The sequence below is a fragment of the Tenrec ecaudatus genome, chromosome 5 (assembly GCF_050624435.1).
Source record: "Tenrec ecaudatus isolate mTenEca1 chromosome 5, mTenEca1.hap1, whole genome shotgun sequence".
Taxonomy (NCBI): Eukaryota; Metazoa; Chordata; class Mammalia; order Afrosoricida; family Tenrecidae; genus Tenrec; species Tenrec ecaudatus.
Genome location: NC_134534.1, coordinates 27,312,608 through 27,600,965, shown reverse-complemented (window position 1 = coordinate 27,600,965; position 288,358 = coordinate 27,312,608). Strand labels below are relative to the sequence as shown.

The 288,358-nt window shown below is 36.9% G+C and overlaps 1 pseudogene; it reads left to right on the top strand.

Annotated features, from left to right (window-relative positions):
- The first annotated feature begins 157,447 nt into the window (after positions 1-157,447).
- LOC142448669 (copper homeostasis protein cutC homolog pseudogene) lies at positions 157,448-158,631 on the top strand (annotated as a pseudogene).
- The last annotated feature ends 129,727 nt before the right edge of the window (positions 158,632-288,358 follow it).

Here is a 288,358-nt window from a genome sequence, read left to right as displayed (position 1 = left end):
GTTTTCAAGTTGCCCAGAAATTTTCTGTTCAGCTGTATTACTTTATTTCTTGCACTTGCTTTAGCAACTCTATGTTCAGTTCACTAACGTGTCCCAGCATCTCTTCTGACAGCCACTTTAATCATATGTCTTTCCTTATGTACCCTGTTTTAAATATCCTGATAAGTCTATCTTTAAGGCATTTTGATTTTTTATCTGTATCATATTGAAGCCATCTCACAGCTTCTCAGGTTTTCTGTCATTAGTGTTCAATGTGTCAAATCTTAAGAAGTTCCCTAAATTCAGGTGGACTAGACTCCAGTGTGTAGTTCTGGACTTACTCTCATTTTACTTAGCTTCAATCTGAACATGTATATGAGCAAGTTGGCCACTGACCTTATTTTGACTGATGATATTGAACTTCTCAACTGTCTCTTCATGTAGATGTAGGCAATTCAACTCCTATGTATTCTGTTTGGTGAGGTCCATGTGTACAGTCCCCATGTATGTTGTTGACGAATATTTTCCATGAAGATGTTGTTTGTCTTGGAATATTTTATCATGCCATCTCCAGATTTGAGTCTATAAGGAAGGTTATGTTTTCCATACTGATTCTTCCTCTTGTTTACAACTTTCATATCAAATCATCAATTGTTATCAATGCTTCTCGATTGCATATTTGATTCATTTCAGGTTGAAGAAGGTGGTGAAACTCTTCATTTACTTCATTAGTAGCTTTAGTGGTTGGCAAGTTAATTTAAATAATTATATTTCTGGAATTATTTGTAGATATGCAAACATTACCTTATCAAAGATAGCATTGTGCTTCAGCATAGGTCTTTAAATATTCTTTTTGATGGTGAAGGGGATGACATTCTTCTTTAATTTTTCATTTCTGGCATAATAGGCCATATGGTTTTCTCACTGAAAATCACCAGTTGCAGTCTATTTCAGCTCACTATCGTCTAGCTCACTAAAGACCTTTTGCATTCCATTTCATATTTATGATTTCCCATTTTCCTACTTTCATAAATTTTACTTTTCCACATTTCATTTATTTATGTGTTTGTTTGTTTATTCTCATTTGGAGTCATGCCCCCTCAGCTAGTGCAGATGCTGACAGCTTTACTCCATCCGTATTATGTAGGCTAGCTCTACTTGGAGGAGACAAGCAGCTCTTCCCCACTCTTATTTTGCATGTCTTCCATCATGAGGAGTCGTAGTCCAGTACTATAAATGACAAATTGCTTTTGCAATTTATAAGTTTTTTAATGTCAGAAGTGGACTGCCAATTCCTTCTTCAAAGTCTGTCCTTAGTCTGGATGTTCATTCAGCTATATTCATCATAAGTGACCCAACTGGTATGTAACAGCATACAGTATCATAACAGCATGCAAACTACCTCAGCAAGACACACTGACAGATAAGTGACTTGTGATATTTTTGGGTCACTGACAGGGTTGTATTCCAGGATACACATTGAAACGTTCTTTGTAAGATAGAAGCTATGTCATTCATCTTAAAATTTTCATTTATTTCAGAGTATGCCATGTGATTGACAAGTAAAAATGTCTAGTATTAGACCATTTTGGGTTAATTATACTGAGGGTATCAATCTGTATGCTTTCTTCCCCCCTTTGCTCATTTCTAATTTTTCTAGGTTTAATTGCAAAAGCACAATCTTGTGGAAGATATTTTTCCCTATTCACACTCTAATTTATGATAGCTTTATATTACACTGTCTAATGAAATTTTATTGCAATGACAAGAAATATTCATTTATTAAATAGTGTTCAAAATTGTATGTCTTCTCCCTTCCAAATTAGAGTATATGTTTGACTATTTCTTGGAACACACAAAATAAATATGATGAGAATAATAACCAAAATGGATTTTGAAATATCAATCAAGAATAACATACAAAGAATAATATGCTATTTATTAAAAGGAGTTTTCTTATTAATACTATTTAAAAATCTAAACAAACTGAACAAAACATCCTCAATCTAAGTATATGTAGAAAAAGCACAATGCTGTAATTTAGTTTAACTGACTGACAATACAAATGTAAAATGCGAACCTGTCATTTTTCTTGGAAAAATAAAACTAAGCGAATTGTATGTATAAATATGTTATGGATTATTTTACATTTTTATATTGAGTCTTTAAAACATTTTGATTATGCTATGTAAGTAACGGTATAATATCTTTTCATCTCTGAACTGAATAACATATTTTTTGCAAGTGTGATAATGGATTATAACAAAAGTAAGCATAATTTAGAAGTCATAGAAAATAAGAAAATGAAAACTTAAGCTGTAGCTCAAGGTCTTATTATTAAGGGTTTGTACATCTATCTTTGCAAGTGAAACATTTTAAGTCAATCAAGTTTCAGATAAAACATTTACTTTCTTTTTTTATATATATAGACATACAGGAAAATACTGAAGGAAAATGTATAAGGAGAGTTAGTAGCATGTGATTGTGAGAAGACATGGCTCATTAGTCAGCCAAGATCACAGATGAGAGGCAGGTTATCTGAGAGGCAGGTTATTTATCAGTGGACACTACCTGGGAATGCTGCTGCAGTTTGCATTGTCCACTCATTAGGTGCCCATTGTCTCATTCCTGCGTTCCTCACTGAGGCCTATTCTCTGAACCATGAGTTGTTAGTATTGGTGGTAAATGTAAAACAAATAGAGGCACTACATGACATTACAGAGGCAAGAAGAGATGGCGGTGGCATAGGCCGACGGCACCGGCAGCGAGGGGAGATCAGTATGCATGAGTTCTCCTGAACGTTTCAAGGTGGAGATTGCTTTTAAATTGGGCTTTGAATGAGATTTGAAGTTCATACTTTTAGTCAAGATTGATGACAGTGAAGAAAACATTAGGAAAGTAAGAAAAGCCAAATATTATCTTGGATGGTTTTTGTCTTAGAGTAATAGTTTATATCTTTTTAAGGCATTATACAATGTTATTGTGAGACTGAGTTTTCTGGAAGAATAAACACACAATAACTTTATATCCAGAAAGAAATGTATGTCAAGGAAGCAGGTGGGACAGTACAACTTTAGTCTATGGGTCAGATGCTAGCAAGGATTCCCTTCAGACTCAGGGAGCTGCCAGCCTGTGAAGCAGGAGGATCGATTGGGCAGCAGAAAGCTGGGAGATCCCAGGCCGACAGGTCCAGGGTCATGTGGATCCAAATTTGGCATAAACCTGTCAGGATGCCAGTAGCTACCAGGGTTGGCAAGCAATACGGATCATTCCCCAGAGCCAGATGCAGAATCAAAGCAAATAGAAAGGTGTACAGGAAAAGAGAGAAAGGCTTGTTCACCTCAGTGCCTCTCTTATTGAAAGGCCTCACCCTCAAGGATTAGTTATCAGACTGTAAATTCATAGATTCAACTCTTCCCCTCTGTTTCATGTAAATGCAATCAGTTGACATAAAAATCTAAGCTTCACAGTTATAGGGGCATTTTAGGTCATTATGTATTTTTTCTCCTAAAAACAGTGACTTCTCTCTTAATGTGGCAATTGAATATTTATCTTCAATGTGATAAGTCAATCTTTAGATTTATTAATTTCCTAATACTTGTAGAATAAATTACAATATTACTAAACTTAATGACTTAAGATAACACACTTTTATTATCTTATAGTGAGACTTGTCACAATACTGAAATGAATCTCACTGGACAAAATTTAGGATGTCAGCACATTAAACTCTTTCTGAAAGTTTAGAGTGAGAACCTTTCTCCTTGATTTGATTAGTTTCTAGAGCCACACATGCCACCTGGGCCTCCTCATCAATCTTCTAAAGCAGTAATTTATAGGGACCCTATAGGGCAGGATAAAGTTCCCCCGTGGGTTTCTGGACACTGTAAGTGTTTACTGGAGTAGACAGGATTGTGTTTTTCCTGCAGGCCACCTGGTGGTTTCAAACTGCAGACCTTGTGTATCACAGCCCAACGCATAACCACTCTGCCACCAGGGTCTCTATGAGTCTGTGCTGACCCAGTGGCAATGCATTGGGTTTGGAAGGCAAAACATCAGGGCACATTCTCCCCATGCTGCCATCTCTTCAGTTATTTCTTATTTGATTCACTCTTTTATTTGTAGGAAGACTCGTGCTTATATTGGACTCAGAAAAAGCTCCCTATATCAGATTCATTTATTGGCAACCTTCATTTGATTGGCGTCATTCTCATTTGAAATCTTACGAGACCTTCACAAGTTTGTGGATTCAATGGTGGTCATCTCTGGGGGTACAGAGAGAGTTTCACTCTGTCTTTCACCTGGCCACATAAAAGCCCCAAGAAGATTGTAACATTCCCAAATATGTATTGACTTATTACCAGTAAATATGTATTATCTGTGGGTTTTAATTATTTATCTCATTTTATTAATTACTTTTATACCTCAAAATTGTTAGTTAGGTTCTTTATTTGGTAGAAAATCATCTATACCAGTGATCTAAAGCTATACAATTTAAAAGGCCACTTGAATTGGAGGCTATATTTTTTCTGTATCTCAGTCCAGTATTTTATCAGATCTGATATTACTGACGTCAGCTTTGTAATCCATGGATATTGTGTATTTAGGAAATACCAAAGTGTGGTGTGCTGTGAATTGCTTAGCATGGGTAGCTTAATGCCTTCATTAAGCTCTTGTCTCCACTAGATGTCTGCATTGTTCCCTGTCACGGGTCAGTGCTGACTCACAGTGACCGCCTTTGGATTTCCGAGACTGGAGCTGTTTACTGGAGTAGAAAATCTGATCTTTCTCCTGAGAAACTGCTGGTGGCTTTGAACAGACCACCGTGTGGTGGCAGTCCAGTGTAGCCACTAGACCGCCTAGGTTCTTATGCAAATATTAGATGCTGGTAACACACCAAGGGGGCTGGGCAACTTGCTAATACTTTACATAAGATGTATGTCACTCTTATAGGATTAGGATCATCAAAAAAAGTGCCTGGATTACAAGAGGATTGGTCAGTTTGCCATCCTTCTAGATTTCAATTAGGCCACCTCAAAGATGGGAGGCGGTTCTGACTACTATCAAGAAAGAAAAGCCAGGAGTGGAACATGTCGTTGGAACTCAAGATCACTCACAGGATCGCTTCAATGCAGGACACAGATTTCAAGAAAATGAGAACGGACGTGGCCAGAAATGGCAAGAAGCATTGGAAGAAGAACAGGGGCAACAAAGAAAGCAAAAGCGGAAACCAGCAGGATGTAATGTGGTGGGATGCTGGTCCCATGAATGAGGGAATCACATTCCTTCAGACAGGAGGCTTGCTAAAGGGAGATGCCTGCAGGCCCTGGGTGGTGCGCAGTCCTTCTGCCCACAGAGCTAAGCTGAGAGCCATGGACTGAAGATTCCAGAGAGTAGGATGTCTTGGAAGAGCGCTAATCAGCAGAGCCCAGTGAAAGCATTGTACCACTTGCCCAAGCATGGCACTGGCCAAGCACAAGAGAGAGATTCAGGCCCAGAAACAGCCCTTGGGCAAAACGGAGGCGGGGCCGTCATAAACAAAGAAGGGTGAAGGCATGTCTAAGCTAAACCTCATAGGAATCAAACTTCAATGACTGATGTTAATGATTTTGTAATGAGAACATATCAGATGACAAGGCATTACTAAATTAAGGACCATGAGGATTTTCTTCATTTTCAAAATTTAAAATAAACTTAATCACAAAATTTAAATAAATAGATTCTGAATATTTAGTAAAAGGAGGGTTGCGAATACTTAACCAATTTAGAGTAAGTATATGTACATTTAATGTAGAAATGGATTCACTTTTAGTTTATAAACAGTATTCACAGCCTTCTATCAAAGTACTGTGATATATAAAAACTATCCCTCAAATTAAGAGAAGAATATAAGATGGCCAAACAACTGTTTGTGACATTCTAAATGTTACTCATCATTCTATGTCTTAAGTGTTGCCATTTGTAATATAAATTTTATAGGACATGACATAAGAATTGATTGGAGAGCTCCTGAATGCAAGCAATGACATTAATGAAAGTATAGAGAAAGTGTATTCATAGAGTTCACGATAACATGGAGAAAAGTAAACAATAATTGTATTTCGTATCATAGCACCAAAAAAGAAGCATGCTCAATGTTTGTAGTTAGTTCAGAAGGTCAATAGATCGATTCTACCTTGGCTAAAGGGGAAAAATAAAAGGTACAGGTCATGTTAAACTTTCAAAGAGCAGATATAATTTTTAGAGGTGAATATTGATCCCTTTCTGTTTATAAAAGTTTGTTCTGTGACTAAATCAAGACTCTAAAGGAAGACTTACCTAGATAGAGTGATTTTTTAAAAATTTCTTGAGAATCTAACATACATACTTGGTATCAAAATTGGAATTATCCAGTAATATTTAACCTTTTAACTACTTTTTTAAGGGCATGTAGAAAGAAGGTATTTAAAGTAGACTGATCTCTAACAGAAGTCAGTATTAAAATGTGTATGATCAAGAAAAAATTTAAATAATTGAAATATAAACTATAACAATGCTCATGCATAAACATGTTACTAGTTAAATACAGTGATCTGATTTCTAATTATAATACCATATATTTTATTCTCTCATTATTAATTTCACTCATTATTTTGTCTAATCCCCACATCTGCAACTTTGTCATACTATGGTTGCTTGTGTGTTCTTACAGTACTGGAAGATATTGCACCTTTCTTTAAAAGACCGGCCTGCTAAGCATGACCCAGTTTCAGAGGAGTTTCCAGACTAAGAGCTGACAAGAAATAGTAACTCAATTTGTCACTAAAAACTATCTGAACATCAGCAGAAGATGAGACCCTCGGGTGGTGGAAGATTATAGCCTTAGGTGAAAAGTCACCCAAATATAAAACTGGGGAAGAGTGACCTTCTACCTTAGAATGCAGCTTAACGACATGGATGGGGGAATGAAAACAAAATGTTCAGAATCTTCATTTGTTGATGGGGGTTTTCACTGTCCTTCTACTTCACCTAGCATGATGTCATTTTTGAAGGACTGGTCTCTGCTGCTAACATGTTCAACATACATATAGACAGACTCCCCATCCTTTGCTACTACGCAGTATTATGACTCTTCTTCTTTCAAGATGATTCTCTTGGAAGTTCGTGGTACTTTCAATCTTCCTTGAGAACATCATAATCCAAATGCATCAATTCTTCTTAGGTCTTCCTTAGCCAATGGCCAATTTTCCCATGGATTTGAGGTAATTAAAAGTCCCGTAGCTTAGGTGAGGTGCAGAAAGTAACATCCTTGCATATCAACAATTTAAAGAAATGTTTTGCAACAGTTTTACCCCATGCAGTGTTTATTTTGATCTTATCTGCTGCTTCATTGCGCATCCATTGTGGATGCAAGCAGACAAAATTCTTGATAATTTTCATATTTTCTAGGTTTATTATGATATCCTTTAGTAGTTCAGTTGTGAGGATTTTAGGTTTTTTGTTCTTTTACATTTAATTGCAGTGAAGGCTGCAAACCTTGATCTTCACCAGCAATTGCTTCAAGTTGTCCTCACTTCCAGCAAGCAAATCAAGGGTTGTTAATAAGCCATCCTCCAATCCTGTTGCCAAGTTCTCCATTTAACCCGAGCCTCTGGTAATTGGTTTAGTATCAATACGGAATACATGAGTATGGTGAGGACATACGGTCCTGATGCGCACCTTTTCTGATTTTAAATCATGTAATATGTTCTTGTTCTCTTTGTGTAACTGTTTCTATGTCCTTGCGCATATTCCTCAGTACAAGTAAGTGTTCAGGAATTCTTATTTTTCTCAAGGTCATCCATAGTTTGTTAGGATACATGCAGTCAAATACCTGTGCATAGTGAATGAAACACAAGTAAACATCTTTCTGCTAGAATCTACTTTCAGTCAAGATCCATCTGACATCAGCAATGATATCCCTTATTCCACGTCCCCTTCTGAATCTGACTTGAAATTCTGCTCCCTATAAACAATATAATGCTGCAATGCTTGTTTGATGACATTCAACAAAATTTTACTTGGATGTGATCTTAATGAAATTATTCATGTGAATCAACGAAAGTGTTTTCTCTGATTTGGGCATCCTGTGTGTCACTATTATTTGAATGGGTACAGATACGGATCACTTCCGTTAATTTGCCTGCTTAGCTTCATTCAAATTTCTTGGCACAGTGAGTGCTCCCAGTGCTTTCATCAGCTTGTTGAAACATTTCAATTGGCATTTCATCAGTTTCCAGGATCCTTGTTTTTCACTAATTCCCTCAGTACATCTTGGACTTCTTTCTTCAATAACACTGGTTCTTATTAATATGCTAGCTCTTGAAATGGTTGAAAGTCCACGAGTTCCTTTTGTATAGTGACTCTGTGTATACATTCTATTTCCTGTTGATGCTCCCTGGATGGTTCAATATTTTGCCCATAGAATCTTTGACTACAGCAACTCAAGGATTAAAGTTTTTCTTTAGAACTTTTCTTAGTTTAAGATCTGTTGAATGCATTTTTCTTGTCATCTTTACTTTTCAAACAGTTTTATTGGCCTTCCTCCACATATCATATAATTCAATAGTTTGATCATGTCAAGAAAAGTTGTACAAGCATTACCACCATCAATTTTAGAACATTATTTTCTTCCTTATACTCACTGTTATTCATATAATTATTTTTAAATTGTGATGAAAATACATAACAAAACATTCTCCACATAAAAACTTCTACATATGTAATTCAATGCCATTGATTATACTCTTCGTGCTGTACAATAGTTATTGATATGCTTTTCCAAAATATTCCATCACCATTAACATAAATCCAATGTCCCCTAAGCAAACCCTCTTCTTTTTTCACCGATGGTAACCAGAGGTTAAGTTTGAATCGGGTTCTTTATTTTTAATAGTTTTTCATATAATATTCACATATGAAACACATCCATACTTAAATTGGTAGTAAAAACAATCACAATTACATCATTATAATCCGTTCTAACCCTTCTTCCTCCATCCAAAGTTCATTGTTTGCTCTGCAAGTCCCCTCATCCCCCCATCCCACCCCATCCCTTATAAACCATCCCATTAGTTATTGTATCTATGCATCCACTCATTCTGTTTTTATAAACTGGGGAAATCAAAAAGAAAAGAAATAAGAAAATAATCATATAAAGATAAACATAAAGAGTAAGAGAAAAAAGACCACCAGCAATGTTTAAAACGCCAGAGAATAAAGTTCTGTAGTGGAACAAGTGGGAAATATTTAGGCCTAGAAAAAAATTCAGGTTGTGTCAAGTGGGAGATCACCTGATCAAATATCATATTATACTGTGGTCCAATTTCCCATCATCAAGTTTACAATAACCTCCTCCCTGTCTGTTAGTAAAGTAGTTCTATAAAGGGGATCTCCCCAGAGGCTTAATCAGACTATAGACTCTGCAGATGGATTTTGGTCTCTCACTGCCTTTGACCAATTGAGTGTTCACAACTGAAGCTCTGATCTCCCCCCTTTAATATTTGGATATTGTTATTGTCATCTTTGGATCACATAAGCTGATATAATTCTTCGGTGTGGACTGGGATGACGCCTGGCATAAATGGTTGCTTCTTTGAGCATAAGCATGTAAGATCCCAGACGCCATTCCAATGGATAGCTAGGCACCATCTACTTTCTTCACCATACTTTGCTGTAGCAACTTTATCTTCAGTGATTATTTCATGAAGGTGAGTATTGAGCAGGCCCATATTATAGTACTAAATGTTCTTAGATTGGGGCTGGAATTACATGGGAGTGGGCGCAGACTCCATCCACCATCGCAGGCACTGCTGACAATGTATGTGTAGCACTTCAGGGAGCAGGCCTCTGCTTTTCAAATATCATCTCTTTTTAAATCCATGATTTCTGCTCACGGCCTTCTCAACTCAGCAAGTCCAACTTTCTCCTTGACTTGATACGGCTTCTGGAGAGTGTAAATGTGCCCCTTTCATTTTACGCAAATATCACCGTCCGGCTTTCTCATTTTGTGTAATTCCCAACACGCTATCCTTATATGTAATGTTGTGTTAGAGATTAGTGAAAGCCAAGCCACTCTACGAACTAGATCTGTGGATACTTTCAGTATTTTTGCAGTCATAAATGTGGTTACGGCACTTGTGATCTGACATGATTACGTGTTTTTCAAAAGGAGTGTATTTCCAATTTGCATTCACTCACAAGATGCCTATTCCAATCCATGGTATCTCTACAAGGCATACTGGTGATGTATGGCTGTGCTTTGGCCTGCAATCCACAAAACCAATGTTAAAATCCACCAGCCATGCCGTGGGAGATGGACATGACCTTCTAATATAAAGAGTTCCGGTCTCGGAAACGCAGAGGGGCCATTCTGTCCTGTCATGTGGAGTCTCTTAGAGAAGGCAGCGACTCTATGGCAGTGAGTTTGGTTTCTGGTCCTTTCTTTTGCTTTTTGTGGTTACTCTCCAGGACAGAGTAGATTGCCCTGTGGCTTTATGCGGACTGTACAGGATTTGAAAGCTTCAACTTGTTCCTGTGGAGTGGCTGGTAGTTTTGAACTAGTGATCTCGCAGTTAGCAGCCTAGTGTGTAACCCACAACACCAGGGTATGAATATATTATGATACTATCATTCTTATTTATTTTAAATGGCGTACTTTGGGGGTTCTTCATTTTATAATTTTAACTCGATATATTTTGGGTGTATTTGAAAATCTCTTGTGTCTTCTTTTTGGTTAAGCTTAGGATTTATTAAACTTTGTATGCATTTTTGACTCTATTTTCCTCTATGCCCTAAGGATTTCATAGATGGATGTCTCAAATAGTTAGAAATCATTATTATTTCTGACATTATAAGATTAAAAATTCACCACTCTCTTAAACTGTCTTCCACGTCTATTCAAGAAAGTTTATATACTGAGCATTTTATATCTATGATGTGAATTTATTGGGGGCAGGTGTTTCACATAATTGAAAAAGAAGCGCAGAGAATCTTGAGTTTTCTTTGATCTTACCTTACGAAAGTCCCTCCCCAAAGGAATCACGAGGAAATAACTTTATTTTAGATTAAAGACTAAGATAGGTGCTATATATGAAGGCATTTCAGGAGGCTATTTAAATTGGAGCGTGTTTTGAAATAGATGAAGTCATCTATGTAATGAGCCAGATTGCTGCAGGGCAGAAAGCACACTGTCAATTTTCAGTTTTCTTCAGTTTCTTGGGATTTTGAGCTATGGACTTGAAATGTACATGTCTTGCCAGTATTCCTAAACTCATAGAAAAGAAGAAAGAAAGTGGAGGGAAAACCCAGACATTTGATGGATGTTTCTCAGCTCTTTTCATTTGAAGGGCAAGTAATTATATGAAATTGTGGCCATCACCGTGGTGTTCCAGGGATGAACTGTCGAAGCACAGCTGTAACCGTTAGAGAAACACGAGCATTCTCCCTCAGGGTCTGACACTGCTTTCAGGTGAATAGCCTTCTCATGAAAGTATCACTACGGGGACGCCAGACCAAGAAGGGCTCGGTGTAACACAGTGCACATCTACTTGATTTGCGGTGCTTGTGTCTCACCGACACAAAGAAACATACAAATTAAGGCGCTGGTCTCTGAGTCCCATTTGCCTTGACGTGTCTCCTTTCTCTGTCACTTCTACTAGTGAGATCAGAGAATCTTCTGCAACTAAGTCTTCTCATCTAGGAAATATTTATAGTGCCTTCCTCAAAGGGATGATGCAAAATTAAGTGAATTAAGTTTTAAAATGGGCATATAAAACTTTTCCTCAGAAAAAAGCAGTACAATGAACTAGTATTAATGTTTCTACTTATTATTAATTATTAGTAATATTTTCCTTTTACCTTTCATTGTGAGAGAAATGCATCTATGTATTCAGAACATAGAAATGTCAAGATGTATTAAGCTCCTCTTCCTAAATAGTTGATCACCCACAGAAACTGTGGGCACCAACACATTTGGTAAGATATTAACCTAATTATCTGTTTTATTACATAAGAACTTGAGCATAGAATTTTTTACTGCTACATTTCATATTTTAAATGAAACTAACATGAATCATCACTTACATTAATATTTTAATTTATGAAATATAATCTATTAAATCCACATATAAACACCTTTATATTACTAAATATTAATTCATCCAATGGTGTAAATAGTTCTCCAAACATTGACCAGGACTTGTCATGCTTTAGCTAATTGAAAGCATCATTCAAATGAATATCTTTATTCTTTACATGCCTTTGCAGGAGGCCAGCCTAAAAGTGAAAGATCATTGTCATTTACATAATAGTTAAGCGTAACCCACAGCAAGATGCAATACTGTCCAATTTAGTGCAAAATGAAATATTTAATTCATATTTACCATCTATCACCTAATGTAAATAATCCAGATAATCACTTTTCTCCACTTTTTCTTATTGGTTTTAAATATTGGTTTTAAATATAATATGTAATAGTTATACAATATATTTATTATTTATATCACATGTACATATATATATTTATATTCATTTATGTTATAAATATATAATTTCATAGATTATAAATGACTGTTAATATATATTTTATGGTATATATTTTAATTATATAAAAATATATAATATCCAAACTTGCTGAAATCGAGTCAATGCTGACTCATAATGACCCCCTGTGGATTTCTGAGAATGTAACTCTTTTAAGGAGTAGAAAGCCCAGTGTTTCTCATGGAGTTACTGGTGTTTTATAACTGCAGACCATGAGCATTTCAGGCCAATGATACCAAACACATTCCCAGGGCTCCTAAAATTGTATAATATATGCATATATATTTTATATAACAAATTATATATACATCTACTTTATTTATATGTGTGTACATATATGTATGGATATGTGTCGATGTGTGTATGTGTATGTATATGCGGGGGCTACCAAAAAGCATAGAAGAGTTGCACTGGGTAGAGCTTGTCTAGCACGCATTTTTCTTGCTAGGTGAGCATCAGTTACTTGCTCTGCGTTAGAGCACCCAGTGGCATCAACTGAGAAAGTTCTCCTTGATCACAGTGAATTTTTGTAAAAGCAGTTTTGCTAGAACTTTGTAATTTGTGATAGCTGATTTAAGAGTAAACTGTGTGACTGTGAAATTTTTTTCCTGGTCAAGAAAAATGCGACAGAAGCTGTTGTGATGTTGGACACAGCTGACAAGGACAGCAATATGGGAAAAATTCAAGCGTACCAGTGGTTTTCTCATTTCAAAAAGGTGAAATGTCAATGATGACCAACCTTGTTCTGAACATCCATCAACTTCCAAATTGAATGAAAATGGACATTCAAAGTGCATTTGGAATTCATTCCACCAGGTCAGACTCTAAATCAAGCTTCCTATTGAGAGGATCTGAAAAGATTGTGTAACAGTGTGCAACACAAAAGGCCTGATTACTGGCAGACGGGGACTGGATTTGCCACCACGACAATGCACCTGCTTACGCACCCATCTCAGTGCACCAGTTTTTGTATAAAACAGCATGCCTATCTTGCCCCACACACCTTACTCAGCTCATCTCACACTGTGAGACTTCTTTTTTTCCACTAATGCAGAGGGATGTGAAAAGACAGACGTGAAGATAAAAGGAGGGAGGTGCTGTCAGCCATCCAAACAAATGAATTTGAAAAATGTTTAAAGAATGGAATCACAGATTTGACAAATGTATCAAGTGTAATAGAGAGTATTAGAAGGTGATAAGATATATGTGTAAACAAAATTAAATATATAGCTATGAAAATAACCTGGTGCAGTGTATATGTGTGCTTTTTCATAAAATATTAACTATATATGTGAGGATATATATATATATATATATATTATGATCTCATAAACTTCTGAACACCCAGGTAGACTGAGGTTTTTAGGTGTGGACTGTAGCTAACCATACTAATAGAAATTCTGATATATGTAATGAAACAAAGTAGACAAGATATTATAAAGTTGTAAGTAAGTACAAAATATCCTTTTGGATTTTTCCATGGCAATTTACCGACAATTGACCACTAAAGTAGAACTGAACACAATATAGTCTGTAGTTTACAAAAAATGTGGAAGTAAGATGTGTGGTAATAATAACAACCCAAAGTAGAAATGAGTAAATTGAGCATTTACAATTTTAAGGAATTTTTAATTCATAAGAAGCGATTCAATATTTTGAAGAAGACAGACCATTATTTAGTTAAATTGTGTGTGTTTATATGTTTATGGGCAGGATGTTTTGAGAAAGGTGAGCCAAGAATTGTGGACCTGAAATGCCTATTGTGTTAATAATCAGCAAGTTACAGAAACTAAAGTCAATTTACAAGATAAAACATTACTATCAAGTTCATGTTTCCAAAACAGTAAAAGAATATTCAGGTAGAAGAGATACTTTAACAAGTGAGCGCCACGCTATGATAGTAAGGAAGAATGTTTTTCATTGAAAATTGCCAATGATTTCCATTTTGTCAATAAAATCTTAACTTGATACAAACTAGAAAAGCTTTCAAGTTGCAAATTATCCTTCTGAATTTGAAAGTCTCTTTTTGAAATTAATGAACTATGTTTTATGTTTGGAAGCATGCTGTGTCTTGATAAATGGTTAAGGATCAAATATATCTGTATTATCTTAGCTTCGCTTTTATAATGGTGCTTGTGGAGCTATAGATCAGGGCACTTGTGTGACTGTCTTTACTACCGATAAATGTCTCCTGTCCTGAGAGGCGTTTGTTTTCTGCAGACAGTATGCATTCTGACTAAGGAGAGGTCCTTAGTATTAGACCAGTCCTCAGAAGGACAGCGAATAAGGTTCTGGGTTTGGTTACACTTGGGGGGAAAAATCATATCTTGTAGATACTGCCACAAATTCACAGATTGTCCTAGCTAATAAAATCATTTAGAAAATCAAGCAGTGTGAACTATTTGGCCAATATGATTAACAGCAGCACCTGGTTTTTTTTTCAGAAGTGGATATAATTCTTTGCATACATTTTGGGGGCCATTTAGATAAATGTATTTCTATTTGTGGTTACTCCCTGGGCTCTAGTTACAAGGTCAGCAGATGGAAACCACCAGCTGCTTCCTTGGGTGAAAGATGAGTCTTGTGTCTTCTGTACAGAATAGAGTCTCACAAACCCACAGGGTAAGTTCTACCCTGACCTGTAGGGGCACTATGAGTCAGAATTGACTCAATGTAATGAGGTTATCTAAAAGGAAAACAAAACATTCAATTTTGCGCATATGCAATGTAATTATCTTTAGAGACTGATTCTGCCATTATCTTTGGAGATAAATTCATTTTCATAACTCCAGTGGGCACAAATAAGAGTTTATTAAAAAGACCACATAACATCTAAGAACTAATAATTCTAATTAAAGTACAAAACACGTTTGGATAATCACTATGTGCTGAGTGCATGGATTTGAACATTATAAATATGGTATCACTAAAGTTTCATTTAAAAATAGGTAGGCTGTGATTAAGAGGGTTTCTTTTCAATCACACAGATAGAAAAACTGAAGATAAGAGGACACTTATTGAAACTGATGTCTATTTTATTTCAAAGCTCTTGTTTTCATTACTGCCCAGGAAGTAAAAAATGATTGCTACTAGGCTGCATCATAAATCTATAAATCTAAATCTTTATTCCAGATGTAATGTGTTTAAACATACATCACTGAGTGGCTACGGAAAAGTTCTCCTCTGAATACACTTGACAGTCTTCTAAGCATACCTTAAAAAAAAAAGGCCAATTGGATCTCCACTGAAGCACATACTCAATGCAAGAACACATTGTTCTATTAAATTGGCATTCCAGGACACACAACTTCCTGACACAATTGCTGAAGAAAAATGTGTACATAAGCAAATGTGGTGAAGAAAGTTAATGGTGCCCAGCTATCAACAGATATAGCGTCTGGGGTCTTAAAGGCTTGAAGATAAACAAACAGCCTTCTAGCTGAGAATAAAAGCCCACATGGAAGAAGCACAGCAGCCTGTCTGACCACGAGGTGTAGAAGGGACCAGTTATCAGACATCAACAAACTAAAAATCATATCAGTGGGTGCGCACCTTCCTGATATGATCAAAGAAGACAAACGTGTGCATAAGCAAATGTGGTGAAGAAAGCTGATGGTTCCTGGCTATCAAAAGATATAGCATTTGGTGTCTTGGAGGCTCGGAGATAAACAAGTGGTCATCTAGTTCAGAAGCAACAAAGCCCACATGGAAGAAACACACCAGCCTGTGTGACCGCGAGCTGTCAAAGGGACCAGGCATCAAGCATCAAGTAACAAAAAATCATATCATTGTAAAGGTGTGAGTGCAGAGTGGAGACTCAAAGCCCATCAGCAGCCAACCGGACCCCCTTTACTGAGGGTTCTGGGAGGAGATGAACCATTCAGGGTATAGGGTAGCAATGAAGAAATATATAACTTTCCTCTAGTTCTTAAATACTTTCACCACCACCCCCCCCACTTACTATCATGATGTCAATTATACCTTACAAATTTCCTAGACCAGATGATGTACATTGGTACAGATAGCAACTGGAAACAGGGAATCTAGGACAGATGACTCCTCCAGGACCAGTGATGAGAGTGGTGATGCCTGTAGGGTGGAGGGAACGTGGGATAGAAAAGGGGAACTTATTACAAGAATCTTCATATAGCCTCCTTCCTGGGGGATGGACAGCAGAGAAGAGGGCAGGGGGAGACGTCGGACAGTGTAACATATGAAAAAATAATAATTTATGAACCGTGAAGAGTTCATGAGATAGGGAGGAGTGGGGAGGGGAGGGGGAAAACTAGCAGCTGATATTAAGGGCTCAAGTGGAAGGCAAATGTTTTGAGAATGATGATGACAACAAATGTACATATGCACCTGATACAATGGATATATGTATGAATAGTGATAAGAATTGCATGAGCCTCCAATAAAATGATTTTTTAAAGTCCATTAAAAACAGTGGTTTTCTAGGCTGTGTGCTTGACCTGTTCAATTTAAGGCAGAGAGATATCACCCCAGAGGGCTATGGTGATTGTTTGGGGGAACCCAAAGTTATAAGCTTGATAGTTTTTTCAGAACAGGACAATCACAGGAGTTTAGGGGGGCGTACCCAAACAAAACAGTATTTTTTTTCCAAGTATGTATTTTAAAAATCTTAAATCATTTTATTGGGGGCTCGTACAACAGTTATCACAATCCTGTATTTAAAGTTCTTTGTAAAAAAAACCTCATTACCCTCAAAGTACTCTCTATTACGCTTTATAGTTGTCAAATATACAATTTCATTCGTGGAAACATTTTTCAGACTCCTCTGTTTGAATGGCTGACAGCACCCCCTCTATTTTTGCTTCACCTATCTACATTATAAAATTGCTGCCTTTTTATGTCCCTTTGCTTTCATGGAAACAAAGAAGTTGCAGGAAGTTAGGCCAGGAGCGTCAGGTGTGTGGGGGGCTAGAGGCTTGCTATTTTTTTGCCAAAAACTGGCACACTGAGATGGCTGTGTGAGCAGGTGCATTGTTGTGATGGCAAAACCAGTCTCCCGTGTGCTACAAATCAGGCCATTTTTGTTGCACACTGTTACACAATCTTTCCAGAACTTCTAAATAGAAAGCTTGATGAACAGTCTGACCTGGTGGAATGCACTGTGAGTTGACATTGCCACCCGTTCAGGAAGTTGACACACATGGAGAACAAGGTTTGTCTTACATAGGTATTTCACATTAGCCATTAGTACACTTGGATTTTTCTCCTCATGCTGCACTTGGAAGCTGGGTTCAGCATCACAACAGTTTCTGTGGCCTTTTTCCTGAGCGGTTCTCTTAAATCAGCCATCACAAAAAATGAGGTACAAGCAAAACTGCTTTTACGAAAAAATTCACTATAACCAGAGAGAAGCTTCCCAGGTGTCACCGATACACAAACTCAGAGCAAGTTGCTTGATGTTTTTCTAATTGGAAATATGGGTACCATGAAAAGTCTGCCCAGTGAAGCTTTTTGCCAATTTGGGTAATAAAGGTGTACCTCCTTATATTCAGGACAAGTTTTCAGAAAAACTGCACTAGTGAGACAAAGTCCAGGAAAATTGTGCCCGCCCCTCTTTTTTTTCCATCATGAGAATGTACCTGCTCATTTTTAAAAAAGATTACAAGAACTTCCCTAGGTGAATCCCTTTGGAAAAGCTCACCCCAATCACCCTAAAGTCCTGATCCTACCTCTTAAGAATGACATTTTTTTTGAAACACAAAGAACATTGAAATGATTTGAGTCTCCCATGGATGCCCAACTACCATTTTGAATATTGTGCACATACAAGATCACATAAAGGCTAGAGAGGTGGGGTAAATAGTTCTCAAAGTATATAGACCTAGATTGACAATATTCCATGACAAAATAAAGGTGTCAAGGATTTTGTAGTTACATTCTTTTTTACTTCAAGTCAAATTCACGGGAGCATACAATATACAAGTACTATACATGCACAATTATGTTCAGTATGCAACAAATTTTCTCTCTACTAATATTTATTATTTTTTCGGATATGGTTTGTGCTGTGCAAGGTGATATATTCTTACTATAGATAATAGAGGTACCGGGGAAAATGAGTTATATAAACTTGCTTTAACAAACTTTGTCTATTCCATAAAACTACGTGTAAGAACTTCAACTTGCTACAATACCAAGGGTGCATAGGAATCCGAGATCTTCACCTTCTCCCTCTCCTCATGCATAGATCTTGGGCGTTTTAAATATCTTGCAGCTGCAAGACATAAAGAAGCAATATTGTGAATATAGGTGATATGAATTGTTCTCAACAAGGCTTTGAGACATACAGGGTTTCTTGTACTCGATGACTGATTGGCTTATAAACAGGTAACTACTGTCCTAAAGTTCATGCCCAACCCTCTGAAGACAATGTTTGTAATATATCTGAATAGACACACGTTTTTGTCAGATTTCTAACAAAGTACTGAACATAAAGTGGTCTGCATTCTTTTAATTTCTTCATAAAAACCTTTTCATCTTTCTCCATTTGACTTTACTGTTTCTGAGTAGCTAGGCTAGATATAATTTTTAAGGAAGGTGGTAAATCGTAAATCACTAAGATCGATTCATGATAAAATAGACAGTTTTGACTCCAGTAATCAGATCTTCAGGTGATTATGTATGAAGGATCTTCAAAAAGTTAATGCAAAATTAAGTAGAAACAGTGGAATTTTTCCACAAACCTTTTCAAGTCCCCAGGCATCTGGTTAGAATTATGTATGCAAATTAAGATCTCTCCAGCCAATGGTTTTTGCCTAAGATTGGCTTCCATAATTATTTCTGTCACCTATTTTGCAGATATACCTAAAATTCTAAAAGCGAGGTACATGTTGACAGCATCTGATGCTTTACAGTAAGGAAAGAGTGTGGAAAATGAACACATTTTGAAATGAACAGAGGCACGATTAACTGGAAGAGTATTTTACAATGAGAAGATGTGTAAACTCGTAGTGAGGATTCAGGTCAACTCATTGGACAGCTTAGAACCGCTTTATAAGGCTTCTGGGAAAATCAATCTTCCTGGGAACCGGCAGCACCAGCTTTCTTGCCAAGAGTGACCTTCTGGTTAGTGGCACAACGCTTACCACCATGTAGTCAGAGTCCCTAGAAAATGCTATCTTGGAGGACTTAGTAAGCTAAGTAAAGAAATGGGGAGATTTGGACAATGAGGAATAATGTCGAATACAAGATCACTTTAATTTTTATGTTATTTTGTTTTGATCACATTTGTTTTAATCACATTTGAATTAAATTGTGTGAAGCCAGCTTTACATTCTAGGAAACCTCAAATAGGGCCAATTTGTGTTAGAATCCACACGGGACTGTTGGGTGTCATCTTGGGTTTTTTTTCCCCTAGGATATGCATTCTTTTCCTATTGACCACTCTGGTTGGAATTCAGTGGGTTTCCTTGGAAAGAAATCCTCACACAGAGAAATATGTGAATGTACTGGCAGCGGGAGTACAGGATTATGAAGGACTATGGCTATGGGGAGGTGCTGATGGTTTGGTGGGTGAAACAATGGCCTGCTCACATTTGAGGTCAGCAGTTCCACCCCATCAGCAGTTCCCATGGAAAAAGAATGGGGCTGTTTGCTCTTGTATAGAGCTATCAATTGGAAACACCAAAGCAACTGCTCTAATTTGCTTGATATGGTCATAGTGAGTTGGAAGCCTATAGGGAGCCCTGATGACATAGTGGGTTTCACATTTTGCTGCTAACTTTAAGGTCATGTGTTCAAAACTATCCTCAATTCTACAAAAGAAAGAGGAGGTTTTATACTATGTAAAACTTTTCCATTGCTGACGCCCACAGGTGCAGTTCTACTTTGTCCTGCAGGGTCACCATGAATAGCAATTAACTTGACGGCACAGTGGTAAATGTTCAACTGCTAACCAAAACGTTATTGACCCAGCCCACCCACTATCCAATTGGAGTTAGATGGGACAGCCTGCTGCAGTAAAGCTCTCAACTCGGCATCCCTATAGGGTACTTCTATCTTGTCCTAAGAGTGCATGCTATCAGACACCATTGACTGAATGACAATAGGTTAATGGCTGTGAGAGATTTTCTTGGACAAACAGTACTCTACTACTCAATGAAAATTTGGCTGTTTGAATTTCCCCAAAGACACCATTGAATGCAGTCCTGCAGTTCTGCTTCCCAAAGATCACTGCCTTGAACCCTACAGGGCAGTTCCTCTCTACACGCACGCACGGGGTACCATGCAATCAAAACCAATGAGACACAACGGATAACAGGGACCAAGGCCATGAATGGGCAACATTACCCCCAAGTAAACCATAAATTCAGCTATAGAACTGAGTTTCATAAACTCAAAGCTAATGTACATAATTCTACTTCTAAAGCAGTGGTTCTCAACCTTGCTAATTCCACAACCCTTTAATACAGTTGCTCAGGTTGTGGTGACCCCCAACCATAAAATTATTTTCGTTGCTACTTCATCACTGTAATTTTGCCACTGTTATGAATTGGGCGACCCAGTAAAAGGGTCACTTGACCCCCCAAAGGGGTTGCAACCCAGAGGTTGAGAACCACTGTTCTAAAGGAAATGCCACAATCTTTAACCATAATTTTCTTCTTTGAAAATTTTGGGTTTATCAATATGTTGTACAGATAAAAGGAGAGTTGTCATCTTTAAATTGCCTCCTTCAGCAGAGTGTTTGAGCTGGAGGTATCACAGAATAAAAGGACTAGTTAATCATATATAAAATGAGAAATAGTTTGCCATTCATTTATTTTTATTTATAGTGGAACCTGTGCAACTAATTAAATACCTCACTTTGCTACGTTTTGTCTAAGGTGATTTACCTGATGTCATGACTCAGATGACAAAAGTGGAAGAGACAAGAATCCGAATGCTGTTACCATTTATAGTAATAAACACATTTTCTTTGGCCAAATGACTCTAATGGTTCTTCTTTCATCAAATTTTAAATTGAATAAACTTTGACATGAAAATATACGTTGTGCCACTTGGATCACACAAAAAAAGAAAGTATACATTGTAAAGGCTAACATTGGCAAAACAAATTCACACAAACACAGACACAGTCAGCAACAATATCCCACAGTGTAAAGGAATCGAGTGACTCGATGTAGATGTGAAAAGATGCAGAGAATTGTAGTCTTAGTTATCAGTTGCTTGCCGGGGAAAGGTTGCACTGCTGCTTGGGAACTGCTGTTGGTCATTCCAGTGGGTGGCTGATGATCCTGATGCGTGTGATCCTGTCTATTTAACAAAGCCCAAAGCTTTCGGGCTGCTATCCAACAGTGATGTTCTGATATGCTTATTATGACTATAAGGTTTTATATTAATCATGACATCTTGAATTCTGACAGCTCTCTTGTCTTAGGGAAGAATATGACGACCACAGGGTCCACTGAGAATCCCAATGCGTAAAGTGATAACTATTACTGACTTAGGAAATGGGACTCTTCCATTGACTAAAGATGTCTTGGAACCACAGGCACCGATTTTACAAAATGAGATAAGTTAAGTCGCTACAGTCCATGGAAAATAAGAGAAGCAGACGATGTTTTATGTAAATCTTAATCTCCCTCCACACTGCCTTCAATTGCATTTGGAAACCTGGTGGCCCATCAGACGGGGCAGACTGTTCCTGTAGGTCTCAGGGACTGTAGCTCTTTAAGGGAGTGGTAACCTCTTCTTTCGCCCAAACATTTGTCTGCTGTTCAAATGTTCAAGAAAGACAGGCAGCCAGATGAGCTCATTAATGAATTAACTAAAGGTCCCAAATGACGTGCAAACATTGTGTATATTAAAGGGTTGTATCAGCAAAGGAAGAAAAAGGCAGGAGGAGCATCAAGACCGTGACTACTTAGATGCATGATATCCAGAAACATAAAGAAACACTTCCAGTATAGAAGTGATATGGAAATTATTTCAGACTCACAGTATCTTTAAGGAAATAATTTATAAAGTTGTACTCTTAAAATACATTTTCTTCTACTTTATTAAGCCAACATAGTATACAGAAGCATTACTTATAATAATACTAACAAAGTGCTGTTTGTATAGATTTTTGTTAACAGTAAACCATTGATTTAATAATTTTTGTGAACTTTAACAAGAATTTTAACCTTTTAGAGATATGCATTTTGCCTTATTTTTCTTCAGAATTTAATGATTTTAATATGTTTCCATATTTAATTGATTACCTAGTATAGTGCATTAAATGTTGTTTTTCTTTCCTATTATATGATTTTCCTGAAATGCATTACGTTTTTCCAGTTTTTACCCACTATCTCCATAATTACTGCTCTAATTAAAATGTTTGCTCTTTAGTATATCTATCTTCTCATTCATTTTTCTTCTCTTCTCTCTCTCCTCTCCTTCTCTCTTTCTCTCTCTGTCTGTCTTTATCCCTGGCATTTGATTATGAAAATTTCTGAATGAACATTTTGCATATGAATACTTTATTTTAAATGACATTTCTCACTTTTAAGAGTTGTATTTGGATGTTTATATTTATTTTCCTTATTTAATTATTTCTCTTCATATAGGTTTAGGTAATTTCCGCTTTTCTTCAGGGATATGAACCCCTAGACTGTGGTGCGAGGGGAGGGGCCGTGCAGTTGAGGACTGAATTGCTGTTGTCATTAGTTACCCTCAAGTGTGTTGATGCATATCGCTCCACTGTCACAGAGCAGATTTGCCCCGGAAAGTTTCTGTTGTAGACTGGGCTGGCTAGAGCAACAAGTCTAGAGATAGTCATATATGTGTAAGAGAGATCTTTATATGAAGAAGTAGTTATGTATATCAAGAAAACATCCCACCAGATCCAACCTATAAATCTGACACTCATCCATAAATCACTCTTCTGACTCACACAGCTACATACGATGATGCCGAGTGCAGGAATCTCACTGGCCAGTGGGTGCAAAGTCCTGTGGATCCAACGGCGGTGGACGTGTCTCCAGGACTTCTGTGAGGCTCCTCACCTGGAAAGTGAAGACAGAGAGGGCAGAAGGTCCCTGCCTAGGTGAAAGCCCCACCCGCAAGAAGACATCATCAGGTTAGACTCCACCCCTACACTCTGTGTATCAACTTGACACGGGTTCCTAGACTAATCTCTCCTGAGGCCGCCTGTCAAGTCTTTTCTCAAAAGGGGCCTCTGGGTGGTTCCACCAGCTTTCGTTCTTCTCAGCCAACATAACTGATTGCACCTCCATGGTGGCCCTGGGAAATCTGATGCAGGAGTGAAAACATAGCTCGTTGCAGAAAAGTGCTTCAAGATAAAGACAGCGTCTCGTAATCTTCAGCAATACTTAATACCTAGAATCTCGCTTGTGGAAGGGCATACAGGATGGTTCATAAATTCTGCTAAATATACAAGTATCATAACATATCGCCCAAACAAATACAGATTCATGAAAAAGTCATCATATTTCTGTCTTTCTTAGCTACTCGTGTATTCCAACAACAATATCAGTCTGACATTTCTTAGTGGAAACACTATTTTTCCTAGATGTCTATAATTAGGAGATCTGATTGAATGTTAACTAAATATGCTCTGAGCATATATATTCTTCAAGAGAATCCACGTTGTTTGTAACATCATTTACAGATACTCAGAGCATGTTAGGATCAAGATTCTCTAAAGTTACATTTGATTATTATTGTTTCCCTTTTAGAAGAATATTATAGTGCCCAAATTGGATAGAATCAGGTAGCATCCTGAATGGATCTGAAAGGCATTTAGGGAAATTGTTTTCTTTCATGAAGAAAGTAATCAGAAGGAAGATTATCCTCATTCCTTCTGTAAAATATGGAGCAGAAATTATGCCAGAGTAGTACCAAAGACCCATGTGTACAAATACATAAAAGAGTGAAAAAAATAACTTCATAATAAATATTATATTTAAGGATGCACAAAATGACAGAATTCTGGAAGACTTGTACTCAGATTTACATAATGAATTTATCTTAACATAATAAGAGATAATTGCTGTACATTGTCATTTCCTTCTGTGTGCCTCATGAAAAAAAAAACACAAGCTAGGTATTTCACGTAAGAGTGTCATGCGATATCTGCCCTTTTGGTAAGGGACTCGCTTCATTGCGCGTAATTCCAGGGTTCATGCTCTGCTCATTGTAATGAGTGTCAGAATTTCTTTTTATCTTTTTGGATGAGTATCATTCCACTAGCTGGATATGACATGTTTCCCTCATCTATCTCTCTCTTGATAGAAATTTAGGCCATTCTCATGATGAATATTGGTATAATATTCATTTGGGCTACTGCAATAAGCTTGGTTGCATCAATACTTGTTTCTTTACTGGTTTTCAGTTTGTGTCTGCTTATTTTGGTTAAGGCACAGGGTTGAATGATTGGGCTTTTAATTCATAAACAATGCCAGCTCACTGCACCACCCAGGCTCCTAATGTGATCAACCCCCAAAGCCAAACCCATAAAACAAGTACACTGTCATGGACCAACATCTGACTCATAGTGACCCAGGTTGTTTTACAAGAGCACAGAGACTGGAGTAGTGGGTGGCTTTCAACGGTCACTCTGTGGTTAGAAGGCCATCACATAACCTACCAAACAAGTATGACTCTCACACGAGGTTTAGGCGTGAGGTTAGAAAGCTAAAAGAGAGGAATGTCCTGTGCGTTTCTCAAGGTGCAGAAAAGCCCAGCCTCATTTTGCAATGCTGAAGTATTCTACAGGCAAAATAGTTCAAGGTTCTGGAACTTTCAAAGTAACAAGGTAAGAATGCAGAGTCACTGAGTAAAAAGAATTGTTCAGCATTGCTTGGTGAAGGCAAAGAGGGCATGAAGCACTTAATCTGATGGAGATCAAAGACCACAGACCTTAGTATGGATTACACCACAACATAAAAATAAAGAAATAACACAACTGGAGCAACCAGCAACATCTTGATAAATGGAAAAAAGATTGAAGTTGCCAGACATTTCATTCTACTTGTTTAGCTAATCAACACACATTGACAGAGCAGTCAAATAAACACATGATGAATTACATCAGGCAAAAAAGCTGACAAGGAAAACTTGATCATGTTGAAAAGCAGAATTGTCCCTTTGAGGTGTAAGGTGGTCTTGACTCAAGCCCAGGGCATTTTAATTGCTTCAGATGCTTCTGAAACCTGGGCAATGAAAAGCATTCATACTGGTTTCAGGCAGGGAGGGATCAGTGGGACTCTAGTACAAAGGGGGAACTTCACAAGTGCTCCTCACTCATAAAGCCTCTGATACTTCCCACAAGTGTCAATAGAGGTTGAAAGAGAACTGGATATGGATACAACTTAGTAATAAAAAATTTGCAACCTCTGCCCATTCTTCTGATTTAATAGTGCCAAAGAAAGCCAATGGAAGCATAGGGTAAACATATGATTAGGTGTCTCATAAAATTAAACACAAATAAATAAATACAGTTTAATGATCTTTCTGTCTATAGATTTGAAAAATTTAGTGTACAATAGAATTAAGAGATAATAAAATTTTCACATACTTTTCAGCATACATGCAGAGAAAACTTGAAAAAACTCAAAGAAAATATGTGCATTTTATGATAAAGTAATGCATATATATATATAAAGTTTTTACAAAGTTGTTATGAGCCAAAATACAACCTAAAGCATATTGCACCTGAGTTTTGAGAACATTTGATGACTAGATTTGACTCAGTGAACCCTAATGAAAGTTGAGCTGTGAGGGGACATCAGAAACATCACGCCCGAAGAAAGCAACAGGAAAACCGACCAATCTAGAGCCCAGGTGATATCAATACTTTCTGAAGTAGCGCAAGGCATGTTGCTTGGTGGCATTCTGGAGGCCCACACGCTGGTGACATCTGCTTCAGAGGGGTGACGGTGCCTGAGAAAGATATCCACAGCCTTCTCAGGAAGATCCTCAGTTTTGCTTCACGAGAACCCTGTACCACAACCGTGCTCCCTCTCATTGCTTATGGCAAACAGGGATCATCAGGCAATGTGTTGAATGTGAAATCTTTAAGAATCCATTTTAGGGTTACTTTGTATTATTTTCATTCCTTAATCTTAAAAGAAATGGTTAAAAGCACTGCTTTTTCTTTAGTTAATAATGTATAAAACACTGAATGAAGAGGATTTAATTCTGCAGAGATGAACTAAATGGCTGGTATCATCAATTATACATGTATTTATATTTTAAAGATGCTAATATTGATAAATATTGTTTATATTCTCTTTTATAAAATTCAATTTGTTCATGAATTTTTTTGAAGTCCATTCATGCATGTTTATGTATATATAAATCTCACCATCCCAAGAAGCAGCAAAATCTGAAATCGAACAATTAATAGATCTAACCTTAGTTAAAAGGGATGTTCTAATTATATAAATATTTTAAAGCAACCATTAAGAATTATTGATAGTAATAAAACCTGAAGAACATTCCATTTCTACTATAAAGGCTCGGCTTATAATGTTGACACAACAGCTAGGACATGCAATACCATGAGCTCACTAGCGTGTGACGTTGATGTTTATTCTTCGGCATTGTCCTCATGGGAACGTTATCTCTCTCAGTAACTGGCGGGTCAAAGTTACTTAACACTTAACGTTGTGGCTCAGAGCCCAGCCCAGGATGACACTAAGGCTCTCATTAATGAACATGGAAATTATTCAATGAAGCAAACAGAAAACACTTGACAATACCACAGACCAAAAGATTGTATATGATTATATCTACCCTAGTTATTATCAGTAACTACAGGCATGTGTGCTATTGTCATAGATAAATACAAGTCCCTGATGAAAGTGAAAATTACAGCCCATCCTGGTGACATTGAATAAAGAAGTGCTCTCCTCAGATTGACTTTATTTGCAATTCCTATTCAATGTATTAATTCACATGATGGAACGTAATTTTATTCATTAATTTAGAAAATACTTACACCTATACATGTATACGCACTCAGATAGATGTAAAAATTCTAAAATAGTCACTAATTGCATTATTCAATATTTTAAAAACTTCTCTTACTGAAATTGTGACCTAAAATAGAAATAACATGACTTTTAAACCAACTCCTCGCCATATGCCCATCAATATTCATTGCATGAGTCATTTTCACCTGAAAATTGTCAAGTACACTGAAGTACAGAGAGGAATGGAATAGGATCATCAAAGAGTGTAAGCAGAGAGGTGTGTTTAGTAAGATTGAAGGGAGTGTTTATTGCCAGAGAAGGAACAAAGAGACATGGCTATTGTCTTCTGTAAGCAAAGAGTATAACGTCCTTGACTAGTTAAAGTCATTTGAGCAATAGATAACAAAATCAATCAGTTGTTATTTTTCCAGGTGGGTCACTCTATGTGAAGGTTTAAGTAAGATGTTTTCCATCGAAAACATAGTGTCTTGGGCTTCAGATACTCCTGGCGATTTAGGACTGGTGTCAGTTACATTTAGCTAAGGTCCAGCTCAACTGGCGATTTTAAAGTTCATCATGTTTTTCTGCTTGGACTTTAACCATGCACCATTCTATGCATGCTTTTCCTCCATCCCGGGTGTTCCTTATAGCCTTTATGTGACATAACTACGTTTCCTACGATGACCACTGTGATTAATGACGATCGACAGGGTTCTCTGTTTGAAAAAGTATCCTCTTTAGCATGAACTCGCACTCCAAGCCCTGTCTTATCCGCAGGGAGAAATTGCTTTAAACATGTAGAGCATTTGAACAGAAACCCCCCGATTGCCGAAGGAACGGTTTGAGAAACACAACTGAAGACTCACGTTGTGCTTTCCTCAAGGGCCTCCCTCGGCTTCCCTAGTCACTTTCAGCGTCTCTCCGCCATGGCTTCGAGATAATGATGTGGTTCCTTTCATTTCTGGTTTAAAATTAGATACACTTTCACTATGATGGATAGAGGTCTATTTTTATCTCGAGAAGCTTTATCTTCACCATAATAAAAAAAATTCCTAATAGAAATTTCCCAATGATACACACATGAACAAAATCCAGACTGCACTAAATGCACACTCTAATCGTTCAGACGGATTAATAATAATAAATACTACATAAATCAATAAAAAGCTAATACAGAAAAATAAAACATAAAATGGGATCGGAGTTGTGTTGTGGAGGATGTCTGGTAAAGAAGGGTATTTTTGACAAAAAGCATATTGAAGAGAGGAAAACCAGCTATATTTGGGAAATAGCAAGGAAAGCAAGCGAGCACAAAGACTAACGCAAGGTGAGTTAACAGCAGAAATAAGAAAGCAGGAAAGGTAGAATCCCGGAAGAACTTGAGATTATTTTGTGGTTGTTTGTTTTTCTCTTTGGTCACATAAAAACACAATGCAAGTTTATGAACAGAAATATCAAGATCAGTTGTGATGTGTGAGCCTGCTGTGCAGTCCTTGTGCCAGTTCATCCTGTCGCTTGACCAGTAGGATATCCTTTTCCAGGGACTTCTCTGGAGTGCAGGTCCAAAATGTATGGACAAAAAGGCTCCATCCTCAATTTCAAGTGTATTCTGGCTATATCTTTTCTAAAACAAATGAATATAATTATCTAAAGGTTTTCTGGATAACTGAATAGTTATTGTGTCAGTACCATAATAATATGTATAAGTAAAACTTTGATAATATAATATGCACATGTAGAAGCTATAGGAAACATAACCATGCATGTCCTGTTTGTGGTGACATTAAAATCTACAAAATAGCTAAGGTGGGTAAATATAACTTTATTTGCAATTTAGAACTGGCCTGAGGAGTCTCTGGAGTCCCCATTAGCAATCATGTTGTAAAAGACTTTTATCATTTTTCATAATAAGTGTACCAACATCTATTCCCAGGTGAGTTAGAAACTGGTGCTCTTTCTGAGAACAACAGAAGAATTAATGTTCTTGAATTCAACAGATAGCTGCCAATGCATTCGAATTTCAAGTATGTAATCCAGACAGAGAAGAAGTTGAGTGAAGTATTCGCAGACACTTTTCCCCCGGGGCATTGCTTGCTCTTGGAGTTAACCAGGAGCCTGAGAAAGTTTCACAAATTTCTTCCCTCTGAAAGGCTGCTTCAAGGAAAAAAAGAGACATGCTGACAAAACTTAAAGGTTCTCAAGAACACAGGTCATTTTGCCTCAGGTCATTTTCTGAATTCAGGCTCTGCAAGGTGTAAAAGTCGTGTTGACAAGGGAGTGACTTGCACCATACTATGTCTTCCACAAAGGAAGCTACCATAAAATCTGGAAAATGCGTAAACCAACCTTTTGAAGTGAGGAGAGGAAGTCGAATGGGTGCAATTTGATCCCTGAGCTCTGTGTTCATATCAGGTATTTCTCTGATGTTCCGTATTTACGATCAAGGATGAACTCTATTCTGTATGGTCTTGAATCTTGATAAAGGAAAATACTGTCATTTTTGCTTGTAGATTCAAAGGAATTGAAGGGAAAATATATTTTAAAATGAGAGATTAAAAAAGTAAATGAGCTCCTAAATATATGCAACTTCCTCAAGGTGTTCAGCCAATTCCTACATATACACATACCGAGAAAGACCCCACACAAAATAGAAATATGCAGTGAGATGTTACTGAATTTGGAAGAGACTGTAAGAGGTTTTTCAGCTTTCAGAGATTAGATTTCAATTTTCAGTAAGTGGGAGGCGCTCCTGTAAACACTCCAAGCTTTCAATTAAGTTATAACAAAGACCTTGAAATAGGCTAATGGTAAATAATGTAGGAGAAAAAAGGATCTAAAATGGAATATTTCCTAATGTATCCTATGTGACTCCAGGAAAACAATAAAATTATATATATATATAGCAAGAAAGTAATATATACAAACCTTTAATAATATAATATTGAACATCCTGAAATCAATCAAAACAAAATAATGTCATGAGGTAAAGGCGTGAGACACCATTGGAAATTAGGGAAAAATGAACAGTAGAATCAGATCCTCTGATTATCTGTAAATGCTATAAAGGGACAATTTAAGGTCTAGAGAAGAACAATATTAGAGAATATCGGTAATGTCTAAACTGTAAAATTTAGATTTGAACTCAAATAGGTTGCCAACAACACTAAGTGCCCATTCACTAAATACATTATTAAAAGTCACAGTTTAAGATTATATGTGCCAACACTAGAGTTGGTCAAAAGTCTTGTTGAAAAATCACAAAAACTGAATGAAATAAAAATTTTGAAATGTAAAACTACTACAGACATAACTCTGATCTGGTTTTATATACTTCTGCAGGCAGATTTACAATCTCTCTGCCCTTCTTTGACTGCCATCTGTCTGTCCATTTGTCTTACTATAATGGCATGCATGGTTTCTATGACACAGGAAACTGCACCACTTGCATTTCAAATGCCAGTAGGGTTAGCCTTGGGGAACAAGTTTAAGCAGAACTACCAGACTAAGCCAAGGTAGGTAGAAGAAATGGATGGTTGCCTTCTAAGAACAGCCACTGGAAACCTTCTGATCAGAGCAGAACCTTGCTGGCTGAATGCCTCAGTTTGAAAGAACCCCCAAATAAGAGATACTATCTCACAATAAAGTTGACTTTAATGGCATAGAAGAATTTTTTGTAACTTCATTTACTGAACATGAGAATAAACAGTTGCAAATATACATCAGTTTGATATCTTGAGCTTTATTAAACTGAAAATAACTACATTGTTCACTATGAATAGAAAAATATATACAATTTACTATGCCAATTTGAAGGCAAGAAACAATGGTAACAACGGAACAGATCTTCCCAAGAGCATTGTGCATTATAAACTCAAACCACATCTTAGGCCAATCTTGACATCCTCAAGTTATTCACATCACATACCTTCAAAGTTTTATTTTTAAGGAACAGAAAGAACCTGAATTGCCAAGATAAGGGATTAAGATGAATGGGATAAAATTACTTAAAGGAATTCTTAAGAGACAAATCTTGCTACTTTTAAAGAAAGAACAGATGTACTGTGAGGAAGGGGGTGAAAATCCTTGGAATAACTTTCCTGATATTTTTCTTACAAATTCATATTTTAAAATGTTATTGAAAGTTGTTCATAATAAGCCTCATCTATTGTCCTCTGCCATTTTAGGGGAAAAAATCCATCGACCCTATGTTTTTTAATTCCAGAAAACAGTCAACATAATCTTCTGAACAACTCTTAGAAATGTTTGAATCATCAGCCTTTAGTGTAGCAGCCCTGTGCTTAGCCTTTGCCCTATCAGACCCCGAAAGTAGGCTTTAGAAAACCCAGCCCCCAACCAAGCCTGTCTCCTCTACTCTGCCTGACATATAGACTTTTACAGCCATGGATTCAATTCTGACTCATCAGGACCCTGTAGTATAGGGCCAGCCCACCCCCACATGTTGTCCAGAGTTTAGATCTTTATGGGAATAGAAAGCCTCCTCTTTCTCCTCAGGATGGGTAACTAGTTTCCAACTGCTGATCTTATAATTAGCAGGACAACATGTGAACTTCTACGCCAACACGGCTCCTTCTCTATATGTGAATTCCAGAGCACAGACACAGAAAATGCATCTGTCATTTTCATTAGAAGTGGTAAAACATTTGATAAAACTTAGCATCCTTTCATGCTATAAACTTAAGTAATATGCTTAAGTAAACTAGAATTATGAGACATACCTCCTTCTATTAAAATTATCTAACCCTTAACATATAGAAATCATCATACACTGGTGAAATTCAACCCACAAACTGTCAAAAGATAATTTTACATATTTTTGTATAATGGGATTCCCTATATTTATTTTTAAATTTCATTTAGTATGAAAAATCAGATAACCAAGTGATGAAATATTTTATCAGACATTTCATAAACCAGTCTAATGAAATTGCCAATATGTATAAAAATGACCTCAATTTTATTACAATTATCAAGAAAATGCAAATCAAACGTACAGTGAAACACCCACTAGACTCCCACCAGAATGGCTAGAATTATAAGAACTAAATAAAACAATGTCTAGCAAATGCAAGTGAGTTATAGAGCAACTGAATCACTCATACATCAGTAATGAAACTGTGAATTATATCAAACTCTTAAGAACATTGTTTCACAATCTGCTAAAGTTAGAAAGTGTACATGTCCTGGAATGTAGCAATTTTACTTCTATGAGTAAAAAAAATCTTATGACTATCAAAATTAAGATGAAAAAATATTCATAGCAACTGTATGTAGGCCAAACCTGCCTTGAACACACTACTAACAGCATGATGTGTAATTTAAGAAATTCTGTTTTATCCATTTGTTTTGAATTGAATGGTTTCCTTGAAATGGATGTGTTGTAAATCCTAAACCTGGCACAGGAGCAATATCTGAAGTTATAATACCACTGGGGGATGGATGACTTTGGTTAGTTTAATTAGGTACTTTTAGTATAGGACAGCTCTGCAGTCATTGCACAGGGAGAATACCAGGAGCCAAAGATCTGAATTCAGACTGTTATTGTTTTGAACTGTGAAGAAGTGAACGTTTGTCAAAGCCATTACTGGTGTTTTCTGTTACAGCTGTTCTAGAAGTCCAAGTTGCATGGTGGTCAATGCTAGGCTGCTGATCTGCACGGGCCGATCTACAGGAGAAAGATGAGGCTTTCTGTTCTCATAAAGACTTCTAGTCTCTGAAATGAGCCGAGGCAATTCTACCTTGTCCTACACGGTTCAGAATTGACTCGACAGCAGTGAGGTTTTGAGAGAGAACAAAGACCCATTCAATGAAATACTATAAGCAATGAACATGTATGAATCCAATTTAACAAAAGAGATCCTAGAAAACAATAAATCCAATAAAACAAAAGTATCATTAGGCATGATATTAAAAAATTAAAAAACAGGCCAACACATTATAATAAGTGGTCTATTATTCCACTTATAGAACAAGAAATATTATTATTCTCATCCAAATCAGGAAAACATATTCTATGATAATGACTCAGACCAAGTCTACCAATTCATATCGACCCTACTCTCTAGGACCATGTAGAGCTGCCCCTGTGGGTTTCTGAGGTTGTAACTCTATGGAAGTTAAGAGCCTTGTATTTTTCCCAGGGAGTGTTTATAAGCTGCTGACCTTACCGTTAGCAGCCCAAATCAGAGCCACTGTGCTACCAGAGTCCCTGTGATAATAGACGTTAGACACATCTCTACATTATGGAATTACTGATAAGAAGTGATACCTGAGAAGTGCTGATAATTGTCTATGTCTTCATCTGGGTAGAGGTTTCGTTAGTATGCCCATTGTTAAATATTCAACAAGATGCATAATTTATTGTAGGTACTATGCATGTAAACACTACCGTTTGTGGAATAATAACAATGTTACACATTTAAAAATACTCCCCAGACTTTTTATTGGTCAGCGTTCAAATACTGTAATGCAGGTGTGCCGAACAGAAAACAGACTTCCAAATGAATAACACAGAGTCAGTGAATTTCTATGATATAGTTGAGATATAGCAAGCCTATTACTGTACACTAACAATAGCCTTCTTTATTTATTGCTCATTGTCTATCATTGCATCTGTTTTAAAATAAAGGTAAATCATAAATTATCCATAGTGGCATGCATATGTGCTGTCTAGGGTTTAACACAGACAGGAGAAAATGCAAAACATTGAGGATAATAGCAGGTGTTAGAGCTCAGTGGAGAAGAAATGAATGAGAATAAACTGGAAGATTATTCATTTTGGACATCATTTAGTTTGCTTCATGACAAGTAAGTCCCATCTGGACCTTAAATCTAGGAACTTCAAGTCCAAAAAAATGCAATAACGTTTTATCATGAGTGAAAGGATAATAGCATTTACCTTAAATTGCAGTAGAATTTTAGACAGTGTTTTTGCCAAGAATAATAAATGTCACCATTCGATATTCTCAAACTAAGAAAAAGTCTCACACAAATACATAAAAATTTATTTTATTAGTAGGTAAGAAAATGCTCATTCAATTTACTACTTTGATACAGCCTTGGCATTTCTTTTATGTCTTTATACTTTCCCAAGCTCTATGTCCTCTTGTAGTTCTTCCTACCCAGACCTCAGTTTACTGTCAACTTTTTACATTACACCAAGATATTTGCTCATTCACTTCACGCTCTCTTTCAATCAATGAGCAGTATTGTTATACAGGAAGACATCTTTTACAGTGTGCTCATGCCTACTCACAATTTTAATTTGTGGACATGTGATAGATATAATAAAAGATAACCTCATAATATAACCTTGAACTATACTGTTCTGAGTTATGAAAAAAGTGTGTGTTACAATTTTAATTGAAACTTTTTATCAATGTTGTTAGCCTTTTTCTTCAGTATCCATTTTAGTACTAGAAGTTGGCATTTTTTTATTGCCGTTAAATAACCTTATGGGAATTTATGGGTTGATAATATTGGAAAGATACACTTGATTAGGATTTTATTTTATCATGGAGAATTATCTATAAAAATCACAAGCGTAACTATGAACATCACCCTTAAAAAGGAAACAAACACGTGTTTTCAAAGAAGTGCAGAATAAAATATTAATCTTGAAATATTTATATTAAAATGGAATCCCCTTAAATAATTTCTTTGGAAAACAACAGCAAACAAAATCAACAACAAAAAACTGTTGTTAAAGTAATTCATTCAGTTTAATTTCTTTTTTTTTTAATCTTTTTATTGGGGCTGATAAGGCTCTTATCACAGTCTGTACATACATCAATTGAGCAAAGCACCCTTATACATTCGTTGCACTCGTCATTCTCATAATTCACCTTCCACTTGGGTTCCTGGAATCAGCTCGGTTTCCCATTTTCCCCCCTCCCCCTTCCTCCCCGATCCCACCCCTGGTCCCTTGATAGTTTATAAATAATTATTATATCTTATCTTACACTCTCTGGCGTCTCCCCTCACCCGCCTCCCCATTGCCCATCTCCCAGAGAGGAGGTTACACATAGATCCCTGAGATCGGTTCTCCCTTTCTACACCCCCTTCCCTGCTGGTGTCACTCCCACCGCTGGTCTTGAGGGGTTCGTCTGTCTTAAATTCCCTGTGCCTCCAGATCCCCACTGCACCACTGTACATCCTCTGGTATAACCAGGTCCGCAAAGCAAGGTAGAATTGGGGTCATGATGATTGGGAGAGGAGGAAGCGTTTAGGAACTAGAGGAAGGTTTTTAGTTTCATTGTTGCTACACTGAACCCTGAGTGGCCCATCTCCTCCACACTACCCCTCTGGAAGGGGTGTCCAGCTGTCTACAGATGGGCATTGGGTCCCCATCACGCACTCCCCCTCTTTCATGGTGATGTGATTCTCACCACCACCCCACCTTTGTGGTTGGAGACCTGGTCTCCTCTGCCCTTCACGATCACCTATGTTGGTGTGCTGCTTCCGTGTGGGCTTGGTTGCTTCTGGGCTAGATGGCCGCCTGTTTGCTTTCAAGCCTTTAAGTCCCCAGACACTATATCTCTCAGTAGCCGGGCACCATCAGCCTTCTTCACCACACTTGCGTCTGGGGTCTTAAAGGCTTGAAGGCAAATAAGCGGCCATCTAGCTCAAAAGCAACGGAGCCCACAGAGAAGAAGCACATGGCCTAAGCGAATACAAGGTGTTGAATGGACCATGTAGCAGACACCAAGGAACAAAAACAATCATTGTGTGATCACTTTCCTCACTTAATCGCTGAAGACGAAAGTGTGCATAAGCAAGTGTGGTGAAGAAGGCAGTTTAATTTCTTATGCATTAGAATCACTTCACAATTTGCACCATAAGCAATATAATAGCATACCAGTTGTGTTTCCTTGGTTGAGAACAGAAACCTCTTCAAGCTGTGTAAATTGAAGAAAAATATTAAGTTCGTATTTTTAGATCAATTTAAAAATTGATCTATTGGATCAGCATCCCAGCGCTGTTATCACTCCACTCTCATATTAATTGTTTGCATCCTTTGATCCCTGGATTTGTCTCTAAGCAGCTGATTCCCAAGCCCTAAAATGTGCAACTATTTGTTTGCCTGAAAATTCATGTGATAATTTAAAGTAGACTTCTATAAAGACACATCAATAAAACAACGGTCATTATCAGATACCTAAATATTCTCTGAAAACAAATGATTCATTTGATTAACCATTCTTTGAAATATTTTCATATAAACTTTAAATAAAAAAATCCCACTGACTTGGTTTCTAGACTCTCTCAAATATAAAGTAAGCAAAGCAAATGCCTGACCTACTCTTCTTAAAAACATAGAATAATTTACTCTTTCAATCTTCTTCATCTTAGTAAACATGAGAACTATCTCTCCAGATGCCCAACTGAAATACTTTCGAGCCATCTACGAGGCCTCTTATCTTTTAATAAGTTCTGTGCCCAATCCCTTCCAAGCCTAGCTATCCCTCAGCCTCCTATGGTATGACTCGTGTCACAGAAGCAAGCATCTCTCATAATTGTTTCTCATAGAAGTTTCCTCTGTGTTCTATTCTTCTCACGCTTTGTAGGATTTTAAAATTTAAGTTTCATTATTTCAACCTTTTACCCATACCCTTCAATAGCTTTCATTTCATTCCTTAAAATGACATTAAAAGATTCTAAGTTACATGACTCTCTTCTACTTCTCTGGACTAACCTTCATCTGTGTGTGTGTGTGTGTGCATGCTCATCCATGTACACATCTACATAATTATGGAAATCTTTATTAAACCAAAATAACGAATTGTGAACTAATGTGTCTTGATGAGTCACCAAGGAACAATGATGTATGTGGCTCTTCTAGTCAACATCTCTTAACCTCACCTGTGACCTTACCCTGCATGTGGTAAGAAGGTGGGGAGATCCTTATAGGATTCACCTGTGAGTAATGATGAACGGGGTCCCCTGGAGGGGCATCCTCTTGTAAAACGAGCCTTCTGAGCAGCAGAAAGAGGGATCTCATTTCCAGCCAGAACCAGCAGTGGCGTGCATCCTCTTAGACGAGCGAGCCTCATGCCGGGGACCTCTGGCACCCAGAAGACCGCCACATCAGAGGAGCAGCAGAAGAACCAGGAGCCAGAGCATGGAACAGAGTGATGGCCATTTGTTAATAGATCTGCCACTTTATAACATGCCCTTGGACTCAACTGCCCTGAGCATTTCTCACTGGCATTACAAGTGTTAACTTCCTTAAGAAAGCTTTTATTATTCATTTTTGTCTATGAGGTTCTGTGTAGCCATTGCAATGGGTATTAGAAACACAAGCAATAAAACGGAACATTAAGTAAGACTGTACTATACCCTTCTGAAGGTGATCATCTCAAACCCTTCACTAGTGTCACTCATGTCTTTATTGTACGGTGGGGGCTCCCAGGTGGCTGTGACACTGAATGCTCTGCGTAGCTATTTCAAATCCCAGCAGGGTTACCCAAGGTGAATGGCTTTCAGCAGAGCTTCCAGACTAAGAACAGACCACAAAGATGGATTAGGCTACATTTTTTGAGATACTAGTGAGTGTAAAACATAAGAAAAGTAGCAACATCTTGTCATAGGTAGTGTCTAAAGATGAGTCCTTCATGTTGGGTCTGTCATCATCACAGATGGGGAAGTGCCACCTTCTCAAAGCAGAATCGACCTTAATGAACTGGATGGAGGCAGGCTTCCTTAACCTTCATTTCCTGATGGGCCCAACCACAGAATGAGAAGCAATAGCTGGAAATATCCATTAATAACCAGAACATAGAATGTATGAAATATTAGCCTGGAATATTACAAATCATGAATATATATAAAATGCATAACTATAGATAGTCTAAACTATAATAGACTGATTTTGGCCATTTGGAGCTAGATCTTATAGCCTAGAACATTTCAAGATCTATCTTGAATTATAATATTTCCTTGATAGGATAATATACATAGGCCTAAAAAATCAAATTAATATTTCATTTATAAATAAAGCACGTAAGGTAGTGATGAAGTAACTGAAGCTTTCTACCAATTTCTTCAGTCTGAAATCGATTAAGCATACAATGAAGATGCCTACCTAATTAATGATCATTGGAATGCCAACAGTAGAAACAGAGAGGAAAGAAGAGCGGTTGGAAAATGGTGTTGGTGATAGAAACGTGAGGTTTCTGCAGTGGTATACCTTGGTTCTTGCTTTGCAACGCTGAAAGAATTCATGTAGCTAAAGGACCTTTGTAATCCCAGTGACTTTTACCAGGGAAGTTTCAGGAATTACAATGTCAAAAGTACACGCTATTTCTAGAAAGACTGCGTGAGGACCACGTAGGAGTTCACGACTGAATGTGAAAAACCATGTAGAAAGAATACCTGAGCAGGAGCAAGAAACCATGCAAGTGGAACTGAGATCAGGAACATCCCTAAAGGCCAAGAGAGGCAGCAGGCTGCACCCATTGCCTTTATCCCGCTTGGAATTACTGGAGGGGGTGTGGTTGGAGTACTGGCCGACTTTATTGGCTGAGGTCAGGTGCACCTGCATGTCACATCACCAGTGCCTAGGTGTTTTCCAGGAGATGATGAATGTCTGATTTCCCTGAAGCCCCTTTATTGTGGCCCTAGGTAGATATTTGGGGAGACAACCCCCAATCCTTTATCCCTATTCTGGTTACTTGTCTGTAACAAAACTGGAGATTGCCTGAGAGAATTTTGCAACACTTCTATTTTAGACTTCTACATTAGACTTCTATGTTACAAGGACCTTTTTCTAATAACATACCTTGTGACTCTTCATGTCTACTTCATGAGGCAGAATACACAGTAATCTAATGGACTCTACCTGTGGAAAGAGAAAACACAAAAGCTTATATCACAAGCCAACTCAAGTTAGTGAACATCTGCGGAATGGGCCATCAACTGCTCTTGAGTAAGTTCAGGTTGAAGCAGAAGAAAAATACCAAGAGAGCCAAAATTGACTCTGTAGCCAAGCCAATCTTGACTTTACCACCCCTGAAGTTAGAGAGTATCTCAAGAATAGGTTTGACATATTAAACACTGTTGACAAGACTTGAGGTGTTGTGAGATGAAATCATGAACATAATACATTTACACAGCAAATGGTCATTCCATATATAGGAAAGGGAAAAAAGGATCAAAATAGATCTCAGAAGAGAACATTGAATGTCATCTTGAGGGTACAGTAGCTAAAGCAAGTATAAGATATGATGAATAAAAGAGCTGAACACAAAATTTCAAAGGCCATCTTAAGAAGATAAAGTGTCAAGCACATTTGTACATTTGTTGCCATCACCATTCTCAGAACTTTTTCTTCTTACTTGAGTCCTTGATATCAGCTCCTTATTTTTCCCCTCCCTTCCCCTTCTGCCCTCCCTCATGAACCCTTGATAATTTATAAATTATTATTTTGTCATATATTGCTCTGTCTGACGTCTCCCTCTTCACCCACTTTTTTGTTGTCCATCCTCCAGGGAGGAGATTATATGTATGCATTGTGATAAGAATTGTACAAGGCCCCAATAAAATGATTAAGGAAAAAAAGAAAGCACCTTTTCTGTTGCCCATCACACATACTCATAGATGAAAGGGCATTTACTCACAGATTATGTACTCAGAAGAGAAAATATGTGAGCTGAAATATACTATCAAAGGTGAATAACTCTCCATTTAAAAAAGACACTTGAGAGCATAAACTCATTTAAAAAAAGAAGAGAAAGTAAAGTATTATAATGAAATGTGCAAAAGCATGGAGTGAAGTATGGTGAAAAAGACAAAGACTCTGAATGAACTAGATGGATTCAGTGGCTACAACTGTGGAATCAAACATAACCATTCTGAGGACGCCTCAGAACTGAATATTGTCTTTGTTTTTATTATGAGAATCAGATTGCTAGGAGTCAGAATTGACTCATTGTCATTTAACAATAACAACAAACCTACCACTAAATTGTGTGCTTTTCAATTAACACTGTGTTGAGATATAAGTTTGGACATCCTTGATGGATTCAAATTGTGCTTATTCTTGATATTCTTCGAGGTGAGGGGGAAAATAAATCTCAATGGACAATGTAACAGTGAACTACAGGGTGACTGCTGTGAGGTTTCTCAAAAAATCATTATAGAAACCCCCTTGTTACATTCAGTGAAGTAAAAGTACTTGGCATAACTGTTTCACCCCTGGTTTTTGAAACTCACCAACTGAACTGTGGTTCATCCAAAATGGTGGGTATAAAAGTGAGTCATTTAGGAATCAAATACAGAGGAATTCCAGGACCATCGATACAGAAGAGCCACCAATGTAGTTTTGTGAACCCTTTCCTGAAAGTGTGGAGGCATCAGTTGACAGCTCTGAAATCATAAAACAGGACTGTGCTGAAACCAGGTGGCAAAGCAGAAGAACAGCACTGAGACCAGGAAGCCCAACAGACTGAGTGGCTGTGGGCAGGAGGGTGGCTTGCCAACTAGACTGCCCTCTGCATACTTAACAGCCCTAAAGTAGCTTCCTAAAATTTTCTCGTTTGTGGCAAAGGTCATGAAAGTGATTTCAGCATAATAATTAAAGTGATATAAAAACTATACTGAGATAAAAAGGACAAATATATGGAAAGGCATTCTCTCACAGGAAACTTCAATAGGAATGTTTGCCTCTACAAACAGGTTTAAAATTAATATATTTGTCCTAATATAATTAACCAGCATACTTTATGGTGGGTTAGCTGTTCATAACTTTCATCTGGATAAATATGGAACATACAAGATATCTGTATAGAATATTCTGAGAAATAAGTGTAACATAAGAAATTCTTGCTATAACAGATTGTGAAATGTGTTATAACATACTTATCTATATTAAAATGTAATTAATATGCTACATAGAAATTAGTCTAATTATATTAATTTCAACTGGCACACCATCTGGTAAAAATACTGTCTTTATGTAATATTTCACAAAAATTTGTGTCATGTTCCAATTATATATGTCTTTAAGTTTGTATCTATAATCTATTATTTGTCTTATTCATATATTTAATGGGCTTTTATTAATAAAGGGTCCTGATGGCATATGGGTTATGCATTACACTGCTAACTGGAAGGTCAGCTGAATGACAGCTGCTCCACAGGAGAATATGTAATATGTAAAGGTTCACAGTCTCAGAAATCCACAGAGGCAATTCTCCTATATCCTACAGGACAACTGAGAGTCAGAAGAAACTCCATGGCAGTGAGATGTTGAGATTTTTTGTGAATAACCCAGTATGTTGAAGGCAATCAATTATTATGTGTTTCATTTATATTCTTTTGTATAAAACAGATCGCCTTTATGAGAAATGAATAGCAGACTATTCCAATTTGTTATCCTAAAAAGAGGCCAGAAATAAGAATTAATGTAGAGTAAATAAGGGACCCTGAAGGTGCAGTGGGTTATGTTTTTAACTGAAAACCAAAAGTTCAGCTATTCTAAGGCCACGGACCACTTTGTAAGAGAAAGATGAAACTTTCTGTTCCCATAAAGATTTACAGCTTCAGAAACCCACAGAAGTTCCACCCTGCTCTCCTCAGTCACTATGGATGTTAATCAATTGATTGGTAGTGATTTTAGTAAAATCAATAGGGATTAAAATATTGTGAGATCCCACATGGGTCTAAAAGTTCAAACTCCTTCATTCTGTGAATAAACTTTAACTCCACCAGAACTTAACTACTAATGCCTACTGTTGGTAGAAGTCTTGCCCATCATAGACAAAGTTGATTAACACACGTTATGTAAGTTTTTTTTTATCATTCTGCACCAATAGAGGAGCTGCATTTCAAATAAGATAACAGAGCATTTTGCAAAAGATTCAAGGGTACCACACCACTTAGTGTAACTTCAATGATGCCCTTGAGTATTTCTTTTTCCTCTTTACAATGGCCCATATGCTGCTTTCATTTATCTTGAAATGGCATGTGACCCCAACTTATGGTATATATCAGGCCATTTAACTTTTTCTTGTAATGCCATGCCTTTTTTCTGCTTCTTGGGAGCACTTTCAGCAACAAATTTTATGAGTCCTGTAGTGTTATTCAAGACTACAGCATTGCACTAAACACACTAACAAATACACAAGAGCCATGAAAGATCACTTAACTGTGAGACACAATTTACTGAAGTGATCAACTGCTCACACGGAGACCATTAACTGAACGAGTCATTTTAGGACAATGCTTGCATCAATGGAGGTCGACACAATATCAACAAGAGGTGGTTACAAAGTACTGAAACAGTGAAGTATATACGATAGTTAATTTTATGCCACTAGGAATGGGTTCTTCATGGGGCCCTAGTGGTGCAGTAGTTACACACAGGGCATGGTCAGCAGTTCAAAACAAGCAGCAGATCTGTTGGAGAAAGACTGGGTGTTCTACTCCCATAAAAAGAGGAGAAAAAAATGATTAGGGCAGGGACTGTACAGATGTGCTTTATACAATTGATGTATGTATATGTATGAACTGTGATAAGAATTGTATGAGCCCCTAATAAATTGTTAAATTTAAAAAAAAAAGAGTTGTATGAGCCCCTAATAAAACGATTTAAAAAAGAAAGTAAAAAAAAAAAAGTTACTGTCTTGGAAAGCCACAAGGGTCACTATAAGTCAGCATTGAGCTATGATGGAGTACTATAGCTTTCATTTCTCTTAAAGGTGAATTGCACCATGTATGGCTTCTAACATTTGTAAGTATAGGTTTTGATCAATTTGACCATTTTATAACTGTGTTTATTGTGGTATTGACTGATAATATACACTATTGTAGATATATTGTATGTGTTTATGACACGTCTAACTTTTTCTTACACTTTCTGTATACTTCTAGGCTATGTGGCTCATCTATTATTTGGGGGTGTGGGGCTGAGAATGCGAGTATATGAAGTATTTTAAAAACCTCCTCTTTAAATATGCTTTTTTCTTCTTTGTAACTCATAAACAAGTAGGATGCCTCAAATTGATCCTTATATCAGATCTGAAAAGTTAGTGTTTCATGGGAATCCTTGTAAAGATCTTTAATCATGTTTGGGAGTCCAGAGGGGCATGATGCCATAGTTCCAGACAGGTTAAATGTACTAATTAAGTACCTCAGACAAGAATTTCTTCCATTGGTGTAAATGTGTGAAAATTAACAGTGGTGTTCTGTCTCTGAAATATCATAATAAATGGTTTGATAAAAATATGTCTGGAGGTTACAATGAAAAAAATAAAATGATATATTTTATATCTTCCAAATTATTTTATCTTTAAATTTTAATTTTCCCCATCTGTCTTAATTATTTGGAACAAGTCTGACTTCCTATGATAACTTTTTATTTGTTTGTTTTTAACATACTTCGTTGTTGAATGCTGTCAGCATGAGCAAAACACAGCCAGCTTTGTGCCATGGTCGCAACACTTGCTATATTTGAGTCCATTGTTGAAATCAGTGTGTCAGTAATCTCCTAAGGACCTACCTTTGTTCATTCTTTTTCTCTGTTGCCGCTCAACTTTACTAAGCATTATAGTCTTCTCCAGGATTGGCCATATGTGAAACTATGTCCAACGTACATGAGACTAAGTCTCACCTTGTACTTGTATACTTGGGTTCTCAACCTCCCTAATGTCGCAACCCTTTCATACAGTTCCTCATGTGGAGGTGACCCCCCCAACCATAAAATTACTTTTGTTTCTATTCAGAACTGTGATCTTGCTATTGTTATGAATCAGGCCACCCCTGTGGAAGGGTTGTTCGACCCCCAAAAGTGTCACGACCCACAGGTTGAAAACCCCTGCTACAGCTTCACATTTAATGAATATTCTGCTGGTATTAGTTTCAAAAACATTTAAACAATCTTATACTCTCTGACTCCAGCTGAACTCAATGTAATTATATAAATCGTCAAAGCCAGACTATTTTATGGCAGTAAAATGGAAACCAAATCTTTCGTGGTGACTCCACAAAGGAATGTAACCACTTCAGCCCATTGATTTTTAATTTAGGGGGAACCATGTTGGCTTTCTGACCATGAACCCCACTATCAGTATGTGTTCCTTTAAGTTTGTGGTAATAAAAATACAGAATATCGTATGTTTGATCTGGAACATCACACTGAACTTCCAAATGTGTGGTTGTGTAGGTGCCATACAGACTGTTCAGACTCAGCCTACGTGCAACACAATGAAACACTGCCCTGGGCTGTGCCCTCCTCATGAATGTTCTTAGGTTTGTGCCTGAGGTAGTTAATTGTGCCAACCTGGCAGATAAATGCATGTGGGGTTAATTGAAGGACAGAGGGATAAATGGCTCTGTGAACCTCGCCTTTTGAGTTCTTGGGTCTCTTGCTTTCTGATGTTCGGACCAGGGTGCAGCTACCTTAGCCAGTTCCCTGCTTCAGCTGGCAAGGCTCACTTCCTGCAAGACATCCCTAAGTAGAAGCCACATGGACTTACCCCAAATGCAGCCCTTAGTGCTGGAGCACCCATGTGGAGACCCCTGCCAGTGCTGAGATGGTACATGTTCACTAATTTGGCTTTCTTCCTTAAGTTGGTGTCAAAGTGTGTGTTTTGTGAGATGGAGGAGGACTTTGTGGATCGGTGTTGGACAAATGGGCTAATGTTGGACTTGTGGGCTTGGGCAGCACTGGGTTGGGATGTTTTCTTGATGTGCACTTAACCTTTATATAAAACTCTCTCTTACACATATGGGTTTCAGTGGATTTGTTTCTCTGAAGTACCCAGGCTAACACAATGTCCATTGTTGTAGCCCCTGACTCAATCCATCTTGGGGAGAACCTACCTTTTTATCACTGCCCCTCAATTTAACAAGCATGCTGTCCTTGTCCTTCTACAAAGACTGGTCTCTCCAAGCAACATGTCCAAAATACATGCGACAAGACTGTCATGCTTACCTTTAAGGGCCTTTCTGGTTGTACTTCTTCCAACAGAGATTTGCTTGTTCTTTTGACAGTCTGTGACACTCAATATTCTCCACCAGTACCATAATTCAATTATATTTTTTCTTCTTCAATCTTCCTTAAATATGTTGAATAATATTGTGGTCATATAGTTACTAAGTTTATTAAATGGGTACCTGCACTTAGCACATGATACACTATTAACACTTAACACATGTTGCATTATTAATAAGTTGTTGCTATTAAATAATTAATTAATTAGCATATCATCATCATTAATTAAGGAAAATCCAGTTTGATATTAACGGGCTAAGATTCACAATGAGTTTTCTGTGGCAGTCTCTTTTTGGTGCCAAAATAAAAGCTTCTAAATTTAGTTCTGCTGAACACATAAACCACTTAAAGAAAGTCAGATGGACTGATTTGAAATTTATGGTACTGAAGGATGTCTCTTATCATAGTGATATTTTTAAGTGGGAAATAATACTGAACTGATAATTGTTAAACACCAGATTTGTGGATATTATAATGAAGTCGATGAATAACTAATTGAACATAAAATAGAATCCAAAGTAGAAAAAATGAGTGTGTTTCCAGCATATTTACCACTAAGTCCTGGCTGTTGAATTTACTGCACCTGCAATGTCCATACAGGACAGAGTAGAATCACTCTGTATTTTACTCCAAGGCCGGGACTCTCTGTGGCAGCTGATTGCCGTATATATTTCCCTGCAGTGTATCCAGTGATTTGTTCTACGTCATGATTGTTTGCTTAGCAGTCTAGCACTATGACACCAGTTAAAATAAATTTTACTTCATTATTCAACCCAAGAAAGTTAAATTGCCTTTATATTGCCTGTTTTAGATGTATTTCTTCTATGTTACTAACTCAACATTATGCCAGTTGCTCTAAAAGGCATTTTCTGTTATTAATATCCCTATATTATATTCACTTCCCTTTTGTTCTTATAATATTTCAATACTATTATTCTGATTTATTTTATATTCTTATGTGAAAGTTTATCATTTAAATGAGTATTTAACCAATGCAAAAGATATTTTCTAATTGATAAATAGTTACATATTAATATAATGTATATTGAATTATCCAGAATCATGAATGAATACAAAGTTTTTATCTTCAGAGAAGAAAAATATAAATACTGAGTATGCTTAATTGATTGAAAATTTAATGAATGCTTCAGACTTGAACAAAATTTCAATATATGAAAATTATACATGTTTTTTGTATAAATTGTACTACCTACATTTTAATTATTTTCAAAGCTGTAATTATATTTTACTTCTCTCCCCATGTATTGTTCACTGATGGGAATTATTTCCACAAAAATCCTCTGAGAGATTCATTCACATATACTTCACAGTTGGAAGTATTCAAATGAGTATTTACATTTTGAATACAGAGCTTAATTTGATGTTTATTTCAGTTAATAGTTTTAAAGATATATTGTTTATGTTTGTTAATGTTAAGCATAAGATGTGTTGATAATTTCCTTTTATACGGTCTTTAAAAGTCAGTGTACTGAAAACAATGGACATTTATTGAAACTATATAAATAAAAAAATAACAGCTTTGGAAAATCTCAAGATTATTACATAAGATTAAAATATTTTATATGTCATAAAACAACCCACATATGTATTTAATTATATTGTAAAGGGTTCATGCATGCATTTATATCCTATATAAAACTTATGTGTAATTTTTATTAATGTTTTTCTCATTGGGATATAGAGAAGAAGTGGAAAAGTGGGGAAGTTAGGAAGGAAATAGTAGTTAAGAGGTGGTACTAGGAAATCAACCAAAGTTACTTTGTAAATTTGCACTGTTTAATAAGGGACTATTCACATACTAATACCCTGAGCAACTTTTAGAGAATTAAGTATTGTGTCTATACATAAAGGGGCTTCAAACTTTCATGAAATTATAATATATTCAAATTTCTTCACAAATTTTCTGAACATAAATCATAAATATTTTGTAATATAAAGAGGTATGAGTCTTAAGACATTATCATGTAGGAACTTAACAGTATATAAGTTCTAATGATACAATTAAATATCATTTTAAAAATATGTTTGAGTTCATATCATAGATATAATATAACATTTCTTACTATCTCTCTTGTATATTTAAGATTATTTCTTGGTTTCCTTCAATTAAAATTAAAGTTGTACACAGGAAAAAAATAAAATAAAAAGTAAGAAAAAAGTAGCTGAGAACATCATTAAAACACCACCTATAAATTACAAAATGATCAAAGAAATCTAAAATTTCATTAACTATTTTTAAAATATTGAATTCACAAATAATTGTCTAATCAAGAAAAATAAGTATATATATTCCCTGTCAATTATTTTTAGAAAATTTTAAAAAATTCAAAAGGATTTTTAAATATATAAAACATGTTTACATCAGTATTAAATTAAGGGCAGTGTACTCTTTCAAATTAGTACCATTTAGAATATAAAAACATAAATTATCAAAAACAATTTAAATAGAAGAAAAGTTAAGTTGAAAAACAATTTAAATTGAAAAAAGGATGAGGCATAATGTGTTTACATTCAATTTTCTCTAAAAGTTAAGAAAATATTGAAAATACCTACATTTACATTCTAATACAAGTATGTTCTAGGAAAAAGTCCATTAATAAAGCTACTTATAAATTGTGTAACTATGATTGGTCCCTTCCATACCATTCTCTCAACAGTTCATAAACTGGACAGAAAATCAACGAGGAGGATTTTTATGAACTCCACCAACCAACGGGCTTACACCAGTGTTTCGAGAGCATTGTACCCCAGCAGGATAGTCACTATTCTCAAAGGCTCAGCTACATGTACACAATTGGTGTATAAACATCAAAGATAAAGAGATTAAAGATTATTAGCAACTCTGCAGCTTTAAATTGATTAATGATATGATGATGTTACTTTGATAATTACTGGTGATTGCAATGTGAAAGTTGTGGGTTAGGCATAGCATGATAGAATTTTGCATGAATAACTTGCTAATTTCAAATACCATTTTTCAACAACATAAACAGCAACTACATGAGCACCTCTCTGGATGATATGCACAAGAATAAAACCTTCTAGGTCTGTGGAAAGAAGCAATGTAGATGTTCATTATCCTCAGTGTGACCAAGGCCAGGGCCAATGTGGAGCAGTCCACAAATGCTTATACAAAAGTTGAAGTTGTGGAACTTGGGGGATGGGGTGGGGGAGGGAAAGTGTGGGGGTGGTGTTGGGGTTTGTGAAGTCGAAGCTAAGGAAAATTAAAACAAATCTATTTGTGCCATCGGATGTTCTTAAGTATATCACGTCTGAATCAAGAAACTATTTCAAGAATAGTTCTGACTCATTAAAAACTGAGTGAAGACCAGATAAGTTGTGAGATGATATCTATAATATAATAGACAAAGAAAACAAATGGTCCTTAAGGAGACAGAAAAGTGAGGCCAAAGTGGATGTCAGAGGAGTCTCAAACTTGCCTTTGAATAGAGAATAGCTAAAATAAAATAAAAGAAGTTATGAAATAAAATAATTTGAATTATTCAGAAAGTGGTGGCTCTGGCCCTATTCAATATCTACCTTCATGAAGAGATCACTAAAGATATGGGTGTGATAGCCCAGTGTGCTGAAGAAAGCAGACGGTACCTGGCTCCCAGAAAGAAAAGTATCTAGGGTTTTAAAGGCTTGTCTTCAAACAGCAGTCACCTAAGTAAAGTGACAGCTGAATTCATGCAGAAGCAAACCATCCTGTGGGGTACACAGATTGTAAATAGTGAAATCCAAGACTGGAGGAGGGAATGGTTCCAGTAGTATGCAACGAAACTTGCAGAAATTCAATCTGGATTGAGAAGGTATAAGTGGCGAATGAGGGTGAACACTAGTGATATCTGATAGAACATTGTTGAAATTAAAGAACAAAAAATAGATATTTAGTTGTGATTTATTGAGTTGGCAAATATCCAATTGTGTGGAACATTTAAAAAGAGAAAAAAAAGATACATGATAACCTTGAAAAATGGGGATTCCATACCATTTGGGCTCATGCAGAAACTGTACATGGACTAAGAGGTAGTCGTTTGAATGAAATAGTGAAATTAGCTAAAATGTAAATTGAGGAGAGATGTGTGCAACAGGTATATTCCTTGCAGCATTTATTCAGTTAACATTCTGAGAAAATAATCAGGGAAGCGGAAACAAATAAAGAAGAAGTAGCACCAAGATCAAGGAATACCCACTAACTCCCTGAAATATGGATGTGATATACTTACAGTGGCTAAAATGAGTAGGACTCAAAGCACTTACTGATAAATATCAGTGACCACATCCTTGTAGTAATAGTTTCTTTTAGAAGAATTAATAACACACTAGTCCCAAGGAGTTAGGGTTTACAGATATACCAAATATTCAATTTTTCCAATATGTGATTCTGTTCCATTTTTCTAACCTTTGAATATATTTCCCCATGACCTTGGATTCTGCAAAGTCCCACATGAACTTACAAAACTTTTAGGAAATGTCTCATGTGCTTGTGGGTGCTATTAAATTTTCAATCTGAAGGTTAGATATGGAAGCCAAATGCAAGGTTCAGAGCCAGAAACCAGAAAAGTCCAAAAATCAAAGCAAGTCTTCTTGCTTCTAAAAAAGTTCAGCCGGCAAACAGAGAGATGGCTTTGATGGAGGGATGGTTGCTGTCGTTTACAAGACATAGCCTAAAGAAAACGAAGGGTGACATCTTATATTCAGTAAAATAGAGTCTAAAGATGGTCCCGATAAAATAACGTGCCTTTGTTCTTGTCCTCTACTAAAACCGGGTCTTAATATCCCCTTCACCCTGTCCATCAGAATAAAAGAGAAAGCCCTCCCAAATGACATGGGAGCCATGGCAGAGAGGTGAAATCACCATATGCCTCACATAAGGAACTACCCAACCCTGATCTTCAGTGTGCATTACATCCCCACAGTAAGACAATGCAGATCCCTAACACTTGATGCATAAGCAACTACATGACAACGGAAAACATTTAAGTTGTGAAAGAATTAATTTTATAATAAATGCCTATGGGATCAGCAGGCAAGAATGAAACTACATATTGCCTGTGGTACATCTTTTGCAAATGGCCTCTTTATTTTTTTTATAAATCATTTTATTGGGGCTCATACAACTCTTATCACAATCCATACATACATCAATTGAATAAAGCACCCTTATATATTCATTGCCCTCATCATTCTCAAACCTCGCCTTCCACTTTGGTTCCTGGAATCAGCTCATTTTCCTTTTTTCCCTCTCCCTCCCTCCCTGCTCCCAAGAACCCCTAATAATAAATTATTGTTTATCCTATCTTACACTGCCCAGCATCTCCCTTCACCTACCTTCCTGTTGCCCATCCCCAAGAAAGGAGGTCATATGTAGATCCCCAAGATTGGTTCCCTCTCTCTACCCCCCTTCCCTCCAGGTATCACCATTCTCACCATTGGTCCCGAGGGGTTCATCTAGCCCATATTCCATGTATTTCCAGATCCCAACTGTACCGCTGTCCATCCTCTGGTCTAACCAGGTTTGTAAGGTAGAATTGGGACCATGATAGTTGGGGGGAGGAAGCATTTAAGAACTAGAGGAAGGCTGTGAGTTTCATTATTGCTACACTGAACCCTGAGTGACTCATCTCCTCCCCACTACCCGTGTGCAAGGAATGTCCAGTTGTCTGCAGATGGGCATTGGGTCTCCATCATGCACCACCCCTTCATTCACAATGATATGATTTTTCCCCGCCTTTGTTGCTTGAAACCTGGTCCCCTCAGCCCTTCATGATCACACATGTTGGTGTGCTCCTTCCATGTGGGCTTTGTTGCTTCTGGGCTAGATGGCCGCTTGTTTACCTTCAAGCCTTTAAGTCCCAAGATGCTGTATCTCTCAATAGCCGGGCACCATAAAGTGTTAAAAAACCAAAGATGTTACGCTGAAGTGAAAGCGCACTTAAAGCAATCACCCTATATGTGGTATTTTCAGTCAGCTTATATGAATGCTATAGTTGGACAATGAATAAGGAAGATTGAAAGACAATGGAAGTGTTTGAACTAAGGTGTTGTTGAAAATTAGTAGAGACCACGGACTGCCAGAAGAGTGATAAAAATCTGTCTTGGAAGAATTACAGGCCGAATGTGTCTCAGTAAAGAGGGCCGAGAGCTTCCCCTCATTTGCTATGGGAATATTATCAGGAGACAGTAGTTCCTAGAAAAGATGCCACGTTTGGTAAAATAGAGGCAATGGACAAAGGAAGGCCCTTGGAATGGAGTGACACAGTGACGTCACCATTTGACTCACATAGAAATGACTGTGAGGTTGGTGCAGCGGCAGCCGCTATTGCCTCTTGCTGTTCGCCCAAATCACTGTAGAACACCTACAAATAAGAACACTGGTGACAAAGAATTCTTTGTTGTTTGTTTTGTTATGATTTTAATGGTTTTTACAAATAATCCCTCTCTCTGATGCCCGCAATAGATTTGGTTGAATATTTTTGTTGACTGAAATGTAGAAGCCAGACTAGTGAAATTTTTAAAAAGTGGAAATGGGAACAGAAGATTCAATTATCTAAGATAGTATTTTAGATCTTACATTCGTGTTTCCTTATTCAGCCTCCTATGCTTGTCCTTTATATCTTCATTTTTTTATTAAGAGTGTTCTTCTAAGATTTGACTAAGAATTTCGGAGCAATAATTGGTTAACTGGTATTTGGATTTAGAGTAGACATGTGTCGGCTTTCAGCTGCGACTGCTTCGCTAGCAAATGCTCAAAAATAAATTCAACTTTGATGTATGGTGTAGGCCCATATATTTAACATTTCATAATTATAATACTTGGAAGTACGATTGCTTCAGCTATCTATTTCTTCCCAATTGGAATGACAAAGCAGTCTCTCAAGACTCTTTTGTTATATACTATGCACAATACATAATTCACTTTACTTACTGGTGACATAAAGTGTTCCCTTGTGTACTTGTTCTTCAGAAAAATAGTTCAGCATCCACTATGATATTACAAAAATATTAACTTATTAAAATATATAGAGAAAGACAGAATTTCTATTTAAATGTGTAGCGCAAAGCAATTTCTATCCTACAAGCTGGCAATGCAATCCGAGTTTAATTTATCAAAGCAGTGTTCAGCCTCTTCACAGTCAACAGCAGGGGCTTTCTACTCCTGTAAATGAAGTGTTGGAATATCACAGGGGCAGGTCTACCCTGTCCTATCGGTTCACTATGATTCTGCATCGACTCGACAATGAAGAGGATCCATAAAAGATTCTCTCCCTTCTTTTATTATTATTTTGTCTGTTGAATCCATTTAAAGCCAAATGCATTACGTATGTGACAACTTATGGCATATAATGACATGCTATGCTACTACCTGAATGTTTGGCAGTTCAAACCACCAGCGAGAAAGTATATGGCGGTCTTCTTTACAAGGCTGGAAATTCTATGGTTTCCAAAATCCCACTTTGTCCTAGAGAGTTGCTATGAGCCATTCTTGACTCAAAAGCAACAGGTGTTGAAAGTGCTATGGAAAATACTTCCCATTCACTCTTCAATTCTTTCACAAGAGCTACATGAAGCAACTACTGGGTCCCCATATTAAAAAGCATAGAATAGCTTGTATAATTTATTTCACTCAGATCCTGTAGAGGGCATTTTTCTTTTAGGGGAATATGTATTATTCATTCACTGACTCTCAAAGGTAAGCTGAGATTCAGAATGTGGGAGAGTAGACATAGAAAACCTTTGCTTTGGATATCCTGCCTTTCTATATTGCAACCTAGGTTGTAAGTATGGTAAATTGGGAATTTTTTGTTTTTCCTGGAAGACTTACTTTTTTTTTCCATTTTCCGAGAATTCAACAAGGTACTGTGCTAAGTGCTGCTGAGATGGTCTACTTGAACAGCATATATCATGAGTATACTATTACAGATTTAATTATGCATCCTGAAAGTTTGAATGTCAGCTCTGACTCTTTACCTATGGATGTAATCCTGTGTGGGAATAGAGCTTTCTTCATTATGTTAATACAGACAAATCAGGATTGTGTAAACCTAAATTAATTATCTGAATGGTATAAAGAGGAGCACAGACTCAGAGAGAACCATGTAGGTAAAGGAGAAAATATAATATCAGATTATACTGCCATCGAGTTCATGCAGAATCATAGTGAACCTATAGAACCGGTAGGGTGCCTCTGGGAGTTTATGAGACTATAACTCTTTACTGAGTAAACCCCATCTTTCCCCTCGTAGCAGCTGGTGGTTTTGAACTGTTGAACTTACAGTTAACAGCTCAGCCCATAACGATTACACCACCAGCATCTGATGAAAGAAGAGAAAGCTACAACCCTGCAAATTCTAATGATGTCCAGCTTCTATAAACTGGACAGAACAAAGGGAATTGTTTTAAATCAGGACTGGTGACCATTAGGGTGTATGTGCTTTCATCAGACGTATTCAATCTGTATACTGAACAAACAATCTGGGCGGCTGAACAAGATGAAGAATCAAACATCAGGAATGGAGAAGAACATATAAACAAACGACAATTGCCAGATGACACCATCTTACTCACTGAAAGTAAAGAGGATGAGAGGCTCTTACTGATAAAGCTAAAAATTCCAGCCTGTCTTATGGATTGCATCTATACACAAATGAAGTAGAAATCCATACAACATGCCCAAGATGTAACATCACAACATATGGAAGATGAGTTAAAGTTCTTAATGATTTTATTTTACTTAAATATACAATGAATTCACATGGAAGTATCTGCTGAGAACTCAAATGTCATATTGCTATTGGCAAATGTGCTGCCAAATACCCCTTTAAAGTGTGAAAAATAAAATATAGCCCTTTTAATATGAAGATGAGCCCGATCCAAGCCATGGTATCTTCAACCATCTCCTAGGCACAAGAAAGTTTAAGGATGAATAAGAAAGTCTAAAAAGAATTGATACATGTGGCTTAAGGAGTTGGTGGAAAATGCTGACTATACCCAAGACTTCCAGAAGAACTTGCAGCTGTGTCTTGAAGAAGTACTTTGATAATCCTTCTTAGCAGCAAGGAAGATGGGGTCGTGTCTCTTGTACCTTGGAGATATTACCAGGAGGGACCAATCTCTAGAGAAAGACATCAGGCCTGGTTAAAATAGAGTTTCACAGAAAAGTAAAAGATCCTCAATGAGATGGATTGACATAGTGGCGCCCATATTGGCTCAAGTAGAACAATGACTTTGAGAGTGGCTGAAAACCTGGCAGTGTTTCATTCTATTTAGCCTATGTTTACTAGATTGGAACTGACTTATGGACAGTTCGTAGCAACAAGAACTGAACTATGCACAGAAGGACTGTCTTCTACAGGCTCTCAATTTGGACTTCTAAACTCCTACAATAAGAAAAAATCAATTTCTATTTTTAAAAATAACCAACTTTTGCTATTTCTTTTAAATAAATGCCAGCTAACTAAAGCATATGTCATACCATCATTTCCCCTATTGTAAGTAGTGTGTTTTTAAAAAATATATATTCACAACTTTATAGAGCTATCACAGTAATCTACTTTCAAAATATTTTCTCCATTCAGAAAGACACCATCTACTTAATAAAAATCACTCCCTAGCCCACTTTCTCTATTCTCTAGTAACCACTCACTGCTCTTTGGTCGGTAGGAACTTGTTGATTCTGGATAGCTCATGTGAATGAAACCGTTCAGATTTTGGCTTCGTGTCTGGCTTCTTTCCCTTACCATAACTTTTTTTTTAGGTTGTAGCCTACACTGTGCTTTTTTATGGATGGTGGATTGGACACCTGCACTGAGATCCTCTGGTTCCACTATTTCTTGATCAATGTACAGGTTCAAAAGAAGAGGGTTTTATATATATATTAGATACAACGTTCTTATTAGATGTATGTTTTGTGGTTTTATAATTATTCTCTCTCAAATTTAGTCTCATTTATATATTAGCATAACAGTTTCCATCTCAGAGCAGATTTCTGTATCTTAATGATGTCATATATATATATATATATATATATATATATATATATATATATATATACATTGCTAAATCCAAGATAAACAATAATTTTTCCTATGTTGCCTTCCAAGTGTGCCGTTTACTTTCAGCTTGGTGTTCAGTTCAATCATTTGGGTTTTTGTTTTTTTAACCATAAACACATTAAATATACTGTTCCCATGTATCTGCATTCCATTTTATCTTATAACTTTCCCTTTTAAGGCACCATGTTTTTCTATTGCTATTATCCAGATTTCTATGTTTTTTAAATCAAATTCCACAATTTACTCTGATATATCTATGTATATATATATATATGCATGTACTAGTAGTTATCTTATTTGAGGTATATTTAGTTATCAAATGTTCATATTAATTCTTTTTTAAATGATGCAATGTCTTTAATGTTGTTATTCTTAGGTGAGTCTAATTGGGTCTCACTCCCAGGAGCCTCTACACAATGAAATGAAGCAAGCCCTGTCCTGTGCCATTCACATCATTGTGCTCATACAGGAGCCCATGTCTAGTTTCAATTGTCTTGGCACTTCCCCTTGTCTTCTGGTCCTCTTATTTAACAAGTATGATGTCCTGGTCTCTTCTGATACATGTCCAAAATATGTGAACTACTGCCTCCTAATCCTTGCCTTTGAGGAGCCTTCCAGCTATATTTCTTTCAAGCAGATTTGTTCATTCTTTTGATCATCATGGTACTTCTAGTAGTCTTGGAAGCACCATAATGCAAATATACTGATTCATCTTTGACCTTCCTTATTCAAGTCCAATTTCACATGCATATTAGATCATTGTAAAGAGCATGGCTTCGGTTGGGCACACCTTAGTTCTCAAACACACTTGCTCAGCATATAAAATAATAAGTATGGTGAGAAGAGAAACCCCTGAAGCACACCTCTCCTTATTTGAAACTAGGCGGTATGCCACTGTTCTATTCCGTAACTTTCTCTTGATCCATCACGACGGTCCACCTGAGTACATCGAGGTGTTCTGAAATTCTGGTTCTTCTCAAGACTATCCGTAATTCGTTATGATCCACAAGGTTGAATGACTTTGCACAGAATAAAACACAAATAAACATATTTTGTATAGTCTCTGCTTTCAGCCAAAATCCAGCTATCAGCTATGATATCCCTTGTTCTATGTTCTCTTCTGACTCCCCCATGAATGCCTGGCAGCTCCCTCTCAAAGTACTGCTAACATCATTGTTGGGTGATCTTCAGCAAAATTTTACTTGTATGTGATACGTTATTATTCAGTAATTTGAGTAATCCATTGGGTTGTTTTTATTTGGAAATGGATCTTTTCTAGTCAGTTGGACATGAACCTGGCTTCCAAATTTTCTGGCATAGACAAGTGCTTCGTCAACTATTGAAACATTTCAATTGGGATTTCATCAATGACACAAAAAGTAACTACACATGCTGACTTATCCAGATGGAATACACATAAAACAAATTGACTACATCTTTGGAAGAGAAGATGGAGAATCTTAGTATCAACAAATAAAACAAGGACAGGGTTGACTGTAGGAAAAGCCATCAATTGTTCATATAATTAATTCAGGTGGAAACTGAAGAAAATTTGAATAAGTCCACTAGGGTCAATATATTACCTTGAGCCCATGCCACTTGAATTTTAAGACCATCTCAAGAACAAATTGGATGCATCCCATGCTAATGACAGAGGCCTGAAGAATTCTGAGCGGACTTCACGGACATCATACATGGGGAAAGCAAAAGATCATTCGAAAGAGGAAGAAACAAAAGATACAAGTGGGTGCGAGAAGACACCCCCACAGTTGATTCCCTCTCTATTGCATGCTGGATCTGATCTGGTTTTCAACACTTTCTGTATTTTTTGTTTTGTTTGTTCAAATTAGGGTTTATCTCAGTGGTATTATATTTTGGGGGGTCACTCTCTGGAAGTTGTGTTATATGCTTTTCAGTATATGATGCCCAGGATTGATGAATCTACAGAGACAACAAGTAGAATAAGGGTTTCTGGGTTAGGGTCCAGTGGTGCTGGAAGCGGAGGGGAGGATAAGGGAGACAATGTCAAGGAGTCCAGGAAGAAAGAGAGGGTTTGGAAACTGATTATTGTAGCAATTGTATACTATTGCTTGAAGTGATTGAACTGTGGAATTAAATGATATATGTATTAACTCCCAATTAATAATAAATTTAATAAATAAGAGACTGAAACTTGCTCTTAGTCTTAGAGCAGGTAAGGTACATGGAAGAAATGATGAAGTCAAGGAACTGCACAGAAAATGTTAAAGGGAAGCTTGATAAGACAAAGTAAAATATTATAAATGAATGTGCAAAGACCTAGAGTGAGAAACCCCAAAGAACAGCATGCTCTGCATATCTTAAATAAATAACTCAAGAAAAACTTTAAACATCCAAGTGCAATATTGTTAGATTTTATGGGCAAAATTTTTCATGATGCGAGAAGTAACAAAAGAAGATGGTAAGAATACACACACCGCTGTGGCAAAAATAACTAGTTGGCATTCTTCCCTTTCAACAAGTGTCATATGAGCAAGAACCCAGGGTACTAAATGAGGAAGTTCAAACTGCTCTGGAGGCTTTGGTCAAGGACAGGGCTCCAGGAACTGATGGAAACCAATAGCAGTGTCTCGATAAGACGACGAAGCATGGAAAGCACTCACTCATTTATGCCAGGAAATTTGGAACACAGTTACTCAGCCAGTGGACTGAAAAATACTTGGTTATTTATCCTTCTGTAATTATAATGAGACAATGTTATACCATATCATATTCCCATATTGGATTTTGATATTCAATTTGTTTTTCTTAATATTTAAATGTTGTCCTTCAGAATATCTCATGTCTATTCTTTGTTTTTAGCCACTGAGTTATTATTTTGTTTATTCAAAATTCTGTTTAGACTGTATGACATTTTATATGTTGTATTCATAAATTTCCAATTAGAAATACTACATTTCCAGAGTTTCTATTTCTCTGCAAAAATTATCTTCATGGTATCTTTTCTTCAAATCTTTGAGCACATGATATTTTAATTATTTATAGCAATTGCCTTGAAATCCTACCTGCTAAATCTATCATGTGGTCTGACCTATTGCAAATTCATCTTTTTCCTGATGGTTGGTTATTCACATGTTCTCCTTTTACATATGCAGTGTGCTTGGATGAAGTCGACCCAATGTCGTTATGCCCTAGAGACCCCGGATTCTCTTAAGTTCTTCTGAGGATCACGATGAATTTGAATAACAGAGAATTAAATTGTCTAGATTTAAACTACAGTGTTAAACTGCTTATAAACTCTGATTGTCTAATTCTTCCATTTTTTTCTGGTTCCCCCCTACCCCGCGTTTCGTCTCTCCCCGAGAAATGTAATAGTCAGCATTTCAGTCGAAATGGAGTTCCCTTGGTGGAATCTTCTCTCTTAGGATTCCCAAATCGCTAGTTGTTCTGCAGGCTTTGGACTATTACAATGATACTTGCAGTCTGTTACCACTAAAATATTTACATTTTTGAAATATGCATATATAACAAAACAGTAAAACTATATATCTAGCTCCTTGTTGCCCTATCTTTCGAAAGTAGACTTCTCTCTGACCTTTTTTGACCATCATGCCTCACTTCTGTATTTCTGTGCATGTGCAGCATTGAAATCCCAGTCAGAGATGTTTCAGAGTTTATTCTTGGAACGATTTCTTTTCAACACATTTTAAATGTGGGTTCCACTCATCCTGTTTCCTTTCACTACCACCATCCCCACAGGAATTTCAGACTCTTTCCTGAACTCTTATGCACGTTTGGTCGTCACCACTTCATTGCTAATACTCATCTTTGTGTAACCTCTGCTAAGACATGTCAGCAGCTTCTTCTAGTCACAAATTCATACATTTTCTGTTCCTATCTGTTCAAGTTACAGCTTTGAGGATTAATTTTTCTCTGCCTGGTTTCTAGCAACATTTGGATATGGTCCAAGTGTCTTTAAATACAATTATTTTCAATGTTCTCAAGACTTTAGAAAAGTAATATTCAGAGGGGCTATAAGAAATGACTGATGGATATGTTTATCATGTAGTAGATAATCTTCAGATAACTTGTCTTCCATGTTCCTGTCAGATATCTTTAATAATCTGCATACTTAAAAGCACCTTAAATTAGTTTAATCTTTTATAAGAACCATTTGATAAATTTGTCTAGTGGTCTTGGTCACAGTCAGCAGTTACAATTTGGTTCTTAAGGTAAAAGACTAGTTCAGCACATGGGGCAAGGCAAAGCATGCACATGTCAGCCAGACGACAAAGAATAAAATTCATTTTAATTCTGGACCTCATGAGATCAGAATATCTGGCAGAACATTCAATTTAAAAAGGTAATAGACAACATTTTTCTGACAAAAACAGACTATGTACCTTGATGTGGGAAAAATACATGATCATACCCATCAGAGGCACACACATATCTTAAATTAACCCACACTTTGTGCTCGCAATTCTGTCACCATCGCTCTAACTTACCATTTTCATAAAACAACACTGGTATTTGATCAATTTTGAAATTACATCTCCAGCAATAGTTATGTATATATACTCTTAAAGAATTCAATGACTCAGTGAAGAGCCATCTTATTACTGGTATGAAATCTCTGCATAAACCTATTGATTTTGTGTAGGATTAGGTCCCTGGATGGCTTCTACTCTAAAACATGCAGGGTTACCATGTGTCAGAATTGACCTGAAGGCAAACATTTTATTTTAATTTTGTTATTCTTTTTTAGATCAAATAGCAATCTCAGTAACAATTCTGGTCCACAGATAAATTCTCCTTTAAAATCCCATATATTTTCTCATTTAATGTGTTTATTTGATAGATTTATTATATAATCTCATACTGCCAACAATATTTTAAATGCAGTGATTTTATTAAACTTTTATGCTTAAAATAGATTATAATATCTTTACATTAAGAGATTATCTCTTATATATCTTTGAGATTTGTTGCTTAATTATGTAGCAAATTGTCCTAAACAGAGTAGACACTCAATTATCATTTTACATGCTATCTGAAGAACGGAAAACACAGATTTATTATTTTCAGCCCCACTCATGCACCCATTAAGATATTGCTAAAAAGACCACTTAATTGAGCCTAAATTGTGGCAATCATTTCTTTGCAATCATTATCAACTTTGAGTTACTGTATATACTTTAGTATAAGCTGAGGCGCCTAATTTACCACGAAAAACTGGGAGGTTTTTAAGCATAAAAAATGTGCTGAAAAAACTTCACTTATACTCGAGTATATATGATATATTAACTCTCCTGCTTCTTGACATAACAGATATTATCAAAGATAACATTGATTTTATTCATGTTACAAAAACTTAATACTACTCCACTATATTTATAACACTTAATTAGACTTAGTAAGGACAAAACAATGACCAATGTTCTGAATGTCCTAGCAGGAGACATGCATGTCAGGTGGTAGAGGATTAACTACACGAAGATTCAGAAGCTAGCCACTCTAGTGACATTTGGAGAAATGCCATTGTCTAGGGCAGGTGGATTGGAATGCAGAATCAAGTTAACTCAGAAACCCAGGTTCAGGAAGCCCTGCCCTTCAGAGCATATCACTCCAGATCTTGCCCTGACAGTGGCAATCATGTGGTGAGGATGCTGCAGGGGTTTCTTGAAGCCCCAGAACCACTTTAAGTCAAATCATATTTCAGACTCTTGCCTGAGAACTATTGTCATTTGAAAATTGACTCATGATGCACCATTGACTTTTAGTAGAAACTGAGAAATTGAACAGGAAAAATAAGATCAGAAGACTTTATAAAAACCAAACAACACACACACACACACACACACACACACACAACATTGCTATCAAGTCAATTCCAGTGCACAGCGGCAGGTGAGACAGAGTAGGAGAGCCCCATGGTTGACTGGACTCTAACTCTTCAAGGAAGCACGCTGCGACATCCCTGCCCCATGGACCATCTGATGGGTTAGAACTGCCAGCCGCTCAATTAGCACTGCGCTGCCAGCAAGGCTGTGATGTGACACCACGGTGTGATGCCGAGCTCTAACGTCCCATGGCTGCACAAGGGAAAAGGGAATCCAACTCTACAGAGATCAAGGCCACTTGCCAGGACTCAGAGGTCACACGCGCTTCCACCCCGTGTCCTCCTTTTACCTTAATCTGACACTAACCCCTCCTCCCATGACACTTCACTTCTCTGTTGGGTTCGATAATCCATTGTCGTGGCCGCACAGAACTCACAGATAAAGCTCACACTATAGGGTGGATGGGGGAAGTTAGGAGGCGCCCTCAAATGAGGCTCACTGGCAGTCCTCTGATGGTCACTGGTCAGAGCAGGGCCTCTCTTCAGCTAGCTCTGCTGTCTTTTTCTCCATTCTTCAGCCTCTCATCCACATGGTCCCTTGATCTCTGGCTGGCCTCTGTGGATCAATAAGCCAAAGTACTGCTGTCCTTTGCTGTCGCATCCTGCGGGCACTGCTCTTTGGTTCTCTCTCCTAGTCTCCTTAACTGGGTCTCCAATCTCAGCGCTGCGTGGCCTCTATTGCTTCTGCCACTTCAAATAAGGACAGGAATTTGAATGTCCTTTTGCAAGAGGCTCATCTTCCATGATCGTCCTGGGAATTCCCTCTGTGTTTTTGCTTCTGAGATAATTCTCCTATATAAGCTCAACTCACTGCCCTAGAGCGGGTATCTACCCATAGCAACCCTACAGGACAGGATAGCACTTCCCTGTGAATTTCTGAGGCTGTAACTCTTTATGGGAGTGCAAAACCTCATCTTTCCTTCTACAGAGCGGCTGGTGGTTTCAAACTGCGCACCATGCAGTCAGGAGCCCCTCACGTAGCGCCGCCAGGACTCAGGCTCTTTTAAATGGGGTGTGTGTTTCTCTTTCAGCTGACCATGTTGTTAAATACACACCCCACATGAAAGAGCATGAATTCTTTGAAATACTCAAAATAGCCCCTTAGGGAATCTTATCCTAGTCACACCTTCTGCAATCTCTCCTTCTGTTCCAATTGACTGATAATTTCCTCTGGACTATCGTTCAAATTGTCCTATTTTTTTAAACATTGAATATTTTTCAGACACTGTGATTGTTTCATTGTAAAAATTTAGATTTTATTTGATAGTTTTTAAATAACTGCTTGGTGCACGCACAGCGAACCATGCATCCTCGATGAGCTTGTACGTTGTATACTGTATTAGAGAGGGATTTACAGGAGGAAGCCAGAAAATTGGTGTGCCATTCCACATTCCTTCACAATGCCTTGATTCAAAGACATCATTTCTTTGTTGTTTTTTCAATGCCCACCTTGCATATGACATCCTTGATTTTTGCTCCTTTTTTAACACTTCAAAGAGTTTTTTTCACCTTCTCAAAGAGTTGTTTTTGATTTTTTTAACAGATTTCCCTTATGTGATATGTCATTTGATCTCTCCATTGCCGATTCGGTGGGTGTTGATTGTGGGTCCAAATAAAATTAAATCCATGAAAATCTTGGTCTTTTCTTCATTTGTCATGACGCTTCTTATCGGTCCACTTGTAAAAATATGTTTTCTTCATGTCAAGATATAATTAAACCTTCATCTGAAAGTGCCTCAAGACACACAGCGTACTGATTATGCATTACACAGCATCATCTTCTTTGTGAATGACTGCTGCTTGGTAGTCCACCTAAAGGGTCCACATCAGCATATATAAGTGTTCTGGAATTATCATGCTAAATTATCCACAGTTTTCTTCCCATAAAATCAAATTGATTATATATACTAAGTAAACATATGTAAATTATATATCCATTGCTGTATAATATTGATTTTTTCCTTGAATATGTTCCTTGCATAACGTATTTATATTTGATACCAATTTTATTTTATTTAGTACAGAAAGAAGAATTGTTGGTTCTCTATAAGGGTATCAGTCAGCCACCAAACCTTGAATTCAATAAAATAAAAAATGTTTTTAACAAATAGTTATTTTCATTCAAATATTTGATGGAACTTCTCCACAATATTTGCTCTTATCGATGCATACATCTAAAGTTTCAGAACAAATGTCTACCAAATTCACTGCAGTGCTGCAATTAGTCATCTTGGCACCATGCAGTCCTTAGTTTTTCCTCTAAAATTATACATGATGGCTTTTATTGCTTTTTATTTCTCAGTCTAATTTTTTAAAGTTTTACTATTTAGAAAGGTTCAATCGCATAGAGCAGTTACTAACAGCTTTTAACTAATCATTTTTTATGCTTCTGAGAAGATACTTTTGATTGAATCTCAGCAAGAAGAGCAACATTGAAGGAAAATGCGAAGTGAACATTTTCTCTGAGTTTTGTATGTTTTATATCTCCTTGTTCTGTGGTAATATTTATGAGACAAGCTGTCTATTCTTTGCATTTTTTAAGTAAGCACCAGTAAAAATGTCCTGATTAATTTGTGTGCTCATTTTGGAATCTTATTTATATCTCATCAGGTTCGCAGGTATTTGGAAGAGGCAATAGCTGATTCCTATGAAAATTAGCTTAATATAATTCCCACTGACTTATCTAAGAAAGAACATTTTTGGTCATTTTTCTGCTGCCTGCAAAGTCCTCAATAAAACAGAGGACATGCTCTACTGAAATACGTGATAGATCCCTTTTGTTTTAGAGATCTCCAAAATTATAAGATTTACACTCTGAAAAGAATGAATTTTATTTTATTAAACCACAAATTATATAATATCTAATGATTTATTTAAATTGAATAAACGTCTGCTTTATTTGATCATGTTGAACAACAAATGGTGAAATGAAGTTTTTATAGAAAATACAGTTATACTAGTTCTAATAAAGACAAAAAGCACTCTCTCTCTTTTGACGTTCCATGGGAATTACTCGGAGTTCCCGGATGGTGCAGATAGCAAGTCCTGACTACATTCCCTTGGTCAAAATATTGGAGGATCAAATCCTACAAGAGGCTCTTTGAAAGAAAGGCTAAGTGACAGGAAGAGACCCCCCTGATATACATTCCAAAGAAATGTGGCCCATCGTGATGAGGAAGTGACTGAACAATGTCACTGACATCACCTTCAAGTACATTTTTGCTGACGATCATTGACAAACACTTGCAGCAGTACATCAGGATGGATCTTGCAGAAATTCAAGCTAGATTCAAAGGAGGACATGGCGTGAGCGATGGCATGACTGGCAGTATCAACCAATGCTCAGGGAAGTAGCAGTCAAGAACTCAAATGACATATCGCGTTGGAAAGATCTGATACCGAGGCTCTTTTGAAGTATTGAAGAGAAATGATATCATTTTGAGAAATATTCCAATATCCACAAACACACGTGGAAATTAGACAGTGAATAAGGAAGATATAGAAGCATAGGAACCCCCACCCCAATGATATGACCTAACTTCGCTCCATGTGCCATCTTCTGTGAGCAGCCAATCAGAGGTAGAGTATGAGTGGGTTGGAAAGAGGGAACCGATTACAAGGATCTACATGTGACCTCCTCGTGGGGGATGGACAACAGAAAAGGGGGTGAAGGGAGACACCGGACAGGGCAAGATATGACAAAATAATAGTTTATAAATTATCAAGGGCTCATGAGGGAGGGGGAACAGGGAGGGAAGGGAAAAAGAGGACTTGATGCAAAGGGCTTAGGTGGAGAGCAAATGCATTGAAAATGATTAGGGCAAAGAATGTACAGATGTGCTTTATACAATTGATGTATGTAGAATGCAGCCACTTAACTCAGTCTTAGCCCTGATGATGACTCCTCTAGAGCGGGACCTATTAACATCATAAATGAGCACTGGGGGAAAGATTGCTTTATTTTGCATCTGACACACTGGTTTTTTTAATTTGAGCCAACATTTAGTCACATTGTCTCCTGACCCTGGGAGCTGTCAGTGGCCTGCCATCTGACCTGCTGACCTGGGATTCATTCACCTCTCCAGTCACGGGCCTAACCTGCTGACTGTGGCTTCATACTCTGCATCCTCTAGCCTGTGGTCTTTCTGTCAATCCTGCATTCATAAACCCCATTCATAAAACCCAGAAAATCAGGTGAACTCTCTAGTTTAAGAACTGGCCTCTAGATTATATGATGATGTATATATGATTATAGAATTACATATATATGTGTGTGTATACATAAAGTGTCACAGACGTTTGCGTCTCTAGAGAACCAACTCAAAACACCATTGATTGCTAATTTTCTTATTTCTTCATTAGTCAAAAATGTATTTTAATTTTTAAAGAAAGTTCCATAATGCTAAGGTCAATAGAAGTTTTTCTTCTCTTTTTCTTCCCACTGTAGAAAACTGAGCCTTTAAATTGCCTTAGGTCATAAATGACACCTACACACTAAAACGTACTGGTGGCCCATGCCTTAGGGACAAAAATGATAGGTCTATTTCGGAAATTGTGCAATTTTATGGATATCAATGTCATAAAAATTGGCCAAACAATTGTAAAGACTATGTTTTATTATAAAATGAAACGGGATTTGAAAATTTAAAATACCACACTCTTACGGTACTAAGTGCATGTAAAACTGCATCCCGGTCTCCTAAAAGGGAAACATACTACAAAAGAGTCTCTATTCTCTTCTGTTATTTGTACTACAAGTGATTTTTGCATTAATAAATAAAATGTTGCCAGATTCTCTTGATTTGGGGGTTAAAAAATGCATTATCTGTTTTGTTCCAGACTTTTAATATTTTAAAATAATTAAACCCCCATACTGTATATTTTGCATCCACACATTTGAATTTTTTATATTCATAATTGAATTTCACATAGCTAAGTTTCACATTATTGACAGATAAGCTTTAAACAGGTTTAATTGAGAATATAGTAATGTAATATCTCTCAACATTTACCTTTTATTTCCTGGTATTTAATACCATACATTTTTCAATGTAACATAGATTTATGTCTCTAAAATCTGTATCATGGTGTTACATAAATATAAGTATCCTACTACTATGTTTAAATGTGGCTTCTACGTTACAAAATGAAAACAGAGTGTGTTTTAGTTTGATAAAGAATAGTTTTCCTAGAATAAAGTTAGGTATACTTATAAGGAAATGCATAAAGTAAAAGTTCTGTAGTATTCTGTATAAGATGGAATCACCCAGAGAATGTGAGATTTAAAATACAAAAAAATATATAAATTTGATTCATTTAGGATTGCAAACTTTTATTCTGTAAATTATCTTATTGATAAAAATGAAATGGCAAGGCTCAGGTATTTGATAGATTTATTCAATAAGTTATCTGTAAATAGTATATAAAATATTTGTTTCTAATTAGACAATTTCATCATAAAATTGAACAAAATATCTCAAATACAATTCAAGAAATAAGATATTCAAATAAAGATATTCAAATGACAATTCTCATCCTTATTTGAAATCCTGGTTTAAGCTGGAAAGCTATATCAATATATTTGGTTGTTGTTGTTATTGTTATTGTTATTGTTAGGTTCATTGAGTTGCAGCCGTATCCACAACAGAAGGAAACACTGCTTGGTCCTGCACCCTACTCGGCATTGTTACGATGACTGAAATCATTATCCAGCCATGGTCTCAATTCGGCTCCTCGAGAGCCTTCCTCCTTTTCAGCGCTTCTCCACTGTGTGGGGCGCTGTGTCCTCCTCCAGGGACTGAACTCTCCTGGCAACATGCCCAACGTCTGCAAGCTGAAGTCTTGCTCGCCTTGCTTCTGAGGAGCGCAGTTTTAAAACATTGTCAATATCAATACATACCTCATAGGAAATCAAATTTTATGCTGTCTCTTATTTTCAAGATTTATAGGGTGAAGCAACTAGAATTCATACATATAGTTAGTGGAAATAAAAATGACAAAAATTTAAGATACTAATATAACAATAATTCTTCAAAAAATGAAACAATTCTGCTCTGAGACATTTTCACTAGTGTCTGTTGGAAAAGCGTTAGACTGCTAACCACAAGATTGGCAGTTTAAAGGCACAAGTTGCTCCTTGGAAGAAAGATTGGGTTTTCTGCTTGCAAACAGGTTTACAGCCTTGGAAACCATATTAGCACCACACTGCACAGTGGTGAAGGTGGATAAGTAAAATTATCATCAATCCTAATAGCTACCATTTTAAATCAAAAGCACTTCATTTGCCATCTGAGTACAGAGTTATGACTGTTTCTTTAATCAAGATAATTTGCATACTCAAGTGATTGGTTTGATATATAAGAAAATTAAGTTAACAGAACTTAGCAAAACAATCAACATTGACACAAAATTTATTTTAATGTAGCTCAAAAAATATGTTCTAGATTGCTTTTATACTATTTCAACATGAAAACCATGATTCATTTTGTTTAGGGAACTGTGAAAATTCCAGTAATATATATTCCTTAAAATAAAACATAACACTGAGTGGTGATAGAGTGGACCAGAATAATTTATCTAAATTAGATTATGTACACAGTAAATTCCATTTTATTCTTGCAGGCATGGTTTTAGTCAGTTAAATGACTTTGGTGTTGAGTGTGGAGGACAAGAACACTTGTCTGATGGCATTTTACAGTGACAAAGACAGCCTGGATTTCTCCTCGGAGCAAAAAAACTTGATCCTCCACCCCAGATGGCTAAAACATAGACTTTAAGTGATCCATTCCAAATCTCTCATCTAAAAATATGATAAAGATTTTATCTATGTTAAGAACATCCAATTCCAACATAATCTGATGCATCCAGATAATATCAGTACCTTTGAAAATGTCTTTTAAAAATTATTCTTTAAGAAAACTTATGTCTGATGAGTTCCTGAACATATTCTTTCTTTGCATTAGAAAGTTATACAGAGTAATTTAAGTATAAAGTGACATACTCCTTTCAAATAATAAATATATGCCATCAAAATAAAGTTATAACTGAATTCATTTATTTTTAAGAAAATAATGTGTATCCATTCTTTGCCAACCATGCAGCCATTTTCTGGAAATGTATTGAGAAACAAAATAGACACCAGCATATTAAATATTTCTCTAAAAGGACATATAGTAAAAATTTAAACATATCATCTAATGTGTTAAATTTTCAAAATAATGTAGTTTTCTTGTTTTAAAAATTAATTTTTGGAAAAGTTGTCTAATTCCCAATAAAACTAGTTGTACTTCTGCAGCATGAGCTAGTGCTTTACATCATTAGAAATTATCATTTTATTATGTTTCTAAATCAAAATTTTGGCTTAAATGCTATTTCCCACGTATGCTATAATAATTTAATAACCTAAATATATTTACAGAAATAAGTGGATTATTCTCCAACAATGTTGATAATTAAGTTCTTGATAATTGAAAGCTATAACTTTTTACCAAATTCTTTATAAATTTCCACTAAATATATAAATAACTCTTATAGCTTCATACTCTCCTTGAACATTCACATTTGTTGCCGTTACAAGACAAACATTTACCTAAGAAAAGCAGATTTTTACATAATGGAAACAACAGTAAAATTGAACCAAAAGCAAAATCAGGAAACAACGAAAACTTTCACTAGCACACCATTGGCTCGAGAAGATAGAGTATTAAAATAGGTGCAGAAAGGAAATCAGAAAACCCAGCAGAAAGAACATGCTTAGTACATCCCAAACTGAGAGAACTGATTGAAAAGCATTAATATGTGTACCCAGTCCAAAGACAGGTAACCAAACCACATGAAGCCATTAATGAACAATATAATGAATATCACAAGCAAGCAAAATTTTGCTGAAGATTGCTCAGAAACCTGGTTTTGACAGTGCATTGGTAGGGAGGGAGGCCCAGAGTTTCAAGTCAGGTTTAGAAGAAATCTTGGCAAGAGTAGGTATCATTGCTGACACTAGAGGGACCTGGACTGAAAGCAGAGAATATCGGAAAGATGTTTACGTGTGCTTTATTGACAATGCAAAGGCATTCTGCTGTGTGGATCATAACAAAATACGGATGGCATCGAGAAGAAGGGGAATTCTGCACCACCTCCTGTGCTCATACAGAAACTGTATGTGGACAAGATGCAGTTTTTCAAACAGAGTAGGGTGATACTGCATCATTTAAAATAAGGAAAAGTGAGTGACAGGATTGTATCCTTTCCCCATACTTATAATTCTCTAGCTTGCCTTGTCCCCTCACCCCCTGATTTCTCTTCTTCTGGTGGAATCCTATCTTCCCCTTCACCCAAATTAACAAATATCTGCCCGCTACCAAATTAGCACCTTTCCACCCACCACATGTTCATCAGTGTGTCATCCTGTGGTAGGTTGTGTGTTGCTGAGATGCTAGAATAATGCCACTGCTATTTCAAAGGCCAGCAGGATCACTCACAGTAGAAAGGTTTCATCAGAGTTTCCAGACTAAAAACTGACTACAAAAAATATATAGGTTGTCCAGTTTCACTGAATTAACCATGAAAAAATGTATGGACATAACTGAAAATTGTCAAATGTAGAAAACTTCATTAAAAGTAACAGAACACTGTAGAAATAGGGACAGAAGATAACATCCCCCACTTCGCCAAGGTCAGATGGCACTCAGAATAAGACTGGAACAATTACTTCTCAAAGTAGTCAACCATCTTGAAATAGAAGGCTGGCTGTGATAGAATTGTATCTCTCTCCATTACAATAAATCCAATAACTCTTACTCACAGGCATTCACCAAACACCCAAATTAGTGGTAAATACATTGAAGAATTCTACCAAATACTTCCATCTGAAATTGACCAAACATACAAGCAAGATGCACTGCTGATTATTGGTCATGGAGATGTTGGAAACAAAGAAGGAAGAGTAGCCAGAAAATATGACCTTGGTAATAATAGAAATGAAGCCTTAAAGACTTTTTCAAGACCAGTGAATGATTTCTTCATTGTAGGTGCCTTTTTTTTTCAACAACACAAAAGTTCACTGTACAAGAGAACTTCTCCAGACGGAAAGCACAGAAATAAAATTTACTACATCTCTAAAAAGAGACAATGGATAAACTCAATATTAGCAGCTAAATCCGGACCATGAGCTGACTGTGAGATACCATCAACTGCGCCTATGTAAGGTAATATAGAAGCTGAAAAATTAAAGCAAGAACATAAAAGTTAAAATACCACCAGTGTCTGTTTTACCTGACTTTCCATGTTCTACCTATTTTGAGGACATCTCAAGAACAGATTTGAAGAGCTGAAGACTAATGACAGAAAATCTGATGAGCTGTGACATGACATTGGCACCAGGATACACCAAGGAAGCACAAGTTCATAAAAAAGACAGAAAAGAAAGAAAAGATCAAAGTGAATGTCTGAAGAGACTCTGAAACTTGCTCTTAACCATAGGGTAGCTAAGGCAGATAAAAGAAATGCTGAATAAAAGAACTTAAACAAAAATTTGAAAGGGCAGCATGAGAATAAAGGTAAAATATTATAAGAAAACCAAATAGGAAGAAAACACTCAGTATATCTTAAACTAAAAGAACTCAAGAAAAATTCAAGTATAGAGTTGTAATATTTAAAGATTCTATAGACAAAATAATAAACAATACAGAAAGCATCAAGAGGAGATGGAATTAATACTCAAAGAATATTGTTTTTCTTATATTTGTTGACATTGCCTGGGTAATAATATACAAAGTTCTTTAAAAACAATACAATGTGAGTCCACTGAGGTAAACTCAAAAAGTACAATGGCATAGAGGTACAATGGGCTACTTAATGCATAAATCCTGGGTTGAAGTCCAAGGACTTTGGCAGGGGCCTCTGACCCAACCAAGGGATGCATATGGCAGCCAACTAAAACTAAAGGAGAAAAGAGAGGGAAAAATAATGAAGGTGATATTTATAACTCTGGGACTTCCATTTAGGTCTTTAATACATTTTGAATGTGCTTTTGTTTATGATATGAGGGTCGTGTGTGTTTGTGTGTCTGCACACATGCGTCTGTGTGTGTAGGGGTGATTTTACAAGTCTTGTTTCTCTGGTTCGCTTTATCCCTAAGTATTTAATCTTTTGGGTGATTTTTGTTATCAAGAATTTCATTTTGCTTATATCCACAATCACTGCCATGGAAGCAGCAATCAGGAACTCATGTGACCTTTAGTCACAGGTACATAAGATACCCAAGACCTCTTTAAAATGTTGCAGAACAAAGAGGTTGTGAAGTTCAGTTTGGGGACTGAGCCACAGTTTTATTAAAGCACAGAGTCACCTCAAGCTGGTCTTCTCAAAAGGTGATGGGGGACAATTTCAGAACAGAAGAGAGAAACCTTGCTCTGGGAGGCAAGCAGAGTTGCCATTCTGCAGATGGTCAAGCGACTGTAATTGGTTACGCAGCCCATCCTTGTTTCACGTGTCATTTTTACAGTTTTATTCTGGCTGTTGCTCTGGGTCAGCCATCTCAGAATGTTCATGTATTTCTCCTGCATTAGGATTTCTCCGGGGCATGGCTTCACGTTTAAGATGTTTGCCAATCCCGTGCTCACTTACATGGTACTTGTTCATGGGGTTTTTTGTTCATCCCCTTAGTGGGCAGGGTAGAAGTCCTTGTTCTGTCCTGGTCAGATGTCACTTTGAAGAGCAAGGGGCTCCTGACCCAAGCCACTTACAAGCACTGTGTATGTCTGTGAAAGCTGATCATTGACGTAGGAAGACCACAGACATAATCAATGGATTATGATGGTAGTGAAGCATCTTGAAGTGCCATGTTATGCCCCCCAAATAAAAAAAAAAACAATGCTGCCTCTGGAGCCAGACTTCTCCTATGAAGTGAAGATGGAAAGAATTCATCTTGTGCATGTTGGGTGTGTTAACAGAAGAGAATGGTTCCGGGAAAAGAACATCATGGTTTATGAATTAGAATCAGTGCAGATGGAAAGCTTAGGAAACTCCAAAGCACAGTTCTACTCTGTTCTGTAGGGTGGCTATGAGTCTGCACTGTCTCCATTGCAGTGATTTTTGTGTGTGTGTTCCCTTTAATCAAGCACGATGTCCTTTTCCAAAAATCACGTTATAGATTAAAATAAAAGAGCTTTATAAATATTAAATAATAAAGAACATTAAATACATCATGCGTGACAGTGATAGCATACAACTTATTTAAACCATCAAATAATATTGTGAAGTGAATATTGTTATCCTCCATACATTTATGTAATCTATGCATTGTATATAGTCTTGGAAGATGAATAAAAATTTATAGTAATTCCCATAAAATTGTAGATAAGTTTGCTTTTTATAACAAATTATTGAGTTAAATATTTTAATAATCTCATTTCTAATTATATATACTAAATTTCCAATTCATATATTAAATTGCATAATCTTTAGATATAGTTTCCCATTTTTAAATTCAAGGAATGAATGTCAAAACTTTTCATACATTGCTATATTTTTCTCATTATGCTATATGAACTATTTATTATTTGACCTAAATATACTTTCCTTTTTTTCTTTTCCTTAGTGGGAAGTTCAGATACATGTTCATCTTGAGTGAATCTCTGACTTGAGGCATGTGTACTTGCATATATGTTTGGTATTAAAATAAACCTAAGGCTTTAAGTACTGGTGCATAAAACAATACTATGAATATTTTTCTAAATGATTTCTTGACCAGAAACCATCTAGTATAAAACCACAACACATGATATTATATAAAAATAATTATTCTTTGAAGCTTTATTAATTGTACGTTAAGTGTTAAGGGATCTGTGAAAAAATACTCATTGCAGTGGTGATACTGGGAAGGTGGAGGAAAGGTGGGGTAGGAAGCAGGGACTGATTACAAGGATCTACACATACCCCCCTCCCCGGCAGATGGACCCCAGAAAAGTGGGTGAAGGGAGACATCAGAGAGTGGAAAACATGAAAAAATAATAATAATTTATAAATTATCAAGAGTTCATGAGGGAGGGGGTGGGGAAGAGAAAAATGAGGATAGGATACCAAGGGCTCAAGTCGAAATCAAATGTTTTGAGAATGATAGGGCAACAAATGTAAAAATGTGCTTGACAAATTGGATGTGTGCATGGATTCGATAAGAGTTGTACAAGCTGCCAATAAAATGATTTTTAAAAAACTCATTGCAGTTCCTTCTTATTTTATTTTGATCAGTTTCAAAATGTATAAACAATTATATTTTCATGGGATGGATTTTAACTAATATTCTCTTCATCTTAGGAAAAGATGAGTTCTCTATACTTTAAATATATTAATAAAATATATAAAATATAAAAATATAAAGAGAATCAGGACATCTATAAGAATGTTTTATACAGGCACATATACTTAAATTTGTATTCTATTTTTTAAAAAACATGAGAGAATAAAATTATATCAAGTTAAAATTTCTCCTTCTGCTAAAATTAAATATCTTACAATTTAAAGCCATGTAGAATAAAATGATATACTGATCATTTTAATAATCATGATTAGGAAGTATTTATTAAGAATATGATATTAATAAAATATTTTTTATTTTAAATTACCTTTTTTAAAAATAAAGAAAAAGTGCACCTCATTTGGTGTTGATTGCTAATATAATATAGTGAATTGTTCTTATAAAACACGAATTTTAATTGGATATAAAAGGATATTTACTCAGATAGATTCACTATATCTAGAGGTTTTCTGTTCCTTAATAAATGTTGTGGGAAAATAATTGAATGCATTCATTTCTTAAAACAAAGTCATTAGTATCTTTACTGTGCATCACTCAGGAGTCACTTAATTTGATAAATTTATTCATAAGAAGAATGCATATGTGGTGTGTTTAAAGATTATTGTATGTAAGAAAGGAAAGAACCAAATTCATTGCTGTTGAGTTGATTCCAAATTATAGTGGCCTTGTAAGACAGGGTGAACCACTCCTGTGAGCTTCTGTGATGGAATGCTTATATCAGTAGAAAGCCTTGTCTCTCTCTCTTGAACTAGCCTGTGGTTTCAAATAACTGACCTTGTGCTTAGGACCCGATGCACACTCACCCTAATCCTCTAAAAGCAATAGGCTTCTAAAATATTAACAGTTCCTTCATTCAATTATTGGAGTCTCAATAATCAGATTACTATGTTTTGCAGTAAAGAGTAGTATTTTCCTTGATTAGTACTTTTGACCATTCAAAATATTTATGTAAGTCTTTAAAATACTTAATTTTATTTCTAAATTGTCTTTGCACTTTAATTATACATTGCAGCTTAAAAATAGGGCAAATATAATTTTACTTAAAAGGTGATGTTTTATTGCCATGCATTAGCGTAAGATGAATTTTCATTGAATAGGTAGACTAATATATGTGATAATTTCATGTATAAACTATGGCTTAATGAGTGGCCATAGCAATTCTATTGTGAGAAAAGAAATCCAAGAGTCTAGGAATGGGGGAGATGTTGTGGTGGGGGAGAAAAATGATGATCACCACATTCAATAACTTCCTGTCAAAAACACTCCATGATAACTTAAAAGAGCTCTCATGGCATAATGATCATGTGTTCGGCCACAATGACCATGTCAGCAGTTCAAGCCCACCGGTGGCTCCTCTGGAGAAAGTTGAGGCTTTCTGTTCCTGAAAAGATTTACAGCCTAAAAAAAAAAAAAAATCCAAAGCAAACAAACAAAACACCAAAACGGGATAGTTCTACTCTGCTGTGAGTTGGGATTGATTTGAAGGCAGTGAGAAACAGAAATAAATTATCATTTACCATTATTGCACTGAGTGCCTTCTTTGTAATTAATGGTATAAAATACTGTTGCCCAATACACTTTGTATAAAAATAGAAACTAGCTCTATGTGCACTCGCCTAACACATCAACACTCTTCCTCTACTGCTAGTGAGAGCTCAACAACAAGGCTGGGGTGGCAAACTGAATATAGGAACATAACCAGAGCCCCTTGGGTCAAGTGCCTGCAGCTTCTAAGGGCACTGTAGGAAGAGTCTGGAGTGGGGTCTGAGGCTGTACATTTTATGGACATAGATCCTTACACTCTCTCCCATGCAGAGGCTGGTAGGTGGGAACCAACACATTTTTGGTAGCCACTGAGTACCACCATGAATCCTATAAGTAACAGAATTTCATCAATGATTAAATATTTGCTTGTCAACAGTTTGGTGTTTTAAAAAGTTGTATTTCTCTTAGTGGAATGTTGGTTAGGTAAAGCATGCCCGGGCAAGAGCGTGCTTGTGTGGGCTGAAACGTTTCTGTATTGAAGCCTGTCTGTCGGTCTCCACGAAACCCGAGGCCAGTTCTTGAGTGACTCGGAACCACCATGTGAGTGCGTACATCGAGTCTAGACAGTCAAAACTACAACAGAGACAGAGGGAATAGTAAATAAGTCATCAAATATTAAAGAGTCTATCATTGTGCTTAACTTGTTATTACTGACAGAAGCTGCTCTGGCAAGAAATTTTTCTAAAACCAAAAGTTAAGTTGGGAAGTGTTCCTTCTCGGCCATAAACAATGTTGAATGGGGTCTGCAGGCCTGAGTAAGCAAGGTCTTTGCTTCTGTCGGACTGACAGAGTGGAGCCCAAGTGAAATAGCCTTTCCTTAGGACAGGCTCATTACCAAGTCAATGAAGAAAACAAAGGTGACGACTGACGCCCAGTGTTACCCAATCATATGACATTAAAAATCCGCGAAGGCACTTGCCTATAGGTAGAGATAAGTCAGAGGCAGAATTATATTGATTTATATAACTGAATTATATTATACTTTTACAACTGAAAAAACCTTAAATGAGGAATTAATATTTCTTTTCTGAAATCCTTTCATTAAATATATGTATACAAAAAATAAATAACTGTGTACCCTTTTATTTACTCTTTTACAGCATCTCTATTTTCTAGTAAAACGCTAATGGTTCCATGTATGAAATACCTGTGGATCTGCTTACATGGGATCTCTTAGTTGGAATAGACTCAAAAATACCTAACAGCAATAGCTGCAGCAACTATTTGGCATTTATTATGATGTTAACTGAAAACCCCAAATCACTAGTACACTTTTCGTGTATTCATTGCTTTTTCTAGCGCCTTGCAAATTTATCACAAACTTAGTTGATTAATGTAACAAATATTGATCAGTTACAAATTCTGTAGGTTAAATGTATGGCTCAGCATATGTTGATTTTCTGTTTAGAGGACGAGAGAGACAAAATCAATGTGTTGGCCAGCATGAGTCCTCTTCTTGACACTAATGGAAGGTTTCTACTGTCAAGCTCATTCTCGTTATTGGCAGTCTAGTTTCTTGCCATTGTAGAACTGAGGTGCTCAATGACTCGCTGGCTGTTGGACAGAGATTGTGCTTGGGCTTCTGAAAGACCTCACAAGAAGTGAGTGCTCCTGTGAGCTCCACCGGGAGTTCCTGAAATATGTTTGCTTTCTGTACGATGAACTAGAAGGCAAATGCTTTTCTGGGACCAATGGAAAATCCTCTACTAGTGAAGTACTCACAGCTAAGGAGAGTCCAACCCAGATAATTGTGTGTAATGCCACTGTCCATAAGAGACATATCCTAATTATTGGAGTAAATATTATTTTATTATAATGCAGCAGATTGTACAAAGCACTTACATCAACGGATGTGGACTCTTGGAGCTGTCATCATTTTGCCTGTCACGGTTTATATTGTGCACTCTAAAATCTGGTGTCTAGTATAATTTTTATTTATATTTTATATACCATCAGATTATTTTATTCATCTTTGTTTAGGGATAAATGGCTTGGTGAGCCTCGCCTTTCTAGTTCTCGGGTCTCTTGCTCTCTGATGATTCTATCAGTGTGTGGCTGCCTTAGCTGGTTCTCTCCCTCAACTTGAGAGCTACACTATCTGTGGGACACCCAACCTATGGACCATGATGCTATAGTTTAGGGTTCTTTCAAGACCTGCTTCACCACACTGCTGGTGTGTACATCACATGAGCTGGGGACTGTTGGACCCTGGCATCTGGCTGACTGTTGGTGACCTGCCATGCTGTTTGTTGCCTGTGGCTGGATTGCCTATATTGCTTGAAGTATTAGTTTAGTGTGCCAACCTGGCCGATAAACACATGTGGGGTTAATTGAAGGGTGGAGTGATATATGGCTCGGTGAGCCTCGCCTTCCTAGTTCTCGGGTCTCTTGCTTTGTGATGGTCAGACCAGGTGTAGCTGCTTTAGCCAGTTCCCTACTTCAGCTGGAAAGACTCACTTCCTGAAAGACAACCCCCGAAGAGAAGCTGCATGGACCCACACCAATGCCGCCCTGGGTGCTGAAGCAGCCGTGTGGAGACCCCTGCCAGTGTTGAGATGCTTACACCTTCACTGATTCAGCTTTTCCCCTACAGTCGGCATCATTGGATGGGTTTTGTGTAGAGACCCCTGCCAGTACTGAGATGCTTACATGTTCACTGATTCAGCTTTCCTCCTGCCTTCAGCATCATTGCATGTGTTTTGGGAGATGGAAGAGGCCTTTGTGGATTGGTGTCAGACATATGGGTTAACGTTGGACTTGTGGGCTTGGACACCTGGTTGGGATATTTTCTTGACGCTCATTTAACCTTTATATAAAACTCTCTCTTATACATGAGTTTCTGTGGATTTGTTTCTCTAAAGTACCCAGACTAACACATTATGGTACCGAGAGTAGGATTATTTGAATGGAAGAGAGATAAATGTCTTTGTCTTTGTAAACAGAGATGAATTTTAATAGTATTTATGTAGTTTTTAATATTTAAGAAAGGGTATAAATATATTTAAGATTCATCAAAATAATGTAAGATTGAGTCATAAGAGAATTATTAAATGCGATATTATTATCAAAATCACTCTGATAGACACAAAAATGAAATTAGAATGTGGAATAATTATCTTGTTTGCAAAAGATATTACTTTCAAATTGTAGAACATAAAATAGCCATGGATTGTAGCTAATTCTGAAACAATTCTCAACATACATAGTGGTATGTATATGTTTATGAGGAGCCAAGAAGCAGAGTGGTTACACGTTGGGCTGTTAACCACAAGGTCAGCAGTTCAAAACCACCAGTCAGCTCAGAGTGAGAAGTATGGGGCTATCTACTCCCTTAAAGAATTACAGTCTCAGAAAACCACAGGGAGGTTCTTCCATATCATAAACTATGCATTAGAATTGACTTGACAGCAGTCAATTAAAGTGATATATGTGTATCTCTTTACTATGAATTTTCAGAATTGGAATATCAATAATAAGACATAAATTGGACTATTTATTGGACATATATTGGTGGAGCTCTTGATTTAAAACGTACTAAGATGAAAAGACATTTTATTAAAAATTTATTTAGTGACACTAATTTATTTATTATCAGTACTTTTATATGTACTTAAGTACCTTTATATGTACTTAATGAGAGAAAAATCAAAAGATAGTGTCAGAATATTCTTAATATAATTGATATTTCTATGCTGAAATATGTTAATTAAATATGTATATCAAAAGAAAAATTATATGCTATTTTCTTTAATGTCTTAATAATGTTAATTTTTTGTTATATTGGTTTTGATGTGTTATATTAGGACCTATTAAAATAGCAATTTACAAAAATACCTTTTTACAAATTTACAAAATTGACAAGAAATTATGATTAAACAGCTTTTGCCTATAGGTTAGTAATTAAATGAACATGTTACTCTGAAACTTTCTAATATTCATCTAGGCATGTTAGTTTAGTTTTATTCAAAAATTAAATGCTAACTAAGGAATTAAACTATCTACAGCAATGGTGAAAAAGTGAAACAAAAGTAGTGGACTTTTTAACTTAATTTTAAAATAGATATGGTATCTAAATCTTAGCATAAGCAGGAAGGCATGGCTTTGGCATAAATTCAAACACATGCCAATAAACTTTCAATATAAATCCAACTCATTAAAACACTCAGCAAGATCCATCCATAGAAGACTGAGTTTTAAAAACTTGTGGAAAAATGGAATTAATGGATAATAGGATATTTCCACAAACCTTTTAAGTTCCTCTCATATTAACTTTGTTTTTCATAAACTGCAAAATTAATTCAATTCAAAAATTGTTCCACTGGAGCTAGTATCCATGTTGTAAAGAGAAACCTGACCCGTACTTGGCACCATAAATTAAATTAGGCTAAAATTTATTCAAGTTTTATCTTTGTTGTAATCATAAGGTGAAAATGTGAAGGAAAATGTGTGACTTGTAGATAAGCAGCAATTCTAGGAAACAACAACACACACAAAAAGTAGACTTAATCTCCTCATCAAAAGCCATTAATAAAATGATCACAAAGAACACAGACTGGAAGACATGTTTAAAGAACATTTATCTCATAGTAAATATAAAATAACTTGTACAACTGAGTAATAGAAGATTGAACAATCCTGTTTTAAAAACTCCAGACAAATAACATAAATGAGCATTCAAAATAGAGGATACCGAAGTACCGTCACCATCTATGAAATAGTTTAACACCAAGATAATTTAGGAAATGCAAATTAAGGAAATAATTACCAAGCAATGTATACATAGATCAGAGGTTAAAATTATTTTTAATCATATCGAGAATGTAGTACAATCAGAATTATCATATATATTATGGATGGAAGTACAAAATGGGAAAGCTCTGGTAGGTTTTTAGGGTTTTTTTTGTAAGTGTATTTGTTTGTGTTTTCAAATGAAATTCAACATATACTTATGCAATAGCCCCCAAACTCTAGAATCAATATATGCAATAGTTACAAGAGTATCCACACAAACACAGAAAAATGCTTGATAAGACTGTTTATAACAGTAAACCTACCAGAAAACAACCTTGAAATTAGTCCCAACATGATGATCTCCTAGCTGCTCGTGGTTGCTGGCTACCTGAACAAACCCTTTGCTCTTACAATGTAGCTTCCCATGAGTTCTCCAGAGCATGGCTTCTTCCTTCCGCTTTTACAAGACGCCACTTTGGGAAAAAGCAGAACTAGAACCCATCCTACTGTCGTGCGATTCTGTTTAACTTCACAGATAGCAAAAGAAACACTTTGCGTCCAGGCAAGTTCGCATCCGCTGGTATAAGAGTAAGAACATCAATGTATCCTTTTGGGAAACGTAACTCATGTGTGTTCAAATATTGTTTAAAGTGCAGTGGAATCCGTAATGATTTTTTTCATTAAAATACTACTATTCTACATCATCAAGCAATATTTAAGGAGTAACAGTGTCTTACTGAAGTATTTTTTTAGCAAAATGACTCGTTTAAATTATGTCATTAAAAATAGGTCATAAAAATGGGGAAGGTGAAGGAGGTCAGAAAATACAGAGAACCCCAGTACTTGACAGCATCACTCCTCGACATGATTGGTTTTCGACGCGAAATGTCGAGAAAATGTGCGTCTTAATGCCAGCAAACACCAAAATGCGACCAGACCCACGTGATGTTTGTAAACAATCACTCATGTTAGTTGGCGTTGCTAGTACACGTTGTTTTTAAGTCTTTTGCGGCTGTGTTCCAAGTGTTTTGCTATCATTTTCTTAGTTTTTGTGGCTTTTTGTACTGTTTTTAGTAAAAAACATGGGTCCTAAGATTCTTTTTTGAAAAGAATCACCCGGATAAGGAACTGGTTAACCGTGTTATTGAAATTGTTGATAATTTAGTAAACCCTTTTAGAAAACAGTTAAGAAATGCCAACAGAAGACCACATTAGAAAGATTTTATTTATTTATTTATTTTACTTTAGAGAAACCCAGCCAGTCCCTGGTGAAAAAAGGCAAAGAAGGGGGAAAACTCCTGAAAAACAGCTCCCAGTTGATTTGAGGGAAGGGGATTCCCCTTCCAAACAATGACTCTCTCTCCATCCCTCCTCTCCACCTCCGTGTCCGCAGATCCAGATCCTTGTACATCTCAAGGTATGGGCCATGTCGTAGTTGTTAAAAACTATTCTAATGTTGTGTTTCTTATTTATAGTATTTAACTCTGAACTTATTTACTTTGGAATTTCTGTGGTATGTTTTGTATTAAAAGGCAAGTTTAGGGTACAAGCTTGGTGGTCGAGAATAGATTAATCGATTTCCAGTTATTTCTTATGGGAAAAATTGATTCAGAACTCGACTGGATTGCATCTGGATGCTCCTCGAACAGAGTAGCGCCGAGGTCTTGGCTTCTACTGTATGTAGCATAAGTTTTACAAAATACTAATCATTGTAGAAGATGAATAATAAGTGTATAAGTAGCTTCTATACTATTATTTTTCAATTTTGAGTATTTTTAGAAGGATTTTTATTAAAGAGTAAAAATTGCTTTAAGGCACAAGCATTGAGAACTCAACTAAATAATTAAATAATTTTAATTGAAGTCAAAGCTTAATAGATTTTTTTAATCCTGTACAAGAAATTGGGAGAAAATTGGGCTATCTAATCTGGTGCAGAGTTAGAATCTTGGAGAATCACAGTGGGAACCCTACCAAGTTCTCACCAGTTGCCATGAGAAGCATCAAGCCCATGACAGTGAGTTTGGTTTTTTATAAAACTAACACTTATTGTCCTTTCCAATGCCGGTCAGTAGGTGTCCAATGATGAAACACCCTTTAGCAATTAAAGAAATAAAGTGAGATTGAATTTAAATTTTCTATGAAAAAGAGATGGAGATCTGTCTGAAACAATTAATGAAAATCTTTCTCTGGCTGAGTAGTTGATGAAGTATGATGCATAGGCTGTTTAGATTATAAACATAACTTTAAATATCTGTTTCCAATTAGTGAGTAGCTTAGTAAATACATTTAAATTGAATTTGTTAAATTAACTCATGATGCTGTGCTGTAAGTGTTATTATCTGAGGGCCAGAATTTTTTTTCTATTTTATTTAAAGGATAAAAACCAAAAGATATAGATTCAGTTGGTTTAAAGACATTAAACACCTGGCATATTGAGTTTGAGATTTTATTTCCCTGGGTAGGAAAATAAGTCCATGCTGAAGAGAGCAGATGTAAAATCATAGCACAGAAATATGTAGGATATAGACAATGGTTAAAAAAAGTTCTCTACTTTTGCATTAAAACATCCAGCAGACTTTAAATAAACATCATCAAATAGAAAGTTTCATAACTTTGAGAATTCTTTATTGCAGTCAAAACAGCAGGGGATACCTAAATATAAACCTTCACATAGAGAAATCTTGAAGAGTACATCCAAGTGGATAACTATATTAAAATTTCCATATAAATATTGCAGGTCTCAATATTTTATACAATTTTAATACAAAATTGAGTTTGCTGACAGGATTAGTTTTTTTAATAAAACTCTTGTATATGATTGGTAGATAAAGTTATATTTTGAAAGCTTAAGGACATATCTATTATTTAATTCATAGCAATATGCAGGCACAATCATTGTATTGGTTTGGTTTTAGGTTACTTTTGTTCTTATCTATTAATAGATTGAGTGCTAATGAGATCTTAATTTTGTCCCAAAAAAGGAAAACAGGTACCAAGAAGTTTGTTTAACTTTATTCAGGTGGTTAAACTTATTGAAATATCACGATTCCACACAAAGTGGGGTCCTCCCGTTAATACCATGGGAACTGGGTAGACATTATCTTCCACTTTTGTTATTGGAAAATTCTGTTCACAAAGTCAATGAGTCTATGATTTTCTGAGACAGTTGACTGAGTAGCAAGCCCAGTCTTTTCTGTGGAGCTACTGGTGATTTCAAACTTTTGACAATGCAGATCACAACCCAGCACCTCATTCCTACACCACCTGTGACTCTAACTAGGAGCTTATGAAATTTATTTAACTTTTCAAAACACAGTTTGACTTTCACTGATACTTTTATTGCCTTTTTTATCTCCTTGGCTTCTGCTATTTTCATTAATATTATTATTCCCACTTACTTTATGACTAAGTTTGTCCATCTAGCTTCTGAAAATAAAAACTTAAATTGCAGTTCAAAGTTTAAAAAATATATATCTAATGTAAAATGCACATTTCTTTGTTACTATGGTCCTGAGAACAGTCAACAATTTTTATTGTTTTCCAGCCTTCTTTCAACAATTTTCTAATTTTCTTTGAATTTTTCTGTGAAACTTGAATTATTTAGAATTGCTATTTGTTTTTTAAATGTTTGGGGATTTTCAGATATCATTTGATTTGTCATTTCTTATGTAATTCCATTGTGTTAGATTATATACTCTGGGTATTTCCAATTATTTTCCATTAGTGAGACTCTTTTACTGGTCAACTACACAATCTATATTGTCCAAAGGTCAGAGAACACTGACAGAGAAGATGCATGCTGAGAGAGTTGAGTGTACTGCTCGTAGGGGCACTGTCTCATGGAGGGTCCGTGTATACAAAGCAGAATTGTTGGTCAGGGTTATAATGACGGTGAGAGATCATTAACATAGACTCAGAAATGGTTTTAGATGCAGCTCAATTATTCACTCTTTTCCATTAAATCCTTAAATATATCTCTAGTGTTGTTTTCATTATTTGCCATAAAGTTGGCTCATTTTCATAGTGACTGGGTGTACAAGAGAACAAAGGACTGACCTTGCCTGCACTGCATTCTCCAGGGGAATGTCTGAGTCCCTCACTGTGGGCACTGTGTCCGCACGTCATACTCGTGGTCTTCCTTCTTGTTGCTGCCTCTCTACTTTGCCAAGCATGATGTTATTTTCCAGCACTGTAGCTCTCCTCCTAAATTATCCACATTAATTGAGATAGAATTTCATCATCCTAGAGTCTCAGGAGCATTCTGGTTGCATTTTTTCCCAGGATATTGTTGGTTCTTCTTTAGTGCACAGACGTTGCAATATTCTATCATAACACTATGATTCCAATGCACGATTCTTCTATGGTCTTCCTCATTGATTTTCTCGTTTTCACACGCCTATGATATGCTGAAAAACACCATGGCTAGAGTCAGGGCCACCTTGATCCTCAAAGTGGCATGTTGCTTCTCAAACTGATGCCTTGCTCACGCACACTTTTAAGAGGTCTTGCACAGCATATTTGCCCAATTCAATTTCTAACAACTGTTGTAAAACCTTAGTCTGCTAACATCAGTATCTTAGCTCTTTTTCATCTGTCACCTGGTGTTATTTTTATATGCAGTCTCTAGTTACTTGAATTGTATCTTAAATATTAAGAATGCTATATTTTCAAGATTCGGCATTGTGTGGTCTTGTTTAAACAATCTTGAATTATAACCTGGCAAGTAGCGATGTTACCTTTGAATCCTCCTGATTACTTGGATTTACTAAAACAAACAAACAAGAAAGTCATTAGGACTTTGCCTCCCCTGAGATGTGTGTTGATGCTTAATTTTATCTGAAGATGAAATTTAATTTTATCCAATCAGGCTTCTAACATCTCTGCTATGTGAACTCTGGATTGTCTGCACACATTCTAGTTCCAAAATTCTGTATTCTGCCAGTAGCACTGGAGAATCTTTCACTGAGCACATGAAATTGAAGTTTGGGGTGGGGATTTATGCAGATTTTATGGCTCCCTCTACACATCCCTCTTTGAGGGGATAAGGTTATCCTGCTTTGCTAATCCAGTCAATTCAGTGGACCTGAATCCCCATCTTTGCCCTCTAGTTGGTCAGCACTTATTTTCAGCGTTCTAAAGGGTCTTAAGGTAAACAGTTGGGATGATCATTCAATTTTAATTACATATTTCTCATTCATCAGGGTTCTGAGCTAATGTGGTTTGTCTTAGAATAGCTGGAAAGTTATTATTTTCTTTGATGTGTCCATTTTTTGTAATTGTTTATGATGATAAGGTGATTTCAGTATTAGCTACTATGTCATAATTTTAGAGCATTTAAAAACAAAAAAATAATATTATTTAACAATATTATTACTTTACTTAAATAGAATTTAGATAGCAATTTTATTGCCTACAATGTTGCTCAAAACATTTTAATGTAAGCATCCTTATGTGAGAAGGAGAAAGAAATGTATGCTGACTCCCAGCCTAAAAGAGAAGTTCCGTGCTGGCCTGCTAACCATAAGAACAGTTTGAAACCGCCAGCTACTGCTCAGGAGAAGGACAGGGCTTTCCAGTCCAGTAAAGGTAGAGTATCAGAATCTCACAGTGCCAGTTCTCCCTTGTCCTATACGGTCTCCATAACTCAGCAGAGCCTAAGAGTGGTTCTGTGATTTTAATTTCTACAGCAATGAGTAAATAGTTCTTACTAACTAACCTATTTTCCACAATAAATAATTATTGAAACCACTTCACCAAATACAAGAAATAATGTAAATAAGATTTAATGGGTAGCCTGAATAGTGTTAGCCTGCATAAAGTTTATGATTTATGGTTAATTATAAATATTGCAACTTCCATGTAAAAATGATAATCTTGTGTTCATAACTCCATTTTGGTCTACAATTTCTACTCTAAAGAACTCACTTTCATCTCATCTGCTATAATGCTTCCTGATCTAGAATTCAGTAGGGTGCTATATATTTCTGAAAGAAATCTTTTAAGCATATTCTTTTCAGATTATCCAAAAGACCTTAAAGTGGAAAATAGAGTGGAAAATTCACAATTATTCAAGGACGGCTTTTCTGATAATGCTAGGATTACCTGACTAGATGCTACTTGAGACTAGCTTTCATGTTCACTTATCATTTGAACTCAAAGAGGAAAAGCTTTATAGCTTCAGGTTACATTGAATGTGTTAGTTTTTAATAAAGGAATCTGATAATTGTGAACTAGCATCTTTCTTTGATGGTATTATCAAGGAGTGCTTTAATAGAAAGATAAATTTTCACCATTAAATCCTATTTAGATTAAATAAACCATCACCCAAAATATTGCCATCAAATAGATTCTGATCCACAGTGGTCCTGTGGAATAAATAGAACCACCCCATTGGTTCTCCATGTTTGCACATCTGTAGGGAAGCCAGCAGCCACATCTTGCTCTTACAGAACAAATGGTAGTCAAACCACTAACAACTCACAATAAGCCGAGTGGTTTCCAACATAAAATAGTGTTTACTATACAAAAGCAGCTTCAAGACAAGAGCTTATCTTTTCCCTGCCTCCTTCTATACAGATTTCTCACCCAATAAAACATATATGAGAGTGACAGAATAATATATGCAGTTTCTCTTGCAGTAAAATATAAGCTTGTAGTCCATTCACTATGTAACACACCATATTTCTCAAAAGCAAATTCCAGAAATACACTAATTCAATTATGGAATGTGCTAATTCATTTAAGAATATATGTCAATATAGATATGATATGTATCATCACACATGATCAGGCAAAATCATCATCTTTCAATAAATTTTCTTGAGTGTCTGATATGATTATTATATCACATGCATTGGACTCTGATCATCATGGTGAGTAGTTCAAAACCAGCAGCAACTCTGCAGGAGAAAGTCTGGGCTTTCTACTCCTGTAAACAGTTTCAGTCTCAGAAACACACAGGAGGTCGCTAGGAGTCAGCATTACATGGCCTTGAGTTTGATTTGGGTTTGTAACGTCTTCCCAGAAGCAGGATAATGGTTTTTTAGTCTTCATTTTTCTCTGTGTTCACTGAGACATTTCCTAATAATCTCTCCATGGTGATAAGGTGCTCACAAAGGGAATTGTGTCCTTGCGTGAAGTTTATCTCTAAATTCCATCATTTGTTTCTTGCAGTAAAAGTTTGACATCACTGTGATTGGGTCTTTGGCCAAACAAATGAAAATAGGCTGGTGAAAGTGCAAGTATAACAGCGACCTTCACAAACGTCACATGTGGGATCAGTAGAGATTCTCTCTTCCAATAAGCATCATGTGTACAGAGATGATACAAAAGTAAAAAACAAAAACAAAAAATCCACACTGGCGGTGTATGTTTTTCTAGGAGGCATGCATCCATTTTCTATGGCTTTAGGCAACTGCAAAATATGTACCTGCAAGGCTTAGTTTTAAAATATGATTCTTAAAAATTTTTTGGAATAGTTCTCCAGAGACAGTTCAATTCCCTAAATGGGTAATTGAGGCACACATGAAATCTCTGAAGTGATCTTCACTTTCTAGACTAGATATATAGTGTTAGTGTTACCTTAACATGTCCGGGAAATCACATAATACAATACATCTTTTACCCTTAGATGATAATGTTTAAGACAGAAATTAGTTTACCGGGACAGTTCATCTATTGCTTTTTGTTAAATGTACTTAAATGATATAGTTTTGAGATATTCAACAGTTTAAGCTTATGAATTTTTAAACAGTACCTCAATAGAGAAATTATATTTCAACACAGCTTCGAAAGGAGAAAGATGAGGCTTTCTACCCATGAAGATTTATATTCTCAGAAACCCATGAGACCAGTTCGGTCCTGTTCTATGGGTTATTCTGAGTCAGCCTAGAACCAATGGCAGGGAATGTGGTTTATTTGTTTTATTTGGGGGGGAAACATTGAAATCAGGAGTAAGATTTTGGAGAAAATATTAGCTAAAATCTTTATTTTAAAAACATACACAAACTTTTTCATTTTTTCTGTGATTATGTGGGCACCTTTCTTATAATTTTATTTTATTTTTTTCCAAAACAATTTTATTGTGAGTTAATACAGATAGCATATCTTTGCATAGTTCAATCACATTAAGCAGCACTGTAAAAATTGTATCACAATCAGTTTCAAAACACTCTCTTCTTTCTTGAACTCACTGATATCAGTTTCCCTGTGCCACTGTCCCCCACTCTCCCCCACTGTCCCCCACAGGGACTCTTATTCTACTTGCTGTCTCTATAGGTTCATCAATCCTGGGTTTCATACATTGAGCACACACAAAAAGTATAACACTAACTCAAGCGGGATTCTACAAATGACAAAATGCACCTCAAATAAACCCAATATGAATAAATTACAGACAACAACCAAAAAAATGTTATAAAACAGATCAAGTTCAACAGGCATCAGAAAAGGAATGAACACTGAAGACTTTAGCCATTCAGGTCAGGCTTATCATTGTGACCTTCAACGGCCATCTCTCAACCCAACTCTGCTTGGTAACCAGCTCCTTCCCATCGTTCTGTTAGGCTCATTCATTCTTAATTCCTTCTTTGGAAATTTTAAATACATCAGAAGTTTTTACAAATGTATTATATTATTTAACAATTAGTGGAAATATCATTGTGACACATAACATTACTTATAGAGAAAGTTTCATGAGTTAAGGAGAATCTCATTATCATGGAATTTTGAATGTAAATTAAAATTGGCTTCTTTCAATTTAATGAAATTAATTTTAAAAATCTGCATATATCTTCAGAGCCATTCAAGGATAGTCTGAAAAAATTTTTTAAAGAAATTTTGAATAAAAATTTCAGGAAGTCCTAGTGAATAGTTAAATAATAGTTGATATAATCCCTTGCCATACCTTCTCTGCTACAAAGACATGAAACTAATCAAGAGCAGTAATGGAAAGACAAAAACAGAGTTAGGTAAGACAACCTAAAGATGAGAAGAATTAAGTAAGGAGTAGGGTGGGTTCAGGAGGTGAATGGAACCAAAAGTTTCTCTTAAATGAAGATAAGAAATGAATAATAAATGCATTTTAGCATTAAGAAAAAGGAGAACATAATAAGTTGTTCCAAGAAACTAGAGATAATTTCACCCTAACTCAGAATGAAGAGACTGAAATATTGTCTGCCCTCGAGGGAAGAATGTGTTTACAAGCATTTCACAATTCTCTGTATTAGATGCTGACCATGAAGCATGAATATTGCAAATAAGAAAGCATCTTAGGAATTATCTCGTTTAAATAGAAACCGATGTACAATTTACAATAAAAATAGGGATTTTATGCATGGTTTAGAATATATCTACAACGTATGTTTTGTAAATGTTTTCAGTCATTGGTGTATAAGAGTGGATAAGAAGTTAGAGTCAATGAACGGCTTATAGAACCTGCCAAGTCTTTTCCATACACATGGGCAGTGGACTGGCGCGCACTGTGCTCAGTCACAGTAGAAATCCGTCATAAATAATTGGGTAAAACATTTTTAAAACTCACTCAAGAAACAGTTTTGCTCCCTATTTGAAATGTTTACTGTAATATATTTTCCTCTATTTAATATATGAAGAAAATAGATTACCTCTGAGTTTAAATGATAAGCAAATATAATTGCTAATTTTGACTGTTTACTAATGTGACATGCAGTTGTGTGTGATTATACAAAGATGAAATCATTGAAAAATTCACATGGTCAGAAATTAAATCACAAAGGGATAATAACTAGAATAAAAATACCTTTGAATAATGTGGCTTAAGAGATGCTCTCACACTTACCATTATTAGCACTTGCCCCAACTCAATACACGTGAAAAAGACACAAGTGTCTGGCATTCACCTATAAAAATGAAAAATTTCTTTGAGGTTAGTAGATGCAAAATTAGAAAGCTCATTTCTATTTAACAAATCAGTGACAATGGGCTCAAAGATAGGTACCACTGTGAGGGTGGCACAGGACAGATTTCCCGCTGTTACACACAGGGCTGCTATGAGGTGGAATCAACTTGTGGGCCTCTAACAGCAACAACGTGTGTGTGTGTGTGTGTGTGTGTGTGTCTATCTCATAGACAGGCAGAGATGCTATGAATAAGAAAAGTGAGATAGGACTGGGACTTAAAAGAAACACATAACAGAACATACTTCCAATTGAGGGAAATAGAGAATAATTTTAGATTATTTAATTTTTAAATGAGTATTAAGATTTTGTAAACTGATCGATAAGTAAAATTTTGCGGTTTACATTTAGAGAGGACATTATTGTTTAAATTAGATTACCGTATATACTCAAATATAAGCCGACCCGAGTATAAGCTGAGGTACCTAATTAATACCTGGAAAATCAGAAAAACTTATTGACTCGAGTATAAGCCTAGGGTGGAAAATGCAGAAGCTATTGGTGAGTTTCAATAAGCAAAACAAATGAAAATAAAATACTAAAAATTAAGATGTCAGTGGGGTAATGTATTTAAAAATGTATTTTAAATAAAAACATAAATAAAAGGACAAGTCATTTAGCATTAGTAAACCAGCACAGTAAGTGGAAAATAGGATCAACAAAAACAATAAGGTTTCAACAATGATACCTTAAGAGTACTATTCCCTGAGCTCAATCAGTACCCAAGCTAAAATGTAAAGAGTTAACATCCTTCAAAACTGGATTCCTCATCATCATCTGTATCCCAATGCAGAGATTCAGCTGGTTTGAGGTCATCATAGATGCTGTCCTCACTGAGATCGCAGTCATCACCATCACTGCTGTCATTTTCATACAAAGCACAGTCTTCACTGCCATCCATAGCATTACTAATACTACATTTCTGGAGGGCATGTTGCACCATGTCTTCTGGAATGTCTTCTCATGCATCTTGAACCCACTTTGCTATTAACTCTATGTCAGGCTTCATGAGAGTTCCTCCTTTTGTTAGTCGGGCTTGACCAGATGACATCCATTCATGCCACTGACCCATGTATAAGCCGAACCCCTTTTTTTCAGCACATTTAGCTCGGCGTATACCCGAGTATAGATGGTAGGTGTGAGAAATCAGGTTTTTAAAAAATATCACTGTAAAAAGTAGTTTGAAAAAAGTTTAAGAGACTATTGCATACCTGGGAAGGGTAAAGGAAAACTATAGTCTAGTAGCAATAGGAAATATTTATTGAAATTGAAGGGGTATGACAGGGAAGCTGCTATTAGAAGCGTCAAGAATTATTCCTGTATAAAATGACCCCTGAGTGGTAGCTGCAAATTTAGATAATAAAAGAAGATGGAATTTCATGGGGTGAGAGCATAAAAAATAATTCAACTCTTCTGACTTAATTGTAACTATTAATTACCTCTATTTTAATTATTTTAATATTTATCTGGAGATAAAATGAAGTCAAAAACACAAATTCAATGCATGGTATCAACATTTTCACCCCCTTTCTCAAATTCATATGAATTAAAAAGGTAAGAAAGAGGATAATATAAGGAACCGGGTGACTTAGAAAACCAGAAGAAAACTTTAATATGACAAGTAGAAAATAGATTTCAGTATCAGCACAACATAAATTAAAATATAATTTAAAACTGTACAACAAAGTATTTGTACAAGTGTAGTGTCTCAAAAGATCACAGTCCCAATAATATTACTCAATTGATTTATTTCAAAGATGCTCCTACTGTGTCCTATAAAAATAGTGAATTGAAGCAATAGTAGGACTTTTTAAAATTAATAATAGTGCTTCCATTAAAAATTAAAAATTATCTAAAATATCAATAAGCCATGATCCTTGACTAACATAGTATTCAAAAAATGTTCCACACAGTTCATAGAAATATATTTAAAATGTAAGTGATTTAAGTCACTAGCCAGAAGAAAAGGTAGGAATAAATTTATAAACTTTTATCTATATCTCTGTGAAATGGAAAACATAAAGGTATATATTCTATTTATATAAAATGAAATAGAATGCATCAAGATTGATATCCTAGTGATTATTGAGTTGAAATAGACTCTTATTTTCTATTTTATGTTGACTGTCTGTGGCAGGAGTGAAAAATTGATGAGAAATATTATCACATTAATCATCAAAAAGAACATTTCGAGACCAATCCTGTCACTGTTGGGATAATGTCCATAGGTCTACAGGGAAGTCAAGTTAATGTGACTGTGGTTTAAAGGTAAATACCAACCAATAAGGCAAAACACAGAGAAGCTGAAGGTTTTTAGTAAAATCTGCAGCGTGAATTTGATCAAACTTTTAATCAGGCTTCATTGATAATTAGTAGTGACTGAACTGTAAAGTTTGGAATAAAGGGAAGATTAGTTGCTGGATAAAATTGCTTTGGTGCTAGAAATTATACCTGTAATCACATGCCAGATTTTTATAGTATACAAAGATATTTTTGTCCATCAACATCAATACACATGGACCTGCTGACTACACAGGAATCTAACCAATTAAATCTGCAATGGAATGATGACAAAGCTCTAGAAAAGTGGTTCTTGACCTGTGGTCACAACCCCTTTGGGGGTCGAGCAACCCTTTCACAGAGGTTGCCCGCTTTATAAACAGTAGCAAAATTACAGTTATGAAGTAGCAATGAAAATAATTTTATGGTTGGGGGTCACCACTACGTGAAGAATTGTACTAAAGGGTCATGGCATTAGGAGTGTTGAGAACCACCTGCTCTAGATAGTCAGAAAAAGGTGTGGAGGCAACTTTGACACCAATAGTCTGCTTCAAGTTGAAGCAAAAGAAACTTACAACAGGTCCACGGAGTCAGTATACGGAGTTGAGTGTATGAGAATTAGGAGACCGGCTCAAGGACAGATAATTGATGGGTTTTAGTGGAGTCGGGAGCATACGTCATTAAGAAAGAAAAGGTTATTTAAAAGGCAGAATAATACTCTGGAACTTGGATGTGGGGTAGCTAAAGTAAATGAAAGAAATTATAAAAACCAAACGAGCTAAATAGATTTCAAACGGAAACTTGTGAAGAAAAAGTAAAGTGCTACAATGACATACAAGGACGATATCAATGCAAATATGGACAACCCAAAAGGAAATGCACACATGTCATTTCTCAGGCTGCAAAACCTGAGGGGAAATTAAAGCCTTGGGTTAAAATATTAAATGATTCTAAAATATTAAAGGATAGATAAGCACAGGAAACATTAAAATACGGTGGAAGGAATATACAATGCCCTAGAGCAAAAAGACTTAACATCCAGCCATCTCAAGAGGTAACATGACCCAGAACGAATAATATTGAAGAAAGACTGGCAGGCTGCACTCAGGCATTGGACCAGAGCAAGACTCCAGGAACCACAGGATTACCATTGGAAATAGTTTAACAAACCTATGCAGCGTTGGAGGTACTCATCTATGCCGAGAAGTTAAGAAGAAAGGTATTTGACTAATCTACAGGAAGATACGGGTGTTTGTGCCCCTCTGAAAAACTGATCAAACAAAACGTGGGAAGTATTGAAGCAAGTAAAATTGTGCTGAAGTTGATGAAAACGATGCTGTTGTAGTATAGCAATTGGTGACTGACAGAAATTCAAGTCAGATTCAGAAGACAACATGGGGGAAAGGATGGATCTAGCAGAAAACAGAGATAACAGAAAGATGTTTATCTGTGCTTTAGGGACAATCAAAAGGCACACAACTGTGTAGATCATAACAAATTAAAGATAGCATTTCGATGAATAGGAACACCAGAACAAGGCATTGTACCCATGCAGGACTTGTGTGCAGAAAAAAAATGCAATCTTCTGAATCGAGCACAAGGGTTCTGAGTCGTTTTAAATCAGGAAAAGGTGTGCATTGTGGCTTCATCCTTTCCCTGCATAGTCAAACTTTGCTCTGAGCAAATAATCTTTGCAGCTGGACTATGTAATGAAAAAAGTCAGTAACAAGGTTAGAGTAAACCATATTCACAAACTTCTAAATGCAGATGAAATTTTTAAAAAATACAAAACCCCTACTTGCTGAAAACGAAGAGGATTTGAAACACTTGTTAAGAGAGATCAAGGACTCCAAAGGGATTACAACTCAATTTAAAAAAAAACAAAAAGCCTCACAACTGAACCAGTTCATATCGTCATGCAAAATGGAGCCAAGAATGAAGTTATGAGTCACCTCATTTTGCTTCAACCTTCAATTAACACTCATGGAAAACGCGATTAAGAAACCAAACTATGCATGACACTGGGAAATCTTTGCTACAGAGACCCCTTTAAAGTGTAAAAAGACAATGTGTCCCTTTGAAAACTAAGGTGCTCCTGACTAAGCCATGCTACTTTCAATTGATTCATATGCATGTAAAAGTGAGACAATTATCAAGGAAGAGCAAAGAATAACTGAAGACTTTGAATTATGGTAAAAGCACAGTACATTGAGTAGATCATCAACTGCAAAAGAAGTATCAAATTCGTCTTGTAAGAAACACAGTGGACTGCTTCTTAGAAGGGAGGGTGCTTAGATTTCCTATCACATACTATGAGCAATTTGCCAGCAGGGCCTAATCCCTGACAAAGGACGCCAATGGGTGGTAAAATAGGACGTCAGTGAAATAGAGATAAAACCTCAAAAATATTTACTGATTCCGTGACTGAAATGATGGCTCTGTTGTGAGGATGTTGCAGGAGTATGATCATGAGGTAAGTAAATAATCATTAAACAGAAAACAAAACAGAGGTAGTCATAAATAAAAGATTTGGTCAAATGAACTTCGCTAGAACGAACTATCATTATCCAATGAAGTTATCAAATGAACAATTTAAACTACATTGTGTGGAAATTTTATGAAAAAACTCATATGGATGATTTATTTCACAAGTTAGAAGAAAAATAAAAACAACTTTAAAAACTGAGAAAACAATACCTCGCTCAGCATAGGCCAAGGAGTAGTCAGGAGGAGTGAATTATGAAATATGACTCTTCAATCGCAGTCTCCCTATTCTCACCAAGTGACCTTTTACTGATGGGTTTATTTGTGAGCAGGTGGGGGAGATCCTAATGAGACTCTATTACGTGTGCTTGATAACAGGATTTCCTGCTGGAGACAAAGGGAGCCCACTCAGAAGCTTCTGTGCTTACTGCCAACAGGCCTGAGGGATGGCTTCTTTCTGATGGGTCACCTTTTTGATCCAAAAAGGCAGCTTTATCACCAGAAGAGTGACAGAGAAATAGCAGCAGCCGATTCAGGAACTGAACATCCGAGAGAGCGGTGCATTTCCCAAGAACTGAAACAAGTCAAGATGGGTGCTTTTGGAACAGCAGGTTTGCTGTGAGGCACAGTGCCTCCAGGCACTTAATTTGGAAAGTCGTGTTTACTGAGCCAAGAAGCTGCAGCTTAGTGTCAGGGTGGGTTGAGGCTTACCATGGACTGGCACACCCTCCTGGCATGATTAGCAGCCTGGAAAGCACCAACTTTGTAGCATCCTGACTGAACAAATGAAAACCTGAGAAATTGTCATCTGCGTTCTATAATTTGGTAACCCCCATCATAAACTCCATAATCACGGGCATTATCTGTGAGTTCAGTGTGGCTTTTGCAATGAATTATGGAACCAAGCAGAACAATTAGAGTATGGTGTGTGACAAGGCCATAAACTAGACAATATCTATGAGGCAGAGCAGCATACATTCCATGAAATATATATACCACACTAGTCCCTTCATTAGAGAAATGCAAATCAAAACCACACTATTTTAAAGCCAAGCTTTGTGAAGCACCAATAATTGACATAATTTTAAGTTAATAAGTTTGTTGATACCCACTATATCAATATATCTCAATATGCATATGTATATGTAAATACTAATATTATTACATACTCTTGTATAGAATTCTTTTTTAAAAATAATTTTGAGGGCTCATACAGCTCCTATCACATTACGTACATACATATATTGTGTCAAGCACATTTGTACATTTATTGCCATCATCATTTTCAAAATATTTTCTTTCTACTTGAGCCCTTGATATCAGCTCCTCATTTCCCCCTCCCTTTCCCAATCACCCTCATGAACCCTTTAAAATTTATAAATTATTATTTTATACAATTATTTATATGTGGATATTTTTAAAATATATAACTACATTGTTAAAAGTTCAACTAATATTTATCTTTGATGGGATCAATGAGAAGGAACACAAATGAGAATCAGGATTTATATAGCATTTTTATATTTTGATATGAAGATTGACTCAATGATGAAGGTGTTCACTTTCTAAGAAGTTATTTAAAATGTATTAAAGATGTATTTTAATGAGAATGTGCCTACAATACTCATTATTAAAAATAAAGTTATTGAATCAGTTTTTGAAAACAGTTTTGGAATTAAGATTTAGGATGTTTTTTTCAGTATATTTAATCTGATTTTGAAGCACTAGGTATTTATAAATTTTCATTCAACATATTTATTCTAGAAAATACTGTGGCCATACAAATAAACCAGTATTTGGTAAATGGTATTGATTTTGTTAAATTTTTTCATTAATAACATGTGTTTTTTACAACTTATGTTTATAAAAGCAGCAAATTATTTCTTCACTATTTTAACAAAATTAAATCAAGCAGTATCTCTAAAATTACATATAAATGTTATTTGTATTGCAATTTGCTGATTGCTTTAGTATAACATTATCAAATATTCACTATTATCGCTATTGGCAGTTACAAAACCAAATAATAAGCCAAAATTAACTGTATGAATCCCATCTCCGTTTGTCTACAAAAATGTCAAAACAACAATTATCTTTATATTTTGAAAAACATGAAAGAAAAATTTTATGACCAAGCCTCCTATTAAAGTCTGATGTCAGTATTTTAAAAATATACGTCTACATTAAGAGTAGCACTTAATTTTAATTGCATTATTTTAATTGAATTATTTGAGAACTTAAAAAAATGAAAGAATTTTGAAAGTCATACATGAAATGTAAAATATGCTAATTAAAATCTGAAATACAAGTTGCCTCCAAGTTACTTTAAATTGTAGAAATTTAAATTCTCCAAAACAATTTGTAGACCCATTACAAATAAGATTTATGTCTATAAAGTTTCATCATCATTTTCTTCAAACATTTTTTCTTACTCTGCCCCTCAAATTTAAGTCCCAATTTACCTCCAATACTACACATTTCCTGGTGATTTTTAGTGGTTCTGCAGCAATTTACTACAAACGTGCCCACTCAAAACATCCCACATTGCTACTTGTTTCTCCTGAAGGTCAGGTGTAACACCTGTTCCACTAGGCAAAAATCAAGGCATTGGCAGAGCTGCTTCCCTCTGTACACTTGAAAGAACGTGTCCATTATATAGTCTTTTCTAGTTTCTAGATGTCTCCTGCACTCCATGACACAAGACCGTTTCCCCATCTTCAGAGCCTGATCCACTGGTAGAGCCATTTTCACACTCAATCCTGCTGACTTTCCACGTCAAATTCCCTCAGCCGCCCATTTCGGATTACATCAGAGCAGTTTATGCAAACCAGGATCATTTCCCATCTCAGCATATACGGATCTCATGTCTATTCCTGGCTGTTCTTTCTTGTGGTGAGATCTTCCAACCCTGCTTCTGAATTGTCCCATTGTAAACGAGCATGATGTTGAAATTAATGAATCCCTGTGTTCAGTTTCAATACACCTTTATTTGCCTGAACCGATGCAATTATTTGATGGACATTACAGTGACTACGGCTAGAATAATCAAAACTCTCACGACTGGGCCAATAAGTAATAAAATAAATGGAGAGAATGTTGATGTTGTCAAGAATTTCATCTTACTTGGATCCATAATCAATGTTCATGGAATTGATCACTGATAAATAAAACAGTACCTTGCCTTGGATAAATCTGATGCACAAGATCTCTTCAAAGTACTGAAGAATGAGTAAGAAATTGAGAGCAGTAAGATGTGCCAGGTATGAGCCATAGCATTTACCATGACCTCAGGGACATCGATGCATTTGAATCATGTTGCTGGTGACAAATACTGAAAGTACCAAGCACTTAAAAAGGGAACACGCAAATATGTCTTTGAAGAATCACAGCCAGAATGTACCTGAGAAATGAGGATGGCTGGACTTCATGTCATGTGCTGTGACATGTTATCAGCAGATCCCAGCCCCTGGTAACGGACTCACGGGTAGTGAGTAAGAGGATAGCTATGAAGTGGAATCCTCGATGATTCAGAGGGACATCACGTTGCAGCAAGAAGCTCCAACAGCAATCTTGAGGTTAGTGCGGAACGGGGTTGTGTTTCTGTAGTACATAGATTAATTTGATTAAGAACAAATTCCACCTTATCTAATAAAAACAGAATGTTCCTATTAAGTAAATCACTGCACCACAGTAAATAATTCGTGATAACAGTGATTCGGACATGAATATTTGGGGGGACCATTATTCAATCATCACATTTATCCTTCCTTTTACTTAGCTAAATTCAATTCAGAGAGTTACAATTAAGTAAAATGTTAGGCAGGATATATGATGTTTTGTTAGGTTCCGTGAAGTTAGCTTCAACAGAACAAAACACTGCATGGTCCTGCGCCATCCTCACAAATCTTTCTCTACCTGAGCCCATTGTTGCAGCCACTGGGTCCATCCCTCTCATTGAGGGCCTTCCCTGTCCTTCCTCTTTACCAAGCATGATGTCCTTCTCCAGGGACTAGTCTTTACTGACAATATGGCCAAAGTATGTAAGACCAAGTCTTGCCATCCTTACCTTCAAGGAGCGCTCTGGCTGTACTTCTTCCAAGATCGATCAGCTTGTTCATTTAGCAGTCCATGGTACATTCAGTGTGCTTCTACATCACCACACATCAAATGTATCTATTCTTCTTTAGTCTTCTTTATTTAATATCCAAATTTTACATTCATATGAGGCAATGAAAAATACAATGGATTGGGTTAGGCAAGCTTTGGTCCTCAAAATTATATCCTTGTTCTTCAATGCTCTAAAGAGGTCTTGTGCAGCAGATTTACCTAATGCATTTTTAAAACTTTTTTTCTCTTAACACTTGCTATCCATGACTGTGGATACAAGTCAGACAAAATCCTTGAAAACTTCAACTTTTTTTTCCATTTATCATGATGTAACCTATTGGTCCACTTGTGAGGAATTTGTCTTCTTTACATTGAGTCTTAATCCACACTGAAGCCTACAATCATTGACCTTCTGCAACAAGTGCTTCAAGCCCTCCTTACTTTCAGCAAGCAAAGTTGTATCATCTGCCTATCACAATCTGTTAATAAGACTTTCTCCAATTCTAATGTAACATTCTTCTTGATATGAACCAGCAATTCTGATTATTTTCTCAACATACAAACAACAAATATCGTGAGGGGATACAACTCTGATGCACACCTTTTCTCACTTTAAACCATGTAGTACGTGCTTGGGTGTTTGCACAACTGCCTCTTAATCCATGTGCAAATTCCAAAGAAGCACAAGGAACTACTCTATAATTTCCATTATTTGAAGGTTATTATGGGATTCATTTAAGAACTTGTCCATAGTTTATTATTGTCCACACAGGTGAATGATAAATGAGAAGTCTGGAATATGTACACAAAATGTAAATATAAAAACTATCTATAGTTCCTACTATCTTTAAAGGCAATAAAATAGAAAAATATAAGGACTATAGTTACTTTTAACAGAGTATATTAAGTTTTACTTTACCTGTGTCTAAATACAGAATATAATTTTTATTGGTATGAAGTCAGGGCTTAAAGAAAACACTGATTAGTAGCCGGTGAGGTCATACAGGTGCACAGACTCAATACTTACAGCAACTGCAGCATTTTGTGGCAGAATTAACGTCTTTAGCGGGCTTCATATTTACGAAGATAAAAGCGGTGATTATATATATATATACATACATACATATATACATACATACACACATACACACATATATACACATATACATACATACATACAGAGATGATATGTCAAACTGGAATTAATTCCACTTTGATGTCCCCTCTAACATTAATATCACACATAAGCCAAACTGTGCAGAAGCCAATTCAAAAGTTTTTGCAGAAAACATTGACAGAGAACTGCCAGAAATATAAAAAGTATTCAGAAGAGAACTTAAATTAAGAACAGCATTTGTGGTGGCAGATCTTGCCTACAGAGTATACCAGAAATATGTTTTCCCGTGGTTTCTTTACTCCATAAAAGAATTTGAAAGTGTTGACCCTAAATTTGAGATATCATTGCAAATAATGTAAATTCTAGAAAACACAAGTGTACTCAATACAGAAACTGAAAAAAAGGGCAGTAATTCAAAGAGCACAGGGAATATTGCATGGTTTCAAATTAAGCAATGTGTGAGTTAGTACTATAGTTTGAGGCCATACTTATTCCATTTACATGGTGAGCAAATATTGCAATAAACTGGACTATATGAAGAATAATACAGATTCAAGTTTGGAGGAAGACTCAATAACAGCCTGTGATACGCAAATAAGATAACTTTGGTAGGTGAAATGAAGAAGACAAAAATTACTCAGTGGTGAATACCAAAGACTATGACCTTCAGTCTGGATTACAGTTAAATACAAAGAAAGAAAAAATTCTATCAACTGGACCAAAAAAAAATGGCATCATAATAAACGGAGAGAAGAATGATCTTGTCAAGGATTTAAGTTTACTCAGAACCGCAATCAATTTGCATACAAGTGAAATCAAGAAACCAAAGAATATTGACATTGGGAAACTATGCTGCAAAAGACAACTTTAACATGTTCAAATGTAAAGATGTCCTTGTAAAGACTAAGGTGCCCCTGACCCAAGTCAAGGTGTTTCCAATTGCCGCACACATGTGTTAAAGGTGGCCCATGAAGAGTGAGCTACGGAAGAATGAATGCGTTAGAGTGCCAGTGTTTGGGAAGAATATCACATTTTCCATGAACTGCAGAATCAGAGGAAAAGCTGCTTTGAAAGTTGTACACTTGGTTGGTTGCTTGCAAGGAAAGATCACAAGGCTTTGTTTCATGAATTTTGACTTAAGGATGGTGGAGTGGCGGATAATAAATATTTTCAATGAGCTTGATGACGCTGTAGCTACAACAATGGGATCAAACATAACAACTCTGAGGATAGCATGGAACCCGCAGTGTCCTCTAATGCTGAACATAGGGTGGCCATGATTTGAACTAATCTGATGACACCTAACAATACTTTAAAACAGCAATTAAACTAATGCTTTATGTCAAACAGTAGAGCACCATAGCCTGGCCAGTTTGACTCCAAATTAACCGTCACACCATCTCAAAATCAGCCAGTCACTTTGAAATTTGATTCTCACAAATACACATCTACACAGACTTTGTGTATAAGGACATGAACATGCTATGGGAGGGGGGGCAGTATTCTCCTTATATATCAGCAAAATTGATGGGCAGAATTCAGTAATCGGAACCAGTCTCTGACTACTTATAGGTGTAGACACCGTAGATAAAGGCCATAATATATCTTAAAAACTAATTTTATTTCTTTTTTATGCTACCTCAAACAAGGTTAGTCACTTGATAGTATTTATTTTGGTGACTATAGCTAGATATAGCATTGAATAAAAGACCAAAGAATAAAAAGTGCACTTGAACTATGGTGTTGGCAAAGAATGCCGAAGGTACCACAGACAGTCAAAAGAATAAAGACATCTCTCCTAGAAGAAGTTCCAAGAATGCTCTTTAGTGGCAAGGAGGCAAGGTGTCACATTACTTACTTCGCGCACAACATCAGGAGAGACCCGTCCCTGCAGGAAGTCTTCATGCTCAGTAAAGTAAAAGAGCCAAGAAGGAGAGAAGGCTTTCAGCAAGATGCATTGACACAGTGGCTGCATCGATGGGCTCAAACATAAGAACAATTGTGAAGGTGACACGGGATCCAGGCAGTTGGACTATGCACCGGGTCGGTACCAGTGGGAACCAACTCTATGTCCCCTAAGGACTGAACCCAGCAAGATATGTTCGATAACCCTTGGACTTGCTTTCTTCCATTGGCTTTAATAAATATAAAGCATCACTAGTTTTCTTTCTTTTCCAGTCATAATGAAAACAAAACTTTGAATGGGGTGGCAGCGAGGATAGAAAACCCCTTCCTAGAGTTAGTTTTTCTCCCAAGAGCTTTTAACATGGGATCTAAAAGCAATGTTGAGAAACAAGCACTGAGTGTGATTAAGACACATGAAAAGGCCAGTGCTAGACTGCTTCCTAAAAACGATACTGTGAGCCCTAGTGGAAAATACACCTTAGGTCAAATTGCTGAATATCCAAGCTATCCTGAGTGCACAGGATTGTAGATAAAACAAAATAATCTCCAACTGGTGCCAACCATGCTTAATATGAACAATTTCTTTTCTCAAACGAGGTGACTTGTTGCACAAAAAACATAATATCTCCTTTATCTTAAACATGTCCTCAGTGTACAAAAATGGAAAAATAGTGTTAAAAATAGATTTTTCTAACTATTTAGGTTAATCTTATTCTCATTCAGTATTTTGAATCATCCAATAAAAATTTTAATCTCAGATTGAGACTCTGTTAAGTTTTTCTTTTAAATCTTAAAAATGCTACAGAAAAACATTACTTTTAGATAATATTGTCATATTTAAAATGATAAAACAGCAAATATGTGTGGAAAAATGGAATTAAAAGAAAATGTAATTTTCTAAACATTGTTTGAACCTCTCCTGTACTTAGCCTAATTGTAAAAGTAGATGTCTAGAATAATCTTATTGATTTAATTTTCTTATACACTAAAATAATAAGTGTAATAAAAATTAATGCAATTTTATCTTAGACCGTTTTTGGCCAATTATGTGAGTTTAATTCTACATTTACTCAGGTGACATTTATGGAGCATAACCTAATTGTCATATGTTGTTTACATGTGGATATTGTTTACAGGAAACAAAATGGAAAGTTTGCTCTTAAAGTTATATTTCAGTGTTTATGAGCTATAATATCAGGTACCTTGAAAATTAAGATGGCCAACATTTTTCAGATAAAAAGTGTTATTTTAAAAAAACACTTTTATTGGGGACTCTTACGTCACTTATCACTATCCATACATTCATCCAGTGTGTCAAGCACATTTGCACATATGCCGCCATCATCCTTTTCAAAGCTTTCTCTTCCCACTTGAGACCCTGATATCAGCTCCCCATTTCTTCCCCCTCCCTCCCACACCTACCCTCTCTCACTAACCCTTGTTAGATTATTATTTCCATATCTTACATCGTCCTCCGTAGTCCTTCTCTCACTTTTCCATTATTTGTCCCTCTGGGAGGGGTTCTAAATTGATCCTTGTGATTGGTTCCCCCTTTATCCCCCCACCCTCCCCTAATCCTACTGGTATTTCTACTTTCCTTGTTGGCCCTGAAAGGTTTATCTATCCTGGATTCCCTGTGTTGTGGGCTCTTATCTTAGCAGCGTGTATGCTCTGGTCTAATCCAATTTGTAAGGTAGAATTGAGGTCATGCTAGTGGGGGGAAGGAAACACCAAAGAGCTAGAGGAAAGTTGTGCGTTTCATCAGTGCTATACTCTACCCTTACTGGCTCATCTCTTTCCTGTGACCCCCTCTTTGAGGGGATGTCCAACTGTCTACAGATGCCAATTGGGTCTCTAATCCATGCCCCCCCCTACTCCCATTCACATTGGGTATAGTTTTATTCTCAATCTTATATGCCTGATCCCATTGACACCTCATTATCACACAGGCTGGTGTGCTTCTTCCATGTGGGCTTTGTTGTTTCTGAGCTAAATGGCAGCTTGTTTATTTTCAAGCCTTGAAGACCCCAGGTACTATATCTTTTAATACACAGGCACCATCAGCTCTCTTCACATTTGCCTATATACCCATTTTGTATTCAGCGATCATGTCAGGAAATCGAGCATCACAGAATGCCAGATTGTTAGAACAAAGCATTCTTGTCTTAAGGGAATACTTGAGTCAAGGCCCAATGTCCAGCTGCAACCTTAATTCTTGACATATGGATATGAGTACATAGTTCTATTCCCCTCTAGTTATATATGTATTTACATATGTATATGCCTGTATTTAGGCCTCTGTAAATGTCCTTTGCCCCTGTTTCCTTCCTCTATTTCCTTTTACTTTCCTCTTGTCCCGCTATCATTTTCAGCCTTCATTGGGTTTACTAATATCTCATTGCTACATTGCCCATGATTAAGGCCCACTAGGCCGCCTCTGGCTGTCCTTCCATTGACTATAGTTCACTTGTTGTTCCCTTGTCCCTCGGTTAGTTACCACCACCTTCCTTTCTCCCACTGCCCCTTCCCCTGTTTCCCCCCAGAACCATCGGTCCCATTCTTTTCATCTCTGAATTATTTATCCCGCCTATCTTATCTAGATAGACATACAGATATATTAATAAGTGCCAAAACCTGGCAAAGCCAAATAAAGCAAGAAAGGAAGTCAAAACCTACAAATCAACAACCCAAAACAAAAACAAAATAACAATAACAAAAATGGAAAAGCCTATCAATAGTTCAGGTCTGTTTGTTGGCCTTTATGAGTATTTTCCCATTGAGTCTGATGGTGTGCCACGCTCTGTCTCCAAAGTCTATTTTTGGTATTCCCTGGGGCGTTCATTACTCTATTCCCCCTGCTGCTCTGCTGCATGCCCCCAGTGCCTTGCCCCAGCATGATGGAGCCAGACAGTGCACTATTCCTGTACTGTGTCTCCAATGCTGTGCCCCAGAGTGCCATGGTTCAGTGAGGGATGCTGTGTCACGTGGTGAGGCTGGCCATACAGTCCTCCCTGTGAGTTGTCTGCTCCAAGCAGGAATATTGACCTTGGGATAGGTGGACCAGGATATTCTCTCCTCCCTCTCTATCCCTCTTCGTTTCTCCCATAAGCTGTAATCCTATACACCCCTCACCCCAAGCTATAGTCCCTGTGCTATCCTCTTAACTGCATTCTTCTGAGGGGGAGGAGTGTCCACATAGCTGGCATTAGGGCCTGCCCCACAGACCTCTCTATTGGTTCCCTGGTACATACCAGTATGTTGTATTCACATTTTGATGCACCAGTTTGAATCCTGGTCTCTCTCTCCCTCTCCTGTGTAGATATAAATAATACTGTCCTCTTGGGTAGATTAGTGCCCTGGTCCCCCCCTACTCATGTTTTCCCCCTCCCCCCACCTCTTTCATTTACCCTCTTATTTAGCTGGCTGCCATGTGTATCCCTGAATTGGGTTTGGCCCCTGCCATAGTTGCTGGAGTTCACCTCAAGGATGTATGTATATAGTAGCTTTTCCCCTATGCCCCGTTTTTTTTTTAAACTTACCTCAGTGGACTCACGTTGTACCTGTCCTTTTGTGCTTGACTTACTTTACTTAGCATGATTTCCTCCTGTTCCGCCCATGATGCAATGTGCTTCATTCATCATGGCTGCTTTGTAGGGACATGTAGTCCTCCATGTTATGCACAAAGGTTTGGAACTATCAATGTGGAATGAAGGGTATCATCAAATAGGAAAAGTTGCAAATGTTCAAAAAATAAATGTGAAGAGGTATTTGTTTTAAATCTGTATTTGAAGCTATTGTTTTAAGGCAAGACTTTTGGCTAGTAGATGTTTTTCAGTTCTGGGATTACTTAGAAGACAGGTAGTGGGTTTTCAGCTCTTCCTATTAGTATCATGCATAGGTTACATAGAGTGGCTACCAGAGAGCCCAGTCCCTAGAGGAAGCCATCATGCTTGGTAAATTAAAGGGGCAGGAAAAAAGAGGATGAGCCTGAACAAGATGGATTGACACAGACAATGGCAGCAGCAATGGGCTCAAAGTACGAACACTTGTGAGGATGATGCAGAATGGGCAGTGTTCCTTCCATTGTGTAGTTACAATGAGTCAGAATCAGTTCAAAGCCACTGAACCATCACAACAAGCACATTTTCAGTTATGGTCCTGGAAGACAGTGAACACTCAAAGATATCTATGGGAAAGATTGTTTTAAAATAACTGAACAACAATGCCTTCCTATGAATGACTAAAAGTGATATTATTCAAAGTGTCTTCGTGTGTTATATATTATATATGCAGAACTTAGTTTCATGTAGTACATGCCATTGTTATAAAAATGTCCAATTTATTGAAAACTAGGAAAATGTTTGTCACTAAATTTATAAATGTAAACAAATGAAGAACTTGGTTGCACTGAATCAGGGAACTATATTTAAGTGGAGATAAGGAATAGATATTTTGAGAAGATAGAGATTTAATTCAACATAAATTAATACTGTTTGTAGTCTAACATATGAAAGTAATTTTATTGGTGTCCTTAATAAAAATGTGCAATAAATTCCTTATAGCTATTTACCTCCCACCTAGGTAAATTCTTCAAAATCATTCTGTCTCATAATATAATGATAATAACAATTAACATTATAATCCTCAAACCATATAATTAACTGTATTTATCCTCAATTACAGTGAATAATTGACACAAAGACTCTAGTTTACCTTGTAGAGGAAACAAATTTTATAAGAGGAATCTTGATGGAGTGATTTAACCTAATGAAATCCTAGGTTCCTAACGTGGTCGATCATTGTAAACACCTGGGGTCTGGTGAAGTTACAGACCCCTGGGTTCCTCTCCCAGAGAGATTCTGATTAATTACAAGCACAGCTCATGGCGCTACAGTTTGGCATCTTAGGGGTTGGATCAATTTAGCTTTTCATGTATGTCGACTAATTGACATTTTTAAAAAATCTTAAAAAAATAAAAAACCCAAAGCAGAGAATTGAGCAGATAAAATTATCTTCTGAAGTTTTTATTCATTCGTTTTAAAATTTAGTAGTGAACACTACTAATATTTTTAACTTGATTATGTGCTTTAATTCATTCTCTTGCCCATTGCAGGTAACAATAGCTCCAAACTAGTTTCCTCTATTTATGTTTCAGTTTATCTCTTATAATCAGTGACAGTTATAGATTATAGGAATATCAACAGTGCTTTAAAGGAATTTCTAAAATGACAAAAATAAAAATCAATCAATTTCTTGGAACTCTAAAGATTCAAACAAAAATTAATTGAGCTTAAAATTTAGCAAGTAAACAGGTATATGGGATATTATTTTCTTTGGCTTTTAAGTTCATTGTTTAGCATTTGGGATTTTGAAATTGCATGCACAGAAGAACCACTGGGTTTGATACTTAAAGTTAAGATACTTGAATTCTGCTTTAAGCATGTGATTCCAGAGACCCATGGCCTATGGTGCACAATGCTGCCTTCAAAAACAAGGGATATATTGATGTACGTACGAAGACTTTGTTGCCCTGAGGAAACTTAAAAGATATGAACAGACAAAATTGATCTGACTTGTACTGGCTGTGGGGTTGTATTTTTCCTTGGCAGCCCAAATATCACATCAGGGGAAGGCAAGATCACTTCTTTAAAAACAAATCCATTGCTGTGCAGTAAAGTCAATTCTGATTCTGGCAACCACATATGCAACTGAGAAAAATACATGTACTGGGTTCTTAAACTGTAATCTTTATGGAAGTGATTTCCAGGACGTTCTTTCCTGGTGAGATAGGTGGGTTAGAACTGGCAACTCATAGTAGTGTAATGGCTAAGCTCCTAGCTGTTAACTAACAGGTCTAGGGTTTGCACCCACGAGAGACTACATGTGAGATAAAGCCCCGGAGATTTGCACCTAGCCCAGGGAAACTCTTTGGGGCAGGACCAATCTGTCCTATCAGATTGTAATAAGTCATAGTCTTTTAAGACAATCTAAAGTATGAATATTTTGAATCAAAACTTTTATGAATTCTTGTTTTTAAATGATTTTATTAGGGGCTCATACCACTCTTACCAAAATCCATACAAACATTAATTGTGTAAAGCACATTTGTATATTCATTGACCTCATCATTCTCAAAACATTTGCTCTCCACCTAAGCCCGTCTACAGCTCCTCAGTGTTTCCCCTCCCTCTCTGCTCCTCCTCCCTTATGAACCCTTGATAATTAATAAATTATTATTTTGTCATATCTTTCCCTGCTCGATGTCTCCCTTAACCCACTTTTATGTTTTCCATCCCACAGGAAGGAGGTCACATGTAGATACTTGAAATCAGTTCCCCCTCTCCAACTCACCCCCCCTAAACCCTCCTAGTATCAACACTCACACCACTGGTCCTGAAGGGATCATCCTCCAAAAATTCCCTGTGTTTCCAGTTCTTATCTGTACCAGTGTACATCTTCTGGGCTAGCCATACTAGTAAGGTAGAATTGGGATCATGGTAGTGGGGTAGGAAGAAGCATTTAGGAACTAGAGGAAAGTTGTATATTTCATTTTTGCTATATCACATACTGACTGGCTCGTCCCCTCTCCAAGACCCTTCTGTAAGGGGATGTCCAGTGGCCTACAAATGGGCTTTGGGTCTCTACTCAGCACTCGCCCACTCATTCACTAGGATATGATTTTTTGTTCTGATGATTCCTGATACCTGATCCCTTCTACACCTTATGATCACGCAGGCTGGTATGTTTCTCCCATGTGGGCTTTGTTGCTTCTGAGCTAGATGGCCACTTATTTACCTTCAAGTCTTTAAGACCCCAGATGCTATACCTTTTAAAAGCCAGGCACCATCAGTTTTCTTCGCCACATTTGATTATGCATCCATTAGTCTTCAGCAATTGTATCAGGGAGGTGAGCACATTTTTTATTTCTTTGATGGCTGCTAAGTGATCCCTTCGGTACCTCGTGATCACACAAGCTGGTGTGCTTCTTCTATTTGGGCTTTGTTGCTTCTCAACTAGATGGCCGCTTGTTTATCTTCAAGCCTTTCAGACCCCAGATGCTGTATCTTTTGATAGGCAGGCACCATCAACTTTTCTCCACCACATTTGCTTATGCACCCGCTTTGTCTTCAGCAGCTGTATTGGGAAGGTGAGCATCACAGAATGCCAATTTAATAGAAGAAAGTATTCTTGCATTGAGGGGTACTTGAGTGGAGGCCCAATGTCCTTCTGCTACCTTAATACTAAACCTTTAATTATATGCACATAGATCTATTTCCCCATCATCATATATAAATATATTTGCATATGTACATGGCTTTATTTAGACCTCTATAAATGTCCATTACCTCCTAGCTCTTTCCTCTAGTTCCTTTGACTTTCCTCTTGTCCCATTATCATTCTCAGTCTTCATTTGGATTTCAGTAATTCCTCTTAGGTAAGTACATTACCCTTGATCATGCCATACCAGGCCTCCTACACTCTCTTTACCAACGATTTGTATCACTTGTTCCCTTGTCCCTGGGTTTGTCAACATCACTACCTTTTCCCCCACCTCCCATGTCCCCAGGGAACTGTTGGTCCCATTGCTTTTTCCTCCAGATTGGTCATCCAGCCTATCTTATTTATACAGACCTGTGGAGATAATGACATGCACAAATCAAGACAGAGCAAAACCAAGCCACAATATACAACAAAACAGCAACAACAACAAATCAATGCCCCCCCAAAAAAAGACAAAACACGAGAAAGAAAGGCTTATAGTTAGTTCAAGAACTGTTTGTTGGCCTTTAGTATTTTCCAGTCCATTCTGCTGGGGCACAATGCTCCGGCCCCAAAGTCCACCTTCAGCATTCCATAGGGACCTTGCTGTTCCATTCCCTTGCTGTTCTATTGCACCTCCTTAGTGTTTTGCCTTGGTGTGGCTGGATCAGATTGGGTGCAATTCCCACACTGTGTCTCCAGTGTTGTCCCTTATAGGGCTATGGGTCAGTGAGGGACGTCAGGTCTATAGTGGAGCTGGCCATATGGTCCTTTCTGTGGACTGGCTGCTCTAATTGGGAACATTGTCCTTAAGGTCTAGTGGGCCAGGATGAGCTCCATACTCTCCTCCTCCCCCTTCATCTGCTCCCATGTGCTCCGGTCAGATATGTCCCCATCCTGGAGCTGCAGATTCAATGCCAATCTTTGAAATAAGTTCTTCTTGGGGGAGAAGCTGGTGTCCATTTAGTAGTTGGATTTGGGACTGGCACATCAGACCTCTCTACTTGTTCCCTACTCCACGCCGGCATGTTGCATTCACATATTGGAGCACTGGGTTGTAGTCTGGTCCCTCTTTCCCAGTGGAGATACAAACAATATCCTACCCTTGGGTGGGTTACTGCCCTGTGTCGCCTCAACCAATTTTTCACTTTTATTTATTTTTTTCCTTTCCCCACCTCCTTTTTATTTGGCTACCATATGTATCCCTGTATTTGGTCTGGTCCCTGCCATACTAGCTGGTCCTCACCGCAGGAATGTTTGTATACAGTAGCTTTTTCCCTATGCCCCTTTTGAATTTTTTTTGGTGAAAGCTTACCTCAACGGACTCATGTTGCACTTGTTCTTTTGTGCTTGGCTTAGTTCACTTACCATGATTTCCTTCCATTCTTCCATGCAGTGATGTGCTTCATACTGTCATCACTGCTTTTTAGTGATGTGTAGTACCCCATTGTATGTATGTATCATAGATTTTTAATCCACTCATGAGTTGATGGAAATTTGGGTTGTTTCCAACTCCTTGCAATTGTGAACTGTGCAGCAATGAACATTGGAGCACAGATATCTGACCTTTGTTTCTTGCCTCTGCTGGGTAGGGGGATTGCTAGGTCGTATGATAACTCAATTTCCATTTGTTTTAGTTATCGCCAGATCTATTTCCAAAGTAGCTGTACATACTTACAGGTCCATGAGCAGTGGATGAGAGTTCCTGTCTCCCTACAGCCCCTCGAACACTCGTTGCTTTCTGATTTTTTTAATTGGGCTGTCTTTGAGGATGTTAGGTGGTACCTCATGGTTGCTTTAACTTGTATTTCTCTAATGACTAAAGATCGGGAACATTTTCTCATATGTTTGTTGGCCATTCGAATTTCTGTCCCTGTGAAATTTCTGTACAGGTCCTTTGCCCACTTCCTCCGTGGGCAATTACTTTTTTTTCTTTTTGGAAACTAACAGAGTATCGTAGATTTTAATAAGGCCTTTGCTTGATGTGTCATTGCTAAAGATGTTGTTCCTGTTCATGGCCTCTCTTGTTGTTCCTATTCATGGACTCTCTTATTAATCTCTTGGTGAATTCTTTTGATGTACACAGGTGTTTTGTCTTTAGTATATCCTGTTTGTCAATTTGTACCTCCTCTGTGTATGTGCCCTGCTCTATTTCTGATTGTCTATGTATTTCCTGTGCCAAAGTTCTGAAGTTGGTCCCAATTCCCTCATTGATGGCCCTAATAGTTTGGGGTTTAACTTCAAGGTCTGTGATCCATCTTGAGTTTATTCTCATGCACGGAGTGAGATAAAGGTCTTGCTTCATTTTTCTGCAGGTAAATATCCATCTTTTTCTAGCACCACTTGTTAAAGAGGGCATCTGCTTCCCATTGATTTTTTGGGCTCTTATCAAAGATCCATTGTCTGCATGCTGATGATTTTATTTCTGGGTTTTCAGTTCTTTTCCATTGGTCTGAATATCTGTCATTGTACCAATATCATGTGGTTTTGACAACTGTGGCTGTATAGTATGTGCTAAAATCAAGTAAAGCAAGCCCTCTCACTGTGTCCTTCTTGAGGAGTTCTTGGCTAATTCTGGGCTTCTTCACTTTCCATATGAAGTTGGTAATCAGTTTTTCCATTTCTTTTAAGAAAGATGAGGATTATTGTATCAGGATTGCATTAAACATATATAGTGCCTTAGGCAGAACTGACATCTTGACTATATTGAGTCTGCCAATTCAGGAGAATGGGATATTCTTCCATTTGTTGAGGTCACTCTTGGTTTCTTATAATAGTGTTCTATAGTTTTCCCCATATAGATCTTTTGTTCTTTTAATCAAGTATACCCTTAGATGTTTCAATTTGTGTTTGGCTATTGTGAAGGGTACCACTTTCTTAATCTCCTCTTCTGTGTTCTTATCTGATGTATATACTAGACTTCTGTTTGTTGATCTTTTATCTTGTCACTCTGCCAAACTCTTCTATTGTTTCCAGTATACCCTTGTGGAGCTTTAGGGATTTTCCATATGTAAAATCATATCATCTATGAATAACGATAGCTTCACCTCTTCCTTCCCTAGAAGAATACCTTTGATGTCTTTTCTTTGCCTTATGCTGTTAACTAAAGCCTCCAGCATAATATTAAAGAAGAGTAGGACAACGGGAATCCTTATCTGGTCCCTTTTTTCAGTGGGATTGTGTTAGTCTTTTCTCCATTTGCTACCACGTTGAATGTTGGTTTTTCATATATAGCGTGTATTGTCTTGAGGAATTTTCCTTCCATTCCTATCTTCTCAAGTGTATTAAACAGGAATTGGTGTTGGATGTTGTCAAATGCTTTTTCTGCATCTATTAATATTATCATGTGGATCTTATAGTTTTTCCTTGTTAATTTAGCAAATGATATTAATGGTGTTTCATATGTTGAACCATCCCTGCATCTCTGGTATGAATTGCATATGATCATGGTGAATTATTTGTGTTATATAATTTTGTATTCTATTGGACAATATTTTGTTAGGGATTTTGGCATCAATGTTCATTTGGAATATTGGTTTGTAGTTCTCGATTCTTGTGGGATCCTTGCCTGGTTTTGGTTCACAGTTATTCTAGTTTCATAGAAGGAGTTTGAGTGTTTGCCATCTTTTTCTCTGTTCTGGAAGAGTTTGTGTAGGATTGGTGTTAATTCTTTTCTAAATGCTTGGTAAAATTCTCCAGTGACTCCATCTGGTCCAGGAGATTTCTTTGTTGGTAATCCCTTGATAACCTTGTCTATTTCTTCTATTGCTATGGGTCTGATGAGATTCTTGATGTCCAGTGAGGATAGTCTAGGGAGGGATTATTTTTCCAAGAATTTGTCCATGTCTTCCAAGCTGTCAAATTCATTGGAGTACAATTCTTTTTGGTACTGTGTATTTATCTTTTGATTTCATTAGGATCTGTTGTAGGGTGCCCTCTTTCCTTCCTTATTCTTGCTATTGATATTTGTTCCCTCCTTTCTTTGGTTAGGTTTGCCAGCAGTCTCTCTATTCTGTTTATTCTTTTAAAGAACCAAATTTAGCAGTATTAATTTTTCCCATAGTTTTCTTATTTTCTTTCTCCTGAATCTGAATCCTGATTTTTATTCTTTCTTTCTTTTTTCTTTTTTGCTATTTGTAGGGTTGCCCTGCTTACTCTACTTTAGTTGTTGTAAATTTCATGCCAGCATATCAATCATGAGTCTCTCTTCCCTTCTCAGGTGTGCATGTATTGCTATGAAACTTCCTCTGATAACTGCCTTTGCTGTGTCCCATAAGTTTTGGTACTTCGTGTGCTTATTCTCATTGGTTTCTAGAAATTTCTTAATTCCATCTCTGATCTATCTCAGTATGCACGCCTATGCAAAAGAGAGTTATTTATCTTCCAATTGATTGCTCTTATTTTCTTTGTCTTCCTTTTGTTGATTTCCAGCCTTAATGGCACATTGGTCAGAGAGAGAGGTCTGAATTATATCAGTGTGCTTAAATTTATGTAGATTCGCCTCATGCCCCAACATGTACTCTATCTTTGAATATGTGCCATGTGGACTTGAAAAGTATGTGAATTTATTTTGTATTTGGATGAAAAGCTCTGTAAATATCTATCAGGTCAAACTGTTAAATTGTAGTTTTTAGATCTCTAGCCTCCTTGTTGAGTTTCTTCCCCTGCTATCTAACTATCTCAGAGAGAGGTGTATTGAAATTACCCACTAGTATTATTGAGGCTCTAAATTCTTTTTTCATCTTTTGGAGTGTTGCTTGACATATTCAGCGGGTATCTAATTGGGGGAATATATGTTTACAATACTTAGTGGTTCTTTGTCTACCATTCCCTTGAGCATTATATAGTGTCCCTCCTTATCTCTTTTAATGGTTTGCACTTTGAGGTCAATTATATCTGAGATTAGGATTGCAAAACCTGCTTTTTTGAATTGATGTTTGCTTGGTATGCCTTTCTCTAGCCTTTGATTCTCAGCCTATTTTTGTCTGTAGCCTTGCTATGTATATCCTGTAGGTAGCAAATTGATGGGTTGCGTTTTCTAAGCCAGTCAGCTAGTCTCAGTCTTTTAGTGCCTGAATTCAGGCCATAGACATTCAGGGTTATTATCTCCATCTGATGATTCTGTGCTGTCATCTTATACCTTTTGTGTTGGGTGTTTTCCTACCTTCCTTTCTTATTTGTATGTTGCGCATGTGTGTGTGTATCATTCTTGACCTCTTTCTATCCTTAAGCCAATGCTATCTTCGGTTCTGTTTTCTCCTTGTTGCTCTCTGGGTGAGGTTGTTCTATGTAGTTGTCTCTTATTTATGCTTGATGAGTATTGTTCTTCTGCCCATACTGGGTCAGCAAGGATCTTTTGTAGGACTGGGTTTCTTCTAACGTATTCTTTGAGTTTTTCCTTGTCTGGGGAGACTCTTAATTCTCCATTTATCTTGACTTATAATTTGGCTTAGTAGAGTATTGTTGGGTTTGTGTTGTTTTCCTTCAATTTTTGGAATATGTTTCTCCACTCTCTCCTCTTCATAGTTTCTGCTTATAGGTCTGAGCATATTCTTATTTGGGAACCTTTATATGTGATTGCTTGTTTTTCCCTAGCTGCTCTCATGACTTTCTCCTTTTCCTCAAAGTTGGATAGTTTAACCATTATGTGTCTTGGTGACTTCTTCTTGGGATTAAGTTTAGCTGGTGTTCTATCAGCCTACTGAATGGTTGCCTGGTTTTCATTCATTAAGCTGGGGAAGTTTTCCTCCAAGAATTTTCTTACTACTGTTGCAGATGAATTCTTTGTTGTGTCTTCCTCCGGTAATACAATAATTCGAATACTGTCCATTACTCACAGCATCAGACATAGCTTTTAGGTTTTCTTCCACTTCTCTGATGATCTCATTAGATTTTTGTTTGTGTGTGTTGAAGTCTGTCTGGCTGTCCTCCAAGTCACTGATGCGGTTCTTTGTTTCCTCCAGTTGATTCTCAAGGTCTTTGTATCTGCTATTGGTTTTTGTTATCTCCTCCCTAGCTCTTGTGTTTCCCTTTGATATATAGACGATCTCCTCTATCATTTTATCCTTTTTATATATTGCTTCCTTCATATCCTGTATGACTCTAAGCAGGATTCTGAAAATTTCTTTCTGTGGCAGCTCAATGTCTGCTTCTTCTATGCATGTTGTTGTGTTCAGGACATATTCTGCCATTGCCTTTTGTTTCTCTTATATTTTCATTAAGGTCATTGGGTCTGATGGTCATTTGTGTTTTGTTGTTTTAGAGGAGCCAAGTGCCATTTTCCAGGGAGATGCAGAGCACTGGCTTTATCTGAGAGACTTGTAGGAGTGCTTCTTCGAACTGCCTACAGCTAATTTCACTAGGGAAATAACCTACCACTATATCCTCCTGTGGCTTCCCTCTCAAGTGAGTGCCCCAGAAGACTGGTGGGTTGCCTGCTTTGGTGTTGCAGAGGTTGGGCAGAGGTTCCTGTGGCAGCTTGGAATGTTGAAGAGTGTTGGCTGAGCTGCCTTAGGCCCCTAGGCATACAGGCAGGAATTCCCCAATAAGAAGTTGGGCAGAGTATCCCCTGATGGCGTTGGGCAGGGCTTTCTCAAGCCCCAGGCTAGCTGCACAGGGTGGAGCTCAGCTAGCTTGGTGTGGCACAAGCATAAATGCTCTAGGCTACGGGAAGTGGTCTGGAGGTCAGCAGTGGAGTGTGAGCAAGGTGACCAGATGTCCCACTTTGGGCGGGACAGTTCTGATTTTGAACAATCTTTCCCACATCACGCAGCGTTACAAAAAAAGTCCTGATTTTTGGAAAGAATTCACAACAAGCTAGTGTATACAGTTTTCGGCTGCCATGTGGCTATTTCACCAGGATATGAGTTTTATCAATGGTGTCCTGCTTTACCAATGTTAAAATCTGGCCACCTTAAAAGAACAGGAAAGAAACAGAGGAGAAAGAAAATAAAAGTAAGCCGGTTGAGACTGCAGGGATATAGAGAAGAGAGGGAAACAAAGGTAACAATATAGCTGAGTCCTGAACACTGCCTGTGGAACTACAAGGGTTTAATCCCTGCCCCAAGGCAGGTGGTGGCAAACTGTGGCTGTGTTAAGATTAAGCCCCTGCACGGCCTCCAAATGGTACCAGCTCTGGCAGAGACAGTGGTGGGGCTAAGGTAAAGCCCTAACAGGCCTACATTGTGGTAAGCCAAAAGCCCCAGCCCCTCAAAACCTCGTGGGTCTGTGCCTACTTATGTCGATGCTGCTCCTCCTGAGATCCAGCAGTGTTGAATTTCCCTCTAAGCAATTCTCCTGGGCTAAATTCTGCGGAGTCCCTGAGATATGTGTTACTCCATTGCCATCTTCCTGGAAGTCTCCCTGAATTCTTAAGATATTTCAGTGTATTGTTTTAAAATTGTCTCCCTAGTTCAGGTCTTTTATCAGCAATTTAACTATCAATATAAAATGAATAGTTTTGGGCAATTCATTTTCAGAGATAAGAAAATCTTGACCTTTAATTAAAAAAATTCAGCACTGTCTTCTAAGGAGCATTTAGTTGACCCAAGCTGATATATATAAAAGTAGCTGTTTATTAGGCAACTTGAACTTGGACCCTGCCTCAGATCACATGCTCAACTATATACTAATGTTATGTACAGATTAACAGGAAAACATACATATTAAATAAAAGAACTTAAAAGTAATCCCAGAGTAAAGAAATGCTTAGATCAAGAAATATCTCTGCAGAGATTAATTTTTAAATTTCATGAAAAATTCCATTATCATTTGATTCCATTTTCCACAAACATTTTATTAAGCCTTGTATATACGCCTAAAATAAGAATAAGAACCAAAATTGAATACCATTAAGCTGTCTGTGTTGAGTAAATCATGACTCTTAGCTACCCTACACAGTTTCTGAGACTTTTAAGTTTTCAAGGATGAAACAAGCCTCCTAAGGAGCTGACTTTTCAGTTAACAACCTAATGCATAAGTGCTGTGTCACCAGTTCTTCTTATTACAATTAAAAGTCCTCCAGATATGTACACTCATGACAACTCATATTGCATTATCAATTCTATGGGAATTTGGTATATCTTCTTTCTTTCTGTATGAATTCAAAACTCCCAACCACTTATGTATATTTTAATCTGTTTGTGAATACATCTATTGCATATATAATACTCTATAAAAAGTTTCTCAATATTGAATAATAAATTAATAGTTTAAATAGACTAACAACGTTTTATACAAATGATTAAAATATAATATTGTTATAAGATGTATTTGTAAGTAAAAACACTGTAGGGTTACTCTTTGTTACTCATGAATATTTGGTCCTGGTCCTGGAGCAATTGAGTATGATCAATAATCAACTGGAACAAGGAAAGAAAAATAGCCAAGATTTTATTAGATGACTGTGCACCTGAGTATATGTCCATCAAACTCAACTGTTTGGTGGGGGCACCAATTGTCCCAATCTCCTGCAGAATTATTTATGCTAATTTTCTCTAACAATGCTAATTACACATTACATGCAGGTGGGCTATAATTAGATTTACTCTAAACTTGACTAATCCCTATTAATCTTAAATAAGGACCACTGAGAAAGCTAGCAAGGTCAAGTTCAAATAGCTATTAACATTCCAAACACTTGTTATGCGTTTGAACAAGGTCAAAGCATGTGATAACAAATAAGCAAGGGAACTGATGACTCAAATCAAAGTGGCTCTGGTCTTGTTCACAACTCACAGTTTCCTTTGGTTAAGTTACAGATGGCCTAATAAAACCAACTTAAGAAAATTCAAGTATTTATTGATTTATAAAAATGGAAATAATGTAGAACAGCACAGTAGATCCAACCACAGTTGCGTTGAGTGCTGAAAAAAGAGATTCTATTTATTAGTTGATTACGATCCTGTCATCTCACGATTTTATTTTCAGGGGTAAATAGAGATTTGAAATCTGTATATTCTCTGTAGTCATCTAGGGTCAAATATGGCATGAATTATTGCAAATGGCTGTTCTAGTGTTATGTACGGGATCAGAAATGTCTAGACTATCAATGTGAATCCCTTGCTGTGAGTCGGTGACTTTCATTAGTGGGAAGGAAAATAATACATTCCAACATATAACAATTCAGAAATTTCAGGAATCAACACTAATTTTTTTTTAAGTTTAATTCAATATATGATGTCTTTTTTAAAAGTGTCTGACTCATAGGGACAGAGATGAACTTCCTCTGTGGGTATCCAAGACTTTAAATTCTTATTGAAATAGAGGGCCTTGTCTTTTTCCAGTGGAGTAGCAATGGAGTTTGAACTGCTGACCCTACAAGAGCTCGGTGTGCAGCTCCTCGTGCTACCAGTCAGAAGCAACTTGATGGCATGGCGTTTTTGTTTGTTAGTTATATAGTGAACATGGAATGCAAAATAGTTTAGATTCCATTTCAGAAGAGAGATCTAACAACATGCTTCTGAATGTTGATGGCCTGGGAAACCCTATGAAGCAGGGGTACACTGCAGAATCAATTCAGTAACAACCAATACAACTATCAACCATTATAACATTATTAGAGAAGTGATTCTCAACCTGTGAGTTGCTACCCCTTTGGGGTTAAACCACCCTTTTGAAAGGGTCACCTAAGACCATCTGAAAACACATATTTCTGATGGTCTTAGGAACCGAGACACCGCTCCTCTGTCTCCAAGTGGGTCTGCCCACATGCAGATATGCCCACATATGAGTATCCAGGTGTAAATACCCAGGCTAAACCATGCTTCAAGACAAAATTTGATTTATTTGTAATTAGAATAAATATTTCACTATATATAATTACAAAGTGATTTGGGATTAACCCCTATACTTTAATTATGTTCAATTTGAACAATGAAAATATATCCTGCCTATTAGATATTTACATTATGATTCATAACAGTAGCAAAATTATAGTTATAATGTAGCAATGAAAATAATTTTATGGTTGGGGTCACCACAACATGAGGCACTTATGAAAGGGTTTCAGTATTAGGAAGGTTGAGAACCACTATATTAGACTATTCTGACTGAAGATTTTTTTAGAGGATCTAGTTAATATACTGAGTAAAATTTCAACTATATGGACCTGGACTGCTGAAGAAATATAATAAGCTACAAACATAAATTTACAAAATTGTGTCTAGGTCACCTCCCCAGTCCAACAGACACTCCTGCTATAGTAATACGGACATGTTACTGGAAATTCACTTCACGATGAGGGAGGGATGTAGGTGTATGGCTCCCAGAAGAATATCACCTTTCTGTTGGGAGGAAATGGAGAAGAGCAACCTCCCATGGGGGTCAAAACACTTAAAACTACTTACGTGGAACCTAAGGGGGGAATATGCCTGGTACTATTTTCCTAACGGGACACTTTGGACCTGGTTTCTATGTCACTAGTGGTCCCCAATCCATGTGCTGTAGACTGCTGTGACTACAAATGCTGTTCTTTCCAGGCACACAACATCCTTCATAGTGCACACCAGAAGGAAACCCCACTAAGTGAACTAGGCTTTACCTCAACATTACTCATAGTCATTAGACTTTTAAACTCCTGCATGTGAGAAGAAGCAGGTGACCCAAGAACATAGAAGTGGCCGGCCCTGGACTTTGGCTGGATCTCTTGCCTTGAGGATGTCCAATGCATGATGACCTGGAACTGCCATATGCTTACCAGTTTGGTGTCTTTCTTTCTTCCTTATGACATGTATTCATCTGGTATATGTGGCTTTGTGGCTCTGCTATTGGGAATGAATATTATTGGAAGATTTGCCTAACACCCATTGTTTGTGCTAATAGTGTCCCGTCACTAAAGAGTTTAATCTGTACCAGTCAACAGGTAATGTATTTTGGTTCATTGCTGGCCTATGTGCATATAATTTCCTTTACTCAACAGTGTTTTAAATTCTATACCATTGGCTAAAATAATGACACTATCATTGCTTAGTCGCTAGTAACATTGGGCTACTAACCTCAAGGTCTGCAGTTCCGAACTACCAGCCAGTCCTGCTGGGAAAGGATGAGGCTTCCTATCCCTGTGAAAATGTTCAGCCTGGGCCACTCATGAAGGCAGTTCTTCCCTGCCCTGTAGGGTCTCTATGAGTCTGCATTGACTAGACACCAGCAGAAGTGATACCCCAAGCAGGTGATTGACACTGTTCTCTAACATAAAATGACAACCGTGTCTCTCAGATAAACCAGACATAAATAAACCATAGCTATATGAGCAGACTTGGGACTTGTACTTAAATCTATTCCCAACCTAAGAACAATCAGTTATTATGATGTGGTCCTGTTTGATGCTTGCTAATGTGAATACGTGGCAGAAGAAATGGATGCCATAGCAGAGTGTGGAGAAGAAACTACATGTTATCAAGGTGAATGAGGGAGAGGGCAGAGTGGAGACCCAAAGCCCATCTGTAGACAATAGGACATCCCCTCCCAGATGGGTTAAAAGGAAGAGACGAGCCAGTCAGGTTACAGTAAAGCACTAATGAAACAGGCAACTTTCCTCTAGTTCTTCAATGCTTCCTTCTTCCGCGTCCCACAATATCATGACCCCAATTCTACTTCACAAACCCGGCTAGACCAGAGCATGTGCACAGATAGGAACTTGAAACACGGGGAATCTAGGACAGATGAGAGTACCCGTACCAGAAGGGTAAGGGTAAGGTGTGGGGAGAAAGGGGAACCAATCACAATGATCCACATATAACCCTCTCCCAGAGGGACGGACAACAGAAAAGTAAGTGAAGGGAGATAGCGGTCAATGTAAGACATGAAAAAAAAAAAAAGAGTAAGTTATCAAGGGTTCGGGAGGGAGGTGGAAAATCACCTGATACCAAGGGCTCAAGTAGAAAGAAAATGCTTTGAAAATGATGATAGCAACTTATGTACAAATGTGCTTGACAAAATGGTTGTATATATGGATTGTGATAAGAGCTGTAAGATTCCCCAGTAAATTGATTTAAAAAGAAAAATAAGGAGAGAAAAGGAAGCTAGATGCTGCCCAGTTATCAAGAAGAATGGTATTTGCGGTCTTAAAGACTTGTAATCCAAAGATTGTAATAATAAAATATCAATCTGAAGAAAGTAATGAGATCAGAGCTTAAATTGTGAGCGCCTGGTTTTCAGAAGGCTCTGGATGACAGTGGAAGCCAATGATGAATCTGCAGGGCGCACACATGGATTACGCCTCCGGTGAATACTCTGATCATACGTGAGGGGAGTGAGTAAAGTCAATGATGGTAGGCATAGTTAAAATGTCATATCTCATCATCTTACCTCCCTTTGAAACATTTAAAACGATTTCTGTTTGTTTTGTTTCTAAAAAAGGAAGGAGAAATACATGTGAATTAAACTCCTGGTAAATCCCCTCTGACCTGGGACCAGAGCTATGAATGGTCTTACTGTCATGCAGAATGCATTGGAAAGTAGATTGTTGCATTAAGTTAAAATGCAGCACACTCATAAAGGAGAAACTCCAACAAAAGATGAGATATGAGGTGTGTGTGGGGGGTGGTGGTGGTGGCTATAATTTCAGGAGTGTTACTGTCCAGCTGTTTTTCCTTCCCCATCTGGGCAATGATAGAAAGCTGCATCCTCGAACCTGCTGTTGAGAGAGCTGTGGTGATTGGTTCTGTCAGCCCAGTCTTGTGACCGTTTCTGGAATGTAACATAAAAGTAGTACATGAGGCCCTTGGACGTTCTCTCTCTTTCCTCTGCACGCCGAAAGATGGCACATGCAAGATGGTAGCTGCTCTAACTGATGGGGCCCGGGAAGAACTAATGGGAACAGAATCTTGCTAACCCGCGATATATATATAACTTAGACAGATAAAATATGTGCCGATATTTTTAACAGCATACCCCTGCGTATTCTAGCTGAATCACACTGTGGCTCAGATAAAAATAGAAATATATATTGAGAGATGAAGCACATGGTCAATAGTCTGTGAAGACAAATTGGAAATCTAAACGCACACCTTCAGTTATTTAACAATTCCTTAATTTGTGTTCATAATATGCTGCGATTGAATTAAATTATAAAAGATTTAATTATGGTATATGGTTTTTGTTTGCTTAAATAGTCTCAGCGAATATTCAGAGGGGTTTTAGAGGGGAAATATAATATAAATATAGTGTAATCTGTAACCTTGTGATTGGGACATATTGTGATCAGTATGGAAATTGCCTCTCACACAGAGAAGGTCAATTGCAGCATTCATAGCAAACCTCTGGCCAACACTTTGCTTTTGGATAGTTGGAAGAAGGAAACACAAAATCCGTCTGCAATTAGGTGAAGTGGCCACTGGATGTCAGTATTATGTAATGCCTGGTGATTATTTGCTTACTTTGAATCGGACATTTCCTGGTGGTAGTTCACAATTAAGAAATGATCTTTCAGGAGGGGAAAAGAAACGGGGGCGGGGGGAGACACGAGTAGCAGGGGAACAGGGCATTAACCCAGGCAAGAGGAGGGGGTTGTTTTATTTCCACAGGAGAGGGAGGGAGAGTCTAGATTGCAACCAAGTCCACCAAGACATGAATGAAGCATGCCAGCATGAAGCATGGAGCCAATAGAGAGGTCTGCGGGGGCCAATAACAACTACTTACACACACACACACACACACACACACACACACACCCCTCCTCTCCCAGGAGAATGCACTATAGAGGACAGCGCTGAAGCCACAGCTCAGGGAGAGGGGTCCTTCTCATCAGAGCACACAGGAGCAAACAAAGGGGGAAGAGAAGGTGGAACACATCCTGGCCCACCAAGCCCCTAGGATGATATTCCTGCTCAGATGTTCAGAGCAGCCAATGCACAGAGATGACCATAGGGCCGGCCCCACCATGAGACAAGACATCCCCCACTGACCCATAGCACTATGGGGGACAACATTGGAGGCAAAGTGTGGGAATTGTGCCCAATCTGATCCCAACACACCAAGGTGAATCACTAAGGGCGTGCAACAGAGCAGCAAGGGGAACAAAGCAAGTCCCTGGGGAATACCAAAACTAGACTTTGGGGCCAGAATGTGGTACCCCATCAGACTCAACTGGAAAACACTCCTAAAAGTCAACAAACAGACCTGGAACTATTTACGGGCCTGTCTCTCTTTTTTCTTCATTTTTTTGTTGTTTGGTTTTACTTTGTTGTTTTGTTCTGCCTTGTTTTTGTGCTTATTAATGTTTCTACATGACTATCTAGATAAGATAGCGGGGATAAACAACCCAGAGGAGAAAACAATGGACTGATGATTGGGGGGACATGGAAGAGGTGAGGCGAGAAATGAAGTGGGTGTTAACAAACCCAGGGACGAGGGAACAACAAGTGATCTAAAATTGATGGTGAGAAGGTGATAGGATGCCTGGTAGGGTTTGATCAAAGGCAATGTATCTGAGAGGAATTACTGAAACCCAAATGAAGGCTGAACATGATAGTGGGACTCGAGGAAAGTAAAGAGGAAATACCCAGGAGTCAAAGTACATTTATAGAGATCTAAATACAGGCACATACATATGTAAATATATTTATATATGATGATAGAAAAATAGACCTATGCACATATATTTATATGTTAAGCATCAAGGTAACAGACAGACATTAGGCCTTTATGCAAGTATTCCCTCAATGCAAGAACACTTTGTTCTAATAACCTGGCATTCCATGATGCTTACCTTCCCGACACATCACTGAAGGCAAAATAGGTGCATAGCAAATGTGGTGGAGAAAGCTGATGGTGCCCAGCTATCAAAAGATATAGCATATGGGGTCTTAAAGGCTTAAAGATAAACAAGCAGTCATCTAGCTGAAAAGCAACAAAGTCCTCATGGAAGAAGCACAACAATCTGTGTGATCATGAGGTATTGGTGGGATCAGGTATCAGGCATCAAAGCTCAGAACAAAAACTCATATCAATGTGAATGAGGGGGAGTGCAGAGTGGAGACCCAAAGCTATTGGGTGTGGCCCTTACAGAAGGGCCACAAGGAGGATATGAGCCAGTCAGGGTGCAGTACAGTATAAATGAAACATAGAACTTTCCTCTAGTTCTTTACTGCTTCCTCCCCCTACTATCATGATCCCTATTCTACCTTATAAATTCTACCTTACCCAATTCTACCCACTAGACCAGAGCATGTAAGTGGGTACAGATGAGTGGAACACAGGAAATCCAGGACAGATAAACCCCACAAGACCAATAATGAGAGTAGTGATACCAGGAAGGTAAGTGGAAGGTGGGAGAAGAGAGGGGGAACTAATCACAATGATCTATATATAACTCCCTCCCTGGGAGGCACACAACAGAAAAGTGAATGAAGGGAGACATCATTCAGTATAAGACATGAAATAATAATGATTTATAAATTACCAAGGGTTCATGAGGAAGGAAAGGTGAGAAAGGGAGGGGGGAAATGAGGAGCTGATACCAAGGGCTCAAGTAGAAAGCAAATGTTTTGAGAATGATGATGGCAACAAATGCACAAATGTGCTTGACACAATGGAGGGATGGATGGATTGTGATAAAAGCTGTAGGAGCCCCCAATGAATGATTTAAAAAAAAGAGAGAGATGATCTTTCTAAGGGAATAATTTCAAACAAAATAAAAGCTATCATATTTATTCATTTTAAAACGATTTATTTTTGGAAATTCTGCTTTTAAGGATCACTTATAGTCTACTAAGATGTCTTTTAAATAGCATATGTACTCATGTATAACCAAGTTTTTAAGCACATTTTAAATGCAGTTTTTGTGGTAAAATTAGGTGCTTCACCTGATATTCAAGTCAGCTTATACTTGCGTATATACAATAGCTCTTGCAGATAAGAAATGGAAAGACTTAAATGAAAAGCACATGTTCACACATATGTACACATATGTCAGTTATTTGATGTTTACTTTAATATACCTGATTCAACTTATTTTCTCCAAATATTTTCTTTTCATATGAATGTTTTCAAAATGAAGGCTATCTTCTTGTTTCTTATTGTTCTTTATTCATCACAAACACCAAATTAATATTCTCCTAAAACAAGTGAACAATTTATCAAGCTTAACTTGACACTTCAGAACTACAGAAAAAATATTTTTTCTTAAATGATTTCTTAATTTTCATAATGAAGTTATTTTAGATATATATTAATATAGCAATGCATGATTTTAATTATAACAGATAAAGGCAAGTGGAATTTAATCCTTAAATGAAAATGATACCGTGAGAATAATTAAATTAACCAATAGACTAACAACATTGAGTTAATAAATTCATCTGGAATGTTTGGTTATAGAATATAACTATTTGTATTATAGCATGCCATTCAATAAAATTTACAGTAAAATTTCAGGTTAATCATTTTATCTAAAGCGTTCTCTGTGCAATGACTGGATAGGATTACCATATGATGATGACATAGGTATGATCTAAACTCTTAGTATTACCACCATTGATAACTAGAATTGAATGTGACTGTTTCCCATTAAAATAATTCTCAATACTTATGACACCCCAGTTACAAATTATTTTAGTCACATATCTCTAATTAATTTACTGATCCTGAATATTTTATTGAATTATAATGAAGTGAGGACATATACACATTATAATAACCCTATTTGCTGTTACCCCATTCTGCTGCCAGTTTGTTGTATTCTGATGGCTGGCATGTTGCTGTCACGCTAGAAGCTGTGCCAGCAGTATTGAATAAAATACCAGCAAGATCACTTGTGGTGAAGAGTTTCAAGGTAGCTTCCAGACTAAGAGGAAGCAAGGAAGAAGAAAGAAACAGTCACTTCTGAAGACATTGTCTGATAACTGGCTGTCTCTTTAAAGTAGACTCAGTAAAGTGTAAGGAACAAAACTTTCAATTGATAAACTGTCGTAACTATCCATTAAAAATAATCACATGGTATGTATGAAATTCAAATCTAGGAAAATAGGAAGATGTCAATAATGAAATGTATCGATATGAATGTATCATTTTATCCTCAAAATTAACATTTTGAGGTCTACTTTGAAGTGCAATGCTGGGTGTGAAAGATATTAACTTGTAGGGAAGGCCAGTTAAAACAACCATTATTCAGTTTACCAACAACCGCTAAAGCCAGTGATGAAAAAATTGAAGAATTCTACCAACTTTTTCCATCTGAAATCCATCAAATATGGAATCAACATGCATTGATAAGAACAGGCAATTGGAATGCAAACTTTGGAAACAATTGAATTGTTCTGTAATTTGAATTCTTCTAAATGGTATCCATTGCTTAAACTGATCCACACTGTCAAATACATTTGCACAGTTCAATGAAATACAACTAAACATTTCTCTGCTATTCTCTGATTTCAGCCAAGATCCCTCTGATCGCAGCTGATAGCCCCCCTTGCCAAGTCCGCCTCTGACTCTGGCTCGATTTTCTCACAGCTCCCTTTGGATTCAGCCATTATTGAATGATCATCAAAACGTTACTTGCGTGAAATAATAGTAATAATGTTCGATAATTTCTGCATTCGTTTGGTCACCTTTCTTTGGAAAGGGAACATATATGGATATCTTCCAGTCCTTTGGCCAAATAGCTGTTTGCTACATTTCTGGGCATGAAGCGAGTGTTTCCAGTGGTTCATTAACTTTTGAAATGCTGCGGTTGGGATTATTTCCATCCCTGGAGCCTGTGTTGTGGTAATGCTTTCAGTGACGCTTGCACTCCCTCTTTAATGCCATCGAGATCGATTGTGTGCTAGCTCAGAAACATTGCACATCGACCAGTTCTCTGGGGCACTGTGCCTTTGTGTCGTCTTTCCTCCTGCTTTTGATGCTTCCTGCATTATTCAGTATTTTGCCCCTTGAATCCTTCAACATTGGAACTTGAGGCTTGACTTTGGATTTCATTCCTTCAAATTGAGAAACACTGAGCCTGTTCTTTCATTTGGCTTTCTTGCTCCAGGCCTCTGCACATTTCATTACCACACTTTGTCTTCTCCATCTGCTATTTGAAATGTTCTGTTCAGTAATTTTACTTCATCAAGTCTTCCACTTGCTTTGTCTACTCTCAGTTCAAAATTAAGTTTCAGATTCTCCCTTGACAATCACTTTGATCTTTTATTTCTATATTCCCCTTTTACTTTCTCCAAGTAAGATATTTTTTATATAATTCCACAGCTTTTCAAGTCTATCAATAGTGTTCAGTGGATCAACTGTGTTCTTGAAGGGTACTCTGTATTCAGATAGCATAAACTCAAGTTTGTATTTTGGCTCTTATGGGTGCATTTTAATCTTATTAAGCTTTGACTTGAACTTGCATATGAGCAATAGATGTTCTATTCCACAACCAGACCCTGGCCTTGATTTGGGTGATGATATTGAGCTTCTTTCCTTCCAACAGATGCAGTCAATTTGATTGCTGTGGATTCCATCTTCTTAAATCCACACGCATGGTGCCAGATTATGTTATTGAAAAGGGCATAATTTTAATGAAAAAATCATTGTTTTTAAAATGAAATCATGTGATGCCCAGCTTCATTCCTATCACTAAGGCCATATTTTCCAACTACTTTTCTTCCTTGTTGTTTCCAACTTTCCCTTTCTAATGGTCAATAATTTTCAGTGGATCTTGATTGCATGTTCAACCAATATCAGACTGAAGAAGTTGATGGAATTCTTTGATTTCTTCATAGCTAGCATTAGTGGTTGGATGTAACATTGGATAATATTTCTATTAACTGGACTTCCTTGTTATTTCATAGGTATTATGCTATCACAGACAACATTGTACTTCAAAATAGACCTTGGCAATTTTTTATAATGATTTCTATGTTTTTCCTCATAAATTTTTCATATCCAGGTTAGCAAACCATATCTTTGACCCCAAATGGCCAATACCAGTCCATTTTAGTCCCTAGATACCTAGGATCCCAATCTTTATGCATTCTATTTAATTATTATTAGTTTCCTAGATTTATAATTCATAAACCACCCAATTATTGGTAGCTACTTTATATTGGTTATCTTCCTAGATTTACACTTCATAAACTTTCCAATTATTAATTAATTAGTGTTTGCAACAGTTTCTTCTAATTTTACTGGTGCTGCATTCCCAACTGAAAAGAAGGGTTGAAGCATTCAATCCATGATGTTGACAAGGAATATTAACGATATAGGCTACAAGGAGAATCAACAAAGCTGGACAACCAAATGCTTCCTAGAAGAGCGGAGAGCAAGGTTTTTCCCTTATGCTGGATATCCCTTATCAGCAAGCTCCACTAACACCTGGTAGCGTGTCAGGGGAAGGAGAGGAAAACCCTCACTGTCAGAGACTGACACAGAGTTTATGACCATGGGCTCAAACACAGCACCAATACGGAGGCTGACACAGGACTGAGTTATACATTAGATGGCTGAGTCAGAGTAGACATCATGGTATGAATCTCCAGCAATAGCAGATGGAAGGAATATACCGTCCCTGCACTAAGGAAAACTACTCAGTGATGTGGATTCCTTTCACGATTTAAGAGGCAACATATGGTCAAAACCAATGGTGCTGAAGGAAGATGTTCAAGCTGCAATGAAGGAATTAAGCAAAAACAAAGCTCCTGGAATTTGGCAGAATGCCAAATAAGTGTTTCAATAAACTAATGAAAGATTGGAAACACTCACTTTTCTATACCAAGAAATCTGCAAAATGTTCTGCCTTATCAACTCAGTAGAAAGATCCGCACCTGTAGCCAATCTAACAAAAACTAACCCAACAGAATACAGAAATTCTCAAGCAACTATTGAGTGGACTTAAATCAGTGAAGGTGAGACTAAAGGTTGTATCATTTTACAGTACTTATCAAATCTGCATGTTGAGAATAAAATACAAGAAACTGAATGATATATAAAAGATGTGGCATCAGAATTGGAAGAAATCTTATTAATAACATGAGGTGTGCAGATTGCACAGCTTTGCTCCTGGAAGCAAGGAGGTCTTGAAGTACTTGCTGATGAAGATAGAAGCTGCAGCTTCAATATGGGTGGAAACAAAATATAAAGAAAACAAAAATCCTCACCACTGGACCAATAGGTAATATCATGATAAATGGAGAGATGATTAATGATGTCTCAAGAATGTTTAATTTTTCTTAGATACACAATCAATGCTCATGGATGCAGACAAGAAATCAAAGAACATATTACATGGGGCAAATCTGATACACAGGACCTGCTGACAGTCTGGAAGAGCAAGCATGTGACTTTGGGGATGATACTCATCCTAAGGCAAGCACCGACATGCATGTGAAACTTGAACAGTAACTAAGCAGTTCTAAGACTTGATGCATTTGAATGATGGTGCTGGTGAAGAATACTGAAAATACCAAGGGACAAGTAAATGTTCCTTGGAAAAAATATAGCCAGAGTTCTCACTGGAAGCATTACCACCTCCTGTATATTATCTGGAGAGACAAGCCCCTGGAAAGGAACATCATTCTTGGTCAAGCAGGACAATGAGAAAGACGAAGACCCTTGAAGTGGGTTGACATGGTGGCTGCAACATGTGCTCAAGCAAACTCTTGGCGAGGATGGTGCAAAAGAGTGTTCACGTTGTATCAAGGATTGCTAAGAATTGGAACTGACTGCACAGCACTGATGTGCAATACAGGTATTAGAAACATGCTACATTCATTGCCTAGTTGTGTCCAATTATTATGTGTTACTTCTGATTTTTCGATAAAATACTGGATTGTGGACACTAAATAAATGGTTTAAATGTGTCATTTAATTCTTCAGATAAGATATTGCAAGAGGAGGAGTATATTATTGGCTACAGTCAGTACTATGTACATCATTATACAAGAATATCAAAAGGATATCCTTGAATATATTTCCATTTTCTCTTAGCAAATATTTCCTCGACTTTTATATATCCTCTGATTATTATTATTTTCTGTATTTTATAGTTAGTCAAGCTCTCTGGTGTCATGGTGTTGAATTAGCAAAGTAAGTCAAAACTTACTGATAAAATTCATTGTTTTGGGATAATTTATGCTAAGCAGATAATTCCTTCTCTTCTCCAATTATAGATACATTGTGATGTTAATTTTTTAAAGAACAACTTAAAATTCTTGGATGATTTTGAGTAAGCAAAATCTAAATATAAGTACTATTTCCAAACTTAAATTGATTCAACAATACATAGCCAAGAAACTTTTATATATTTGTTGGTATATTTCTCTTTTATTTTTTTTGTCAGTACAAAATGGGAATATTATAATTTATAACAAATCCATTCTATGAGATTATGTGACCAAAGTCTGAAAGAGAAGATGTATTATATTTATCTCTAAAAGAGTAATTGATTGAATTGTAACAAGCTGCTAAAGAATGAAGTAAATACCCATTATGATCTCAATAAGCAAAATTCGGACCGAAACAGAAAGTAAACACTAAATATCTTAAACAAATTATTTATTGTGATTAAAATTATAAGTAACAAGATTAAGCAGCAAGATTTGCTGCATAATGCATAAATATAAAGATATAAAATCTATTGCATAATTGGGAAATAGGGTATAAATATCATTAAATGCATATAACTCTTTCTTATGGATTTTGACCACTCATAAGAAATAGTTATCGCTTGGAGAGGTCTGAGGGGTCGGCCCCAATCCCAAGTACTACAGGGACACCTGGTCCTCCCCCAGAAGAGTTTATTTTAACCGGTTGCACTGAATCTTTAACTCTGGGAGAGGGACATATCTGATCAGATCACACGAGAGCAGATGAAGGGGGATGAGGAGAGAGTGGAGCACTACCTGGCCCATCAGACCTTGAAGAACATGTTCCCAATTAGAGCAGCCAGTCCACAGAGAGTTCAACATGGTGGCCCCATTATGAGACATGATGTCCCTCACTGACCCATAACCCTACAGGGGACAACACCAGAGGCACAGTGTGGAAATTGTGCCTGATCTGATCCCACAACACCAAGGCAAAACACTAAAGGGGTGCAACAGAACTGCAAGGGAATGGAGCAGCAAGGTCCCCAGGGAATGCTGAAGGTGGACTTTGGGGCTAGGGCATGGTGCCTCAACAGACTGGACTGGAAACAGGACCAAAAGTTACAGAGGGGCATGGGAGAGGGGGAGGAGGAGGGAAAAGTAGTGGTGTTAACAAACTCAGGGACAAGAGAACGAGTGATCCAAATTGGTGGTGAGGAGGGTGTAGGAGGCTTGGTAGGGCTTGATCAAGAGCAATGCAACCAAGAGGAATTACTGAAACCCAAATGAAGACTGAGCATGATAGTTGGACAAGAGGAAAGTGAAAGGAAATAGAGGAAAGAGCTAGGAGGCAAAGTGCATTTATAGAGATCTAAATAAAGGTAGGTACACAAGCAAATATATTTCTATACAAGGATGGGGAAATAGATCTATGTGCATATATTTATAGATTTAGTATTAAGGACATTGGGCCTCCACTCACGTACTCCCTCAATGCAAGAATACTTTTTTCTATTAAATTGCCATTCTATGATGCTCAGCTTCCTGACACAACCTCTGAAGACAAAGCAGGTGAATAAGCAAATGTGGTGAAGAAAGCTGATGGTGCCCAGCTATCAAAAGATACAGCATCTGGGGTGTTAAAGGCTTGAAGGTAAACAAGCGGCCATCTAGCTGAGAAGCAACAAAGCCCACATGGAAGAAGCACATCAGCCTGTGTGATCACGAGGTGCTGAAGCGATCAGTTATCAGGCATCAAACAACAAAAAAATCATATCACTGTGCTTACCTTCATGATATGATCACTGAAGAAAAATGGGTGCATAGCAAATGTAGCAATGAAAGCTGATGGTCCCCAGTATCAAAAGATATAGTGCCTGGGGTCTTAAAAGCTTGAAGGTAAACAAGCTGCCACCTAGCTCAGAAGCAACAAAGCCCACATGGAAGAAGCACACCAACCTGTGTGATCACGAGGTGTCAAAGGGATCAGGTATCAGGCATCATCAGTACAAAAACTCTTATCTTAGTGAATGAGGCAGGGAGTGGAGAGTGGAGACTCAAAGCCCATTTGTAGGCCACTGGACATCCCCTTACAGAAGGGTCTCAGGGAGGTGACAAGCCAGTCAGGGTGAGATGTAGCAACCATGAAACATACAACTTTCCTCTAGTTCCTAAATGCTTCATCCTCCCCCACTATCATAATCCCAGTACTACTTTGCAAATCTGGCTATACCAGAGGATGTACACTGGTACAGATAGGAACTGGAAACACAGGGAATTCTGGGCAGATGATCCCTTCAGGACCAGTGGTGTGAGTGGCAATACTGGGAGGGTAGAAGGAGGGTCGGTTGGAAAGGGGAACTGATTACAAGGATCTACATGTGACCTCCTCCCTGGGAGATAGAAAAGTGGGTGAACAGAGACATTGCACAGGGCAAGATATGACAAAATAATAATTTATAAGTTACCAAGGTTCATGAGGGAGTGGGGAGTGGGAAGGGAGGGGGAAAATGAGGACCTGATGCCAGGGGCTTAGGTAGAGAACAAATGTTTTGAGAATGATGAGGGCAATGCATGTACAAATGGGCTTTACACAATTGATGCATGTATGGATTGTGGTAAGAGTTGTATGAGCCCCTAATAAAACAATTTTAAAAAAAGAAATAGTTATCACTCATAAGAAAGTCGTTATGTGGTCTTTTTATTTAATTATTTCAGTCTTAGGTATATGAGCAGTTGCAATAATTTATAAACATTTAAGCATTAAATACATGAAAAGATCAACCATGAGATAGTACATTAATATTTTGTCATTGTCAAACTTAACATTGAAATTCTAAGGTCTGCAATAACATGAAGATCTGGCCACTATTTGCTTAACTTTGTATTTCATGCCATCTGTATTATATACCACTATTAGAACTGGTTTCTAGTTTACTTACGTATTTATAGAATGTAAAAAAGGAAATACATAATAAGAATCAGCATGCTTATATAAAATTCTTATATATTTATCTTCTTTCAGAAATTATTTCTCTTAGTTATCAGTTTATTTGGTTATTTCATTTTCAAAATTATAAAATCCTTAAAGGCAGAGATTTTGTCTTCCATCACAATGCCTGACCCATAGAGTGCTGCATGAAATCATTTGCTATAAGGTATACTATGCATGCATAATGTATGTTATATTTATTAGTACAATGGGGCATCCTAAACTTCAAAGACAGAGTTAGGTTTTCTCTAAAAACACAAAAGCAAAAGGATATTTTGGAAAGAAGAGACAATGTCAAAGGATCATTCATATTGACCTTGAACTTAGCTTAAGGGAAACAAAAACAGCCTGTGTCATGGATTTAATTGTGTTCTGAAATATTTGTATCATCTCAGAGGGTTATGATTCTCAGTGGTTTAGCAGTTACATAATGATGTGGTATGACATTACTCAATGATGTAATTATTCTCCATAATGTAAACATTTGATATAATATGTCTTCTGCTATAGACTCATATAACAACCCTTCATTGTGCTATTTTATAAAGCCTGACCTCATGAGGCAGGATTAGGTAGCTCTAAAGAAAATTAATTTTTGTGTGTTAGATTAATGAACAAAGATATAATGGAACATAACACATTTAGTAAAGTCACAGACCTAATCTTACGAAAGGGTCATTTCCATGAGGTGTGACCTGCATAACTTTTTATCTAACAAAATACAAGCAAGAAGAGACTGAAAAGACGGAGGCCAAGGAAGAAGTGCCAGGAGTGACGGGCAGCCCTAGAAGGAGGGCACCTTGCATGGAGAACCTCCTAGAGCTAAGGGAAAATTGATGCTAACACACAAAGATGTTTCTAATGAATTCCAGGCCCTTAGAACTTCAAAGGAGAAGAGGACCTTCCAGCTAAACTCTGAGACATTAAGAGGTAAAAACAAAACAAAACTGCCTCTTGAACATGCACGTTGCATTTAGACTTCTAAGCTCTAAACTATGAGATCATGAATGTCTATCTGTTAAGTCCATCCTCATATGGTACTCCTATTAGAATGGCAATCATCAAGATGTACCTTGGGAGTGTGGGGGCTGCTCTACAATATATGAGCTACAAACTGGACTGCTAGCTGAAAGGTCAGCAGTTCAAACCCACAGGAAATAGATGAGACTTTCAACTCCTGTAAAGATATTTGGTCTCAGAAACTCACAGGGGAAGTTCCACTCTATAGGATATGGTTGCTATGAGTCAGAATTGACTTAAAAGTGCCGAGTGTGGTTTTGTAATAGCAAAAGCCTAGACTGCTTTGAAGAGAGTAGTACCAAGTGGAATAACAGACATCAAGGGCAAGTCTGGTGACCGCTGCAGGATATGGAGAGTCTTGTGACACTTCAGACGGCACAGGGGTGAAACGAAGTTGCAGAGAGACAGTGATGGAAGCACCAGGAGATTGATGGGAGATTGTGCAGGAGCCAATTTCATTTCATTCTTTAGGGTAAGTGATGTAATTTTTTTTAGAGAGGAGATTTTCAGACACCTCCAGGCTCTTGTCAGTGCGACCATGCTTCCTGATTCCTGGAGTGAGAGAAGGGAGTACCACTGGGCCAAGATTGCCTAGCAGAGTGGACTCTTCCAGGTAGTTAGAGAACTAGAGACCTTTTTAGCATGTGCTTAAGCGGGGAAGGGACATGGCCAGCACAAGAGACCAAGAGGCAGAGTGGCCAAGAGGAAGCCAAAATATGGTACTCCTGTTAGAATAGCAAGGGACAAGGAGCTCTGTGAAGAAAAGGCTAAGATGATAAAAGGAGACACAGCGGAAGACAAAGGGAGCCTCTTTGGGATCAGAGTTGCTGCGTTGAGAATTTTCTAGCCTAAGGTGCAATTGAAACTAAGAAACATGATTGCCTTCAAGGCACACCGGGCCCACAGATAGTGAAAGGCAGTGAGAACCTTCCTACCAAACTGAGTGACCAACAGCATGGAATCTGCCCCAAAGAGTTGGTGCCAAGAATTTGGACGTGTAAAATCTTAAACTGCAGAGAACACGTCTCTGTTGGAGAAAGCCATTCAACTGTGGTGTTTCTATGACAGCAGGACTCGATAATTTAGGCAGGAGGCATCTAGCACAACTATGATCAGTAGCAGAGGTGCTTGAGAAAGAAATATGTTTAAAATTGCATAGGCAGTCTATAGAGCATCAGTAATCATGCTTCATTGTATATGCTCATTTATAACCACAACTGCCAGTACATTGTATATGCTTGTGTTTATAACAACTGGCTGCAAGACTAAATTAGAGAAGCCAAATGGATCCCGAGATGAGCTAGCAGGTCAATTACCAAAGAGAAAATAAACATAAAAACCAAAAAAGCAGTGGAATATCGAAAGCAATAAGATAGTTAGGTCTTATTCACAGCGGGGATTTTATTTTCCCTTCTTTGAGATGAAGAAATGGATGTTGATGGTGAAATAGTCCACCTTACATCTGAATCGCGCCGACCCCATGCAGAGTGTGTGTGGAAAGCTGTTCTTATCAACACATAACCATGGTTCCAATCTCTTCTCTGATCTTGTCAGTCTGAATTTTCCAGCTAATGCTGCAATATTGTTTCCCTATTGAGCTGGTCATTTAGAAAAATTAATATTATTACATCACACAGGTTAATAAGTTCTTCAGACCCTAAAATTGTAATTTAAAATAAATTCTAGATAGAAGAAAAATAATGTGTTAAATTTGAAGAAACAACCTGCAATGTTTTAAATGTCCTCATGAAAGTTTTGTCTGGAAAATATATTTTTGCCAAATAAAGACATCTTTATAAGAATTCTGTATATGAAAGTTAATATTTAACTTTTCATTACTTTGGGGCTATTTTGTGATATAGCTTTATTTAAATTGGAAGATTTTCAGTCTACACAAACATTTATAATTTATTTCAATTAAAATGAAGGTAGGAAGATAGATTCATACATTTCTAAAATCTGGGTGGTACAGGAATCCAAGATAAAGTAATAGATATGGAGAATAGGCATTTGCAATAAAATGATCTTATCTTTTGGTTATATACATTTGACCTATTTAAATCTCAATTGAGCAATAAAATGCTTCTCATATAAGATTGTTTTAAAACAAAAATTTAAAGTTGTTAATTAAATGAATGAAGTGGCTCATGTAGATACACTGGAATACAGAAGAAAAATGATTATTATATGTAATCATGGGAACCTAAAAGGAGATTTTTTTTTTTATGAAGCTAGGAATAAACATCCTCTGTGCAATCTAAAAGGCAACAAGATAATACAAGCAGAGGGAGAGTGGGTGTCCAGGGCACAGAATTTCATTTAGATAACAAAGAAGGTTTTATAAAATTAAATTCCCTGGGAAATACACAAGGCCTTCAGATAAAATAATATTATGCTGACTATAAAGAGATTTGAGTTCTAAAACTCTTGCACAATTACTAAATTATTTATGAAGCCTAAGTATCTAAGGGGAATTATCTCCTTTATATTTTTACTAGGCTGACTTTAGATTTTCTTATATTAGAACACGAAATGTAGCATAGATACATTCCTTCAACTGATACAAAGGGATATTGCATACAGCCTAGAATAGAAAGTTCACCATCATAATTACAATCTTGGGTGGACCAAGTCATTTTTGATTGTGTGCTAACCTAAAGTTTGGTAGTCCAAACACACGCTGTGGCACCCTGAAAAAAAAAAACCCTGGGAAATTAATCCCATAGAGATTATGGCCAAGAAAGTATATATTGCAGTCCTACTTTAAAACATATGCAGTTATGATGAGAGTAATTCTCCTCGGCAACAGTTAACAAAATCAATTTGGCAAAGCCTCATCTTAAAAATTTAAATATCAGCATGACTTAACCTTGTCATGAGGACCTGATGGGTTGCTGGATCTGAGTTCTCTTTTTGTAATGTGTGTGTGTGTGTGTGTGTGTGTGTGTGTGGTAGGGAAGCTACCTTTTTTAATGTCCCGTTTTCTTCTCTACAGAAATAAAATTCTTGTCTTATTGCACTGGAATAATCCAGTCTAAGATATTCTATGTTGGAAGGAAGGGATAATCTTGTGGAAACAGAAGCATCCATCTGAGAGGTAGTCCATTTCTGGCCACAAAGATATTCTGAGAGTAGAATATTAATTCATCTTTCTTGTAGAGCGGGTGTTTAGAAAGAAAACTAATGATAATGTTCAGCATGTAATAAAAATGAAACCACTAGATAACTTTCAGAAACAAAAAGGAAGGAACAATAGTTGGAAAATATGGTTTTAGAGTTCAAGTTGAAGATAGCACGATAGAGTTTTGTAAGACCAGTGACTTGATCATGGTGAATAGATGTTTTCAACAACACAAAAAGGCTACTGTATACATGGATTTCTCCAGATGGATTACACCGAAATCAAATTGACTACTTCTCTGGGAAGACATGATAAAGAGACACAATATCAGCACTAAAACTATGCTAGAGGCAAACTATAGAAAAGACCATCAATCGTGCATATGTAAGTTCAGGATAAAGCTGAAGAAATTTTTTAAAATTCCACAAGTACAAAACAGAATCTAAAGTCTATCACAACTCAATTTTCAGAATATTTCAAGAACAGATTTGACACATTGCATATTAATGGCGAATGAACTAATGAGCTGTGGGGAGAAGACATCCAGAACATCCTTCATTACTGAAGGGTTGCAGGAGGAGATGAGCCAGTCAGGGTGCAGGGTAGCAATGATGAAACATATAACTTTCCTCTAGTTCCTAAATGCTTCCTCCCCACACCCCCTGATTATCATGATCCCAATTCTACCTTAAAAATCCAGCTAGACCAGAGGATGTACATTGGCACAGACAGGAACTGCAAGCACAGGGAATCCAGGACAGATGACCCCTTCGGGACCAGTGGTGAGAGTGGTGATTCCTGGAGGGTGCAGGGAAGGTGGGGGAGAAAAGGGGAGCTGATTACAAGGATCTTCCTATAACCCCCTCCCTGGGGGATGGACAACAGAAAAGTGGGTGAAGGGAGAAGTTTGATATTGTAAGATATGACAAAGTAATGATAATTTATAAATTATCAAGGGTTCATGAGGAATAGGGGAGCAGGGAGGGAGGGGGAAAAATGAAGAGCTGATATTAAGCGCGCAATTAGAAAGGAAATGTTTTGAGAATTATGATGGCAACAAATATACAAACGTGCTTGCCCCAATGGATGGACGTATGGATTATGATAAGAATTGTATGAGCCTCCAATAAAATTATTTTAAAAAAAGAAAAAGGTCATTCAAATATACGAAAGAAAGAAAAGATCAAAATGGATGTCATAGAGACTCTGAATCTTAAGCTTACTAGCTGAATATATGGAAGAAAGGATGAAATCAAAGGACCTCGAGAAGATAAGGTCAAAGACCGGAATGAACTGAGCAAAGATCTTGCGTTAGGAAACCAAAAAGAACACACTCAGTGTATCTAAAACTGAAATAACTTGAGCAAACAGTCAAGCATCGAGGGGTCATCTTCAAAATTCTATGTGCAAAATATTGAAGGATGCAGGAAGGCTCAAGAGACGATGTAAAGAATAGACAGATTCACTGTACCAAAATGAGTAGTTGATATTTCACTATTTCAGGTGGTAGCATCTGAGCACGAACCAGTGCTGCTATAAGAAGACATGCAAGCTACACCTAAAGTCTTGCCAAATCCAGGTCTCCACAAATTGATGAAATATAAATGGAAATGTTTCAACAAGCTGAGGAAGTACTGCAAAAACTTAATCCTCCATACCAGGACTTTGTAAGACAGCTCGTTTACCAACTGCCAGGAAGAGATCCATATTTGTACCCTTTTTAAAGAAAGGTGAACCAACAGAATTCTCAAATTATCGAACAATATCATTATATCACATGCAGGAAATTGTTTTCTGAAGATCATCCACCCACAGTTGCAGCAGTACATTGACAGGGAGCCACCGGAGGTTTAGACCAGATTCCGAAGAAGATGTGGAGCCAGGAACATCACCAATGATGTCAGAGGACCTTGAGCAGAGAATCAGAAAGCAGGGAATCCAAAAAATATTTACTTGTGTGTCATTGACTATGAAAAGGCACGTGACTTTGTGGCCCATGACAAGCTCTTTATAGCCTTGAGTAGACTGGAAATTCCAGAACACTTCATTGTGCTCATTTGGAATATGTACTTGAATCACGAGTCAGTGGTATGAATAGAAAAGACAAAGAAAGAAAGAAAGAAAGAAAGAAAGAAAGAAAGAAAGAAAGAAAGAAAGAAAGAAAGAAAGAAAGGAAGGAAGGAAGGAAGGAAGGAAGGAAGGAAGGAAGGAAGGAAGGAAAGAAGAAAAAGGACTATTGTGTGACTTATAATCAGGAAAGTTGTTTGTCAAGGTTGTATCTTCTCACCAAAATTATTCAGTCTCTTTGCTGAGCAAATCATCAGAGAAACTGGATTATGAAGAAGAGTGTGATATCAGACTTGGAAGAAGGTGTATTAACAACCTGAGCTACACCGATGACACAACATTGCTTGCTAACAGTGAGGGAAACTTGAAGCACTGCTGGCAAAGGATTGCATCCTTCATGACGGCTTACAACTCAATGTACATAAGACCAACATCCTCAAAGCTGAATCAATAGATAACATCATGGTATATGAAGAAATCCTTGAAATTCTCAAGGATTTTTGACGTTTGCATCCATAATCAGTGTGCATGGAAGCAGGGGTCAAGAAGTCAGGAGATATGTCGCATTAAGTAAATCTGCTACATAAGAACTCTAAAGAGTTTTGAAAGGCAAGGATGTTAACTTGAGAACTACCTTGCACTTGACTCAAGCCATGGTATTTTCTATGCCCTCGTGTGTATGTGAAAGGTGGACATTGACTAGGGAAGACAAAAGAATTGATTCCTGTGCGTGGAGGGGCTGAAGAATATTGAAACTACCACGGACTGCTAAAATGACAAACTGATCTTTAGTGGAAGAAGTTTGGCCAGAGTGCTCCTTACAGGCAAGGATGCCTGGTGTACATAGTTTGGCCATGTTGTCAGGAGAAACTGGTCCCTGAAGAAGGACATCCTGTTTGGTAAAGGAGAGGCACAGTGGAAAGGGGGGAGGCCTTCGAGGGTGTGGAGGGACACAGTGGCCGCCACAATGGGCTCAAATGTGGGAATAAGTGTGAGGAGGGTGCAAGTGGGGACAGTGCTTCATTCTGTTGTATTCAGGGTTCCTAAGGTTCGGAACTCTCTGGGTGGCAGCTGGCAATGACAGACAATCTCATTGGAAAAGGTAAGATAACCTAAGACAGAGGAACTAGAGAGAACAAAGGGGTTGAAGCAGGCAAGCAGGCAGGCAGTATATGCAAACAAGAAAATAAAATGTTGAGAAATACATTAAAATCAATGTTCAAACATACTGTAGGAAGTAGGTATGCTGTAATACTGATACTATCTAAAAAGGACTAAAGTTCAGGTTGTGACAAATTGTATAGCATGAGTCATAATGGAACATCATATTCTATATATCATTCACTGTGAGGTAGAACTCAAGGTAATCAGAATTTATGTTCTACCCCAAAACAAAATGGTCAGTAGGAACAGTATTTTATTTTCATATTAACCAATATTAGGTATTGCTCTCTTATATAGTCATAACAGAGATAAAATGTGACATTATTATACATTTTTAACATTTTCTAATTTTTTATGCCTTGCTAGAGTTTGTATGATTTTGATCGACATTAATGATGATTAGTTTAAAAGTTTCACCCTTGTCTATCTGTCATACTGTGGTGACATGTGTGTTGCTGTGATGTTGGAAGTTATGTCACTGGTATTTCAAATGCTGGAAGAGTCCCCAAAAGTGAACGGGTTTCAGGGGAGCTTCCAGACTAAAACAGACAAGCAAGAAGGACTTGGCTCCCCGCTAGGAGGAAGAAGCCACTGAAAAGCTCATCCGGAGCTCTGAAGCATTTTCACTAGTGAACACCTAAACAAAGTAAGCAGAGCACTCTCAGAGGCACTGCCAGCAGCTGGGCCCCTCCGGTCCTAGAGCACTCGAAGCCGACTGCAGAGGAGCTGGTTCTTGGAGGGGAGTTGACATGAATTGGGTGAAGCCTGTAGGATTTGAGTCTTTGGGATCTTGATTATCTGATAAGTTACTACTCAAGAAAAAGAGAAACAGCTGTGTAAAAATCTCATAATGATCAGAATTTGGAATGTGCTGAGTATGAATTTATGGAAATTATAGGTGGTCAAATAATTAAATAGATCACATGAAGGTTGATATCTAGGCATTAATGAGCTGAAATGGACCAGGATTGATTATTTTGGCGTAGGAAATCGTATGACTTACTATGCCAGAAATAACACACTCAAGAGGAATAGTGTGGCATTCATTGTCAGAAAGGATCTTGCTAGATTCTTCATGAAGTACACTGCCCTCTGTGAAAGGAGTCAGCATATGAAGAAAAACCAATGAAGCTGAAGGAAGAAGTTCAAACTGCATTGAATGCATTAGCCACAAACAAGGCCCCAGGGATTTATGGAATATCAATTGGAATGTTTCAAGAATCTGAAGAAGCACTAGAAGCACTCACTCGTCAATGCCAGGGAATTTGGAAGATAGCTCCTTGGCCAACCAACTAGAAGATATCCATATGTGAGTCCATTCCTTAAAAAGATGACCTAACAGAATGCTCAAATCATAGAACAGAATTATTTTTAAACCATTTTATTGGGGACTCGTACAATTCTTATCATAAGCCATACATACATTGGGTCAAGCACATTTGTGCATTTGTTGCCATCATCATTCTCAAACCATTTGTTTTCTACTTGGGCCCTTAATATCAGCTCCTCATTCCCCCCCCCCTCCCTCCCTGACTCCCCTCCCTCATGAACCCTTGATAATTTATAAATTATTATTTTTTCATGTCTTACACTGTGCAACATCTCCCTTCACCCATTTTTTCTGGTGTCTGTCCTCCATGGAGGAGTTTATATGTAGATGCTTGTGATCGATTCCATCTTTCTATTCCATATTCCCTTCACCCTCCAGGTATCGCCACTCTCACCACTGGTCCTGTCAGATCAGCATTATTGATACCACACCCAAGTAAAATTTGGGCTAAGTTCATTAGGGACTTGCCAGAAGTTCAGACCAGATTCAGAAGAGGACATAGAACAAGGGATTGTTCTATGCTGATGCCAATAGATCTTGGCTCAAAGCAGAGAATTGCATGGAGATGTTCCATTGACTATGCTAATGTTCCATTGACTATGCTAATGTTCCATTGACTATGCTAAGGTATGCATGGACCATAATACACCGTGAATAACCTTGAGAAGAATGGGCAGTCTTGAACACTTAACTGTGCTCATTTGGAACTTGTACCTGCATCAAGAGGCAGTTGTGCGACCAGAACAAGGGAATACTGCTTGGTCTAAAATCAGGAAAGGTGTGCATCAGTGTTGTATCCTCTCACCATATTTGTTCATTCTATATGCTAAGAAAATCATCAGAGAAGCAAGATATACAAAGAAGAATGTAGCATCAGGATTGGAGGAATGCTTATTAACAATCTGAGATATGCAGATAACACCATTTTACCTGCTGGAAGTAGGAGGAATTGAAGAACTTACTGATGATGATCAATGATTATAGCCTTCAGTGTGAGTTATAACTCCATGTTAGGAAAAGCAAAATCATCACAACTGAGCCAATACATAACATCATGATAAATGGAGAAAAGATTGAAGTTGTCAAGGGTTTTGTCCTTCTTGGATCCACAATCACTGCTCAGGGAAGCAGCAGTGTACAGATCAAAAGGTCCATTGCATTAGGTAAATCTTCTGCACAAGACGTTGTTAGGGTTTTGATGGGTCAGGAGGTTACTTTGAGGATTAAGGTGCACTAGCCCTGAGCCATGGTATTCTGCATTGAATTGTATGCATGTGACATGTAGACATTGACTAAGGAAGACTGAGGAAGAACTGATGCATGGGAATTGTGGTACGGGAGAAGAATATTGAGAGCGGCATGGACTGCTGAAAGGACAACCCCGTTGGTATTGCAGATGTAAATTCAGAGAGCTCCTTAGAGGCAAGAATGACACAATTTCTTCTTACATACTTTGGATTGTTGTCAGGAGAGATCAGTTTATGGAGGAGGACACCATGTTTGGTAAAGCAGGGGAGCAGCACAAAAACGAATTACCTTTAGAGACAGAGTAACACCCTGGCTGTGTCATTGGGCTCAGGCTAGGAACCAACCGTAGTGAGGATGGCACCATACCTGCAGTGTTCTGTCCTGTTGTGCATAAGGTCACTATGGGCCAGAGCAGACTGGAGAGCACCTAACAACAACGAATCTTAAAATTTATTATAAGAGAAGACAGTAGAGAGCTGTAAGGAAAATTGATTTTGTTTAAATTTTACTTTGCCATTTAGTAACTATATGTGTTAAAATTAGTTATGAATACCCCAGTTCCTCCATTTATAAATTTTAATAGATAAGAAGATAATATTAAAAGTTAATTAAATGATCACCCCTCCCCTAAAGCCCACAATCTTTGTCAATTCTGACTCACTGAGACCTTACAGGTGAAAGCAGACTGCTCCCTAGGATGTAACTATTTATGGAAAAAGATTCTTTCCTCTTTCTCCTGAGGCATTGCTCTCAGTTTCCATGCTAACCTTCAGGTTATGGACTCAATGCTTAACACAGTGTGCTTCCAGGGATCTTTAATACAACATATTCTATAGGTTCATTGTAAGCATTCAAGTATTAAAAGACCTTTAAGATAATATCTGGATTACTCATATAAGAAATACTAATTAATTATTAATTATAATACTACAAAGCCACTTTTCCAAAATAGCTAAACATATTTCTGAATATCTTAATTTATGTTCAGATATATCTTTTTAAAAAACACAGGAATTGTCTGCATGGCTTTCTGTATTCAGGTTTGTCTTGTTGTATGATGAAATATTTTTCCAGACAAATGTAGCAGGCACTCCCTAAAGTAAACATCCACAAAACTGACAACCTATGTACAGTATAGAAAGGATCTCCAACTGGATAAAAAAAAATAGAATACGGCAAAGGCAACAGATCATCTCAGTGATTTGCTTAGGTGAGACGGTAAAGGTGAAGGGATATGACCACCTTTATTAAGTTTTATTATTTATGAAACTAATTACATCCATAGCTATATGTATTTTATTGCTATCTCTCTATATATGCATCTGTTTATATTTTTCCATAAAATTGGTGTATGGATATGTTTATGTGGCATGTGAATGTTTGGAGATGAGTGTGTTTAGTGTCAATTATTACATAATAATAAGAGAACATCTTAAAACAACTTAAAATATGTGTAACTACTGCTCTATCATGAAAACAGGTCTACGGAATCTAATTAGGTCATGGCTTTTACTATGAATGTTAGTTCATACTGAGACTCTGTGAAGGTTCACACTGGCTTAATTTTTACAGGTATTTCTCATGTTCCTAAAAATCTTTGTTAACTGTCCTTCATATGTGCACTCCTGAATTTCTTGAGAATAAAACTTAGAAAATAAAAGACTCCATAATTTGATGAATATAGTCCATTTTAGAAATGTGTTGATAGTTCAATATATATTTTCCAATAAAGATAATCACCTAGAGGTGATTCAATGAAAAACAAAGATAACTCTGCATATGGTTAGAAAATATATTCATTGCATCACTACTCTGCCATCTCAGTGCGCCAGTTTTTGGGCAAAAAAGAAACCCTATATCTTTTGCCCCATGTACCTTACTCACCTGACCTCACTCCATGCAACTTCTTTTTGTTTCTGCAAATGAGGAGGAACATGAAAGGAGAGTAATTTGACCACTTAGAAGAGATGAAGGAAAAAACTAAAGAAGTGCTGTCAGCCATCCAAACAGATGAGTTTGAAAAATGTTTCCAAGAATGTAATTGCAGACTTGACAAATGTATTAAGTGGAATGGAGAGTACTTTGAAGGTTGTAAAGTTTTTCTGTAAAACATTTTGAATACATGGCTTTGATAAAAATCTATATATATACAATCTGTTGTACAATACCCAGGATTTTGTTTTTGAGCCCTTGAATAACTAAAGGATGAAACAATTCCGTTGGGAGGCTTGTTTCCATGACGACTCCTTTATTGACATATGCTGAGTGAAAATAGGTTTGGGTCGCTGGGATTGTAATGACGAGAGTCTATATTTCTCCTTTCCTCTTGATTTGGGATTCTCGACACAGAGGCCACATTGTGTCTTCAGACCTAGAGTTCCAAGGACACTAGAAGGAAGCTGCATTGTTTTATTGAGTAAACTGCTGAATCATACAGTGTCACTTTTGTCATTTTCCATTGATTGCATGTAACCCTAAAGTCAGGCTGGATTTAGCAAGAATGCATATTTCTATGAGAGGAGCAAGGAGCAGTTGAGAGATGCTGCTTGAGTCAGTGATGGGAAATGCAATCTGCTACTTTGATATGATAAATCCTTGAAAGATAGTCAGATCATTTGACTTTTATTTCAATATTGCCTTTCCCACAAACACCGAAGAGCCATTAGTTACTCCAGAGATTAGTTGGCTCATGTGTGCTCTAAAAGATTTGAATTATAAAATTATGTAGTTCTTCTATTCAAACTTTATATGAGTCATATAATCTAGATATATTCTCTAGATATAATCTCTTCTTTTGTAGTCCCGTTACATACTGCAAGGACTGCTGGGATACAGACTAAACCAGTGGATAGACGATGGTTTAATTTGATCACCACTGGAACAGTAACGCTCGACAAGAAGTACTTAGTAGAGATTAGCATGGATACTAATACAATTGTATATCGTGTAGCTAAAACATCAGCTTGGAGTCTAATATACATAGAGAAAGAAATTCCCCTTCCTTTTATTCAATCAATATTTTCTGGTTAAGTTTTCTTGTTTTAATGTACTAGCCTATGCTAAAATATTAATAGAGTTTTATTCCAAGACCGTAAATTTCTTAATTTGCAATTTACTACTTCAATAAGACATCATAGTATAGAGATTTAATTTTTATTGACTTGTTATATAACTTTATAGCTGGAAAATAAAGTGAATCTGAAGTAATTTGAAAGTTTTAATGAGACTCATATAATGTCATACATAAATATGTCTTTATATTTTAATCATCTGAATAATAAGAATTCAGTGAAAAATACAGATTGAGTGGATTCCTTAAGATTATTCAGGTTCACTACATCTAGCAGCAGCCAAATACATCATTAAAAATAAAAAAATTAACATAAGCATAAGCAAGATGTCAGAAAATGTAAATATCCTTATCATAATTGATAACTGTAAAGATTTTGCCAAATTATATGAATTTCAGTTACTTCCTTTGTGAACTGAATAAAATTGTATTTGTGCATTTATTTTAAGTCTCTAAATCTCAAAATGAAATAATAAAAATGAATTATTATAATTCAATCAACATAATTATAAAACTTACTTGTTTCTTTTACATATACTGAACACCTTTAGAATTGTACTACCCCAGTTGCACATTTCAATCTATCTATATATCTATATTTAAAAATTTTATTTAATTGAATATAAAAATTTTCAGACCTTTATAATCCATAAAATAAATAACATATTATCACTAGGAAAAATAGCATGTTTTATTAGTTAAATTTAACTTAAGAATTTGAAGTAATATATACATATATAATATATACAATATGTGCATAATTTCACTAAGTTTGAAATTAGTTTTAGTGAGATAAAAGTATTACATTTTTTACCATTTTGTTCTTCAAACTTTATTGGCAAGGTGTCTCTCTAAATTGATTTCTTATTGTCATTGCTTTTCTGGAAACTCATTTGTAGTTTGCTAAAATTAGATAAATTGGGAGATAGGACTGATATGAAACAAATTCATATTTCACATAGAGATATATTTATGTAAATTCTGTTAAGAATTTCAGATCATTTAATCTAAGAGTTTAAATTAAAGTCTTATTTTTACAGCATAACTTATTCAGGGAAAGTTATCCACAAGATTAGAATTAGCAAAAGTTATTAAAGTTAGAAAAACAATCCGTATAATTTAGCTGATGAAGTATTACAGCAAGAAGCCAATTGTAGAGACAAAACTCCAAACATCCAAACTCGCCGACACGGAGTCAATTCTGATTCAGACTGACACTGTGGGACAGCGTAGAACTGCCCAAACCACTTCACATTCAAGGATATTCATTATCTGGCTGCACAATAGTTCACTGATATAAAGGAATCCATTTTTACATCTTATGTACTAACCACAATATCCCATGGCCCAGCATGTCTGAGTTTTGTTCTGATTTTACATCATTTTACTTCATCCCAGAAATATCCACCCAGCAAGCCTCCCTAGGAGTTTGTAATGCAGATTCTTTGTTGGGACACTGGCACACAGAATATTTGCTATGTTTTTATATTATTCATCTCAAAATTAAGTAATTTTGAAATGTCAAAAATAGAGGCAGCATATAATATTTAATATAATACAATATCTTTATAATCATGCTAATGTTGTTTATTTTCTCATTCATGAATTGTTCTTGTTGTAGACAGGAGCCATCCCGGTGGTTCAAACTCAGTGGTTTATTTTCTTTTGATGCCTGATACCTGCTCCCTTCGACACCTCATGATCACACAGGCTTATATGCTTCTTCCATGTGGGCTTTGTTGCTTCTGAGCTAGATTTTAAACCACTCAATATCTTCTTGTTCTGTTCAAATGATTCTCTCTTGGCCTATGTACTGGTTCCTTATGATTGCAATTAAGTGTTCTAGAATTCTCATTCTTTGCAATGTTAGTTAGTCTGAAGGCCACGTAATTATGTTCCAAATTTCTTCTGCAAAACTAGCAATAATAACATCCATTTGTTCAAACCTTTCAGTAGGAAGTTTATCAATTCCTGTAGGTTTGATTTTTTTATTGGTTTTGTTGTCAATGTTTTCAATTCTTGAACTTTTTTCCTTCATACTATTAGTTCTTGCTTATATGCTACCTGCTGCAATGGTTGAGTGTCAACCAAGTATAGGTAACTTTTCATCTTCTTTAAATGCTACCTGCATCATTCAATATTTTACCAGTAGAATCATTCAACATTTCAATTAAAGGCTTGATTTTTTTCCCAGTCCTTTAAGATTTAGAGATGATAAGCATGATTATAAAACATTTGTTTGTCGTTTCTTCTGAAATCCACTCACTCCGGTCTTTTCTCCCATGCTTCAAATGTCCTTTTAGTCTGTCACATACAATGCTCTTGACGTCATCTCACAGCTCAATCATCTGCCCACTAGTGTTCAATGCATTAGACCTGGTTTTGAGAATATTTCTAAATTCAGGTGACCTTTATTTTACTCAAGGGTTATTTTGGTTATCATGGACTTGCTTTCATTCTGCAGTTTCAACCTGAATTTGCATTCGAGCGATTGATGATTTTTTTCTACACTTGGCTGATATTGAACTTGTCCATTGTATCCTTCCAAAGAATATGTAAATTTGATTGTGTATTCTACTTGGTGTGTTCCTCATTCATGGTGCCTTTCACATGGTTGCAAAAGGTATTTTCCACGGGTACTTCATTTGTCTTACAAACTTCTAGTTTTCTATTACCAAAGCCCTATTTTCGCAACTACTGACTCTTGTTGTTGGACTCTAAGTTTTACATTCCAATCACCATCAGCAATTAACGCATCTTGTTTGCAAGTTTGATCGATTTCAGGTTACATAAATTATGAGGTTCTCTTTTCATTTCTTCATCATTCACTTTGTGACTAGAGCATAAATTTCAATCACAGTTGTACTGCCTGTCCATAGTTTGTTCAAGATTCTTTGACAGCACGATAATTAAAATGTATCAATTTCCCCCTGGTTTTCTTTATCCCTTGTCTACCTCTCACATGTATTTGAGCTGACTGGAAATAATGGTTTGGGTCAAGCACACCTCAATTCTAATAATAACATCATCAACACTATAGCAAGGTCCTGTGGATGATTTTCCTTGTAGGCCTATGGATTTTATCTTTTCACAGAAAGCATTCTACTTCAAAAGCGATCTTGAAACTTCATTTTGATGATGAATGTTACATGATTCTACTCCAATTTTTCAATCCACTTTAGTAAATCATGTTATTTTATTGTCTGACTCAAAATTGCCATAATGGCCCATTTCAACTCACTGATGCGTAGGATATCAATCTCTATGCATTGTAATATGACACCCAATTTTGTTAGATTCATACTTTGTACATTCCAAAGTGTGGTTACTAATGGATATTTGCAATTGTTTCTTCTTATATCATCAAATATATTACCCAAAGCCTTGCTCCATTCATATAATTAAATTAGCTGTACTTTGAGGAGGCAATTGTTCCCAGTCATGGTTTAAGTTACTTCTAACCTGAGAGCCTTATCTTCAGATACTTTATCCAACAATATTTGGCTGCTATTCATAATGTTTCCACTGACTAATCCCACTGAAGTAGAATTAGACCACAGGTTAATTCTTCCTAATCTAGATTAGTCTATAAGCTCCACTAAAACCTGTCTGCCCTGGGTGACTGATCTGCTGTTTGCAATATGGGTGGCATAGCTCCCAGTACCATAGCAACCCTCGAGCCATCATGGTATGACAAATTAACAAAGGAGAAATAAAATCCATGTGATAATGTGTACTTTAAATTAACCTTGAATTTAATTATGGTGGTTCTTCTAAGTAGCAGGGTTTAAAATTTTGCATTGTTAAAATATTCAAAATGTATCTAAGTAAATATTGATTATGACTGCTTACTATTTCATTGCTTTTATCAATATGTGCTATCTGCTTGATAAAGCAATATATACATTCATTAAAAATTGGCATATTACTTTAATTAAGTATATATAAATATGTAACAGTTTAAATATATGATGCGTCCAGTGGGAGCATAATGATAGCAATAAAATATCAACGTTAGGCTTTGCATTGTAGTGTTGTTGAAGGGTGTCATGGACAGCTTCAACGCATATCAACCCCAGGTCCATCAGAGAGAAACCCTGTGCCCTCTCGCATTAGCTGTTGTGTTTGAGCTCAGGGTTACAGTCACTTTGTCAATCCATCTCAGTGATGATCTTGCTCTATTTTTTTTTTGACATGCTATTTTGCCAAGTCTGATGTTCTTTTATAGAGATTGGTCTTTCCTATTAACAAACTTTAACAAGTGAGATGCAGTCTAATCACTCCCACTTCCCAGGAAAATCCTGGCTGTGTGTTTCTGTTGAGACACATTTTCTGTCACTCGATGATACTTTTAATATTTTTGTCAGTATAAAATTAAAATTCATCAGTGCTTCTCTGATTTGCCTCAATCATTGCCCAACTCTCACATGTATATGAGGCAACTGAAAATATCACGATTTGGATCAGGCACTCCTCCGTCCTCGATGTCCTAGCCTTGTTCTACTTTGAAGATTATGGGAAGATTTTCATTCTAATTGTAATAAATGTTTTAAACATCAAATCAAGAAGTGTTAAGAAACAGTAAAGTCTTCTCAGGCAGTGGCCTTCTTGAACATACTGGCATTTAGCTCTGCATTGAAAACTGATTAGGGAGAGCCAGGTAAAAAGAGAGAAATATTTAAGGAAGAAACAATGGCATATAAACATGGTAAAGTTTAATAAAGTATATGAAATGATGTGCAATTATTTACTATTCGTCTTACTTAAAATACCTTTTCCTTATATACTCAAAACATACAAAATCAAAGTGAATGAAGTGCACATAATTTACAAAGCAAGAAAGCTTTCAACATTTGAAAATATATTTGATTAAATAGTATAAGTATGCTTATAAATTAATTTTCAGCTACTATAAAATGAGATAGGAATGGGCGTCCTTTGGATGACTAAAACATGTTTTAAAATAATTATACTAATATTATGAGGATGTATATTATGTTCCTTGTTTTATATGTTTATAAACAGACCACTGTTATTTGTCGGTCAATTTATTGTACTGTGACAGCTTATGCATATGAAAGTTGGGCAATGAATAATGGAGACCAAAGAAAAATTTATGATTTTGAATGATGGTATTGGCCAAGAATATTGACAGACCAGGGACTGGCTGAAGAACAAACAGCTCTGTCTTGGAAGAAATACAGCAGAATGCTCTTTTGAAGTGAGGATAAGGAGACTTAGTCTCAGACACTTTGGACATGTCATCAAGAAAAGCTTTCCCCTGGAAAAGGACATCAGGTTTGCTAAAGTAGGTGGCCAATGAAAATAGGAAAACCATCAACAGAGAGAATGGCATGGTGCTGCAACACTGGGCTCAAGGATGGCAATACCTGTGACAATGGGGTGGGCGTGGGAAGTGGCTCATTGTGTTGAAATGGGATCAGTGTGAGTTGCAGCACATTCAATGGCACCTTACAGCAGCAACAGCATGTAACGAACCTTTATGGAAAATGTTTATGAAAAAAACCCAGTTTTTAAATTCCATTAGTTCGTGAAGCTTTTCTCTTGAATATATTGTGGATATGTACATCCATGGATATGTACCAACAAGAGATATTTTTACATGAAAATAAATGTACAAGCTTATATATGCACAGAAAAATTTCTTCAATGAGAAAGAAATGAGCATTAATTTGTCCTCTACCTTAGGATTTATATGAAAAATATAACCTAAAATGACATTTTAGACAGGTAATTTGTACATTCACAGATATTTAATATTTATTTAATTTTTGTATCTAATTAAGACATTAGTAAATTGCCACTATATTTCCCCAGAAACAAATGGAATTGTAAAAGATGCCGAATCATTTATATATTTGAAAACATCAACGTTAAATAAATGACTGCAAGTATAAAATTGTAAGCAATGAAGCAAGTTCACATTGCTTAAACTACTTTACTACTGAGACACCTTATAGAAAAATATATCTTCCATGAAGGCCATGCTAGGCCACTTTCTACAACTACCAGAATGATTGACTGCATATTACCCTTTCTACCATAAGATTTGATTTTGTTTCATAAAATTCCTTGCATAAAACACTGTATTTTAATTCTACGGAGGCTGGGTGGTACTGTCGGGGAAGCCTGGAATTGCTAACTGAAAGATCAGCCAATTCTTGGGAGAACAGCTAGGCTGCCGGCTCCTGTAGACTGATGGATTATAAAGGATTGTTATACGTTGGTGTGAACCTGATGGAAATGTGTTTGGTTTGGATTTGGTCCCATTTCATCCTGTCAATAATTAATTTTATCTCATTATCACTACTAGTTAGAAAGCATTCAGTTAATTTATTTTCCACAGAGAGTGTTTTAACATCATGGACATAAAGATACTATATGATAATTTTAGAGCATATCTAGATATTCTGAAAGTTTACGTTCAGATAATTTAAAAACACAGCCGTCATACAAACTAGAGAAAAGTACTTTAAAATGTAAACAGTATTTCAAAATGTACACAATTATTACATTTACTGTGTCATTTTATATAATATAGAATTTCAACTACCACAAAGATGAAAATATTTACTTATGGAATGCATGGAATAAATGGGATTCTGAAAATTACTTTTAACAGGTTTTTTAATGTAAAAAGTAAACTCAACCATGTAAGTACTACAAAATAATAAAAATTTATTTTATGTATCTTTAGTGTAACAGTTTTGAGTTTCATAATAACCTCAATTTGTTTGGCTTTATTATAAATTTCAGAATTCGTAAATCTACACAATGCGTTTTCGCCCCCAATCCTTCTAACAAATATCAATCAACATCTTGAATGACAAATAATTTATTTATATATCTCACATAAATATCTCCAGGAGAAGCATAGCGGACGCATTGTCATCTTCGTGACACTACCAAATAGCAATCCTGAGGGTCAGAGTCTAATTGCCTAATTGGCTTTCAAAACTAAATATTTTTGCAAGCCAACAGATAGTTAAGGTTTATTGTGCCAGCCTGGCCAATAAACACATGTGAGGTCAATTGAAGGGCAGAGAGATAAATGGCTCGGTGAACCTCGCCTTTCTAGTTCTTGGGTCTCTTGCTTTCTGATGGTTGGATCCGGATGCAGCAGCCTCAGCCAGTTCCCTGCTTCAGCTGGTAAGGCTCATTTCCTGCAAGACATCCCTGAGGAGAAGCCACATGGACCTACCCTGATGCAGCCCTGGGTGCTGAAGCACCCGTGTGGAGAACCCTGATAGCGCTGAGATGCTTGCACGGTCACTGACTCAGCTTTCCTCCTGCAGTCAGTGTGATAGGGTGTGTTGTGTGAGATGGATGAGGACTTTGTGGCTTGGTGTCGCACATATGGGATAATGTTTGACTTGTGAGCTTGGGACGTGCTGAGTTGGGATGTTTTCTTGATGTGTACTCAGTCTTTATATAAAACTCTCTCTTATACATAGGAATTTCTGCGGATTTGTTTCTCTAAAGTACCCAGACTAACACGCAAACTGACTTATCTTTCTTTTTCAGACTGCTTGATAAGTCTTTTCAGTTAGAAACCCGAAGCTTAAGCCTCAGTACCACAGAGTCCTTACTAAAAATAAAGTGGTACATATAAAATTATTCAATTAATATTTGTTATATACCTATAGAGAATATTTTTATAAGTAAACTAAACCCGCTGCCACCTAGTCAATTCTGACTCTGAGTGAATATATACTCGTACAGTGTTTCTGAGGCTATACAAATCTTTTGTTGCATGAATAATAAGCAAAATGCTGTGGGATTTTTGTCAAATGGTTTAAATTCTCATTCTGAATAAAAGTAGCATCCATAAATAAATTCACTTGGTTGTTATTTTAGATTTAAACAGAATAGAACATCCACATTTGCAAGCAGCATAAGTTATGAGATTTTTCAAATTCCCATGTTTTCCAATGACAGAATAGTAATGAGTTTTCTCCTGGGTCTCAGTTTCTTTTTGAAAATAATCATGTGGTGCTCTCCAATATATGCAGTTTAACACATGCCTTTTCAGGTTCACTTCCTTGCTGCATGACTCTTGCATATGCATCAAACGTTCAGTTAAAATAAATTACAATTAGTGGGTTCAGAGCTCGCACTAAATCCTAGCTCCAACTTAAGAGCAATCAGTTCTTCCATCATGGCCCTTCTCGGTCTCACCGTCATGAAATCATCAATGAAGATAAAGGTGCTACAGCAAAGTGTAATGAAGAAAGCAGATGGTGCCTGGCTATCAATTGGAATAATGTCTTAAAGTCTTGTATTCAAACAAGCAGCCATCTAAGCGATGAGTCAACTAAATCCATATGAAAGGAAGGAGCATGCCAGTTTATGTGATCCACGGAAGGATCACCCCAGTATATGCGACAATTACAAAACCCGAATACGGTGAAGAGCAAAGCATCAGAGCTAAAGTTTTGAACGCCCCATTTATGGAGGGCCAGGGGGGTGGTGGGAGCTCAAGCCCATCTGCAGAGTGTCTGGTCAGACTGACCACTGGCAGATCTGCTGTAGCCACAGACAACAGTAGCAAACAACCTTAGTATTAGACAGAGACCATAGTAAGCTTGATTATGCTGTATAAATCCAATACTTGGCCAGTTGACCTCCCTATAGACACCACCTGAATTTGTTCTGGGTACAAGTGTCTCCTACTTGTTCCATGACAAAAATGTCTAGCCTTGTTTTTTGAATGTTGATGGGAGTCTTTTCCTACTTATGTATTAGTTTTACTTTTGATTTTATACTATTATGATTGGATCCTTACCACCTTAGTGCAGATTTTTAAAATTGTTTTCTGTTGGGTTTCCCAGATGTGAAACACAGGAAGAGTGGATGAATAATGATAATAATGGATACAAGGAGATATAGAGAATGCAAGGGTGGAGGGCGTGGGGTGAGGAAGGAAAGGGTATTTCAGGAGTAAATAATGAAGGCAGAGGGGTGAGCACTAGAATGGATGGCAATTTTTTAAAATAGATAACTCATTTTAAAGGTGATTTAACCATTTTTAACCATGGGGGTGGAGGTTGGAATGCTCTAAAATTGATGTCGTAATGATTTGTACATTTCTCCTTGATATGATTGAATGAATGAACTGTTCAATTATATGATATGGTATATAAAGTGTGTGTCAATAAAACTGTTGGAAAAAAAATTCCATTTAGAGTCATTTGCTTTTATTAACCATCTGTTTTCCCGAGTCACATTTTTTTGCAAAGGCAAGTATTCATATGTAAATTTCTATGTCCATAAATATCTATTAAGCATATATTATTATATAATGAGGTTTAGCTTTGAGTTATGAAAAACAAAAGATTTTGTTAAAGAGCAAGAAATAAGACCTGTTAAGTTGCAATCTTGTCAAAGTTAGAAACAGTCAAAGTAAGATAGAAATACTTTATATTTTCCTTGGTAATTTTCATGGTATTTTCATATATGTTAGCCCAACAAATGATGTGTGCTAGATGACAAAGAGTTGGTTGGTGGAAGCAGAGGATATGGTTTGTGTTGGATAAAAAATGAGGCTGACATATCTTAGGCTTTACAAATACAATAGTCTATGTTTGTATTGTGTACACATACCCACACATGCACATTTTTATTGTTTTCAGATCCATATGATTTCAAATTCACAGATGAAAAACTCTGCTGAATCATGATTAAACTAGTAAAACTAACAACAAAAAGACCTTAAAACAAGATCTCTACTCTACAACTGTGATTTTCTCCATTTCATCATGCTACCCTTCTGAAAAGTCATTTATATGAAAAATCATTTGTCTGATAATATACCAGTATACAAGATTTAAATATTAACTTATCTGGTACATACATTAAGTCTTATAGGTAGGAGATTCTATTTTACTTATTGTGAGGAAGTATTGAGATCCATTATAATTGCAATATAATACAACAAACCAATGAGTCAAGCCCAAAGTACCATCGATTAAGATGTCAACATTAGATCCAGGCTCAGCCAAAATGAAGTTAGCTTCTCCACAGCATGTCTACATTGGCAGGAGGCCTCACTCTGGAAATCCCATGCTGTGGAATTACCTGTTAAAACCCTTGAGAATCAAGACCCACCAATTGGGGCAAACACTGTAATAGTACCCTTAAAGATGTTCATAAGGTCTGTTTAAAAGTAAAATTAAAAGACCATGTAGTTATTATCTCTATACTTAGAAATGTAAAATGTCAGAATTTCACAATTCAAGTTTGAAGTATTGATTCCTTCAAGCCATAGATAAAAGACAGTGAAGACAAGTGAGAGGTCATAGAAGGTCAGCAGAGTGTGTTTCTTGTCTTGTTTCTCTTTCCGTTGGTGTGAAGAATCTGGGGTGGTTGAGGGTAAAGGAGAATACAATATAAAAAGAGAAAGCACTTAGAAGTATTTTCAAACTGAAGGAAAACAAAACAAAATGTCATCTAAGAAATTAGTCTGAATATTATCCTGGAATTCATAACTCACTGTATTCAGTTCAGTCACAAAAAGTAGAATAATCCTTAGCAATATTAGGACTAGGAGTTACTTTACCAAATGCAGCTCTAGAAGCTATAATTCTGTTTTTTTCAGATGACCATGGTGGTCCTGCAGGCTAAAAATGGGTGGGCCTTTGCAACATCCAATGAAGAGAAAGACGAAATGAAACTGCTTACTTAGCTATTAATTGAAATGAGCATTTTAGCAGAGAAAGCCAGGGAAAAATTATATGCTCCAGTACAAAGATAGAAGAACCTTAATAAGTCTCATCTTAGTGTGACCACACAAGCCCTGTTAGGGCCTGACATTTAGGAAGCCATTAGCCTGTGCATGCTTTAAAGTGAGGCACTGTTAGCTGTTTAATTTTAATATTACTGTGTCTACCGCATGATATATATAGCTCACAGTATCACAGGGTAGACACACAGTAAGAATTTACAAATATAATCAAATTCAGGAAACAATAGTGGTGATAGAGCCTTTACTTGTCATTTATATTTCTCAACTGCAAATCTGTTTATCAACAGTAAATTCTCACTTTATTTAATATACTTAGTTCCTATAGTAATAATCCACATTTTGGAAAATATCTCCAATGATTCTTCTAAAACATGTTCTAGAGATCAGATAGAAAATCCTAATAAAATGCTAATGAGTGGTGAAAGCTTCTTTTGAAACTTTTAATTCCTACAAAAATCTCTTCTATATGGATACTTACAAAAGTTGTTATGTAGTCGGGGCGCGCGCGGCCATTAAGGACGCCCTTGTCGGGGCGCGCGCTCCTACGCTGGGACGGCGTGGAAACCAGCTAGAACGACAGACAAGCATGAAGAGGCAGAGGGGCTCCTCGGAGCGGAAACGAGCGCGGATCCCGCTGGGGACAGCCGGAGTGGAGAGTGGATTTCTCATGGAAGTGTGTGTTGATTCAGTGGAGTCAGCTGTGAATGCAGAAAGAGGAGGTGCCGGTCGGATTGAATTATGCTCTGGGTTACTGGAGGGAGGAACCACGCCCAGCATGGGCGTCCTTCAAGTCGTGAAGCAATGTGTCCAGATCCCAGTGTTTGTGATGATTCGGCCACGAGGAGGGGATTTTTTATATTCAGACCGTGAGATTGAGGTGATGAAGACTGACATCCGTCTCTCCAAGCTGTACGGTGCCGATGGTGTGGTATTTGGGGCACTGACTGAAGATGGACACATTGATAAAGAACTCTGTGTGTCCCTTATGGCCATTTGCCGTCCTCTTCCAGTCACTTTCCACCGAGCCTTTGACATGGTTCGTGATCCAGTGGCAGCTCTAGAGACCCTCTTAAGCTTGGGATTTGAATGGGTGTTGACCAGTGGGTCTGACAGTTCCGCTCTAGAAGGGCTACCCATGATAAAGCGACTCATGGACCAGGCAAAAGGCAGGATTGTGATAATGCCAGGGGGTGGCATAATGGACAGAAACCTGCAAAGGATCCTTGAAGGCTCCGGTGCTACAGAGTTCCACTGTTCTGCTCGGTCTGCAAGAGACTCTGGAATGAAGTTTCGAAATGCCTGTGTTTCCATGGGAGCCTCAATTTCAAACTCAGAGTATTCTCTAAAGGTAGCAGATGTGACCAAGTCAGGACTCTGAATGCTATTGCAAGGAATAGCCTGGTGTAGCCAGGCCTCTCTGAGCAGCATGGATATTACAGGGTGAAGGTAGAAGTATTGTCTAGAGTTGACCATGACATAACTTTTGTGGCCAGGACAGTCATAGTCTTTGTTCTAAGTCTCACATGCCGCGGAGAATGCTTCAAAAGAAGAAAAATACCCTGAAACAGCTGTAGTCAGTCCCTTTGCCAGCCACCGTCTCCATGGTTCAATTCCCAGATAGGCGCCTCGTCTGCTGATGGTGACAGTTACTTGGGGAACTGGAAAAAGTTAAGAGCAACCTATGAATTCAGAGTGTAGCTTCAAGGTCAATTCAACAGTAGTATCTTGCTTTTTCATTTGTAAAATAAAACTTTCCATTCTCAAAAAAAAAACAAAAAAAAAGTTGTTATGTAGGAGAGCAATGTTTTAATTAAGATTTCACACCCAGCCTCAGTGAGTTTTGCCTCCTGAAACTCTATTGTTAATATCAGCTTAATCTGTTTACGGAGGTGCTTCTCAGCATTGACCGCACTTAGGAAATACCTGGGAGGTTGAAAATTACTGATATTTGGAATGAACAACTAGAAAAACATATAGGCATCAGGAATTTGTAAGCATTTCCACAATAATGTATGAATCTGTCTAGGTTTAAGTACCATGTCTGTAAAAGCTGACTTTTAGCCTATCACTTGTCAAAGGTTAGCCCAGTAATGCAGCATTAAAATCTGCTTTTGGAAGAGTACCATTAATTATTATCTGATTTAAAGAAGGTTAATGCTTGACACTTTGTTTAGTGTGTATTAGCCATTATATGAATCCCTGGCAGTACAATGAGAAATTCTCAACTATGTATTGAAAGTTGGCAATTGAAACTCACCAGCAACGCAAGAGAATAGGATGTGAAGTAGAGAAGCGGAACAGATGATTTCAAAGGACTTTTTTGGCATGTGTTTTTCAAGTTCTCTGTTAACTGTCTTTGTGTCATGGGTCTCTATGGTTTGTTACATAATCAATAGAAACTAGTACATATAATGGGGATGCAGGTCAGAGAACTTCGCCTTTATTTTTATTTCCTTTGTTACAGTGGTCTCATATACTTTTGTCCATTGGTGATTCACTTATTTTACTCAGCACAATGACCTCTTATCCCATGCATCGTGGGAGTCATTTCACCAATTCCCCATTATTCTCGAACACTGTGTAGTATTTAATTATGTGCTGTTTGTACCCTGCTTATTTATCCATTGTTGCCATCTTCTTGATATTATGATAGTGTTGTGATGGACATGGGTATGTGTGTGTGTGTGTGTGTGTGTGTGTGTGTGTGTATATATATATATATATATATATATATATATATATATATATATATATATGGATTTCCAAGTCTTTTCTCTTGTAGAGATTCTGATGGGTTCTAACCAAGGATCTTTTGTTTAGGAGTCAAATACTTAACCATTGTGCCTCCTATATAAAGCTCGAGTAAATCAATTCAAAACCTATAAAATAAAAGAGTAATTATTATTGACTTTCCAGTTCCCAACTAATCTACTATATTTTTTCATATTAAGAATTATTTTATTTATTTGGGGCTAACCAGTTTGTGATTACTTAGGCTTTGCGCTAATTCCTAGATTTTTTTCTTGTGTGCATTACAGTATTGGTACCCAGAGGCAAGGCAAACAGCTGCTGTTGGGTGTGCTTTTAGGAGAAATGGTTGTAATCACTGGACCAGATGGATATGAATAAAAAAACAATCTAGATAATCTTGGAGGTATAGAATCCTAAAACACTGATGATTCCCATTAGGTTCTCAAATCCCAAGCGACACAAAGTTTAAATCTAAAAGAAAATATATAATGAAGACAAATGTTTGGATTGCTCGGGAAGAGGCTAAAAGATGAAATTAATAAAATGTTATCTCATTATAGCTACTTTAAAATGCATACATTTATAAATTAAATAATCTTATTATTGAAATAGTTAACTCACACCTAGTCAGAAAATATAGTTACAAAATTGTAGAATACCTTATTATACAAAATCACTAATATGTGAAACCATTACTTCTTGATTTATTCTCCATTCAGGTCTATATACTTTAGAGAGCAGCATTTCCCATCTCTTTACAATTTCCACCCAAAATGCTGCGCTCTTTGATTAATGCTCTTTTAAAATCGTAATTTTACCATCTTGAGGGACTCAACTACAATTCTTTTTCAAATGTCCTTTGAGTATGGGGGACACAAAGAATTGTGAGAGGACAGGATCATGGAGGGCATATGAAGGAGTTTCCCGGTGAGATTCTCCTAGGAAGCCTTGGCTATCCTCAAAGAAGAAGCAAGTGCATCATGTCCTAGAAGAAAACATAATACCTAGATGTAAGCTTCCTGAGCTTTTTCTCACAGATATCATTCTTAAATGTTTTACTACTACATAATAAGCTTCTTTCATTGTCTTGTGTCCTTCGAGAAAAGCTGTGAAGATTTCCCCTGTGGATAGCTAAAAATTGTTGTCTTGTTTTTCTGAGCTGCTCTCTCTGCCTTATATTGAGCCAGCCTAGCCGATCTCCTAGGAAACCATTGTTGGAATCGGTCTCTTTTCTGAAGCAACATAACAGGACTGAGACATGTGTATTACTGAGTGAGGTTGTTGCAGCCACTCACTCATGTCAGATACATGTAGAAGCGTGGTTTCTTTGGAATAAGCCTGGGTCTGTATGAATTGGATTATCAGTAGCAACATTTTAAAAAAGGTACCTTCCTTTTGAAAACATCCATGTGTTTTTGAAACCTACAAAGGGGCTTCCAAAGGTCCATTTGAATCTTCCATTCTCTCTCTTTGGGTATTTTGTCCATTATATGAAAACCAGGATAGGTAAATCTATAAAGACAATGATTGGATTAATGGCATGTTGTGGCTATGGGAGGGGAGAATAGATGAGAATTGGGGAGCAAATAACAATGAGTACAAGAAAGAAGGAAATGTTCTAAAGTTCCTATGATCTCTTAATTCAATTTTCCATAAGCTTTTTGATAGTCCTTTACATATATGTGTAATCCTCTGTGTGTGTACCACGGGGTGTACACAACTCTTCATTTGTGCCCTACTTTGCTTTAGTTTTCTGGGGAAAGTAAATACCAATTACAGCAAAAGACAGCTGAAAGTCACAACTAAAATTTGTGGATGTATTGATTTCTAATAGAGAAACTGGATTTAAAACAGTCTCAACTTTAGAGTTCCAAGAAGTTAATATATGTATCTGTGACCATAAAAATGTACATGTAGATGTAGATATTGTAATTAAGTTACAGAATATGAAAGCTAATCCATATTATCTGTATGAAAGAAATATAATTGCTTTCATCTTTTTGTACTTTATAGTAGTATTTAAAAATTCTGCATTTTATTTTAGATTAAATCTGGAATAAAATATGTACAAAACTGTATTGAAAAACAGGTATTCAAATGCTTATAAAATGGAAAACTAAGTAGTCAAAAACTGAATGGAAATGAATCATTAGATGTAACTATAAAACCTAAAGCAATAACATTTCTAAAAGAGAGATAACACTTGGGAGTTTGGTTTGGCCAAAATTTTTTAGACATGACACCAAAATCTGATCCATAGAGGAAAATTAACTAATTAAAATTTTAAAGTTATGTTTTTGAAAGGCCATGCTTAAGCAAATAAATCTTACAAATAGACTGAGAGAAAATATTTGCAAATTATATATCAAGTTAAAGGACTGTATCAGGAATAAATAGACAACTCTCAAAATTCCATTATTTTCTAAAAATCAAAAATAGGTAAATTGTTTAAATCAACATACCCCCAAAGAAGAAATCCATTTAGAAAATAAACACATGAAAAGCGGATTCACATCATTAATCATTCATTATATCCTAATTGGATCATAATCTTCCACACCTTCTATAACAGTAAAATTAAGAACTGACTAGTCCAAGTTTTGACAAGGCAGAGATGTAGCTTAAACTCTCTAGTACTATTGATCGAAAAGCAATCATTTTGTAAAAATAGTGTGACAAATCTTTCAAATTTAAAGACAAATTAATATATGATTTAACCTTAAACACAAATTAATATATGATTCAACCATCTACCAACCTAGGCAGAATCAAGAAAATTGAAAGTACCATACATGTTCATACATTTATTAACATGGTGAGATTATAGTGAGATGCTTATGTGAAAAGATGAGGTCTTTTATGTAAAAGTGAATGATGACCATCTCCTAACATAATTATGCAACAACTGAAATTCATGACTCACTCAATTGTACACATATTTTTAACTGTCACCCACCAACATCACTCTTACTTCACAGTTTGGCACTAATTACCCTAACCATAGCAATTTTAATAGTCCCAAACTGAATAAAACAAATGTCCATGAAGTGACCAATGTATTAGCGATGTGTGATGTAGTCATACAATGAAATATGACTCAACATAAAAAGAAAGATTGATAGGGACCGCATCATGAATGTGTCTCAAACTTATAAAGCTGAATGATAGAAGTCAGACCAAAAGTGTTTATTCTGTATGTCACTATTTACAGTAAATTATAGAACATTAAAATGAATATATTTTGATAAACAAAACTCAATAATTTCGAGTGTTTACAGGAGCATGAATGAAGAGGTTGATATGGGAAGTTATAAGTGATTTCAAGGGGGCATGAGGACAAATTGATAGTGAATGTCTTCATCATTTTGATGATAGTGATGACTTCACAAACATAGAAGAGCAAGAGGTCCCCAAGAAATTCATGGGAAATTGAATTAAAATATAAAAGTAAAAACCTAAACTTGTTTTTCTCAACAAGAGCTCCAGCAACGTCAACTCTATTATAAGTAACGATACCAGCCATTTATTTCATACCCAAGGCACTTAGAGTCATGTCAATACAGTTTGCTTTTACGTCACTAAATGAAGGAACATGAGTGCTGTTTCCACAGTCTTTTTTTAATATCAGGAGACAAGAGGAAGTCAGAAGAAGTCAAATTAGAGTTTTAAGGTGGATCCCAAGTGAGTTCCCATCAGAAATTCCTGCAACATTTCCCTTGGTTGATGAGAGGAATTGTGGTATTCTCTTGGAGGAAAAGGGCTTCGATGAAGCTCTCCTGAAGCTTGTTCTCCTAGAACTGTGACTCACTTTTTTTTAAAAAGCACTCTCCTACTAGACAGATGTTACCATTGGTTGGCCTTCAGAACATCCACAGGCAACGACCTTGAGCCTACCATAGAATTGCTGCCATGTCTTTGGCTCGTCATGTGTCCACTTTGCTTTGACTGGGCCATGTCCTTCTCTTGGTGTCCATTGCCTTCATTGAGCTGTGAGCTCAGGATCACATTGGTGAGGCCATGTTTTATTTCCTGTTAGGATTCTCTGAAAAATGACTAGGCCATTCTCACTCTTCAATTGTCCTCTCCTTTGGGATCTGATGGAGTCACATGCCCTTCTGTGATGTGTTATAGATACTGATTTCTATATGTTAGTGAGCAGGATGAGTGTGGGCTGTGACTTGAACCACAACCTTACAGAAGTAGTCAAGTCACCTACTGCTTGAGTCTCATCCTTCATGTTACCGAACATATAGGAGAAAGAAGTGTCTCACTGCTAACAAAAAAGATCTCAGCTTTTGCATCTGGAATCAGTGCACTGAGAAACCACTAGACCAATTGAATGATTGTTGCCAAGACACATAAGGATCTCCCCCAAATCAGAAAGCACGTTCTGAATAAACAAAGAACTTCATCTAGAATTGACAGAAGGGGAAAAGGTATTATCTTAAAGCTATTATTGTTTTCAGGGATCAGGCCTCTTACATTATAAGAAAACTTTCTGTAGATTGAAATTCTTCTTCCAATGTATATCTGGGTTGCATTAGACAGAGGTGTCTGTTGGCAGAGATCATTTGAGTCACAACCAGATAAAGATTTTGCCAGTTATATCATAAAAAGTGGGGAGATTTAATGCCAATGCTATGCTCCATTTGTTGTTTAAATGGACATTCTACATAGATTGGGTTTTAACATCTTAACGGCCAAAGTATCAGTCCTACAACACATAAGCCCATCATCACACAAGTGTTTGACCATTTATTTGATTTTAAGGAAATCCAGCTATTCTTTATTTAACCACCACCCACGCCCATACACTTTAGCTCGGGGCTATGGACTATGGGCTATGAGGAGGGGGCTCTAGGGGATGAAGCAGAAGGCAGGGCTCTAGTTAGTGTCCCCTGGATGGATTGTGCTGGTATTCGAGGCGGTGGCAAGAGCAGAGGGAGGTGAACTTTGAGCACTCCGCCTCTTCCTTGCTCTGTTCCCACCATCACGGCTGCCACCCACCCTCTAGCCCCGACCAGCAGCCGTGGCAATGGACTGAACAAAGACAAAGGCAACCAGAAGACGGCTCTCATGAGTTATCAACATTGCGTCTCTCTGTGCAATATCCAAGTCACATCCAAGCCACAGAAGATATCATGCGTGTTAAGTGATAATATTTGTATTCATATTGTATTATACTTTGTGCTTGAAATTTCACATCGTTTTTCATTTGATCTTGTTGCATTAAGCATTTATTCTTTAATGTTTTAAATTTTGGACTATCCATTTTCCATTAATTTTTAATTAGCTTATAATTCAACAAGTATATAAATCTTTAGAATATTCTTTCATACTTATTTTTCCTCTACACTTAAATATGTTGATTTCCATTTAGTGTCTATCTTCGGATGTGATTCACATGGTTGGCAGTTCAAACCCACCAGAAACTGCATGGGAGATATACTGGGTTTTTACTCCTACAGCAGTTACAGCTTAGGAAACCCACAGTGAGTTGCTATGAGTCAGAATTGACACTAGGGCATTGAGAGAGAGGAAATACTGAAACCCTAATGAAAGCTGAGCATGATAGTGGGATAAGAGTAAAATAAAAGGAAAGAGAGGAAAGGACTAGGAGGCAAAGGGTAGTTGTGGAGGTCTAGATACAGGTATGTATATATATAATTATACTTAGTTATGATGATGAGGAAATAGATCTATATGCATATATTTATAGGTATAGTATTAAGGTAGAAGGAGGACATTGGGCCTCTACTCAAGTACTCCCTCAATGCAAGAACACTTTGTTCTATTAAGCTGGCATTCCATGATGCTCACCTTCCCAACAGTATTGCTGAAGACAAAGGGGTACATAAGCAAATGTGGTGAAGAAAGCTGATGGTGCCTGGCCATCAAAGTATATTGTTTCTGGGGTCTTAAAGGCTTGAAGGTAAACAAGAAGCCATCTATCTCAGAAGCAACAAAGCCCACATGGAGGAAGCACACCAGCCTGTGTGATCATGAGGTGTCAAAGGGATCAGGTATCAGATATCAAGGAACAAAAAAATCATATCATTGTGAATGAGGGGAAGTGCAGATTCGGGACCCAAAGCCTTTCTGTTAGCAACTGGACATCCCCTTACAGAAGGGCCATGGGGAGGAGATGAGTCAGTCAGGGTGCAATGTAGCAATGATGAAACAAACAACTTTCGTCTAGTTCCTAAATGCTTCCTCCCCTCCATTGTAATGATCCCAATTCTACCTTAAAAATCTGGCTAGGCCAGAGGATGTACACTGGTGCAGATAGGAACTGAAAGCACAGAGAATCCAGGACAGATGAAGCCCTCAGGACCAGTGATGAGAGTGGCAATACCGGGAGGGTGGAGGGAAGGAGGGGTAGAAAGGGGGAATTGAGTATAAGGATCTACATATAACCTCCTCCCTGGGGGACAGACAACAGAAAAGCGGGTGAAGGTAGATGTTGGAGAATGTAAGATATGCAAAATAATAATAATTTATTAATTATCAAGGATTCATGAAGGAAGGGGAGTTGGAGGGTGGGAGGAAAATGAGGAGCTGAAACCAAGGGCTCAAGTAAAAAGCAAATGTTTTGAGAATGATGATGTCAACAAATGTACAAATGTGTTTGACACAATGGATGTATGTATGGATTGTGAAAGCGTACAAACCCTCAATAAAATATTTTTTAATTATTGAATAAACAAGCAGATTAATGTTCAAAATATTTTTCTAGGACTAATAATAAATGCTACATGATGCAGGAGCCTGGTGCTGTAATTAGCAAAATAAAAGTGATGCTCAACGCAACCCATCATATGTTGTTTAAAATAATTATACTGGAAAAAGATGACTATGCTACTGAATTTTTCTAAAATGAAATGTGTGCAAATAACTAACATATTGTACTTCTTTAATGCATCCAATGATAGCCTTGAGAAGAATGTAATTCCAGAAAAATTTATTGTGCTCATTCAGAATCTGTATTTAGATCATAAGTGATTATGCAAAAAATAAAAACAAGGGAACACTTCATGGTTTAAAATAGGGAAATGTGTGCCTCAGATTTGTATCTTTTCACCATACTTGTTCAATCTGTAAGCTGAGTAAATAATCAGAAAAACTGTATTATATGAATAAGAGTGCAGCCTCAGGATTGAAGGAAGGCTTATTAATAATCTGAGGTATGTGATAACACCACATTACTTGCTAAATTGAGGACTTGAAGCACTTGCTGAGGAAGATCAAAGACTATAGACTGCAGTATGGATTTGACTCAATGCAAGGAAGACCAAAGTCCTTACCACTGGAGCAGTAGGTAACATCATGATAAATGGAGAAATGGTTGAAGGTGTCATGGATGTTTTTACTTGGATCCACAATCAATGCTCATGGAAGCAGCAGTCAAGAAATCAAAAGATGTGTTGTGTTGGCTAAATCTGCTGCATGAGATTTCTGTAGAGTATTGAAGAGCAAGAATGTTACTTTGAGGACTCAGGTGTGCCTGATCAAAGCCATGGCATTCTTCTTCATTGCATCATATGCAAGTGGAAGTTGGACATGACGAGGAAGACCATAGAATAGAGGCCTTCCCGTTGTGGTGCTGGAGAGGAATATGGAAAGTACCATGGGCTGCTGAAAGGATTAACCAATCTGTCTTGGTAGAAGTGTGCCAGAGTGCTCCTTAGAGGCTAGGAAAGCAAGACTTTGTCTCACATACTTTAGACATCATGTCAGGAGACTTAAAGCCATGGAGAAGGACACCATGTTTGGTAAAGTCGAGGGCAATAAATAAAATGATTGCCACAGCAACTGCATCAATGGGCACAGGCATAGCAACAAGTGTGAAGATGGCACCGGAGTGTGCATTTTTTTTTTTTACATTCAGAGATGCATAGGGTCACTATCCGTCAAAGCTGTCTAGATGACACCTAAGCACATTATCAACAATGTATGCTACAATGATATGGGAAATACTGTGATAGTTCCAACTCCATGGACTGCCCTGTTTTACCACGTCTCACCAATGTCCCATCTTTGTCAACATGCCTCCTTATTATTCTTTTAGTGCTTGTTGTAATGGGAAATATTTGAGTTTTCCTTTGATGACAGGTTTCTACCTTACATAGGTTTTGATTTTTGCAAGTTTTGCACATACATATACCACATGTTAATGCATATTATATTTTTCATAGTCTGTAACTAAAGTATAAAACTATTCATAAAAACTAACATTCAATTATTGTCAAATAACAAGTTTTCACATATCAAAAATTTGACTTAACTTAAAATAAGCTTCCCCATATCTACTGCATATTTAACAACAACTATAATTTTTATATCATAATATCTTTGATAAAAGTAAAAATCTTAGATTTAGGCATACTTTGCAAAATCAAGGTTTCAATCCACCCACTTTACAAGGTATCACATGTTAAATAAATGTAATCACTTGAACAGTTCTACATAACACCATAATATTACTTTGTACTGAATCCAAATATCAATTGAAATCCATTTCATATAAAGTATTCTTAGGACAACTTTTTCCTAAGCTGGATTTAACAAAGTTATTAGTGTGTGAATAACACAGAAATGTCAAAAATATTAAAAATCATTTTCCAGTTTCCAATACTGGCAAAATATGCATTTTGTAAAGGTTGGAAAGTTCTTGTATAATACACAATAAAGTTCAACTTTGAACAAATCAAATACTGGGTTAGTCTGAAATTTTAACCTATACTAATTATTATCAACTTTTGCCAAGGAAAATTAGTGGTTCATTACAGGCCATCAGCCATTAGTTTCAAGTTCAGAGTTTTCTGTAATTTTTGCATAACTTCCTTTTGCTAAATATATTGAAAGCTCTTAAAGCCTACGATGTGCCACATATGACCATAAAAGAAATGAAAATGCAAGAACCTCTAATGATCAAAAAGCTCATTATGTCTCTAATTTTACAGCCTCACATTACCTTTTAATTCCATTTAACATTTTCTTCTATTTCTTTGGTTTTCAAGTATGTGGTTTTATTCTTTATTCATTCTAATGTCATTTCTTTCTTTTGTTTAGTTTCTTCTCTTTTGACCCACTGTGTTAAACAATTCTTTCAGAAGATAATTTGTCATCACAGCCATAATGAATTCAATTTTCCGGAACCCAGGCCCCGCCATGGTTTAGGATATTGCAAAAGAAACCACCTGAAAGGCTAATAAGGGGCACAATATGAGAAATGTGACTGGATTATTATAGCTTTAATTAGATCAGTCAAAATCCTTGGTGAATACTCTTCGGCAAACTATTCTTTAGTACAAGAAATTGTACCCATAAAAAATGTAATGGCCTGCGTCCAAGAATATAATCCTATTACTGCTAAACATAAAAGCACAGCATTTCAAAGTGTGCAACAAAATGAATTACATTTTTCTAAAATACTTTATAATATAGCTAATGCTACACGTGCTGTTAGTCTCTGCAGTTATCTGTCCCAATATATTATTACATCTATAGAATCACTTTTTATGAATTCAGAATATTCATATCTGTACAACCAAGAAAGATAAAATATATTGGCTGTCTACAGTATTAAAATTACTTAATAATTATGATATTTAGCTTAATATATTAAACCATTTCCTATTAGTTCTGAAAACTTCTAAATTCAGAGTGATTTAAACATTAATATTTTTTACTTCTTTCCAAGAGTAAAAAAAGAATATAAATCTATTGGAAATAAACCGAATCAAAGACTCAGTGATTAAGGGAAAATGTAATTAAAATAGTTACTTCAAGTTCATTTGAAATAAGGTAGAAGCACTTGGATTTATCTCATATACTTATGTCCCAGCCCTCCAAATCTTACATTAGTAACTATTCCCATACTCATTTTTTATTTCAATAAGTGAATAATATCATTTTGTAAGACAAAATAAGGCTACCATTAATCCCCCTACATAATTTTCTCCTTTTAGTGTTTTGTGGATTTTTGTTAATATTCAACCTGCAGAATCATTTCTTCTTTAGTAAACTTGTAAAATGATATATTATTTAATTATTATACAAGAGTAAGTCAAGAGTAAAAAACTGTAGACATCTTTATTAAACAACAATACCAAATTGTGAATCTATTGTTCCTCAACATATCTTGCATCTAGATCTTTCTCTCTGAAGGAAGTACGTGCATCTATTTAATCCTTCCCTCCAAGATGAATTTCTCTTTTTAATTTACATGGTGTTATGAGAGTAGTTTTGACATCCTTGACGGACCCAGATTTTGTTCTTTTTAAATGTTCTCTGAGTGGGTGCAAAGGGAAATCTAAAAGGGCTAGGGGAGGCCGGAGAGTTCAATGCAATAAGGTTTCAGAGTGCAAGTCCCCTCTACGAATGAGCGGACACATCGTCATGATCTGAAATATTCCTCCATCCAGCTTTTCTGGGCTTTTCCCTGCCAATTCAGTTACTGATTTTCTTCAAACTTTCCCATAAGAATTCCCAAGGTTAGCAGGTGCCTTTGAGAAAATGCATCAAGACCTTCGGAATCTCAAAAGCAGTCACCACAACCTGCCCTGATCTCTCGGTCTTGAGTGGAACTGGCCCCATAGAACACCTAGGAAGGTACTGCTCTGCTTGGACTTATTGGGGGGATGCACCCTAAACAAAGAAAAGTCTGTTATTGGGAGAACTGGTTGGTAGCCCTTTACTAACTGCAGAGACATGATTAATGAAGCTTTGTTTGGAATACATTGTGGCATGTCTGAACTGGAATTGTATTATCAATATTTTATGATTTATGCTCAGAAATATAATTTTGTTTAATTATCAGCTAAATCAGGTCACGACTATTAATTTTTGTAAGTAACAGTTCAGTTATTATATTTTTTCTTCTCTACTGCTTCTATAATTTGAAGTTCGAGAAGATACAGAAGATAATAAAAAGATATAAGCAGAGCTTCAGGGTTGAGTAATAGATGTAGTGGCAACTCAGAGTAAATTGAGTCCCAGAAGGCAAAGAGAGGCAGATGAGACATGAATATACTTAAATAGTGACCTCAAGTTTTCCAAATGTTATAAAAATACCAATTCTTAAACTCTTAGTACCTTCTGGTCAAATTAGCGAAGAGCTAACATAATTAAAACACCTAAAAGCAGGCATCTACTAAAAACAAATCCAAAAATTGCTGCTGGTGAGTTGGTTTATAGTCATAGTGATTCTATGGAAAATATCTCTTCCATAGAGTCTCCAAAGCTGTAAATTTTTACAGAAGTGGACTGTTGGGGAAATTCCTACTGGAGGAATTCTGTTGAGTTCCAAGTGTTAATCTATTGGAAGACAAATCGCTCAACCCACTGCACCTTCGAAATCTTAAAAACCAGGCAAAGAATGGAAATATATGAAGGGGTACCCACAGAAAAACAGATTTTTCCCCAAAGCGATACATTTAAATATTTGAATAAAACAATCCTATCACCTTCAAAGTGCTCTCTATTATACTTAATTGCATTTGTCAAGTCTGTGATCGATTCTTGGAAACATTTTTTAAAGTCATGCTTTGATGGCTGACAGCACCTCGCACACTTTTTTCTTCACCTCTTCTATATCGTCAAATCACCAAAAAAAGCTGCACAGAATGAGGTCAGATGAGTAAGGTGTGTGGGGCAAGAGAGGCATGCTGTTTTTTGCCAAAAAGTGGCACACAGAGAGCAGGTATGAGCAGATGCATTGTCACGGTGGCAAAACCAGTCCCTTGTCTGCCACAAATCAAGCCTTTTTTGCTGCACAGTGGTCTGTTATCTTTCTAGAACCTCGAAATATAAAGCTTGATCAATGGTCTGACCCAGTGGAATTCACTCCAAATGCACTATGAGTTAACATTTTCATCTCTCCAGGAAGTTGACAGATGTCCAGAACATGGTTTGTCATACCTTTTTGAAATGAGAAAACCACTCATACACTTGTTTTTCCCACAGTGCTGTTCTTGTAACCTGTATACAACATCACAACAGTTTCTGCTGCATTTCTCTTGGTCAGGAAACAAAATTTCACAACCACACACTGTTCACTTAAATCAGCCATCACACACACACACACACACAAAAAGAGATTTGAACGAAACTGCTTTTACACAAAAGTTCTCTTTGACCACAAAGAACCTTCCCAGGTGAAGCCATTGGGTGTACTAATTCAGAATGAGTTATGAGATGCTTGCCTAGTGGTAAAAATGCATACTATGAAAGCCCCACCAAGCAGACCTTTCTTTGGTTTTATTTGGGTACCCTGTTGTTTTATGTGTATCAGAATACAAATAAGTCTGGACTTCTCATCAGAAATAATGAAAGCCAAAACGATCCCCCTGAAGTGGTTAAAAAAATATTTTAAAAATGATATAGAGAATCATAAATTGTGTTATTTTAGAATACCATAGCTAAAAAAAGAATACTATAACTGATATAAAATATTATTAAAATTGAAAGCAAAATAATGACATTTTTAGGTATAGAAAAATTGAGAGAATTTACTGACAGAGATATGCGATCTGAAAATGCTAAAGAAATCCCTTCTGATTGAGTATAAAAATGCTACATGCATCTCTTCTGCAGCTTCTTCTGGAAGACAGTGATGTTAAAATACATATGCATGTGTGTATAAAGCTATACATTTCAAAATATACGATGTAGAAATTATCTAAACAAACATAACATGTGTTTCTCCTTTGTAAACTTCCTTAAAAGATAAGTATTTTCAAAAGCACATTGTTTGGAATCCTGATTGAAAAGCACTGTCATTTATAACACTTCAAAGAAATTTAAAATATATGCATTGAGAAAAATGTGTAAAAGCACTGTATATTAAAAATTGCCATATATACAGGAAAAAAAATCAAATCAGACCTAAATGAGTGGTATGTTTTGCTTACCCATCCCTCCACCACTACCCAACCACCCCCGAAAAGGGAAAAAACCCACCTCGCTGGCACTGAGTCAATTCTGCCTCACGGCTACCCAATAAAGGAGGGTAGAAGAAACCATCAGGGTTTGAGACTGTAGTTTATTGCAGCAGGATCCGCTGGTGGTTTTGAACTCAATGAGTAAGCACCGTACCACGAGGCCCCCTTCAATAATCTATTACAATAAAGATGTCAATGCTCCTCAAACTAATGTACTGGTTTATTATACGCTCTATTAACATTTTGATAGGATTTTGTAGACAGAGATATGATGACTCTACATTTATATAGGAAGGCAGAAGAGCTAGAATAATGAGTAATTCTGGGGACAAAAGAGTGGGAGGAATCACTGGGTGAGTAATCATAACAAAAAGTTATTAACCACACAGTGTATAATTACAACGACCAAAGCAAATTATTCTGGTAGAAAAACAGACATGCCACGTAGATCAATAGAACGGAATAAAGGATTAAGAAGCTGAGATGTAGTTGCTAGGGTAGGAGGTCGGTGAGGCCAAAGGCTCACTGTAAAACAAATACCGAAGGCTGCTTTCATTCTTGCCAGTGTGTGTGTGTGTGTGTGTGTGTGTGTGTGAAAGTGATAATCATATTTTGATTTTTTTTTCAGTTAGCGCCGTAGTTACATAATATTGTGTCAAATTGAAGATACATGAAAGTATAGTGTTGGAGTTTTGTCTGTCAGTCAGGTCGCAGCCTGATGGCCTTATTTGGAGGTGTGACAGAGACTCTCTGGAGGCCAGGTCTCTCTCTCTCTCTCTCTCTCTCTCTCTCTCTCTCTCTCTGCTCCCCACTCCTACCACCCCCCTCCCCTACCTCTTGCCTTCACCTTACTGCTGTTGGAGACCAGCAATGCTTCCACTGCCCGTTGGAGCCACGTGACTTTGCACCCACAGGCCTGTGATCTTCCTGTATTCTGATTCATAGTACGTGGCTATGTGCGTCCACAGAGAGACTGTAACCGGACTTATGGACTTGAGATGGACTGGGTTGGGATCTTTTCCTGATATATTATTACTTCTTGATATAAAGCTGTTTCTTACACATATTTTGTGGTGTCTAGATTTGTTTCTCTAGTCAACAGAGTTAGTGAAAACAGGTAGGAAGAGAGGTCTTTTTTAACTGAAGGAGTCTGAAGTAAACTTCGAAAGTGGTAGATCCTCTATCCATCAGTGACTCCATGTGGTCAGTTATTGCCCAAATGTACAGTCTGAGCAAGTGTCTACACAGGATAACATTAATTAGTAACATAGTACTTTCTAGAGAAATCACTTAAATTATACAGCATAGACTCTTTAACGTGCCTTTAAACCAGCTTTATTTTTATCCAGGGAGGCATTGTAGAAAATTATTGTCTTTATTTTGCAGATATACATATGCAGTCACCCATTATTTTCAAGGCCTTAAGTGCTTATTCAGGAAAGACTAGAACACATAAAAACCATGGAAACTCAATTAAGACTTCTACTGTCTAATATATACTGTACAAAGTTCTTTACTAATGTCTAATGTAAGGGAGATTAATTTGCAAGAGAAACTCAGCAACTTCAGGGGGAAAAAATGACCGAAATGCTAACAAATACTCCAAATGTTCAAGAAAGTTGATGAGCGTGTTGGTTTTGACTAAATTCTACCCTCAGAGAGGGATAGAAAATGCTCAACCTAAAAACTTGTTCTTGCTGTGAAACAAAGCTTCAGAGAATATGGATTTATTTTCTCATAGTTCCAAGGGCTAACAATTCCCATCAGGGTCTGGACTTTGTCCATCTGTTCCTTGTTAGTGACCACAGGTATTATTTGGTTTGTAAATGATGTTCATGTCTCTAACTGCTACTGAGTCTATTATAACTCGGAAGGATCCCATGACATATGCCTTTCCCCAAGTAAGTGTCACTGTTTCTAGATTGGTCTTTTTTTTTTTTAACTCAGAAGATTTTCAATTTAGGATCCACCCTTCTTTGGTATGTTTCATAAACATAACAAAAGCTTATCTCCCAGAAGGATCAGGTCCACCAGTACAAAGCCCTTAATGTCAGTACTTGTGTTTTGCTGGGCCATTCAAACATTGATGGTGACCCTACAAAAGAGGCTACAGGGTGTAGGATAGTGATCAGGTCTGAGAATGTGATTTGACTGATTGCAAATGTACTAATTAGCATTAAGAAAGCCCAAAACCACACACATTGCCATAGAATGCATGCTGATTCATAGGTTCTACTTTAGGGCAGGGTAGAGGAGTCTTGTGAGTTTCTGAGAAGTCTTTATGATATTCTAGTTATTTTTAAAATTTTATTTATTTCTAATATTCCATCGTTCTTAGATTAATCTTAGACTGACAATATTTGAAATACATAAGCCCTGAGACTTTCTGCACACCTAAAAAGAGTGGTCTCCAAAAGAAGACCTTGCTGTGCCAAGGTCAAGTGGAAGAATAAAATGTATTGAAAGAGATGTGAGATTCTCTACCCTATGGATTTGAAATTTGTAAAACTGGTCAGATGTGTAAAGAAAGAAAATAGGGGGAAATATAAACAGTTCCAATTAGTCTTATTTACCACAATATTTAATTATTGTTCATGTGTTTCTAGATTTAACATCAATATTTTTAAAAGAAACAAATTCAAAAAATTATGCATCTGATTAATTGTAATTTTCTCACCTGGCATCACTCTCATGGAGATGAAAGTTGTGTTGAGAAGTCACGGAGTCCAGGGATCATTCAAGTGAACTCAAAAGCAAACCAAACCTACCTCCATCCTCACCACTGTCTGTCAGTTTGCCGGACTCCGGTGGATGGCAGGTTACTGTGATGTTGGAAGCTGTGTCACTGTTTCTTTCAAATGCCAGGAGAGTCCCCCATGGCTGCTGGTCTCAACCGAGATTCCAGACTAAGAACAGGCTACAAAGGAGGAATAGGCTGGCCAGTTCGAAGACGTAATCACGAAAGCCTGTGAATATCGGCAGCACATTGTCAGATATTGTGCCAGAATTTTACAAGCCCTTCAGGTTATAAAACACTCAAATTATGACTAAGGATGAGTTGCTTTCTCAAAATAGACTTCACCTTAATGGTGTGGATGGAGTTAGGCTTCCAGGACCTTCCTTTGCTGCTGGAGCAGACCTCAAAATAAGAAGTATGAATCTAGCAAAACGGGAAGCCATGGAAAATGAAACAGAGCCAACAAAGATTGATGTTCTAAAGATTAGTGAGCCCAAATGGACTGGTATCAACCTTTTTTCATTAGAAAGTCATATGGTTTAGTTTGGTGGGAATGCAAATGCAAGAAAAATCCAGTCAATGGAGCTGCTTTTCTAATTGTGTCACTGACTGTTAAAGTTAGAGATAAAGAAAAGTTTTGTTGAAGGTCATTCAGCGATGATTGGCACCGAATGCTGGCAGGAAGCGGCCTGAGATTCAAGCCACCAACAGAATACATGCGCAGATGGATATCATTGCTGATGTCAGATGGATCTCGACTCCCAGCAGAGAACACCAGAAAGTTGTTACTTGTATTTTATTGTTTATGAAAAAGCATTCAACTGTGCAGATTGTAACTAATAAGTGATAGCATTGGGAAAAATAGAAATTTTTATTGTGCTCATGTGGAGTACGTGGATCAAAAGACAGTGGTGCAAACAGAACAAGGGGATATTTCATGATTTAAAATAGGAAAACTGTGGGTCAGTGTTGAATTCTATTGCCATACTTTTCAATTTATAGACTGAGCAATTAATTAGACAGCTGGGGTCTATGAAGAAAAAAAAATGTAGCATCAGGATTGGAGGAATATACAGATGGCACAATCTTGCTTCCTGAAATTGTGGAGGACTTAAAATATTTCCTGGGAATGTCAAAGATTTCAGCCTTCAGCGTGGATTACCACTCAATGTAAAAAAGCCCAAATTCCTTACAAGTGTACCAATAGGTAACATGAAGATAAACAGAAAAGGTCAATGTCGTCGATGATTGCATCTTGCTTGCATCCACAGCCGATGCTCATGGAAGCAGCAGTGAAGAGTAAATCTGGGTAGATCTGTGGCACAAGTCTCTTGTTGGAGAGCAATATATCAATTTCAGACTAAGGTGCATGTCACCAAAGCCAGGGTATTTTCAATGACTTCATTTGCATGTGAAATTTGGAAACGGAATTCGGAAGACTGAGGAAGAATTCAATGAGATTGAACTACCAATACTGTGGTCAGCAGTCCAGTGCTTAACCCGTAGTGTGACCAGGTTTTGAAGCGACAGTTCAAGTAAATGTATCCTTCATAATATATATATATATAATATATTTGAAATGTATATCCTCAAGATTACCATACCCTCATCATGTGTTCTCTATATTTCTGATTCTCTAAACTTTCTCATATTCCTCTTCCATTCCATCCCACACCCAACTATGTTAGAGTGTCATATGAAAATTTTTCACCACCCTCAACAATGTTTTATACCTGTCGGCTCTTCTGTTGTCCTGAATCTGTGGTCCACGCTAGCTTACCTTAAATAAATCTTGCTATCGACTTTTTAAAAAAAATTAAAACAATAATTTTATTGGGGGCTCATACAACTCATCACAATCCATCCATCCATTGTGTTAAGCACACTTGTACATTCATTGCCCTCATCATTCTCAACACATTTGCTTTCCACTTGGGCTCTTGGAATCAGGTCCTCATTTTTCATTTCCCCCCTCCCTCCCCTCTCCCCCTTCCCTCAGGAACCCTTGATAATTTATAAATTATTATATATTTTTTACATTTTATTAGGGACTCATACAACTCTTACCACAATCCATACATATACATACATCAATTGTATAAAGCACATCCATACATTCCCTGCCCCAATCATTCTCAAAGCATTTGCTCTCCACTTAAGCCCTTTGCATCAGGTCCTCTTTTTTTCCCCCCTCCCTCCCTGCTTCCCCCTCCCTCTTGTGCCCTTGGTAATTTATACATCGTTATTTTTGTCATATCTTGCCCTATCCGGAGTCTCCCTTCCCCCCCTTCTCTGCCGTCCCTCTCCCAGGGAGGAGGTCACATGTGGATCCTTGTAATAAGTTCCCCCTTTCCAACCCACTCACCCTCCACTCTCCCAGCATCGCCCCTCACACCCTTGGTCCTGAAGGTATCATCCACCCTGGATTCCCTGTGCCTCCAGCCCTCATATGTACCAGTGTACAACCTCTGCCTTATCCAGCCCTGCAAGGTAGAATTCGGATCATGGTAGTTGGGGGGAGGAAGGTATCGACTTAATACAATTGACCGAATACTGGTTTGGAATTTCTCCATAAGGATTATTGCTTCCCAATAATTTGAAATGTATGCACAAATCACATTGAGAGATATATTTTAAATTGCCCTGATCACAAAAGGCACATCAGAGCCAACATCGTCTTCTGTCATTGCAAGGCACGCGGCCACACAGTCCTCTGGAGAGCTCATCATGTTCGGGAGAGGAGAGGGCAGAGAAAATGAGGAACACTCTCAAGACGAACTGATATAGTGGCTGAAACCCTGAGCTCAAAGGAGAGCAGTTGTGAGGAGGGCGTAGGACGAGGTGATACTCTTTGTTTTACATATAGGACCACTGTGAGTGGATCCCACTGGACAGCACCTGACAGCAGCTACCTGATCACTGGAGCGGTATCTCCTTGGTAAGTCCTGTGATGACAGCAGATATTCTCAGACCCTACATGGCCGCAGTCCGGGAATTACCCACCCTGAGAGTCACAATCAGTGCCTGAGCATTAGACGAATTCTGCAGTTTCTTTGGGTTTACTTTACCCAGCTAGTTCACATTCTTGAAATTTGTCCTTTTGATTTTAAAGACATTTCCCCCAATCTCTCTGAAGCCAATAGAAGATCTTATAAGTCAGATATGATTATTGAAAGCACTTCATTAACAAAATTGAGTTTTTATACTTTTTTATCAAAAATCAATTTGAACAACAACCATTCAAAGAATTTATATTAGAAAAAAATAGGATTGAAATTTGTTAGGTAAGATAAACAGAGAAAGCAACTCATTATAACTATAATGAACGTATTATCATGTACTATCATGTATTGCAAAAGCTTACTAAATAGGAACAAGGTTAGACACTCTCACAGCCAAGAGCAAAAAGGAGATGAATGAAGCAACACATAGGAAAATGTTTTCAATTGGGAAAAGTCCCAGAAACTTAATAAAAATTCATGTAAACAAAAAAGTACTATCACAAAATAGAAAATTTTTAACCAACTTTTTATACAAAAGTATACCAATGATCTTAGTTAGATAAGGAAGTACAGTGATGCAATAGGTTCCATGTTGGCCTGCTATGCAAAGGGCCAGAAGTTCAAACCTACTGGAAACTCTGTGGGAAGAAGATGAGGTTGCCTCCTCCATAATTGCGATCTCAAAAATCAAAGAAGCCATTCTGCTCTGTCCCATCAGGTCGCCATGTGCTGGAATCAAAGCAGTGGTGGTTGGCTTTGTGGTCGTCGTTATCTATTGCTGCTAGAGCAAAATAGCACAAATGGATGACTTTAAGAAGCAAACATCATTTTCTCACCAATTAGGCTATTAGAAGTATACATGTGCTGTATCAGGTTAAGGGAAAGCTTTTTTATTTCTGTCAGCCCTAGGGGAAGATCCTTGTTTGTTTTCTTTCAGCGTCTATAGGCTCAGCATTCTTTGGATATGCCCTGTATCTTGGCATCAATCTTCCCCTGGATAATTGTTTCAAAATGCAAGGGCGCTAGGTCAGAAAGATGAGCTCCAGTCACTTTTGGTGGTGGAAAGAGCCACTGATCTCTGGTCTCTTCTTTCTCCATCTTCAGATACAAGGTACCACAGATCATAGTCCACGGAAACCCCACCCCACCTGTTATCTTAGTTCAGAGCAGTGGCAGGATTTAACCCCAGTCACCTGTATTGTGTCGAGATATAAAATGTATCCATCACATGTTGCTCATTTCTGATCATACATGTTAAAATTAATATTAACATAGATAGATTTTAACAAATTTCACCCATTGTAACCAAAATTCAAAATAAATACACTGATGTACAATTTATTTTCATTCATAATTAAATTGTAGGGCAGATAAGTCCTGTTTCGTAGAGTTACCTAGGAAATGATACAATTTCTCCAGAAAGCAGCTGATTCCATTTTTTTTCAGTCAACAGCAAGTGTTTTGCCATTGCTTTACCAAGGCACATAAAGCGATAACTTGGTTTCACTATATTAGCTGCTTTAATCACATTTCCCCCAAGATGCTGATCATGCTTACTTAGCCATGTTGTGTCAGCCTCCAAACCAGGCAGGCAGCAACATGATTTACATTTCACAATGATTTCTCTCTTTAACTCTATGGTGCGTCTCATCCTTTTCCTCTTGGCGGTCTGGCTGGTATCACTTATTTACTGTGGAGCCAGAGCTATGATATTTTATGCAAACAATATGCAAAAAGAAGCACAATGAAGAAGGTTTTAATGCACGAACACAAGCACTACACATGGTCTAAGCAAGAGTCAGGCTGAGATGGAAGTGTCACCCCTCTGGGGCGAGGCGACATGTGACCGTGCCTTACTCGGCCTGCATACGTTGTTTCAAATTGGATGTTTCTGGTTCGACTGTCGAGCAAAGTTACGGATACAGAGCGGAATATTTTCAGGCTTTGCTGTTCGAGTCTTGCAAAGGTCGCGATCGGAGCCGGTACGACCCAAGGTCTTAGTTTATTTAGGAGTGAATTACTACTTGAGACTATGAAAGTAAGATGTTTACAAGACTACTAGAGTGTGAAAGCTGTTGCTTCAGTTGAATTCTGTCAGTCATGGTTTAATAATAAAATTAATATGTTCTATTCTTAATTGTTCTTGCTATGTGCCATTGAGTTGATTTCAAACTCATAGCAACCCGAAGCACAACAGAATGCTGTGCTCTCCTGGGTCCTCCCTACAATCACGATTGAGTCCATTGTTGCAGATTTTGCATCGATCTGTCATGCAGTGATTCCATTGTATGGATAGGAAATTAAGGGAATAAGTCAAAAAGTCTTGCTTCAAAATGGCAGAAATTTTTATTACGCAAAAGTATCCAAATGCTATCATTTCTCAACATATCCTCCATCTAGATCTCTGCACTTCTGAAAGGAATTTTCATCCCTATAACCCTTTTATCCCCTAATAAGAATGAGTGTGATACTGGGGGAACTTGTCTACAGATCGATGCCTACTTATCACAGTCATGTTAAAACATGTTTGAACATTTGCAAATACTTTTTTATTTTAAATTCGCTTCTTCAATATAACTGGTTTAAATGATTTTCAGTGTGCAAGAATGCCTATTTATAAAGGACTATTAATGTTTATCTTTTCTAAAATTATTATAATCAAGTATTTAACCCAAGTCCTTCCTGATCTCCTCAATTTGTAAATTCTACTCACGAGAAATTTTCATTTTTGAAGAATATTTCAAAGAAAAAATTAAAGAGAAAATATTAGAATTCACATATTTTCTATAGGCAGAGAGTTCGCTTTTTACAATTTGATTGATTATACACATTTTTTCTTCTTTTCAATGAAACGTCAATTTTTAATTTTTTTACTTTTAAATCATTTTATTGGGGGTTCATAAAAATCTTATCCAAATCCATACATGCATCCATTGTGTCAAGCACATTTGTACATTTGTTGCCATCATCATTCTCAAAACATTTGCTTCCTACTTGAGCCCTTAATATCGGCTCCCCATACACATATTTCTTATTCACGTTAATTTAAAGAGGTGACCAATATCTTGTCATATGTGTTTATCAAAGAAATCCTCTTTTGATGGAACTTATTCCCAGAATTGAGTCAAATGTTTCATAGAATTAAGACCAAAATGTCTAATACAGTATTGGTTTTGATCTATTAATTTATGTTGTTAGGAGACAATACAACAAATACACACCATAAGAATCAGGACTTTGTGGGAATTGCAACTTTATGATACCATACTTTAATATCATTACTTTAAAAATATTTACTTGGGTAGTAATATTAGGGAAAAGTGAGCTGTATAAATCTTAAAAATTTATTTCATGCCAGTTTAATTTTCTGAAACTGCACCACACTACTTTGGGGACCGACTTATCTTTTATTGAAAAGGGCGATTAACTTGGAAATAGCTTTTACACAGCTTCAGTCTACATGTATTTCTCAGAGCGATGCAGCATATACTCACAAGTGTTACTGGACTTCAAGGAGGCAAAGAACCACAGCAGGACGTCTCCCCCATTACAAACAACTGTTCCCACACAGGAAAATTACTAAATTTGTAAATATTTTCCAGTTATTTCCTTTGTGATCATCTCTTCTGAAAAATATAACTGATAGCATCTGTCGCTTTTCAAAGTAGTAACTGCATAGGGAATTGGTTATCCTGCAGTTAAAGATGTGTCCACTGTCTAAATAAAAGCAGCATAGTCAATAGGGCTGGTGATCGAATAATAGAATTTGTCAAGGCCAATAACTTATTCATCACAAACAACTTTTGACAACAACACAAACCGTTGGACAAACAATTGGACTTATTTCTCCAGATGGAATATACAGAATTCATATTACTACATCTGTGGGAAGCTAAAACAGACCAAGGGCAGACTGTGGAACAGATAATCAACTGCTAATGTGCAAGTTCGAGTTAAACCGAAGAAAATTAAAACAAGTACCCAAGAGTCAAAATATTGCCATGAGTGTATCCCACATGGATTTCAAGAACAGATTTGACTCAGCAAACCTTAATGCCAGAAGACCCGGTGAGCGGTGGGAGGACATCAAGAACACATACCCGAGAAAAGCAAAGGGTCATTCAAAAAATAGGAAAGAAAAATGAAGATCAAAGTGGATGTCATAGAATCTCTCAAGCTTGCTCTTGACTATAGGTGAAAGCAAGAACTGAAGAAGCTAAAAAGCTAAACCAGAAATTAGGAAGAGCAGCTCAAGAAAACAACGTAAACCATTTTATTGAAATGTGCAAAGACCCAGAGTTGAAAACTCAAAGGGAAAAACTAGCTTGGCATATCTTAAACTGAAAGAACTCTAGAAAAAAGTCAACTCTCGAGACGCACGACTGAAAGATTCTATGAGCAAAAATATTGAGTGATGTAGGAAGTGTGCCAAGAAAATATAAAGGATACACAGTCACTCTTCCAAAATGAACATTCAATGATTTCAAGATCTACCTTAGGCGCAAATACCAAAAGTGCTGGGGGAAGAAGTCCAGGGTGCACTGAAAGAACTGACAAAAAAACAAACTTCAGGATTTGGTAGAATATTAACTGAAATGTTTCTACAACTGTTGACTATTTTATGTCATGAAATTTGAAAAAGAACTACCTTATAGATTGGAAGAAATATGTATTTGTAACCATTCCAATGGAAGCTGTCCCATCAGATTGTGAAACTTACAGAACAGTATCATCGATATCACATGTACATAACATTTTGCTGAAAATCATCTAACATATTTTGCAGTTGTATATCAACAAGGAACTGCCAGATGTTCATACACGATTCAGAAAAGGATGTCAGGTAGATCTTGGCTGAAAGCAAAAAGTAGCAGAAAGATGTTTGTATTTTATTGACTATTAAAAGGCAGTACACTGAGGGGACAATAAACTACATGCATTTTTGAGAAAAATGGGAATTCTAGGACACATAATTGCGCTCATGCAGAACCTGCACATGAACAAGGAAATGTGGCATGAATCAAAATATAAAATGGTATGGATCAGGGTTGTATCCTCTCGCTATACTTATTCAATCTGCATATTCAGATTTTAATAAAAAAAACGGTTATATGAAGAAGAATGTGACATCAGGATTGGAGGGAGATTTGATAACAACCTGATCTAGGCGAATGACACCATCTTGCTAGTTGGAAATGAGGAAGACTTTGAAGCACTAATTGATGAAGGTCGAGTATTATAGCCTTGAGTACTACTCAACTCAATATAAACAAAGCCAAAATCCTCACCCCTGGACCAATAGGTAACACCATGGTAAATGGAGGAAAGATAGAAGTTGTCAAAGATTTCATCTTTTTTGGATACAAGAATCAATTCTAATGAATGCAGCAACAAAAAGATCAAATGATGCATTGAATTAAGTAATTCTACTTACAAAATATCATTAATGTGTTGAAAACCAAAGATGTTATTTTGAGAAGTAATGCCCACCTGGCCTGATCCATAATACTTTCAATGTACTCATACACTTGTGAAAATTGGAAAATGAACAAGGAAGATGAGAGATGGAAGAAGAATGAATGCATTTGAATTAGGGCGCTGGTAAAAAAATTGAAAATATTTAGGCTGCCAAAAGAACAAACATGTATTTTAGACGAAGTACAACCAGAATTCTCATTAGAAGCAAGGACAGGGAGACTGTGGGTGTACTTTGAACATGTTATCAGGAGAGATCCATCCTGGAAAAATGCATCATGCTTGGTAAATAAGAGGGTTAACAATAAAAGAAGACCTTCAACTAAATAGTAGGGACAAAAAGGAGCTTACGCTTAAGAACTGTGGGGCTGGCAGAGGACTAGCAGGCATTTCATTCTGTTGTCACTATGATTTGGAACCCCACTGGAAGGCACTTAACAATAACCTTCACTATTTTGGTTCATGCTACTGCTTTTGTTATGTGGCTAGAGCCGACTCTGACTCATTTTTTTTCACCAAGAGCGTATAATTCAAAAGCATCGTTCTTTTTAACTCTTCCTTATTCAGTTGTCAGATTTCCATGCATATGACTAGATTGAAATAGCCTACTTTGGGAAAGGCACTGCTTAGTTAACACTTAGAAAATATATTTGGCAATATATTTGACCAACATAATGTGTTATTTGATTTTTTTAGATGATGATTCCGTGGCTGTTGATTTTGGAGCCAAGTCAAATTAAAACCATGATAGCGTGTCTCTGCATGTATGGTGGTACCAGTAGTCCAATTGTGACACTTTTATTTTATTTATATTGAGGTATAACCTATACTGAAGGCTATAATCTATGATGGTCATTAGTAATTGTATCAATATTTTGCTATTTTCAAAAAGCAATATAAAACGAGTTATTTCTTTGGCATGAAGCCTATCATGTTCTACATCAGTAGTTCTCAATTTTCCTAATGCTGTGACTCTTTCGTACAGTTCCTCATGGTGTGGTGACCCCCAACAACAAAATTATTATTATTATTTTAAATTGATTTATTAGGGGATCATACAACTCTTATCAATATCCATACATCAATTTTGTAAAGCATATTTGTACATTCATTGCCCTCATCATTCTAAAAACATTTGCTCTCCATTTAAGCCCCTGGCATCAGTGCCTCATTTTTTCTCCTCTCTCCTCATTTCCCTTCCCTCATGAACCCTTGATAATTTATAAATTATTATTTTGTCATATCTTTCCCTGTCCGATTCTCCCTTCACCAACATTTCTGTTGTCCATCCCCCAGGCAGGAGGTCACATGTAGATCCTTGTAATTGGTTCCCCCTTTCCAACCCACCCTCCCTCTACCCTCCCAGTATCATCACTCATACCACTGGTCCTGAAGGGATCATCCACCGTGGATTACCTGTGTTTCCAGTTCCTATCTGTGCCAGTGTACATCCTATGGTCTAGCCAGACTTGTAAGGTAGAATTGGGATCATGATAGTGGGGGGTTGGGGGGGGGAACATTTAGGAACTAGAGGAAAGTTGTATTTTCATCGTTGCTACATTGTACCCTGACTGGCTCGTCTCCTTCCCAAGACCCTTCTGTAAGGGACTGTCCAGTGGCCTACAAATAGGCTATGGATCTCCACTCTGCACTCCCACACCTCATTCACTATGATATGATTTTTTGTTCTGATGATGCCTAATACCTGATCCCTTGGACACATTGTGAGTGATTACACAGGCTGGTGTGCTTTTTCCAAGTGAGCTTTGTTGCTTTTGAGCTAGGTGGCCGCTTGTTTACCTTCCCGCCTTTAAGACCCCAGATGCTATATCTTTTGTTACCCGGGCACCATCAGTTTTCTTCACCACATTTTCTTATTTACCTGCTTTGTCTTCAGCAGTTGTGTCACGAAGGTGAGCATCATAGAATGCCAATTTAATAGAAGAAATTATTCTTGCATTGAGGGAGTACTTGAGTAGAGGTCCAATGTCCTCCTGCTACCTTAATACTCCACCTATAAATTTATGCACATAGATATATTTACCCATCCTCATATATAAATACATTTGTATATGTACATGTCTTTATCTAGACCTCTATAAATGCTCTTTGCCTCCCAGTCCTTTCCTCTATTTCTTTTGACTTTCCTCCTGTCCCACTATCATGCTGAGTCCTCACCAGGGTTTCAGCAATTCCTCTTGGTTATATTAGCTTTGATCATGACCAACCAGGTCTCCCACACCCTCCTAACAACAGATTTGGATCACATGTTGTTCCCTTGTCCCTGGGTTTGTTAACACCATTTCCTTTCCCCCAATCTCCGCCTGTCCCATGTCCCCCTGGAATTGTCAGTCCTGTTTTTTTCTCCTCCAGATTGTTCATCCAGCCTATCTTTTTAGACAAACCTGCGGAGATAAGAACATGCACAAAAAACAAGACAGAGCAAAACTAATCAATAATGTACAACAAATCAATAACAAACCAATGAGAAAAAACAAAACACAACAAGAAAAAAAAAAGCTTGTAGTTTGTTCAAGGATTGTTTGTTTCCCTCTAGGAGTGTTTTCCAGTCCAGTCTGTTGGGGCACCACACCCTGACCCCAAAGCCCACCTTCAGAATTCTCTGGGGACCTTGTAGCTCCATTCCCTTGCTATTCTGTTTCATCCCCTTAGTGTTTTGCCTCAGTGTGGCAGGATCAGTTCGGGTACAGTTCCCACACTATGTCTCTGGTGTTGTCTCCTATAGGGCTATGGGTCAGTGAAGGGCGTCATTTATCATTTTGGAACCGGCCATGTGGTCCTCTCTGTGTACTGGCTGCTCTAATTGGGAACATCATCCTCAAGACCTGGTGGCCTAGGTTGTGCTTCACTCTCTCCTCCCCCCCTTCATCTGTTTCCGTATGTTCTGATCACATATGTCCTTCTCCTGGAGCTGCAGATTCAATGCCATCCTTTGATATAAATTCTTCTCAGGGGACCATAAAATTCTTTTTATTGCTATTTCATAACTCTAATTTTGCTTCTGTTATGAATCGAGTGACCCACAGGTTAAAACAATTGTTCTACATAATGATATAATATTTGCCCATGTTCTCATGTACATAAGCAGTGTGTTATTCTTTACTGCTTTATACATGTATATCTGTATATATATTAAATCATAAAGAGATTTATTTGGAATAGATATCTTATTGTTGTTAGGTGCCATTGAGTTCATTCCAACCCATAGTGACCCAATGCACAAAAGTGTGAAACGCTGCACTACATTGTGCCATCCTCACAATTGTTCCAATGTCTGAGTCCATTGTTTGCAGTTGCTGTGGCAAGCCATCTCTGTGAGGCCTTCCTCTTCTTTCTCCCCTTTTACCATGCATCCAAGTAAGATGTCCTTCTCTAGGAACCCAGGAACGGGACTCTCCTGACAATACATCCAAAGCATGTAATGCCAGGTTGCCATCCTTGTACTCTGACTGTACTTCTCAAATTTGATTGTCCTTTTAATAGTTGATAGTAGTTTCAATATTTTTCTTCGGTACCATATTTCAAATGTATCAATTATTCTTCGGTCTTCCTAATGTACTAATATATTATTAAAAAATCTCATCGAAACCTCAGGATCACAGGCAACTCAAGCACACAGGCTGGTGTGTTTCTTTCATGTGTGTGTTCTTGCTTCTCAGCTAGATGGTCCCTTATTTATCTTCTTAATACTAAACCTATAAATATATTCATATGGATCTATTTCCCTATTGTCATATATAAATATTCTTGCATATGTACATGCCTGTATTTATAACTCTATAAATGCCTTTTTTCTCCTAGTTCTTTCCTCTATTTCCTTTTACTTTACTAAGGTCCCACTATCATATTCTCTCTTCACTTGGGTTTCAATAATTCCTCTTGGTTACATTGCCCTTGATCAAGCCCTACCAGACCTCCCATACCCTCCTCGCCATCGATTTTCAGTCACATGTTTTTCCTTTGTCACTAGGTTTATTAACATCCATTTCCTTTCCCCTTTCCCATTCCCCCCACCGGAACCGTCAAATTATTGTTCTTTCTTCCAACTTGTTTATACCACCTATCCCATCCAGATAAACATGTAGAGAGAACAATATGCACAAACACAAGACTGTGAAAAGCAAAATAAAAATGGAAAAATAAAATAATAGCTACAACAACAATAAAAAACCAACGACAAAAAAAAGAAAAGACTATAAATATTTCAAGGTCCATTTGTTGTCCTTTATGAGTGGTTTTCCAGTTGAGTCTGATGTGGTGATGGATCAGGTATCAGGCATCCAAGAACCAGAGCAAAAAATCATAATGTGAATGAAGGGGGTAGTACATAGTGGAGGCCCAAAGCCAATCTGTAAGCATTTGGACATCCCCTTACAGAAGGGTCGTGGGGAGAAGACAGGTCAGTCAGGGTGCAGTATAGCACCAGAGAAATATACAGCTTTCCTCTGATCCTTTAATGCTTTCTCCCCCACACTATCATGACCCTAATTTTACCTTACAAATCTGGCTAGACCAGAGCATGTACATGGGTACAGAAAAGAGATGGAAACACAGGGAATACAGAACAGATAAACGCCTCTGGACCAATATTGAGAGTGGCTATACCAGGAGGGGAAGAGGAAGGTGGGGAGAAAGGGGGAACCAATAACAATGACCTATCTATAACCTTCTCCCACGAGGATGGACAATAGACAAGGGGGTAAATGGAGACATTCGACAGTGCCAGACATGAAAAAATAATAATAATTTATAAATTATCAAGGTTTCATGAGGGAGGAAGGGAGGTGGAGGGAGGGAGGGGAAATGAGGAAATGATACTAAGGCCTCAAGTTGAAAGAAAATACTTTGAAAACAATGATGGCAACATATGTACAAATGTGCTTGACACAATGGATGGATGTATGGATTGTGATAAAAGTTTTATGAGCCCTGAATAAAATGATTTAAAAATATTTCACCATTTATATTGACTAATATTTGAATTGCTTTGAGTATCATATTAAAATGTTGTAATCATTCTTGCTTAAATTATTTTATTGAAATGCATATTTAACTATAATACGTATACACAAGAAGTACAAGTGTTTGGTCATAAGTTAGGTGTATTCCGTAATTTTCAAAAACTGCATAAATCTATACAAACCTGTGCTACTGTTTTCCACAGCCACTGGCAATGAAAGAGAGTTATCTCACTTTCCCTTTAATACAAACCAATATTTCTATTTTCAGCCTTCTAAAGTTTATATACTCTACCATTTCTGCAGTGATCTTTCATAAGAGTTATTGAATTTCCATGATGACTAATGGTGAATTTTGATGGAAATATATTTCCTTGTGTTTCATTAACTATTCAAAGGCATTTTACTGTATGGGTCATATAAAACTATAGAGAACATGGAGACAAATGGAAATTCCAGAACACTTTATTGTGCTCCTGTGGAATCCATGCTGGAACCAAGAGGCAGTTGTTCAAAGAGAGTAAGGTAATACTGCATGGTTTATAATAAATGAAAACGTGTATCCAGGGTGTGTCCTTTCACCATATTTATTCAGTTTGTCTTCTGAGCAAACAATCTGAGAAACAGGACTGTATGAAGAAGAACCCAGCATCAGGATGAGAGAAGGACTTACACACAACTGTAATGGGCAGATGACCCAGTTTAGCTTGCTCAAAGTGAGAGGAACTGGAACCACGTGCTGATGAAGGTTAAAAACTGCAGTCTCTAATATAGATTACAACTAAATGGAAAATAATATCCCATTTGGAGCAATATACAGCATGATAAACAGAGAAAAGGTTAAAGGTATTGAGGATCTCATTTTACTTGGACCACAGTAAGTGGCCATGAAAGCAGCAGTCAAGAAATCAATTGGTGTAAGGAAATCAATTGCACTGAGGAAATCTTTAGACTACTTTAAAGTGTAGAAGAACAATGATATCACTTTGAAGTCTAAGGTGTGTCTGACCCAAGCCATGGTATTTCAACTGCCTCCTCTAAGAGAAAGTTAGACATTGAATTAGGAAGCTGGATGAAGAATTGATGCACTTGAATTATGTTACTGGTACAAAATATTGAAAGTACCATATATTGTCAGAAGTACAGAAATTCTGTTTTGAAGGAAGTAGAGCCAGAATGACTAGAGCTAGGATGACAAAACTTAGTCACAACTACTTTGGACTTGTTATCAAAAGATCCTAGTCCTTGAATGGGGACACCACTCCTGATGATGTCAGAGAAAAACAGGAAGTGCTTCAAAGAGATGCATTGACATAGTGGCTGCAATCATGGTTTTACACATAACACCAGTGAGAAGGGTGTGAAAGCGGGCAGTGTTCCGTTCTGCTATGAGTCAGAACGACCTTGATCGCACCTAACCACACATTACTAGGGCCCTTCGTGTAGTGGTTATGCTTTGGGCTCTTAACCATAAAGGCTGCTGTTCTATGTGGAGACAGACAAGGATTTCTATTCTCATGCAAAGGGAGAGTCTCGGAAACCCACAGGGCAGTTCTACCCAGACCTACAGGGTTGGGACTGCTCTGAGTGGGAATAGACTCAATAGCATTGGGTTTTAGAGTGAGTAATTCATTAACAGCAGCAGCATTGACTGAGCATTCTTCTGCGGTGGTAGTTCAGTGCCCACAGAGAAAGATACGAATGAGTATGCAGCAATTAAAATTTTTTTATAGTCAACACTACACTGTCAACACATACAAATATATTGCTGGTGTCAATTATTGTCATTTGTAAAGAAAATGTAGAAGAAAGGGAAGTTACCAAGAACGCTTACAATAAAAGTGAAATTTAAAAAGAAATGATAGTGTATGTTTTTGACACAAGATCATTAATGATTTTGTATATTATTTTCCCCAGATTTATTAACTTTATGGAAATATTTTATATCCATGGCTTTCTAAAATAAAGTCATAAGGTAAAGGAATTTTTATCTTTTATTTTTATTATACACAAATTTTATTCAGTTAAATTGCAGCAGATATTTCCATTAAAATCTTTGGGGAACTGTTAAAATTCAATGACCTTTATAGAGTTAAAGGAAAATGTATGTACATTTATTGCTACCCTACATTTTTAGGAAAAGAACTAGCAGAATGAGCTGTTTATATTCATAATTTGATATTTACAAAATAAATTTGTATCTACTTTTATGAAGACCTTGAAAAGTCTCTTTGATACTCCAGTATCAGGAAAGATATTTAAACAGGTACGTTCTTAATGATCCATGTTCCAATGATTCAGTTTTACACTGAAAGTATTCAAGGACAAACGAGTTGTTTGATGTTCCAGAATTTCATCGAGATTACCCGCACCCATAAGTGTATACTCCTATATGTTAGTTTTGAACGATTACATATATCGTGTATAAGACAGATGTAGACTTATACTAATATAATAGCACCATGAATGTTGCCTTGGATGTTTCCTAGATTAAGAATATATACAGCTGGGTAGCTTGGAAAAGAATGGATCTATTATGGACCTTGATGTTCTAATGGGTAAAGTGAGATAAATTTATTAAAAATTAGCTACATCACAAGTTTTCATTTAGAATAAATTTATACATATATACAATGTATAAAATAGGTAAGCACTCATAGTAAAAAAAACATGTTTCTAACAATAGGTAGAATAGTAAAACTAGAATACAAGGATAATAATTGGAATATAGAAATTTAAAGTCAATGCACTATATCTATTTTCTTCAGTGTACAATAATTTTCTTCATATAGATTATAAATGAAATGTATTTTGAGGGTTAAAAATAAACTTTTGAGGGTTAAAAATAAACTTCGTATCAGTGTACACACAGTGTACACACAGACAGAGCTGAAACCCTCACTTGAACCAAATACAGCTAAAGGCTAAGGTATTAGCTTCAGTGACTGAAGACGACACAACTGAAGTTTTATTTACGTATTTTTAAGGAATACATTAACAGAGAAAAAAATAAGTGCCTAAGAGTGGGATTTTGATAAACACCTCAATGACAGTTATGAGAGTGACAGAAATATCTGCCTACAATCTCTAAATATGAGCTCTTAAATAAAATTTATTTAAAATACAGTGAGTTAGAGAAAATGACAAAAAATGATTACCGTGCACCTTGTTTATGGATACATTACATCAGAATAAAGATACTTAATTCTCATTTTGTAAATTATGAGACTTACATACAGATTTGTCACAGTGGTTAGTAAAGATTTGAGTAGGGATTTAATATACTTTATTTAAACTCTAGTTCATTGGAATTATTTTATATAATCCAAGCTTAAATGACATATATGGGGCATATAAAAAAGTCAGCTTGACACACAAAATCATATTTACCTCCCCTCAAATATTTAACATTTCAAAAATATGTTAGTAAACAAAGTACTTTAAAAATTAGTAAACAAATAGTTATTGGAAATTGCCATAAGTATGAAATATGCAAATTCTGATTATAGATTTATTTATAAAATATAGAGAGCAACCAATAAAAAAAAACCTCACTGACATCAAGTCAATTCTGAGTCATGGTGACCCATTAGAAATAGATAATTTATGAAATGTAAAATACATGCTAATAATATGAAACAATTCTCTCTGAAGCTAAACCCACTGCAATCAAGAACTCAAACAATAGGGACCCTATGTAGGCCAGGGTTGAATTGCCTCTGCCGGTTTCTGAGACTGTGAATTTTTTATGGGAGTAGACAGCCTAATTTTTATCTAAATAAAATACCTCACTCAGCATAATTAATAATTCATTGTAGACATCAATATAATATGATTTTGGTATTGCATTTTCTCTTTTAAAATTAGTAACTATGATTATGACAATATTTTATTCTTGTGAGTATGCTGAGAGTTAAACAGGTTTATAATTGAATAATGAGAACATAAACCAGGACAATCTTTCAAGAATCTACTTGAAAGTTGTAACAAAAGTTTACATATATTCATATACTATGATTATATAAGTGACTGTCAAACATGGGATGTTATAGGAAACAATATATACTTTGAGCAAAGATTCAAGGAAAGTAAAAGTAGAATGTGAGATATTAGATAACAGAAAACTTCCTTCATTTTCATAAAGAAGCAGGGCAGCTTAGTTTGCTGCACTGTGGTAACAATCTAGAAATTCAGAAAGGGCCATATTCTGAACTACATCCCATTTCAGGAAAGGTGATAGGTTGGATGATAGTGTGTGAGAGAAAGCAAGGAGGGAAATTAGACTCCAAAACGTTGTTCTCCATGTTATACAAGCTAAAACTATATAGCAATCATTTAATAAATGAGAGTAAGTAAAAAATTTACTGTTTCTAAGATTTCAGCCATCTTATTATATTAATATTCTTATCAATATTAGTAACTTACAAAATCCCAGGTCAGATCATTTGCTAATTTTCAAAATGGCCTTACCAGTCATATTGTAATATTCGTTTAATTAGTGAGAACACAAGTAAATAATAGTAACAGAACAAATGCAGTATACAGACTAATTTTTAGCAATAAATGAACATATTAAAAAAGAAGAAAGTATTAATATCAATCATGTTACTCCACATACCAACAATTGAGGGGGGGGGGATACAAAATAAGGCTACAAAAACCAGAAGAAAAGAAATAATAAAGAATAAATGAAAACTAAATATAACAGAAAAACAATAAAATAAGTAGGTCTAACAGTTGACTGTTTGAAAGAACATTTTAAGGAGCATTCTGGTACCTTAAAAGCAAAAGCTCAATGGTAAACCTAGAAAATTAAAAGAAAAAGATGTAAATAGAACAAATAAGAAATGAAATGGTCAGTGCCAAAACACACACACACACACACACACACAAATGACAAAAATAAATAAATAAAAGAATGCTATGGATAACCATGTTCCAATAAATTGGAGAATGTAGGAAAAATTAACAATTTTTCTGAAACTATATCTGTGACCTAAACTAACACAGACTGAGAGAGAAAATAGAAAAGGCTAATAATAAAAGAAAAAAGACAGCAGTTAAAAAAATCCTCACCAAAACATCTTCATTAACACTTCTGAAATAGATTCCATTCAATTTATTTCTGCATATAGAAAAGGTATACTTTCAAATTCAGTTTATGAATTGAGCATAATACCAATACCAAAGCCTGGCAAAGACATAACAAAAAGAAAAGTAATAGACACATATCCCTCATGAATGTATGTGCAAAATTCTCAATGAAATTTTATTCAATAGAATAAAAACATATATAAATATAATGCATCATGTAAAAGTGAAATTCATACCATGTACGCAAGGATACTTTTAACATTAGAAAAACAATCAGTTTACACTACTACATGAAAAAAATCATTAAATAACAGTATGATTACATAAATTGATACAGAATATATATTTTAAAACATTCAACAACATTCCTCCTCAGAATGCTGAAAAAAAGAAAAAAAATGAATAACAGAGAAACTACTCAACAATTTAAAAAGTACCTGTATACTTGAGTGTCAGCTGACCTGAATATCTGCCGAGACATCTAATTTTGCCAGAAAAGCTGCGTTTAAAATGTGAGGGAAAACCCGGCTTATATTTGAGTATATACAAACCTAAGCACCAGTATTTGTTTGACCAAATAGATTCAAATAATTCCCCTCGTGAGCAGGAATATGGTGTAATCTTTGCGACCACTTTTATTTGATATTGTATCAAAAGTCACAGGAGAGCAATAAGTCATGAAGAGAAAAGGCTAGGCATCCAAACCAACAAAGAAGTAGAACTCTCTCCATTTGCAGATGCTATGATCCCATGTTTTGAAAATTTATGTATTGATTCTATATATAGAAAATCCCAAAACTCATCAAGAAAATGACTGGAATTAACTAAAAAATATTGCAATGTGACAAGACACATAGTTCACATATAAAAATCATTGGATTCTTTTACACTAACAAAAATACTTAAAAGAGAAAGCAAAAATACAATTTAACTTCTATTAGTCACCCAAAAGATGAAATACTTAGGAATAAATCTAACCAGAACTACAAAACACCTACAAAGAAAACTATAAAATACAAAAACAAACAACAAAAAAAACAAGAGAATTAAATAGATTGAACTATTTATCCATGCTCATGGGTAGGATGATTGAATGTTGTGAACATCTCAGCATGTGAAATATCTATTGTGAAGCTACTATATATTATTCAAATGGAGTTACAGATATAATATCATCCAGATCCTTTCATAATTTTTTTTGTTTTTTAAGATATGAGAAAACTAACCACAATATATATATATATATATATATATATATATATATATATATATATATATATATATATATATATATATATATATATATGAAAAGAGTGCAAAACATTACTAAAGCAAAATAACAGAACAGGAAGCCTGACATATCCTGATCTGAAAACCTAGCATCCAGCCACTATAGTTGAAACCTTTTAGTACTCGGACAAAGATGGAGACAGTCCAAAGGGACAGAAATGAGAGCCTAGAAGACCCATCGGTGGCATCGTGATCAATGGAGAAAAGGTTGAAGTTGTCAAGGATTTTTGTCTTGCTAGGATCCACAATCAATATTCTTGGAAACATCCATCGAGAGATCAAAAAACATGTTGCATTAGGTAAATCTGTTGTACAGATTTCTACAGAATGTTGAAAAGCAAGGGCACTATTTGGAAAACTATTATACACTGCCTCCCATCCATTACCTCTTACATGCGAATTATGATATGGAATAAGGAGGATGAGGAATGAATGGATACACTTGAACTTTGGTGCTGGAAAAGAATATTGAAACTACCATGAGGACAGACATGTATATCTTGGAAGAAGTATGGCCACAGAGATCCTCAGCGACAAGAATGGCAAGGTTTCATCTTTGATACTTCAGAGATTTTGTTAGGAGAAATTATTCCCTGGAGAAGGACATCATGCTTGGCAAAAGAGAGGCAATGAAGAGCGGAAAGCCCTCACTGAGAGGTATTGGCTGGTTGGCTGCAATGCGGGGCTAAGGTCTGGGAAGGATTGTGAGGATGGTGCAGTATTCTGTTCAATTAATCATAGAGTCACTGTGTGGGAACCTTCGCGTTGGCATCTAACAACACTGGTTGGTTAAGGATGGATAGAATCCTGGAAAATATGACCCTTGGTTCACAATGCAGATCTGGAATTATTCTTAGGCTCTGGTTCAATTATCAGTCAAACAGTAGCCAAGTCTATAAGGAGAATAATAGTACAAGGAAGCAGGCATGCTGTAGAAGAAATAACTATTTAAGATTAAAATTATACCATTTGTCTAATTATAAACTGTAGAATACAGGAAGGGTTAGGAAAGAAGGATAGAAACAAAAAACAAGGTAAAAGTCGGATGGATTATATTACATTATGGGAATTGCCATCATTTATCTAAAACAAAATATGTGGAATGGAAAACTGATTTATTATGTAAATCTTAATCTAATTCAAAATAAAAAACTAACAAAAATTTCCATTGATGGAAAGCATTGTAAAAATTGTTTAAAATGACTATACCACTTAAAAATTAGCATTATGCTGTATTTAATAGATTTATTAATTTACATAGTACTAATTTTAAAACTATTGTCTCAGTAATCCCCTGAAGTCTGATTTGTATTTTTAAATTTTTGCTTGACAAAAATAACTTTAAAAATAAATTCCTAGTGTCTATAGTTTACATGAAAATTTCCAGTTAAATATGCTGTGATAAGATTACCAATTTCAATGCACTATAAAAGGTTTTCACTCAGCAGCTATAATTTGTTGAGTTTATATTTTAATGAATATATATTTATATATACCCACACACAATTTTGTCATTTTCACCTTCAAAGTATGTGTGCTAGATCACATGAACCAGTTTAACAAACTTAGTTTTGTGATTTACTAATGCAATTTCTATTTACAATGTAGTACTGGGGAAAATAACTTTAAAACTCACATAAAGAAAATTCTTTCAATAACTATAAAACCAAAGTAAAATAGAAGAGATCACATTTAAAAGTTCCTTTTGAATAGCACAATACCATACTTTTTCAAATAAAATACAATGTAGCAATAAGTCGCACACTCAAAAACGGAATGTTTAGTTCAGGAGGATCATCTAACTAAATGCCTGTAAATGACTAAATGCTAAATGACGGTAATAACATCAAGTTTCATAAAGCTACCTAATATCTTACCAAATCTTACTATAACTTATATTTCAATATAAGTGTTTTCAATGTTCTCCTAATTCTAAGACAAAATTTTAATCAACTAAAATGTAATAATTTAGTCCTTTCTGAATAATCTTGTATATTTCCAATTGATGTTAAAAACTATATTCCAAATTGCTGTGGAAATGGAAGATTCATTTTAGATCCGTGTGCATTATTTTTATCACTGTGATCTATCAGTTTCTTCATAGTGTTTCTCTAGTATTTTCTCTTTCTCATTGCCTTGTAACCACAAAATGTACCTCACACACAGGTTTTCCACAGTATCCATCCTACCTCCTGTCTGCTCCTTTCAATTCATCCTAAATATCACCTCCAGGCTAATCCTCTTTATAGGTTTGTAACTACCATTCCCAATATAAAACTGACAATCTATCTAAAAGATGAACCTGAAAATGTTGAACCTAACACTGAAGTCCAAAGTATCTCCTAGTCAGATGATAGCCTTAGTCTCAATTTCAAAAACAATAATACTAATAAAAATGCAACACAGTAGTGATGTTCTTAAGTTCTATTATTTGCAATCTGCATGCACTTGCTCATTCTCTTCATCATTTACAATTACCATTAGGTTATGTATTCTGCTGCTAACTCCAAGGTCAGCAGTTCAAAATGACCAGCTTCTGAGCTAGACAAAAATGATGGTTTCTGTACCCATAAACGTATGGGGACAGTTCTACCCTGTCCTATTGAGTCAATATGTCAGAATCAACTGGATGACAGTGAGTTTCTTGTTTTGTTTTTTGCATTTTTTTAGGAAGGACAAATAAAAGGAAGAAAACCTTCAACAAGATGAATTGGCACTGTGGCTGCAGCAATGGGTTCTAGTATAGAAATGAGTGTGAACGTAGTGTGGGGCTAAGCAGACTTCTTTTGTCATACTGAGTTGGAACCAACTTAGTGACCCCTCTTATCCCATGAAACATAATGTAGATATTCAAAATTTTTTTCAAATGGAAGAAAGAGTCTCTCTGCCCTAATGAAAAAAGACATACCTTTACCAAAGACAAGCAAGTTGAAATGCCAGAATCCTGTCCTGTTTTGTCCTTTTCCCTTTTCCTTTCATCTTTGCCACCACTATCTCTTTGGGGTTGGGGACAGGGGAGATGGGCATTTGTTTAAATCTTTGTCCTCTACCCTGGTATCCTAGTGGTTACACAGTTTAAAACCACCATCCACGATTATGGGCCGAAAAATGAGCCATTCTATGCCTATAAAAGGTTTAGTCTTAACCTACAGGGCAGTCCCACTCAATCCTATAGAGTCACTGTGAGTTGTAATTGACTCATGGCAGTAAGTCTTGTGTGTGTGCGTGTGTGCGTGTGTGCGTGTCTGTGTGTGTGTTGTGATCCACATTTACATCAATGAAAAGACGATTCCCAGATCTCCAAGGACCCTCTCTCCTATCAATTCCGATCCTCATACATTTTAAAATTAACATTTGGTTTTTATGGCATCCCTTAAACTATCGCCCTGTATTCTCAGAAACTGAGTTCATATTCAAATAAATTCTTTATATATACATTATCATTAACTTCAATGTCTCCATAATTTGTTTCAACCATCAATTTTCTATCTCATCTAATATTCTCTATTAATAAGGATTTTAAAAATCATTGGATTACAAGGAAACTTCAGAATATTTTCCTGTCACATTTGCTTTGGTTTCTGTATTTATCTCAGTTTGCTTATGCAACGTGTGCACATGGCTGTGATTATTTGATAAATTGCAATGCTTCATGGATATATAAATCAAATTAAAGAAGTTTGTTCAGTTGATACTAGTTTTCTTATGTACTCTCACTATTTCTTCTTTTCATCGTTGCCTTTATTTTCTTCCTTCCTCTTCCTCTCCCTCCCTCCCCCTCCCTTCCTCTCTCTCTCTCTCTCTCTCTCTCTCTCTCTCTCTCTCTCTCTCTCTCTCTCTCTCTCTCTCTCTCTCTCTCTCTGTTTCTATTAGCCATCTAATACAAATATGTAGCCTGTATGATATGTGTGTATACATAGATATGTGTGCATATATGTAGCCTGTATGATATATGTATGCATGTGTGTGTATAAGAGAAAGAGAAAAAGAAACCCTGGTAACTTAAAGGTTGCATGTTGTGCGGCCGACTACAAAGTCAGACATTTGAAAGCCCCATATCTGAAAACTGCTTGTGGGTGAAAGGGGGGCTTTCTGCTCCTATAAAGAGTTAAGGCTCAGAAACTCACAGGGCAATTCTATCTGTCCTATGGGATCATTATGAGTCAGAAGTGACTTGATGGCAGTGACTTTGGCTTTATATGCAAGACATGAGTACATATAAATATGGAATGAATATTCTCCTTCAAGGAAGAGTGCAATAGTTATGAAGAAAACAAAGCAAAAACTACTGTAACTGGATATCAAAAGGACTGCTGTAATTTTCTAGGACTCAGATGCTTGGTTATTGAAAGAGTTTAATATTACCACTTTTCTATGGATAATTTTTTAACAGGAAATACTGGAGTTTTCTTCTGCGGCTCACTTTCTCCATTATACAAATTCTGCCTTTCATATGTCCTTTTCAATTATTTCAGCACCAGGTTTTCATAAAACAAAAACAAAACAAACAAAAAATAGAGTTTCATATGTAAATGGTAAATCATTCAGCCTGGATTGGCTCAGAAGGAGTTTCACAGTTCTGTTTGCTGGCTGCCCCCCTGAGACCCTGGTGCTGAGGGAGATCGGGGATTCCCCTCCTCACCTGAAGGCCATTCTTGGAGCTCCTCAGGGGCTCTGTGGCTAAGCTTTACTCCAATTGCTGATCTGTTATGCTCCATTCCCACACTGTCTCCCTGCCATGTGTCCCATTATTGTCCCCTGTCTCTGTATGATCCAGTTAGGGGACAACATGTCTTGAGTTGTTCGTAGTCCCAGAGTCTTCTCTGTGCCTTAGCATCCTCTGGGCCTGGGTGCCCATATGGAGGCTAGGCTGACGGTCCCTTTCTCATTTCCTTCTTAGTTTGCTTCTGTCTGGGTGTGGTAGGTCGGTTCCTTTCCCCCACCAGAAGTATCTAAGTTATTTTTAACTGTTTTGAGTCATATATGTGTCTCTTGGTATACTTGCATGAAGGTTGGCTGGTGTTTATGCTGGGGAGGAGTTTTGCATATGATAAAATTACTAGAAACTGATTAAACTACTTCTCAAATGTAGGTGCCAGCTTCTCTCATCATAAAATGTCTCCTCCTTCTATATATTCACCAATGATTTGAATGTATATTTTTTTCAATTGTTGATGATTAGAAACTTGAAAGTTTATTATCACATATTTTTAAACTTGCAATTCTTCTATTTCTTCTTTCCTTCCTCACTCGTTCCATCATATCCTCTGTCTTCTATTTTTACTGTTGATTTTTTCAAAAATATGTGAGGTAAATGGACTGTATTAGAATCAGACACAGAATATGTTGGGCAGAAGAGCTACCAGTGTGATATAAACCAAGTAATTGTTAATGTTTTACTCTATACTGAATTATCTTATCTCTCAATGTTTCCAAAATGATATAGTGGATAATACAGTGACCAATGAGACTTACTATCTCCTCTCAGAACAAAGCAATTCATATTGTGTCAAGCTGGGCTAACCAATTAACCTTTCACTGTACGAGTTTCTCCATCTGTGAAATGGGGGCTAAAATGCTTGTTACAAAGGTCACCAAAAAAACTTCACAGTAATGAGATACTTTTTCATGTTGTTGTTGCTTTTATATTTGATATGGTTAAAAAATAAAAGCTAACACAATAGAAAAACTATCAAATTAATGTTTTCTAGATTATATATATATATAAATTATGGGATTTGTTTTAAAAATAAACAAATAGGCTACATTTTGTATATATACATATATACTGTTTTCAGCAATACGTATATAAAAAACTAAAATAAAACATATTGAAAATACACCAATTTGGTCTAGAAATTAAGAAAATAACTCTTCTTTAATTTTAAAAATATGAGGTTTCATAATAATTGGAAAATATAGTTTAATTTTGAATTCTGATCACACATCACAATGAGTGAGATCATTTCTTTTTAATCACTTCCCCCCCCCCCCCACTCCTATGGTATGGAGAAATAGGAAGGTATTTTATCTCATTAGACTCTTATCTCTTTTTTATATGAGTCTTCAGTTATAAAAATAATTACTTTACAGTCCTATGGAAGAATTTCTCTCCAGTTAATGTACATTCATCTGAAAAAATATTTTTTAAATATTTAAATCAATATTTACTCACTTTGAAGACTAAGTATTGACCATATTAGTTTCTGTTAGTATATAACCCAAGGTAAATGGGGGCAGGGGCAGGCATGGAGTGGAAACCCAATGCCCATCTGTAGCCAATTGGACATTGCCTTACAGAGGGGCCACAGGGAAGAGATGATCCAGTCAGGGTACAGTATAGCACCGATGAAACACACAACTTTTCTCTAGCTCTTTTGTGCTTCCTTCACCCCACTATCATGACCTCAATTCTACCTTAAAAATCAGATTAGACCAGAGTATGCACACTACTACAGATAAGAGCCCACAACAAAGGGAATCCAGGATAGATAAACCCCTCAGGGCCAACCAGGTGAGTAGAGATACCAGTAGGATTAGGGGAGGCTTTGGGGAGAAAGGGGAAATTGATCACAAAGACCAACATATCACCCCTTCCCAGGGGGACAAATAAAGGAAATGTGGGTAACAGGTGATAGAGGAAAATGAAAGATATGAATAAAATAATCTATAATTTATCAAGGGTTTGTGAAGGAGGGTGGACGGGGGAGGGAAGAGAAGAAATTGGGAGCTGATATCAGGGGCCTAAGTGGAAAAAGAATGCGTTGAAAATGATGATGGTGGCATATGTGCAAATGTGCTTGACACATTGGAGGAATGTATGGATTATAATAATAGATGTAAATTCCCCCAATAAAAGTATTTTAAAAATTAAAATACAATAAACAAATAAAAGGTTCTATTAAGACTGTTGTATCTCTTAAGCTTATCCTTTGAGCATAAGTGAAAACTAGCATTATTTGATGGAACTACTTGCTGGGCCAAGACAAAATTTCCAGGAATACTGAGCATTAGTTAATTTTTTTTCTATAAAAGTGTACAGTGATATATACATGAATTGGATATTGCTGTTGTGAATCATATAGTTTTATTGGACCTCTTTATTTTATCACCACTTTCACCAGCCCTAAAGGAGTTGTTTGATTCAAAAGCAAATTGATCCTCAATGAAATAACATATCTGAGATAAACCCAAATATGTACCAAGAAAACCCCTAATACAAAAATGTTGAAAACAAGATCAGAACTTATGTGCATCAAAAAGAGTGCATTGGAGAGATGACTATGGAACATCAGAATGATAAATCTGACTTGAATGGTTAGACTCTTGTAAGTTGATCCCTGCTCTGAGGGACTGATTCTTTTTTTTTCTTTTTTTACATTTTATTAAGGACTCATACAACTCTTACCACAATCCATACATGTACATACATCAATTGTATAAAGCACATCCATACATTCCCTGCCCCAATCATTCTCAAGGCATTTGCTCTCCACTTAAGCCCCTTGCATCAGGTCCTCTTTTTTTTTTCCCCTCCCTCCCCATTCCCCCCTCCCTCATGTGCCCTTGGTAATTTATACCTCGTTATTTTGTCATATCTTGCCCTATCCGGAGTCTCCCTTCCCCCCTTCTCTGCCGTCCCTCTCCCAGGGAGGAGGTCACATGTGGATCCTTGTAATCGGTTCCCCCTTTCCAACCCACTCACCCTCCACTCTCCCAGCATCGCCCCTCACACCCTTGGTCCTGAAGGTATCATCCACCCTGGATTCCCTGTGCCTCCAGCCCCGTATGCCCCCGTGCGCAGCCTCTGCCCTATCCAGCCCCCGTATGCCCCCGTGCGCAGCCTCTGCCCTATCCAGCCCCCGTATGCCCCCGTGTGCAGCCTCTGCCCTATCCAGCCCCCGTATGCCCCCGTGCGCAGCCTCTGCCCTATCCAGCCCCCGTATGCCCCCGTGCGCAGCCTCTGCCCTATCCAGCCCCCGTATGCCCCCGTGCGCAGCCTCTGCCCTATCCAGCCCCCGTATGCCCCCGTGCGCAGCCTCTGCCCTATCCAGCCCCCGTATGCCCCCGTGCGCAGCCTCTGCCCTATCCAGCCCCCGTATGCCCCCGTGCGCAGCCTCTGCCCTATCCAGCCCCCGTATGCCCCCGTGTGCAGCCTCGGGGGGCTGATTCTTTGGGCGCAGTGACTCTGTGTCTTATTTTCATCTTCTCTTGGTGCTTCCCGGATCATTCAGTATTTTGCCCTTGTACTATTTCAAGATCGAAACTTGAGGGTTGATTGTTTTCTTCCGTTTTTCAATTTAAATTATGCTGATTTTGTTTTTCCTTTTTGTCTTTATAATTCTAGGTCTTTGCATATTTCATATAATATTGGATTCTACTGGTAAGGGTGAGACCAAACCCAAGGATGTACATGTCATCCCAAAACAAATGAGGGTGAAGGGGGCAGGGGATGGGGAGAAAGGGGAAAAAGAGGGAGATGATGGTGCTGGGGGAGCAGGTCACTAATCCTCCCTGGGGGGTGGGTATTGTTTGTCTCCACAGAAACGGGAGTGTGAGTGCAGACCCCACCATGACGCACCGAACTTTGAGGGCAATGTAACAATGGACTCAGGCAAAGGAACAATTGTGAGGATGGTGCAAACCCAGTAGAGTTAATTCTATTGTGCATCTGGTTTCTGTGGGTTGAAACTCTATGGGACTCGGCAATACCGCTGCCTATTTAGGAGATTATCTCATTGTTTCGACTGGCTAGTGAGTAGGAGCATTTCTTCATTGTTGCTGCCTGCCTGAATGTCTTCTTTAGTGAGCTCTGTTCAAATCCTCTTCCCACTTCTTACTTGGATTACTAATCTTTTTCTTGATGAAATATTGCTTTAGTGCTTAGTACTTTTTTTCCCTCTGATATAGTATTGAAAAATCGCCCCCAGCCTGTGCGTTCACCTTTTTCTCTTTTGATAAGTGTCGTACTTTTAGAACATCTCAATAATCGCTGCCTGCTAAGTGTTTGTGTGTTTTCTTGTATTTTATATGTTCATGTCATGTATTAGTGCCCTTAAGTTTGTAGTGATATTTTCATTGATGATCTTTAAAGTTCTAGTGTTTACATTTCAGTTTATTGATCCACCTGAGTTCATTTTTGTATATGGATCTAGATGTGGACTGTATTTTATTTGCTGCAGATGTAAATTTAATTTTGCCAGCATCATTTGTTGAAGAGACTCTCTTCCCATTTGATGTATTTCAGGCCTTTATCAAAAGTTAGTTGTCTATACTTATTTATTTGTGTTCTCTAAATTTCCAAAGAATTCCTGGCGGTACTATTAGCTTCAAGTTAGAGTTACAGTCTTGATAACTCACAGGGGCATTTGACCCTGCCCCATAACGTCACTGTGAGTCACCATTGACTCAATGGTGGTGAGTTTGTGTGCTGGTTTGGTTATTATTGTATTGGATTCTGTACGAATGATCTATACATCAATCATTGTACCAGTACCAAACTGTGATGGTGTGATGAATTTTGAGAGGTCTCCTAATTTGTGCTTCTTATTTGTTCCTGGATCGCTTTCCTTTTCTTTTCATATAACATTAGTGATTTAATTTTCAATATCTTTAAAGAATGATTCTGGAAACTAGATCATAATTGCATTTTATTTATGGATTGTTTTATGGAGCTCTGATATTTTCATAATGTCCAGTCTTCCTATCAATTAAGATAGAATATTCTTCCCTTTAGGTGAGACACTTTTGGTTCCTTTTACTGATGTTCTTCAGTTCTATTTGTACAAGTCTTTTGTTCCTCAGGTTAAGTTTATTCTTATTTATTTAATCTTTGAGGTGACTATGGTAAATGGTATTGTTTTCTTGAATTCCGTTTCAGAATTCTATTCCTTAATATAAACAAATTTAATTTATTTTTGCATGTTGATCTTGTAACCTGTTATATATCCAGAAATTACAATCATTTCCAATGATTTTTATTGTATTTTGGGGGGTTCCGATCATAATATTTCATCTGTGCCAATTTGGATGCTTTTGATTTATTTTTCTTGTCTAACCAATATTTAATAGGAGGATAAAACACATCCTCATCTGGTTTAATTTGGTAGGGGAGAGTCACTCAGTTTCTCTCCATTGATCAAGGTGGTAGTTATTGGTTATTGTGCATATGTCAAAGAATTGTCCTTCCATTGCTGTCTAATTGAGTGCTTTTATCAGAAATGGGTGTTAGATTTTTGTCATGTTATTTTCATTCATTGATTGTGATTAATGTGCACATGCAGTTCTTCCTTTTGTTTTATTTTTATGTGGACAACTTGGATTACATTTTTAATATTTAAAACATTAAATGCCTAGTAAACCTTGAATGAATCTCCCCCAATCAGCATGCATGGCTCCTTCAGCTCCAGGGCTCTAGCATAGCTCCACCTGTATGTCAACAGGAATATCTCCAAGGGAGTGAGTGAGTGTCCCACATCCAGAGAGCTATTTATCTCCTTAGCGGCTTCAAATGAAGTCATCAAACTGCGACCTGATTGACTGGCTAAAGTCCACCCCTTCACTCTTAAGTCTCAAGTTGACAACAATTTATGTAACTACCACAATGTTATAGAACATCGAATGTTCCCTATGCACTGGAGAAGAATGTATATTTTGTTGTTGGGTGGATTGCCCTATGTGTATCTAGAGGTCAAAGTGACTAACTATATTGTCTACTATTTCTGTGGCTTTATGGAGTCTCCTTACAGTTGTTCTGTCCTTCCTTAAAAGTCTTTGTTGTCTCCTATTTTTATTGTAATATTAACTATTTCTATTTTCAACCCTAAAAGACCTAAATTTATTTTGAAGGTCTTAAATTGAGTACATAGATGTTTGCCATGGTTATGTTTTCTTGTTTGATATTTTCCTTTTAATATTATTCTTTGTCAGTCATAATGAATTTTGCCTTGTACATGCATTCTAGGGCATTTCCTCCTAATATCCAATGCTTTCTCTAAGATCAGCACATCCAAAATAAGAGAGTATGTACATGTGTATACTGTACACAAATGTGTATCACGATTCACATTAATGCTCTCATTCTCTTTTCTCACAATATAGCTGAGTAACCCAGGATATTGCATCTTCTAAATTCAAGCTTTTGCATTTCTACTACCATTAAACAGGAGTTGAAAGAATATACTAGCTCTGATTTTAGAGAGAAAATTAAAAGACATAGGAATGGTGTAATTACATAGTATATCTGTAAATTTTTAAAGCTATAATTAAAGCAATATGTCTAAATTTGCATTGTAAACTTAATTTTATAAAACTATGCCCTCAGCATAAACACTTACTTCATTATTTCAACCTCTTCTGAATGGCTCCCAAGAGAGAGAGAGAGAGAGAGAGAGAGAGAGAGAGAGATGGAAAGAGGAAAGTACCAGATGGGGCTGGAGGAGGGAGTGTGGAGGCAGGAAGAGAACTACTTACTGCATAATCAGGTTATACATGCTGCTATTTCCTTACCCTACTGTTTCCCTCTCTTTATTTTTATAGAAATGACAGTTCCGGGGGGACATGGGAGATGGGGAGGTGGGAGGAAACGAAGTGGTGTTAACAAACCCAGGGACAAGGGAAAAACAAGTGATACAAATTGGTGGTGAGGAGGGTTTGGGAGACCTGGTAGGGCATGATCAAGGGTAATGTAACCAAGAGGAATTGCTGAAACCCTGGTGGAGACTGAGCATGATAGTGGGACAGGAGGGAAGACAAAGGAAATAGAGGAAAGAGCTGGGAGGCAAAGGGCATTTATAGAGGTCTAGATAAAGAATGTATATATGCAAATATATTTATATATGAGGATGGGGATATATATCTATGTGAATATATTTATAGGTGTGCATATATTTATAAGTTTAGTATTAAGGTAGCAGGAGGACATTGGGCCTCCACTCAAGTACTCCCCCAATGCAACAATACTTTTTGTCTATTAATTAGCATTCTGTCATGCTCACCTTTCCAACACAACTCAACAAAGCAGGTAAATAAGCAAATGTGGTGAAGAAATCTGATGGTGCCCGGCTATCAAAAGATAGTCTGGGGTCTTAAAGGCTTGAAGGTAAACAAGAGGCCATTCAGCTCAGAAGTATCACAGCCCACATGGAAGAAGCACAACAGCCTGTGTGATCACAAGGTGCTGAAGGGATCAATTATCAGGCATCAAAGAACAAAAAATCATATCATTGTGTGCTCACCTCCATGATACGATTGCTGAAGACAAATGGGTGTATAAACAAATGTGGCAAAGAAAGCTGATGGTGCCTGATGATATAAAGATATAGCATCTGAGGTCTTAAAGACTTGAAGGTAAACAAGCAGCCATCTAGCTCAGAAGCAACAAAACCCACATGGAGGAAGCACACCAGCCTGTGCGATCATGAGGTGTTGAAGGGATCAGGTATTAGGCATCATCAGAACAAAAAATCTTACCATAGTGAATATTGGGGGGAGTTCGGAGACCCAAAGCCCATTTGTAGGTCACTGGTGATCCCCTTGCAGAGGAATCTCAGGGAGGAGACAAGCCAGACAGGGTGTGACATAGCAACAATGAAAAATGCAACTTTCCTCTAGTTCCTAAATACTTCCTCCCCACCCCACCCACACTATCATGATCCCAATTCTACCTTGCAAGTATGGCTAGACCAGATGATGTACAATGGTACAGATAGAAACCAGAAACATAGGGAATCTAGGGCGGATGACCCCTTCAGGACCAGTGGTGTGAGTGGCTAGAGAGAGTGGGTAGAGGAAGGGTGTGTTGGAAAGGGGGAACCAATCCAAGGATAAACATGTGACCTCGTCCCTGGGGGATGGACAACAGAAAAGTGGGTGAAGGGAGATGTCTGCCAGGGAAAGACATGACAAAATAATAATTTATAAATGATCAAAGGTTCTTGAGGGAGGGGGGAGTGGGGAGGAAGGGGAAAAAATGAGGACCCGATGCCCTGGCGGAAAGCAAATGTTTTAAGAATGATGAGGGCAATGAATGAACAAATGTACTTTGCACAATTGATGTATGTATGGAATGTGATAAGAATTTATGAGCCTCTAATAAAATGAGTAAAAAATGATAAATATTTATGATTTTATATGCATCAAGACAAAGACTATCAAATTTTTTAACAAAGCATTTTTTTTCATTTTATCTTTTACTGTTGGACTTGGATTTTCTTGCTAATTAATAACTAAGGGGAAAGAAAAATGTAACAATTTATTGAAAGAACAACTTTAAATTACATATATGAACATATGTTGTCTAACTAATGTTTAGGAAATGACATCTGGAATCTCCCTCATGATCCACTGAAAACTTAAAAGTAAATATATAAAATTAAGTCATGAGAAAATTTATCAAAAGCAAAAAACACAAATTGCAGTTAAAATTGAAATCCAACATTTGAAATTAGGCAATCTGTATTAGTTCATATATATATAGAGTCTAAGGCATTTTTCTCCAAAATATCAGCTAGCTTTAGATGCATAACAAATCTCACTAGAGCTTTTGACTAAGATGCACATTTATTATGTCTTTCTGTTCTGCAGTTGACCTTATTACTTTAATCTCAATAGAACACTTAGGAAATATACATTCATTTTTATATATCTTTTGAAAGTGCTCTTTTAATTCACTATAATACAGTAATGTCAACAAGATGGTATCTTGTTAATGTATTACAGTAAATAATAGTAGTATAGCATCAACCTTATGATGTGTTTTTATAACACATCACCAGATGCATTCCATAAGAGAATTTAAAAGTAAGAAGATATTTATAAGATTTTTGGGGTAAAATTAGTATTTTATATATTATTAGTAATAGAAAGAAAAAATACACATAAATATGCAAATATCCAAAATGTGTGACATTATAAATTATAATGAAAGACATTTAGAGGAGTAAATTGAATGGAAAAACAATAATCACTTTATTGGGATATCATACAACTCTTATCACAATCCATACATTAATTATGTCAAGCACATTTATACATTTGTTGCCATCATCATTTTCAAAACATTTTATTTCTACTTGAGCCCTTGGTATCAGTTTCTCATTGTTTCCCCTCTGCCCACAACCCTCCCTCTAACATGATCGTGTTGGGAAGGTGAGCATCATTGAATTCCAGGTTAATAAAACAAAGTGTTCTTGCGTTGAGTGAGTACTTGAGTAGAAGCCCATTGTCCATCTGCTACCTTAATACTAAATCTATCAATATATGTACACAGATCTATTTCCCCAGCATCATATATAAATATATTTACATATGTGAATGCCTGGGTTTAGAACCCTCTAAGTGCGCTTTGCCTCCTAGTTATTTCCTCTATTTCCTTTTCCTTTCCTCTTGTTCAACTATCATGTTCAGCCTTCATTTGGGTTTCAGTAATTCCTCTTGGTTACATTCCCATTGATCAAGCCCTCCCAGGCCTCCAACACGCTCCTTATCATTGCTTTTAGATCACTTGTTCCCTTGTCTCTGGGTTTCTTAAGACCATTTCCTTTTCCCCGCTTCACCCTCTCCTATGTCCCCCGGAACTGGAACTATAAGTTTAGTTGTTTTCTCCTCCGGATTGTTTATCCCACTTATCTTATCTAGATAGACATGCAGAGACAATAATATGCACAAAAACAAAACAGCAAAACAGAAAACCAAAACAACAACTAAAAAAGAAAAGCCTATAAATAGTTCCAGGTGTGTTTGTTGATCTTTAGGAGTGTTTTCCCGTCAAGTTTGGTGGGGTGTCACTCCCTGGCCCCACAGTCCATTTTTGGTATTCCCCAGGGACTTCATTACTCTGTTCCCCTTACTGTTCTGTTGCACACCCTTAGTGTGTCACTGCATCTCAAGTGTTGTCCCCTGTAGTGCTATGGGTCAGTGAGTGACATTGTGTCTCGTGGTGGGGCCAGCCCTATGGTCCTCTCTGTGCGTTGGCTGCTCTGAGCGGGAATATCATCTGCAGGGCTTGGTGGGCCAGGATGTACTCCTCTCTCTCTCCCTTCCCCCTTTGTTTGCTCCTGTGTTCGCTTATCAAACATATCCCTCTCCCTGAGCCGTAGCTTTAGTGATGTCCTCTGAAATGAATGCTTCTGGGGGGAGGGGAACTGACCTATTTGGGATTGGGGCCAGCCCCAAACACACTTTACTTCATTTTAATAATATTTATCAGAAATATATAAACAAAATAACTAAAAAGCTATGCATATATGTGTTTATTTTAATATGTGTATATAATTAGGAACCCTGATGGCATAGTAGTTATGAGTTGGGCTGAGATCTGCAATGTCAGCAATTTGGAACCACCAACAGCTCTGCAGGAGAAAAACAGGGCTTTCTATTCCAATAAAGAGTTAAATCTAGGAAACTCACCATGTCATCCTATAAGGTCGCACTTAGACCGTGTCATAGAAGGTCACTATGAGTCTACTTCACTCTATGGCAGTTAGTATGTGTGTAGTATAATCTAATTAACAAGATCTTTATAAATTAATTTTATAAAACAAAGAAAGAATATAAGCCAGCATTGATTCCCTTTCTATGTTTCTTTCATCTTAGTATTTAATTTCAATATTGTACCCTATGAATTAAACTATATTGTCATGTAAAAGTGTAATCAAAAAGCATTACTACAAAATTTATCAATCTTTATTAAACAAAATTTCAAATTGTGAAATTAGTATTTTAGTATAGCCTGCATCTAGTTTATGCACTTCTAAAGATGATGTCACCATATCTCTAATATAGCCCACATGAATTTCACATTCTGTTTTGTAGCACATCAAACTGTTGCAGTTTTGACATCCTGAAGGGACTCAGTTTCTTTTAACTGTTCTTTGATTTGAAGAGCAAACATCTGAAGGGGCAAGACCAGGGTTACAGGGTGAATAGGTTAAGATTTCCCAATGGAATTTTTGTCAAACGGACCAACCACCCTTGAAGAATGAGATGTGCAGTATCTTGATGGGGAAAAAGACTCTTCCGTCCAATACTCATGGCCTTTATTTCATCAATGAAATTTTCCATGTTGTGAAAAAGTCTTCATAATAAATTCTATGATAGTCCAGAATCCTTTCATAAATTATATCATGATCATCCCTTTGGAATCCTCAGAAACAATCACCATAACCGTAACAAAACTGCCTGCTTTGCCTTGAATTTAACTGGTCTTGCACAAATTCTAGGAAGGCACAATTTTGATGGGAATTTTCTTCTGTATCATATTTACAGATCCAAAACTCGTCCCTTGTCTCAATTAATTCCATAGTATTATGTTTATTAATATTAGTATTGCTTAGCATATTGATGAGAAAATTAGTTACTTGAGTTAATCAATCTTTGCATAATGACTTTGGCATTCATCCAATTTAAAACTTGAAGCTGAAAAATTGTTGACTTCAAATAGGAAATGCTGAGCTGCGTGAGATTCCCACTTCTGAAGTTCAATGGGAACTACCAATGGGAATTCTCAGCTCTCCTACCAGCTTCTGGAAGTCAGTCACAGTTCCTTTATGGTTTTTGTATTCATGAGGTTGACAATCGTTCTTCTCTTGGCTCTTTTTTTGGTCTTCCCCCACCTTTCTCAATACCTTCAATTCATCCAAACAGTTGTTTTATGTGGGATCGTATTCCCATAAATTGCTGCAACGCTTCGTTGATTTAGGAACATGTCTACTTTGGTGTTTTTAAAATTAATATTAGACCTAATATCAAAATTACTTCATCCAATGGACTCTCCCCCATGCCCCGCCACCCACACAGACAAACAAATCTTTTGTTTGGAAGGTTGAGAAGACTATGGTAAGTGTTTTGCTGGAAGAACTTGTCTGATGTCATCCACTGGTACCAGAAGCATATTGTATTTTTGAATAAGCCTGTCCACATATGAACTAAAAAGTTAATATCAGTAATCTTTAAATTACTTCATATATCAAATTTGTATAAGTGAGAGTGAAGCAGCTTTTACAATTTTATTTCTTAAATATATAACATTTTCAGTGGACAGTTAAATAAACTATTTATATTATAAAATGATGATCCGTAATTAACTAATTGCCTATTTTAAGCAATATTTTAAAATAAGAAAATGTGAATTCTGCTTTGATGTGAAATATTCATGTTAATAAATTATTCATAATAATGAATGCATTTTGACGAAATCTTGGTAAATCTTATTTGAAAGATCTCTAAATCAATTCCGTTAACTGATCCTTGAAAGAAGGTCATTGAGATCACAATCTTTCAATCTAAGGAAATGACAGGAGAAAAATATTTATAATGTAACTGACAGGAATTTTAGAAATAAAACAAAGAGCAATGTAAAAATTTCAAATAAGAATCAATTTACTGTGAAGTCCTTCCTCTTTATTGAATAGCCTAACTCATAAATTTACTTTTGATTGAATAAAGCTATGCTTATTGCCTGAATGTAATAAGAATCATTTAAATATCAAATTGATATTACCGTATATATAGACTATATATAGAGACTAATCTATAGACAATAATACAGCATCATCAACTATCTCAATAATATAAGCAAAATATTAAAATTCATTTTGATTAATGCTGAGATGCACCTGTAAGATTAAAAGATGCATGTGTTAATTAATGGTACTTACTATATAAAATTAAAATTATGATTCACTTATAATTATACCTCTAATATGAAAGAAATACCTTTCCTAGCCATTATTTTTATTTAAATAAATGAAGTGCTGTTTCTATACCATCAATAGTAATTAACACTCAGCAGTTTAGTTGTTTGTATACTCTTGATAAAATTTAATTCCTAATATAAACTTTCTCCTTTCCCAAATGTTGAAGTTATTGCTAATGAAGATTTTTTAGGCGCAAAAATGATGTTCCATTTTGCGCTTTAAAATAAGGTCACTGAGTCAGTATCAATTCGACAATATACCAACAAGAATAGCAGAGTACATTCACTCTTATAGCTTTTAGAGAGGAGAAAATTGATCCTTTAAAACTCAATAATTTTATTTTTCTTCAAAATTGATTATTTCTCCATATTTTTATAACCATAAAAAATGCTACCAGGATATGGTTACATGCAGAAATGTCCCTTATTTTTGAGGACTGCTTGATTCTCAAATTATTTCAATTCCTATTTAAATACGAGCTTGTTGATGGTATTCATAATGCTATTTCTTTAGTTTCGGATGTTACTCTTCCTCAACTGGATGATGACACTTTTATGTTCTCTTGGTATCTAGGTCGAGCCCCATATCACCTGCTTAATACTCTATTGCTGAATGATAATTTTATGTTTCCAAATTAAACTCTGTAAAACATAAAATAAAATCTATATGGCTGTCTGTCTGTCTTGCTATCATCTATCACAATTCACAGAATGAATGCTAAATGCTTTTCATGTCTTTCCAGCAACTTCATGATTTGTACTCAGTTTGATTTTTAACAATAAGAAACTGCTGATGGTCAAGAAAACAATATGCCCTTTGCTTTCTCGATCTTTATGTTATTTAAACTACCGGAGAAAGTACCCCCTTGATTGTGTAATTAAAAAATGTATATTTGGTGTTTTGTGTCTAACTAAAATATTATTCGTCCATGAATAATGTCCTAATTCCACTAGGCAAACTGTTATTCTTTCTCTTATGCTTCCACTGCAGTTTTCAGAAAGTTCCATTAAAACAATCCTTTCATTATACTTGCTTCCTTTATCATTTTCTCTTCTTAAGTGTAAAATCTGCATGAGAACAAGAGGAATGAATTTTTATTTTTAACCTTCCAACTCCTAAAATAGTCGGGGAATGGTAGGTAATCCACATTCACCTAATCAAATGGTAGCCTGTGGTAGCTCAAGAAGCTTCAGTTACAATTTCCCCAAGTGACTGGTATTAGTAAAACTAACTAAAGTTCAATATTAGGGGACCTCATGCTGTACACATAGATTCACTGAGTCTGGAAGTGAAGGTCTTTTTGCTTAATTACTATATAGATTTATATGTTTAAGCATTAGTTTGTTGCATCATTGGATGTGAAACACGGAATTTTTTCTGCCCTGATATTCTTATAAGACAAAGTGATGATTTTGCTGAATATTTATTTTCTAAGGGATCCCTTAAATTACTAGGCTGTTAAGCTTTTGTCTGTATCTGATCATTCATATTGTTACATTTTCAGGCGTTCTGAATCTTTCCTCTGTCATATGTGATCTATTATTAAAACTTTCCACTGATAAATTTTCTTCTAGTTAGCTATGTTAATCCTAAAATTCAATTTGATTTATTTCTATATTTGCAATGAATCAAGTTTTTCATTCAATTCACTTTTAATATACTATCATTTGTATTATTGATCATAGCTTTCTCAGGCATTTTGAACGTCCTGTCTGATAACAATGGCCAACATACATATTGACTCCTCAAATATTAGATTTGTTTCTGGTTATATTTGACGAGTTGATGCCCTAAAATGCCACTAGTTTTCCCTATCAGGTCTAGTTGATGAGATCAGAGCCTGTGCGGGAGACCTCTCTTTACTCTGCTCACCCATGAAAACAGGATATATATTTTTTAACATTTTATTAGGGACTCATACAACTCATCACCATACATATATACACATCAATTGTATAAAGCACATCTGTACATTCTTTCCCCTAATTATTTTCAAAGCATTTGCTCTCCACTTAAGCCCTTTGTGTCAAGACCTCTTTTTTCCCCTCCAACCTCGCTCCCTCCTCCCTCAAGACCCCTTGATAATTTATCATTTATTATTTTGTCATATCTTGCCCTTTCCGGCATCTCCCTTCGCTCCTTTTTCTGTTGTCCATCCCCCAGGGAGGAGGTCACATGTAGATCCTTGTAATCGGTTCCCCCTTTCCAACCCACTCACCCTCTACACTCCCAGTATCACCCCTCACACGCCTGGTCCTGAAGGTATCATCCACCCTGGATTCCCTGTGCCTCCAGCTCCTATCTGCACCAGTGTACAACCTCTACTCTATCCAGACTTGCAATGTAGAATTCGGATCATGGTAGTGGGGGGGGGGGGTGGTGGTAGCATTTAGGAACTGGAGGAAAGCTGTATTCTCCATCGGTGCTACATCGCACCCTGACTGACTCATCTCCTACCCTAGACCCCTCTGGGAGGGGATATCCATTGGCTGACAAACGGGCTTTGGGTCTCCACTCTGCACTCCCCCCTTCATTCACTATGGTAAGATTTTTTTTTTGATGATGTCTTATACCTGATCCCTTCGACACCTTGTGATCACACAGGCTGCTGTGCATCTTCCATGTGGACTTGGTTGCTTCTGAGCTAGATGGCCGCTTGTTTACCTTCAAGCCTTTAAAACCCCAGACACTTTCTCTTTTGAGAGCCGGGCACCATCAGCTTTCTTCGCCACATTTGCTTATGTATCCGTTTGTCCTCAGCAATCATATCATGGAGGTGTGCACCCAATGATATGATTTTTAGTTATTTGATGCCTGATAACTGATCCCTTCAGGACCACGTGATCACACAGGCTGGTGTGTTCTTCCATGTGGGCTTTGTTGCTTCTGAGCTAGATGGCCACTTGTTTATCTTCAAGCTTTTAAGACCCCAGATGCTGTCTCTTTTGATAGCGGTGCACCATCAGCTTTCTTCACCACATTTTCTTGTTCACCTGCTTTGGCTGCAGCGGTTGTGTCAGGAGGGTGAGCATCATAGAATGAAAACAGGATAATTTAATGTTAGGGTCAGCTAGCCAGAGAGAGGAACCACCCGCTGGCTTTATGTAAAGTAGTTTGTGTTGTGGTCAGCATTTAGGTCATTATACTTTACATATATCTTTACATATACTTCAGATATAACTTTGGTCCAAAGATACATTTGAACAGTGAAAATTATATGAACTTGAAAATTTCTGAAATATCCATTCACTTTTATTAGCAACTGAACAGCAGGTAGTTCCAAATTTGTTGTCTTGAAATGGGGCCAGAAATAAGAGTTATGGTACAATAAATAATGATCTTCAATGGTATACTGGGTTATATACTTGACTGCTAATCACATGGTCAACTGTTCAAGCCCATCAAGCTCTGCAAAAGAAAGGTGAGACTTTATGCTCCCATAAAGATATCCAGGCTCAGAAACTTGCAGAAGTTCTACTCTGTTCTATAGGGATAATATGAGTTTTTAATCAGCTGACTGGTAGTAAATTGGGTACAATATACAGGGATTCAAATTTTCTGAAAACCAGAATGTGTTCATAGAGTTCAACCTTATTTATTAAAATAAATATTTTCCAGTCTTATTATAAGATGGCATAACTTCTCTTCTTGTACAAAAAAATGATTAAAAGAAAAGTTAGAATTTTTCTTCTAAAGAAGCTTAAAGTCAACCCTTCTTAAAATTTTAACATGAATTATCCATTGACATCTCTATATAAAAATGTGTTCTGAAATATTTACTGCATAATTTGCAAATTACTCCAGAATAGGCTTAAAGCCACAATAACTATTAAAAACAAATTTGGTTGGGCTGTGCAATTTCAACATTTGACTTACCTTGATTTTAGCATCAGTTGAAAATCATTTTCATCAAGAATCTTATAATGTTGATTTTAATTTTTTGAACATTAAAATTATCTTGCACCATCTTTTCTCTTGCATTTCTCATAACATTAGCATTATCATTTTGAGAAAACAATTAAGCTGGTTAGACACAAACTTAGCTCCACTTCCTACTGTGAGTGCTTGTTCAAATATTTTTACTATCTTCAAGGCGTGTGCTGTTTTTAATGTCCAGTACATTAAATTGAGGTACACAAAATTAAGAAGTTTTCTCTGTGCTCCGTTCTCTTGAATTTTCTCTTAACTCTCCCTAGACTAGTTTTCTTTCCCTGCTTTCTGTAGAGTTTTTTTTCAGCTAACTCTATATCCCTTGAGATAGACCAGCTCTCAGGGCAAAGCTATAAAAACTTGAAAACTTCAAGTTTAATCTCTCTTAACAACACAATTGTATTTTTCTACTTTTAGTAATGTTTACAGAGTAGTTTTATGTATTTTTGTCTTTAGCATATATAGTTGTTTTCAATGGATGGGTTGGTCTAGTTTACTTACATAAATATATTGGGAAGAGAACACTCAATCAATGAATTCAGTGGTTAGCAATCCATTAAGATGTCTGAAAACTTTAGTAGATAGATGATGTAATAAGGAAACATTTCTTAAACCACTGAAGAGTTTAATTAATGGAATTTAAATTGCATGGAATCAATCTCTATTGTAATCATCTATTTTAGATGTTACATCCCTAATTATTTTGACTGCTGCTTATAAATTCAGATCAGTTGAAAACCTAGTGTCCAATAAACAACTGTTCCTTCATTTATGGAAAATATCAAGAACATGGTGTAATGAATTATACTGATGTAATTTTTTGCATAGTAAATATTTTGAAAAATCTCACTCAATAACAATGTTGGTAAACTTCATTTGAACCAATATATAAAAGTCAAAATTGTTCTTGCTACTATTTAGACAGTGAAATTATGCTTGAAACATACATGTTTTAGTTTGTTTATTGATTTTACATCAACTGATTTTGTCAGTGTAGGATAGGTTCCAGATATATATTCCAAGTGTCCTAGAGACATATGGAGATTTCTTGTAATTTACTCCTTTGAGATTGAAATATTCCGAGAATCCCTACGCTTCCTGAAAAAATGGTGGCCCATAAAAATGTCACACATTATCTTTTGTGTTGAATACATAGTCAATGGAATGAGAGTAACTATGTATGGAAACAATATATTACCAATTCCTCTACATCCATGCTATTAAACGATATATATAAATGTCTGTCATTAATATATACCCCAATGAGTATATGTATGGATAAATGACAGTATTCCTTCTTTAAATTTATACATAACCAACTTTAAAATGTATGTATTCCTGGTGTCATTCAATAATATCTGACAGATAAGATCTGTATAGCAGACTCTATGAGAGATGATAAGAATGAAATGAACTACATAGGTTTCATGGACGCCATATTAAACACATGGTTGCAGACCAGACGGTCTTTGGTTAGGCTCATCAGTCATAACTGAGGAAAATAAAAGTGGCAGTCTGCCTCCTAAATGATTGTAAACTTGGAAGCTGTTTGAGGGATTTTTACTATGTCTTAGGAACCCTACTGGCATACTGAGCTATACATTGGGCAGCTAATTGCAAGGTCAGCAGTTTGAAAACACTCACTGCTTTGCAGGAGAAAGTTGAGATTCTCTAGTCCTGTGGAGTTGCAATATCAGAAACCCACTGGGACAGTTCTCTCATGCCCGATAGGATTTCTGTGAATCGGCATGTACTCATGGTGGTGAGTATGTACAGGGCTATGAATCAGAATCAGCTCAATGGCCGTGAATTTGGTTTTTGTTGTTTTGTTTTGTTTTTCCCTTTTATGTGTGTATATTTATTTATTTTTAATCGTTTTATTAGGGGCTCATACAACTCTTTTCACAATCCGTACATACATCATTTGAGTCCAAATGCTGCCATCATATGTTGCCATCATCACTCTCAAAACACCTGCTTTCTACTTGAGCCCTTGGTATCAGATCCTCATTTTTCCCCTCCCTCCCTGCTCTCCCCTCCCCCAGAACCCTTGATAATTTATAAATAATTATTATTTTATCATATCTTACACCATCCAACATCTCCCTCACCCAGTTCTCTGCTCTCCGTCCCCCATGGAGGAGGTTATATGTAGACCTTGTCATCTGTTCCCCCCTTATTCCTCACCCTCCTCCACCCTCCCGATATCACCACTATCACCACTGATTCTGAGGAGTTCATCTGTCCTGGATTCGTGTATTTCCATTTTCTATCCGTGCCAGTGTATATCCTCCAGTCAAGCCTGATATGTAAGGTAGAATTGGGATCATGATAGTGGGAGGGGGGAGAAATATTTAAAAACTAAAGGAAAATTGTATATTTCATTGTTGCTACACCGAACTGTGACTGGCTCGTCACCTCACCGCAGCCCTTCTGCAAGGGATGTTCAATTTCCCCCAGATGGGCCCTGGGTCCCCACTCTGCACTCCCCCTCATTCACAATGCTATAATTTTTTTTTTTTTTTGGTCTTTGATACCTGATACCTCATCCCTTTGACACCTTTTCACCTCACAGGCTGGTGTGTATTTTCCATGTAGGCTTTGTTGTTTCTCAGTTAGACGGCCCCTTGTTTATCTTCCAGCCTATGGGACCCCAGATTCTATTTATTTTGACAACTGGGCACCATCAGCTTTCTTCACTGCATTTGCCTATGCACCTGCTTTGTCTTCAGCATTCTTGTCACGGTAGGCTGGTGTGCTTTTTCTGTGTGGGCTTTGTTGTTTCTTTGCTAGATGGCCACCTGATTGTCTTCAAGACTTTAAGACCCCAGATGCTATATAATCTGATAGCCAGGCACCATCAGATTTCTTCACAACTTTTGCTATGCACCCACTTTGTCCTCAGTGATCTAGTTGGGACAGGCCAGTGTGCTTCTTTCATGTGGGTTTTGTTGTCTCTCAGCTAGATGGCTGCTTGTTTATCTTCAGGTCTTTAAGACTTCAGGTGCTATATCTTTTGGTAGCTGGGCACCATCAGCTTTCTTCACCACAGTTGCTTGTGCACCCATTGTCATCAGTGATCATGCCAGCCAGGTGAGCATCTCAGACTGCCGAATTGTAAGAACAAAGTGTTCTTGTGTTGAGGGAGTACTTGTGGATGGGCCCACTGTCCATCTGTTTTCTTAATACTCAACCTATAAATGTATGTATATAGATAGATTTCCCCCTTGTTGTATATAAATATATTTACATCTTTATATGCCTGTATTTAAGTCTCCATGACTATCCTTTGCCTCCTAGTTCCTTCCTCTATTTCTTTGTACTTTCCTCTTGTTCCACTATCATGTTCTGCCTTCATTTGAGTTTTAGGAATTCCTTTCGGTTACATTGCCCTTGATCCAGCCCTGCCAGACCTCCCACAACCTCCATGACACTGATTTTGGATCACTTGTTATTCCCTTGTCCCTGGGCTTGTTAACACCCTCTTCCTTTTCCCTGCCTCCCCTACCACTAATGTCCCCCTGGAACTGTCATCCTGTGTTCTCTCTTCTGGCTTGTTTATTCTGCCTATCCCTTCCAGGTAGACATGATATGCACCATCACAAGACTGAGTACCACAAAGCAACACAGAAATTAAAACAATAGCTACAACAACAACAACAACACACAGGCATAAGCACATTAATGTTTGAATAGTTCCGGGTTTTTTTTGCTTTCCTTTACGGGTACTTTCCAGTCAAATCTGATGCCCTGGCACCGCTTCTATCCCTGGGACTTCATTGCGCTGCTCCCCCCACTGCTCTGCTGCATGCCCCCAGAGGCTGGCCTCTGTATGGTGAGCTCATGGCAGGCACAATTCCAGCCATGTGTCTCTAGTGTTGTCCCCAGTGGTGGTATGGGTCAAATGAGGAGCACTGCTTCCCATGGTGGGGCCGGCCCTGTGGTCATCTCTGTGTATTGCTGTTCTGAGTAGGAACATTGGCCTCAGGCCTTGGTGAGCCAGGATATGCATCAGTCTTTTCTTTTTTTCCCCCCTCTACCCCCTCATTGGCTCCTATGTGCTCTGACCAGACCAGTCCCTCTTCCCCTGCTCTTGAGCTATAGCTTCAGTGCTGTCCTCTGAAGTGAATTCTTCTTGGAGGGAGGGTGGTGCTGTACACTTAGTTGGTAATGGGGCAGGCCTGGCCGTGAATTTGTTTTAATAGGGTCACTATCAGTTGAAATAGACTCAGTGGAAGTGGATAATTTTTAAAACATTTTACAGAACTAATTTTATTACTTTAATAGACGAAAAAAGTTAATATTCACAAAGGTACTCCTCCCACTTTAAAAAATCATCTCTAAATTAGTATGGATTACAATTCAATGATGTAAAGAAGACCCAAACCCTCATAGAGGTAACGATGGCAACACTTTATTGTACAAGCTTCGGTTTTATTGTCAGGAGATATCAGTCCCTGAGGAGGACATCATATTTGGTAAAGTAGATGAGGGGCGAAAACGAGGGAGGACCTCATGGTGGATTGCATATGAATAATTGTGAGGATGGTGCAGGACCATGCAGTGTGTCGTTCCGTTGTGCACAGGGTCAGAGCTTTGGATCAGAGCTGACAAGATGGCACCTAGCCACAACTATGATCATTATTAAAAACTAACATATTATGCAACTGATTTACCATGTTTAATACATTCTTTTTACATGTATTTTCAACTACATAAGGAAATATTTTTCTAAAATCCTGAATTATTCTGAATGACTTATGAAATACTTAGGATTTTAGACAAATATATGTTAATATTAAAACTTTAAGTTCCACCATTACATACATACTTTTCCCTTTTGGAAGCAATTATGAAAACATAATTGAAGAAACATGCTGCTACTATTTTTGTGAGAGTAATTATAATTTGATATTCTAATTGCAAGGTCAGCCATTCAAAATTACCAGTAGATCCCTGGGAGAAAGAGGAGGCTTTCTGCTTCCATAAAGTGTCACAGTCTTAGAAATGTATAGGGCAAGTTCTACTGTCCTACAGGGTGGCTGTGAGTCAGAGTTGACTTGATAGCTGTATAGTTTTTATTAATGTTCTTTATTTGATCTCTGTGTTTTCAGATTCATGGAAATGGCTATACAGAGCTCACAGGCAAAATTCATGACTAAAATATTTATTAATGAAGTTAACCATAACTGAGACCAAACAAAAGATAGAAAGAAAGAAAGAAAGAAAAAGGGGTGGGGGGGGACCATGATAGGCATGGGAAGCAATCTCCAGGAGAAAGCAATGAGACCTACAGTCTTTGAGGGACTTTGTGGAGAAGAAGGTGGGGGAAGGGAGTGGTGAGCAAACAACACCATAGAAAGGGGAACAACTAGGGAATTAAATTAAAAAACAAGGAGGACCTAGAGACCCTGGGGGTGTTGGAACAACAGCAATATAACTGAAAGGAATTACTAACAGGCAGACGTAGCGTGAGCATTATGGTGGGTCAGGGGTAAGGTAAAAGGAAACAGGAATGACCTAGAAAGCAAGGGGTTGGATATATAAGCATAGGTGTGCACATTAATTCACAAAAATAGAGTATTGGCCTAGGTATATACCATATATACTCATGTATAAGCCGAGTTTTTCAGCACAAAAAATACTGAAAAACTGGGGTTCGGCTAATACACGGGTCAGTGGTACCCCAAAGAGGTGTAACATCTTGCTGGGGACCCCCAGGTAACTGGATGAGTGCCCATTATCTTGCAGGTGATTGCCATTTCTCTGCTGTTCATTCAAAGCCCCACTGACACTTCAGGGCTTTGAATGTTTGTTCACTCACATCTAACCAATCAGAGCCATCCTATGACGTGGACGGGTCCAATTTGCAGAAGCACCTGTAGTGATTCACTTATGTCCCAGCTGACTTGGTAAGGATGTGTCTGTGGCTGCGCTCCTTCTCTCCCCTCTAGTCTCTGTGTTAATTCACATCCTTCATCCCCCACCCACACAGACTCTCCACCCTCCTTCAGGCTAACTTGCTGCAGAGGGGAAAGGGGGGGTTATCATGAAAGTTCTTTTTCAAAGTGTTGGATTTTTATCCTATTAGAAATGGATACTCTTGAACCAAAACAAAAACACTGGTCATATGAGGCTGGTTTCAAAATGAAGGTTGTGTCAAGAGCAGAAGGGAGCAATAACAGTATTGCAAGCAGGGAATTCTGTATTGATGAAAAGCAAGTGAGGTAGTGGCGGAAAATGAAGCCTGACTTGGAACAGATTCCAAAAGCTAAAAAAGCTCGTCGTGGTTTAACGTCTTTTTATGGGGCTCAAGAGAGTGAATTGCATAAATGGGTTATGGCGTGTCATTAAAATGTTAATGTGTAATATACATGGGAATCCACATACGTGCTCTATAAATGACTAAAGATGCCAAATATATAGCACTAGGGAGTGAAAATTTTGCTGCGTCAGCAGGATGGTGTACCTGCTTCATGAATAGGTTTGGCCTACTATGTTTGAGACAAAGAACAAAGTTTCCCCAGAAATTACCACAAGATCTTGAAGAAAAAAATTATGTCATTCCAGTCATTTATTATAAAACAAAGGATTTATACTTATGACCTGACAGATATTGGGAATATGGATGAAACTGCCATGACTTTTGATCTTCCAAGCAACAGAACTGTGGCAAGTTTAGGAGAAAAAACCATTTTTTCTCAAAACCACAGGAAATGAAAAAAAAAAGACACTTTACAGTTGTTCTATCATGTTTGGCTAATGAAACTAAGCTGTGTCCTGTCATTTTTAAAATAAAGACCTTGCCTCCAAAGATCAATTTCCCACCAAGAATTACTGTGCATGCACATGTTAAAGGCTGCATGGATGAAGACAGAACAAAAAAATGGCTGGAAGAAATTTAGAACTGACAACCAGGAGCAGCCTTAAAGAAAAAGCCATCGTTACATGTTTGGGATATGTTCAGAGCCCACCTATCAGATGACATTAAAAAAAATGGCAAAATCTAGTAAAGTTACTTTAGCCATTATTACAGGTGGGCTTACATCTGTACTGCAGCCTCTGGATGTATCTTTGAATAAGCCTTTGAAAGACCGTATGCAAGGGATGTGGCATGAGTGGATGTCATCTGGTCAAGCCCAACTAACAAAAGGAGGAAATCTCATGAAGCCTGACATAGAGTTAATAAATAGCAAAGTGGGTTCAAGATGCATGGGAAGACATTCCAGAAGAAGTGGTGTGACATGCCTTCCAGAAATGTAGTATTAGTAATGCTATGGATGGCAGTGAAGACTGTGCTTTGTATGAAAATGACAGCAGTGATGGTGATGCTGGCGATCTCAGTGAGGACGGCGTCTATGATGACCTCACACCAGCTGAAGCTCTGCATTGGGATATGAATGATGATGAGGAACCCAGTTTTGAAGGATTTCAACTCTTTACATTTTAGCTTGGTTGCTGATTGAGCTCAGGGAATAGTACTCATAAGGTATCATTGTTGATAACATTGTTTTTGTTTAACCTCTTTTCCACTTACTGTGCTGGTTTACTAATGTTAAATGACTTGTCCTTTTATTTATGTTTTTATTTAAAATAAATATTTAAATACATTACCCCGTATTGTCTCAATTTTTAGTAATTTTATTTTCATTTGTTTTGAGTATTGAAATTCACCAATAGCTTCTGCATTTTCCACCCTAGGCTTATACTCAAGTCAATCAGTTTTTCTGGTTTCCCAGGTAATAATTAGATACCTTGGCTTATACTCGGGTCAGCTTATATTCAAGTATATATGGTATATTTATATGGCAATACACTGAGGCAGTAGATGGACTTTGTGCCTCTATTCATACCCTCCCTCAATGTAAGAACACTCTGTTCTAACAAACTGGTTTTCTGTGATGTTCACCGTCCCACCACAATCGCTGAAGACAGAATGGGTGTACAAGCAAATATGGTGAAGAAAGCTGCTGGTGCCTGGCTATCCAGAGCTAGAGCATCTAGAGTCCTAAAGGCTTAAAGTTAAACAAGTTGCCATCTAGCAGAGAAGCAACAAGCCCACGTGAAAGAAACACACCAGCTTATGTGATCATAATGTGTTGTCAGGACAAGGTAACAGATATCAGTAGACCCAAATCAATCAAAACAAAACAAAACCATATTGTTGAGAACAAGGGGGGTTGGAGAGAAACCCCAAGGCCATCTGTTGAAATGGGACATCCCCTCACAGAGGAGTCACAGGGAAGAGATGAGTCAACCAGGACTCAGTAACCCATTGATAAAACACACAATATTTCTCTGCTTCCCTGAGGCTTCCTCACCACCACCACCCCCTACTATCATGACCCCAGTACTGCCTTTCACTGCATGCTAGACCAGAACATGTGCACAGGTACAGGTAAGAGATAAAAGCTCACAACACATGGAATTCAGGAACAAGAATGGGAATAGTGATAGGAGATGGGTAAGGGTGAGGTGTGGAGGGGAGGGGAGGACAGGGAAACTAACTATAATGATTGACACATAACACGCCCCCTACCCCTAGGGGGATGATCATCAAAAACCATGAGGGAAGGCAAACACCAGTCAGTGTAAGATATGAAAATAGTAATTGTAATTTATCAAGGAATCATAAGCGGGTAGTGGGGAGAAGCTGATATAGAAAGTGAATGTCTAGAGAAGAATGATGGCAACATATGTACAAGTATGCTTAATAGAATTGATGTACCAATTGTTATAAGAACTGTAAGAACCCTCAATTAAATGACCTTTTAATAATGAGTTTTTTATGTCATTTTATAAAGGAAGTTATCAAATTATAATTTCGGTGAGAAATGCTCAGGATTGAGTTGTTTATAAAGAGAGGTCACAGGGTTCTTCTAGGTCTGTTAATAAATGCAAAAAGGGGCATATCATTCCACTATAAGCATCAACCCAAAAGTCTTCAGCCCTACCCACCTGTGTTAAGTGGCCAAAGGCACCTCACTTCAGTAAGCCTCTGTGTGAGGCACTCACCTTCCTTCAGCCAGCAAATGGGCTGCCCGCAGACACTCATCTCTGCAAGCCAGTCTCCTGCGCAAAGTACTCCGCTTTACTTGGCTGCATGGGTGGAGAAGTCCATCCCTGTGTTCCTTGCTCTTGTTTCTGGTTCTGCCCTGATTACTTCAATGCTAAAGTTGTCTTCTGGATCCAGGAGCTTGACTGCACTGGGGTATCATGATCAGAGGACATATTCCACTCCTGGCTCTTGTTGGCAATGAGATCCCTCTTCCTGATTCTCTCTCAGAACGTGTATTTTATAAACAGCAGGATGGTATTCCAGGGAATCTTGTTCATAGCTACTCACAAGTGGATCTTATTAGTATTTTCCCTCATCGTCTTATCAGACCCATGCTGGAGAAGTTCATTTGTTTGGCCTTAGAAATTCTGGCTCCGAAAGCATGGTCAAATAATTTACTGCCCCTGCAATGGTATAGAGTTTCGAAAGAGCCTCAAATTCATGAACCTGCATTCATTATTCTGGCACTCCCCAATTACAGAATGACTTCAGCAGAATGGTTTTATTTAGGGTAAAAGATGAGCCAAAAAGAAATGAAGGAAATTTTAAACCCTCACTATAAGCATTGTGGATGTATAAACTGTGGAATTTTCCCTAGAGTCGTGGATTTATATCAGAAATTTTCTAAGTACACAGAGTACAGCATCGTGGAATAAATTTATGCCAATGAAGTTCATACTAACCACTGTTGGAAATAACTGTCTAAATTAATTTACAAATTTTTCATTCTTCTAAATATTCTTAAATTAACAATCAAATGGTCTTGTATAGAAAACCCCTTTCCCATCCTTATACTGAGCTACAGATATTCCTAGAATCACGCACCTCTAAAATATTTACATATTAACTTAGGGAGTCGTCGTACTTATCAACCTTAAAGAACTCTCCTTTATCACTTACACAAGTTATTATTTAGTGAAAGGAACTATGTTTTCTAATATGGTAAAGTTATGTCTAGTAATATCTACTTATCTCTAGAAATATCTACTATACTTACTTAAAAAAACAAATGTGGAGGAAATATAATGTAGTGTGTTTTTCCCAATAGACTAGAGAAACAAACCCATAGAAACACTGATGCATGTATAAAAAAGAAGTTTATATACAAGAGCAGTTGGATATTGAGAAAACATCCCAACCTAGTCCAGATCAAGACCATGAGTCTGATATTTGTCCATGTGTCTGATACCAGTCTATAAAATCCTCTTCTGACTCATGAAACACATGCAATGACAACAAGTGCTGGATGATCACAGGCCATGAGAGGGACGTCTTCTGAACTCAATGGCATTGTAAGCATTTCAGTGTTGACAGGGGTCTCTATGTGGCTCCTCCAGCACCCAAGGCTGCATCAAGGTAGGTCCATGTGGCTTCTCCTCAGGGATGTCTCCCAGGAAGTGAGCAAAGAGAGTTTCCCACCTCCAATGAGGAAATACCAGAATTCCCAGAGTCCTTAGGGGAAGGCCATGCCCACAAAGAAGTCTCATTGGCTATGACCTGATTGACAGAATAGACTCCACCCCTTCACTCTTAATCCTCTCAAGTCCCAAACTGACATCAGATTATGTAATTTAGACATATTTCAAGAAAAATGAAGAGCAATTATTAAAATGAGATGTTAATTTATGCTATTCGACTTTAAGGATTCATGCTGGATTCATGCTGGTTTGAAGCTTATAGAAAGGTCAGCTGTTCCTGAAACCATCAGCTACACCGTGGGACAAAGATGAGGCTTTCTAATCTCCTAAATAGCTAGTCTTGCAAACCCACAGGGGCAGTTCTACTCGATTCTAGACAGTCCCTATGAGTGGGAATTGGTCACATAGCAGTGAGTTTGGTTGAGTTTGGGTATTTATCCTTAAAACCACCAAACCAGTGTTTAAAAATGAAGAAATAAATTCAGATGAAGCAATCAATTGCATCAATGTAGTAATATAAATGATTATACAAAGACCCTGTGATATGAAAATGATACAACCTTGTTTGAAGAAAATGAAGACAGCTTGACAAATTTACTGATGAAGAGTCTTTCATATGTATTACATCTCAATATAAAGAAAAAATATTCACAATCAAACCAACAAGCAACATCCTGATAAATGGAGAAAAAAATCGAAGTTTTCATGAACTTCACTTTCATCCACAACCAACAGTAATGAAAGCAACTGTAAGAAGTCAGATGCACCAAATTAGACAGATCTGCTGCCTATGGGGTCTGGAAAATATCTTAAAGCAACAATGTCACTTTGAAGATTAAGCTTGCCCAAAGACATGATGTTTTCAATGAACTCATGTGCATGAGAAAAGTGGAGAATGTATAGAGAAGACTGACGAACAACCGATGAATTTGATTTATGGTATTTGGTTAACAATACTCTATATACTGTATAGAGACTGACAGAGAATGAACAGATCTGTTGGGATGAAGTACAGTCACTGTGCTCCTGAGAAGTGAAGATGACAAGACTGTGTTCTGTACTTTGGGCATGTTGCCATGAGATATCAGTCCCAGGAGAAGGACTGAGTTATAGCCAATTAATATGGCCCTTCTAGATATAATTTCTTGCTATAATTCTGGGCACTGTACACCTGGGTTAATAGTCCCCTGTTTGAGGACATTCTCTACTCTACCAATTGGCAGGATTCCAAACCCACTGCCATTGAGTCACGGCTACTCATAGGGAAACTATAGGACAGGGTAGAAATGTCTGCTTCTGAGACTGTAACTCTTTACCGGAGTAGAAAGCCCCATTTTGCTCCCTGCAGGTGGCCTCAAACTGCAGTCTGTGGGCCACATGCGGCCCACCAAGGACATTTATCTGGCCCTCGGGTTTTTTTGCCCATTTGTTTTTTACTTCTAAATAAGATATGTGCAGTGTGCATAGGAATTTGTTCATAGTTTTCTTTAAAAACTGTAGTGCGGCCCTGCAATGGGTCTGAGGGACAGTGAACTGGTCCCCTGTTTAAAAAGTTTGAGGACTCCTGCTCTAGAGGATCTGGTGGTCTCAAATTGCTGACCTTGCAGTTCGCAGCCCAATTTGTAACCATTTTACCACCAGGCCTCCTAATGCACAGGAGGAGGGAGAGTGAAGCCCTCACCTCAACAGACAGTTCTACCGCAGTAAGCAACGACAGGCTCAGAGACTCATAGGGGCAGCCCTAGCCTGGCCTACAAGATCGCGAGGAATCACCTTGATTACAATGAGTTTGCTTTCCGTTAGTAGAGGATGTGAAACAAGCAAGCCCTTTGATTCCTCTAGGGCATCTTTGACTCTACCTTAGAAGAAGAGGTGTCTTAAAAGACCCTCCTTTGTTTTCCTTAGATGAGATATGTAGATTGGCACCACTGTACAATTCTATCACACAACACCTCACTTGGAAAGGCAGACCTTTATTACCTGAGTGAGGTTTGGTAGACGCAAGGTCTGCTCCAAGGCGCATTCTGGCTGTTCTTCTCCCAAGGAAGGAGTCCTGGGATGTTTACTCAGAATAGCATCTTGGAAGAGTCAGATATTGCCACCGAGTCAATGTCTACTCATTGCGACCATATAAAACAGGATAGCAGTGTCCCTGTAGGTTTCCGAGACGACAAATCTTTAAAGGAGTAAACAGCCTGATTTTCACCTTACCAGCTGGTGGCTTTGAAGTGCTGACCACTTATGTATTGGCAGTCCAATACTGAACCATTTCACCACCAGAGCTAGCAAAGGATCAATATTAGAATTAAAATTGCAGGCTACCTAAATAAATTGAGTCTTAAAAACAAATGAAATTATTGGATTATTTTTATTATTGTGTGTGATCAAATGGATACCAATTCACAGCAATTCTGGGGGAGAGGGCAGACCTGCCTGACAGGGCTTCGAGGTCATCTTACTACGGCCAGATTGCCACATCGCCTTTCTTTGGGAGCAGCTGATGAGGTCAAAGAATCAACCCTTTGTTTAGAAACCAAGCACTTAACTGCTGCACTAAAGTCCAGGTGCCATCAGCAACTCAAAGCAACCCTACATAATGCTTCCAAGACTAAATCCTCATTGGAGTAAACAATCTGTCCGTCTTGTGGAGAAAAGGGTAGGCTTCAACTGTCAAACGTAATGTTAGCAGTCTAAACCTATAGGTATATCTTTTTGTGTATTGGCATTTTAACAAATTTTCCCCTCTCTCTTTTCCTAAACATTTCAAGAAATAATTTTATATCATATTTGTATGCTAGCCATAAGATTAAAATGAGGCTGCCTACTCTTGTCAAGATTTACAGTGTCAGAAAGTCTATGTAGGGTTGTTATGTTCTGAATGCTCTCAGTGGCAGAGGGTTTGGTTTGGATTGGCTTTCTGTATGTATATCCAGCACCTAGGTCTGTAAGTCCCCAGTCCTCTGTTAGCGTAGCAGTGTGGTGGTTGGCTATTGCTCTGAGGCGGGAAGGGAGGCCCCATGTGTTTCAAATATCAGCAGGATCACCTGTAAGAAACAGATTGAGTGGAGCTTCTGGACAAAGAGGAGACTGGGAAGAATAAACAGGCAGTCTATCTCTGAGCACTTGACCCCTGAATATTTTATAAATGACAGGAGAATGAACCTCTCAGTTTGGAAGGCACTCAAAATGCAAATGCAAAATAAATATGCAGAAGAGTGTATTGGTACGCACTCCTCAACGTAGTGTTCACTTATGGGGGTAAATGGAACACAGCTTTGAGAACCTTCATTTAGAGTTGGGCGTAACTTCAAATGAGAGAACAATTACTAACAACTGGAAGCTTTCATTCATAATCTAACAATCAGAACTATTGATCTTTTCCTCTTTGTTTACAGCCTTTGTATTCCAATGACCTGTAGTTATCAATGTATCAAGTATGAATCTTGGAAAACTGGAAACAAAATTCACTGTCATCAAGTTGATGGAAACTGTTAAGAATCTTGTAGGACAGGGTAGAACTGCCCCCCCACCCCACCCCCATTAGTTTCCTTGACTGCAACTGCGGACAGGAGTAGAAACCCTGTTTTTCTCTCACAAAGCAGCTGATGGTTCCCCCCTGCTGATTTCATAGTTGGCAGCCCAACACATAACCACTTCTACCAGGGCTTCTCAGACAAATAGGAAGTCATTAAAAATGGAATGGAACACATAAAGATTGATAGCCTTGGCATTCGTGAGCTGAAATGCATAGTATTTTGAACCAGACAATTATATGATTACACTGCCAAAATGACAAGCAAGTGAGTGTCATAATATTCATTATCAAGGAGACTCATTTAAGACATCTACTGAAGGACCATGCGGTCTGGGGTACATGGAAGACCAGTTAACACACCATTATGAAAATTCCTCCACCGATCATGAAAACCACTGATAAATAATTTGAAGAATTCTATGACATTCTTTGGTGTACAATTGATCAAATTTGGAAACCAGACATGATAGGTATAGGTTATTTGAATACGAAAGTTGTAAACAAAGATGAAGGACCAATATTTGGACAATATGGGCTCTATTCGTGTTTCACAAAACAGAAGATACAGCACCCTTGGGGGCACGCTAGGTCTGAAAAGCTGAAAAAGCAGTTAAATACTGTGGTAGTTTTATAATTGTCAATTTGAGAGGATTATGAGTGAAGGGGTGGAGTCTAGTCTGTCGATTGGATCATAGCCAATGAGGCTTCTGTGTGGGCTTGCCTTCTCCTGAGAATTCTGGGAAATCTGGTACTTCCTCCTTGGAGGTGGAAGACACTTCTCTCTTTGCCATTCCCTGGGAGACATTGCAGCTGACGGGACACATGGATGCAACCAGACCTCTGATGCCGGAGAAGCCACGTCGAGACCTCTGCACGTGCTGAGATGCATACAATGCCACTGTATCCAAAGACTTTCTACCCACTGGCCTGTGATCATCCTGCACTCAGCATCATTGCATGTGTTTCCTGAGTCTGAAGAGGACTTTATAGATTGGTATCGGACATAAAGACTAGTATGAGATTTATGGACTTGGACTGGACTGGGTTGGGATGGTTTCTCAATGTTCAATTGCTCTTGTATATAAATCCCTTCCTATATATATACACGTATGTGTGTCCATGGATTTGTTTCTCTAGTCTACCCAGACTAACACAAATACTTTTAATCCTGGATTATAGACTATATGTTTTAAATTTCCAGTGGGGTGCTGAATATTATTTTATTTTGAAAAGGGGTAGGCAAAGAAAATTTGAAACCTATGTCCTAGGTGAAATGAAGGAAGCTAAAACTCTCATCAGGATTTTGCAAGACCAATGAGTTCTTCATTGGAAAACATTTTCTCAACATCATAAATGGCAACTCTACATATGGATCTCACCAGATGGAATACACAAAGGCCAAATTGACTACTTTGGTGGAAGAGACTCTGGCAAAGTTCAGCGTCATAGATCTGACTGGAGCTGACCAGTGAACAGCTCATGTGTCTCTTCAGGTTGACTCTGCAGAAAAATTTTAAAAGTTCATGAGGCACAAAATATAACTTTAAGGATCATCTAAAGGAAGCACAATGAACACAAACTAGCAAAGGCCGGACAAGTTATAGGATAACCTTAAGTACATCATACCTGAAGAGAGGAAAAGTCACTACAAAGAAAAAAATCAAGGTGGATGTCAAAAATAACTCTGGAACTGGCTACTGATGGCAGAGTAGCTAGAGAAAACAGAAGGAATGATGAAGTACAATAACTGAACAGCAAATTTCAGAGGTCAATTTGAAAAGGCAAAGTATTATAATGATGTGTGAATGTGTGCAAAGAAGTGGGGTTAGAAAATTAAATGGAAGAATACTCAGCATTTCTCAAGCTGAAAGAGCTGAAGAAAAATGTTAACACTTTGAGTTGCAATATTGAATATCAGATTCTATGGGCAAAATATTGAATGCTGAGGAACCTTCAGAAGAAGATTCAAGGAATGCAGAGTCACTGTACCCAAAAGTAGTCACCATTAACAGTTCTAGGGTGTAGCATATGATTAAGAACCAACAGAATTGAAGGAAAAGTCCAAGCTGCCCGGAAAGCATTAGCAAAAAACAACGCTCCAGAAACGGACAGAAGACCAACTGAAATGTTTCAACACATGGGTACATTTGCTGGAAGCACTCGTTAGTGAAATGTGGAAGACGGGTACCTCATCGACTGGATGTAAGTGATCCATATTTGTGCCTATTCCAAATAAAAGTGAACCAAAAGACTGAAGAAAATATCCAACTATATCATTCCTATCACAAGTAAAAAAAATTACTGAAAATCATTTTTAAAATGGTTGTACCAGTATATCAGTGAGTAGTAGAGACACTGGAGTACTGCAGTGAAACAGGGAGAGCAGGTACTCAGTCAGATTCAGAAGACAATGAAGAACCGGGAGCATCATTTCATTGGTCCTGCCAAGTGGAACTGGGTATACCTATAGTTACACGCACCTGTTTAGATACTCCTGTGCTGCTGAGAGTTGGAGAACCAAACATTTTTGCATTACAGTATTCTGCATAAATAAATTAATTAACTGATATATTTTTATTTAAAATTGAAGATTTTTCAAGTAAAGTTAAAATATATTGTACTTCAAGTACATAGAAAATACTGCATTTAAAAAATAAATGATTTCTCGTTATCTTTGATTTTCACTGAGGCTCAAACTTCTCTCTTCTATGTGTTCTAAATACAAATATGTGAGGTTTCAATGATGAATTCTGAAATAGATTAAGAAGCAGTCATTAAATAATAAATTCTGGCTAATGGTGCTCCAATATAATTAAATTAAAATATTATAAATCATCACATAGATGCTTTTAAAAACCATGAAAATCAGTTTTATATTATATTTGTGGAGTGTTCTAATGTAATATTACAGCAATAAATATTATGTCTTTAAGTTAATTCTTTGAGGTAAAAAAAGTAATCTATAATATTGGTCAAATTACCCCTAGACTGAATAAGATCAAATTAACTGGAATCAATGTTTTTTTTTTTTTAAGTTTTAAGAAGGTTTTTCCTTTGAATGATGAAGCAATCTTTACTATTAGGCAAATACAAATAATTAAACTTTTTCTTTAAATCATTTCATTAGGGGCTCATACATTAGTGGTCTTATCAGGGAGGTGAGCACACGATGATTTTTGTTCTTTGATGCCTGATAATTCTTATCACAATCCATACATACATCAATCGTGTAAAGCACATTTGTACATCCGTTACCCTTCTCATTCTCAAAACATTTCCTCTCCATTTAAGTCCCTGGCATCATGTCCTCATTTTCCCCCTCCTTTCTACCTACACCCTCCCTCATGAACCCTTGATAATTTATAAATTGTTATTTTGTCATATCTTGTTCTGTGCCACGTCTCCTTTCACCCACTTTTCTATTGTCTGTCCCCCAGGAAGGAGGTCACATGTAGATCCTTGAAATCAGTTCCTTCTTTCCAACCCACCATCCCTCTACCCTCCCAGTATCACCGCTCATAACACTGGTCCTGAGGAAATCATCCGTCCTGGATTCCCTGTGTTTCCAATTCCCATCTGTACCAGTGTATATCCTCTGGTCTACCTAGACTTGCAAGGTAGAATTCGGATCATGACAGTGGAGGGCGGGGGTGGTGGTTGAGGAAGTATTTAGGAACTAGAGGAAAGTTGTATTTTTCATCGTTGCTACATCGCACGCTGACTGGCTCGTCTCCTCCCCAAGATCATTTTTAAGGGGCTGTCCAGTGACCTACAAATAGGCTTTGGGTCTCCACTCTGCAGTCCCCTGCCTCATTCACTATGGTAAGATTTTTTGTTCTGATGATGCCTGATATCTGATCCCTTTGAAACCTTGTGATCACACAGGCTGGTGTGCTTCTTGTATGTGGGCTTTGTTGATTCTGAGCTAGATGGCTGCTTGTGTACCTTCAAGGCTTTAGGACCCCAGACACTTAATCTTTTGATAGCCGGGCACCATCAGCTTTCTCCGCCACATTTGCTTATGCACCCATTTGTCTTCAGTGGTCGTATCAGGGAGGTAAGCACACGTGATAGGATTTTTTTGTTCTTTGATGCCTGATAACTGATCCCTTCGGCACCTCATGATCACACAGGCTGGTGTGCTTCTTCCATGTGGGCTTTATTGCTTCTGAGCCAGATGGCCACTTGTTTATCTTCAAGCCTTTAAGACCACAGATGCTATGTTTTTTGATCACCAGGCACCATCAGCTTTCTTCACCACATTTGGTTGTTCATCCTCTTTGTTTTCAGTGGGTTTTTTTTGGGAAGGTGAGCATCTTAAAATGCCAATTGAATAGAAGAATGTATTCTTGTATTGAGGGAGTATTTGAGTGGAGGCCAATGTCCTTCTGCTACCTTAAAACTAAACCTATAAATATATGTACATAGATCTATTTCCCAATCCATATATATATATATATATATATTTGCACATGAACATGTCTTTATCCAAACATCTATAAATGCCCTTTGCCTCCCAGCTCTTTCTTCTATTTCCTTTTACTTCCCTCTTGTCCCACTATCATGCTCAGTCCCCACCAGGGTTTCAGCAATTCTTCTTGGTTACATTACCCTTGATCATGCCCAACCAGGTTTCCCACAACCTGCTTACCACCAGTTTGGATCACTTGTTATTCCCTTTTTATCAACTGTTCATAACCCTCAAAATCATAATATTTTAAAAGGTCAAGATAATGGAGAAGGCTTTTAATGGTTGATTAAGTAAAGTTAAGCAATTCACTCACAGTATGTGAAATTCCCCAAGTTATCAGGTCCATTTTTTGAATGTACCCTGAGGAGACTTAAATAAGTATATTAAATAAGAAAACTTGTCTGTAGCCATGCAGACAATTGGTATTGGCCAATTGAAGATGTAGGTTTTAACATGTTTTCTCTGAAATAAGTATGAAATGAAAGACTAGTTGCAATATATGCATGTTTTACTTTCACTTGTGTTCTTTAAAATCACTCTTCCCCATAAATAACATTATTTCTGTTTTTATTTTCTATTATAACTATTACTTTACTAATATGATTTTGAAATATTTTTCTAGTTTGTTTTGGTTTTATTCTGAATAGGATGCTGTGGTAGTTTTATTATCTCAGTCAACTTGATAAATAGAGTGAAGATGTGGAGTCTAGTCTGCCAATCAGGTCACAGCTGACGATGCCTTCTTGTGGGTGTGACATTCTCAGGAGGATTGTGGGAACTTTCTCTCTTTCTCCCTGGAGGTGGACCACACACACTCTTTCTGCTTCGCCTTCCTGATGAGGAAACACACTCAGGAGCTGGAAGAACCATGTGGAGATGCATCCACTGTCACTGGATCCACAAGACTTCCCATGCACCAACCTGTGATCTTCCTGCATTTGGCATCATTGCTGCATGTGCTGCATGAGTCTGAGAGGAACTTATGGACTAGAATAGTACAAATGAGCTAATATCAGCCTTATGGACTTGCTCTGGGCTGGGCTGTGATTTTTTCTAAATATATAATTGCTCTTTGATATAAAGCTCTCTCTTACACACATATGAGTATCTCTGGAGATGTTTCTCTAGTCAACCCAGAGTAACACAGATGCATTCCAAAACTGAGAAAAGAATACTTTTTTTGTATCATGGAAAAATATTTTGAGGTTAGGGTAATATCAATTTTTTAAAAAATGCAAGTGAACATCTTTCCAAATCATTGAAATATGGCAAAAACTTATGTGAATGCTGCCCCTCATAAAATAACAGATTGTTAAATATGAAATGAGAGGAGAGATCATCAATCTCAATGAATGAAGAAACTGTTACTCACTTCCAGAAACTGGTATAAGAAGATTATATATTTACAATAAATCTAATAACTTCTGAATTTTGGATCACATATTATTTGGAGTTTTCAATGTTATGCGAACATCTTGGCATCAACGAGTTTCAGCTAGATGGATGTCAAATGCATGGTGTGAAGATCAACTAAAACTTATCACTCCTCCAATGTTGAAGGCAAGATTAAATCTAATATCATTTTATGGAATGAATAATGAGGGAAGATTGTTTAACAAAAAGACTAGATAGAAAGGTCAATTCAGACAGTTAGATTCAAGAAAAAAAGTCACCTTACAAGATAATGGCAACTAATTTTTGGCGATTCCAAGGACACAGGATGATCAAGGGCCTTATAATAAAATAGAAAATGGTGCCCGGTTATAAAAGATATAGCATCTAAGGTCCTAAAGATCTGAAGGTACACAAGTGCCCATCTACCTCAGAAGCAACGAAGCCCACATGGAAGAAGTACATCAGCCTGTGCGATCATGAGGTGTCAAAGGGATCAAGTATCAGGCATCATCAGAACAAAAAACCTTATCATGGTGAATGAGGCGGGGCCAGAGTGTGGAGTGGAGACCCAAAGCCCATTTGTAGGCCACTGGACATTCCCTTACAGAAGGGTCTTGGGAAGGAGACTAGCCAGTCATGGTGTGATGTATCAATGATGAAACACACAACTTCCTCTAGTTCCTAAATTCTTCTACCCTCCTCCTCCCCACACCCCCCCTATCTTGATCCCAATCCTACCTTGCAAGTCTGGCTAGACCAGAGGATGTACACTGGTGCAGATAGGAAATGGAGGCACAGGGAATCTAGGGTGGTTGATCCCTTCAGGACCAGTGGTGTGAGTGGCAATACTGAGAGCGTAGAGGGATGGTGGGTTGGAAAGGGGGAACCTATTACAAGGATTTACATGTGACCTCCTCCCTGAGGGACGGACAACAGAAAAGCGGGTCAAGGGAGATGTCGGACATGGTAAGATATGACAAAATAATAATTTATAAATTATCAAGGGTTCATGAGGGAGGGGGAAAGGGAAGGGGGAAAATGAGGAGCTGATGCCAGGGGCTTAAGTGGAGAACAAATGTTTTGAGAATGATGAGGGAAATGAAGAAACAAAAGTGCTTTACACAATTGATGTGTGTATGGATTGTGATAAGAGTCATATGAGGCCCTAATAAAATGATTTTTAAAAATGAAAGAAAATTTAAAACTCTTTTGTTGAGAATAAGTCAAGAAAATTTCACCAAAGATCATTTCCCACCACAATGCTGCAGCTTCTGCTTCTTCAAGGGTAGCAAGGGCTATCTTGAGAGAATTTCATTGGGAAACCTTATTAATTCATTCAGCCTACAACACTGATTTTGCCCCTCTAAATATCTTTGTTCACCAAAACACAAAGGACATTGAAAAATGACATAATTTTAGTCTTTCCAGGATGCCAAAACTGCCTGTGTGTTTTAGTGTCAATAAAAGAGCTCTTAAACCTTCCAGACAAGATGGGAGACAGGGAAGCATCATCTTCAGAAGGGAGTGCATTCTGTTATGTTTATTTAATAAGGGGTTCAATTATGGAACAGTGCTTGTTTACTGATTTAGTTACTCTCATTTTATGTTAGTAATTCTCATCTAAACCTCATTTTTCATCAAGAATAGTAAAAGCCAGAAATAACAGAATAATTTTAAGGTTTGAAAAATAAAGAACAATAGGCCCAGAATTCTACATCCAATACAAATATTCTTCAGTAATAAAGGTTAAAAAAGGAAACAATAGATGAGATTAATTTCTATTAGGACTTCTCTAAATTAATTGTTAAAAGCTTTCAAAGAGAAGAAACTGAAATTTTATATTAATCTTTTTTCCTCATGAAGAAGTGCATCTATTTAAATGTTAGTTTTCTTACCAAAAAAAGTAAGATTTATTTTCCAAAATGGTAGAATCATATTTATTGGCTAAAAGTCAAAGTGTATTGCTATTGCCCGAAAACTTGTTTGTTGGTTGGTTGGTTAGTTGGTTGGTTTGTCTGTAAATCTTCCAAAACTGATTCAAAATGGTGGTTAAATTCTTTTTTTCTCGTTTTTCTTCTTTCATCTCTTCCTTCTTCCCTCTCTGCCTACTTTTCTTTCTTCCTCCCTTAGCATTTCCTAAGTTAACAAGTAACAAAAGTCTTTACATGTTTTGGCATTCAACTCTCTATTTCAGAGTAGCTTCTCTATTTTAAAAATCATTTTATTGGGGGCTCATACACCTCTTATCACAATCCATACATAAACCTTTGTGTCAAGTACATTTGTACATATGTTGCCATCATCTCTATTTTTCTCATCTTCTCTATTTTTAAAAACAATTTATGCTAGAAAACTGGTAATATAACACAATTGAATCATGGGGAAAATGAAATATTATATATACATATATCCTTTATTTGAAGCCACCAGCTAAATTGGGTCATGTATGCATTCTGATGATCTATGTATTTTTAGCTTGTTTGTTTAGAAAAATTATCATTAATAAAATTTTATACACTTTGTTAATGTATCATTTTATTTTTCAGTGTTTCCTCTGCTGATCACTAATCTACTTATATTCTTTTGTTCACTGTGGATGTATTTTGTTATTCTATTTTAATTTGTAGATTGAGTTTTTGACTGTATCTCTTTGGATCATAGGATTATTCTTAGAAACAAAGATCTCTATTGAGAAAATTATTGAAAGTTGTCTTTTATAGTTCTTTCCTCTTTTTACCCCTTCATTTGTTTTATGTTACCATTCATTGCTTCCTGAAACTAGCTACCAACTTTACCAAATTATATGCTGAAACATTATTTGTAGAACATATTATTAATGAAAGGTGAACACAACAATGACAACAAAAGACAGCTGTAAATTTGTTTTAACTAGAAAGCTTTTTAAATCAGAGCCTGCTTATATCATATCATATTTTAGAGGTAGAGGAAAAACAATAGTAGTTTTAGAAATTCAAATTCTGACTATGACTTGTGTGGCATTTTAAATGCATCATTTGCAATTTTTAAAAACGTAAGTATAAGAGATATGTACTAGTCACATACAACTTGATATGGAGCTATGTAAATTGCCATAGAAAAATACATATCTTCCAGAAGGGTTTGGTGAAAAATTGTTTAAACAATGAGCTTACTACTGCAGCTAACATGTAGTCCATTTTGTAAAATTGAGTTGAGATAAAGAAATATTAAAACTCAAAATATTTTTAAAATCGTTCAGTGTCCTGGAGGATAGTCAAAGAGAGTTTTAGAACTTCACCAAATTGAACTTCAGAAGATTCCTGCTGTTGGGCAATCATAAACTAATTGTAATTTCCAAGTGGAAAACCACAGGGAATATAGCACATATAAAAGACATTTAAATCAGAAGTTAGAATCCAGCTTCTTATTATAGTTATTATCCTTCATTCAGTTAACATTTTTGTCACGTAATAAGACCACATGGAATGTAGTATAGACTCAAAAATAGATTTTGTTGGTTTTCGTTTGTACCCAGGATTTCTCTTTTATAATTAAATTATAGACTTTAAATAATTTTTATTAAACTATACATTATATCTCATATAGATTGTGATTATGTTTACTATTTATGTCTATATGTATTTCTGATATACTCTTTATCATAAGACTCACTTTAGTGCTATGCTTTGCCTTCAGATGTTATATGTGAATATCCCAGTTACTTCATTATACTTAATATTATGTATACATGAATTTTATTAATATCCCTTTACTTATAATAATATATCCTATAGTAAGAAGTTATTATGAATAAATAAGTAATTGAAATGCTGTCAAAGAATAATTGTAGTCATCCTCAAAGAGATTCTTTTTTAATCTCATTATTATTTATTTATTATGAAAGCTTTTTCACACAACAAATTTCAAACACATTGCTTAGGCAACATTAAGCTGAGTCTCCAATACATCTATTTTCCTTTTAAGTCAAACATACTTAATGTTAACAATATTTTTTAAAATAAAGAATATGTGAATATAACTATCTAAAGTTGACCGCTATCGTTCTGATTATATAAATATATTTGACTGTAGCTGAATCAAGTATGACCATTTATTGTGAATATGATTTAATATGTATTTTATACTTAAATAGGTTTAGGAAAATGCATATTTACTGAATAATTATTGATTATTTTATTTTATTGATACGTTTATAGACATCCAATACATTATAAATTTGGACTATTAAATATCTAGTCAAGAAGGTTTAGAAATTTTAAATGGAAAAACTAAAGCAAATTAGGTCACTATAACATGCTTAATATTTATTAACCAATAATTAGTTTCTAGACCATTGATTCTGAATGTATCAACAATTCAAAAACCAAATAAAATTATTGAAAAAGAACTTATTTATATTTTATACTGATTTATAACATAGGTTCCCAACATTATTTACCTAACTTCCCCCTTTTCAAATATATATAGCCTCTCAAAATGGAATATTTTTCAAAACTATGTATTTTTACAAAACAACCTTATCACCTTCAAAGTACTCTCCATTACACTTAGTACATTTGTCAAATCTGCGATTCCATTCTTGGCAACATTTTCCAAACTCACCTATTTGGATGACTGACAGCATCTCCCTCGTTGTTTATTTTTTCTTCACCTCATCTGCGTAATCAAACTGCATCATCTTCTGCATCATTGTCCTCTCCTTTGTGAGAACAAAAAGAAGTCACATAGAGCGAGGTCAAGTGAGTAAGGTGCATGGGGCAAGAGAAGCTTGATGTTTTTCCCCAAAACTGGTGCACTCAGATGGCTCCGTGAGCAGGTGCATTGTTGTGGTGGCAAAACCAGTCCTTGTCTGCCATAAATTAAGCCTTTTGTGTCGCACACTGTAATGCAATCTTTCCAGAACCTCTGAAGAGAAAGCTTGATTAGCAGTGTGACCTGGGGAACCAATTCCAGATACACTATTTCCTTCACATCACATATGGTTTATATATATATATATATATATGTATATATACATATATATATCACCACACACATACAAGTATATATTTAGAAATAGATATATAAGTATATGTGATTATATTTATATAAGTATATGTGATATATATATATATATATATTACTCAACACCCCATGGCAAAGAAAAAACTTTCTTCATAAATAGATAATTTGGGAGGTTTGGTCGCTTTTTTTACAGTCTAGATATTGTATCTGTCTCATCTACATCCAGTTCTTTAGATTGAGCCAATGGTCTACCATATTGATTGCCAATCCTGGGAGCCATTAGCAGTCTGTCTTCTGATCTATTGACCATGAATTCATTCACCTCTCCAGTCATAAGCCTGACCAACTGCCTCTGTGGTGTTCCGGCAGATTCAGAGTTCATCAGCCCCAGAAGTCACTCAAGTAAGGAGATTTCAGCTTAACACATGACACAGTAAAAATACTGTGCTTACCCTCTTTTACAGATTTGTGAGCCATATCATGATCTGTGTGTCTCTGTTTTCCTTTCTAGAGAATTTATCCTAACACAGTATGGGGGAATATATATATATTTCTTTTAAAACTATATGTATATATATGTATATTACTTCTTTATAGTTCTTAAAAAACTATATAGTTTTTTAAGAACTATAAAGATGTATTACATCTGTTTATTCTAAATATTTCAAGCTTACTGTCCCAATATAAATAGAAAGCATTCAGTTATAAATCATGCTTTCTTAAAGTTAATTAATTAGTTAATATTTATTTATCATATTAAAATATTACTATATAACAAAGTAATTTAATGCTTTCAACATAACAAAGTGGATATATTTAACTATAGGTAAAAATGAGTTGACAGGTGGTCAATGTGAATGAAGTTTAGAAAATAAAATGAACAGAGGTGTAGTTGGTGATTTGTTGGGCTTAAACCTGAAGGTTCACAATTCAAAACTACCAGCCCCTGTATGGGAGAAAGCTGCAGCTTTCCACTCCCTTAAAGATGTACAGTCTGAGAAACCCACAAAGGTAGCTCTACTGTAGCTATTAGAATGCCTCTTAGTTAGAATCAATTTGATGGCATTACTTTGAGTTTTTGAAGTACTGTTGTAGAGAAGAATAAGATGGTCTAGAACTTTTTTAACTGCTGTATGGGTGACAATTGGAAAGTTTATTACCTTTACGTTTTTAAAAGGTTACTATCACTTTTCTTTGACTTCTCTGTATGGAGCCTTGATGTCACAGTGGATTAGACATTGGGCAGATGCCCACTGTATTCAAACCCACCGACCACTGTGGGAAAAGCTGACACTTCTGCGTCTATAAAGATCGGGAGCCTCAGAAACCTTATATAATGTTGCTTTGGGTTGGCATCAATTTGAAAACATAGTTTGGTGTTTATTTGAGTTTAGTTTTGTGTCACTTTTCTCTTGTAAATTGGATATAGATTTGTGTGGTTTGGCAGGGGAAATAAATTAGAACATAGTAGATTCAACTAATTTCATCATGTTATGTAATCTCATTTCTTTTACTTTAAAAAACACAATCTCAACCATACTCGTCAGCTTTATTTGGTGGGAATTTATATATATTATCCAGAAAATTGGAACTAGAGGTTAAAATATAAATGATCTTTATAAGTATATCAGTGATGACTGATTGTCATGTCTTTTTACTGAGGAGAATGAAAATATACTGTAATTTTTCAGAAATAATTCAATATATTATTGCACACTGGTATAATAAAAGTTTAAATCAATTCAAGAGAGATAGGCACTGGTTTCTAGTGTTAGTCATGTGTATTGATTGGCTTCTGGTTCTGAATGTTGGAGCCAAGAGCCACTCTGCTTCAGTCTGTCTGGACGTTGCCACTTCACTATAGCAAAAAATCTTCTGCCTTCCGTAAACACAGTAAGGAGTGAAACACAAACAGTCGTTGACGATTTAATCTCAACAAAACATTTGGGAACTCATGGGGATTCTTCTTTTAATTGAAAATGGAACAACAAACTATAAATGTCTTATTTAACAAAATGTACTCAGTTACCCTACTCTGCTAATGAGAAATCTAACTTTATTTCACTGTCAGAAAAGCCTGAGTGTGTCTAAATCTTTTACTATAGTCTTTCTTTCATGTCTGATAGAAAACCAAAAATGTGCCAACACAAAGCCAAAAGAATCCGTGTCCTCCAAATTCAGAGTCAAATTAGCTGAGTCAAAGAATATCAGTCTACACAATTGCAAACCAATACAGCATCTTTTTTTTTTTCATTAAACGCCATTCCTATTATTAGCATCCATTCAGTTGCATAGAAGCATATATTTACTATGGAAAATCCCAGTACATTCAGTGTCCCTGAAATTAGATTCCTGCAATACTTTCCCCATGGCAAATCAGGCCAGTGGGGATTTCTAATGTCACGTCCAACAGGTTCTATTTGGAATCAGGATACAGCTGGTCTTAACTACTGCCCCTATCACTGTTGTAAGAAAGCATTCAAAGATTTTTTACTTAGAGCTCCAACATGTATTATTTCTTACACTTCTGGAGGCCAAAAATTTAAAATCAAGGTGCTGTTGGGACTGAATTCCTGCCGTAGACGTCAAATAATTTATTTCCTCTCTTTCTCAGCCTCTATTCTCCAACTAATAATCCCTGGTTGTGTCATGAGCTAAACATTGAACTACTGACCACTACATCTGCTATTCAAATCTACCAATCACCATGTGGGAGAAAGATGAGGCTGTCTGCTGCCATAAAGAGTTACTATCCTGAAAATCCTAAATTATGGTTCTGCTTTTGTCCTATCCTCAGACCTTGGCTCCGGCACCAGATTTCCATTCATTTTTCTTCCATTGTTATAACTCCTCCGACTGACTCTGAATCAGGGACATATATACTTGCATTGGACCCACTTTGACAATCCTGAGTAATCTTCCCAGTGCAAGATGCTTCAATTAATCCTATTACTAAGAGTTACGGAGATTGGGATGTCAACACCATCTTCCATGTGGGAGGAAGAGAGTAGTAGTCAAACTTCCAATCCAAACTTCCTAGGATTTTCTTCTCTTTTCCTGGAATTTATTCAAATTATGTTAGCGTGAACAGCGATAGGAAGCATCTTTCTCATAGATACAATCATTTGCACCACCCAAAGCCTCCAGTGGACATAGAAAAATCCTACTAATTTTTTCAATGAAAAAAATGCTATACTGTATGAGAAAAATATGTTTCCATTAACATTTATAAATAATATCCTTGTATATCATATTACTACATAGCATGAAAAATACAAACAATTATCTGTTGCTTAAAAAATTAAGTGCTTTTTCAAACCATCACCAATTTTCCCATAGAAAACGCTTTATTTTTTGTTAAGTATATTCCTAGTTATTTCAGTTTGTTCTTGGCTACTGTGAAGGGTACTTCCCTCTTAATCGCCTCTTCCATGGCCCTGTCCGATGTGTATAGAAACCCTACCGACTTCTGTTTATTGATCTTGTATCCTGCTACCCTTCCGTATTCCTCTATTGCTGTAAGTATTCCAACTGTGGAGTTTTGGGGGTCTTCAATGTATAGGATCATGTCATCTGCAAATAACGATAGTTTCACCTCCTCCTCTCCCAACTGGATCCCTTTGATGTCCTTCCGCTGTCTTATGTTGTTAGCCAGAACCTCCAAAACGATATTGAATAGAAGAGGGGACAGGGGGCATCCTTGTCTTGTACCCTTTTTCAGTGGTATTGTTCTTGTCTTTTCTCCATTGACTATGATGTTGGCTGTTGGTCTTTCATAGATAGCTTGTATGAGCTTGAGGAACTTACCTTCCAATCCTATCTTCATGAGTGTTTTGATTAGGAATGGATGCTGGATGTTGTCAAATGCTTTTTCTGCATCTATGGATATTATCATATGGTTTTTATCCTTTTTCTTCTCGATGTGGTGTATGATATTGATGGATTTTCGGGTGTTAAACCATCCCTGCATCGCTGGGATGAATCCTACTTGGTCGTGGTGAATGATATGTTTGATGTTCCTTTGTATTCTATTGGCCAATATTTTGTTAAGGATTTTTGCATCTATGTTCATTAGAGATATTGGTCTATAATTCTCTACACTTGTGGGGTCTTTTCCCTGTTTGGGTATCAAAGTAATGCTGGCTTCGTAAAATGAGTTTGGGAGCTTGCCGTTCTTTTCTATGTTCTGGAATACTTTGTGGAGGATCGGTGTCAGCTCTTCCCTGAATGTTTGGTAAAATTCTGCTGTGTAGCCATCTGGCCCTGGGGCCTTTTTCCTTGGTAGGTTTTTGATGACACTCTCTATTTCTTCCTTCGCTATGGGTTTGTTGAGGTTCTTGATCTCTGTCTCAGATAATCTAGGGATAGATTGTTTTTCTAAATATTTATCCATGTCTTCCAGGTTTCTGAATTCATTAGAATACAAACCTTCATAGTACTTTGTGATTATCCTTTTTATCTCATTGGGGTCTGTTGTTATTGCCCCCGATTCATCCCTCATCCTGGCTATTGATGATTGTTCCTTTCTATCTTTGGTAAGCTTTGCCAGGGGAGTGTCAATTTTATTAATTCGTTCATAAAACCAGCTTCTAGTTGCGTTAATCCTTTGCATTGTTCTTTTGTCTTCCCACTGGTTTAACTCCGCCCTGATTTTTATTATTTCTTTTCTCTTGCTATTGGAGGGGTAGTTCTGTTGACTCTGTTCTAGTTGTTGGAGGTTTTGTGTTAACATATCTGTCATACGCCTTTCTTCTTTTTTCATGTATGCATTCAGTGATATCAAGCTACCTCTGATAACTGCCTTTGCAGTGTCCCATAAGTTTTGATATGTTGTATGCTCGTTCTCATTAGTTTCTAGAAATTTCCTGATATCCTCTCTGATCTGGACCTTAACCCATTCATGTCGCAGGAGATCGTTGTTTATTCTCCAATTGGTGACCCTTGCTTTTCTTGGTGCCCTCCTATTAATCTCCAGCTTTATGGCATGGTGGTCTGAGAAAGACGTCTGGATAATATCTATGTGTTTGAATTTACTCAGGCTGGCCTTGTGCCCCAGCATGTGATCTATTCTTGAGAAAGATCCGTGTGGATTGGAGAAGAATGTGAAACCTTTTGCTTTTGGATGAAAGGCTCTATAGATGTCTATCAGGCCCTGTTGCCTAATTACATTGTTTAGCTCTCTGGCCTCTTTGCTGAGCTTCTTTCCCTGTGACCTGTCTTTCTCTGATAGTGGAGTGTTGAAGTCCCCCACTATTATTGTTGTTTCCGTGATTTCTTCTGTCATTTTTTTAATAGTTTGCAGAGCTGGATAGGACAGAGGCTGTACACTGGTACATATGAGGGTTGGAGATACTGGGAATCCAGGGTGGATGATACCTCCAGGACCAAGGGCGTGAGGGACGATGCTGGGAGAGTGGAGGGTGAGTGGGTTGGAAAGGGGGAACTGATTACAAGGAGCCACATGTGACCTCTTCCCTGGGAGAGGGACAGCAGAGAAGGGGGGAAGGGAGACCCCGAATAGGGTAAGATATGACAAAATAACGAGGTATAAATTACCCAGGGCATATGAGGGAGGGGGGAAAAGGGAGGGAGGGGGGAAAAAAAAGAGGACCTGATGCAAGGGGCTTAAGTGAAGAGCAAATGCCTTGAGAATGATTGGGACAGGGAATGTATGGGTGTGCTTTATACAATTGATGTATGTATATGTATGGATTGTGGTAAGAGTTGTTGGAGTCCCTAATAAAATGTAAAAGAAGGAAAAAAATAAAATAAAATAAAATCTTATACTATGAAAAAAAAAAAAGAAAACGCTTTATATAGAGGCACTTCCACTTTTTTTTTTGGGGGGGGGGGGCAGAGAATCAGGTCAAAGTTAATCTCAGTACACTCTGGAGTAGGAGAAGAAGTCCTAAGAAGTGGTCTCTATATCCTGAATCATTTCTTGGAGGGATGGTAACAGGAGATAAAATAAGGCTTGGCAAACACAATCCTGAAGACAAAGTACAGTCGAAACAAAGATTGCAAAGAGATGGAAGTGGTACAGTTGAAACAAAAGTGGATAAATGCAAACACAAAGCATTTTCTGTCTAATGGCTCTGTGAGTTAGGTTTGGGCATATTAAGAGTAAGATGAGCAATTCAAAGCCACCAGCAACTCTGAGGACAAGAGAGTCGGCTGTCTGCTCTCATAAAGTTTCAGCCTCGGGAATCCTAGGCAACAGTGCACTTCAGGGTCCCAATGAGTCAGAATTGACACAATGGTCTTAATGTTTGAAGTTTTGGTACCACAACCTGAATCCCTAATTTTCTCATAGTCTCTTTAATTTCTAGATAAAAATGGAAAATTCTTTCTGAATTTTGTTTTTTTATTTATGCATTGTATTATTTTCCATCCATCCCTCCAAAGTCATAGATTATAAATCCTAAAATCTAAGCTTGCTGTTATAAATCCATTGGAAAATGAGTTGTTTTGTTGTTACGAAGACAAGATTAATGTAATCTGTATATTGAAAAGATGCAAGGGACTTTAAACAACCAAGGAGCAAGGGAGAAATTACTTAAAACAAATACCAAGGCACGTGGAGATTTCCAACTACACAGTAGCTGAAATCACAAACACTTTTCTCCATACCTGACAAAGACAGCCTCTCCCTAGAGATGGTTCCCTGAATTCTGATTTCTGGTCTCCAAACCAGGAGACAGTAACTTGGTATTAGTTAAAGTCATATGGTTCTGGTATAATAGAAACAGAGAACGAAGATTGCATTTGATAAATGATTGAAGTGTTCTTCTAACAGATGCCTAATCTGTGGCAACAATGTGAAATTTGCTATGGAGTCGAGGCTGGAAGCGTGTTCAGCTGCTTTATAGTAAGAGCCTACATCAACTTTAAGAATCTGTTGGTAGAATCATTGGCGTCGAAAGCAATTCTAATTGGGGCTCAGAAGGAAATCAGGGGAGCTATAAAGTCTCTATCCTCCTAGAAAGTACATATGGCACCAGCACCAGGAGGCTTCTAGAAATATGAACATTAAATGTGCTTCTGATGGTTTTTTTGTTTTTTTATGAAGTTTTAAAAGAAAATGAACACATGACAGGACAATGGCAGAAGGGTGAAGTTTTCTAAGCAATGGTAAAATAATTGTCTGAGTATTATTTAAATATTTGTTTGGAAATTCAAACTTGTTTGTGATGAATTTCTATATCTGGTGATATTTCTAAGTTAATCCGTAAAGTGGCTATTTGTCCTAGATGGTACCTAGATGTTGGTAATAAAATATGAAAGAAAATAGAAAGCATTAAAAAAAGGAATGGTGCAATATGAAAAAGCAGAACTGAAAAATTAGGAAAATTCTGCTGTACATCCTGAGAACATTATCTTAGACAGTTCTCCAAGGACATGCATGGCTCACAATCTTTGCTTAAAGAAGTTAGCACTATGATGAATGCATGTAACCAACTATTATAGTGGAAAGCCTGAGCTCAATCAGAAAGGAATAAGAAAGAACAAAAGAGAATATTGTCCGTGTTTGGTGATGATACAGGCAGGAAACAAGCTACAGGAGCTGCATCCGCTGTCTTCCAAGACAAGTATAGGGCCATTTGAGAGCAGTTCCCAGACCAGCAGAGCGGTTGCAAGGAGCACAGGAAATGGGGCTCTCTTAGTTCACAGTGTGGGGCCACAATCTTTGGGATCGACAAAGGTAAAGTCTTATTATCCTAGGTTTCAAATCTTTGTCAGTTGGGTTCTGGAACGTGGTGCTGCTAACAAGTATGCAAGGGGTGGAGCGGCCAGGCCCAAGAAACAGCAAAATGAGGCCTGGTGGGGCTTTGGGAATACAATTCAGATGGAGGATGAGAATGGGGCCCAGTAAGAACGTGGTAAACATTTCGGTACACTGGAGAGCATCAAAGACTGAGCTCAAGACCAAGGGCAAAGAGAACTCCACTCTGACTCCAGCAGAAATGGCCTATGTCCAGACCTCAGTAGCAGAATCATGGCCCAAATGGTCTCAGAGAAAGGCAATTTTCAAGCCTTGAGAGCTAATGTCATTTCTCCGTCTGGGTTTTGGACCACTGCAATGCCCTTTATTCCTTCTTTCCCTCCATTTTATCGCACTTCTGTTTCCAGTACATGGAAATATATGCCTTGTGTCACTGAACTTTAGAAACAGATAACATGCGTTTTTTTTTATTGCAGAGATTCACAGATGAAGACAAATTTTGCCAGTGAATAGAATAAATCCAAAGTCCTATCTATATTTGAACTAGATGATTCTAAAAGTATTTTGGATTTAGAATTCATTTAAAACTCTGGGAATGATATGCTGGGGATAAAGTATATTGCATGTAGCAAGGAACTGAATTTTTGGAGTCAAAGTGTGAAATTTGTTAGATTGTATTATTTTCCCCATAAATATGTGTTTCTGAACTCTATCCTGTGGCTATGTTCCCATTTAAGGATTTCTACTAGCATTCCAGATCATGAATTCATGGGTTTATTCTAAACAAAATGTATATAACATGTGTGGGCAATTAGTGGAGAACAATAGACAAGTTCTCTCAGTATAAGTATTATGCTTGTCTTAATCTTATAGGGTACTTTCGACACAAAGAGCTAATCAAAATGTTGCTTCCAAATAGGCCAGGTGCTCTAGTTGAATGCAAGGCAGGAAGGTCACCTCAGAAGGATATGGCAAATGTTTCTTGGAGGACTTCAAGGGGGCAATTTTTGTAGAATTTCTTGCGTGACGTGATCCTGAATCTTTACAATGTCCTATCCCCAGCACTATGCTCCTGAACCTTGTCAACATTCTTAGGGCCTCATGCTCTGATGTGAATGACTTGTCTTTGTCTGCACTTGGTCCTCTTTCAACTTGATAAAGGGATCTTGAATTTAGGATCCTTGTCTTGCCCATTAGAACAGAACTGAGACACGAAGTTACAGTAGGGTACAGTCCTGTGATCCTGGCAAAAACTCATGTATAAATTACTCATCAACTTACTATAATTTTTTTAATTATAGTTTAGAAAAACTGAACACTACCTGCTTTTTTTAAGTTCATGGTATTCTAAAGCCTATGTCAATGAAAATATAACTTTAACACATTTCCTTAAAAAATTACTTTTATAAAGAAATACAAATGGAGTTATTCTTGTGTATCAGACATAGTGAACTGTACTTAATAATAATATGAAGTAGAAAATTACACATCTCTCTGGTTAATGATCGCTCCCTTAATTCTTGTTCCATGTGTCCTGGCTGGCTCTCAACTACTTTCTCCTCTTAACTCTCATCTATACTTTTCATCTACCCTCTACATCTTCTCTCCTTACATCTTTGGAAACAGGTGTGTTTCTTGTTACCTTTGGGGAATTATTGTCCTTCCCGTTATAATCCTCATTTGGTTGGCAGTAATGATAAATCTACATTAATGTCATTTAGGAGGAAATGATCATCTCAGTTGGAAGTGGGAAAGGGTCTCTCACTGTGCAACAATATAGCATTTCTTAATAGCCTCCCCTCTGGGTGTTATTGCTTATCATAACCTAAACATTTTGAAGGTCATAATAGTAGCACCTTCAATACCCAAAGTCAATGAACATAATTTCCAGGAAGTTCTAAACAGTTTCATGACTAACATCTAGCATAATTTGGGTATAGAAATTTGGAAAACAAAATAAAATAGAAAATCATGTTTGGTAGAATATAACCTCTTCAGAAATGTAAAGCAGAAAGGCTATAACTCCTTGTCTCTTTTATCATCTTTTAGGTATTCCCGGTGGCAGATCTATTGTCTTCTTTTAAATGTTCCAGATAACCAGGTGGTTATCATCTTCGTGTTTTCTAAGTTCATCCTTTCTTTGCATTAAATTTTCTCATTATCTGATATTTGCAAAATTTCTTGATTTCCTGTTAGATGCCATTTTCTTAGAAAATCACAAGGTTTTGCATGAGATGCCCAGATCTTTTCCATTGTATTCTTTGAACAGACTTCAATAATGCTTTCTGTCTATAAAGAATGCAATGTCATTTTTCAAAATCCGAAGTGTTTCTAATATCAGCAAGTTCACTGTTATAGTTTTTTCAAGTAGAATTTTAAATAATTGAATTTATAATTTTTTTGTAAATCATTTTATTGGGGGCTCGTACAATTCTTATCACAATCCATCCATACCTCCATTGTGTCAAGCACATTTGTACATTGTTGCCATCATCATTCTCAAAACATTTGCTTTCTACTTGAACCCTTAATATTAGCTCCTCATTTTCCCCCCTCCCTCCTTATTCTCCCTTCCATCATAAACCCTTCATAATTCATAAATTATTATTATTTTGTCATATCTTACACTATCGATGTCTCCCTTCACCCACTTTTCTGTTGTCGGTCCCCCAGGGAGGAGGTTATATGTAGATCCTTATCATTGGCTCCCCCTTTACAACTCTACCTTCCCTCCACCCTCCAGGTATTGCCACTGTCACCACTGGTCCTGAAGGGGTCATCTGTCCTGGATTCCCACTATTTCCAGTTTCTATCTGTACCAGTGTACATCCTCTGGTCTAGCCAGGTTTGTAAGGTAGAATTGAGATCATGATAGTGGGGTAGGAGGAAGCATTTAGAACCAGAGGAAAGTTGTATGTTTCATCGTTGCTACATCGTACCCTGACTGGCTTGTCTCCTCCCCTGAAACCCTGAATTCAGTAAAGGGTGTCCAGTTGCCTACAGATGGACTTTGGGTCTCCACTCTGCACTCACCCTCATTTACAATGATATGATTTTTTGTTCTTTGATGCCTAATACCTGGTCCCTTTGACATATCATGGTCATGCAGGCTGGTGTGCTTCTTCCATGTGGGCTTTGTAGCTTATGAGCTAGATAGCCACTTGCTTACCTTCAAGCCTTTAAGTCCCCAGATGCTATATCTATTGTTAGCCATGCACCATCAGCTTTCTTCACCGCATTTGCTTATGCACACATTTATCTTCAGTGATCATATCGGGAAGGTGGGCACCCACTGATATGATTTTTTGCTCTTTGAAGTCTGATATCTGGTCCCTTCTACACCTTGTGATCAGACATGCTGGTGTGCTTCTTCCATGTGGGCTTTGATGCTTCTGAGCTAGATAGTTGATTGTTTATCTGCAAGCCTTTAAGACCCCAGAGGCTATATCTTTTGATAGCCAGGCACCATCAGCTTTCTTCACCACATTTGCTTATGCACACATTTGTCTTCTGTGATAGTGTTGAGGAGGTGTGCATCCTGGAATGCCAATTTTAATAGAACAAAGTGTTCTTGCATTGAGTAAGTATTTGAATGGAGGTCCAATGTCCATCTGCTGCCTTAATACTAAACTTATAAATATATGAATTTACAATTTTAACCTACAATATGCATATAATGGTACATTTTTTAGTTTAAATTATTTTGTCACTTCCCTTATAATTTTTGGAGGCATACATGTTATTTAGAATTATTTTCATAGGTAAACATTGAAATTGTTCTAGATATCCTTGGATTTTTATTTAAAATTTTATCTTAGTGTTGCCAGAAAATGTTTTCTTAATTTTTTAGTTTTTAAACTTAAAATTTATTGGAATTTGTTATAAGAACAGAACATATTCTTTATAAGTATTTGTTGCATGTTTACTTGATATACATATGTATTCTGCCATAGTTAGATAAACTATCCTATGCATATCAAGTGTGCTAAAGTGTTGTTTTGGTTTTATGTAGTATTGCTAATTTTCTTTGTATCAGTATCAGACTCACATAGTATCAGATCTCTCTACCTGGAGTGATCACACAATATTCACCATAAGGTGTGAATTACATAATAATTTTTCAGCCTCAGAAAATCTCTTCTCACCAATAGACAGGTTACACAAGCCTCTATCATCTATCTATCTATCTATCTATCATCTATGTTTTCTTAACTGGAATTCTGCTGATCAAATATTCTATCTTCCTTATCTCCACAGTTAAATCTCTTCAATTCAGGCCTCTATAGACTGGAAACTGTATTCAGTGAGTAGAAGGGTTATTGATAGATTTCCCTTTTTCATTCCTTCTATCAGGCAACAAAGTCTTGAGGTGCCTGTTATTCACTATCTAAAACATCTTGTTGCATATATTTTACCTAATTTTGTAATTGTATATAGCAAGAAGGCAATGCTCATAATAGTTAATCTTTTACAGTTAGAATTGCAAATCAGAAAAATGCTTGGACTCATGATTGAATTATGTCAAATGTTTACCTATTTTTTTGTTTTTAATGTCCCTTCTAATCTTTAAATTATACAGAACAGTGTGGTGTTTGCCAGAGTTTGAGGGTAAGAAGTTGATCCTATGAGATCACAATGAGAGAATTTTCTGAGTGATTTTCAATGTCTTAATTGCAGTAGTGGTCATGGGACTGTTTGTCAGAACTCATAGAGTACATTTATGGTTCTCTGGTTATAAATTACTATACATATAATTATATGTAAATGTAATTATATTATAAGAAAAAAAGGCTTTCAATTGTATTCATTTGTCGCAAAGAAGGCATTGCGATTTCAAAGCCATTCACACATAGCTCACAATATGTGTTATCTTTGAAAAGAAATTAGAGTGGTATAGTGCTTAGAGTTTTTGTGCATATGAAGTGTTCAAAATATGGTGGGAAAGAATGGTGATTGTTTCCTATTTGCATAACTGTACTCAGCAAAAGAAAGTATGTACATTTGCATATGTTTTACAGCAACTATATAATAGCTCACATTTGGAAAACAAGTGGGGGGTAGACAAAGGCTAGATTATTAGTATTTTATTTGTGTGGTAGCATTAGAAGTGATGCCATTAGTTTAAATTAAAGCACAGCAAGGCCCTTCTGCATAATTCAAGCAAACAACTTTAACAAATACACTCCAGTTTCCTTACCACTGTGCTAAATAGCTGGGCAGCTCGAGGTCACTGTGAACACTATTTTATAACAAAGGGTGATCATCAGAGGGCAGAAGTGGAAATCCAGGAAAACTGCCTTTCTTGAAGATGAATGGGCAAATGCAACTGAATGTCAGATTCACAAGATGAATTTTAAATGCTGTACTATTATGACAAAAATCAAAAGTACCTCTATTAATATAAATGTAATTGTTTGAAAGAACTTTCTGAACACTTACTTTCAATTGTGTTCTATTTAAATGTTTGAAATAAGCAGAACAACCAACCACAGAAAACGAGTTTAGGTGATACAGGTGAGGAACACGTGGACCAAGTCAAAAACCTACTTTTACGACTCTATTTGTACTTGTCAGGTAGAAATCAACTTCTTGGCAAGAAATAGATCTTGGAAAGGTATAAAGTTTACTGGATGTCATTATTCCTCCATGAGGAATATTTGTTTTAAAATAAACTTAATGACTAAGTTGACCAAAAAAAAAAAAAGAAAAGAAAAGAACTGATATACCAGCCTCTCTTCTTTTGAATTCATTGTGCCCTTTACCTTAAAAAAATGTATACTGAATTCCTGGCCCCTATATCTGTAACTATGATTATTCTTGGAAATAAGTTGGGTTCCCCCCTCCAAATATTTCATTACTTGCTAATCCAGACATCATATCATTCCATAGTTCAATCATATCAAGCAGTGTTGTATAATTGCTTCCAAAATCAGTTCCAAACATTTTTTCCTTCTTGAATTTCTTGATACCAGGTCCCCCTTAACCCCACCACCCATGCCCCTACCCTGGTAACCCTTGTTCTAGTCATTGTCTCTATAAATTCACCTATCCTGGGCTTCATATACTGAAAAACATAGAAATACATGACAAAGAAGCAAGAGGGCTACCAACAACAACAAAATACAACAGAGAAAACCCCCCCCCAAATTATTAAAACCCAGAATCTACCCAAAGTGTATCAGAAAGGAGATTCACTGCAAGGTTTTTAACCATTCGAGTCAGACTTATCATTTTGATCTACTGTAGTCATAGCTCGAATGCTCTCTATTTGGTAACCTGGTTATTCCTGCCCCTCAATTTTGGTTAGAGGGAAAACACAGGAGGCTTACTTCCTGCGTAGATGCTGCAATTATGTATTTGTGCTTACCCTGTCAGGCATAGCCTTCCACATACCAGAATTTCACACCTTAAGTTCTAATACTGTTCCCTCCTGGGGATTTGAATTATGTAATTTACAATCCTTTTATCACAGATGTTGGATGTTGGCGTGTTTCTTCTTTGAGGGTTTTATTGATGTCTCACTTCAATGACTGCTTATTTGGAAACAAGCTTTTAAGACCCCAGACACTATTCTACCTGATAGCTGCCACCCAATTAATTTCTTCAGTCCAATGTGGCTTATTAGGAGGATATTAGCAGACAAACTGTCCATTTAGGTTCCTCAAAAGTACTATTAGTCATCTTCCCCAAGTAGGTAGTTGGTTCTCCCCCGTTTCTACCCCGACATACACTTGTCTTCTCCTCAGATGTGCATGCTCCCCTTTCCAATCCTGCCTTTGATTTTCCCACCAATTTATCTCATCTCTCTGATCAGAATATCTGTTGTTCCCGGTGGGAGGTGTGGATCTCTTCATACCTGTGCATGGCAGTCATTAAATGGGCTTCCTCCCATTCCCGTCTCTCAAAAAGTGAGGACCACGCCACCAAAGTGACCTGCCAGGTATATCCAGAGAGAGGATTGTGCATGGTTCATTGGCACTGGCCAGACTCTCAACAGAGCTGCCTGACTGCCCTGATCGGCAGATTTGATGGTGAGCCTGCTCCTATCCTGGTGCTCGCCCTGCAGTAGTGAGCCTACAGTATTTGTCCTTTTGTAATTGGCTAACTTCACTAAGCATAATGGTTTCGAGATACCTCCATGTCATGAGGTGGTTCTTGGGTTCATTACTGTTTTTCAAGGATGCAAAGTATTCCATTGTGTTTACACACCAAACTTTTTAAAATCCATTCTTCTATTAAGGGGAATTTGGGTCTTGTGGAACTTCTTGCTACTGTGAACTGTGCTTTAAAGGATCATGGGAAAGCATGCATCTAGTCATGATCAGTCTCATTTCTTGGCCGTATAGATCCATCAATGGTTTTGCTGGGTCATGTGGTATTTCTATTGCCAGCTGTGTTAGGCAACACTGTATCACTTTCCACAATGACTTCAAGTATTTACAGAGTCAACCAGTAGTCATAGTCGATAAGAGTTCCAATCTTTCAAAGCCCTCTCCAGCATTTGTTATTCTCTGTTTTTGCTTTTAATTGGACCAAGGTTGTAAGTATTGATGGTATCTCATGGTTGTTTTGATTGCGTTTCCCTGATAGCTATCAGAGTATTTCCTCATATGCTTGTGAACCATTCAGATGTCATCCTTTGCTAGTTGTCTATTCTGATCTTTTGCCCACCTTTTAAGAGAGTTTCTTGTTTTTGTTCTTGTTGTGGGCTTGCAGTATCCAGTAGCTTTTAGTAATTAGTTGTTGGGCATTATGTCATTGCTAAATATATGTTGCAATCTGTGGGTTCTCATTTTACCCTTTTGATGAAAAAGATCTTTAATGAGGTTACGCAAGAGTAGAGTGGGTCCTAAATCTAATTGTTTCTGAGCTATGAAAAGAACAGAAACACATGGAGAAAAGAAGACAATGGAGACAGATCAAGGAACCTCAAGGATTACCAGTAAGCACCACATATTAAAAGACAGGTTCGCTGGAAAAGTAACCTATCAGTTTTCAGTCTATCTTCTTCAGTCTTCTTTATTTAATCTACAACTTTTACACGCATATGAGGTCATGGAAAACATCATGGAATGGGTTAAGCACAATTTAGTCCTCAAAGTAACATCTTTGCTTTTCAACACTGGAAAGGGGTCTTGTGCAGCAGATTTACAAAATGCAACATGTCTTTTGATCTGACTGCCGCTTCCATTAGTATTGATTGCAGTTTCAATTAATATAAAATCCTTGACAATGTCAACCTTTTCTCTGCTTTTCATGTTACCTGTTTGTCCAATTGTGAGGACTTGGGTCTTCATTCTCTTGAGTCATAATCCATACTGAAAGCTGCAATCCTTGATCTTCACCAGTAAGTGTTTTGTGTCCTCGCGTTTAGCTAGAAAGTTGCGTCATCCACATACATTGTTAATAAGTCTTCCTCCAATCTTCATGCCACATTCTTATAATCCAGCCTCTGATAATTTGCCCAGCATACAGACTGAATAAGTGTGGTGAATGAACACAACCTGACACCGACCTATCCAAATTTTAAACCATGTAAAACCCTCATTTTATTAGCACAACTGCCTCTTGATCGGTATATAACCTTCACAGGAGCACAGTGAAGCGTTATTTAATCCCCATTCTTCTCAAGTCTCAGGTAGTTTGCTATGACACACACACACTGAAAGCCTTTGCATAATAAATAAAACAACCTAAACATCTTTCTTGGATTCTCTGCTATGAGCCAAGATCCATCCGACATCAGCAGTGCTAGCCCTGGTTCCATTTCCTCTTCTGAATCTGGTTGGAACGTCTAGCAGCTCTCTTTCAATGTACTGCTTCAACCATCATTGGATGGTCTTCAGCAACATTTTACTTTCGTGTGATATCAATAATATTGTTCTATAATTTGAGTATTCTATTTGGTCACCTTTCTCTGGAATGAATACAAATATCGATGTCTTCCAGTTTGTTGACCAAGTAGCTGTTTCCCAAATTAACTAGCATAGACAGTGCTTCACCAGCTTGTTGAAGCATTTTAATTGCTTTTCCATCAACTACTGGATTCTTGTTTTTGGCTAATGCTTTCAGTGTAGCTCGAACTTCTTCCTTCAGCACCATTGCATATTAGAACATTTAAAATACTAAAAATATAAATTATGATAGATCCAAATATAGAGAACTGTACCAGTTTTCATAGCCAGATGAATTTAACAGTAAAGCTTATGTTCTTTTATATATTCATAAATTTCTTCATCCTATACTTACTGAGTACTCTACATATACTATGAATTTTATGAATTATCAAGATACTGTCTCAGTACCAACTTAGAAATCATTAGAAAAGGATTAAGCATTAAGCACATAGTAGAACAGTCATCTGGTTATTACATTTGTGTCTAGTAAGATAAAGAAGTATGGTTCATTTTAGAAATGTGTTATAGAAGAATATAGCCTAGTTTGTGTCAATTTGGGACAATCTATAATATAAAAATAAATGAGTGCAGTGTTCTAAAGAATAGCAATGAAATTTTGGAAAGGCATTGAGTTACAGAAGTTGTAAATTATTGGTAAAATTACTTAGCAAAATGAGATTTCTATTTAATATATTATTGATCACTTCACTAATAATTTACAAATATTTGGAAGACCTTGGGTTTTCATGAAAATTGTCACTAATGTAATTTAAGGTGTGAAATGAATAAATTTCCATACTCCATTACACTGATTGAGTTGATAAATACTATTATAAAGAGACAGACAATTTAGTCTCAAAGTCAACTCATCCTTCAAGGTCCAGGTGAAATGTCATCACCTCTATAATTCCTTGCTCAACAATTTCCACTAATGGTGGAATTAATCTCTCATTTGATTGTATAATATATCTTAGTCAGCTCTTCCCACAATGTTATCCTGAAATAAAGTACTCCTTTGTTTCTATTGCTTTCCACAATATTTAGTTCTCACACACAATGTATTTTGATTATAATGAAAATGGGGCCTACTGGCTCTAGACTGCGCATCTGGTTTAATTCCAATTCACTATTGACCCCTTCCTCAATTTATCTGTTAGTTTGTCATGTTGTGGTGGTTGTGTGTTGCCATGATGCTGAAGGATAAATCACTGGTATTTCAAATACCAGCAAGGTCATCATATGTGAACACGTTTCGGCAGAGCTTAATGACTAACAAACAGTGACAAAGAAGGAATAAGTTGTCACTTCAGAGAAATTCATCACAGAATCTCATATGAATAGGAGTGGAACATTGTCAGATACTGAAATCCTCACAAATAGCAGAACATCGTCAGAGATAGTGTTGGAAGGTGAGATCCTCTGTCCAAAGGCATTCACAATATAACTGAGGCTCTTTCTGTCACTTTGCCTTCCTTCTCAATGGGACGTCCCTGGGATGGGATGGCATGTCTTCCTCTAAAACATAAAAAGGGAAAAGAAGAATATATATATAACTAAGGAACAGATGTCTTCTCAAAGGTAGTGTTTATCATAATGATACGGGTGGAGTAAATCCTTAAGGAATAAAGCACCTTCATTTTCTGATTGGGGCATGAATCATAATGAGAAAAAACAGTTGTGAGTATTGATTAATAGTTGGAACTTGGAATATACTAAATATGAATCTAGGAAAATTTGAAGTCATCAAAAATAAAATGAAAGCTCGATATCATAGGTATTAGTAAGATAAAATGTATGAGCTTCATTTTGGCTATTTTATATCAGGCAGTTTGATTTTTGACAATGCTGAGAATGATAGGGTTTAAGAGGAATGGTGCCATTTTATATTGTCAAAAAGGACATTTCAAGGTCTTGAAGTACAATGTTCACTATGATAGGACTATCTCCCATACAAAGTCATATGGTAAATGCAACTATTATTCAAATTTTTTCACTAACCACTAAAGTTACCGATGGACAAATGAAATATTTTAATGTCTTCAGCCTGAAATTGATCAATTAAAGGATCAAGATGCATCAGTGATTATTGGTAATCTAGATGAAAATTTGGAAACAAAGAGGAAGGAACACTATTTGGAAAATATGGTCTTCTAGATAGAGAACAAGCTGAAGATAACAAAATCCTCTGATAGGAGTTTTTTAGACCAATGATGTCTTCATAACAAATATCTTCTTTCTACAATACAAAATATAGAGGTAGATTTCTACAGACATAATACATAGAAATCAAATTGATTGACTTTATGGAAGACTATAGAGAAGCTCGAAATTAGCTACTAAAACAAGAATGGGGACTGGTTGTTGAACCATTACTCATTTATAAGTTCAGTTTGAGACTGAAAAAAAACTAAAACAAGAATTCGAGATCCAAAATATGTCCTGGAGTATATCCCACCTGAATTTTGAAAACATCTGAAGAACAGATTTGATATACTGATCACTGATGGCAGAAGACCTAAAGAAAGCTAAAGATCATTTAAAACACAAGAAAGAAAGAAAGAAAGAAAGAAAGAAAGAAAGAAAGAAAGAAAGAAAGAAAGAAAGAAAGAAAGAAAAGATCAAAGTGGCTGTCAGAAGAGACTCTAAATTTGTTCTTAATTGTAAAGCAACTAGGGCAAAACGTAAGTCAAATTACCAAACAGAAAATGCCAAAGGGAAGCTTAAGAAGACGAATTATTGGCCCATATATTTATATGGCAATGCACTAAGGTAGAAATGGACTTTGGGCCTCTGCTCACACACCCTCCCTCAATACAAAAACCCTGTGTTCTAACCATTTGGAAGTCTGGATGTTCACCCTGCAGACACAATCGCTGAAGACATAACGGGTGCATAAGCAAATGTGGTGAAAAAGGTTGATGGTGCCCAGCTATTAAAATATATAGCGTCTGAGGTCTTAAAGGTCTGAAGTTACACAAGTCACCATTCAGCAGTGAAACAAGTCCACATTGAGGAAGCACACCACCTTTGTGGTCATGAAGAGTCATAGGGACCAAATAATAGCATCAGCAGACATATAGCAAACAAAGCCATATTGCTGAGAATGAGGGAGGCTGGACCAGAGATCCATAGCCCATCTGTACACAGTGGAACAATCTCTCTGCAGAGGGTCCCCAGGGAAGGGGTGAGTCACCGGGGTACAGTAAACCATCGATGAAACACACTATATTCCTCTGGTTCCTTGAGGATTCCTCACCCCTGACTCCCACTACCCCAGTGCTGCTTCTCAGTTCTGACTAGAACAGAACATGTATGCAGGTACAGAAAGGGATGGGGTCTCACAACACACAAAATCCAGGAACAGCAATGGGAAAAGTGATAGCAGAAGGATAGGGGGAAGATGGGGAGAAGCATGGAGAAAGGGGGAACCAATCACAAATACTGACACATAAGCATACACTCCCCTCCAGGGGGAAGAACAACAGAAAGCATGGAGGAAGGAAGACAGCAGTCGGTGTGAGAGATGAAAATAATAACAATGTACAATCTATCAGAGGGTTATGAGGGGGGAGGGGAGAGGGGGAAGAAGGGGGTGGAAGGAGCTGCAACCAAGGGCTCAATAGAAAGTAAATGTCTAGAAAAGAATGATGCCAACATATGCACAAACGTTCCTGATTCAATTGATGTGTGGATTGTGATAAGAGTTATATGAATCCCAATAAAATTATTTTTTAAAAAAAGGATGGAAGAAACTGTACAAAGTATGGTGAGGAAATCAGATAGTACCTGGCTACAAGGAAAAATAGCGTCTGGGGTCTTAAAGGATAGTCATACAAGAAGCAGCCAAGCAAATGAAGTGTCAGCTAAGTTCACACAGAAGAAGCACATCAGCCTGTGTGATCCAAGGATGATAAATGAAATCTTAATATGGAGAGTGAATGGCATCCAAACAAATTCTAAACACAAATTTGCAGAAGCTTATGGAATCCTAAGATCCATTTGGGGGTTCCCTATATCGATTAAGCCTCTAGTGAATGTCCTCTGCCCATCATCTAGAGATGTAAATAGCCTATCAGTCAGAGACTATTATAAAGTTGATTATGGCAAATGCATTTAGACTAAAATGTAACAGCGTGTCATTTAACCTCATTTTTGACTAATTTTAAAATAATTCCATTTTTATATTTCTCAATATTTAATATTTTATTATTGAGGGTTTTCCCTATTTTGTAATTTTTTGAATTTTGTTTAGTTGCTGCTATTTCTTAATTTTGTTTTGTATGTTTTTCTGTGTGTGAAATCCAGAATGAGTAAATATATAGAGGCAATTACTGAATTAGTAATGACCTATGGACATGGCAGGGGGTGTTGGGAGAAATGTGCAATGAGCAACAATAACTTCAAGAGGAAGAAAATGTTTTAAAATTGATTGAGATAATGTTTGTATAACTGGTCTTAATATGAATGAACTGTGGAATTATAAGACATGTAAAATGTGACTTATATAGCAATTAATAAAAAAGACTGATGTGAGGAGGGAAGAATAGTGAAGGCTCAAAACCTTAAAATAACAAAACAAAACCCCCTTTAGATTCCTTATCCTCTGACCTAAATAATGCTATAAGTGTTTAAATAAATAAATAAATGAGGAAAGATAAGTAGAACCACCGTGGATTTTGAGTCTTTAGACTTGAGGTGTGGATGGCATACAAGCACAGTTCAAGCATAGGAAAAGGAAAAAGAAAGAAAGGCACAGAGACTTAGAGATAGGAAACTAAAAATGAATTACCTAATTACCTACTGAAATTCAGATACTTCATAATGGCGTCTTCTATTAGTTTGTAAGATAAGGATGGGATATAACACTCTTACACTCAGGTCACATCCTTGATGTAATCAATTGAAAGACAGTTTTCTCAGGTTGTCAACATAAGTGGAAAATATTGAAGCATTTACTTCTATCTTTAAGATATTTGGATCTTAAATCTGGTTGATCAACCTCCACTTCTTTGAACTTTAGCCAATGGCCTGCCCTACTGCCTACTGATCCTGCTTCCCATGGACTTACTCACTCTGGGAACAACATGCCTGTTTAGCTGACCTGGAATTCATTTGCCTCAGCAGCCACCATTCTATATTTTTTCCTGACAAATTTTGGTTCATCAGCCTCAAACTATGCCAGTCAGAAAAAACCTATCTCCTGGATTTGGAACCTGCCTGAAATTGAGCTTATCAGATTCTATAAATGTGTGAACCTTCCCCAAAGTATGCATTTCTCTCTCTGCTTCTGTTTCTATATCTATAGCACTGTACATATGCATATATATCACTATATTTCACTGCATTTGCTACTTGAGAGAGCCCATCCTAAGACCATGGGTCATTTGGCTGCAAATATAAAGCAGCTACAATATTTTTTTGTGATTCTGTGAGAATAGTAGTTCTCCATCAATCAAAATATACATTATGCAATCCTTTTTACATAAAAATCCTGAGAGTTATTATATTGTAAGCAGTCATCACTATTCATAATTTATGCTAATTGTGAAATATTAAATATAAACCCTGTCAAACCAGGAAGGTGAACAAAATATAAAAAGTAAGATTCAATATTGATTTTTTAAATTGTTTTACCCTTTTCAAGAAGTTATATAACCATATATACTTATATATATATAATTGCAGCCATGAGCTCAATGTGCAAATATAGTAATAGTACTCATTTATTTTTAAACAATCAAATCTAATATAGGTTTCTGTGTCTATGTTGATAGACTGATGAGAAACCCAACTTCAGGAGACATGGGACTCCTTTCCCTAGAGTATCCTACTACTTCCTTGAAAAGAATGTTTTTAGAACTTTTAATACCTGATTTTCCTCAGTAATTGCTAAGATTGAAAGTATCTAAATTCATTTGATTCCTTGAAATTGTGCCTTGCCTTGTGTGTTAATCCAGGTAGACTAGAGAAACAAATCCATTGAAACGCGTATGTGTAAATGAGAGTTTTATATAAAGGATAATTGTACATTAAGAAAGCATCCCAACACAATCCATAGTCCGATATTATCCCATATGTCCAATATCAATATATAAAGTCCTCTTCAGACTCACAAAACATATGCAATGATGCCAAGTGCAGGATGATTACAGGCCAGTGGGTAGAAAGTCTTTGGGTCCAGTGGTGGTGTAAGCATCTCAGTGCTGGCATCGGTCTTCAGGTGGCTTCTCCAGCTTCCAGGGCTGCATCAGGGTAGTTCCGTGTGGTTTCTTCTCAGGGATGTCTCACAGGAAGTCAGCAGAAATAGAAAGTATCTCCCTCCAAGTTGGAAAATACAGGAGTTCCCAGAATTCTCAGGAGAAGGCCATGCCCACATAGAGGCCTCATTGACTATGACCAGATTGACAAACTAGACTCCAATGCTTCACTCTTAATCCCCTCAAATCCCAAATTGACACCAGATTATGTAACTACCACAGCTTGCTTGGAAGATATCCTTGGAGTCAGAAATATTTAACATTCTTAGAGTCTGTACATCCTTGTTCCATGTCAATCCCATGCCAAATTCCTGGGAAATTAAAAAGAAAACAGACAGGGAAATGGATTACTCATGTACTACACAGGTGCCTTCAATGCCTTGGGGATGATCTCTCTATGTTTTGCTCCAGTTCCATCCAGCTCTTGTGTCACAAGCATGAAGAGAATCAGTATGTTGGGGGGAATGCTATAGAACCAGGAGGGAAGGTTGACGCAAAGTGCTTTGGCTTTAGACACTTCAAACCGATTGCAACAAAACTCCACCTCTCCTCTTGAGAAGGAAGAAACAAAACCAGAACATTTAGGACCCAAGACGGTAATGTCCTGCTCATTGGATTCTTACACAGCAGCTGAATAAATGAATACACATTATTCTGTTAAAATGGGACCAAATGTCTAAAATAGCTAAACTGAGAAAGGGTACTCCTGACTGAAATAACTATTTCATGAGTGTTTCTTATCCTAAATTTTAGATTTTAGCTTTCCTAATGAGCCACATGATTTGATTGTTTATTGTCTGTGAGGTCTGTGTGGCCATACAAAACACTATTGGGCTCAGCAGAGAAACAGACAGTCTCTTGGAGGCAGGGCTGGTGTTTGGTTTCTTACTGAAGATTAGAGAACTAAGGCCCCTCTGATCTCTGCCCTGTAGTCACCAACTGTCATCCGATCCTGATGACATTCTCTTCCTTCTCCTTTGTGAACCTGGAATAGGTTGGGTGCCATGCTGTGTCATTGTTACAGTTTTCCCTGTTGTACCACGGATGCCCTACTTTATGGGACAAGCTGTCTTTCCCCAGAGTGGTTCCTACGGATATGAGATGCAGTCTCGTGACCCTTGCGTCTAAGCAGCATCCTGATTGTAGTTCTTCCCACCCAGATTTGTTCATTGTTCCGATAGTCCTTGAAGTTATTTATTGTCTTTGATTACACCAGAGTTCAAGTGTACCGATTCTTCTCCCATCTTCCTTTATTGATTGTTTAGTTTAGTTTAATAATTAATTGTTACATATAATTCAATTGAAAATGCATGGCTTGCTCTTTTGCTGTGGTCTCTCTCTCTCAATCCTTTCTTTCCCCCTCCCCCTCTCTCCCCTCTTTCTCCTCTCCTCTTTTCTCTTTCTCTTCTCTTTCACCTTCTCTCCTTAATAAAAACCCATTTGGATCACCAAAAAAGAAAAGAAAATGCATGGCTTGAGTCAGGCATACCTTAGTGACATATTTATTTTTTTAGAACTTTGAAGAGATTATCTGCAGCAGATTTGCCCTATGCATTATGTACCTTCCATGGGCATTGGTTGTGGATCCAGGTAAAATAAAAGCCTTGTTTTTAATCATTAATTTATGATGATGTTGCTCATTGATTGAGTTGAGAGGAGTTTTGCCTTCTTTATATTGAAAAATAATTGAAGACTGCAGTCCAGTGGTTCTGAAGTATGGAAATTGCCAAAGAAATGTAAAATCTTTAGACCCTGCTGTTTTAGGGTTGTTTTTGTTTTGATGTTTGTTTTTTTTTAATATGCAGGAGAGTTTATGGGTAGATGTTAGATAAGTCTCCAGTGGTCATGGACTTGTAGCTTCTACCTAATGTATGAATCAGGCATCCACGTTCTTTAATAGGCAAATGTTTCTTGTTCAAAGAATTTCACTGCTTTTGAAGCCATAGATGGTAAAATATGTGGAATTAGAAAGATACTACCCATTGCCTTGAGCAGTAGTTTTGAAATAGTATATTCCAAAACTCTAGGAAAATGCCTGGCATACAGGACAGTTCAATAAACCTATGTTTCTTTGTTTTGTTTCTTTTCATTGCCCCAAGGCAAGGGTTCCAGTCTGTGGATAATTGGTTTCCCGTTGCTGAAGTAATGGTTTCATAAAGTCAAGAATATTTTCTTATTTCTTTTGTTTTCCAGTAAAAATATTTTCCCTGTATTATGTGATTTACTATTCTGTGGTAACCCACTTTTCCAATTTTTGTACTTCCTGCATAAGCTAATTAAGTTAATGAATAGCTATTCATCTATGGCTAACTAACTGATTATCTTAGAAATAATATCATGAAGAAAATTTTCTAGTGCTAGCTGAAAGCTATTTGCAATTCACATTCAAACTGATTAGTGTATTTGTTCTGCCTATCTGAGCAAACAAATACAAAATCACCTTTAAAATTGCTCAGTGCAAGAGAAAATTAAGCATTGTTATAAAAAGTGTTAATATTCATATCAAATCTTTTGGTTTCAGAATATCAGTCAAATGCATATAGATAAAATCACTTGCATAAAATTCAAAATATTTATAGCTAATAAAACACTTAAGATTCTACTATAGGGAAAACAAAATAACATAACCCACGAGTTAATAGCTATAGTTTGGACCCATTAGAACAATCAAGGCACACTTTCAGTAACCCATCTCCAGCATTACCAATTTCTCAGCTGCGTCTCACACATCTTAAAGTGTTTCCTGTTTCCATTAATTTACATAGCCAATATGGCATTAAACACAAATTCTGAGCTAATGTTCATCAATGTTTTCCAAACATTTTGGAGACTTTTTACTTCCATTATCAGTTTCTTCCTCTAACTTCCTATCTTCAACATTAGTATAATCCCCTCAATGATGCATTTTTTTCAATCTCTTTCTATAACTTATATCAGATTTTGTGGGTGAATTGTTTCTGCAATTTTCTTATACTTGCTTTTTATATTAATGTCTAATTTTGCCATACAGGAGAAGCAGATTCCAACATCTTAAATCTTCCCTAAATGCACAATGGAATAAGTGTGAATAGGACCTAGCCTTTACCAAGAGTCAGATCTTTGTTGAAATCATGGGTTTTTCTAAGTCATTTTTTATTTGATGACATAAAACTAAACCAAGAACAGTACCATCTGGGTGATTCCAATTCACAGCTTCCCTATAAGGGAATCCAAGGTTGTAAGTATCTATGTGAGTATATAGATTCATCATTTTTTTCTGCAGATCCGTAATTTTGAACTGCCAAACTTGAGGCCAGCAGTCTAATGCTTCTCTGTGGTGATAAATATAAATGTCAAATATAAATTCCATCCGATGTCAATATCAAACATAAGCATTTTCCTATGTAAGATTATACCTAAGAGTATGATAGTGCAAAATAAAATAACAGAACACATTGAAATATTTATAACTTGTGTCATTTAGGTTCAATCTTAAATTCAGTAAATTAGGCCACCAAATAAAATTGATCGCTTTCAAAATTCAACTGCAGGCTTTGTTAATATTTTGGATGATCCCACTTAGTTTTCTTGTGGTTACTAAAACAAACCAAAACCAAACCAAAGAACTAAGCCCACTGCCGTCAAATTGATGTCTGACTTAAAGTCACCCTATGCCTCCTTCAGAGGCACTATCAGCATAGAAGATATTAAACTTAGCCCTACTTCAAAGTCCTATCTGAGTCTCATCAAGAAAACACACTTGTGTTGTTGTTGGATGCTATCAAGTCAGACCCAACTCATAGTGAGCCGCTGTCCAGCAGAAAAAAACCTGCCAGTCCTGTGTCATCCTCAGAGTTGTTATGTTCGAAGCTGCTGTTGCAGCCACTGGGTAAAGTCATCTCATTAAGGGCATTCTCTTTTGATGCCTCTCTACTTTATCAAATATAATGGCCTTGTTCAGAAACTGGTCTCTCCTGACAAAGTGCTCAAATTATGTGAGGCAGCTTTGGTACCATTGCTTCTAAGGAGCATTTTGGTTGTAGTCCTTCCTAACAGTTTTATTTTTTCTTCTAGATTTCATGGTATGTACGATATTCTTCACCTAGACCATAATATAAAGGCATTATGTCTTCTGCAGTCTTTCTTACTCATTGGCTAGCCTTCCTATGCATAAAAGGGACACCTTTATTTCTAAAAAGTCTTGTGCAGATTTGCCCAATGCAATTACTTGATTGCTTGACAGCTGCTTACAGAAACATTGACTGTGGATCAAAAAAAAAAATCCCTGACAACTTCATGTTTTTCTCCATTTATCATAAGGTTGTCTATTGATCCAGTTTTGAGGATTTTTGTTTTCTTTATATTGAGTTGCCATCCATGCAAAAGGTGGCGATCTATGATTTTCATCAGTGAATGTTTCAAGTCCTCTGTGCTTTCAGCAAGCTAGGCTGCTCCTGCTGCGCACAGCATACTGTTAGCGTTTCTCCCATCCTGATGATGCATTCATTTTATACTAAACAGACCTTGTTGTTGTTAGTCGCTGTCCAATCAGCACTGCTCCTGTGCTAGCCTCACACTGGCTGGTATGTCTGAGGCCAATGCGGCAGCCACTGTGTTACTCCGGCCTCATGAGCGGTGTCCTCTTTACTCCTATCTTCTTTTGGTTTTCACATGTATCCAAGCATTTGACTGAGATTTGTCCTAAATTGTATCCCATTTAAAGATAAAATTGAGTCCAATATATTTGATCAGTATTATTGTGAAACAAACAAAACGAAACGAAAATACCTTCACTGCTGTTGTCTTTTTCTGACAGGGCAGGTAGGATGGCCCCTGTGGGTTGTCAAGCCTGTAACTCTTTAGGGGGATAGAAAGCCTTGACTTTACCCCATGGAGCAAATGAAGGGTTTGAACGGCTCTCCTTTCCATTAGCAGTCTGTCTTGTAACCACATATTAATTGGTTATAACTTAAACATTCAATAGACTACACAAGTCTTAAGAATAGAATTCAGTGAGATTTTGGACACGTGATCAGCCTTGTAATTTGCCATCCAGGTGGACCTACCACTATTATCTCTGACCTCCTCTTACACATATATGGACTCTGACAATGTTCCACATCTCTTTGACCCTCTTCTTTCTCTCCACCCCTATAATTTTTGTCTGTGCTTCTGTTTATACATTTTCCATTGTTTGACTATTGCATATGTTTTATCTTCTAACTGCAGTCTGTAAGTAATACGATCCTGTATGCTCTTAATGACTGTCACCGATTATGTTTATACAATGTTCTTGACTCATTCTTTAAATATTTTAATCCTGTGTTGAAATCCAGCATAATTTTAACTATAATATTTCAGTGATCCTCCCATAAAACTGCATTGCCTCACTAATACAAGGATAGTTCAAAAGCTAACCCAGGATTTGAATGTAACATTGCCTCAAAATGTAGTGTCTTCTTAGCTTGCTCTTCGATATAGTCACATCCCACAGATGTCAGTTTATTATTCAACCACAGTTCTCATTTGTGATTTTTGTTTTTGTTGTTATTCTCCTTTTCCTATAAAAACAAGTATATCCTCTTTGGAGTTGTACAATTTTTTTGCTGCAGTTTAGAAAATCCCTTTAAGGAGACCTTGGGGAAGATTGAGGTGACTACGAAGCATTTCACATGTGCTACCTTTCTCTCAATTAGAAAATCTTCCACTAAATTGTGCCCAATGACTGAAAACTCTTGTTTCAAATTCTTTACAATTACTTCAATTCCTTAGAATTATGTGCTAGATTTTCCCTTTAGGATTCAAGAAAGGTCCTTGTAGCTTTATAGTTTCTTCCATTTCTCATCCTTAAACTTTGAAACCATAGCATTCTGTCTACCAAATATTGATGAAAAAATAGAGTTGCAAGTTCTTTTTTGTGTACTCAAACTTTTATAAGTCATATTTATCATTTGTATAACATTTAACGGACCATAAGTTGAGAGGTCATGTAAATAAGATTTCACTTAAATGGTAATCGATGTCGTTGTAAATCAATGAACTCAACAATACTTGAGTTAAATCATTATAAACTATCAACATTACTATTATTTTTAATTTTTAAAAAGTTAAAGTTTGCCCTTTTTAAAAATTTGAGTAAAATTTAACACTATGCCTTGAGTTTTAAACTGTACTCATTTTGTTATTGAATACAGTATATGAATCTTTCTGTAATGTTTTAAATATTCTTGAAGTATTTATGTTATTAAAAACACCAGGAATTATTTCAAATATATTTTTTTGGAATGAAGTAGTATAGTATGTTCAAAGTTCCTTTGAATTCAATTATAAATGAATTTAATTTAAACTCTAATAGTCTTCCTTAAATGATTTATTATAGCATCTAATGCACACTCTTTTTAATGGTATAATAATTTTCCAGTTCATTGCTGCCATTGGAAAATGACATAAAAGCATGCTTCAGTTTAAAATATCTTCTTGTTGCTAATGATTTATTGTCATTCTTGTGAAGCAATCCAAGTAGTTAATAGATTTTTTAAGTTTATCATTAAAAAATTTTAAAGATTCCATTAATTCTATGTCACAGCATTAATCATATTATTTAAAAATCATCTTATTAATTAATAACGTTTTATAATATTAAAAGACTGAAAAAAGAGACTACAGATATTACCTAGGGGGATCAAGAAAAAAAATCAGTCAAAATTCTGCTTTTTCTTGTACTTTGTGTCCTTAGACAATTTACATGATAATAGAGTTTGCCTTCGCTTATATTCTTAAGACAGTAAAAGTGATCTACAGGATAAAAAGCAAAAAATTCATATCTTTCTACAATTTACCAAAGTCTTTCGGTGTTATTCTTTTCTGTAGATTAGGAGGCAAATTTCTCTCTCTAATAAGATCACTGAGTTAATTAATTAATCATGATATATCATTAATACCTAACATTAAGTACACATGAATTTTATACTATTTATACAATGATTTATATTTCTGTGTGTTTTCCATAAGGTTGCTTTGAATTAAAACGGACTTGATAGGACTTAAAAACAACAACAATAACAGGAAAATATCTTATGTAATATTAAACTAAAGCCACACCCCCTGCCTTGAATCCATTTCACTTTACAGTGAACCTCTAGTAGAGAGTTTCATAGTGTTTCCAAGCCTCTTGTCTTCATGAAAGCAGACGTACTCATCTTTCTCTGAGAATTACCTGGTGGTCAAATGACTCACTTAGAATTGTTTCAGCTTATTTTTTCCTAAAGGGAAAGAAAATCTAATTTATTTTCTAAATCAAAATCAGAAAAAAATGAAAATCTGCAATTAAGCATATGATCTATGTACACCAAACTATGCTCAAATTTATGAAGCACTGGAAGCACTAATTGGTCTATGCCAGGAAATTTAGGAAGCAGACACTTGGAAAAATGAGTGGAAAAATATCCATATGTATACCTATTCCAAAGAAAGATGACCAAACAAAATACATAAATTATAGAACAAGATCATTATTATCACATGCAAGTAAAATTTTGCTGACAATCATCCAGCAATGGTTGTAGCAATCCACTGGCAGGGAGCTGCCAGTTCAGGGTGGATTCAAAAGATGACATAGAACCAACAATATTATTGCTGATGTGAGATGGAATTTGGCTGAAAGCACAAAATGCCAAAAAGCCATTTACTACGCTTAGGCAATCGAGTGTATGGATCATAACAAACTATGGGCCTTGGAAGAATGGGAATTCCAGAACATTTCATTGTGCTCGTGTGGAACTTGTACATGGATCAAGAGGTAGTTGTGTGATCAGAACAAGGGAATAATGCAATAAAACCAGGGGTGTAGCCTCTCACCACACCTATTCAATCTGTATACTGAGCATCTAATCAAAGAAGCTGGATTATATGAAAAATAAGGCAATATCAAGATTGGAGGAAGGCTTATTAAGAATCTGTGATATCGAGATGACACAGCTTTGCTTGCTAAAAGTGAGGAAGACTTGAAGCACTTGGTGATGATTAAAGACTGCAGTCTTCACTGCAAATTAAAATTTAATGTAAAGAAGATCAAAATTATTGCAACTGGACCAATCTTGATAAATGGAGAACAGAGAGAAGCTGTCAAGTGATCAAATGACACATTTCAGTGGGTAAATCAGCCATGCAACACGTCTTTAAAGTGTGGAAAAATAAGCGTGTTACTTTGAGGACTAAGGTGCACCTGACCCAAACCATTCTATGTTGAATGGCCTCATGTGCATGTTTACGTTGGACACTGAATACAGAAGACTGAAGAAGAAAGAATCAGTGCATGTGAGTTACAGTGCTGGAGAGAAACACTGAGAGCACCGGACTGACAGAAGCAAAACAAATCTGTCTTGTACAGCCAGAAAGCTCCTTGGAGGCCAGGATTGTGAGACTTTGTCTCAAACATTTTGGGTGTATTGTCAGAAATATGAGTCCTTGGAGAAGGGCATCATACTAGTTAAGTGGAGGGGCAGCAAAAATAACAACAAAAGCCTAGACCGCTTCATTGAATCCGCGGCTGCCCAATGGGCTCAAACATGAGAACACTGGTCAGAACAGCGCAGGACCGGGCAGTGTTTTGTTCTGTTGGACACAAGAGGCTCGATGAGTTGGAAAGTCCTGGAAGGCACCTACCACACTCATTGTCCAGAGGAGGAATAATATATTTTGCAATGTTCAACAAGGATTTGATTTATATAAATGTGTATCTAAAAATCTTTTCTTTGCCCTTTCTCTTTTAAATGCTCCCTTGGAATGGCCCTGAGTAACACAAATCTTTAAGTATATTTATTACTAGTCAAAAGGAGGGTGATTTGAAAACACTGAATGGTGCCTTTGAACACATGAGTGGGTGTGGCATGAAAAAGGGTCTTTCCCCAGGTTGTCTCCCCCAGATATATGACAAACCTAAGATGCTGCTTGCTACACATGGTAAACAGCTGTACACTGGGAAGTCAAGGCAAGCTGCTTAGAGGTGATTCTCTCTATGGGTTATCAGCCATCTGCAACAACCAGACTGTATAGTCTGTCCCACCCTAAGTAGGGCCCACTCCCTTCTCATAAAGATAGTGGTTTTCTCCCTGAAGGAGAACCCAGAGAGTAGGTTGAGCCCACTCAAGAATGACCAAGGTTAGGCTACCATCTTGACTCTAGGGTCTACCCATCTTTTCCCATGTGTACCCCTAATCCCTACCCTTCCTATTATGTGTACACCACTAGCTCATTCTCTTCCTGTGATGCATATGCCTATTGTACAGCCCCTTTCTGTGATGTGTATGGTTACCTGTAATCACGCCTCTAAACATATATAGGCCCTGGTCAGAAATAAAGAGGAGGTGCTCTCTCACCCATCCTCATTCTCCCTCTCTCTGTGTGGGCCTGGCTGCTGAGATCATGGCTGTCTCAGAGGTGAGCATGCTACCATACAATCTGTCTGAGTCCTTTATTTCACCCTCTCTCCTAACTCTCTTGATCTCTATGACTTTATTATGATCTCTATATATCATGACCATACAATTGTTCCTACAGACCCCCACGGATGTTAGAGGCTGGTTTCCTCCAACAAGTGGTGATCTGCTTCTGAGTGTTTACAAACTTAAAAGCCCTTTGGAGCAGTTAGACTTCATAGACTGGAGTTGGAGTTTGTACAGCAGTAACTAATGACAACAATATGGAATGACCTAATAGGCTGGTCTGCCAGAAGACCAAGTTGAAAGGCTCCAAATCCCATTGACTTTCATTGTGAAGTCTTGTATCCACACTGGGAAACATAAACCCCAATATATGCTGAAAGACCCAGTTGTAAGTATTTGAAATGCATCATTTCAGAAAACTCAGATACTCTCTTCATGTAGGTTAATTTTAGCATATTGAAAATTAAAGGAATACATTCTTGATCCTTAAGAGTTCCCAACAGTAATGAGTGACTAAGTTATCTTTATATAATGTATTTGAAGCTTACACTAATTTGTAAATTAAAATTAGTGAAGTCAATAAGTCAAACTTTCACAATAAGTAGTACTTTGGGTTTTTTTTTCAATAAATACTTAATTTGTTGTAAGAGACATTTACATTTAATTTTAGTCTGCATAGTTTTCGATCATAAGGTCAATATACAAAGCTCTATTATGTAACACTTTTTTTCTTGTTTTTTCTTTTAATCATTTTATTGGGGGCTCATACAACGCTTATCACAATGCATAATACAGCAATTGTGTAAAGCACATTTATATATTTTGTTCCCTCCTGATTCTCAAATATGTAACACTGGTTTAAATTGTACCCATGCCTGTTCCTGTTGGCCATGCCATCGAGAGGGTTCGAACCCAAAGCGACCCCGTGTACACAATGAAAGAAAACAATGCCAAGTCTGGCACCATCTTCACAATTGCTTTGGTATGTATTACACATGTGAAGATGTGTATGATATATAGATATAAATATAGTCTTGCTTTTATTCTTGTTTCATGGATAAGAATATAAGCAAAATCTTTATTCATCTATAATACCTTATTAAACTACAGTGTTCTTGCTTCATGTATATACATAGTATAAGGAGTTTTCCTTAAATATTTTCTGAGAATATAATCTTTTCCAGCAAGTGTAAAATATCTGACTCGAGAGGTATTATGAAGCAATCCTTGACATCTAATTGCCTGAGACATTTCATGTTTGACAGAACCAACTTGTTTTTTTTTTAATTCCTTTCTTGCATGCTTAAACATCAGAATATCTGGAAGTAACATATCTAATTTACATTCCTAAATAAATTCCTTTATTATTAAATACTAATTTGTTCCTAGGCATCTAGTTTTCATAGAAAGTCAATTTGAGAATTATAGATGGAGCAAGTACCTCTGAGTCTCACACATCTGCTGAAGACATTAGCATTTAGATAAAAGTCCATATAATAAATTCCCCTTTCAATTGTAACTGGAAGAAGTTTGTCCATTCAGATAAACATATTTACTTTCTTTCATCAGATAGAGAAAACTTATAATGAAACATGCTTTTCTTTAAGCCTTAGTGGCCACAAAACACCATCCAAACTGTTTAATTATAGTAAGAGTCAAAATTCAGGGAGTCTAGGTGAATGACCAGAATTAGTCCTTTTTTTTTGCCCTTCATTCCAAACTATTTTTTTTCAAAACCATTTTATTGAGATTAAAACAGATATCATTCCATCGTCCGATCACATCAAGCACTATTGTACAATTGTCTCCACAATCAGCTTCCAAACATTCTTTTCCTTCTTGAACTCCTTGACATCCGCTCCTTTTACCGCCTTCGCACACACCCACTGCACCTCCAAAACCCTTATTCCACTTGCCAATCTTGGGTTTCATACACTGGAAACCATATAACAAAAATTCAAGAGGGTGACCCCCAATGACTTAATACATCTGAGATAAACCCTAATATGAACAAACAAAAAAATAGAGAAATGTTGAAAATCAGCTTAGGGTAATGTGCATCAGAGGGGGATCAACTGATGAGGTTATAAGTGTTCAGTTGGGTTTACCGTTCTGCTCTTCTGTAGTCATCTCTCCAGAGCCCATTGTTTGGAAACCACACTCCTCTCATCCTCTCTTATGGAAAGCACCGGGGACACTACCTCCATTGGGGTCCCCCAAATTACGAAAGTAATATGAATGAATATTTCATATATTTCTAGGTACGTATGAAATCCTTATTGTACAAAAACTTCCAAGGATAAAGTGAATGTCCAATCATTCGTGTATGGTTTAAGATACATATTTATTCTTCTCCCCACCTGGTTCTCCCACTTTGCTGACCAACAGTCATGCGGCTGGGTTCGCCCAGACCAGTTTGCTCCCTTTCCCCCCTCCTGCATTGTTTTCCCATCAGTATTCTTCCTCCCCCGATGGGGGTGTCTACCTGTCTGGTGGACCTTGCCAGAGCTTTGCATGGAGGCCGCTCAGAAGACAACATCCCCTTACCCTCCCTTAATAATTTGATTCCAACTGACATGGGATGCCCTCCAAGAAAGAGACCTTCAAGATACATACCTAGAGATGATGGTGTAAGATTTATTGGCACCAGTCAGGCTCTCTACTGTGCTAAGGCTGTAAATCTTTAAAGAATCAGATTGCCTCATCTTATTCTCATAGAAAAGCTTGTGATTTCAAACCATCAACCTTTCAGGTAGCAGTCACATGCTTAGCCCACTATGCAACCCACTGCCATATAATTCATCCCAGCTCATAGCAACCTTATGTAGGATTTCTGAGGATGTAAGTCCTTGGGAGCACATGGTCTCTTCTCCCACAGAACCACCAACCTTGTAGTTAACAATCCAACCCTTATCAGACAACAGCACCAGGCTTCCTTTATTACTCATGTGGTGTAGTCACAACTAAGTACTGTAGAGGGTCTGATGACTCTAATGATGATTGAATGTACAGTAATTGCTGTGTTTACCAATCAAGGATAGGCATCTGTTATAAATAGAACAGGGTTGGTTAAAATACCAGCAAGCACAGATTTTGTTATTTAGAGATTTTTTTAAATGGCTGATTGGGAGGGTACAGCTGTGGTTATGAGTCTTTTGTAGAATACACAGTAATTGGGTCTTTATTCTACTTTCATTTTACTGCAAATGAGACAAACTGAATGATGTATTTCTCTTTTGTAGTAAATGAAAGTCTCTTAGATACTTACTGAATATGCTTAATGCAGATTTTAAGTTAATGTTGAAAAAATAAATATTTTACTTACAGATAGATAACACAAATATTTATCCAAGAAAAAATAAGCCTTGAAAAATTAAATATCATTTTGGCTGTGGGCATTAAGAAACACTTTATATTCCTTTGAACTCTCAATATACCAAAATTGTATTGGCTCTTGAACTTTCTTCCTCGAAAATGTATTAACACACTAAGCCTATTTCTAATTTGATTGCATTTTGGTTGATTATGAACGTGATGAGAATAAATGTTCTATCTATATCTAGGTAACTAGGAATTCCTTATTATACAAAAACATCAAGGACAAAATGAATGTACAATCATTCATTCATGGGTTGTTTAAGATGCATATTATGGAATAGGATGCTATGTGATTTTGACGTTGGATAAACAGACAAATAGCCTGACCCTATTTTGGTTTTACTTTGTTATGAAGCATGTGGAATAAGCTTCACACCTGAGCAATGATTGTCAGCATGCTGAGAGGGATACACGTATGGTTTGGTCCTAGAGCCACTTCCTTAATAAGTTCTTATAGCTTTCAATGGAGCTGATTCTTTAAAAGTTTGGAGAATTTGTTTCTTTGCTATTGAGATTTCTCATGATTCCTCCATGGCTGAATCATAGAAATATTTTCAAAAGAATCATAAACAAAGAGATAGCAGTACAACACCTACATGTATATGCATTTTTATAAAAGAAATACAAATAAGTGCTATATTAATTTAACTGACTTGTGCATATTCTGAAATAAACATATCCCTATCATTCTATCATTAAAAATGTCACAAATTTATTTTAACAAATAATTGTTACTCAATCTATATATTTATCACTGATAATTCGACACTAATAATGTAGCAGGCATTATCACAAACTTGTCTTATTTTATTATAATTTAATTCAAGAAATAGTATTACCCCTGTTTTGCATCTAAGAACAATACATTTTGCTCAGTTTCAAATAGCCACTGTAGTGCAGTGCAGTGAATTACTCACTATGGCTCTTCTAGCAATTTCTTTGCAACTCTAAACAAAAGACTGTGTGGGACCACAGAAATAAGGTATGTGAGACTCTGATGAGGTGACTGACCAGTTTTGCCATCCTGATAGGCTTAAAATGTACTATCAGCAGGAATGGAGACTCTCACTAATGTCAAAAGTTGGAGCCGGGACCTGAGTGCATTCTTTGGAACCCAAGTTCTGGGCTCCAGGAGCCCCCGCCCCCCTCCCCGCCCCTTCAGTTAGGGGGACACGCTGTGACACCAGGCAGCTACACCAAGAGCAAAGCAAAGCAAAAAAGCATCATGTTCCCTGGCCTGCTTAGCAACAAAGCTTGGGGCAGGGGCTCTCTGGCAAATCAGGGTGACTCCAGTACTTAATCTCAGTGTTGGGGGTGCCAGGGAAGGTGAGGCCCTTGGAGACAGAGCCCAGGGCCTGCTGGCTGAGGGTCAGTGGAGTTGCACGTCTGTGGGACCATTATTAGCAGCCCTGGGCAGGCAGAGGCCAAGGCTCTGTGACTGCAGGCACCCTGAACAGAGGCCCTCCTGCCCAGGAGAACTACTGTATCCTGAGAAATTTTTACCCTAAATTATAGCCTCTAACTTATCTAATAAACCTCACAATCACATTGTCTGTGAGTTCTGTGTGCCATTTCCATGTCTGTGGAAGCCATTGTAACAGAGAAGCAGAGAATTCCTAGAGTGGTAGTTGTGTCATAATTGGTAGTGGAGGCTGGATGAATGGAAGGAGGAGGAGGAGGAGGGGAGGAAGAGGAGGAGGGGAGGAGGAGGAGGGGGAGGAGGAGGAGCAGGAGCAGGAGGAAGAAGAGGAGGAGAAGACTGGATGGTGGAGATCTGCCCAACCTCTGTCACATAGAAATCAGCTATGCACTAATGAGTTTGTTTCTCTTTCCCTCCTTGTCTACCTAAAGGAAGTCAGACTACTTCCCACCACACACACACACACACACCATTCTTACAGCTAATATTTAGTGAAGGGTGAATTAAACTCAGGCCTACAGGTCCCCAGAATTAAATGCTTCTACAACTGCCATGTCCCTATAATTCCTAATGAATCATAGTGTAACTAAAACTCATAAAATTCAGTCATTTTAGTTTGCAAAAAACCTTTTACATAAATATGATTAAAAGCATTTAAAATAAAGTGACACAATACATTATTGTCTCTATTATATATGGTTAGAAAGTATTCTAAATATTTTGTAAATACCCCAAACACATTTAAGTAAATATAAATCTAGAAGGCTAAGTGTTCTAGTAGTACTTCAAAAGTATCTCTAATCAACTCCTTTAGCTCCTCCGGTAGTTGGACATAATTTATTCTATGCCAGATTTGTTTCCTAATCTGTTAGTATTAGAATAAGAAACAGTTGAGATTTCTCATTTGCATGCTCTAAGACCTGTCTCTCTTTATCTTTTTGTCTCTGCTGTTGTATTGTTGTCAGGTCCAGCTGAGTTAGCTCCTACCCATACTGATCTCATGGACACAGGAGCAGTGTACTGCCCAGTGCAGTACAATTCTCACAACCCACTGCTTGGCCCATTGTTGCAGCCGCTCTGTCAATCCTACTCCTTGAGGTTCTTCTTTTTCTCTGACCCTGCACTGTATCAAGCACAAGATATAAAAGGGGAGACAGGGATCAGGCTATTTTTACTGTTTATAATTTTAGATAATTTAATAAAGAAAAAATTAAATATGAAAGTTTAAACATGTCACGATTTAGCCTTAAACTTCTTAGGCTGAACCATCACCCCTATAAAACCCTTTCTCCACGTGTACATGGTGTTAATAGAGCATTTATTTTGTAAAAGGATAAGCCCGTTGTTACGCGTTTGTTGCGGTCGTGGTTAAGTAATGTGTCAACTTGGCTGTGATACGATGAGTAACCAACCAGTTAACAGGGAAATTGTTCTTAAGGACGGCTACTTCCTCTATAGTAAAAACATGTTGGCAAAATATATTCACCACCCTGCACTCTTCCTGTCACTAGACTGTAATGGCTTCTCTCTAGTTGACTGGCCTTCATAGAAGGCTGGAAGTTAGGAAAACGATAGTGTCTCAGAGCTAATTATTAACCAATGAATTCTTGTCCCCAGTAAAAGCCTTGTTTCTTAAGTCAATTGTGAAGCAAATTGTAGAAATATGCATCCAGCAGATTTAAACTTGTTCAAATGTTCATTCAGATATTCCACTTTCTGGGACCATCGTTAAGGGGAGGAAAAGGAGAAGGTTCTTAAGATTATGTTTGTGAGTCTTAATGATACTAATGTATGCAATACGAAGTTAATATTTTAATATATATTATAAAAATTTCAAAAACAATGTTACAATGCATGAAGTATTTAATATAGCTCTTCCAGTCATGGCCTTTGTTACTCCCACCCACGGACTTTCTTTTTCCTGTGCATCTGGTACGAAGCTGGGGGAAGAAACCGACTGGATTATATGACTCAGCTGAAAGTGGTTATTAACAGGGTTGATTGTCCGTGACATTCTACTGGGTCTAAAATCAGACATCTCAGAAGCAGGAAAGGGGGATTTCACCGCCAGCAAAAGCACTGTCCTTTGGCCCCTGAGATCCCTGTGCGTCGAACTTTCTTGATCCAAGAAGAGCTTCTTTGAATCAAGCGGAGCCACAGAGGAGCTGTAACAGCAGGACCGGACCGGGAGCATGGGAAAGACAGTGGATTTCTCAGCACACAGAACAAGTTTGGCTGAGTGTGTGGGACAGGAAGATGACTGAGTTGTGGGGTAGGCTGCCTCTGGGCGCTCCATTAGGGGAGCTGTGTCTTGCTGACCCACAGAGCTGGGGCTGAGTGCTCTAAGGTTTAGATTTACATTGAAGTGAAATGTCCTTAGGGTATTTAGTGGCAGACCTAAAAGAGCTTTGTGACTTTGCTCTTGTAGCCTGAGGCTGGTCAAGGGGCTGAGGTCCGGACAGGGGTCTGCCTCTAGGCATGGCAGAGAAGAAACTGTGCTGACTGAACGCCTGTATCCGGAGCAGATCTCACACCGGTTGTAATCACCTACCTTCTCGATAACTGAACATGGGCTGTGAGCTATGTGAAGTCATTGTAACGCATTATAAAACCCAGCTGAAGAGCAGAGAGTACTGTGGGCCTGATAGGTGGGGTCAGACCCGTGCTGAATTAGGAAGGATGTAGGTTGGAGACATGTCTGGCCCTTTGCCTTGTCCTTGTCAATCTTGGGAGTTGGACGAGGTCAGATGTGGCTCCCAACCCATTTTCTCAGGTGTTTACAAAAACGAACGTGATGTCACTGAAAGGGACAATCAATGACATCGATATTTTAGCCCTAGCTTTGCCTAGTGGATTGAAAATGAGAGTTTCCACATGGGTATAAGTATAATCAATATATTCCATAAAAATAGAGCCATTTATTTATAAATAAAATAGTTTGTAAAGTCAAAAGAAAAAGATAACAAACGTGGCGGATACTGCATTCAGAGGAGGAACAGTGTTGAAACTCTGCAGGATTATCCTCACTCCGTGGAGACAGAATGGTGATAACTCCATATTTGCACTTAATTTTCTTTAAAAATGAGGTTTAAGAAACAAACCTCCCATTTATAATATAATTAAAATTATGAATAATGAATACAAAAAACTAATATTACAAATAGGTCACTTTTAAGAATAGGGATTTGTGTTTTATATACTTTCTTTTATATTTGAATAATTAATGGTTAAGTATTTTAAAAGCTGGACCTAAAATATTCCTATACAATAAGCTTATATTTCTTATTCAAATTGCTTTCCTCATCTCATCACAATCTATGGCAATAGTGAGTGAGCTAATTGTTATTCATTTATTTTAAAATCTTTCATTCTCACCTATTCCACTATTAAGTTGGTATATTTCTTTGTACAGCATTTCACCTAGAAAGACAACTTTATTTATCTAAAACAAAATAAAACAAAGTCAAAAGTTTTCATGGTATCTCTTAGAAGTGATTAAAGTTATATTGTTGATGTTATAACCCATACATAGTTGTGGTAATAAAGTTTAAGTGGTGAACAGAGATTAAACATAATATGGGAAATTATCATAAAGAAGAATGATTGGTGTGACGTTTAGCAGAGACACGTTTAAACCTTTTTGTCTGTTGGTTCACTAATGTATTCAAACACCTAACTGTCTGATTCATCCTAATTCTTCAGTAAGCATTTGTTGAATGAAATGCCAGCCAGGTGATTTGAATACATTTCTGAAAAGCATAACCGGGAAAGATGTCAACACTTTTTTTTCATTCTTATAAACTTCTGACACTTTAAATCATGGTTTTCATATTAATCATATTTTACTTCAAATACCGTGTCATCGATATGAAGATCTACGCTGTACCACCTACTCTATACAGTGACTTTAAAAGTGGGATGTACCTGTCTGAGCGCTAAAGCACACATCTAAGACAATCTTCACTAGTCATCACCGCTGCGGAGATCCTAATTCCTTGGCAGCATATTATTTCAATTTACTACCTATTGTCAGGAAGTTACCCATGTATGTGACAAATTTCAAATTAAAATAATTATCCTGGGTAGATTTTTATTCTTTTACATTAGTTTGGGAAAATCTAAAGTTGCAGACAATGATTTATTTCTCCCCAAAGTAGGCTTAATGTTATGTCCCTTTAACACAGCCCAACAAAATTTATATTGATTGACTAATATTTCATGTTTTATTGGACACTTGGGTAGTATAAAGGAGAATAATGCCTCACCATTCTACACAAAAATAATAGCTAACATGTATTGAGTATTTGCTACATGCCAGTCAAAGCTTAAGTTCTTCAGATTAATTGATCCAATCATCAGAAAGAAAGGGGTAGTTTTCTTTACCTGTTGCCTCTTTTAAGTATTAAGCTAGCTCAAAATTGAGTTATTATGCAGTAACCGAATGCTTCTCTTCCACTGAGATATCGAAACCACACGCACATACTTACTCCTTTCAGGAGTATGAGCTATTGTTTTATGTAGGAATTACTCTTCCACTGGTCTAAGCTATTAAAATATTTTCATATAGTTGTAGTTATTCTGCAGTGTCTCTGACTAAGCTCAAACTCGTGGAGACCCATGTGCAAGAGTAGGAAACACCATTCAGCCCGGTGCCGTCCGAGTCTGTTGAAGACACTGTGTCAGGCTATCTCATCGGAGGTTTTCCTTTTGTTCACTGACCACCTGTAGTTAATGCACACGTTATTTTCATACATGGTCTTATTCTTCTGCCTTAGGAAGTAAGACCCATGTATTTATATATTCTTTGAGAATATTTTTGATTACCATATTTTCCCAAATTGATGATGACCATGAGAACGATATTTCAATGCATCACATGCAAATTATTCTAATTGACCTGTCTTCTGTAGATTTTTACTTTTAAACAAGGTGAGTTTTTTTTATATAGCAATAGGTACATTTTCTTTAAGGCCTATCTTTACTTCTTTCTGAAAAGATAAAATCCAGGTAGAACTTCTTTTGGCTTTCAATTATGAATGAAAACAGACAGGTAATTCATTTCCTGCCAAAATTAATAAAGTTGAGATGTATGAAGGCTACATGAAGAATAACTTTTACTTACCAAGAAATTTTTTTCTGAATTGTGGGCAAGTTTTGCATTGTTCTCTGCTGTAAATGGCTTGCAGAGCTGTATCTGACTCTGGCTTCCCTACAGCCAAAAGCCAGGGATTGGGCATGCCTCCACCCCCCATCCTTCTTCACCCTATTCTGGCACCAACCACTCCACCACAACACCCTACTTCTCTGCTGGTAGTTCACTGCAGTGGCCACGCAGAATTCACAAACAACATGCACCATTAGGGGCTTGGAGTAGAGAAGTTAAAGGGTGACCACAGGTCAGGATCAGTAACAGCAAGGATCTAGTCATTGGTCCACAGCAACACCTCTGCACAGCCAGCAGCCAAAGCAGTCTCTGTTCTGTCTCATTGTTTCCTTGCCTCTAGTCTGCCCTGGTTCCTTTGTTCTACTCCCATATCTTTGTTACCCGGCCTCTGGTCTTGACCTCCAACACTTGAGTCAGAGATTCAAACATGCTGTTTGGATAGTCCTGAGATTCTCTCTGTGCCTGAGATGGCTCTTATACATAGAGGAATGGTTTTGAGGGTGGTGTGTTTGCGTCTTTTAGCAGACACAGGGACTCAACTCAGTCCTGCTCAGAGAACTCCCTCGGAAATGTATTCTTTCATGAAGTCTAGGATTATAATACTTCACATCAGGAATTCTAGCTAAAAGGGACATGTTAATTGATTGCATCACAGGCTCCATTTGAACCCACCTTTAATTTGAACACTATTAATTTGCTAGCCTCAGCTCTTGGGGGCATTGGCACTTCAACTGTAAAATTTTTACCGCTCACATGGGAAAGCACGTTTCAATTTCAAGTGATACACCTCAAGCACAAATATCACCTGTGGAAGCTGCATTTATGTGAGAATGAACAGGTTTCTACAGCTACTCCAGACTAAGACAGACTAGGAATAATAGACTGGTCACCTACAATCACCCCCTTAAGACCTGAAGTATGAATAATAATGGTTGGGATCACATTCTGCATGGAATCCTCATGAGTCCAGAGCTAACCCAGCTTCTAACAATAACACTGTATCTCCATATTGAATTATTAAAAACACACTAGTAATGCTTCCACTTTTGGCTACAATTTTATTATTGTGTACATATAACTGCTTTTAATAGTAGACTAGGAATTTGCTCCCAGTAGTTGAGATTAAAAATTGGGAAAAGAAAAAAAAGTGGGAAAGAAAAACACCATCACCACCAATGAGTGAATCATAGTCAAGTTTATACACGGAACTTACAGGACAATGCAGCTCGGTCGGACCCAAATGAGTGTGGAGAATGATGTTTAGTGACAATCCAAATGCCATCTATTACTGAATTGTGAGTGCTTGTGAACTGGGGATGTATGACCCTCAGATTTGCTCTCTGCTTCCTATACCTTGGCAGGATGAAATCAGTCAAAATATAGTAAGCATTTTCTCTAGTTATTAGCAGGAGCCTTGATCGTACAGCATTAAGCACTTGACAGATAACCCGAAAGGAAATCTTTCAAACCCACGTGCCGCTCTTGGGAGAAAAAAGACAATATATTACCATTCTAGTTCATCATCAAGAATTGCTATGAAGTATTTCCTCCTTGGAGGCAAGAATCAGTCAGCCTTCCTCTCCCTCTCCCTCTCCCTCTCCCTCTCCCTCTCCCTCTCCCTCTCTCCTTACTTCCCAAGAAGAAGAAAAAAAAGAATTGCTATGAAGTGGAAATGACTCAATAGCACTCAGCAACAGCATGTAGAGGGAAAACATGTTTTTGTGCCTAGCTAATGAAACATGAAAACTCCATACAGCGCCAGTGCCTTTCAAGAGAGGACATGAAGCAGGATGCAGGGTTGCCTTCTCACGATCTCGCTATAGGTTCCTACTTCAAATCTAGAAGCATGTTTTAGTTACTTCAGTCGTTACCTAAAGGGTCTGGTTAATTTTTGTGAACATCTTATTTCAGGACTTTCTCCAAAAATTCAATCCATTACAGGTAATATAATTGAGAATCTCTGATCCAGTAATTTCCTGAACATCAAATACTTTTATTTTGCGAAGACTAAGGATTCACAAATTCATTTTGACAGTCAGTGAACTCTTGGCCTCTTTACTGATCTGTTGTTATTAGTTTCAGTGATTGTGATAGCAACTTGTCAGTTAATAATATCCTTTCAAAGAAAATAAAAAAGTGACATCATACAGGTATCCTACATAACACTATCAGCTACTTTGCCCTACTGGACATTTATCAAGTTTGTCAACCCATAGGACAGAATACACATATTTCTCAGGTACATTTTGATTATACAACAAGATAGACTATCCACAATGGCATAAGAAAAGTCCTAAGATATATTAAATACTCATAATCATAAAGGTACATTTTCACATTAAAAAGGAATGAAACTACCAGTAGGTATAAAAATATAAATATATTGGTGAGATCACTCTGAATATCTGAAATTAAATCATGCATTCCGGAATAATTCATGAGTTATAGAAGAAACCCACTCAATGGGGAAAAAATTAAGTGGGGAAGTAAATGAAAAAAGAAAGCACAGCATATCAAAAATTTAGGGGAAGGTAGAGTAGAAAGCTGGAACCGATTACAACGATCTTCATATAACCCCCTCACTGGGGGAAGGACAACAGAAATGTGGGTGAGGGGAGATGTCGGGCAGGATAAGATATGCTTACATAATAATAATTTATAAATTATCAAGGGTTCATGAGGGAGGGGAGAGTGGGGAGAGAGGGGAGAAATGAGGAGCTGATTCCAAGAGCCCAAGTGGAAAGCAAGTGTTTTGCGAATCACGGGGGCAACAATTGTACAAATGTGCTTGACACACAAGGGAGGTATGCATGGATTGTCATAAGAGTTGTATGAGCCCCAAATAAAATGATTTAAAATGTTTTGGATGCTGTTGAAGCAGTTCTTAGGGGGAAATTTGTTGCATTATGTGCATACATTAGGAAAAAATCTAAAATCCATAACCAGAGTTTCCACACATGAAACTGTAATTTAACACCCTTACCATGGTGTTAAAAAAGAGGAAATGTTTGGAAAGCTGTAATTTAACACCCTTTGTTAAGCATATGTTAACTAAGGAATACACTATCTATGATTGCACATTCATATTCTAAATCTATATCTATCAGCCCAGAGAAAAACAAGCATACAAGCAAAATCGTCCAACCTATGACTTATTTCTATGCAAAGACAGCAAGTTTCAAGATAAACAGTATGTCTGCTACTCATCATCAGTTTTTTGAAAGTACGAAATAAATGTCTTATAATTAATTTTGTTTTACATTTCTGTATTTAAAATGTACATTTTTAACTCCTGACTAATGGAAAACTAATTTATTGTTTGCATTTTAAGAATGCATTCCTGTATCTTTGCTTGCACTAGTAAAACTCACTTCCTTTAAAAAAAAAAAACAACTGGGGAGGGGCTAGTCATTGAGTAGAAGATTCCTATCTCAAGGCAGCTAACAAAGAGTTATCTAATCACTAGGGTCCTTAAAGCTCCTAAGTATAGTAATAGCGCTCTCCAGATGAACAGAAACAAATTTCTCTACTTAAAGGCTCAGTACTCTTTACACATTCATTGAATATTTAATAACAACGAAAGGGTCACCTGATTCTAGAATTTCAAATTATCATGGGAGGGAACTGGAGTTTCCATTAAAACAATGAACCTACAACAAGTGATTTATTTCCAAAAGTATGTCATCTACCTTTGAAGCACAAAAAGAAAGTGTGCCATTGAAACATGAAATCGCAGATGACCATTGCAAATTTCTTTTTATTTCACTTTACCTTCACTAATAATCATGCGAATTCCCTACTGCCTTTCCATCTTGCAGTGGTCTTCTCTGTGCTTAGAGAAATATGGAACTGATACTTTACATCAGTAGCTCCCCATGAAATAGTTCTAGAAAACCACCGTTTATTAGGCTGCAGCTTGGATGCTTGACAAATCAAGTATTTTGGATAGTAAGAATGAATTAAAATTTTGGGGGGTAGAAAGTTTTCACATAAGAATTTAGGTATATCCACAGATTTAAGACTTGTTTGTAGTAATTCTACAAAAGTTCAAGCAGTATGAGTCTCATGCTAGAACAAAATGTTGGCAAAACTCTGAACTGTGTCTAATTCATCATCCCACCCTCTGGTTCAATGTGGCTTTATCACGTGCTACTGGCTTGGAGGAAGTAATCTATGCAAAGTCTATCAGCCTGAACAGTGGCCTGTATCCACAGGACTTTCATGACCCAGCCAACACCATGCTTAGATGAATTAAGAAAATATTCTCTCCAGCTGTGATAAATTATAGCTTCTTGCTTTAACGTGTCCTTCTCTGAATCCAAGTGTGGCAAAGCGAACAGCTGTATGAAGCGGTGGTACATGTTCCTTTGATAAAAGCTGCTAGAGAGGAAAAGGTTTTTCTCT